This window comes from Brachyistius frenatus, unplaced genomic scaffold (genome assembly GCF_029030835.1).
Source record: "Brachyistius frenatus isolate BFR_SWC_R1_liver_20210118 unplaced genomic scaffold, ASM2903083v1 Contig_8, whole genome shotgun sequence".
Taxonomy (NCBI): Eukaryota; Metazoa; Chordata; class Actinopteri; family Embiotocidae; genus Brachyistius; species Brachyistius frenatus.
This window is the reverse complement of record NW_027210607.1, coordinates 2,858,327-3,146,684: the sequence shown is the minus strand read 5'-3', so window position 1 is coordinate 3,146,684 and position 288,358 is coordinate 2,858,327. Positions and strand designations below refer to the sequence as shown.

Here is a 288,358-nt window from a genome sequence, read left to right as displayed (position 1 = left end):
TGTTAAAATGGGATGTAACACATGCATCTGTGGGTGCCAGCCAAACACACACAGATCTAGAAGATGCCTCTAAAGATGTTAATAAAAATTAAAAAAAAATTGCAGTGCTCATTAGCAGCTTTATGCCAAAGATTCTTACTGCTATATCGGGGTGTGAGGATGACCTCCGCTGGGCCAGCTCGCTCATCTAAGACAGATATCGCTTTACCAAACCTCTGTGATATACGACTGCTGCTCTCAAACACAGAGGTTCCGAGAAAAGAGCAGTTTCATCTTCAGCCGGTTGCACTGGCCTTGACATGCCATAACACTCCCTCGGCTACACACTACACAGCCTGAGAGTATGTGTGTGTCAGTGTCTCACTTCAGCACACCCTGAGAGTCCTTGTCTGGAGACCTTGAGTGCTAAAAAGCATGGAGGGGGGGGCCTCTTCTGGGCGAGGGAAAGGGAGCAAAAAAATACAAAAAACCCTGAACAGATAAGAAACTTTTCCACGGGCAGGAACAAGCCGTCCTGAATGTTTCCCTTCTTTCTGTGCGCTGCCTCTGACATCTGCAGCATGTGTCAGATAGGAGATAATAACTGTAACAAGTTCACTGTTAACAAGAAGGATTTGGGCACAACAGACAATGAATTGCGGAAAGGAATCCGAGCTGTGTATCACTGCAGCGTAGCAAACAGAATTTTTTTTTTCTTTTTTTTTCCTCTCTGGAGGCATCTTCACAGGTGTGTGGCTTGAAACCAAGGAAGGGAGGATAAGTGCTGAGTGAGCAGACAACAGCTACTCTGTCTTTGTTAAACATCTTCAAGGTCCCTGTGGAGAGATAAATGGCCCACAGGAGGTGCTTTGCCAGGAGACACTCATCTGGACCCTTAGGAGGTAAGTCCTCTTCATGCGTTGTGCATTATGCTCAATATTCAAACAAAATGTTGGAAACTAGAAAAGCTAAACTTGAGCGTTGTATGTTTTAAAGATGGGTTTCTTCTTTTTTTTTTTTTTTTTTTTAAAGTCAGTAAGTAACTAAAGCTTGCTGTCTCTAGATGTCAAGCAGTCTCACCCAGTCAGACTGCCAAAGAATATGTGAGTAATTTCTTCTGTTGTGCATGCAGTCATGCAATTTTGTGCCTTTTGTCATCCCTGCCCTCCAGGTCTCCAGCGGACAGCGCCGGGGCAGCAGGGCTCGTTACACTCGCTGTTCCTTTTTCCTATGCATATACTTCTTTGAGATGTAACTTTAAAGAGGCATAAGGCATGGGAAAATGGGGCTGCAGAGGTATTCCACCAGGCAGACAGCCATTTCGTCATCCTCCCCGCATGACTGCTGACCTCAAACTGCATACACACACACACACACACACACACACACACACACACACACACACACACACACACACACACACACACACACACACACACACACACACACACACTGTGCTACAGGCTGCCTTGGACTGACAGAGGAAGACATGCAGGGCATAGATTTGGACATACTGGCCGCAGGTGATTTTCATGTGATTTTTTTTTTTTTAGGAAATACCAGAACTCAAATTTCATTATATGTATTCATGATAACGTTTGCCTGCATGAGTGATGTAATATTACTTCTTTTTTTTATGCATTATTGTTCATTTTAAATGTCTCTTTGGTGCTGTTTTTTGTTAATAAATACATTGTGAAATTAAATTCTGGATTTGACATGTACACATTCTGTTTTTCAACGTGATGTTTTTGTGTTTAATCTGAAGAGGCTGACTCATACCAGAGAGACTTTTAAAGACTTAGAGTGGTGATACACTAGGCAATTTTTTTGGGCGACTCTGATGGGCAACAGTGCCCAGGAAATTGCCTCAGTATTGCTGCTTTAATAAAAACATCCTCATTGTTATTTATAAATTACTATTTCTCTTTTAATTAACATGTCAAAAAAGGAAGCGGTTGAAAAGCTACTCAGAAAATTTAAAACTGCCAGTACAACAATTACAAAATATTAAAATCTATTTAAAATCTTACTTATGTAAACGTACAAAGTATTAGAAAAATGTGAAAGTACTGACATCTGTGACTGGTACATTATCATATAGATCCTTATTAGGTCGCTAATGCATTAGTGTTTGAGTAGCAGTTTAGTTTAGTGCATAAAAAAGTGCACAAAAAAAATCCAAGTAAGATAACTTTGGTCTGCATTTTTTTCTTTTTGGTGAAATGTTGGATACTTTGATCTCCCTGGTCCTTAGACTTAGTTATATAGATGAAATCTTCTGAAAAATTTAGATGGGAGGTCAGAATTTGGTAGAAAAAAATGGAGCTCATAAACATCTGAAACGTGACATGGGGCCCCTAGTTAACACTCTTGTTTGTTTGTTGTCTTTTGTAAGAGGTCACAACCCAAAAAGGTTGGAATACACAGTTTTACTCTTTAGAAGAGTGTTGTCGTTTTTACAAACAAAATTGTACAAGAAAAGTCATTGGTAGCTGTGGAGTTCAGTGGAGTTAAAACTTCTCCAAGGGATCCAAATCTTGGGCCATGAGATGATTAACACAAAAACAAAGAAAAAAACAAAGTTTGTGTTACTTATTATGTTTGAAATGTTCTGCTTTTATTTTCAAATGTATTAACCTCTATAATAATCATAGGTTTTACCTCCTTTTGCTCTGAATCTATTATTTAAATGAAACCGTCTGATCAGTTTAAAGGTGAAATTGCTCTTTTGGTGAAACTGATAAAAAAAAAAACTCAACGAGGGGCCTCGACCAGATACAGCATTTATTTAAAGGGTCACAAGCCATACAGTTTGAGAGCCACTGGTTTTATCTTTATAATTGTACGGTATCATATTAACCTATGTTTTAATGTACAAGTTTAATCTGCAGACAGCTGTAAAATACATTTAGTTGGGTAAAATAGTGAGATATTTCTTCCAAATTGGGGTCAAAGCAAAATGTAAATTACACTACTTGTGTCTTAGTTATTTTCCAGCCATGAAGCAGCCTCCACTCCAGTCTGTCTGCAGCTACAGCTTCAGCGAGACTCGTGGCACCTCTTCACCTACACACTCACCTGAGCCAAAAAGTATCAGTCAAACACTCATTGTCATTCAACTCACAGATTCTGTGGCCTCTCACAATGGATCATTTATTGATGCTCATGTCTCCATTAGTAGCAGGGACCATCCCGGTTAATGCTGGAGACCGAGGCCCCTCAGTGTCTGGAGGTTTGTATACAGGTGCTGCATAAATGGATATATGGTCCAGTGAGCCTTTTAATGAATAATGCTCCTCTCATTATAGTAGTTACTGAACAGCCCCAGGCATCATGTGAATCTCGTGGCTTCTGAGCATAAAATCTGCCACATAAAATGACACAGCACATTTGACAACCTGCATTGGTTGTAGTCAGTCCACCAGCCGGTATTGATTTCTGCAATTTGAATTGAAAATTCTAATTGGAGAGTGACCCCATCAGTCCTCTGTTAAGCCGCTGCCACCTAATGATTTTAAAGTGAGGCAATAGACACCAGAGTCGGGCAGAGTCCATCTGCGTCTTTCAAGTAATTGCGAATTGTTCAATCGTCGCACAATAGAGCTCAATGGATCTCAATGATCGAGCAGGTTACCTCCGCTTTGATGTTCCTCTGAAGATGCAAATCTACAAAGAGCGGAGGACGAGCACTGGAGTGATGCCAACGGACGCCAGGAGGAAATATTCGCCTGCAGCCGAAGACAGGCAGGCAGGCCGGGGTCTGTTATAGTGCATCATCACCATGTGCTTCTTTCCTTGTATGACACGCGTGTCAATAGACGTTCTGAAGCGACCAAAATGTGAAGGAACTGGTCGCTCGCTTCTCCACCAGGAAGTTCCTCCAAAGAAAAAGCAGCAGGGAGAGACGAAAAGAGAAAGATTAAAAAGCAACAACAGTGAAACCAGGAACTAGACTGCGGCATTTTTTTGTTTGTTTTTGCTACAGTTAACATCGATGCAGCAACAGATGGCAGCAGACTTGATGTTTTTGATGTGATCACGTGAACTTACTAAGAGTTCTTTCTCACTGCGATTGTGTCTTTTTACAACTAAATGAACATCATAGCTTTCGTATGATGAATTTGTTTCAGTCCCATTCCTATTTAGCCTATTAATCAAAGATCTGAACACGTTTTTAATTTCAGTATTTTCATTTGTAAAACTATATTTACTGTACGTTTGTTTGTTTCAAGGAGTTTTCAGTGTTATGCTTCTTCAATAGTGCATTAGAAATGAGCTATAATACTATGAGTATATCGTCAATAATCCACATTATTTTGGTTGAAAGTCCAATAATTTTTTTTAAGTTATTTTAAAGTCTTTAATTCGGTTTTATTTATTATAAAACATAGAAAATGTACAAAAATAAATTTACATTTCATTACATTAATTATACATACAATGATAGGTGTAGTGCTACAGATATATTAAAAACAAGTATACTATACAGTGGTGTGAAAAAGTGTTTGCCCCCTTCCTGATTTCAATTTTTTTTGCATGTCTGTCACACTTAAATGTCTCAGATCATCAAACAAATTTAAATATTAATCAAAGATAACACAAGTAAACATCAAATGCAGTTTTTTTTTTTTATTATTAAGGTAGAAACAAAACAACATGTGAAAAAGTGTTTGCACCCTCCCGTTAAAACATAACTGGTTTCACAGAATCCAATTCAACTTTATTTATATAGCACCAAGTCACAACATAGGTTTCACAGAATTCCAATTCAATTCAACTTTATTTATATAGCACCAAGTCACAACATAGGTTATTTTATTGCACTTAACACATTAAAGTCCTTACAACAAAACTTTACATCACCTGAGTTCAATTTCTCTGGCCACATCCAGGCCTGATTAGTGCCACACCTGTTCTCAATCAAGAGATCACTTAAATAGGACCTTCTCCACAAATGGAGAAAACATGGAACAGTGGTAAACCTTCCCAGGAGTGGCCGGCCGGCCGGCCGACCAAAATTACATTTTATTTCATTTCATTTAGCTGACGCTTTTATCCAAAGCGACTGACAACACACCGATGGTACACCATCGGGAGCAATTTAGGGTTCAGTGTCTTGCTCAAGGACGCTTCAGCATGTGGGCAGGAGGAGCTGGGGACTGAGCCACCAACCTTCCAATTAGTGTGCAACCCAGTCTACAGACTAGGCTACCGCCTCCCTCCCAGGGAGACTGACGGAAACAAAAGACCATTCACACTCTCATTCACACCTAAGAGCAATTTCTACCACCAATTAACCTGAGGTGCATGTTTTTGGATGTTGGGAGGAAGCCGGAGCACCCGGAGAGAACCCATGCAATTATATACAGAGAAACCCAACAATTCAACAATTCCCACATAAAGCTAGGAGGGGAAAAAAACCTCCTCTTTAAGGGAGAAAAAAAACAACTCCCTCTTAACAGGAAGAAACCTCCGATTTCCCCTTGGGGATTAATAAAGTAACTACCCAACCTAAAAGGACAACATAGAGATACAGGGCCATGTGGGTTTGGATTTTTTTTTTTTTCTCCCTTAATAATAAAAACCTTCATTTAAAAACTGCATTGTGTTTACGTGTGTTATCTTTTGACAAATATTTAAATTTGTTTGATGATCTGAAACATTTAAGTGTGACAGACATGCAAACAAATTTGAAATCACTAAAAGACAAACCTATCTAGATTATAGACGGGTTGGGTGACGTGGCAGTGCCAGGTCAGCTGACAGGGGGCGGTGTGGAGCACAGCAGCGGGGAGGGGCTGCAGCTGCGGGTAGAGGCCGCTGCTGGCTGGGAGCTGTCCGCACATGAAGGGGTGCTGAATCAGCGTTGGCGGCAGCAGAGCGGCCGGTACTGCCAGAAGCCCGGGTCGCAGGTCATAGGCATTCCGTTTCAGCTTCATCCTCCGGTTCTGGAACCACGTTTTCACCTGGGAGATTAAATACATCCGTCAAATACACATTTTCAGCGAAACAGTGGTGCAGTGGTTAGCATTGTCGCCTCACAGCGAAAAGGTTCGGGGTTCGAAACCGGTCCCTCGGCCTTCTGCGCGGAGTTTGCATGTGCTCCGGCTTCCTCACAACATCCAAAACATGCATCTCCCCAGCTCCTCCTGTCCACGTGCCTAAGTGTCTTTGAGCAAGACACTGAACCCTAAACTGCTTCCGGTGGTGTACCATCGGTATGTTGTAAGGCGCTTTGGATAAAAGCGTCAGCTAAATGAAATGTAATGTCATTTTAAATGGGAATTATATTGATTTAATTGTAGATGAGCCCCACCACTGAGGTTGCTTTATATGATCAGGCAACTTTCTAAGGACATGAGGCCACTTTCTGGCCTGAGGAACGCAGACATGTAAACCTACTTGAGTTTCAGACAGGGTCAGCTTCTCTGCTATTTTCCTCCTCTGCGGGGCCCTCAGGTATTTGTGCTGGAGGAAGATATTTTCCAGTTTGCCGATCTGCTCGGAGGTGAACTTTGTCCTCATCCTCCGTTGCTGCGTCGTCTCCCCCTCGCTATCATATACCTCGCTCTCAGACTCAGAAGTGCAGACGGAACTGCCTTGAAGGGAAACATAAAGCAAATGAATAAATGAACAGTCAAAATCAATACGCAAACAAAAAGCCTGTCGATTTCATCTCTTGAGAGAAAGTTTATCTGAGAATTTACCGTTTGTTGAGGTCGGACTGTACTGGCCTCCTGGTTCCTTTATAAATCCATCCGTTTTTTGATGGACTTTTAAATGAATCGCAGCCTCCCTGTTCTGCAGCGTCACCTCATGATAACTTGTAGAAAGCCACTCCACAGAGAAGTTTACCATGATGCTCCCAAGCAGCGGTCTAAAGTTGTGTGTGTTTATTTATTTGTGTGAGATTACGCATGGGGGATTCCCGGCCCTTATATAGGAGGGGGGGGGGACACTTCTATATTTGCATATGCAAAGGGCTCTCAACAGAACGATAGAAACTTGTTGGTGGTTGTAATTGAGGTTAATAGAGGCAGAGTTGTAGGTTTTCACACGTTCATGTGGGGGCAGAGATGCTCCGGCGCCACCGAGTCTAAGAATCAGCTTCCTGGCATATCAGACTGAATAATCTGTTTAAATGGATTCAGGGACACACCCGTCTCTGGATACAATATAAGTAAGTGTACAATGTGGCCCAATTAAAGAACCTGTCTAAGAGGTGTGGTCCGTGGTGAAGAGATATCACGGAGTATCCGGACAGTAATGCTGGAGATATTTCTAAGCTCTCAGGAATGGGAGTGACTATTTGGAGTCGCAAACAAAAGCGCCCAGATGTCTGCCCACCAAGCAGCCTGGTGATGAGGCCTTTGTTATTGTGGGGTGGGGTGACCGCGGTCAGAAAACATCCACAGAAAGTGTGAAAGTTCCGTTTGATCTTTGTTGAGCTATTTGAGACATTTGCCTCGGAACCGCTCACACACCAGGTAATCTGTTGTTTTTAAATCAGACTTCATTTCGAAATTGAGAACATTTGTTGTCTGTTTGAATTGAAATGTCAAAATTGTTCTTTATCTCCACGTCATCACAATCAGGTTTTTGACCTCAGGCTTCAGACTTCACATCAGAGCTCAGGTCCGTTGGCCATACAAAACCCCAGACTCTCGGGAGCCAGGTTGGGGGTGGATCATGTTGATATTCTGAGAGAATCAAATCAGCAGATCCATACAGTGATACGAACCTTTATTATTCTTTTTTTCCAACCCTCTGAAAGGCAGGATGATCCATTCATGTGCAACTAATCCTCCAATACAGATTGCATCATCAGCTGTATATTAAGAATGATCTGTGTAAACCAAAAAACAATGCAGAGTCCATCGTTGCAGTATAAAGAATAAACTTTATTCACTGATAAATAGACTTCTCTGTAAATATTGATATACCATATAATAACAATAACATTTAAAATATAATAATAACAGTTAAAATAGCATAACAATATTATTTAAAATATAACAATAACATTTCAAATATAATAACAATAACACTTCAAATATAACAACTGTGGATTGTACTCAGTGGTAAGTCTGTAGGTGACAGTTCTTTAGTAGAAATAGGGGTGATGGCTCATCAGATGACAGATGGCCAGCGGGTAAAAAGTCCGGCCGGTCGCGGCACAGTGCGGACCATGTGTGCGGTACTGAACTGGGGAGAGCGTCACCGGCATCTCCCGTTTCAGCTTCATCCTCCTGTTCTGAAACCAGGTCCCCACCTGAGGGGGCGATAATAACGTTAGTGTACCGTCATTTGGATACGTCTTCTTCATTCAATGTTACCGAAACGGCTTGTTTGCATTAGCGGTCTCTTCTCACCTGAGTTTCTGTGAGTGTCAGCTTCTGCGCCATGTTCACTTTCTCTCCTGCGTCCAGGTATTGAAGATCTTTTCCAGTTTGCTGATCTGCTCAGGGGTGAACTTTGTGCGCGTACGGCGCTGCGATCCGTCTTTCTCCACCTCGCTGCCCTCGTCCAAAGCCGTTTCGCTGTCATATCTGGAGGAATATCTGCAGATTTCTCAAACGAAAGGAAGGATAAGTGTTGTTACAAACGCTGCTTCTGCGATTCTGTCAGCACTGAATCTATGGTTTAAAGTTTAGGGAGTTGTAGCCCACTTACTTGGCGACGCGCATCTTGCTGAATGCAAAGGTGAGCACAGGCTCCGGTCCCATGGCGTGTCTCTCTCCTCTGGCTCCATGTGTTTAACAACCTTTGAAGGTTTGGGTTTTAGCTGCAGGTAACCTTTGGCCAAAGTCGGCGGGCTCGGCTGCACCATGCAGGGAATGTGAGGTCTGTAGGTCGGCGCAGTATCCATGCCAGCTCCGTGCTCCTCAGTCCTGGCGGTGTTGTCGTAGCTCTGGGCCAGCCAGTCCGCAGAAAAGTATTTCATTATGTTTGCAGGGCACCTTGGTGAACTGTAAATCCACCAAATGTCAGAGGGAGTGTTGTTGCAGCTGTCATCCACGGTTTGATTTTATAGGGGAACGGCCCTCTTGCAATTTGCATATGTTCAAAGCAGTCCTACTGGGCGTCTTCGGCCTCCTGTGTCCACCTCCTCAGTCCTGGTGGTTACAGGCTGCCTCTGCACCAGAGGAACATTGTTTGGTGTCAGCAGGACCAGGTTGTGATCATACCTACGAAGGGGGGGAAGGGCAGCAGCACTGCATGCATCCATGGCATTAGCATCCTGTAGGTCCAGGGTTTTATTGTTCCGGGTGGAGCAGTTAACATACTGGTGCAAAGTTGGCAGTACTTTATCCTGACTGGTTAAAGTCTCCAGTAACTGCCAAAAATGCACCGGGATGCTTAATCTGCAGTTTGGACACAGTGGAGTGGATGGTGTCCACTGCTGCCTCTGCGTCAGCTGAGGGAGGAACGTACACAGCGATGACGATGGCGGAGGGGAACTCCCTCCGCAAATAATAAGGGCGCATCCCCACGGCTAGAAGTTCAATGTCCGGGCTACAGAAACGGTCCTTCACACAGCCTCCCTGTTCTGCAGCGTCACCTCATGATAACTTGTAGAAAGCCACTCCACAGAGAAGTTTACCATGATGCTCCCAAGCAGCGGTCTGAAGTTGTGTGTGTGTGTGTGAGATTACGCGTAGGGGATTCCCGGCCCTTATATAGGAGGGGCACACTTCTATATTTGCATATGCAAAGGACTCTCAACGGAACGATAGAAACTTGTTGGTGGTTGTAATTGAGGTTAATAGAGGCAGAGTTGTAGGTTTTCACACGTTCATGTGGGGGCAGAGATGCTCCGGCGCCACCGAGTCTAAGAATCAGCTTCCTGGCATATCAGACTGAATAATCTGTTTAAATGGATTCAGGGACACACCCGTCTCTGGATACAATATAAGTAAGTGTACAATGTGGCCCAATTAAAGAACCTGTCTAAGAGGTGTGGTCCGTGGTGAAGAGATATCACGGAGTATCCGGACAGTAATGCTGGAGATATTTCTAAGCTCTCAGGAATGGGAGTGACTATTTGGAGTCGCAAACAAAAGCGCCCAGATGTCTGCCCACCAAGCAGCCTGGTGATGAGGCCTTTGTTATTGTGGGGTGGGGTGACCGCGGTCAGAAAACATCCACAGAAAGTGTGAAAGTTCCGTTTGATCTTTGTTGAGCCTATTTGAGACATTTGCCTCGGAACCGCTCACACACCAGGTAATCTGTTGTTTTTAAATCAGACTTCATTTCGAAATTGAGAACATTTGTTGTCTGTTTGAATTGAAATGTCAAAATTGTTCTTTATCTCCACGTCATCACAATCAGGTTTTTGACCTCAGGCTTCAGACTTCACATCAGAGCTCAGGTCCGTTGGCCATACAAAACCCCAGACTCTCGGGAGCCAGGTTGGGGGTGGATCATGTTGATATTCTGAGAGAATCAAATCAGCAGATCCATACAGTGATACGAACCTTTATTATTCTTTTTTTCCAACCCTCTGAAAGGCAGGATGATCCATTCATGTGCAACTAATCCTCCAATACAGATTGCATCATCAGCTGCATATTAAGAATGATCTGTGTAAACCAAAAAAACAATGCAGAGTCCATCGTTGCAGTATAAAAAATAAACTTTATTCATTGATAAATAGACTTCTATGTAAACATTAATATAAAATATCATAACAACAACATTTCAAATATAATAACAATAACATTTCAAATATCATAACAATAACATTTCAAATATAATAACAATAACATTTCAAATATAATAACAATAACATTTCAAATATCATAACAATAACATTTCAAATATAATAACAATAACACTTCAAATATAACAACTCTGGATTGTACTCAGTGGTAAGTCTGTAGGTGACAGTTCTTTAGTAGAAATAGGGGTGATGGCTCATCAGATGACAGATGGCCAGCGGGTAAAAAGTCCGGCCGGTCGCGGCACAGTGCGGACCATGTGTGCGGTACTGAACTGGGGAGAGCGTCACCGGCATCTCCCGTTTCAGCTTCATCCTCCTGTTCTGAAACCAGGTCCCCACCTGAGGGGGCGATAATAACGTTAGTGTACCGTCATTTGGATACGTCTTCTTCATTCAATGTTACCGAAACGGCTTGTTTGCATTAGCGGTCTCTTCTCACCTGAGTTTCTGTGAGTGTCAGCTTCTGCGCCATGTTCACTTTCTCTCCTGCGTCCAGGTATTTATTCTTGTTGAAGATCTTTTCCAGTTTGCTGATCTGCTCAGGGGTGAACTTTGTGCGCGTACGGCGCTGCGATCCGTCTTTCTCCACCTCGCTGCCCTCGTCCAAAGCCGTTTCGCTGTCATATCTGGAGGAATATCTGCAGATTTCTAAAACGAAAGGAAGGATAAGTGTTGTTACAAACGCTGCTTCTGCGATTCTGTCAGCACTGAATCTATGGTTTAAAGTTTAGGGAGTTGTAGCCCACTTACTTGGCGACGCGCATCTTGCTGAATGCAAAGGTGAGCACAGGCTCCGGTCCCATGGCGTGTCTCTCTCCTCTGGCTCCATGTGTTTAACAACCTTTGAAGGTTTGGGTTTTAGCTGCAGGTAACCTTTGGCAAAAGTCGGCGGGCTCGGCTGCACCATGCAGGGAATGTGAGGTCTGTAGGTCGGCGCAGTATCCATGCCAGCTCCGTGCTCCTCAGTCCTGGCGGTGTTGTCGTAGCTCTGGGCCAGCCAGTCCGCAGAAAAGTATTTCATCATGTTTGCAGGGCACCTTGGTGAACTGTAAATCCACCAAATGTGTGTTGTAGCAGCTGTCATCCACGGTTTGATTTTATAGGGCCACGGTCCTCGTGGCAATTTGTACATGTAATATGGATATGCTCAAAGCAGTCCTGCAGGACGTCTTTAGCCTCCTGTGTCCTGGTTGTTACAGGCTGCCTCTGTACCGGAGGAACATGGTGTCAGCAGGACCCATTTGCGATTATACCTACCAAAGGGGGGAAGGGCAGTAGCACTGTATGCATCCATGGTATTAGCATACAGGGTTTTTATTGTTCCGGGTGGAGCAGTTAACATACTGGTGCAAAGTTGGCAGTACTTTATCCAGACTGGTTAAAGTCTCCAGTAACTGCCAAAAATGCACCGGGATGCTTACTCTGCAGTTTGGACACAGTGGAGTGGATGGTGTCCACTGCTGCCTCTGAGTCAGCTGAGGGAGGAACGTACACAGCGATGACGATGGCGGAGGGGAACTCCCTCAGCAAATAATACGGGCGCATCCCCACGGCTAGAAGTTCAATGTCCGGGCTACAGAAACGGTCCTTCACACACACGTGGTCGGGATTGCATCACCTCTCGTTCACATAGACTGCAATCCCTCCACCTTTCTTCTTGCCGCTCTTGCACAACGTCTCTGTCCGCCCGAACGGTCCTGAAGCCGGGTACTGCCGCGCTGTGGTCCGGGAGATGTGAGTGCAGCCGAGTCTCTGACCAGTGCTTTACATAAAATGAAAAACTTCAGCCTGTTTACTCGTAATGATAATCTTATCACACAATGCTGACAGGGGCCATTCTACCCAAACTTAATGTTTAAATAATACTCGTGTTCTTTTACAGTACTTTTGCATGTAATTGAGTATTTTATATGGTATATCCAGGACGATCCAGGTTCTCCAGGACTGTAAATATGAGTAAAGACTTCATCCACTTACGCCCAATACATGATTTATTTGATCCAGAACGGCCTCCCAGTAAAGGAGTGAAATAAATCAGAGCAGCTCTTCCTCTGGGACAGACAGGGGCAGAGCTCATGGAGGCAGAGCTGAGGAAATAGTCTCAGTGTGCAAGCGACGTCCCGGGCGTTTTTTTTTTTCTTCCAAATTGTTATCTAACGGGATCAGGGCGCATCTTCAAAGCGTCGGAGATAAAGAGCCCCAAAAGACTAAATGGACTCCTGCCTCCACAGCGACAGATCGCCGATAAAATAGACAGCTCTGCTCGGCCTCTTATCTGCTTTGTTGTAACATAACTAAACGATCAGTTTAGTGGCATTGTCCCGGAGCAGCTGCACGCAGAGAGCTCTCAGAGGAGAGCCAATCCCACCGGCGAGGCGCTGTCTCTCGGAGCTGTGTGTCGGTTGATTTGGCACCTAATAGACATGACAGTCTTCAGCTCACAGACAGCGGAGGAAACTGACAACTAAACCTGATGAGAAGTGCCTGATTTGACTTCATATACTGTATACATATGCCAAGTTTCCAGACATCCTTTCTATTTAAAACCTCATTTAAATTTGAATGTGATATTAGTCTTTGACACGAAGTAGTCAATATAAGGAATTACTTTTGTCTTTTTTTTCTATGGGCTTTTCACAGCTTCGTCGCCGCTTGTTTTAGCATATTTACATGTGAACGGGCCGACAAACAACAGTAATTTTGTTGCTACTGTAATACATTTAATCTCTAATGTTTGAAGCGCCTGTGCCAAATGCTGAGTTTTGGATCGCTGGCGCCAGCGCTCTCCGGGGCATCAAGGACATGTCCATATTACATCACATTACATTTCATTTAGCTGATGCTTTTATCCAAAGCGACTTACAATAAGTGCATTTCAACCATGAGGGTACAAATTCAGAACAACAAGAAACAAGAAAATACCATTTCTTCAAGGAAACCGAACTACAATTGAATAAGAATACACTGGATATTTGCTTGTGTTCCTCCATCTGATTTCACAAGTATAGCGGCTGGCTGAGGTGAAATGTGTTGGGTTACAGTGCAATAAATGTAATAATTGCGTAAAAATGACTAAAGTTGTTTTTTTACGCACAACATCAGCGTCCTTATTTTTTTTTTCATAAATTCTTGTAAACCTATTAATGCTTTCATCGTACTAGACAGCTCATCAAGCCTGGAGCTCAGAGGTCCAACTAGCCCACATGACTTTGACTTTGACAAATGGAACTGAATCAGCTGTAAAAGCCAAATGACAAGCCTGTGATGTGAAACTATTTGGGGAAATTTAATCTGAACCAAAGCATCAGGACATGTTTATATTCTGAGTGTGAAACCTTCATGTGAGATCGATAGTGGTAAAATATAACTATGAGTACTTCAAAATTGTGCTTCATTAAATATACTGTACATCTCTAGATTATTTTCATTCTGCGTTTGACAGAAAAAAAAAAGTATATAATTCATTAATTAATATATAAGTGTAAAATTGGTGTAAGGAGTCAAATTCTTTACTCAAGTAAAGAAATCATATTCATATTGATGTCGCCGTGCTAGTGGCAGCCTGTTACAGCAGCCCCCCCTCAAGTGTGTTTTAAGTATTGGAAGAAGAAACCACCTGCTCCTGAACGTGGCCAAGACCAGAGAGATGGTGGTCGACTTCAGGAGGAAGACGACGGCTCCACAACCGCTGAGAGTTCTGGGAGAGGAGGTGGACATGGTGGAGGAGTACAAGTACCATCCATCGACAACAGACTGAACTGGAAGACCAACATCAACGCTGTCTACAAGAAGGTGACGAGTCGACTCTTTTTCTTGAGGAAACTTTGATCCTTCAATGTGTGCAGCGAGATGTTGGAGATGTTCTACCAGTCTGTTGTGGCCAGTGCTTTGTACTTCGCTGTGGTCTGCTGGGGGAGCAGCATTGGAGCCGGTGACACCAACAGACTTAACAAGCTGGTTAAGAAGGCCGGCTCCATCATCGGCCGCAATCTGGATAGTCTGGAAAAGGTGGTGGAGAGGAGGACGGAGAGGAAACTATTATCCATATTGGATAATCCTGACCACCCTCTCCACCACCTGCTGCAGGGACAGAGGAGGACGTTCTCCAAAAGACTCCTCCAGCTCCACTGTCACAAGGACAGCATCTGAGCTCCAGGATACAGGAGCTCATTCCTGATACAGGAGCTCATTCCTGATACAGGAGATCATTCCTGATACAGGAGCTCATTCCAGATACATGAGATCATTCCAGATACAGGAGATCATTCCTGATACAGGAGATCATTCCAGATACAGGAGATCATTCCTAATTCCTGATACAGGAGCTCATTCCTGATACAGGAGATCATTCCTGATACAGGAGCTCATTCCAGATACAAGAGATCATTCCAGATACAGGAGATCATTCCTGATACAGGAGCTCATTCCAGATACAGGAGATCATTCCAGATACAAGAGATCATTCCAGATACAGGAGATCATTCCTGATACAGGAGCTCATTCCAGATACAGGAGATCATTCCAGATACATGAGATCATTCCAGATACAGGAGATCATTCCTGATACAGGAGATCATTCCAGATACAGGAGATCATTCCTAATTCCTGATACAGGAGCTCATTCCTTCCAGATACAAGAGATCATTCCAGATACAGATACAGGAGATCATTCCTGATACAGGATACAGATCATTCCTGATACAGGAGATCATTCTATTCCAGATACAGGAGATCATTCCTAATTCCTGATACAGGAGCTCATTCCTGATACAGGAGATCATTCCTGATACAGGAGATCATTCCTGATACAGGAGCTCATTCCTGATACGGGAGCTCATTCCAGATACAGGAGATCATTCCTGATACGGGAGCTCATTCCTGATACAGGAGATCATTCCTGATACAGGAGATCATTCCTGATACAGGAGATAATTCCTGATACAGGAGATCATTCCTGATACAGGAGATAATTCCTGATACAGGAGATCATTCCTGATATGGGTAGATGGGTTTTGGTGAAGTTTTGGGAAACTTCAAAACTGGAGTGGTTTTTGTTGTCGACACATAAAACGCTTCTTCAAGTCAAAATTCTGAAAACATTCATTTGGATGATGTCAGGTGTATCGCCAGCTACACCTGGTGAACACTTGGTGAATCTTTAGTGAATGTTTAGAAAAATAGAAAATGTTGTGCATACAGTACACATTACAGGAAGATATTTAATATCACTGCAGACTCATCGTTTGACCAAACTTAACCCCTTTGAAAAACATGTGGTATCTAGTGTCTGTGCTAGTTTTTGTAGCATTTGAATGAGTATTTGTGGAGGATCAATGAAGCTATTTCTTTTCTGGTTGTTTTATTTCATTTTTGTGCCTGTTTGTATCAGAGAGCTAATGAGCTAACTGCTGACATGCTAACATCAACCACTAAGAAAAATCTCCCAAGATGGTAAGCTGTGTGCAAACCAGGTTCTCAACACACTTCCACTTACATCTGTGAAAACTGAAAAAAAAAAAAAATAAAAAAAAATTGGGGGGGGTTTCTTAAGTTCACATTTGTTTAAGTTGTTGATGTTTTATTGTGTTTAGGTGTTTGTACCATTTGTTTTTTTGATGTTAGAGCTTTTGTTTTAAATTTTTAGGTTGTCATTATTTGTATTTGGTTTCCAGTTTGTGATTTCTTGTTGGTTGGGTATTTGTGCGCGCGCATTTTGTATATTCGGTTTGATTTTGAAGTCTCTCCTCCTATCTTCAGCGGGACTCCAACTCCTGCCCCAATGAAGTCATTTCTTCCTCTGAAGCATCTTCCTAAACTACTGGACTATCATCAGCGCTGAAACACGAGCAGTGGCAGAGAGAGTAGAACAGGAAACAGAGTTCACACAGCTGCATTGGAGGAGGTGGAGGCAGACGGAGGTTTGTTACTTGGTTAACATTTCAACGGGGGGCGGAGGCCACTAATTTACATTTCCCATAGATAACGGACGGGCGAAGTGTGGGGAAACAGAAAATATTTCACTTCAGTACAAATTAAAAGAAGATATTGAACATCACTGTGGACTCAGCGCGATCCCAAACAGACGCCCTTTGAAAACATGTGGTATCTTTTAACACTACAGAAAACACAGAGGAGATCCAAAAAAAAAAGTAAGGCACAGAAAGCTGCTATAAAGTCATGAACGCCTTATACTGTAGGAGGGTCGACACCCAGGCTTCAGCTGCTCCACCAATCCCACGTCTCCCGCTAACCTGCCGTGCAGCCATTCTATCACGGATATTGTCTGACAATAATACGCTTTGGCAAGACAGGGCTTATAAAATCTCATTTATTTGGCTAAATTAAGCAAATCCTCATAGCACGTCACATTCCATCTCCACAGCCAGTTTCACGGCAGAGGAGCAGGGAGGAGAGAGAGCGGGCGGGGAAATAGAAAAATAGACACTGACTGAACAGCATTCCTCAAAATAACATTGTGCACGCTGACATCTCATTATGCTCTATCATTTGCTAGGTAACGGTGAGGTTCACTCACAACAGCATAAGCTTGTCTTTTGCCCTTCACCACAAAACAAATGATTACAAACGTAATTGTGACACATTGTGCTATTAAAATGGAATTAATATTAGACATCAATTTATCAATCCAGTCATATCATTCACATATTAACTCTTAATTGGTAAACAAATAGAAACTATGTGTTGTCTGTAAAACAAAATATACAGTATGACCAGTAAATGGTTCAGTCAATTGAAAACATTCTGCATTATTTTTCTTAGATTTTTACAAGTCAAACACAGTTCAGGTACATAAAACTGATTTAATTTGAATGACTGACATGGCTGGATTTACCAATGAGGAGGCCGAGGAGGTGGGGTGGGGGGGTGGGGTGGGGGATTTGCTGCCGAGCCCCTCTTTACCCTATCTGTGAAATATAAACAGTATTCCTCTACTGGAATGATGCATGTTCCAGGTTTATTGTGTGGTGATGTGGTTAAATAAGCTGCACCTTGTAAGTACTTTATCAGGTGAAATAATGAAGGCGTGTCCAACAATCTGTCCGTCACTCACATTTCACACAGTGATTGGCCAGCTGTGCAGAGGTGAGGGAGGAGCCACTGTTTGAACTTCTCCCTCGATCTTTTTTTATTTTTTATTTCTGCCACTTTTGACGTGTTCCTACAGAGAACGTATGCACCTCTCTATATCCTTGTTTCCACCACAGGAACCTTTTCAGGTGACCAAGAACGTTTTGTGGTCCTTTAACCTTTATTTTCAATGAAGTAACTAAGATCTAAATGAAGTTCCTGCTCAGAGGGAAGTACTTTTTAAAGGTTCAGGAACTTTTGTGGTAAGTGCAACTTATAATGGAGCTGCAGAAGATATTTTATGAGCTACGATGAAGTCCAAGCTCTGTGGAGCAGTTCTGGCGAGGATGATAATTAGAGAAAATTGAGACACCCAACAAAATGTACCAGAAAATGTGGTCTCAGTTTAACCATGTTGAAGCAGAGCTGGACGCTGGGGAACTTTTTGAGCTTATTGGTGAGAACTTTTCATTGCAAGGGCATTGGCACCGTCCTTGAATCCACTTGTTCAGTCACCCATGGCAGCCATGCTAGCTGCTCTACGAGGCTACGCTCAGACACAGCAGTGATTTGTGCCAAATGCTAATGTCAGCATGCTAACATGCTCACAACAACACTGCAAACATGTTGACGTTTTTTTTTTTGTTTTTACCCACATTCACCATCTAAGTTTGAGTGTTTGCATGCTACAACTGAATAATTAGCACAAAACACAAACTTTTGAAGGAACTGGGTCGTAAACCAAAGTATTAATGAAATAAATCTCGTGACCTCATAATGGCACCGAATGAAAAGTTAACACGACACTGAAGTTGTGACAGTTAATACAGGCGGTGACAAGAGCATCTGCACTGAAGTTCATGACGTTACATGTGATACTCGCTGCTATATTTAACGGAAGACGATGCTCGTGGAAAAGTCCAGAGGATTACTAAATCAATCTTCGGGGAACATGAATATTTGCACAAAATAGCTTTAGCAATGAATTCTACCGCTATTTAGATACTGTTTAAAGTCGAACATGTGATGCACTGTTTAGTCCAGATATAATTAAGCCTTAATTACAGGCTCAGTCACCTGTTAGTTTTCTCATTTTATGGGGAAAAACATGTTAATCAAACAGATGTGGGATCAACAGCAGAGCGTCTTTATAAACGGCGCGAGTTATGAATGAACTTTTTCAAGGAGTCAAAACTGATTTTACTAACGTAAGTTAAGGAGCATTTGACAAACACGACATCAGAGAAAGTTTTGTCGTCCGTACGGCTCTGCTGCTGTGACAACAGAAGCGCCTGGAGGTTGTGGTTTGGGCACGCGGCCTCAGTCTGGGCTTCGACATGACGCGCTGACCCGGCGGTGCGCGTCTGACTCTGGGCTCAGAAACGGGGCTGAGGCCGCTCTCACAGGAAGGTGGCCTTCACCCTCCGCAGCGTGCTCTGGATCCTCCGCGTTTGTCGCTCGCTCGACTGCTGGAAGTTGGCATCGTTGTCGGAAGCCAAGAGGTGGATGTCAGAGGTGGCGAAGCGGGCGATGCGGCGGTGAAGGTAGGGCTGCAGCTCGCGGTCTGGGCTGTAACGGTACGCAGCCTCCTGGAAGGCGTAGACCTGACTCACCACCTTTGCTATGCTCCTGGAACCAATGAAGGATGGATGAGGACGGACAGAGCAGAGGCAACATGAGAAGAATGTACATCTAGACGCTTATTGCACTTGTTTTTCTTCTGAGCAGCACCGTCAGCCTCGTCTGTGACCTGATTTGGAGAGAGCCGGGATAACCCAGGGTCCACGACAACCAGCTGTGTCTCCGCCTCTCGCTGAGAGATCTCCTGACCCCAACATCTGGCAACACCCAGTCACCTCTCAGCATCTGGCCTGAAACCTCTTTTCCAATCAAACCCCATCCCATAGGCGCCATCTGGCGCAGCACTGACACCTCCACCGACAACCCAAATCTAACAGCTGTGCTATTACCATGCAACCGCCACTTGTTGTGACCCCAGCATCTGGTCAGCCATATTGGAGGGAAGGAGAAGGACACAGGAAAATGCGTCCTCTTGGCGAGTTAGCTGTTAGTTTGTTGCAGACGGATACACGGGAGTGAGAGAATTTCCAGTTAATGACACTAACTGTTCCTATTTTGTGTCACTACAGGGACAGATACCAGGTAGATTAGCCTGGTCTCTGTCCACTACATGATTCTCAGCAACAAGGACGTGCTGTTAAATGTTCTACCCACACCAGAAGAGGCAATAATTCCTGTTGTGTCTGCTACTTGTCACCACTTCAAACCTGCATTTTAGCAAATACTGAAGCAGTTTCATAACATACAGCGAGAAAAAAAATGATTGTCTTTCCTGGCAGTTTTACAAACACATTTATTTACTATTTAGAGTTGTAGCAGTGCTATTTACAGGATCATTTAGTCACCAGTTAAAAGTTATGATGACTGGTCAGGTTCATATTTGTGTGGTTTTTTTTTTTTAACACGTGTAGTATAAGAATAATGGAGCTTTTTAACTTGTTGATGAACACGTTTTTGAAATCTCGCCACAGTGTTTTTTGAGAAGACTTATTTTCATACAATACAAGGGTGGTAATGAAAAGCATCGAAAAGTGTTACTGTTGCATGCAAATAGTGTGACGCACAGCGATGTGCATAGAGCAGGAGGAAACAATCATTTCATCAGTACGTATTCCAAGTAACGTCGCGTGATCGTCATCAGCACCTGAGATACAGATGTTTTTGTGGCCTCTGGTTGGTGCGTATTTATGACAACACCATGAATGTGTCTGGTGACACTGCAAAAACGTCATACAAAATTGTACGTGTTTTTGCTCAATTTCAGGTTCAGGTGGTCACAAAAACATAACTCAGGTGCTGATGTTGACTGATATAATTTGGAGTACTTCTCATGAAGGTTATAGTTTCCCCTGCTCCGTGCTCATCACTGTGCTGCACTGTCTTTACGCACAAGAAAAGTCTCGGATTCATTTGATTGTTCGTTGTATAATTTCTGCATGAGGTTCTCGTGACTAAGAACTGAAGTTCCCTTCTACTCAACAATGTGTTTGGCTTATTATTACTTCACTTTAATGTTTGACCCTCACTGTGCAGAATGATGTATGTGCAGAGTTTGACACTAAAAGGCTCGTCTGTTGAGGGTGGAAAGTTTCTCTGCACTCACCCGCAAGCAGGGCCTGTGACATCACAGCTTGGAAACCAATCATGGTTCAGTATACGGCTTGCACACGTGTGATATGGATACATGAGAATAGAGTTTACAGTGAAGTAGGAGACATCTTTTGTCCAGCAGTTAATTATTTGAAAAGAAAAATCTTTCCGTATTTATAGAATCTGAACTTTTCAACGAAGACAGAGCAGCACAGTTAGTCAGCTCGACATTCAGCAGTGAGCCATTTGTTGAATCATTTCAACAAATGGCTCACTGCTGAATGTCGAGCTGACTAACTTTTAATCGCCACTTGTCAGAACCATACAGTCTCTGTGGTGGTGTCAGGCCCGGGAAATAAAGGTGTGATCCTAACATTGAGGGGTTTCAAGCTGTGAACTGATCAGGACTTTGACTTTTGTTTGCTGCCACCATCAACCGTAACCAATGCCTACCTGAGTTTGGTCCACTTGTAAGCTCCAGTAGTGAGTGTGAAGGCTCCGATCTCCAGCTGCTGAACGTGCATGGCCAGGATGTGTGCTGAAGGCAGGGTGGGCCTCTTCCTCGTGTGTTCTCCACCCATGAGACAAATGTCATCGCTCTTCAGAAAAACCTGAGGAGGGAGCAAATCATACACACAGGAATCAAATGAGTTCTTATTGGAACTTCTGTTCAGCCAAAGGTGCGTGACGGTGCGATAAGCATATCTGATGTAGTGGAGTATTCGAACCAAAAGACAACACATTTAACCTTTTTTTTTTTTTTTTTTTTAAATTTCAAGCTGATAAAGTATACATTTTCTCTGATAGCTATTACAGGGAATAAGAAAGTTGGTAAGAGATGCATGCTGTTTGATGCATCGGGCTTCTTCTTTTGGGTAACTTTCAGAAGGAAAGCCAGCTGTAAACTCTCAGCGCACAGGCGCGCTGCTCGAAGCTGTTTTTCCATTGATTTGTTTGCCCTGCAGCCCAGTTTCACTATATGTGTCCATCCCAGCCTTCCGTTACAAACAGCATCCGCGTGCGCCTTCTCAAACAGTCCCACCTGCACGGCTCGCAGCTCCTCCAGGATCTCACACACCTTGGAGGCCAGATGTTTCCAAGCCTGCCGGCACAAGAGGAAATGGGTTTTATTCAGCATCACCGAAAATAAAGGGGAATTATGCAGTGGCTTCATTGCAACACCGGAGTCCATGAATATAACCTGCCTTCAGATGGAAATATGGAAATTTAGACTATTTTCTCAACACGGGTGTCTTCTAATTGTGATCTTTTTGAATTACTCATTGTCGCAGGCCACATTTCCCCTCACCGCGCTCACACTTTCTCCCTCTCATTTGAATGCATTAATGTTAATTCCTCATTTGTGAAACTAATTAAACATCATCCGAACTCTATCACAGTTAGAGAAAACATTTAGCTCGAGGGCATCTGACTTATTACACAGACCTAGAATTTGTGCGCGGGGTATCTTATGACATGCAGACTTACCGGTAATTGCCTGACTATCACGTTCTCCACCCCTGCGAGGACCTGCATGGCTGTGGCAAAGTTTCTCGACTCGTAGCAGTGTTTTCCGATCCACAGAAACTTGGTCAGCAAAGCAACTTGTGTCTGCAAGAAAGTGGGAATGAAAAAGAAAAAAACGGAGAGAAAATGCTACATAAAGCAAAATGCAAATATCAAGTGGCTCCTCAGTGGTATGCCACAGCTGACTGCATAATGAAGCATGTATAGTATAGAAAAATACTATATGTAGCCTTAGTGCATTGACATTGTGTTCTACATTTCCATTTGTCATACACTTTTCTGAAAAAGCAGTGGAGCTGAAAATTGCAGGGGCCAAGATTGTGAACAGGTTCAAATGCCTTCAGGTGTTTGTAACCGCTTCTGAGATGTTGGATGGAAGCTGCAGTTGGAATCAGTTGAATTGTAATCCGGAAAGAATTTAGGTTGCATAATTCTAACTTTCAGCAATGGGATTGTCCGTTTGTGTGAAAGCACTGAAAGTAGAAGAACTGTCATGGGAAGAGTAAGAGGTGAAAGCGATTGAAAATGTCAGCTGAATTGTAAACGATGAAAGAAATTGAAAGTTTTCAAAGATAGTTCAAGTGCAGTATAGTTAGTTTAGATAGTTAAAATAGTTAAAGTGTCAATTTGAGCATTCTTCATGTCAGTATAGGAAAAATGTTTGCACCTGACAGATTATTGGTCAGCCAATTTTATTGGCCGATATTGGCGAATCACCATGTTGTGCAATATAACAACTTTTTTTTACAGAACATAATGCAGAAAAAGCCAGTTAGGGTGATTTAGAAATTGTTTTATTTTTGTTTTGTTTTTTATTTATAGTTACTTATAATGATCACATCCACCGTGAAGTTCACTGTTTCAATGCACTGATGTCATTTACAGTAAGACCATAAAGTTGACCTATAAAAAAAATCCTGCCTCCATTCCAAGTGTTTGATAACCACATTTTAGTTGCTATATTGATATCATAAAGTTGTTTTTTACTTCTGAATATCGGTTACGATATCAGCCTCGAAAATCCAGCGTCAGTCGGGCTTTAAAAAACATCAATAATCTGAATGGATGCACAGATGTCCAAATGTGCTGAACATTTGATCAAGTGTGAATAACTACGATACTAATTACAATAATAACTTATTTTCTATTGACTTTCTCGCCTTCTTGTAAGGCATAAATAAGAGCTGATAAAAACTTTTAATACAGAACTGTTTCAGGTTGCAGACCAGTGTGTCTTTCAACCATTCAACCATGAAAGCGAAGAAGAAACAACTGACCGTGTTGCTTTCACGAGTTATGTCTCCTCTCACCTTGACGGAGTCGCAGATGACTATTTCAGCAGAGATCCAGTTAGTGACACTGTCAGCATATGTGAGCAGCCGCTGAAGGCAGCTGTCTGATGGTGTCCCCTCATGTACAAGCACACTGCTGCCCTCTGCTGGTGGCATTTGCGGTGACACATTTCTGCGAGGCGAAAACAGAGGGGTCGGAAATTCTACGCAGGAAACTACAACTGGAATAATTAAAATAACTATTTAGATTGATAATAAGAATAACAAATATTTAATGTCTGCAGATGATCAAAAGTGCATATTGGGATATGTTCGTGTTTAGGTTTTGGGTCTGAGGGAGAATATGTGCCTATCTTCACAGGGGGGAATTACTTACCATCCTAAATTATAAAGTAATATTCATTAGAATTTATGAAAAGTCCTGTAAACGTTTTGAGAAAAAAAAAATAGTCAATAGGACCTTGTATAATCTACAGGTAAGCATTAGTACAGAAAGGAGCTCAACAAGTATGTCAACAGCACTTGTACACAGGTTATGCTGTTTTAAAATTACGTGAATCATACAGTATACTATGGTCCTCACAGACATAACATCTAAACCAAACTGAACTGCTGTTGGTGATTTTAAATCAACATGTTAGACAGCGCTCTCCACCAACAATCATTTTTTAACACACAAATCAACTCTAACGTTCCACATCAAGGAGAACTGAAGCTACTTTGGAGGCTCATGGTGCAACACCGCCTTCCTAATGCAAGTTTTTAACTTTTGTTTTGTGACCCGTGTCTCTCCTGTAAATATAGAAGCCATTCCTTAAAGCTGGAGCTTGATACTCACTTGTTCGGGGTCGAGACCTTGTCCCTGACTCCTTGTATTCTAGAGTTGAGGAAATGAACCGGATGGCATCCTTGGAATATTTCCTGCATCCCAAAGAGTTCAAGTTAAATCACGAGTTGACAAACCTGTGCTTTGCTGTGTACTAATAGAGACATGTCACCCTCTAGTGGTTTAAAAAGATAACAACACTTGGTGGTGTATGGACGACATAAAGGATGAGCGTACCTGCTGCAGGAGAGTGAGCTGCTGGGCTGTGTGCTGTGCGCTGTATTCATTCTGGCTGAAGGGGAGTCGCTCTTCACCGCGCAGGCCAACGTTGGAGAGGTCATCTATCAGGGAGCCGTAGCACGGCACAGGCAGGGCCGCAGCGATGGAGTAAGTCATGTCTTTAGGCAGAGACGCGGAGGGCTCCACCACTCGAGAGATCTTCCACTGAAAAGTTCAGAGACAGATTGAAAGGAAACAGGTTTTAAATTATGTAAACAACACACTGATTCTAGGACAATATAGACGGCTGGGAGAGTAGTATGTATTTAATAAGCACTCTTGTTCAACAACAGTAAGACAGTACAGTAAACCTCCGTGAATAAGAACATGACAGATTCCCTCAAATTCCCCTTAGAGGATGTCACATCATGTCAGATAAGAATTGCATACATAAAGTGGTAAATCATAAGTGACATACACAAAGTCAAGATTAACTTGGTCTTATATGCAATAAAACAAATTCTGACCTTCCTGCTAAGATCCTCAGTAGACAAATGCAAACACATGGACTCATCATCCTCATCAAAGCTGATCAGACTTCCTCTCACTTGACTTGTAGAAGTCAAACTTTGAGTGCTGTGGAGAACAGCAAGAAGAGACTCGCCTTGGCTGTCGACAGGAATCACCTGTGGGAAAATAAAATGACATTTCTCGTATTCAGTGTTCCTTTTATTAAAAGTAATTAAAAAGAGTCTTGAAAAAAAAAATCAAGTGGTGAAACCGGTTCAAGACATAGTGGTTCCCAAATTGGTGTAGCCTCAGAAGAACCCACATTTTTCACTAGGCATCAAGTCACGACCCAAAGTTTTGAAGTTTTTCAGCCATTCAAATTTATATAAAAATAAATAAATTCGAGTAATAAACAATGCCTTCATTTATGGTTACAAACGTGAAATAAACAACAACAAAAAAGTTTGAGTGTGACCCGGCTTAAAAACCCGGTGCGTTCAGTGAAGTCTGTGTCTGCTTGTGGTCACCCAATAAATGGTGTCTGAGTTCGTTGCGTGTAGGAACTGAAACTTCAGAGAAGCGTGAATTACAAAGCAACATGTATTTGTGTGTGGCTACCTCGGTATTCAGGAAGTTCTCTAACATGTTCACGAGGCTGGACTTTGGTGTGAAGTCCACGGCTTTACAGTCTGTAATCCAGAGATGCAGGACGTCCAAGCTGCGATGGAAGATCCTCTCACTGTCTGCCGACATATCTGGACCTTCCCTGGCATGGAGAACAAACATAATCAACATAAACCCGTGTGCAAAATGTTGAGGATGGAGATGTTGGACTGCTTACTGCTCCGCACTAAGCTGTGTTGTCATGAGCTACTGGACAAACAGTACCTTGCAGCACTGATGAATTTATCCATTATGAACTGTAGTAGCTGCTCAGGAGTGCAGAAGAAGCGATAAGTATACAGGAACTGCTGGATGTAGCCCTCCACGGCAGCGTTTCTGTGATGGAAAGGATCATAGTGACACCAAACAAAGTTCAGAAACTAACATGGAAACACATGATCACCAGAGAATCATCTTTTCTGACCAGCTCTTTTTTCTATTCACGGTGGCAAAAGTGTCAACTCTTCCTGGGGGACCCTTCGAGCACCTTCAAACCATGACGAAGACATAGTCCCTCCAAGTGTCTCAGCTGCGCACACAACTTCTTAAAACAGAATGTTCCAGCGGGGGATCCTGGACAAGGTGCCCTGAATTACTTTAATAGCTCCTTTCAGTGTGAGGGAGCAGATTCTACAAAATCATTGTCAGTGGTGGTGGGTCTCATGTGAGCTCCAAGACAAACAGGAGTTCATAAAGATGCTCTGTGTATAATTGAATCAGCAGCTCGACTAAAACTCTACTACGATTATTAACCTGTTACATTAGACAATGTTTGAGGGCAGGAACTGAGAACAGGCCTTATCAATGCCTTCAGGAAGAAAAAACAGCTTCAGCTCAAGGCAATGGAAACTGAACATATTATAGATAGTGACCTCATTTCTCCAGTTGTTGATGCCAGCGTTTCCCGTAGCAACAGATACAAACTACACACAGAAATGCCAGACCTTAAAGCAGCACTGATAAACTTTTTACTGATTAATTTTGAATTAGGGATGATAATATGGTGCTACTGATGTGTAAACAAATTACATAATGTGTAGCCATAAACAACAACATGATTAGTCTGAAAAGAGAATGGGTGAGCAAGAGTAATAAATATAAAAGGTGAATGTGCATAGCATTGAATATGAACACAGCAAATGACAACATATTTACTGTATGTGCATTATTTAGAATCTCAACCACTGTAAATGTGAGTATTTTGCTCCACTCAAATGCACAAAAAAATATAGAATAATCTCAAGTTTATCTTTTAACAGTTCATGAACAAAATTAAGAGTCTAAAGTACGGCATGCAACACTGTGAGGCTGTACTTAAGCATAGCCTAATGCGTTTTGAACTGAATGCTAACAAAGACGATGCCAACTTACTAATGTCCAGCAGGTATAAATCCCACCACGTTCCCCATCTTAGTTTAGTGTGTTAGCATGCTTATATTCTATAATTAGCATTAAGCCCAAAGGTACTGGACAAACTCAAATGTTGGTCTGCTGGTGACGCAACATGAAAAGTACAACGTAATAAAAACACCACAGTCAGTTTGATTCATGCTCTGTGGACGAACTATTTGGTCGATTTCCAAAATATTGCTGTGAAACAAGGTGTGATAAAAGTCCTTATTTTAGGAAACGTATTTTAATGGTAAAAAAACAAAAAAGTAGCATTAAGGCTGTGGCTCAATGTGTGTACTTCTGTTCATACACTTCGTATTTCACATTGCACGGTGTATGAATTTGAACAGGGTAGTGTTTTCTCAAATCAGATATGGTTGTTGTGCTCTCACTGGACATGATGGCTGTAACATGTAAAAGCATCACCCGCCAACATATCTGTTGCCTTTTTTTTTGTGGTAATTTGACTTAAATATGATTGTGCTTGCATGCTCCCCGTTTCACACACAATAAAAATACTGGTGGCGTCTACCCGACAGCAGTATGGTGGTACGTAGTGAAAAATAGACAATTGTAAAGTGCGGTGTTCGCTGCAACAGCTGCAGTTTTCTGCTCGCCATTCTCAGCAGATTTAAAATAGGTCGGTGATCCTTCCCCTTCCGCTACAGAGCCAAGATGGCGACCATTGAGGGTGAAAAGTCTCCAGCGTTTCATACTCATTTTTTTTTTTTTTTAGCCGTTATGAGTACACCGTCCAGGAGATCATCGTGCACTTACCATACTTATCAGTGTGAATGCACTTAAGCACTCAAAATAGCATGAATAAGTATGCAAATGAAGACACAGCCAAAGTTTTCCTTCAGCTTCCTGCTGTAATTTGGTAATTTTCTGCCCCACTTCTTATGAAATTCTTTTGTTGGACACACAAAATCTGCAGGGAGGGTAAACAATTGAGCACTCGGATCACAAGGACTGCCCAACACTTTGGAAAATGATCAAAAATACATACAACCTCCTGGCTTGACAAAAAAACAAAAGACAATGGGTAGCACATTTCACATTTCAACCCTCCTCGATAATACCTGGCGTAGAGGTAAGCCATGAGGCCCAGCGGAGACCCAGCCTGCAGACTGGTCTTCCCTTTGCTCGTCCCAAAGCTCAGAACAGAAGTGTCCTCAGAGGATTGAATGTCCAAAGAGTCGGGTCCACAGACAGCCAAAGAGGGCAGTAATGAGACCTCCAAACCCCACTGGTCCACACTCAGAATCTGCAAAAATAAAAGGATTCATATCAAAGATTTTTTGGAATCCAGTTTGTTGGGGAATGCATGAGACACAGCGGTAGAGTGGAGAACTCTCAGTACCTCAAGGTATTTCTTCACATAATCCAAGAAGACCACCTTAGATCGGAGCTCTTCCAGCTGGGACTTCAGTTTGGAGAGCATCAGCTTGCTCTCAGAACCTTTGGCATACAGTACGATGTTTTATAGGTCATTCTGGACATAATCAAAATAATTTCCATACTCTAGCAGTGTTTTAAAATGAGCATCCGACCTTTGTTTTTTCTCTCCTGTTGAATCAACTTTTGGTAGAAATTTCTTGTTTTCTTTAGATTCCTCGTTTCAATTATCAGCTGCTGCTGCAGTTCCTGTTCAAAGGAAATCACACAGAATCATACAAAGGCCTTAAAATTGCACCACATGCCTTTCACTGAATGAGGCCGTCGGGTGTTCCCAGCGTGTATGGGGCAGCGATTTTTGTTTTTTTCCACCCCTTTCTTCACCGTGGAAACCGAAGGCAACAGTTTTTTTGAAGTGATGTGAGTGAGAAGTTGCAGCAGCGTGCCTCTTAAGGTGTGTTATTAGCTCTACCACAAACCCTCTGAAGCAGCAGTGGTGCCATCAAAGTGTGCAAACACAAAGGCTGCTCATTAATATTCTTTTGCAAATGATAATAACTTCCTCCGCCGAGGGCTAAGTTCAACATATTAATATTCAGATCCAGTTTGGAGAGAATAATATGCCAATTATCTTAAAGTCCCCCCACATGTTCTTGTCCTATTTACCCCACAGCCTGACTGGGCCCCCACTTCATTACAGAAAGGAAAATAATTCCTGCACTTCATCAAAAAACCTGACCAGGTGAAGGGCTGAATGAAAGTAGGAAGTGAAACTGCATTTGAGCATTTGGATTAAACAGATGAGCATTTTCAATCAACAGTTCATAAATATAAAGCAATGGAATAAAAGTCATTTTAATAATAACTTTAGAGGATATTTTGATGGGAATATACCAGGACTGTTTCCCATCTTTCTGCTGGGGGCACATGAATATGAACCTGCTCTGTATTTATTTATAAAACGCATGAACTCAGTGACAGAATATTTGCTTTTATATTATTTCAACAATGAAATAATAACATAAAATGTATTAAATACAAAAGAAACATACTTTATGATATATATATATATTCCTCCAGTGAGTGGTATAGAACCTGATGAATAAATCATGCAGTCTGCTGTTTGTTCAGACACAAAGACTTAAGGTCAAAGATGACTCACTGACAGCCGCCTTCACAGGTTTACCCACCTGTGCTTTCACGTCCAGACATGGCGATCCTGCGTGCTGCCCCAGAGTCACCGCGTACTGGATCACCTCTGGACCAAAACAATCTTCTCCAAAGAAGGCCAGGGCCCAGGCCGGGCTGAAGCCGAGGCCCGGAACCTCTGCTCTGCTCCCTTGGGAGAGGAATCGATCGGACGCCACGGAGTCGCTGTCCTCCATGTCCTCCGAGCAGTCCGGGCTCATCTGCTCGTCGTGAGCTCCCGTCAGCCCTTTCTCTCCGCCCGACAGAAACTCAGCTTCAGAGGGGCTTTCATCGCTGCCCCCCGCTGAATGATCGCCTCCCTCCATGACCCCCGAGTCCGAACTGCCTGCGTTCACACCTCGAATGGTAAACAGAGGCGGCGGAGAAGGAGAAGGGGAGCAGAGAGGAGAAGGAGAAAGGGATTGAATCACGTGGAGAGCGAAAAGACAAACTGGATTCGTGACGAAAACACAGCGAGAGAGAGAGAGACCCAAGGGTGGCAGGGAGGGTGTTTGTTGCTAACCCTGTCATGGTTGCACAAAGCATTCCCTGTTTAACAGATGAGCTTAGAGGCAAATTTAAGATCAAGTTCCATCCCTATCTTTTCATCTCAAGTATCTTGTAAGAGCCTGTTTGTAATCAAGACCCCATGTTTAGGACATTTTAGTCGCACAACAAATGCAGCTGCAAGTGTGTTTGTCTGTGTGTGTCTGTGTGTGTGTGAATGTCACTGACCAAGACTGAGGTTCAGAGGAGAAAAAAAAATTCTTTGGACTTTGCTAGCAAGCCTTGGACCCTTCTGAATGTGCTGAAAACTTAAGAACAGCAGGCGACAGCCAGTCACGGCCCTCGTGACTTCAGTCAGCAGCCAAATAAGGAGAAATACATCAAAACGTCACAGAAGTCGGAGTCTGAGACCAGTATTTTGTCAAATACAAATCCTCCAAAATCCATTATTTTATCCATGGGTCAATTTAGGTAGTTTACTTAAAGTAGGAGACAAAAAAGGAACAAAATATGTCATTTATAAAACTGTATCAACTGCAGCAGTGGTTCTTGTGCTAAATTACATATTTGACTTATATATACTTCGCTTAAGAATTTCCATTTCACCGTTCAATTAATAAATATTGTACTTTTCAGTGCACTAACAAGTACAATATTTCCTCAAGTACCGAGCAGCTGCAGCAGTGTCTCTTAATCCCTCGTGTGGGAATGTCACCTGTGATATTGTTGAGAGCGAATTTGTAAAAAGATCTCCTAAGTAATTGCATTGCTCCCACCTTGTTCCTTATGAGTAATGGTACTAAACTCAATGAACTTAAATGTGTCTCCAAGGAAATTATGGTTGGTTTCATCCACTGCATATATGCTGATAACAACTAGAAGATAACCTCCGCATTTTCTGCGTGGTGCATATATGGAATCTAGAACTCGACCGATTTAATGAGCTGATATTGGCCTGTCACAGATATATTGGTATTGGCGTATATGTTGGCTGATGCGAAAACTTTATTTTACAGAACATTATAAAAAAGAATGCTGGGAAAATCCAAATTTGTTTCTGTGTTTTTGTTTAAATTCAGTTATTAAAATTAATTAAATTCCCAGTTAAGTTCACTATTTTAATACAGTGATAAAAATGATCATTAAACTGTTACAATATTCTGCATCATGACATATTTTTGTCACATGTTTTTGATCACATTTCTTCTCAAAAATCAGGCATCAGTCAGGCAGATACAGTAAATTGAAAATGGAGTCTGACTCTGTGGGCTCAAACAGAGGGTGCTGGGGGCTTGGAGGGAGAACTTGTAACAAGTCTGGTAATTATGCTGCACATGTTAAGATTAGTGAAAATGTTACATACAACCACCTTGAGTTTGGCCAGAGAGGCGGATGGACGGGTGGGGGAGGAGTGTTTGTTTATTCTGAAATACATTCCAACACTACATAATTCAAGCTGAATGAAGATGAATGTTGATTCATTTCAATTGTTATGTAGATGTTCTCTTTACTGACTGTATGTTTTTTAAAGTTATTTTACTTCTAAAGCTTTTACATACAAAAATATAAAGTAAAAAGAAAATCTATACAGAATGAATAGTTACATTTAGCTGCACATTGACCAACTACAGCAGTAAATGCTACTTAGACAATAATATGTCTGTAAAAATACAGTAAAACTATTAATATGTAATGATAGAACACTCACTGGGAATATTGCTTCTGAATTTGGAGTACTTTTATTGTCAGAAAATGTTTCTATGAATACCAATTTTATAGTTTTACTTAAGAGATAATTTGAAGGAAGGACTTTTAAAGGATTTTATGCCCTAACATCATCTTTCAGTTTATTAAATATTAGCATTCAACAAACTAAAACAAATCACCAAGATCAGAGGTTTTGTATCTAAACTGAAGCTTTAGTCTACACTGCTGCTACACTGGAGAAAGATTATAAGAAAGAAATGAACAATCCAATGAGATAATCATCAGAGTCTAATCATAACAGATCTGCGTATTGTATAAACTGGGGAATTGATTCAAAAGTGAACTGGCTGTCAATCAATCAATCAAATTATTTGTACAGGACCTTTCCGACAGATCAAATGTAAATCAAAGTGCTTTACAATCGATTTCTGATTGATTGACAGAACCAGCCATACACATGTATTTCCCTCGTGACCAAAACAAGAAGTGAGCCTGCAGTCAGTCTCCCACCTTCACTGATAGAGTGCTTCCTTTGCTCTGATCTCAATTCAACATCCTCAAGCCCGGTTCCATTATCCCCATGATGGCACCGGGCCTCGGTTCCTTCCCAAGAATCCACAGCAACAGGACCGGACGTGTGAAGGTTTCCATTCAGATCAAGACAGCCGTGCAGGCAGACTTCCCTCTTCCCTCTCCAGGCAGTGGCTATCGAGGGCGGGGTGAGAGCTGCCTTTTCTACAGCCTTTGATGAAGGCTGCTCATTAGAGCCGCTGCATGGGGCACATTAGGAGAGGGTTCAAAGCTGGTTACAGTTAGCACTATTTAAAAGGATATGGCTAATAATAGACGTGCAAGTATGTAAGAAACAGACAATTTGGAGAAAACACACATGGTGAGGGTTAAAATAATAATAATAATAATAATAATAATAATAATAATAAAGTAACTACCTAACCTAAACAAAACAGTCAAGAACACAAAACAGATGTGAAAGGATCAATATTTTAGAGGAGATTTACTGATTTAAATGTGAGAAACACAACATATAAGACAAACAAGACATCCACCAAAACTCCTTTCAAACATCTTGCAGCTTATCACTCACACCATGCACTTGCAAAAATTCAATCCATAAATGTATTTTCCCGAGAGTGAACCATGTCTCACTAAAGTCCCTCCTCGATTCCTTCAGAGGAACTGGAACACTTGTGAAAATAACCCTCCACAGCTGAGCCCTGAGCCAGAGCAAAAAGCATGTCTATCTCCCTGCAAAGCAGTGAAGTCTCCCCACCACAGCAGATTAAAGGCTCTCTCAACATATCGCCCTGAGCGCAAGATCATGGCAACGGCTGGATAAAAAGACATCCAGGAGACATGACAGGCTCCTCTCTCCGCTCGTCTCTGGCTCGCACATAATTATATGCACGTGTTCATTCATAAACTCCCCTCCTCCCTCTCAACCCCAACTCCTCAGGGCTAATTGTGAACACACACCTGTAACAATGCAGAAGGGGCTTTAAATGTGTCTCCAGTGTCACCAGATCTGCAAAGCTGTTACTATGGTAACCATTTACTGCTGGCTAAAGTTCAGGTGTATATTGTATTAACGCTAATTTGAATGCTGGGTGTGGGTGTGCACATGCATATGTAAATGTGCAGAGGAGAAGAGGCCATGTTCATTGAGGACTGGATCCTTGTCTTCGGAGCGACATCAGAATGAATTACAAATCTGAACACGCGCACTCAGATTTGCTGTTAACAAGAGTAATTATTCTGACACTACAAATAATCTCTTTAGCTCATAATGGAGGCTAATTATGCTGATGTGAATAATTAGACAACGTTTCTATGAAAAATTTTTTTTAAAAAAGACCCTTATTTAAAAATGTTAAACTGATGCACTCAAAAGAAATTAAGAATCTGGAAAGTTGATGATTCAGATGAAAACATGCAAATTTATGTATGTTGTGTGCCACGTGTTTATTCTGGAACTACAGCAAAAATGTTGTAAGGAAGCCTGTTGCTACTTAAAGTTTCTCACTGGACAACACAGCAGTTACTGAGAGATAAGCTGTGATCTGACTGAGGTTTTGTATTTGATGTTTGAAAATATGGCATCATTATTTTTGAAAAGACTGCGCTGGCACTTTCAGTTGCATGTAATCCCATTATTACACAGAATTGCTCTTCTGGTTTGTTTTCATTTGAATCTGAAAAAAATATAAATGTGGGCAGCAATTAAAAGTCTGAATCCGGTCTTAATATCAGGTGCTACTTGTTGCTTTCTGAAACTCTGAACACACGGACATGAAATCAATTAGGATTGTAACAATCCTTTATAAACCAGTTGATTTACTGATTATTGTTCCAATTTTTTGGGCAATGAGCCGAATGTCCAAACAGCAAAACATGTTCATCATAGCTTCCCAAAGGCCAAGATTCAAAACTAAAATATATTCAATTCAAAATGAAATATATAACACATTAACGACAATAAATATGGGCTAACAAGTGGAGGCAGCAGATTATAAGCATGGGGCCAAAAATTCCTTTTATTATTTAACTATATTCCAGCTCATTTAATAGTATATAAATGAATGCATGAGGTAAATGTGAGTTAACAGGCATTAATGATATTCACATGACCTCATGGTGACGTGATGATTTTCTTAATGAATTGCCGTTATGTTGCATTAATTAAAGCGAAAAACCACAGATTTACCCATTAGTTATGCATTACTTCAACATGCTTGCACTTATTACAACGTGTTTTTTGATTTATGCCCCATTTCATCAGTACACACAGTTCATGGCAGATTTAGATATTGAACACTGTTTTCTTTCCAGAGTAAACAGAACTGAAGAGAAGCAGTGAGACCAATGCAAACAAGCTGGTGGTGCCACCGGCTACACTCACACTCAGTTTTCCAAATTTGGAGAGAAATCATTGTTTTCTGGACTGTCACTGTTTGTTTAAAGAGAAAGACAGATAATAAAAAGTTGTGCTCACAGTGTGGATGGGCTGTAGTTTACCAGGCAATGCAAAATACCCAGTAAGTCGTCCTCCCAGTACAGATCACTGAACCTCTCCTTCACCACACTGGCGAACACGTGGTACTGCAGGTCCTTCAAAGAGAAGATGTACTCCCCTCGGAAAACAAAAAAAAAGAGGTGATTTTCAAACAAGTGTGTCTGAACAGCTCAAGACGGGAGGATGGAGAGACTGTTGTTTCATTCAAAAATCATTGGTCTAAATGTGGTAAATGGTTTTAAAGAGGAGAACTGAATGTTGGGGAGCCAATTTGTGTAATGGAAATGAGAGCCAAACCAACACAATACCAGGAATTTATCTTAATTTTAGAGGAAGTATAGAACAAATGAATTTGTTACATATTTGCCGAGTGCATGAAGGTGCATTGTATTGATTGATAAACATGAATGAAGCGTAACTCGACTGCTAATCACATAATATCCTTTTCATCACAAAATATCATAAATATGTACGGTGACTATAGTCATTATACACATATAGGTGTACATGTAGAGTACATATAATGCAGTGGTTCCCAACCTTTTCAGTAAAATTCCACCTCAGCACTTCACAGATGAACTCAATTACCATTTTGACACCACCAATCATGCTCCAAATATGTTTTTAAATTGGTTTTAAATTGGATGTTGTTCACCTTTTAATTATGTCAAGGTACAAATATAATATGGTGCAATATTATTTAGACCTACGTGCCAGCAACAGCCACAGCCACAGCTGGAGGCATTATTGTATGTTTTCAGGTCCATTCCATTCTTGTAATCGTAATATCTGGGAATTTCTTTAAATTTGGTGCAAACATGAACAGATAGGATTTTGGTGGTGAAAGGTCAATGTTTGTGGCCATAACTCAAGAATTCCCATGCTAATTATGTGACAAAATTTCACACAAATATCTGATCTGTCCATTCTTTTCATTATTCAACTACATAACTCTGGAACAGAAGGAGAGATTGTGATCATATTTCACATTGAATACTGAATTAATGACACTAATTTTAAATCTTCTGTGCTGTCGAGTTAAAGATTTGTCTACTGTGCAGGGCTACAACTTAGTATTTTATCAGAATCAGCCAAATGATTTTGCTAAATTCTTGAAAGTCTTCACTACATTTATTATGAGTCTGGGTTGACATGAATACAAACCTGAGTGGCTGGTGGAGGCAGACAATATTGCAGCGTTTAATTCAGGTTTTTCCATTTAATAGAACTGCCATTGTTAGAGTCATGTTTACATTCATACTTCAAACCCATAACTTAAAAGTTTATTCCATTACTTTTACTTCTTCAACTGTTTATCCTTTACTTTAGTAAACTATTTCAACCTTTCCTCAGTTACTGTAGCTACTTTATCAAACTATTTGAACTGCTTAGCAACTGCTATTTAAATAACATCGAACAACTTGCTTTTTCACAAACAGATTGCAACATGTGATTTTCAAGTGTTTTAGCTGCCTCAATATATATATATATACACGTTTGTTTTTTGTTTTTTTTCTAATTAAATCCCTTTTATCTTTTCCAATTAGTTTGGCTCCTCCACAATTTCCCCCTTTAAGTACCCCTGTTTGGGATCACGGCGTGTATCAATACAGCAGTTTATTTTCCAACTCTTTCATTGCTGTGTAAAATGGATCAATTATCAAATGATATCAGACTTCTCTAAATATCTAAATATAAGACTTATCTTAAGATACATACCCATTGCAATGTCCTCGTGGCCATTGTCCAAATAGCCATCAAGTGAGAACTCTCCCTTGAGCAGATCAATCACCTCCTGCAGAGCAGGGTGGACTTTGGGGGAGATGGAGTCTGATGGAGTCTGGTTCTCACCCTGTGTTCTTGGACTTGTTTGTCCATTGTACGTTCTGGGCACGGTGTTCTCCAAGGGGCTGTCAGTAATGATTGAGCTACCACTGTTATAAGATGACGGTGGGCCATATTCCTCGGGTCCAGGCCTCACAGGCACATTCAGACAGTCAATAAACGGACCTTTAGCGCTCTCTGGAAGTGTGATCAGTCCCTGCAAAGGCTGTGGGACCAGAGAGAGATTTATATCGAATCCAAAGAGAGACTCAGGGGCCCTGACCTGCACAGGCACTAAAGAAAGATGGCCGGTTGCGGGGTCCTGCTGAAAGAGGTAATTGTTGAAAACACCAAAGCCATTGAGGTTAGTAGATCCCGGCAGAGGAAGAGAGACTTCAAGACCGGAAATATCAGGCAGAGTCGATGGAGAGTCGACCAGCATCTTGTTGCTGGAAGTTGTAGAGGATGTTGTCGTGACTGTTTGACTGTCAGTCAACTCTTGTGTATGCAGACTGGGTTCAGTAGTTGTAGGACGTGGGTACTCCAAAGGTGGGGTGAAATCGAGGCCTGTTTCCACGATATCATCACTGCTTTTTGTGAGTCCATCCACTGTCCTGCAAAATAAAGAATACCTCAAAGCTGTAAAGCATTTTGTTTGGGACTTAGTTTTACTGACTTTTCTTATTTTATTTCATGTATTTTTTATTTTTTTTTGAAAGTATTTTAAATTGTTTATGTGTTGTTAATAGAACATATTCAGCATTTATGGAGATTCACATATATATTATATACCAACTTTTATCAACAGGATAAGTGAATTGATACCACTTTTACAAATGTCTGTGAAATATGCCAACGTAAGCACAGCATAGCTTAAAGGCTGGAGGCAGAGAATAAAGGTAGCCTCCCTCTTTTCAAAGGAAACTAAATAACTGGACTACTAGCCCCTCTACAGTTTCCTAATCAGCACAGCATACCTTCTTTGTTTAATTCATACAGTAGCAAAAGTGTGTTTTAAGGTGGTTATGCGCTGCACTATTTTGTGGCCGGGCACAGTAACCTCTTGTCATTAAAACATACCAGGCAACCAGAGGAGACTTCAGGAAGTCACTGCTTCAGGACCAGAGCTGGTTTGTCAGGCGAGCCGCTGGTGCCCACACTTTTGGAAGATCATGTGATGCACACTGGTCCAGAAAAATATTTTCATCGTAAAATGATTACCTTTTTCTGACTGTCACAAACACACCAAAGTATTATTAGACCCTGGTGCATTCAGTGCCCTGTGTTGCACGCACAGTGAGAGGGATTGTGACCATGTTCTCTGGCCAATCAGTGGTCTGTAGCTTTTATGTCAGCTTTTAGTGTCAGCTCAGCTCACTTGGAACTTTGACTGCGACGATACCAAAATAAGTACAAGGTACCAGGTACTATCCACAACTTGTTCCCACGGGAAAACCAAAACAAATCAGCTCGAGAGGTGTTGGCAGGTGGAAATTGTTACCTTCGGAAAAACCCAGGCCATCTGTTTCCCTCTATGCTAACCATCCTGTCATCTAACTCTCAGCAAAAAAGAAAATGGTGCGTTTCCCAAAATATTGCATCATCCCTTTAGATGTTATGAAGTTACTCTTACTTTGAAAGTTTATTTTACAAACAGGCTTTTTAAAGCTATCATTTATACAATGTATGATGATAATATTATTTTCCTGAACATAGTACCCTTCAAAGGCATCTCCCAGGTGTTGACTCTCCTCCTCTAAGTCCTCTTCATTGGTCAGGATGATGGGGGTGAAGTGTGTGGCGGTGGAAGTGAAGGCCTCTGGGAGCTGGAGTTCCCTGCTGACTGGATAGCTGTAGGGAACAGGGCCAGGCACAGGAGCCAGTCGGCTCTCAGTGGCCGTGGGCACAAAGCCTACACACGGTTACAACAATGCCAGATACAATATCAGTGATATTGTCTCATGCAATGCACATCGGTGAAATACACAAATGTGTACAATATTACAAAGATCTTCTTCAGCCATGAATGTTAGACGTAAAAGAGGTGACACTTTCAAGATAAAGACACATTGGCATCTTCATAGTATGCCTTTATAATATATGGTGCATTTAGTGTATAAAATGTTGCACATTTCAAAATAAAATATATTGCATGAGGGTCATCCGTACTTAAAGTAAAGCTGTCCTACCACTGTTGTTTTGTGGAGACTCTTCATTAGTTTCAGAGGCATTCAAATCTTCTGCATCACTGGATCTTGCGACAGGCTGAAAGAAAATACAGGCGATTTATAACAACCGAGAAAGATCCTGTTTCTCAAAGAGAGAAAACATAAAAGGCATTAAGAGCTTGACACAGAAACAAACCGTCTCTAAAACCTAAAAATTATACCATAAATAAACAGATGCAGATACAACTGTGTAAATCTGTGGTGGAAAGTTTACCGGGTGAACTCTGCTGATGAGGTTGTTCCAGATCGTCTCTGCATTTGTCCCCTGGCGTGACAAGTAGTCACGACAGCTCTGGAACAGATCCACATGAAAACAAGTGTGATAGCAATAGAGGACACTTCATCCAAAAACAGCGATAATCTCAGAATTAAATCTGCCTTAAAACAACTGAAGTGTTTGATTAAAAATGAAACATTCAGCATTTTGGAAAACTAACAGCTACTTTTCGAAACATGAGAGGCAGCATAACAATAAGAGTAAATTATGGTATTTTTGAGGAGATTACTTTGCTATCAACATGACAAAGGGCTTTGACAAATTGGGTTCCCCTGATTTAAATTACAAGTGCTTTTCTTCTAAAAAGAATATGCGTGTTATGAAAGGTGCTCGTCTCTGGAGTTATATCTACACATTGATATGCAAAATCAAACCGGGCTTTATTCATTGAGAATTTCTTATCCAAGTTAATGCAATTCAAAGTGCTTTCCAGAGTGAGACATTGGACAGAGAAGGACACATTAAAAGAGTTACAGGATAAAACTGAATGTAAAAGTTGAAAAAAAAAAAAAAACTAGTGATAAAAGGTAGTGCAAAATATTCAGGAGTCCAGATATGCTTTTTCACTGTAGCCGTCCCCATTATGAGAGGCTGTTGTTGGAAATGATTAGTAACCTAATCATCCTTCCTCTGCTCTGAACTAAATGCTAATGACAATGGCAATGCTAACATGTTAAATATTTAACATGTTCACTGCCTTAGCTTAGCATTTTAGCTTGCTAACATTGAACACCAATTAGCTGAAGATGATTGTTATTAGTTCTGATGTGTTTGGTCATAAATAAAGATTCATCAAGTAGGGACATATAAATGTCTATTTTTGCTATGTCAATGTCAATTTTTGCTATGACAAGTCAGAATAAAGGCAGGGGGATTTCTCTCCTGATTATGGAGATATGTAGCAAATTGAATGGCAACACATTTAATAGTTGTTGTGACATTTCAGTAAAAAACAAAAATGTAAAGCAAATAGTGGTGCTAACAAAGTGGTGGCCCGAGTGGCTGACACTGAAATCACTAGAGCCATGCTGCTAGTGTGGTGTTTTGCAACCAAAACAACCCTAGATTATTATTACAAGGTATATACTGTATAGCATTGTGTCCATTAACTAACAACAATAAATTTGCAAGACAAGATGCGCAGTGCTTGGACGCCTTTAAAATGTTACTGTAACAAGATCTGAGCTGCACTAATGACATTTAAAAAAAAAAAAATCCCAAGACAATATTCCTTTGGCTTCTTGCTATAAATATGAATATCTCTCCCTACCAGAAATAACTGGAGGTTTGGCTAGGTTTTACCTCGACACAAACCAATTTACTTAAACAACCAATACAGAAATAACAAATGTTCATCGAACTGTGAAATTCTTCTCTCATACAATTTGTTTGCACAATTAGTTTCTGCAGACAGAAATTTGCATGGATGAGGAGTCAGAGATTCTGTTTTTGATCAGAAAGGTGCTGGGATGATCGATTCCCTGTGATGGCACGTTTCAGGTTAATGCACTGACTGTGTGTCAAAGAAGAAAACTGAGTACTGGCCAGATACGAAGCACGGGCTGGCTCGTCTGCTAGTGTCCATCAAAGAACCTTGAAGATAATTTAACTGCCGCTGACGTAAGGTTTGTGTTCAGGAAAGAAAACAGCGTGCTTTTAGTGTAGGATTAAGGATAAGTAACAGTGCATGCGTTTTAAGAAAATGTTGAAATAAAATAATACTTTTTTAGCCACAACAATGGAAGGCCTCTCGATGGGCGTCCTCTTAGCCATCTCCAGAAGCAGCCTCTTCAGTTTGCGAGGCATCGCCAGTTTTTGATTGGGTGATAAACTGAACTTGGCTGTAGCCCAGAGAATAGCAGCAACCCCGTACACACAAACCTGAGACACAGGAAAAACAGAAGAGAAAAAAAACTACAGCCAAAGCAAACAGTGATTCTTTTCTAAAAAAAAAAAAAATCAATGAAAGCAGGTCAGACAGACCTTCTCAGTCACAATACCATGTTCTTGATATTCAGGAGCGAGATAAAATTCATCTCGAGGTCCTGCAAAGAAGACAGTGAAAGTCAGTAAATAACTAGAGATTCAACGTATGGAAGAACAGCAGTACAGAGAGAGTATATGACTAAAGTAAACCTACCTATGTTTTTCGGCTTCAAGAAAAGCACCTCTCCCTCGCAGCCCACGTACACTGTGTCCAGACATAAATAGGCTAATGGAAAAGAGAGAAATCAGCTGCACAGAACTGTCAGCAAAAACTTTATAATGTAATGTGCATCATTTTTCTATTCCAGAAAGTGCTCCTGCAGGGACAGTAGTTTCTTTCTGGTTTCATGAATGAAGTTGTTAAAATCACCTGGAAAGTCGATGTAGGTCTGCAGTGAGGACAGACAGGTGTAACACAGAGCCCACAGCTCATTAACTGTCAGCCTCCGTCCACATCGAGTGAGTAACTCTCTTAGAGAGATCCACTGGATAGAAAATAACAAGAACAAACCCAGTTTAAAAACAATAAGAGTTACTGATTACTGAGCTTCAGCTGTTCCCTCAGCAGACCTAATTAATTCTGACTGAACGAATCCCTTACTGGACATTTTCTAAATCTACTTTGAATGTTTCTTCAGCAACACGTCTTACTGCTGAGTACTTATGTGATTACTCTGTCACTTGAAGATTGAATACTTGAAGTAAATTAGGTTGAAGAGAACCTAATTTAAAAACATAGTTGATTTTTGTGAATTAAATAAAAGTAGCCTAAATACGAAGACCTCTTATATGTCACAAGAAAGACTGTTTGAAATTGCTAGATTTTTCTTTGAACAAGCAAAGATTTTATCCTCTTAGGCACAGTCCCTACAGATAAAGGTTGTATACTCGAACACAACCATGAGGAAAATGTGTTTTTTTAATCAATTATTCAACAAAAAATATCAACAGATGAAATATTCCTCAGTGAAAAAAGTAAGTACACCCTTGGCACCAGAGGCTAGACTTGCTTCCCTCAGCCGAAATAACTTCTTGTAGACATTTTGTGTGTGTCTCCACCAATCTCTGACATCTGCTTGCTCATATTTTGCAACTCTACCATGCAAAAATTCCTTTAGTTACGAGGGGTTTGAGGTTTTTCTTGCATGTACTGCCTGTTTCAAATCTCCCACAACATTTGTATGAAATTTAATTCTGGCCTTTTTCCTTGGCTAGGCCATTCCTTAACCATCTGTTTCTTCTTTCGGAGACTTTCCTTGGTTGATTTGCTAGTATGCTTGTTCAAAGGTCCACTTTTGGTCTACCTTCAGCCTTCAGATAGATGGTGTCATATTATAGTCGAGCACTATTTGATCTGACGCAGAATTCATAGTTGAATCAAATCTGAAAGCTTCCAAGCCCAAACCATAATATTTTCACCAACATGCTTCACAGTTGGTATGCGGTTCTTCTCTTTTTCCGCATAGGCGATGTGTTTATTTCAAATAATTTTGAGATCTTTTTAAATGCCGTTCTAGACTCATACACATCCACAAACTTTTTTCTGAAGAGAGTTTTTTGATCTTTGCATGATGTCACCACACACTTCAATAGCGAAGTAAACACCAGACCTTAAAAGTCAAAAGTTTAAATGAGACTTAAATAAGACCGGTCCCACCTGGAACCCCTGACTCTAGCTGGATGGGTTGAAGGCGTGATATATGTAGGGGTGTGCTTTTTTCATGGGACTAATATATATATATTTTGTATTTATTCAAATAAAAGATATGACTGCAAAATGTAAATTTTGTGTAATTTCATGACGTATACCACCTTTGCTCATAGGCACTGTTTCAAAGAGGATCCAATGTTTGCTTGTCCAAATATGTAGCAAGAAATTGACAATTTCCTCGCACTTGCTTACTAATCAGCTTATTTTAAGAAGGTGTATTTGGAATGAAACTAACTTTTATTATTAACAGATTCACATGAGCAATCTTTTACTTGGCTGGCTCCTGCGCTTACTCACTGCTTAAAGCTAGAAATAAAAATAGATCTGGATATAAAAGCTCTTTCTTCAACTTGTAACCAGCAGCAGAAAACTGCACACAAATTAGGTAGCAATAGTCGAGACATCAATCTTAACTCAGGGTCCACTAATGAGTGGTCTCCCCATTATTCATCTACCTTGAAACTGAGCAAACATCATCTGCTGCTGAAGACTGAGATGCAGTTGACCGACGAAGCAAAGTGAACATTGAGAAAAGATTATTTTCTCAAACAAAACTACACCTTTTAAAAAAACATACAGAAATCTAGACAATCCAACTGCTCTCATCTCTGAAACGCACCACGAGACCAAGAGAGTTCATGTTTTGAATGTAATTCTATGTTGCTTCTCTTTCACCAGATGTGACTGCAAGATAACAAGTGATGCAATTTTAAAGCCGTAGATGTGAAAGCCGTCTGGTGGTGGCTAACCTCATCCTGAGATTCTTCATTCAGGCACAGCATGCTTTTGGTCATGTGGTTATTAGGAATGTAGAGGCTGTGGTTCAATGAGCTCTGGTTCCCAGAAGAGTCCTGCTCCATTTCCAGCTCCTGACAGGAATTACAGGAAGATTCCAAGTGCCACATGCAGTCTTTAGATTGGCTTTCATCACACTCTCGAATATTTGTTTCTACGATGTATAAAGTCTCCGCAGCGTCCTCGTTTCTCTGTAACATTTGCCCACAATCCTCGGAGCTACAGTACGGGTAAGACTCACAGGAGCTTCCCCGGTTCAGTCTCTGAAGTCTGTTACTCCACACAGACTTGCAGCTCAAGTGTTCGTCCGCTCCAATCTCAGTGAGGTCGGAAACAGGAATACTGATATCTCCGTGAGTTGGAGGAGAAAGGCAGGGGGGGTTGTTGGAATCTGGGACAGAGCAGGAGCGGTTCAGGGCCCCCCTCACCCTGCTCAGCCTCTGCTGGGCTCGCCTCCTCACCGGTGAGCTGTTGTGGGAGCGGCAGTCCAGCTCATCTGTCAAGGTCATGCCATCTCCCTCACTGCTGTCCATGTCCTCGGCCCACAGAGAGGAGTCCCAGCCCCTGCACAGCTGCACATTGAACACATTCTCATTTGTTTTAGCTGTTCTGCAGGAAGAAATAATCTTAATTACTTTGATGGTAAAACAGAAGCCAGAGTTTAGATGACTGAGCAAACCGATGACAACAAATCGTCTTACTTCCTGGATATTATAGCAGGTTTGTGAGCATCATTGAGAGATGTGGCACGAGTGCATTTAAAAAAAACGTATAAGAATAACAGAGCTGAGGGGGAAAATCAACATGAGAAATTGTTTGTGTGCAATAATACACCAGAAGTACGACAGGTAAAAAATGTTCAATATCCCGCCATGGAAACCTCCCTTTCAGCAAAGAGTAGCGACACCGTTAGCTATTAGCATCGTGGATCTGGTCTGGCATCGGATGTTTTTAAGGTGCTGGATAGTTTTGTAGAGAAACTGGTGAAGAAGAAATGACTGTTTTGAGATAAGGCAGCTCACAATAGAGTAAAAGCTTGTCATGCGCTACGATCAGTTCTATCAGTCTGATGTTACAGCTGATAGAATTTGTTAAATGCTCATATTGTTAAGATTCTTTTCAGAGGAATTTAAATATTACATTCAGGTATGCAGAGTATTTTTTCATGATCCCATGCTGATAAATATGACATCTACTATTAAGATGTCCATTATGTGTCCAGTTATGATAGAATTTCATACATGCTAATGTTATTTAAATCAAATGTGGGGATTATGTGCTCTTAAAAGCAAGTAAACAGCAGGAGTTTGACAAATGCAAAAAAAAAAACAATTATGACTTACTACCTGTAATATTAACACTATTAGTTTACAGGGAAAACGCATCATTTCCCACCACCTACTACTGTATCTAGTGGAAGCTACCGTTTCTGTAATCGGAGTTTGCATTTGTGATAACTCAATGTGTCACAATAGCTAGCTAGTGCTAATGGATTATCAATGCAGAGCAAATGCCACATCAAAATACCATTAAAAAGTAATTTTACTGATTACCAGCTTTCTACTTTTTCATTAATACACTAGAAATGCCGCCAAGTTATCGAGTTTTGTCCTCTAATGAGCCCAATACAAACACGGAGCCAGATATGAGCAGACTGAGTTTAAAGAATCTGGCCACGCTCCATTCGGCAATATCTCCACTTGTTGCATATTAATCCGCGCAGGCCTCGGGTTCATTTAGAAATTACTGAGGCAGCATTTAAACATTTGGTATCGTCCACCATATAACATATGTTGTGTGCCAAAACTCACTAAGCTGTAAACAACTGAGACCCTCCCCCAGTGTGAGCAGAGTGCAGCACCATGCTGGTAAATGACCACTGCACACTTTTTTCCTTCTTTTTGGCATCGCTCTTGTTTTGACTTTAAATCCTTATATTTGCCAGCGTTGCTACAATGTTGGTTGTTAGAACTACATTTTCAACAATGTCAGTTTAAATGTAATTTGAACAAATGTAATTTGAATTGCCAGCAGCAGAAGAGCAGCTGCTTCTTAGAAATATTTTTAGCTACACAAAAAGCTCCGTCCCATACCTGCTGCCTGGACAGACCGTTTGCATTAACAGAACAATCAGGCGGATCTTTGGTGTTATCATCTGAGCTCAGTCTTTTAAGAAGACATCTGGGTTTGGAGTGCTGCCACCTCGCTTCCCAGGAGCCTTCCTGTCCATCTGTGGATGCACAAACACAGCCATTAATAGCAGCAGAAATGAAGGCACAGGCCAATCAGTGATTTGTTAAAGCAAACATGATAAACATGATAACCTTGAAAGTTTGTAACTGATTCAATGGAAAGCACGCGCCGTCCAGCTGAAGACAGTGTCCGACACACAGCTGCAGAGGAGGTATGAGACAGCCGTGCTTCACTCAGAGACAGGATGTCCTGTGGGAGTATTAGACTTGCAGGTTTGCAATTTTCAATATTCAGAAAACACATACAATTAGTGCAATATGCTCAGCTTTGTCAAATACTTGGGCACAAACCTGACATTTTCTGGTTTGATTAGATTTGAAAAGTGATCAAGTGAACTTGGTCTGGCATTTAATTATATACTATATACTTAGTTCTCACACACACACACACACACACACACACACACACACACACACACACACACACACACACACACACACACACACACACACACACACACACACACACACACACATATATACAGCTCTGAAAAAAATTAAGAGACCACCTCAAAATTATCAGTTTTTTCTGGTTTTACTATTTATTGGTATGTGTTTGAGTAAAATGAAAATTTGCATTTATTCTATAAACTACTGACAACATTTCACCCAAATTTCAAATAGAAATATTGTCATTTAGAGCATTTATTTGGAGAAAATGACAACTGGTCAAGATAAAAGATCTCAAATAATGCAAAGAAAACAAGTTCATATTCATTGTTAAACAACACAATACTAATGTTTTAACTTAGGAAGATTTCAGAAATCAATATTTGGTGGAATAACCTTGATTTACAATCTACAGTCTTTCACATTGCTGTTGGGTGACTTTATGCCACTCCTGGCGCAAAAATTCAAGCAGCTCGGCTTTGTTTGATGGCTTGTGACCATCCATCTTCCTCTTGATCACATTCCAGAGGTTTTCAACGGGATTTAGGTCTGGAGATTGGGCTGGCCATGACAGGGTCCTGATCTGGTGGTCCTTCATCCACACCTTCACTGACCTGGCTGTGTGGCATGGAGCATCGTCCTTCTGGAAAAAACACTCCTCAGAGTTGGGGAACATTGTCAGAGTAGAAGGAAGCATGTTTTCTCCCAGGACAACTTTGTACTTGGCTTGATTCATGCGTCCTTCACAAAGACAAATCAGCCCGATTCCAGCCTTGCTGAAGTACCCCCAGAACATCACCGATCCTCCACCCAATTTCACAGTAGGTGCGAGACACTGTGGCTTGTAGGCCTCTCCAGGTCTCCGTCTAACCATTACACAAACAGGTGTTGGGCAAAGCTGAAAATTGGACTCAGAGAAGATGACCTTACTCCAATCCTCTGTGGTCCAATCCTTATGGTCTTTTGCAAACCTCAGCCTGGCTCTTCTTTGCTTCTCGTTGATGGATCTCAATGGGACTCTCTTGGTTAAATAAAGGTTAAATAAAAAATAAAATGAAGGGCTTTTTTCTAGCTTTGCACGACTTCAGCCCTGCCCCTAGGAGCCTGTTTCTAACCGTCCTCGACGGACTCTTCATCCCAGCTGCTGTTTGCCATTCTTCTAGGAGGTCACTTGATGTCATCCTACGGTTGTTGATTGACATTTGAATGAGTTGGCGGTCATTCCGGTGAGTGGAGAGTCGTTTTCGTCCTCTGCCGGTCTGTAGCTTTGTTGTCCCTAATGTCTGCTGCTTGATCTTGTTCTTATGAACCGCCGTCTTTGAAATTTTAAGGATGGAAGCAACCTGATGCTCACTGTATTCCTCTGCCAGTAACACCAGAATTGAACCCTTCTTTTCCTCACTCAAAACTTTTCTTTTTAACTCTTTCGGCATGGTCAATAGTCACTTTTTTTTTTATTCCAATTACTTTTGAGGTACTACTAGCACTGTTTCTGCCATCCAGCTAGTCCTATTGCAAGAGGACAGTATTAGCATAGAATAGTTTTATACTTTTCTTCATTAAATAAGATTTGGTTCAGGTGATCACCTAATCAGTACCTCATTGAGTAGAATCAGGTGTGCCTGTATTGGAATTCAACAGACACTGGAATGGAATAGTGCCATACGCATAGAGATGCTGATTTAAGAAAAATTTTGATTGGTCTCTTAATTTTTTCCAGAGCTGTATATGTATGTATGTGTATATATATATATATATATATATATATATATATATATATGTGTGTGTGACCCCTGATGGAGGACACCCTGTGATTTGCACTGACACACCATCTCCACTTGATGCTGCTAAAGAGCCCTGACTGACGAAAGTTCAGTATATTCACCTCCAATTAGTTCATCTAACTGTCATAAGACAGAAACAGACATTAATTATAGCTGTAGCCATAATTACTAAACACACCTCTCTTAAAGAGTCATTGTGACTCTACTTGTGACGGTAAATAAATGGTGATGTAGAGCAGCTTTGTATAGCTTGGTGTATAGGGGCATGATCATTACTGATGACACATTGATGTTGACCAATCATCATCCACCTCCTTGGGTCATGGTGACTAAAATGACTTGACTGTATATTCCTGTGTGTTTATCCTAATGTGTTTAACATTGTTTTTTTAGGTGATTGTCGATTTTTTTAGGCTTTTTTATTTTACAACTGTAAAAACAATGAGCAATCACCCTAATTTTGCATTTGTATTAAAATGAACATAACAAAACACTTGTAATGTCTTAATGTGGTTACCATGACAACACAATAGCTGAGGTGAGACCTCTAATTGTTCAACAGCTGTCTCATGATGTTTAAACCGCACAGCTTCCTAGAAATCATTGGAACAGTAATGCAGAGTCAGCAGGGTTTCTGTACCTGCAGGAGCGGCCTGTCCTCAGGCTTCTCCTCCTGCATCTTCTCGAGCAGCCTCTGGATCTCTTCTCCCAGATCGGCCTCCAGCTCTGGCTCGATGACAAAGTTCAGTGCGGCAGAAAGCGTGGAGCCCAGAGAGTAAACATGGCCCTGCAGCCAGAGAGAGAAAACACTATCATTATCATGGAGCAGCTGTGAATTCACAGCATATAGTGAATGACTACAGAAAAGCTTAAAAAACGTCCACAGGGTCCCCCTTACAGTTTCAGGTGGTAATTGTCATGTATTGTGCATATTTATGACAAAGCCTTTGTTTTGCTTTGCTGCTCTGACAGTAGCCATTATGGTCAGCTCTGAGGCAGTAGCGGATTTGAACCAGGTGCTTTAGAGTTCACATCCCCACACAAAACAATCACTCCCAACAATTGAAGTGGACCAGACCCATACTTATGTGGCGAACACACGTGCAAGGCGGATCCCACCGTGGGTCACCAAAATAGAAGTGTTACGACTCAGCTGACGGCCGAAATTCCTGTTTTAGTTTTGCTATTGGCTGAAAAATGATACCTCTCATGTGAGAAACACAAGACAAGTAAAATAAGAGGAAAGTTTTTTCCTATTTACACGAAGAGCAAAATTAGAGGATGGTTTACTTTGAAATCCAGTTACATAAGTCTGCTGTGAATATATTCATGTGATGGTGAGAACAGTGACACCCCTCAGTGGCAGAGTGTGAGTTGCACATTTTGATTCGGTATTTCCACAGAGGAAGCCAAAACTTTTGGAATCCAGTCACATCAAAGGCATTTTTTTTCTATGTCACAGCAAAGAAAAAGTCAAAATTGTCCCTACAGTGCAGCAGACACAGAAGTATGGAGAAGTATATGAAGATAAACAGCCACAGCGCTCCACTCAGAGACAAAGAAGGAGCATAAATAATGTATCTGAATGGTTATTAGACCCACAATAGCCAGTGAGAATACTGCATACTTACCCTTCAGAAGAACTGCAGTGAGGAAGACCAAACATATACACAGTAGAGTACAAAGACATATTCACAACTGCTGCAAGTGCCTTATGATATGCAGGATGTAAATACACAGATAGAGAATTCATGCTTAAATGGCACCGTGACAGGACAAGAAGGATTAATTAATTTAGGTCATTGGTGATGGTTCAAAGATAATTAATGGTTGACTTTAGCTGGACATTCATTCTCCTAGATGTGGCCTTAGTTTCTATTGGTTGCAATAATCCTGTGTATTAAACAGGTGGACCACTGAGATCTGGGAATATGGCCATTTGCTTAAAAGAGGTCAGCCAGCAACAAACACGAGCAGTGAGACGATCAGACAGGTGGTAGGACTGACTCATGCACCTCAACCTGACTCCTGCTGAGGTTGGAGGCAAGAAAAAGCTGCCATCCCACAAACCAAGCAATCCAACTGTTCTGCCACATATTCTATTTGTATGATTATACAGCATTTAATGTTCAGACACTGTCATAGAGGTGTTAATTTAATTTTGTTTTAGCATTGTAATTATAGTTAGTGATGGTGTTGTACTGATTTGAATTATATTAAGGTGTTTCTAATATAGTGACCCTCTTATGATTGTATATATGGAGAAACAATTCAATATAATGTAGTACAGTATGACACAAGGTATAATCTATGGCAGCGCTGTTTGACTGAAAGGAAACTGACTATGCAGGTCAAACTAATAAAATGTATGACCTGTTATTTGTTGCTAAATCAAGTCAAGTAATCTGACTCAGCAAATGTGGACTGTGGGTACAAACCTGCCACTGGTCGACTATTTCAGTCAACAGTCTCCTCTTCTGCTATCTGTGTGTCCCTGTCGCTACGGGCAACAAGAACAACAAACTCTGAGCGACCAACTTACACACTAAAAATGGCAAGTTTTGACCGAGATTTGGATCATGAACTAAGGCAGGCCTGCTTGTTTTTCAGTCTTTTGTGAGATTTAGCCATTTTAGAGCCAGGGCTCCCCACGTGCAAATGTTCCACCAAAACAAGTCCTCCCTGCCACTATTTTTTAAAGGCACCATCACTCTCTGCTGGGTTTAGCGACTGATTGGTCTAAAGAAACACAAACAAGCCAGAGGTTTTTTTTGCCCTTTAGCTGATTATGATATATGGGTGCAGCCAGACCATCCTGCAGTGTTGGCACAGTGTGGTAGAGCTAGGTCAAACTAGTCTTAAAGGGACATGGATGTGTATTACCAGAAACACTAAGACATTAAACATAATTATGTTTTCTCAAAGTGTTTTCTCATAGTCCACCTGCATAAAAGATAAATGTGATGAAATATCAACATATAAAGTAATTGATAATAAATAATATTCATCTGTAAAATAGGAATTTGTCCCCCCGACAGGTTGTATATGTACCAAAATTTTAGCCAGATTACTTCATCTGCCTACTTTTGGGGGTAAACTAAGTAGCAACCAAACGTGACATCAACCATTGGTTTTTGAACTGCCATTTTGGAGATTGGGTAAATGAGCACACCTGAAAGGTAAGTAGGAAAGGAGGTCTTTATTGCACCGGAAAACCTGTCTGATCATGTGATTGCTTGTGTTTCTTACTTTTTACTGACATAAACGATGGTCAAAACTATGAAAGTAAAACCCATTTTGTATTAAGGAAGATTGCTGTTGGAGTGTTGCCTCATCCCTGTTTCACATTATCAGATAGAAGTGACAGAGGTCAGCTTGTAACTGAGAGGCTGCTGGCTTGCTTGGGGAATTTTAGTTGGAGAACGAGAACAAGCAACACTCTCCACTCCCTCAGAAAACATCACCAAGGTGCCCCTGACTGTGTGGTGTTTTCAGAAACTCCCTGGGGTGAATGAATGCGTGCAGCTATGACCAGAATCTTTTAGAAGCTTCGGTGTCTCTCACCTCAAATGTGCTGCCGGTGTTGTCGAACTCAGGAGGCACAAAGGAGCCCTCTGGATCGTCTGTAGGTCAACAACATACCAATTAACTGCACCATTAGGCACACAGAGCATCATCGCTTCATCAAAGGGGAACAAACAGTGCATTTGTGAGTCGGTGGGAGCACTCTGATGTATGGCCATGTCAGTTCTGTACTGTAACCTACTTGCTAAACATCCACCGTAATGAGATGCAAATCAGAGGAATATGTATCCAGCATGCCAAACCACAACCGTCCAGTGAGCTGGCGCAGCCGCTTCCCCTCATCAGCATAATTCATGTGTCAGAGATAATCCCTGACAAACAAGACGGAAGCAATCTGCAGATCAGAAGATGAAGCTGCATCCTCCTCTTCCTCCTCCTCCTGAACTAGGCCAGGGCTCAGACTGGCTACCAGCAGCACACATGAAAACATCACTATAAACATACCGTACACTTCTTAAACTGGACGAGAGCAGGGGGAGAGAAAGAAGGAGAACAAGGAGGAATGAAGGAGTAAAGTGGGTCATGACAGATCTGGGTTTGTCGACAGGAGTTATGATATCACCTCACAAGTGGAGAGAGGCCAGTCTCAAAGTCTTTCCTCCTCCTTTTCCTCTCATCCTTCACCTCTTAAACCTTTACTTTGCTGTTTTTAAACTTAGTCTCCTTCTACCTCTCACCTTGAATCTTGCATCCTTCTCTTTTTCCTTTTCTTCCGATTCCTCTCAACGCCTCTTTCCTTTCCTTTTTCTTTGCTCTTCCTTCATCTTCTCTTGCTTCCTCTTCATTTTTCCTTCCTTTTACCATCATCTCCTTCCCTTTTTCAATCCTCTCTTCTCACCTCTTTTCTCTCCTCTCTGAACCTCTTTTTTTTTCTCACTTTCTGCCTTTGTTTTAATCCACTCTTCTTCTTGAATCTTCTCTTTCCTTTCTTGTCTTTACATGTCCATACTTTTCCTTTCCTCACCTCTTTAACTTCCTCTCCTCCTTAGCCATTTTCATCGAATCACCTATTCGTCTTTCCATTCCTGATCTTCCAGTTCTCATTTTCTTTCACTTTTGCTCATTTTTCCTTTCCCATTCTTTCATTTCTTATCATCCTCTCTGTTCTCTTTAAATCCTTTCCTCACCTCCTTCTCTTTCTTTCCCTCTTTCTTTTCCTTACTTTCCTCTCTCCTTTCCTCCCCTGCTTTGCTTTTTTCGTTTCTTCTTTTTTGCTCACCGAGGTTGACAGTTCAAACAAACATGAAGGAGAAAAGGACACGTGTAGGAAAAAAAAGAGGACGAGACATTTAAACTCTTTGTTGTCAGGAAGAAGAGTAACACGGTGAAATAGGTAGTGAATAAAAGGGAAAAAAAACAGCCGTTGTGAGTGACGCAGTTGGCTCCAGGGTGATGGTGAGAACTCAGTGAGTCATGTATGCCTACAGCATTTTAGCACAACAGGTAGAATGAGCTGAGCAATATCACAGCTTCAACACGTTCTCCAAACGGACTGATCATATTTCCCTCAGTGCACAGCCGGGGCCGTTTCATCTCAAATGGAACAGCTTGCGATGCTGAAGCGTCACTGTAGAAAAACCATTAAGGGACATTTTATTACTCTGAGGGTGCTGCGGGTTTGACAACGCTGCCACAACCACCCAACAACCTTCCTATTATTACTGCAGTAATTAATCAGCTGAAATGAACAGTATTGATGAGCCGCGGTGGCAACTGCTATTCTCACTGAGATCCATCATTGCAGCCCTCAAGGTCACTCCATGATACGAAGGAGAGCCTGTTTGTGTGCGATCGTGGGACTGACCGTTAAACTGAGCATCAGCCTGAAAATTCACCGCTATCGCACAAACTGTTCAATTAAACGGGATCAATGGGAAACTGTGCAGCAAATAAAGCTGAGAGTGTATGATTAATGGCACAGATGCACTCTATTCAGCGTGTACAACCAACACAAAAAGGGAAATGTGGGTGCTGCAGTTTCTTTCTCCATCCACAGGATGAATCATAGCCGACGGACTGAACACAATCCAATAAAGCATGACAATAAAAGGAGCCTGCGAAGACTTTCAGCTGACAGAGTAATCAAAACATCGCTTCAAAGTGTCTCTATTACTGACTGAAAATCTGTGGAGAGTAAAAAAAAATAAAAATGGATGCAGCACTTGAACGGATGCCACGCCGGCTGTGTAATGTGTGTGAGCAGCGCCGGTCGACTGCTGATAGGCTAACCGAGCTGTTACCACAACAACGATCCCCCTGGCAACTCTGACTCCGTTGATTGGATCAATCCTTATCAATTTCTGATGTTTGGCTACAAGGCATGGAATAAGTGTGAGCTACAGTGAGCGTAACCACACATGCAAGCGCTAAATCTCAGTGATAAAAAGAGGAAAAGAATGACAAAAGGAGAAGACAGAAGAATAGAAGAGGTGAAGGAGAGTAATCCTGACAGGATGTTTTTTATTTGTGGTCACTGGGCCTCACAGCACCGTGACGAAGAGAGATGTCGTCTGTGCAAATCAGGGCAGACCTGCAGACCTCGGCAAAGCCTGACAGATCCACTGAGACACTGACGAAGTATTTTCAGGCAGGATTTAGCAAATTGAAACCGATACAGATCGGGGCAACAACTCACCGAAGAGAACAAAAAAAAAGGGCGACTTCTCCAAGTCAAACAGAGAATTTAAGCTGCCGTTAAGGGGACAAGCTCACCTTTATACTGCAATGCAGTTCTGATCTAATCAGTTATGTATTCATAGTATAAAACTGATTTCCATTTTTTGTGCCTGTAGAAGATTTAGCAGTAGGTTTGCAGGATTTAGAAGCCCAAACACTCACTGCATGATGGGTGGATGTCATAACCAGTATCAGAAAACAACAAATGAAATGTCCTGCAAAGAGTAATAAACACTCAAATGTGTCTATAATTAAGGCGAGAACAGATTAATGGGTATAAATATCCAAATAATTAAAACAATTATTGTACGGATATGTGAATAACAGTGTGTCTGTGCTGTGGACTCACCACTGAGCTGCTCCATGAAGCAAACATTCCCATGGGCGTTGAAGGCCAGAGTGTCTGGCGTTATACACAGGGTGTGGAAGAGGTGGGAGGGTCTGATGCTCTGCAGGGCCAGAACACACTCTGCACACACCGCACACACCTCCTCCTCAGACAGACAGCTGTCCCGCAAAGACAGAACGTCGGCCAGAGACACATTTTCCTGTAGATAACACACACACACACACACACACACACACACACACACACACACACACACACACACACACACACACACACACACACACACACACACACACACACACACACACACACACACACACACACACACACACACACACACACACACACACACACACACACACACAGAAGTCTATTAAACCTCTTTTGTTGCATTGTTTCAACAATGTAAACTCTGAAGGGCCAGGATCTGCACAAGTGCTCTGGTTTAATACAGCATGTGTAAGGGCAGATGTTAATGAGGAGCTCTCTCTGCTCTTTTCTAATTACCTGCCTTAAGCACAGTTCGGCCTTTTGTCAAAATTTCCCATCAGCTTGTAGTTAGTGAGGGCAGCCATGTGTTGTTATTTCAAAACAACACAGGACACACGGAGGCAAATCATCTCAACTAATTAGAGCTGTACTTTTCCCAGACATAAAAAACAGACACTAACAAGTCAGGTCTGGCTAGTCAACTTAATATGAATCAATACCGTTATAATTGAATCATTCAGCTAGTTGAGGAAAGTTTTAATTTAACATAGACGGGACTCTTTTTCAAAGCATATCATTTGATTTACTGTACTGCAACCCAGCAAAAGCGTGTAATTGACACGATACACGATACACAATAACTATTGGAGTCATCTTGACATGAGAATCACATGTTTTGCTTTAGTGGATGGGCGTGTCTAGTACACGCTTTGCCGTGATACCGACTTAAGACTGACTTAAGAATGGCTTTCTTACTCCCTGCTGCACAGAAGGACTGAGGAGAGTGAAGATGAAACGGAAATCCTGGAGGGTGAAACTAGATCCTGCAGGTGGAGGCTGTGGTGAAGGTGCAGCTGATTCATGTGGATCACAGCACGGTAATGATACAGCGGTTGCAGCAGCAGCAGAGAGTATGACACCTTAAATAGAAAAAATGTATTGCAAAAAGTGTACGGGGTTGGACCACATGGATGATATCTACCATCACTGTACAGAATTGGGTTTCGTTTAATGGTCTATATTAAAGTAAAAGACACATATTGTTATGTAAATCAAGGCAATTCATATAAAAAAAATATAATCAACAGCCCATCTGTTTTGAAATTGTCTGTCTTCTTCATATTAAATATGAAATAAATATTATACGCTTTGCTTTGATTTTGCTGAAAAATAAATCCTGAGAAATGAAATCACTGACACATAAAAATTTAGCTGGCTGTATTTAACACATAATTATAACAATATATATGATTAATGGACAATACATTGAAGTAAGAAATAATCCAGTTTATTTGCCTCGAATAACAAACTTGCTCGACACAGATTTTGAAAACATTAGCTGCAGCGAAGTTACAATAAAAGGCCAGACATTATGGACCTACTGAGGTTCGTACTTGATCAAAATTTAACTTCAGAAACCTGAGGCCTGTTTATGACTTTTAAAATATTGTTTTTTAATGTCAGTTGAGAGAAAAAGCTATGTATGTAATCAAGAACTGTCTATGCAGGTAATTTGATTAAAAAGGTCTTTGTGAAGAAGGACAAACGGGCCACTGGCAGATTACGTCAAATGATTTTAAACTTACTGAAGTGGTTAAACATAAACTTGCATAAATAATAGGGTTTGATATTTAGCTGCAAGTAATATGTGTAAATGTCTAAAGGTCCAGGCACTGGACTTCTTACAGGCATCGTGAAAAATCTCAGATTTTGTTACGGTTTTAAAAACATTAAACCCTTCATTAAAGACATGAAAGAAAAAAAACAAAAGACAGCTGAATGTATTATTCTACCTGCATGTCACATTAGCATAACAGAAAAACAACAGTCTGTGTCGGTATTGTGAGACAGCTGCTTGTGGTTTGTTTTGTATATGTTTCTTTTTTTCTCTTTTGAATATCCACACCATTACATTGTGGGTGTGTTGTCTTCGGACAAAATAAAGCCAAAACGAGCAAAACAAGGGTGGATCAAGAGGTTCAAGGACTGTTCCTGTTGCACGTGAACGGTGAACAGCAGTGGGACACGCACAGAGCAAAGGGAAGATAGAACCTTTGTGAGAAAGTGTGCAGAGTTTTGTCACTTGATCAACACCAGCACCTGAGTTACACACTTTTATGTGACTCCTGGTCATCTGCCATTTTTACAGGCACCCGAGAGCACACATCAAAGTTTGTGCCAATTTTTTAGGGAACAGAAAGAAGTCAAAAGGAGACAAATCTGGCCAGTAGGGGCGTTGGGGAGCAGCAACAGTGTTGTTGGAGAACACTTGTGCCATGGTGCTGCAGTTCAGGTTGTTTGCACTGAATGTTTTCTCTCAGACAGCTCCGAACATCACGGTAGAACTCGTCACTGACAGTCTGACCACAAATTCACGGTGCACAATCCCACGGACGTCAAAGAAAACCCACCAGGTTGGTGGCGCTTCCGAGCTGATGCGACTTTTCCGGTTTTGGACAGTGTGGAGGTATTTCACATTTCCTGTTATAATTTATAACATTACATATTATTAACACATCTAACATAGCATAACATACTATTATAGCAGCTTATATATTTCCACTCTGTTGTAAGACTATTAAAGTGACTTATGGCAGAACTGAAACCATATACACTTCCTGCTAGTCACAAACAACATTAAATGTGACTTACGATATGAGTGAAACAAGCTGGATGTACGTGCTCGGCACTTATCCATACTGTATATGGACCTATGTATGGATTCTGTGAAATAACGTCCCAGCCCACTTCTATGCAAAGTCAGTTTATAAAAACTGTCTTCGTGTTTGTATAATCGGTAGAACTTCAATGCCTAGCAAGTGATAAACTTCCCCCACGCCTCATGTTCAAATAAATAATTATTTTATATTGATCTTCGACTCCATCCTCATCTGTGACCTGTCTCCTCAGATTGACCATCGCAACAGTGACGTTCTCAAAACATCTCTCCAGGCTCATCGCTGTGGATTATCTAAAACATCTCAAGGGCTTTGTAGTAGGTTTTCCGAGTTTGACACAAAATTGCATGTTCCCCCTCCGCTCATGTCTGTGGAGAAATTGCCAATGCGCCACAACAGTGGTCACAAAAATGTGTGGAACTCGGGCGCTGATGATCAAGCGACAAAACTCGGAATGAATACTAACCAAGGTTATAGCTTGGGCCTGCGCGTCACTGTTCTGCGCATATACAGTGCATCCAGAAAGTATTCACAGCGCTTCACTTTTTCCACATTTTGTTATATTACAGCCTTATTCCAAAATGGATTAAATTATTTTTTTTCCCTCAAAATTCTACACACTGTCAGACCATGAGAAACTAAATTCTCTGGTCTGATGAAACAAAGATTGAACTCTTTGGCCTGAATGCCAAGCTTCATGTCTGGAGGAAACCAGGCACCGCTCATCACCTGGCCAATACCATCTCTACGGTGAAGCATGGTGGTGGCAGCATCATGCTGTGGGGATGTTTTTCAGTGTCAGGAACTGGGAGACTAGTCAGGATGGAGGGAAAGATGAATGCAGCGATGTACAGAGACATCCTTGATGAAAACCTGCTCCAGAGCGCTCTGGACCTCAGACTGGGGCGAAGGTTCATCTTCCAACAGGACAACGACCCGAAGCACACAGCCAAGATAACAAAGGAATGGCTTCGGGACAACTCTGTGAATGTCTTTGAGAGGCCCAGCCAGAGCCCAGACTTGAACCCGATTGAACATTTCTGGAGAGATCTGAAAATGTCTGTGCACCGACGCTCCCCATCCAACCTGATGGAGCTTGAGAGGTCTTGCAAAGAAGAACGGGAGAAACTGCCCAAGAATAGGTGCCAAGCTTATAGCATCATACTCAAAAAGACTTGAGGCTGTAATTTCTGCCAAAGGCGCTTCAACAAAGTATTGAGCAAAGGCTGTGAATACTTATTTATACTTCTTTATTTTTAATAGATTTGCAAACATTTTAAACAAACTATTTTCACTTTGTCATTATGGGATATTGTGTGTAGAATTTTGAGGAAAAAAATGAATTTAATCCATTTTGGAATAAGGCTGTAACATAACAAAATGTGGAAAAAGTGAAGCGCTGTGAATACTTTCCGGATGCACTGCACATATTTGGAACCCGGCGATGTTATTTCAGAGGGTGGATCTAACCTCTGATCTGGTAGTTGGAGATCCCCGTGGTGAGATATTAAAAATCAAATGAAAAAAAATCAAATGAAAAAGAACAACGCTTTGAAACAGAGTTCAGAGTGATATCTACCTTTTCTATCTCACAGTAAAATCCTAAATCTTCAAATATGCTGTTAATCTGTAGCGGTTTAACTGCAGACAGATGTCTCCTACTTCACCGTGACATCCACTCTCAGTGTTTGTGCACTCGAGGGTTCAGTATTCCACATCAGCCACGCAACTCCCCTACGTGCATTTCACGTTGGATCACATTTGACTTCGAAACCCCATGTGATGTCACAAATCCTGCTGGTTAGGCTCAAATCTAAGGCGGATACAGAACCTTTCCCCCCATCGACCCCCTGTCTCTGCACATCACTTTATACTGTATCAAGTTGAGAAACAAAAAGCAAAACATGTTTTTTTAAAAATTTATTTTGATGACAGATTTATCTCGGTGTCAACAGGACATCAAAGTCCCCGTAGGTTACCACGTTTCCTGTCCCCTCACATTATGAACTGTGCTTGTAAACTGGTGCCGCGTCGCACACCTTGTTTGCCTAAATTTGCTCGAAGGCTTCACTTCGATGTCGCACATGCTGACTGAGTCTGACCAAAATAAAAACGGTCATGTTGACACTTGACTCTCACTGTCATTATTGACCAACGTTTCACAGACTGGTTTTCAAAATAAGGCAAAACTCGGTCAAGTGGGGAAAGGACACACATCCAAAAGTCATTAATACTACTCTATGCTCTGCTTTGGAAATCGGCTGATTTGTGGAATGAATGAAATTAGACTAAAAAGGTGAATCCAAACTTTATGGTTGCGTCTGCTCTGAAGTTTGAAGAACTGTGTATAAAGGGCTGCTTTATCTATAGTCTTTAAGGCATTACAAAATATGCTAACCCTCATTACAAACAGCAACATGAGCAGTGCCCTAATTTTGACTCTGAATTTTCCACCGTAGTAAGGACATTTGGTGCACTAAGTACATGAAATCCTGCACAAAAACGCAGTAAACCACACATGAATTTAAGGTCAGGCTTGAATCCAGACACCCACATGAACACACTGCATTATCTATGATCTACTATTTGCAAATAGCCCCATTTATTGTGGTAGAAAGAATGAGCTCAGAGATTCCATGCAGCATCCAGCAGAATGCTGCGGTCTGATTAATGCAGTTTCTTCTGTCCGGTTTGCGAGTGAGCACAAAAGCTGGCCTCAACTCAGACGGAGGGGTGGAAGAGGGGAGTGTAGGGGGCGTCACAAAGCAGTGCTTGTCTCAGACTATATCCAGCAGTTTAACTACCACGAACAGCTTCTTTTCCTTTTATGACATTATTTATATCACACAAGAGTATCTCTCAACGGGAACTTATTTTTACGTGTAGCTGTGAAAGTTTTAATGCCGGTTATTCTCTGGTATTCAAAAGCTCTGCTCTCACTTACAATCACTGCATTCTCCCCGATTGCATGAGAAGTGCCTATCTGTCGAGATTGATGTCAGTCTTGTCGACGCAGGAGAGTTGCAGCAGATTGGGAACAAAGCATGTTTGTGTGATCAAGTAGGGTAGAGCACAATTACAGGGCAGTAAAGTGCCACTTCAAGCAGCAGCAGCAGCAGCAGCAGCAGCAGCAGCAGCAGCAGCCCCAGAAATAGGCGGTTTCCCCTGAGAACATTGCAGGGGAAAGCTCGTCTCGCTCAACCCCTCAAGTTAAATGTGCTGTCCTATATAAGTTTGCCTCCGAGCTCCAAAGTTCTGATGAGACTGGTGGCGTGTTGCATGTCTTTGCATTCTGGGACTGAGAGGAACGGTGAAAGGGAGGGCCGGTTTACACAGTAAGATGCTTACTGAGGCAGTGGGGTTAGAAGTTGACAATGTTCTGGTCTTAAAGTAATAGCAATAAATGAGGGGTTAACTAGCTGTTCACATTGTCAGTCATCATGGCCAGTGAGGGTGGCAACATCCACGGCACAGTAGTGGCCCCTAATTGCATTCAGTTTATCCGTGGCTCTAATGAGAGTCTGATTCCACAAAATGAAGTCGATATCAACCAAAGTTAAAAACATTTTTACTGCAAAAATCGGCTCAACAAACGCCGTCCGCTGCTGAGGCTTCGTATGAACTTCAAATAAACTTTGGAATACATTTTTAAACACAGCAAAGATTACGATTAATCTAATCCTCCATCACATCCACTGGAAGCTTTTTAGGAGAAGACCTCTCATTGACCGAGGAAGGAATGATTAAAGCAAACAAAAACTGATGCATTGTACAGAAAGGCCTGATCTACATGTTCCCTTTCTTAAGTTACTATTGAGTTACAATTTTGAGTTTACAATTCAAATTCAAGGTTCAAGCTAGTCAATAAAGTAATGTAACTCTGTAAAGTAGCATAAAACACCAATACTAAAGGACAGAACAGTGATACTTCATTACATTTCAGAGTGAAATCCAGCTTTTCAAAGAATCACATTTATAAAGTGAATTTGCTTGTTTTTATCTTATGACAGCAAACAAAAGAAAACAATGTGTGGTTTGGGGTCTTAGTCTGATGTGGTGTCAGCATTTCCACCAAAGAGCGATACACCCTGTAAACTTCTTAAGACAAGCAGAATGATAATAGAATATGAATTATAATCAAATGCATGTTGCAGCTAAAACTTCTGTACTTTTGCTGTAGTATAATTGTAAAAGCAGGAGATTTACTTATTTTTAGTTTATTTTGACTTAAGTAAAACTTCTGCCAATTCTTTTGACAGCAGGAAGCTGCATAGATGTTGGACAGTGAGGCAATATATGACGAATGCAGTATGTTAATTGCCATCTGAGACCTGTGCAGACCTTTACACAATACATGGGCAAAGTTTGGCTGAGGTACAATCAAATATTCTACTAATCTAAGGACACGAGAGAGCCTCAGTAACTTTACATCCTGAACAGATTAAGTACCATAAAGTCCTTCACAGTGGTCTATTTAACTCAATAGGACAGTTTAACAGGAAACACAAAAAGATTGATGACAGTATCTGCAAACTATGCTTTTATAAAATACCCAATAAAGTGCCAATTTACCCAATATATAATTTGGGTCAGTGAAAACAATCAAGCCTCATATTATTCATGAAATAAATCACACTACCCAGTGATAACTTCTCCCAGTAGAAAGCAGTTGCTCACCTCATCTTCCAGCAGTGGAGGCAGATGTTCCAGGTCATAATCTCTCTCTTCAGATCTCCCAAAGTATGTGACCGCAGCATCACTTCCGGAAGTCTCCATTGCACCAACTTTGACTCCGTCAAGTAGTGAAACGAATGTGTGTCCAGACAACAGTGTTTCCAGTCGAGACAGATGGCATGTCTGAGCTGTCAGGGTACACCGAGCACCGGCGGAGGTTCGAGTCTTCTCTGCAGTCCGGCAGCCAGTCGACGGCCGCTGCGGGACACTCGGGTCCAAAACCGAGCACCGGAGGGGGGGAGAGCACCGGGTAAAAGCAGAACAACGCGTCTGAGGCGGCGGCGGCGGCGGCTGCTGCCCACGGCGTGCTACTGGTGGTGGAGGCGGGGGTGCTGGCCGGTGTTGGAGGCTGTCATGGCTACAACACCTCCACAGAAACAGGCGACACGCTGAAGGCGAGCACGAGCTGCAGCTCGGAGTCCGCTCCCCTCCCCGTGCACGAGCCAGTGCTGGCAGGGAGGAGAGCTGCTGCCTGCATGCTACAGCCTGCATGCTACAGCTGGCTCCACGCCTCCGTTCACAGAGCTGTTTTTTTTTTTTTTACCGACTCATATTCATCACTTATCCTTATTATCTCTTCTCATTCCCGTTATCTGGCTTTGCTTGAGCTGCCATGTCACTGATGTGTCCGTTTTTATTATTCCTCTACAGTATTTTGCAATGCGATCTTTGTGAAGCCTCCACAGCCTCCTAAGTTATTAATTACCCTGCTTCTGGGACGTTCATCTCCTGCAATCTGTCAGAATGAATCTGGCATTCAAAAGTTATCCTTGATATCGTTCTGGCTTTTCCTTCATCCTCATGGATAACATTTTTTCACAGCATGAACAATAGGTTATAGTCACGTTTTCAGGCTTTGACAGGCTGCCATCATTGTGAAAAGTTTTGGATCAATGTACTATCTGACCTGTTCAAGGCACCAGTTTGGGAAGAAAAAAGTCTGGGGATGAATTGAATCAATAACATTTGTCCTCCTGGGATCATGAATGTCTACAGCTTTGTGCCAATCCATCAAGTATAAATGGAGTTTTGCTGAACTGCTGGTTGATGAGACAAGATTCTTTATGCAGCACCTTTCATACACTGCAATCACTCAACGTGTTTTACAAGTGAGAGAATACAGGAAGGTTTTAAGGTAAAAATTCTAAATTTGAAAAGGTGTATTGAAAACATGATTAAAGCAATTGATCAACAAAAATACATTTAACAAATGAAATGTTTTAAATTGAGTTTAAAGCCGGCTAGAATAACAATGTTTTCAGCTTTGTTTACAAAATGTCTAGTGTCTAGTAGATTCGACTGAGTTTGGAATTTCCAAACTCATTGCAATCATTCCTCTGGGGATCATGAGTGTCTGAACCAAATTCCATATCCATTTCATAGTTGTTGAGATATTTTAATCTGGATGAAAGTGGTGGACAGAACAAACCAACATGGCCATCCTGAAAGCCACACAGCTCATGGATAAAAGCAAAAAAACACATTTACTCATAATTAATGTGATGTCGTTTTCTTGGTGTACATGTCATCCATAGCACTTTTAGGACTTCTCATCTGCGGTGGCTCAAAATGAAGTATGGAGAATCATCCCTGACTGACTGGAAGTAGTGATTTGACAAATCCCAACAAGTTTAGAATATTTATCTAACCGAGCAAACTCTGTGGCGCCGTTAAAAACTCCAGAAAAAGCTTCTAAATGGATCTTGGCTTGCTCAGTTGTCAAGAATAAACTGTCCTGCTTGTATACAATATTTACGCAAGGGTCTGTCAAAATTGACAGTCCCACTTGTAAACTGAAAATAATTAGTCCCTAAATGCACTGACAGTGTGTTCTGTGGATTACCCAGAGCAAACCTGACATCCTTTCTCAAAAGAGACGTTATTTAGCAGTCTAGTAGACTGCAGAAATAATTGCAGAAAATCCCCACAAACGACATTTCAATAACTTTTTGTACTGGGGTGGAAGCAAATACCTCTAAACATGGACAAGTTAGGGCCAAAGCTATATGCATAGAAGCCATTAGAGTTCATTGTACTGTGCAATGACATTTGGTTTGTAAAAATAACTGTTGCCCTCAGTTTTCATGGTGACTTCTTTTGGAGAAAGCCAGCTTGTCTGTGAGAGTACACCAATACAGCAATAGTTCAATCAGGGGAGACTTGATCGAAGTGAACGATTAGATTTTATTATCATGTGCAAAAATGTGTACAAATATGTGAGGGTCTTTGGTGTTTAGACCCTATTGTGAGGTCATCGTATTTAAAGTGAGTAAAGCAGTGCGTAAATTGTGGGCGGACCATTTGCCTCGACCGCTTGGGTTGAGGGGAGAGTAGAGAGAGAAAAGGACAGCCCAGAGAGAAATGTCGATAAACACTGAGTGCTGGAGTAGAGGACTCTGATGAGCTCGACCTGGGCACTGCATATGAAGACTGGGGGTAAATGGGGGTTGCACAGAATCGCCTTGATATGAAAACTAATGCAGATTAAAATTTTGACAGCAATGAAAAGAGTGCTTGATAAAGATCGTGGTAAAATTTGTTTACAAAAAAATGCCCATAGTGGTTGATTAGAAGAAGCGCCCGTGAGGTAGTCCTCCTGATTTAAATTATGCTGAACCTGCATTTGCATCTCATAGCTTTAGCCTGTTTTACCAGAATGGTTGAAACATGGAAACTCCCTCGAGCAGTGGTTTCCGTCCTTTTAGCGTGCAGCCCTTGAAACAAACGTTTACTTGCAGCCCATCCTCCATAGTTGTTGATGTCTGTAATTTTTGTGTGTTATTTGAGCAATGTTTAGAAAAGATCTTGTTGCTCATAAGAATAAACAATGGAACAAAGATGGTTAAAGACATTCTGATTTTCTTTTCTGTTAAACATCTCCCAACCCTCTCGAAGCTCCTCAGCCGTGTAACCCTCCCTGCTTTCACATTACAAATGCAGCCACACTCTTGCACTCTTGTTCTAGTTCAATACTATTTACACACGCTCTGATCCATCTTAATTGCACACTCTATTCGAACATCATCTTGTGCTGTGTCTGAGTCATGATGGAAAGCCTGTTTGGGTGCCAGCTGAGTTCAGGGTGGCGCTGAATGAGATTGCTATTACGCCGGCGGTGCCCCGTGGCTGCTGAGCAGTGATAGAGAAGCCTCTCTGGCCAGGCGGAGGGGAACCGCTATTAGATTTGTTGACTGCTCGGCTCTCTGGCATGTTGAGATAATGGAGGGAAATAATTTTACTTTAGCAGCCAGGCAATTAATGCGATCATACATATTCTGCCATATCCCCTCAATGACTTATTAGCGGAGAACAAAGCAGTCTATTTGATCCTTGTTGGCACAGTGCAGTGGCCAAGTGAGAGATACATTCAGAAGGTATTTCATCTTCAAAAGGATTAGCTTCTAATGTGGAAATACTGCAGAGCTCCTTGCTGCCGGCAACAGCTGAATCATTTACAGTGAGACAACTCTTGGCAGAGATGAGCTCGACATTTTAATCTGAAGTCATCTCAAAGTGTTATGACTGCTCAGTTAAGTCTATTTTCATATTTTAGACATGAATGTACTTCCTTTCGTCTGTCCTTATTTGGTTATGTTTGGATGAGAAGATGGCCACTTTTGGCCATTTCACGATTTTCTGCCAGCTGCTATGACCTGATAAGTACCACATTCTCCTCATATGATTTAATTTTGAGATGTTGCCTCACCTCAGGTCATCAGAAGCTGCAAATAAAACTAACAATAACATTTTATTCCACTCTAATACAGAGAGCTGGTGATGATGAGAGGCATTTTCATAGAGCGTAGTCCTAAATGAAGGGAGGAGACAGGACAGGACTCCCTGGAGTCAAAATGCTGCTGCTGCTGTGTGAGTGGACCAGCGGATGGATGTTTAAAACAAAGTGGTGATGGAGAGCAGGAGGGTTGTGCAATTGTAGGCAAAAAGCAAAATGGAGAGTACCAGTCATGTTTAAACAATGGGAAGGAGGGATTGTTTGGCTGTGGAAACGTAGGCAGAAAGATCATTGGACACGTTTGGTGATGTCAAAATTGCAAAATATTTTTGACAAAATGGGAGAGCAAAGGTGACAGACAACATAGAGAAGCAAAAATAGTACATATTCAACCATAGAGATAAAGACAGAACAGGAGAGGACAGATCAGCCTTATTTAACTTCAGCTTGAACTGCATGACAAAAACAAAGACAATATTTACTATTAGTTTTGGGTCCTATGGGTCCCCCATACGTACATGGGATAAGTTTTCGAGACTCTTCAAGGATTATTGACATGTCGCCAAGCAGAACCAACAGTGCACAGCCAGAGAAGATAAATGCATATTCACACATTTACAAATAATAGCTAACAAGATTGATGTTAAAAGGTATAATGTTTACCATGTCCTCCATCTCCATATTTTGTCCACAGTATTGGTCATAACACAATATAACAATTTGACTTGATGATAACAAACAGTTCAATAGTTTTTTTTTTAGATATTTCAGTCTGGACTGAAGTGGTAAACAGGCTGACTGACCTACAGTCTGTCAAGGAGGCAATATGGATAAAAACACATTTTAACTTTGTTGGAAACATTGGCTTTATTTTTTTGGTTGGTTGATTAATCATTACAGTGGTTAGTTCAGTCCTCATATTTCAGGAAGCAGGATATAACAATAATTTAGCCCACACATCCAAAATGACGCTGACCAACAGTGGCCTCATTGCTGGACTTGTTTGTGATGAAATATATATCGTAGACCTGGCCAAGTATTTACATTCAATTTTGATCAACAAAACTGTGTCAAGGCTGGCATGAATGCCATAAACCAGAGTTGTGTCTCTGCCAAAATCCTGTGGGCACCTCCAAATCTTCAAATACATGTTCCCAAAAAAGATTGCAAGCTAACTACACAGCCTATGTGTCATCCAAGCAAAAACTATTGTTTCGTTTTAATTACTACGAATTGTTAGAGTAGGTCTGAGCCCTTTGCAGAACAAAGTTAACATACTAAATTCAGTGCCCTTTTTGGACTTGTAGAATTTGTATTCTCTCTTTTGAAATACACCTACATTGAAAAAAATGTAGCTACCATTAAAAATAACATTCGTAGACACAAATAGAAACGAAGAGCTGTGACCCATAATTGGGATCCTGTGTGTGTCCCAACCCAGTTGACCTGTGCAGTCTAGACAGAATTATTGCCGGACAAAAGCATGACGGAGCTGGAAGGTCGAACGTGAGGACAGTCGTCAACCCTTGTGGAAATGGTGAATACTGGCAGATGTGCCACAGAAGTGTCAAAAGTTCCCAGAGTCGTCGGTTCCAGTATGATGCTTTAAAAGTGTCTAGCTAAGGGTTGTGTCTCAGCGGGGAGGCTCCCGTGAGAATATCTGACTTAGCAAAGCAGCCAGAAAGGCTTTGGGGCGCTGAGGTATGCAGGGAGTCTGTTGAAGCGTTGTGTTTAAATGAGCAAGAGCAATATGTGGAACCAGATCAAACCACACTTTAGCAGCATGTAATATTGATTTTCAGCTAGCAATATGCAAATATTGAATCTGCTAAGACTTTTATTTACATTGTGTCAGATACTTGTGGCAGCAAACTCAAAGAAGGCTGCAGAACTACACAGGCTGTGCTGAAATCCAGAGAGCACTGAGAAAATAAGTAAAGAGTACACTAGAACTCATCAGATCTTTGAATTCAGGCCTCCCACACAAACTGTTCTTTCCCCTGTATTTAAAGTATGTCAGCTAAACAGCAAAACAGGGTTATGTAATAATGAAGTCTGATCTTAAATTTTCCTGAGCTATTATACTTATAACAGGGCTATTGTTCTCTACACAGCAAGATACATCTTTTTCCAAGATTCTTTCTCTTGGATCATCAGCTGTGGATGGTGACGGGTTTGTAATGGCATGCAGCTCTAGCCTCAGATTTGCAGTGTTGTACAATTTATACTGCCACCAGTGCATATTTAAGAACCCATTTACCAGAACCTCTTTTTAAAATGAGTCAAATGTGGAAATGTTGAAAAGTCAAACCCAAAGACCTGGAGTTCACGTCGGTTTCATTTTCTTATAAAATCTGCCAGTGAGAGTTTTTATATCAGTTGACAAATAGAAAGCTACAATGAAAACAGAACTTCCAGGTTAAAATCCACAAGTCAGAAGACCTCACTGTAAGCCAAAGACTTATTAGTTAATATCTCTATTCATGAATCTACTATAATCAAATCAAATCAAATCAAATCATTGAACAGATAAGTATCCCAGGATACCTTGGAGGATGTTCTCCAAAATAACATTACTGCCCAAATGAAGTTGATCAAAAAGCACCTTGATACTCTACAATGCTACAGGGAAATTATGCATTATTTGGAAGGAGCATGCGGCACTAAATATGACATACAAGGGGCACAATATACTGACAAGAAAGCATCATCTAGAAGGTCAAGTATGGAGGAGGTAGTATCATTTAACAGCTCATCATTATTAGGAGGAAAATGAATCCCAAGGTGTCAGAGGTGCCAGGGAGAAGCTAATGCCAGCCTGTAGAATCACCACCATTGTCCTGCTTGCAATAGTTCAAGATTTCCTCAGGTTAGTAAGCAACTCGAGCTCCCAGAGATTGCAGCCATGATATCGCTGACGGCAGATGTTGTGCTCACATCAGCTTCCAAAAAGGTTGTCTTCTTCAAGCTCCCCATCCTGTTGGTGACAAGAGGAGGAGGGCAATGCACGCTGGATAAAGTGGAAATGGTGTCAGAACAATGAGTGGCATATGAGTTGAATATATGAGGCATCAAAAGGGCCATTAAGTTAGTTGTTGGCAAAATGCTACCCGGACACAAGCTCAAACTTGATCACCTCATCTAAGTGGCCTGGAAGAGGTTTCTGATTGTTGAACGATGTGATGACTCAAGGAATCGTGTCTGATAATGTGTCCATGTGCATCTTAAGATGTATTTCACAAAGCTTACAGGATCATTTCAGGGTGGATGTCCAGCTGAAGCTCAGTAGAAGTTGGGTGGTCCAGCAGGCCAATAACTCTAACCATCAAATTGAATCTACAGAGTGACGTCAAATTAAGAAAAATCCACCATTTGGAGCAGCTCAGTCAGGGCCCAGACCCTAATCTAACAGAGATGCTGTGGGAAGACCTCAAGTGATATATGACATCCTCAAACGATATTGATGAGCTGAAGCAGTTTTGTTTTAAAGAATGGTCCAAACATCTTCCTGAACATTGTGCTGGTTTGTTCTGCAACTACCAGAAATGCTTGTTAGATTACGCTGCCAAAGGAGGTTCAGTGTGTGAATGTTTAATGGTTGTGTTCAATAAATAGTTTGTTTGTTTGTTATTAGCCAAACCACAGTGTTTCACTGTATTTGTTACTTTGGAAAATATCAGAACATTTTTAGGGACGAATTGCCAATTTCCAAACGCTCACACACTTTTCAATTTTCAAATTGTATAATAAACTTTGTAAATATATGTAAATGTACTGGTCAGAAAAGACAAGCATGCAATTTTTTTTTCCCGATATATAAAGGATAACAACAGTATATTTTAAGTTTTAAATGACTTCTCCATGTTCTTCCTCGAACGATGTACAGTAGAACAGACACAGATGATATTTGAAGCACGTTGTACATTACAGTTGTCCTGGCAGGGTTTGGCAGGACTTGAAGTTGTAGCCACAGATTCCTTCATCATTCCAAAGGTCTGTCCTGCTCTCACCTTTACTCTCCTCTCCTCGACTCCAGAACCTGAGTTCAGGGTTTAAAAAAAGCACAAAGACAGATGAATCAGACAGAAGCAACAGAGACATCTGTTTTCCCAGGACCTTGTTAAAGAAGTCAGACAAAAAGAAAAGGAACCTGTTTGGCCCCTTTAGCCATGTGTTTGTGAACCACATCGACACTGTGAAAACAAAGAGCACACAGAAGAACACTTACTACAAGGCAACTCTGCTCACCTCGTAACTCTTCCAATTTCATTTAACGTGACAAAGCTCTCCGTGGGGGGGACCTTCAGTAATAGCTGGAGGATTACATCATCAAAAGGAAATAAATGGAAGCAGTCTTGATTGGTTACTTCATGAGGATGAGCTGTATTCCCCCGGACAGTACTCCGACCTGTGGAAGAGATCCTTTCTGCCTCACCTCTGCAACAGATGGAGGCGCTGAGGGCAGCGCAGTCAGCCAACAGGTCAAATACACATTTTGATCTCAGATACAATTAAGTCCGATTTCAGTGACTTAATTTAAGTGTCAACTTTGAATGTGTGGGTGTTTTACCAAACATACTTTGGGTCTTTTTGGGCCCTAATATCTCAATGACTCACACAAAGCTACAGATTAATACAAAGGTACTTTAAAATGTTTTTTATAACAAGGCAAAAATCTTACAAAACATACTTTATCAGTATCAATTTTTTCCAATCAATTTGAATGCCAAAATGTCATTTTCAAAAAAGTATTAATATATTTTGACATACAGCAACCTAGTATGTTTTATTTTACACACAGACTTCTCTGACTGTTCATTGACATTTTCCATTTTGTATAAAAACAACAAGAAGTTCATGGTCTTACCTGCTATGTGTCTTCCTGTACTGTTAACTTTGTATAGTCTGCACATATAAGAATGACAGATATATGTTGAGAATTGGTGTGACTTACACGTTGCTAATATGTTATAATGTCCATAAATTAATTTCAAAATAATAAGAAAAAAAGTCCTTGTAACTCCAGAACTTAACTGAAAGTCATCATGTTGTCCACATTATGAAAAAAGTTGACATGAGATCACAGGGATCTTAAGCGCTCGTGCTCAATTTTGAAGAAATTCCCTAAAGGTGTTCCTGATATATCACTTATATGAGGTAACAATAACCTTGACCTTTGACCCCAAAATCGAATCAGTCCATCCTTGGGAATATAAGTAAACATGTATGCTAAGTTTAAAGACATTTGATTGAGTCATTCATGACATAAGATTGTAGGGTGTACAATATTACAATTATAATTTTAGCATTTTTTTTATCATGGGATAAAATAAAATAAAATTATAAGAACAATATTGTAAAAGAGTAAAATAATTAAATGGATCAGCCACAATATTACTGCAATACATAACAATAAAGGTGTAAAGTAATGAAAAATGTCTCTGGTATGGTGGGTTACTGAATGCATTACAAATCTGACATGCGACTACAAACGGTGCACAACAAACTGCTGTATGTAAACAGTATTTTATGCATGTGGATTTGTGTTGTGCCCAAATGTGTTCCTGTGTATGTGTGTGTGTGTGTGTGTGTGTGTGTGTTGTGTGTGTGTGTGTGTGTGTTGTGTGTGTGTTGTGTGTTGTGTGTTGTTGCGTGTGCGTGTGTGTGTGTGTGTGTGTGTGTGTGTGTGTGTGTGTGTGTGTGTGTGTGTGTGTGTGTGTGTGTGTGTGTGTGTGTGTGTGTGTGTGTGTGTGTGTGTGTGCGTGTGTGTGTGTGAGGTTGAGGAAGCACTCAGGCATAAAAGTCAGGGAGGGAAGAAAATGCATATTCATCAGGCCTCGCAGACAAACAGTGCACTGGCAGAGTGTGTGCAGCGTTACGGAGGTGCAGTGTGACTTCGTGTGTTACAGCAGGACAAACATTTATGAACCTCGCCTCACGATAATGCGTCACAGGAAGGGAAAAAAGAAGGAGCTATTCTTGCATACATTTGCATTCGGTTGAGGGGTTGGTGTTAAGCCCCTCATTTTTCACCTCCATCTGAACACTTAATTACTTCAGCTGGCTTTCTCTTAATAAAAATCTGTTAAATTGGCCTGTCTGAGTGTAAGCAGGGCATGATTTAGAGGGCGGCGATCAATGACTCACTGTTTCTGCTACCCTCCACTAAGGCAACACTGTGTGCCTATAGCAGATCAATGTTGCAATTACACTTGCAATTACATGTGGAAATGTCAAACAGGCTCATGCCTTGACCTCAAACATTACATTTTTTTGTCAAACAACAGGTTTGTTATAAGTTTCTTTTTCAATATCTATGTAGAAAAACAAATCAAACACAAAAAACAATCCAGCTCATGCACTAACTTGCCTGTTGACATCTGTTACAACTCACATGCTATATACAAAGGCAATTCATGAACACCCGTTTCATTAAGTTACAAACTTCGACCACTAGATGGCATTCCTGTATAGAGAGCAGAAATCTAAAAGCAAAGCCTGGCCTGTAAATCAGAGATCTCATTTTCTGTTGTTGACACTTGAATCCACTACCAGCGATATTACATCATGCATTAATGTCACTGTCTGTCTTCATGTCGTAGGCGAATGACAGTAGATGTTTCCGTGGCTCTACCCAGCTGCACTTGTATTTCAAGGAGGATTTGAATTGTGTCACACTGAAAGGGGAAACCTGAGGAGCCCTCCCTATGCTTCTCCATTTTAGAGCTCACATTTGGCCCCATGCTTAAAGCCTTTCAAAGTGAAGTGCACATTTGCAGTGTGATATTCCCAGAGCTCATCATGGTGAAAACAAAGGAAACCAGTGACAGATTGATTTTCTGGAGAGCACAGGTGGGGTTGTGAATTTCTGGTGAGGGAATGTCGAGGTTAGAAATTGGAAATCGTACCAGTTCAGCCAGGATTTCATAAAACGCTGAGGACACGAGTCCCCCTCAGTGCATCCCCAACCACTCACTGAAAATTAAGACCACTTATTATACCTAAGTTTTTATTTGAATTATATTAATTTGTTTGACATTCAAGGTATGTCGGGAAAGGAGAGGAGACACGAGGGAAAAAGCATGCAACAAAGGTCCCTGAGTGTAACTCCGAAACTGACAACAGGAATTAAAGACACTTTATCGTAGCTAAAAATGCTTAAGCTGTGTTTTTAGCGGCAGTATGCTTAATGTTACCTGATCTGTCTGGTGAGGATAAACATGGACACGCCTGACTCATTATCATGGCATTGGGAAAACTCTTGCTCAGGGAAAAGAGGAAACGGAAAATGATTACATGATTGCTTTAGATTCAGATCAGAAGTAAAAAAAAACTTGGTTAGACTACAAAAGAAAAGTTTGATTTATGTATTTTTACAATATATTGTGTTTTATTATGACATAATGAATTGCATTAACATTTTGACATGCCTCAGACTCTGTATTTTATTCCACATTGTCCCCACAATAGAGATCTTTTATTTATCTTCCTTATATTATTTTTTTGTTGGCTTAACATTAGTCTTGTGTGAATTTATTAGGTAACATTTTTTTCAAATCAGCTCATAAAATAGCGATTCTTCACAAGACGTGTCAAGTTTGCTGGTTAAAAAGAAAAAAATAATTAGTTGAAAAATGACAAGAGTAAAATGAATGAAATTTGTTTTATATTTCTTTTTTTTTTTTTTACAATAGATTTGAATTATTTAAGGAACAATTATAGTCACGAAATGGACTAGAGATAACCTTTTATTGCCTTTTGATGGTTTTTAGCTTCCATATATCAAAGCCCTCATCAGATTGTCAGAAATCTCTGTTCTAAAATAAGTAAAATGTAAAGATGTTGCCCCATGTGCTAAAGAACATTTATGAAGACATATGATTCTCTTCTGTTTTTAGAAGCAGATTTCCTGTTTTAAAATTTGACACACATACAATTCACATATGTTGCATGGAACATATTTGATTTCTCATGGTGCCTTTGCAGAGTTCTTAAGACAAGTGAAACCACTGCAGTTCCCTCAACAAACTTTGTCAGATGATTCCACTGTTTAAAGGAGCAGCCCTCATATTTTAGGATATTTTAGGTGGATGCTGGTTACTGGCAGAGATTTAACACAACCATAAATAAACAGCTACTGTAGCCTCATCTGTCAGCTCCACTCGCCCCTCTCCATCCTCTCGTCCTCTGCATTTCATGTCGTCCCCAACTGCCCCGTCCTCTCTCCACCAAAAGAGGGAGGATGAGGGTGACGGTGGAGGGGGAGGGAGGCAGGGAGCTGACTGGCTTCAGCCCTGCCCGGCTTCCTGGCTGTTGTGTTGGAGCCTTGATGTTACATACTGCAGTGGCAGCCTCTCAGGCCCTCGTAATCCACCGGGTTGTTGCATTAAACCATCACATGATTCTTTGCTCCCTTGCAGTTGTACCGTGTTGCATCACCATTAGAGGAAGCTATAAATAACAAAGAAGGGCTGCGGGGGAGGAGCAGGGAGGGGAGATACGGGGGAGGACTGTCAAACACACAGAACAACACGGATTGGCAGCCATTGGCTCCCGCCGAAGCAAGCACGCAGCTTTGAGTTAGAGAGCACAGTAATATTCACACTTATCTGACTTAGTCTCTGGCACGCATCACAATTCTCACAAAGGATTTGATGCATAAAGAAATTCAGCAGCGCAGCAGGGGCCAATGGTTGCGACGAAAAAACAAGTTAAAGGGAATATTCAGACATGTCACTCACCCAGGCGTCAAAGTCTTTTTGCCAGAATGAGAAGCTACGTCGGATTGTCACATCAGAGACGGAGATTCAGGTGTGGATGTGTTGACAGTAAGCCACAGTGAAATAGCAGAATGGGGCTGAGCTCGGTGAAATAGGTTTGTTCATTACTTTCATGTGCTCGGAGAGGGGATGTAAATCTTCAGAGGTCTTCTCGGGAGAAGCTGTGAGATAGTGATTGGCTGGAAGGCAATCTCTGCACAGGGAGACATATACTGAGGCAAAACACGGCAACGACAACCGCACAAACCAATAGAGCTGTTTTTGTTTTCCCATGTTTGGCGCCCCTGTGCTCTGCATTAGCATACATCCGATCCTCCGCCCGCCAGGCAAACAACTACAGTACGAGTCGGTGTGGGGAGAAGCAGATTGGTTCTCCTGGGTGAATAATGTAGGATGACAGAGAAACATGCTTCACAAGCGGATGCGTCATTACCAATTACTAGGTCACGGTCGCCAGCATCTACATTTATACAGTAGAGCTGTTGGGGTGGTCAGATCTTTACATACACTAATACAGTACTGATGGATTCAGTTACAGAGGGTAATGTGAGGGGGGACAAATCCACTGAAAGTAATCACCCGAAACTCCCCTTTCCCTCTGACTTTTAGTCTATTTTACATAATTGTTTTGGTTTTCCCTTGACGAGACTTTCCCAGGAGGATGGCGGAGACAAACACGGAGCTAAGAGAAGATAACATGTTGAACATGTCTGAGGTTAACAGAAACAAAATGATTGTTCCTCTGTCTGCTAGATGTGCTATTTGAATTTCATTGGAAAATTCATAAAATGTGTAAAATTAGATTTGTTCACTTTAACCCTCGTGTTGTCCTCGGGTCAAAATGACCCGCAGCTGTGTTCAACCAAGTTCTATTTTATTTTCATATTTTTTGGGATCATTGGTGACAAGGAGGCTGCGAGGGTTTCTTTAAAGAATGATCACCAATGATCCCAAAAAATATAAATATATAGAAATAAAATAGAACTTGGTTGAACACAGCTGCGGGTCATTTTGACCCGAGGACAACACGAGGGTTAAAAGGGTCAAAAACATCTAAGCAATATTCTCCAAGGAAAAAAGATACATATGCAGTGTTCCAATCGATGGACTTACATACTAACATTCACCATTAAGAGTGCATAAGTGCATTCCCACTCCTAACATACAGTGCACTACGGACACATTAAGATGCGTGCCATCTTGCCTACGTAGGGGAAAGGGAGGAACCACTGACCAAAACTATTCTGCGACTACTGCGTCTGAGGAAGCTGCAGGTGCTACAGAATGTTAAACAAAAGTGTTTCTGTGTGTGTGTGTGTGTGTGTGTGTGTGTGTGTGTGTGCGTGTGCGTGTGTGTGTGTGTGTGTGTGTGTGTGTGTGTGTGTGTGTGTGTGTGAAACAGATGGCAAGAAAACACATTCTATTCTGCATAAAATAATTAAAGCTGGTAGATATGTTGGCAGATTCTAATTCTATGGTAATTTCCGGTAAGTGCAGAACGGCACTGTGCAATATGAGACAACTCATGTCCGTAATTCAAGTACAACAAAAGCAAGTGTATTGACTTGTCAGAGTACTATATCTGAGTGTACTAAGGGAAAAACATTAATTGGAAGACAGCCACGGTGTCCAGAATGAGGCAGCATGTTTTCCGTGCATCGAGAGACGAGTGTGCTTTCACAGCTTCTTCAGTGAAGGCCCTTTTACCAAAACATGAAGTAAAGAAGATTCTTTCAACTGGTGCTGATGACTTTTGTATTATCTGTACACCCAGAGCTGTATTTGTGCAGAATTTGCACTCCTTTCACCTCTAAATCCAGAGTTTTATTATTTTGTTGCAACTGTCCTCTTCACACAGAGCAGCACTGAACCAAGATAAACTCAAACAATCCGCGCAGAGTAAAAACTAACAGCTGCTGATTTTCAGGGCAGAATGATGAGACAAGTCGGATCTATCAGAAACATGGTGCATCATTAATAGCATGTTGAATAAAACACCGCAAACTATGTGGTAATCAGCCCGTCCGTGTAAAGCCTGTAGGATTTTCAGTTTTTCAGTTTGGAGTGAGTCAGCAGCAGCAAAGCTTGTTGCAGAATGAAATATCCTCGATTTCATGGATGATGTTGTTTATCCTGCTGGCATAGTACATAGGCGCAAGTTTGATACAAGCATGCACTTACTGTCTGTGTTCTTGTGCATGTATTCAGGGCACTGCAGAAAAACCATCACATACATATATACACATAACAACAGTTTCAAGAACCACTATTACCCACTATTTCAAGTGTCCCATTAAGCCATGACACAGTCAGCCTGCACAATATCAGGACCCAGAAAGTGAAGCAGCAAAATGGGATTCAGCCATCATTCATTTCATTATTAACACCTCTTGTTTTCCAGCACATTCTCATTCCCGGGGGGTCAATTACTAAATACTACTGTTTCGTCAAAGGCGTTGACTTTACACACAAGGTTCCGTTTGGCTTTGGCATCGTGACCAGCTGGGTCGATTGCGTGAACCCTAAACACGTGGTTTCTGGTCCCTAACCGAAGGCACCTTGTGCGTACGCATGAGAGGACAAAAGGCTGTGACAAAATGTATATATTTAACGCAATGGGAATGAGACCAGGTCAGATTTTCTCACTGTGACATCTCATCTGCGAAAAAGATTAAAAACTGCAGTCAGCATATGAATTAAAAAATACTGCATAATTCATATGATTATACAACTTTTTTCTAGTAACAGTAACTATACAGTACAATAGCTGTCAGCTGTTAGATAGTGTGAATACAAGCTACAGGTAGCATGAAGTGAAAAGAAGTAAAATACAAATAAAAGATAACACTTGTCTGCAGAGTAGACTTTCAAAAACAGTCAAGATAGCCCAACCTTTACCATAATCTTAGACTTAAATTTAACCCAGTATGGATCTAAAAAAAGCTGCATCTTACATTTCCCATGATGCAACTCGACAACTTTCTCCTTTCATTTGATCTTCTTCCATGCCTATCTTTCAAACTCAAAAAAATCTCAGTATGTAGCAGATTTTTTGTAAAAAAATGTTTGTGCTCCCTGATGACATCATAGTGACATCATCAAGGATTATTTTCTCCACCTTCAAAAAGCTTCACCACATCCATGCGTTGTAGTGTTTATTTGTTTTCTGTGGCTGAGTTTTACTCCTGCAGATGTGTGAATTGAGCTCCACATGTAAAACCAGTCATCAGTGACTTCAGCACTTGAGTGAATGTACATAGTTCCTCTTCACTGCAGCAGCAGCAGCAGTTTGAGATATGCATTCAGTCAGACACACACACACACACACACACACACACACACACACACACACACACACACACACACACACACACACACACACACACACACACACACAGACATTTCATGGACACACACCCATTATAAATGTAGCTTCCAAGAAACCAAGTGATGATATCTAATAAGAAGTTTTGCCCACCTCTTTCTGTCTTCTCATCCTCTTTGATCTCCCCACCTCCCTCTCTCTGTTTCTTTCTTCCCGTAAGCCTCAAACTATCCATCCTGCAACCCCCCTCCCCCCTCTTTTCCTCCCCAATTCCCTATGCTGCTCTGCCTCGCTCTCTACCAACCTTGCAAGTCTCGAGCATGTTATTTAAGTCAAGGACAGCATTAGCATGGCGATCACAGCCTTCTATCACAAGTCTTGTCTGCCAAGGAGTGGGGCTTTGTTACTGTGTGTGTGTGTGTGTGTGTGTGTGTGTGTGTGTGTGTGTGTGTGTGTGTGTGTGTGTGTGTGTGTGTGTGTGTGTGTGTGTGTGTGTGTGTGTGTGTGTGTGTGTGTGTGTGTGTGTAAGAGGGAGCGACGCAGAGCTGGGGATAACATGGTCGGTGAGAAATCAAAGATGATATCTGTTAAGACAAAGCTGTACATATGTCCAGATACAAAGAAAAACATAATCCGTTTATGTGCCATACATTGTTGGATCGATCTGCTGGCAGCAAAAGACAACAGCAAGAGATCTGCTAGCAATGAGACTCAAAACTGTTGCCCCCGATCCATTATATGAAACACATCAGATCAGACTGTATGTATGAATTTCCATACTTGCAACACGCTGTATACACTCAGGGGCACACTCTCACTTCATCTTTCCCCCTCCTCCGCCTCTTCCTCTGGCTCCTACTCCTGTTTACAAGCCCATTTATTACAACAGGAAATTAAAACACACTTAATTGTATCATAAACACACATCTGTGTAACTGAAATCAGATTAATTTTTAATGAAACAGATGCCTTCCTGGGCCAGTTCCTCCCTTCGCCAAAACCTCTACAGCCTCACCTACCGCAGCCTTCAATCTCACAATCACACGCTGAAGCATCCTTCTCGCTCTGCATTGAGCTTAAAAAAAACCACACTCACTGGTTTAAAGTGACAAACCAGTAAAACAGCCATCATGGTCTTGTACACATTATCTATACAAGCACCACAGCTGCTCATTTGGCACAGCAGCACAGATTCATTTGGTTTTCCTGGAAAGATCATGACTCGAGATGTCCATTACTCACCTTTCATTGAGACCCTGCAGTATTCATGTTCAGTCTGAAGCTTCATAGGAGACAGAGAGGTAGGGCTAATATTTCTCATGGCTTTCAGTCAGACGAATAATCTGATGGTTGTCAGGGAAGGGAGGGAACCGCGTGGCCTTGGTAAGAAAAAAAAAAAAAAAATCCAGCTGCATATTAAATGTGCTCAGGCGTTTCATGGCCTGTCAAATCTGAGGGTGATTCCTGATGCAGGGAAGACACACTGTTTTATTTCCTGGGCGATGTCTGCACGTGTGGACGCCTGTGCATGTATGTGGAAAAGGGTATGGGCATACACAACACACACACACACATACACAGCAGAAGCAGCAGCAGCAGCAGCAGTCAAGCCTGCTATCATTTGAATTCCTTCCCTGTGGTGACTTCATAAGACAGCTCAATTTCCATCACACTGTCGGAAGATATAAACACAGTGCGGTGAGAATTGTGAAGGAAAAACCCCCCCCAAAAAACATGCATTCGCAATCACTCTCATTCATCGTCATGTAAGTTAAAATGCACTCGCACGCACACACAGGTCACGCAAAACACAAGCCAAAGACGCTCTCATCAGTTGCATGGTGAAAAAATACATTTATTGGAATCTGTGTCAATGTAGAAAAAAGTGAAAATTGGCTTTAGGTTTTGTCACAGTACCACAGGTGAATGTTCCGGCAGCCGTCTGGTGAGCCGAAACCAAACCAAGCAGCAAGCTCGTTTAGGGCAGTACATCTGCTACTGATGACAACAGTGAAGGCGGCCTACACAGCGGCTTGTGATACCTCACAGACACTGAAAAGCTCCGGCTGCTCCTATAAGACACACCACCAGCGAATACACATGTTGTACAGCAATTAACCTAGACCAATGTTCTCTCAGTGTAATGTGGGTTTGGCGGGAGAGGTTTGACTTTTTCTTTTTTTAGGTTGTGATGCAGTTACAAATCTCTTTCCAATAACTATAAAGCCAGGGCCGCTGACTGCCAGCATCCAAGGTGGCTCAAATGAGTTTGTATTGTATGATCAATTGTGGGCCAATGTTTTGTAACTCATAAGTTAGGCCCCATAATATCCCATTTTGACCCTGGAAATAACTCCAATGGCCCAGTGCAAAGCTATGAGGTTCATGCATCATCTTTGATGTCTACCAGGACCCCCGTTTTTCACTATTCAACACCTGCCATTCAAATAAAGGGAGTATCACATGAATATTTCTCCTTTCTTCTCTGCAGAAGTCCCTTTTTTGAAATCAGATGTTTCTGTCTGAAAAAGCATTTCTATTACAACCACACTGTAAGAGACGAATTCTACTCTGGCAGGCCGAACGTTATTATGAGTAGTGCATTTCTATTTCTGATATGATAGTATAAGTCTCACAACACATGGCGAGTCTGCATACTTTATGAAGTCAACAGAGAAAAGAAAAAGGCATTTGAAAACAAAGAGGACATTTCTAAACTCAGATACTGAGTATTAACATTGAGGTCAGTTTTTTTCCCCATACAACTTTCTTTACATATAGACTTATTTTATTCTTAAATATCTTAAATCTCATATAAAATAATTCATCAGAAACGGGTTCTATATACACAGACAAGAGTGCACGAGATGGATGAAGAGGTGGTGTGCATGCTGAGGTGGTTGGCTGTGAGATTATATGCGCTGCTCGGGTGTACAGGTTTGTGTTGGCTTTTTTTCTGACGAAACGTATGACTGTTTTTGTCCGGAGCATCAAACTCAATATCATCATTCATAAAACAAACAAGTGCTTCGAAATCAATACAGACACTCCTTTGCCTTCTCTATTTGAGTGGCAGTTCTTCAAAGAGAATGTGACCTTGTCGGTAACAAAAGAAGCATCCGTGCTGCAACCTTGGCCTCTCCTGACACAAGTTATCGAGCAAAGCAGAACATTATGATTTTCAGGACAGGATTCGAGGATAAAACCAAAGCTTGGAGTCTTGTTCCGTGGAGGTTACCGTTGGGGAATAAAACAGGATTAATCCAAGAGTGTGGCAAAAATAATACACGGCAAAGCTGAAACATTCAAATCGAGGCAAACAATATGGATAGGCATTCATTTACACTGTTAAAATACAGCTACATACAGGCATGCATGCTTTGGGGCTTTGAGAAGACAAATTAAAAAGGGATAAAAAAGGGATTGCGTTTGCTCAGGTTTCTGCCATGTGGCATTTTTTTTTTTAGCTAACGCTGAATGAGATTCAAATGTTGTTTAAAAAAAAGTATTTTCATTAGGAGGGAAAATAGTAGGACATCAGTGATAGGCAGGTTTCCCAACGTGATGTTTAAGCAGCTTGTTTTTTTTTTTTTCAAGAGTGTTTGATTTGATATTGTCACATGAAGCGTGTGCAAGCGGAGCTGAAGAGGATATAAAAAAAAAAAAAAAACCGCTGACTTGTTTGGCAATGAAGTCGCTGTGAGGACCTGGCTCTGTGTGGCACAGGGCTAATAAAAACTGACTCGTTGACACCAACTACCGCTTGGCAATGGCCCGGCGGTTGCTGTTGGTGCACCTGTTATTTACTTCTCTCAAGAAAATAATGAAAAAAAAGAAAGGGAAACACTACAGTGAAGACATCATATAAGACAGCATGATCAATACCAACCTGGATAAGAGGATGCTTAATTTTCTGTTGCTTTGAATTTCTCACAACTTTAACTGGCATCCATGCGTCTCTGGCAAGCGACAGTATCTTTGTATATTATTTAGAAAATCTCTGGTAGATATTCACAGTTGATTGACTGGATGGCAAAAATACCCATGAAGTCTAAAATTGCTGGTTTAGTCATCTAAAACATGGATGCCGAGAGTTATTTAAAGTACTGGAGGTCGAATGTCATCGGAGATTAAGTTGATGGATTCAAAGTGTTAAAAAAAATAAAAAATCTTGCCACTTGTTGAGCACTACCACACATATTCATACGTACGACCATTCATTTTCTGGTATATATATATATATAGAGAGATAGGTCTGTAGTAATATGGAAACAGTGGAAATACCTTCAATTACATCTGATGGTATGATGTGACGCACATTTCACAAACTCTTTGTGATGGAGGAGATTCTGTTTCTATCTATGGATGCTCCTCAGGAAACATTTGCATGACGTCAGATTTCTGTACAGTAAAACAGCACATAAAAACATGAGGACATTGAAATAAAAATATCCCACGCTGATTGTGATGTTTAAAATGTTATTCAGTTCTCTCTTTTTTTTTTTTTTTATTTTAAAAAGGGATGTGAAGGTTTATTTTGGCAGGACGAGGCAGTGGTGCTGCCAGCGTCCCCTGTTTCTCCTTCCCGCACTACACAGTAGTTTCGTTCTTCCAGGGTCCGGTGCGTATATTCCCTGTGCTGTCCGACGTGTACAGGAGGCCTTCGTGCAGGCCCCCCTTTAGAATCCCGTTCTGATTGGGCGGGTTCTGGGGGTAGGATTGTCTGCGCGGGGCGTGCATCTCCAGATGGTGATGTGTCGCCATCGGATCCTCCTCGGCCACTTTGCCGCAGCCGCACAGGAAGACGCCCGTGTCTCCCCCCTCTGCCGGGCACAGAGAGGGGAAAAGGTCTGCCTTGGCACAGCAGATGTGCCGGTGGCAGGGGTTATGGCACGCCAGGGACTCGTGCGCGGCGGCCGCGGCAGCGTGGCATGCGTGATGCCCGTCGTGGTGGCCTTCGTGGGCCAGATGTGGACAGATGTGGGCGTGGCGCTCGTGTGTGCTGTGGGGGCTGTCAGTGTGTGAGCTGTGCACGCTGCCTCCGTCCACGCTGGCGGGGATGTGATAGGCGTACTCCCGCTCGCTCGCCGCTCCGCACGCCGTTGCCCCAGCCCTGCGGCTGAAGTGACGGGCTTTAGTCCTGGTGCTGCTCTTTAGGCAGGGATGTAACTGGATCCCCGGCCGGTAACCCTCCGGGTCAGCGTGCAGCAGAACGTGCGTCGCTGCAGGCTCCTCCTCCATCAGCTGCTGGCTGTGCAGGGCGGCGCAGCACGGCGTCACCGGTGCCAGACACGTCACGTGATTCTGCGCGGAGGGAAGGGCGGCGTGTTTACAGTGACCTAAGCTGCCGTGGCTGCAGCTGATCAGAGGTTTACCCTGACATGGGGAGTCATGGTGGCAGTGGCTGTGACCGTGGCCGTGACCGGGGGTGTCTCCGTTCACGTTGACCTTGGGCCGCGTTTGAGCCGGCCCGTGAGCGCCAGAGCAGGCGTTGGCGCGTCGTCCGGGGCAACAGGAACACCAGCAGTGCCAGACGTCGTCGCGCTTGGCACAGTGATGGATGAGGATGAAGAGGCCGAGGGTGACGGAGAAGGCACCGTAAAGGCAGCTGAAGATCATGTCCAGGAAGTGACCCTGCGACACGGCCAGCGCCCCGAACGTCCAGGTGGCGAGGAACAAGAAGAGGGTGAAGGCTGCCGTTCGTAGCTGAGCCTTGAAGGAGTGCTCGTTGGCCAGCAGCGCTGGGTTGATGGGTACGCCGGGGCAGCCGGCGGGGCAGTGGCCGCCGCTGTGTGGGACAGCCAGCGCTCCGGGCTCCGCCCCCTGGTGGCAGTGCGCCGGCACGTCGACGGCGGCCAGCCTCTGCTGTTCCTCCGTCAGCTGCTTGAGCTCGTACTTCTTTTCGGGATGTTGACGCAGCGTGATGAAGGTGCAGAGGAAGTAGACGCACGTCACCAGGATGATGAAGGCCACGGGGCCGTAGAAGGCTCCCAGGCTGGGCTCCCATGCCATCCAGCAGCTGCAACACACACGAATAACAACTGAACACTTTGATTTATCTTTCCATCTTTTAAAAATAAGAACGACTGAAGAATACAAGCTCTGTTATTTGTTTGAAATGAAATATTTACCTTCAACATGTGCAGCCCCACACACTGTACACACACTTATGTGCTGTTTACTCAACTGAGAAAACCAAATTTAAATATGTTCCCACCAAATGGAAATACAAGTGTAAAGATGAATGTGCGTGTGTACACATGCTATCTACGTGCACACACACAAAAGAAAATGAAAATCCAATGACGGTTTATTTCTGGATGTAATTAATGGGGAAAAAACACTTTGTTGAGTTGCATAAATCAAAATAATTTAACCTTGAGAGAAAAAGTAAATCCAGGACTTACTATGGTGCCTGCTCCCCGCTGCCATAGTTGTCTATATTGACGGCTGCCGTGACCCCGCAGATGATGAGGGGTACTCCACCACTGACTAAATAAAATCTGTGAGATTATAGAAGGAAAAAAAAAACCCACAGCGACAGAGAGAATGAGAAAGCATGAATAAGACAGAATGTTTATTGTATCTCACATCTGGATTACAACAGCTCACTATGAGGCTGAGGGATAGTAAGAGATAAACAGGAGACAGATAATAACCAAAACAGCCAGACAAACAGTGACAGATTGAATTATGGACTCAGCGCTTGGCTGACCCCAAATAACTCGGTATTATTGTAAGAGTATTTTGAATATAAAAGCATGACACCAGTCAACCGACATGACAATATTTTTGTCAGCTATCCTTTGCCCAAATATGACCATCTTAAAACAACAAAAAAAGCAGCTTGCCAGTGTTTGTGATCACACTCGATGGGAGCGATCACACCCTGGTTGCTTTCTTTGCTACAAACCAAAGTGTAAATTTTACTGTCTCCTGTCAATGGAAGCATGATGAGCTTGTCAGCACTCGTTTCTGCTATTTATGGCATCTGCTGTTAGAGCTCTGGGGATGGAGAGAGAACCTGGAATCGAGCAAAACAAAACAAAAACTGGTTTTATGACTTCCTGCTCATAAAACCTCCCAATTTGATGTTGTATCCTCAGGTTGGGTTTAATTATTTTTCTCTTCATATACAGTTTGCGGGTGTCAAGATAGATGATCCAAAAAACAACCAACATGTTCAAGTAGGTTGGTGGAGTCTGAATACCAATGATTCCGGGTTTCCAAGCTACCTTCAATCTACACAACAACACAAGCTGGATTTAGTAATAAATCCATTAGATTGAAATCTTATGAGAAGCCAAAACACTGCGCAGCTGTTCATAACACTACAGAAAGAATCTTACAGCTTTGGAAAGTAATGAAGTTAATTTATCTTTTGTTGCAACAATTGGCAGACAAAATAACTACAGCAGTCACATTACAACATAATATACCAATAAAGCTGCATTTGTTGTCAAGTGACAGTCAAATGCTTATTTCTTGGGTGTATTTTGAATTGGAGTGGAGCAGCCTTTAACCAACCAGCCTTTGACCAGCCTATAGAGTATGTTGTGCGCCTTCAGTGTCATCACACTTAGCCACACCCACTGGTCGCTGATTGGTCCGCCCCTTCAGAGTGGCTGAGCACACATTAATGCAAACATGGTTTCCAGACCAAAATGACAGTGTAGACTGAAACTGGGAGCAAAAGTCGGGTGCAGTAGGGGACGAGAACAAATAAATTGTCTGCTGGCACTTTGCTTGTTGGTTGGAAAGCTGCATCACCAGTGTAGCTACATGTATGTCAACACTACAGCAAGACATGCAGATAGGTAAGTTATCTCTGGACACACCAAATCTGATCCGCTCACCTACAAACAACAGTACGGACAGACGTCCCAAAGATCTGATTTGAGCAACAAATCGGATTTGCCTGCAGTCTGAACAAAGCCTAATGAGCTCATGTGGTGTATCAGGATGTGAAGTAAGGCGTCTGTCAAAAAAGAGCTTGACCTCATCAAGATTACCCAAATAAATGAATCATATACAAGGGTAATATCGTAAGATGTTAACAACACGATAGTATCACCTCATGGTATGACCATGCTTAGTTTCGTGACAAATTATAGGAAGATATTCTGATATTAACCGGGAATCAGTCTGTGCGTACTCTACCCCTTTTTAGTCCTCTTACACTTAAAGCATGCGGGCAGGTACGTGTACAATGACACTTGCATCACAGGAAGTCTTTTATGAGCCCTCAGAATCGGGTGCAGAAACAAAGCTAATCCCCAGCAGCTCCCTCAGCGCACTGTCCTTGTCCTCTCTCACTGCACTGTCATCCACTTTCCTACATAACACTATGCTATTTCCTCTTCCTTTCTGTTCAATCTCAGCCTCTGTCACTACTCTAACCTTTCCACCACTCCATCTTCCTCCATCTTTCTCTGTTCCCTTCCTTTCATCCCTTCTCATTGTCTCCCTCTCTCTCTCTCTCTCTCTCTCTCTCTCTCTCTCCCCCCAATCTGTCCTCCGTCACACAGCAGCCATCCCCAAAATTCAATTACAATCAAGATGTTTGTCTGGGCTCGGTGATGGGCGGTTGGGTGGGTGGAGGGGAGGTGAGGGAGGGGGCTGGAGGGGGTGGCGGCATTACCGGCCTGTCACTGTCTCTGAGTGGAACGGTTCCCCCGGGGGACCCTCCTCCAACAGAAAGCCATTTACACACCCGTCAGCCAGATAAGCATAAACGAGAAGAACTAGTGGATGTTAAAGCACCCAGCGCTTTATAACCCTCATTCCCCCTTTATCCCCTCTAGAAAATGCTCGCTTATGTTTCCTGCAGACCTGTTCCTGAGGACAACACATGTAGCATACGTGCAGAAAATCTATATAGCATCCGTCGTTGCCCAGAAATTTTGCAAAAAAGATGCTCAATCATATTAAAATTCTCACCAGTGCATTTACTCTTCTGTGAACACACATCTTTTTTTTTTTTTTTTTTTTTTTTGGGTTGGCAATTCTATTAAGGAAGGCCTTCAAACTGTAACAACATGGCTGTGTATGCAGAGTTGTGCTTTTGAGTGAGTTTCGGAACAGCAATCATCTGATATAAATAGACCCTGAAGTGCCTTTTAGCCAGCAGCTACACAGCGGCTCCCCTCCCATCCTCCTTCCTCTGCTTTATGCACTGCCCTCTGTTTTGTGACTGTGCACTATCCTCTCTCTGGAGCCGGTCCAGGATATACATAGCACAGCTGGGGCTGACTGATGGTCATGAGCAAAGGCTTCTGGGAAATGCTGGGGGGATGCAAGGCTAATGTATGTGCTCAGCTTAAACTACAATCCTGCGGGTCTGAATACCCTTTAATGGACAAAATAAGCTGACTCTCGAGCGACAGTTTGACATTTCGGAAAACATACTTATTTGCTTAATTGCCAAAAGTTAAATAAGAAGATGGATACCACAGACAAGAGAGTGAAATTCATCTTCTCAACTAACACCCAAGTAACTGCTTCATGTTACAATATTCACTTCAAGTTGTCCTTTTCAATGGCCATCGGCCACTGAGAGATATTTAGAGAGATATTCTTCACAAGGCCATTTCATTTTCAAATATACAAAGGGCAATCAAAAAGTTTAGGGACTGCTCCTGTCGTGCACGAACAGAGCGTAGCATTGTGATGTGCACCGAACATTGCAAAGCTATAACCTTCATGAGTAAGTCCTCCAAGTTATGTCACCTGAACAACATCAGCACCTGAGTTACACGTTTTTGTGAGCGGTGGTCTGACAGCATTCGTGATGTGTGAGCTAAACTCAGCACCGAAGACCCTTGAAATCTTTCCGAAAATCCGCAGCAACGAGGCAATGAGACGAGTGAAGGGTTTTGAGTGGCTTTTGCGTTTTAAGAGGAACAGAACCACCAACCAGGTTGGTTTTCTTTCACATTCGCGGGGTTGTGAACTTTGAATTTGACTGTCAACACCAACTTCTGCTCTGACGTTCTGAGGCTTCTGAGGGAAAACATTCAGTGCAAACAAGCTGAACTGTGGCGCGATGGCACTCTGTTTCTCCAGCGTGACAACAAGCCAGCTCTCAGTGCATTGAAAACACACAAGTTTCTCTCCCGCAAAAGCACAATTGTTGCTCCCCACCACCTCTGTATTTGGCTCCCTGCTTCTTTCTGTTCCCCTTTAATTTGACAACCAATTTGATGTGCGCTCTCTGCTCAAGTTTCAGGCGGGGCATAGTGTCCTCAGGGTCTCAGTCAGATAGAATCAGATCCAATGCAAAGATGGCGACGGCCAAAGTCTAAATGTAGCTGTTCTAAACCATTTCCATCCAGTGATTACATGTTTATTTCCCCAACTACTTTATACGATGTGCAGTGCCTGCTTGCAGATATTAATATAAACATCTGGAGAGAAATGCTCTTTAACAGATGTTGGATATTCTACACTGGGAGGAATTTTTTTTTCTCAAACTGATATGTTGCATTAGATGAAAGATATGCACCCATCACACCAGAGGAACGTCGGCTAGTAGTCTAAAAAGAGGCGTTTAAAGGTGTTTGGTCCAACACGGTGCAGCAGATTTCCGACAAAGGTCGGTGTGATGGTCGGCTGGATCCGCCATCAGCACCTGTCAGGAGTGCAAGGACAGGAAAAGAGCTAGATGAGGAGGAATAGGTTGGTTGTTGGGAGGAGGAGGAGGAAGAGGAGGAGAAAGAGGGAGAAATTGATTTGTCTCCAGCTGCTAAGTCTCATTGCATGAGCCTGTCTGACGGGGAGCATTACAGTCAATCACTGTGGATCAACTTGACTGCTGCACCACAGGATCCCTCCGCCTGCCCCCAGACAAATTATCTCATTCACCAGCAGTGCATGATGGGAGTGCCTCGAGAACGTTCCATATTAACCCCCCCGTCCACCCATTCACGCAGGTGTCTGAGGATTTGCTGTGCAAGCAAAGTGCTGCTCATAGGTTGAGGGGGATCCTTATTTGGTGGGGTCCTTATCCTGAAGGACACTTGGTGACTCTTCAGGAATACATTATTGAGCAGATTCCAATATTAATAAGGTCAGACACATGATTCTGCTCCTTTATAGATTTCTACAGATATTAATTTCACCCTAAGAGCGCTAAATACTCCTGTGAGTGCTACACGTATCACAATAATCCTCTAAACCATCCCCACAGAAAGAAAGTCTAAAAGCAGGTATTCCAGTCGGGTTCATATCCAGTGCAACTCCACATGTTTAGATAGTTTTCCTGTTGGGTAAACCTCAATATTTTCTTCAAAATGTTTCATAAAGTTCAAGAAACCTCAGGCAACCAAGAGAGCATTTGATATTTTCCAACAGCTTTAAGAAAATGACACTTTAAGAGGGAACACAAGATTAAATGACAAACATACATTTGTTCCGGTGTAGCCTATGTTTGTCTCTGCGTCTCTGCTCTCAAACCTTCCTCTAACAGGATTTCTCACTGGAGCTTCTGCAGCTCTGCAGCTCTGCAGCTCAGCAGCGATGCGCAGAAGAGCTCACACAGCACCTTCTCACCGCAGAGGAAGAGAACCACATGTGGCCAAACGCTGATCCTCTTAAACATGTCAAATGTTCGTAGTAAGCAGAAAAGGAATGAAATGGAAAATGAGTGGGAAAAAGTCACAATACATCAGAAATTCAATCTGATGTGTGTGTCGAAACGAATCAGAATTAAATGGTTCAAAAGGCTAAATACATTTAGATGTGGGATAAAGCTCCTGGCTCAGCAGCCTCCTGGGTGATTGAGATAATTAGTTGGGGTGATGCCATGGTAACAGGTTGTTTGAGTCATTCGCTTCTTTGTCCTTCCTCCTGACTTTCATCTGCCCTCCATTCTTCTTATTAAACCTTACAGTGTAGTAGGTAGCCTCGAACAGAATAACAGAGCCGAAACCTCTACTTCACATCCGCTTCAGCTATTCCACACACTTTTTTCTCCAATAAATACCAGAACCGGGCCAAAGATGGCTTCATTCATACCGCATCAGTTAAACTGTTTGTGAACTTCATGGAAATCTCAGAAAAGTCATTGACCAGACAAGATCAGAGAAGGCTTTAGTGAACACTTCTGATGAGTGACAGAAACAGTGAACCTATTATGTTAACTGACTTATAGCTGTAGTATAGAGAGCCTGGGCAGAGGCAGGTAGGTCCTGAACAAGTCCCTCTGTTGGAGTTATTGTGGTTACACAGTTGTTGCACGTTGAATGTCAACTCTAAACAACAAAGTCACGGCTAATTAGGTCTCGAGACAGGAATCTGGTTGATTAAAAGGAATTCACTGGACTCTAATATCTGGCATGTATCAGATTCATTTTTCCATTGAGTCATCCCCGTTCAAAACGTAAGACCTGAACACGAACACATCTGGAAGAAATCCATAAGGGGAGCCAAATGGTATAAATAGGAAGTAGCTGACATTATGTCACTACGGAGTGAAAAACGCCAGAGGCTTGAAAGAATGCAAACTAGCTGTGGATGTCTCTGCAGATAAACGATGCAATAACTCATCTGTGTAAAGCTATTGGTGCCCTCTAAAGAAAACATGAGCCAGCAAACACCTGGGAGAAAAAGTAGCATAAATCAGGAGAGACACAAACACTTCACACTCAAATCCATAGCTGCGTGCACATACCTCTCTGTCATGGGAAAAAGTAAGTGGATGGAAATAGGTGGCTTTTTTGGCACACATTATTTGGACAAGCAAACATTTGATCCTCTTTGAATCAGTGCCTGTAGATAAAAGTGATATACTCAAATAAATGTTGCATAAAAATGTAAATTTAAAGTGTAAAGTAAAATGTAAAGTTCTCATAATTTAAATAGATAAAAAAAAACACATCAGTCACATTCTAAAAAGTAATTACACCCCAACATGTATCACTCCTATATTTATCGCACCTTTAAATCCATCAAATCAGAATCAGGGTTTCTAGATTAGGAGCTAATGATTTAGAACCTCCTCACTGAGTGACAGCTAGAACTTGTGTTAGGGTACTTTCACACCTACCTTGTTTAGTCTGGACCTTTAGACTTTTTAGTTTGGTCTGAACCTAAAGAGCAGGTGTGAAAGGTGCCTTGCATCATGGACCAAAGTTTGGTCCGACCAAAAGATGTGATCTTGATCCGCATCAAACTGAACTGTGGTTTGATTTATCTGCACAGTGAAAACACTTTCTGGATGGTTCAAACTTTTAGACCAATTACGAGAAAATGAGGCAGCGTATCATCACCACATTAAACAATAGAAAAACAAGTGGAAGAGAATCAAAATGAGCCGCAGCAGCACGGAGAGGAGATTTGGCTGTAATTAGGTCCAATGAAGAATTCAAAGCTTATAAAAATAACGAAACTTAGAACCTTTTTTCAGAATGCCAGTCGTATCACCATACTAATAATAATATAGTGGCAACGAAATGTATCTTTTCAATAATTTGTCTCGATTTTAACTGTAAAAGCTATCAGCCATATTGACAACACACCGACGTCAGAAGCACGCCGTCTACAAACCAATCAATGTTAGTATAAGGACGCAGATGTGTCATGGAAAGTTCTTTAGTGTGCTCATAGGATTGCAATGACAAACCAAAATGAAGCAGATCAAATGTTTATACTGTAACAAACACATAAAACTTGGTCCGGACTTCTTTGTTCGACCTCTAACACATCTTTGCTACTGAAGTGTTTGGTATCTTAATGCTGAGATGTGAAAAGCTCTATTAAAGCCTTCGGGAAAAAAAGGGTGTGACTGCTTATGAGTCTGGCGAGCAATTTTAAAAGGTCTTAAAACTATTTGAAATAAATCATTCCACTGTGAGGAAAATCGTGGGCAAGTGCTGCAGACAGAAAAAAAAAAAAATCCTTTGGATGCATAAGACTTCTACCTACATCTGACAGTCTCCGTCTGGCAAAAAAATGAAATGAGAAAGCAAACAATTGTGCAGTGAACCCGTCCTTGGCCTCTGAACACACACACACACACACACACACACACACACACACACACACACACACACACACACACACACACACACACACACACACACACACACACACACACACACACACACACACACACACACACACACAGTAGAAGCAAAGAGACTGGTCACACGCACAAAAACACTTGCACACAACCATTTTTCCTCCATACTCCTCGTCTGGAAGCAGTCGGGGTTGAGCAGGGTTGCGAGGACATTTGTGCTTACCTCAACAGGGGCTGTCTCGGGGGCGGAGGCGGGTCACCGTCTTGACTCTGCGGAGGCTTCTTGGTCACCTGCTTGTAAATGTTCCTGGCCGTCACCCCGAGCCACAGCATGGTCGACAGAGAAGAGTAGTGCAGCACGACCCCAACCTGCGATGGGGTGACGGAGAGAGTGCGTTGAGTTATTTCTCGGACTTTCTTGAACTTTTTGCATTTATTGTACAAGGTGTCTCTGTGAAAAATGTCAGAGTTGATTACATCCCAGTAACTCAGAGAGAGGGTGTTCAGGAGGAGCTGCCACTCCTCTCTAAAAAAAAAATCCCCATCATGAATGTCACTCCAAGGGTGTCTCCATAGACGTTTTCCTTCAAGACCTGACTGCTTTGTGTTATCCTTCACGAAAAGACAACAGTACAGGAATGGAAAGACGGGTTCAGAAAGTGCTATTGAATCATCAAGGTTGTCTGGGATAAGAGCATTATGGTGAGGTTATACTGGTGGATACTGAGCAGCTCCTTATCAGTTGAGTTAGAGGACATGAGGTGTGCTCTGTGAATAATAAATCAGAATATAAATGATAGTCACGTTGACAACTATCAGCGCGTGATTGTTTTTCCGAAATGCACTGTACACATATCTCTCCGTTCCTCCTCGTTTTAATATTCATGAACTTTGTTTAAAGGCTTTGCCAGCTCATAGAAAGAAAAGCGCGTAAATGAGAGTTGTGGGAAAAAATGAGGTGAGTGAGGAAAAAGATTAATATGCGCTCAGCCTTTTTCTCCACCTAGTCGGTCTGTTCATGATGTACTGGCAACCTGAGATACCCAATCAGATGGGTTCTTTCCAGCACGATAGGCCCAGGGACTGAGGCTAGTGCAGCACAGTAGAGATGCTAATTGGAAGTGTCCTTGAGCTGGTTATAGAGAGCAGAGAGCGGGTGGTAAGTCAATCACTGCTTCGGAGTCTGCACACTTCAGAGCTTCATTAGCGGCAAGAACAGACAGAAAGGATGTGTGTTTTTAATATGGTTATAAGGGGGGGGGGGATTCTTAAATTAACAGTATGGTAAAAATTGGAGGGCGCACACTGACCATAACTGGCTGCAATGTCCTCAACACGTTGTTTTACAGTTTAAATTCCCTCATCAAACAAACAATACCTAAACTCTGACATAGAATGACAAACTACATCAGTCAGCATTAAGAAAGGTATATGTAATAGTTGCCTATCTGGCAGATTTTCAAAATAAGACATCACACAGTTGCAGTCACATCCTATACAGAAAATTACCCATGTATTCCATCTTTTTGAACATTATCAATTTGAGGAGGAGCTTTCACCAACAGTCACATTCGTATTTCCTGGATGTATTTTGAAATGTGAATGAAGTCGCTCAATGTCCACCACAGAAGGTAAGCAACCTCTGAAAGTCTCAAATGTTGATGAATTATTCTGAAATTGTAGTCCAAGTTTGGCTTGATGGTTCCAGACCAATTTACCATGTGAGTATTTGGGTCTGACCACCCTCTATAAGGAATCATTTCCAGTCGTTGAGCTCAAGTTAATTGTGAAGCTATTGAAGCAGACTTTAACCAATCGGCATTGACCACCATATGCGCCAAAACTCTACGACTGCTGCTAATTCATGTAGAAAAAAAACACGAGCCTTCATCTTCATCACACTTAGCAACCCCCACTGGTCGCTGATTGAGTGACTGTGCTAACGTTAATGCCAACAGGGTTTCCAGACTATAATCACAGTGAAGGAAACTGAAGCTGTGAGCAACAGTCAGGCAGAGCAAAGCTTGACCAAGTTGGCTTCTTTCAAGTGATTTAGATTGACTAATTAACTTATTGGGACACTGATGGCCCAGAAAGTGGTCTGAAAATTATAACTTGATTAACACTGAGACCCACTTCACACAACATGAACATACACTACTGCGTGAGACAGACGATACAACTCCAACACATTGTCTCACAATGAGCACATCCTCTCAGCAGAGGCGACTGAGCAACACATGCAAAATCAGACAAAAACATCACCCTGATAATTAAGAGGAGTGAGTGCAAAGTCTGTCGGACTCTGGGGTCACAAGAAAAACAGAAACAGGACACATTGGTCATTTTCTTATGTGCTGAAAACAGCTTATGTTAACATGTCCTCGTGAGCTCATAATGCGTGCTTCAGAAACAAAGGTGGAGGTAATTACAGCTCTAAAAAAACTTAAGCAAAGGTAGAAGCAACAGTCAACATTGGCATCTCTTTGATCCCCAATGTGACTAAACATATAACACGATACATATACTTTCACGAGACTGCAAAAGGAGTATACTTTACATAGGTATGCAGCTGAGTGATCTGACTGCTAAATAGCAGATACTTTGATATTTTACCATTCAGAGTTGGCGTGTGCTTTCAGTTGATGTGCTTTTGTGAGCTGAGAATCTGGGTAAATAGAAAATTGCAGCCGGCGATGGGATCAGTGAGCGGCACAATGATCACACAGTTAACAGAACAGGAGCTGGAAACAACCTCAGAAAGCCTGATCAATGTGTCCCCATTAAACCAAATCCCAGCTCCTCTTCCTCTTTCATCACTTATGGAGATGTCAATGAGGCATAAATAAATGAAACGGCACATCACTTGTGAAACTGTGACAGCCAAACATTAGCGCTACTCATTTTGCATTCGTGGGAGGTCACTCAAACAGAAAGAATAAGAATGAGTACACACTCTTTCTGCAGTCTCAGCACACAGTAGGATGGGAGGCATGGTTAGCTAGTTAGATTAACAGTGCTGCCAGGTGCAGTAAGTGACCTTTTATTATAAGCTGTGAAAAATAGCTTCAGATGTGACAAGATAAAGAAGAAGACAAGGTAAAGATGAAGACAAGATAAAGATGTCATGTTTGATACAAGTTAAATCAAGATTTAGCAGGAAAAGATGAACAATGTGGATTTGACATGGAATTAATGGGGGATCATCACTTTGGGCTTTTCTGCACTTAATGCACTGAAAACTACATCCAGCAGGGAATCTGACCTAAACTAGCTTTTGCCTTTATAAATAAAGGACTTTTTTTTTTTTTTAATGTTTGTGTATGTTAACATGAAAATACAAAAACATCACTCAGAGCAGGAGGAGACTTTCCCTCCACTTTTTAAAGTAATGCTTTTGCCCTCTTTCTGTCCAGCTTTGATATAAGTTGCTAAAAACGCTGATACTCTTATCTGCTCCCTTTACTTTTTAGGCCCTGAGTTTCGCCTGTCAGGCGACACACAGGTTGCACCTTTTGAATGGAGTTTGTTGGGGCCATATGCAGTTTGACATTGAGAACACAGCTGAAACCACCTCCTTCTCTGTATGTTTATCCATGTATTTAATGTACAGTCTACATTACAACTTTGTTTACACTTCATCTCCTAAAAAAGAGAGCAGGATTGAACATCAGTAAAAAGTACTTTTGGTAGTAAAGATGGAAATTCAACATTATCAAATACATGGTATTCAGTCTATGAAGGAAACTTTATTTGGTTTAGGTCTTAACAATGATGACATTTTTATAGCCGGTCTTGTTTTTTTTTATACCATCTTTATTGGAAAGCACAATGTCATCATATTTTTTATGAACCGATCTCTTTGTGTTTAATGTCAGAGTAAACTAGGGTAGTTTCAGTGGGAAGAGAAATGTGACATTTAACAATGAGTTCTATTTAAATGTGTTTTACAATGTACTGTTTTTCTTTTTTCATTTTTCAATCAGTGCATGCATACTGAAGTCCTGAATCAAATTTTGACGTGTTAGATGGTCACAACAGTTGTATGATGTATTCAATGCAATTAGAGGAAAATACAGAGATGAGAAGACAGACATCGCCAAGCAGCACAAACCAACACTCTATTAAAAATACAAAACATTACATTAATGAGCAGTAACACAACGTATACCTACATGAAACAATGAACTTCAACTCTGTAAAATAGCAAGTGTTCAAGTTGTAAAAAAACAGAGCAATGCTGTTAGTAAGCTTAGAAAATACATGAATAAGAGTTATACCTTGCTATAAACCTACAGGAAATTGACATTATTTAACAGTGAGTAACTTGGTCATTCAGTTTTTCACTACCAAAGCAAAGCAAATTTAAACTTGGTTGCCAATTTAAAAGATATTTTATGGAGCTTACTTGACTAACACGCAGTCCTATTTTCTGCCCTGCTTTTGCCACCTCACTTATTTTTAGTGTTTATTTAGAGTGGCACCATTTCGCTTGAGTGTATTTTGGCATTTGCTGTGAAGACAACATTGTCAGATGAATTGTTTCAACAATTTTAGCATACGCTAACAGTGCTATATTCAAAAGTCCCTCTGAGCTGTCCTCTATGGCATATTCATTATATCGGCTCCCTACTGTTTTTGATGCATAAGTAACCAGTCTACCGGAAGCGTTTTACATGTGTGGAAATGAGCTCAGGAACACTCAAATTGGACCCATTGGAAGTACAAAGCAAATCACTGCAGATACTGTAAAGTCTTTTTTTCTTCTTCTTTTTGCCAGGGTTTGCCGTCACAACTAATTTCCCAGTGGCACACTAATGAGGAAATCCTCTGTATAGCATCTTTAAGCTGACAGTTGGATGTAACCTCAGATCTAGGTCACAGCCTCAGCCAAGTTCTCTGTTAAATTAAAAGGTCATTTAACGCTGGTCACACTCGCTGAACAATCAGCTGAGATAATTCAAATTTGGATTGTAGGAGGTAAGATGAGTTAAGGCAAGAGGGAAAACAAGGATATACTGCGTGCTGCTCTGCTGCTTAATACAGACAAATGAGATATAGTGTGACATCTGGGGTGTTGCTCAAATCAATGATAAAGCAAGCCTTATTTGAAGAAAAGATAGAAATGGAGATTAGAGATCACTTTGACTTTGAGGCCATACAGACATCGGATGCTGCATAGCGACAGTTCCACAGTGGGCGGGGAGGCGGGGCAAAGAGTGGAGAGTGGCATAAAAATAGAGAAGAGGGAGATGAGTGTAGGGTGGAGGTGGAGATGGTAAGGGAGCAGGGCGAGGGGCAGAGGGCTGGGTGGGTGGGGAAGGTATGCTTGATGTGCTGCGGGAGCTGCCAAAGACAGTTTCAGAGCTCCTTGAAGCTACTTCTTTTGGAGGGAGAGCATGTACTTATTTGTCCCCTTGGGAGGGAAGAGGAGGGTGTGTGTGTGTGTGTGTGTGTGTGTGTGTGTGTGTGTGTGTGTGTGTGTGTGTGTGTGTGTGTGTGTGTGTGTGTGTGTGTGTGTGTGTGTGTGTGTGTGTGTGTGTTAAGAAGGGTGGTGGGGGTGGTTGGGAGAAGGGGGGTTCAGCAGGCACTGAGTGTATCTGCGTGGGCATTCGACTGTGTGTGCATCCTGTGATCACACATCTCCTCCAGCGGTCCTGTAATTATCCCAAATTGTGTCTGGTGGGCCTGCCTCGCTCCCAGTGGAGCTGCAGACAATCTGGGCTCCTGCCCAAATCTGCCGAGAGTTATCCTGTTAGCAGTGATTGGGTAAAGGAGGAGCATAATAAAGGATTCAAAGGCCCCGGGACAAAGTTAGATAAATGAATGGACGCTGAAAAAAATTAAAATGAAAGCGCAGTGGCCGGGCCAACAAAGTTACATGGCTCTGTTGGCAACACCTGCGCTGACACTGCCAGACATGAGGAGGCTATATTAGAGGACTTCAGATTTATAGGTACCACTTATTCTGATAAAACAAACTTTATGAAGGAATTATAAGATGTAATCAATAGAATAATTATTAAATATTTATGTCGAAGAATGCTGTGAAAAACTCTTTATAATGGTAATACAGCAAAGCTTCAGTTTAACAATTTAACCATCTACCTTCTGACAAAGAAGAAATTAAAACCAGAAGCTATTGATTAAAACTGCAGTCGATAGATTAGTACAGTGAAATAATCCTTTAACAAAAACTTCCATTTAAAAATGCAGGTATCCGATGAAAAGTGAGAAATTCATGACCCGTTACTAATGATCTACTCATTTTTTAATTAGCCATCAACTTCCGCTGTAAATGTAATAAATAATTTCTCATTTACTAATAAGCAATTAGAGTGAGTTAAAGAGCTCATAAAAAGGAGGCCATACACAGCCAAAGTGGTTGTTTACAACACGGCAGCTCAGAAATGGTCCTTTTAATCTGCTTCCCAGTGTACATTGTTCAGTTATCTTGCGGTGTGTGACAAATATCCTTTTTGATCGTTTCTATGCAGATGACACTCTTGTATGCATCTGGCTTGTCTTCAACTCAAACTCGATTAAGACAACAATCTTCCTCGAACGTTCTTCATTCTTCTTTGCAAAGTCTTGTACCGATTGCTGACCAGACTACATCTGTTTAATTGTTATTTTTTAAGAACCCATAATTCCAGTTTTCACCATTCTACCATCAATACAGTACACTCAGTGGCGCTGAAACATAAATTTGTCCAATCCGCACAGCAGAATCACTTTTAAACAGCATGTAAAGCAAATAGCATGTAAGCTTAATTTAAAATGTGGAGATATCATATACTGTCACGCTGCAAACAATGTGTGAATAAAGGATAACATTACAGCACATAAATATCATACTCATCATTGGGTACTATTTGAGAAAAAAGAGAAAAGGGGAGAACCACATTCAATTTTGTTCATAAACCACCACGTAAAAACGGCCTCTGTAGGACTTCTCTTCTCAAAATGAAATCCCTGCACACCAGAGCAGATCTCAAGACTGTTTAACTCCAATCATCCCCATTGTAAACTCTGAACTTGGTCTACTATGCAACTTATAAATGAAATGAATTACGATGAATTAAGATCACTTGATTAGATAGAGATTATATTAATGTCATATAAAAATCACTCTTTTTTTTCTTTTTTTGTAACACATGGCTCATCCTGCACTTGGGGTTTAATATATACATGTAACCAGTTAAATATGAATAATCAATTAATTATGCCCACCATTTAAAACCAATCTTGTCTGTTAGCAATAAAGAGTTTTCCCTAAGTTTGTAGATGACTTAAGTGCATGTATCTGGTGGAGGGGTTTTGGTGTCCTCCCCTGATAAAACTTGAAAATATGCAATTTCACTTCATTTTAGACCATTAATGTTCCCATATCTGTGTCACATTTTCCAACATTTTTGAAAAGCTAGAGTAGATGATAAATAAAACCGAAAAAAACTTCAGGACAAAATTTGCTAAATAGTAATTTGGTACTATCCACAATGATTTTCCTTTAATTGTGGCTGAGGTGGTGCCCAAAATGGCTTCGGTGCTGCATCTAAGCGTGTATCATCAGGCTGAAGTGTGTGTTTGATGTAAGTTGGCAAAGGTTTGTTTACATTTCCAAAGAAGGGGCCTGAAGTTGAATTTATTCACTTTCCCTTTGCCGTCTGCCTAATATGGTAAATTGACTGCACTTCCATTGTGCCCTCTTACGGTAACAGTTTACAACGCATGTTACAAATACTGCCTCCAATTCAGTGCCTTGCCCAAGGACACTTGGACATGTGGACAGAAGATACTGGGGATTGGACCACCAGCCTTATGATTATTGGGCAACCTGTTCTACCCTCTAAGCCACATCCACTTGTTGCATTTGTGGCTCAGAGGGTAAAAAAATGTAGCTATTACTTTTATTGTAAATTCATTAATGTGATGGTAAACTTCATGGGGCAGGTGAGTGGAGGGAGGCTGTATTTCACGACAAACACCAGCCACGTCGTGTCAGTTACGGTTCTTGGGGAGGAAGACTTGACGGCTGAGACACCAATGGTGACTTTTTTAAGACTGTCACCGAGCCTCCTGCGTGACAGCTCAGGAGAAGCCGGCTACACTTCAGCATGTAGAGGTGGAGTCTTTCCACCGTGGAATAAGGGGCCATCTAAAGTGCTTGTGACAGCAGAAGAGGCATCCGAGTCCCAAACAAGCTGCAGATCATAGAAAAAAGGGTGCGACCTGATACAAACAGGGAGTGACTGAAGGCAGTAGAAACCGGGTGTGAAAAGTAGAGAAGAGTGGAACATCAATCTCTTCATGGCTACATACAGTAAATACCACCCTGCTGAGGTGAGCTGACAGTGGGGGATGCCCCGCTCCATCTGATGTTTCACATTTACAACCTGAACAGGTCCAGCTATCAATCAAATGTAAAAGAAAATCCACCAGGACTATATGGCCTTCTAACAGGAGAAAAAGTTAAAGAAAACACACAAAAAGCTTTTTAGTCTCACTTTCACTTCAAAGTGATACCTAATATTTCCAACACAAATAACAGTACGGGCAATATAACAAGAATGTCTTTGATTTTCCCACTTCCTTGATAATGTTTATTATATGTCAATATACTTCATGGGCTTCCTCTTTGTTCCACTTCCATTCTTTCTCTATGAAAACCTAAAAATAGTGACGAGCAAGCAGACCCAAAAGCTTTTCTCTGACCTGTTTCTCAATCTATCCTGACATCCCAAACCTCCACGTCCCTCCACTAGCTTTGCTCACTCATTCATGTCTGTGGGCTGCACAGACAGAGGCACAACCCATGTGACCGTATGATGATTGCAAAGTGCAACTGCACGGATGCGGCGCAATGCTTCACTAGATAGGGCTGGCGTCGGTATATCCATCATCTTGGGCAGTGGGAAATGGTATTGTGAGTTAGTAAAAGTTATGGAGACTCGGAGAGACTTCAGAGCCCTTTTATTCGTCCTTTTTTCTGTTCATATGTTGCAAACTAAACGCTGAGCATTTCTCATTAAATGAATGGCTAAAAACAAAAAGGGGAGGACTGCTTTACGAGCCACAAGCATATGCCTTTGTGTAAGCGGAGAAATGATGCGTAACGAAAATAAAAGTGAAACTAATCTCCGACCGAATGAGAGACAACCGAACAAACGTGCAGAAAACAACAGCGAGAGTGTACAGTCATGCTCAGAGCGCTGTCAAGCTCTACTTTGGCACAATGCTGGTCTCAAATGCAAACTGCAGGGAAACGCTAATAACAGCATGCTAATGCACTCACAATGGCAACGGTAACATGCTGATGTTGAGCAGGTTCATCATTTAGTTTAATATGTGCATATGCTAACATTTGCTAATTAGCTATGTAACACAAAGTACAGGTGAGCTGAGGTTGCTGGGAATGTCATTAGCTTTTTATATAAGCAGTATGGTTAGTTCTTGATAAAACATCCAGCTGCTGAGTTATTTGACTCAGAAAGTTGGAAGAAGTGATGAGGATACATCTTCTGAGAACCATCAATATCTATACCAAATTTTTCTTGCAGATGTTGAGACATTTCACCGGAGAAGTCAAAACTTTTGACATTCTAACGGTGCTAAAAGAAAATGTAGCAAGACGGAAGCAAGGCGAAGCGTGTAATACACATACTGATGCTGTTTTACTATGACGGGGTCCTGTTTTTGTTTATCTCTTGCATGCGTACAAAGATGCTCATCCAGTATTTTATAAATATATAAAAAAATTGGCTTTGCAAATATTTATGAAGAAAGATATGTATTCAGGACATTTGTTAAAGCTCGAGTACACACACACACACACACACACACACACACACACACACACACACACACACACACACACACACACACACACACACACACACACACACACACACACACACACACACACACACACACACACACACACACACACACACACACACACACACACACACACACACACACACACACACACGTCAAATTTAATGAGCAGAGATACGTAAAAACATTTTTGCATGGAATTCTCTTGACCAGAAAATCTTTCATATGCTACCACTCTCCACAATGTCCGCAAAATGTAGGCCACATGACGCCCACCATTAACCCGAGCCAACAAAAAGAGGACACAGACAGACAATAGAGAGGCAGAGAACGAGTGCATCTATGATGAAGAAGCCTGAATCATCAGTGCCCATTTTGCCACCATTATATTAAAACAGTGACCACGTCATGCATGCAGCTGAAGCATGAAAGACAAAACAAAGCTGGGGTTAGTGTGCGTCCACACGCCGTGCCCACTGGCCCGACACCTGAAAAGACATTCACAATCAATTTTCTGAAAGAGCTTGCGGGGTGGGACGAAATAAAAACAGGGAATGCACTTACTGCTTGACAGATGATGGGGTATTTGATTCGATTGATGCCGCCGGCAAACACAGCGAAGGTCAGCGCCGTGTGGAAACAGAAGTTGAGGAGCATATGCCATCCCTTCCGACTGATGCGGATCGCGCTGCCAAAACAAAAAGATCAACAAACAAACAAACAAAATAATTAGTAGGAATATGCCGCACCCTGAAGTGTTGTGTGTTTTATCATAAAATCTCATTGAGATTCGGTTTTCAAGGTACACTGTCCATCAGTCAGCTCATGTACTTTATGATTTAAGCCAGACTTTTACAAGGGCTTATTAAATTGACCTTTTTTCTTTTACCTTGCTACTGCCATATAGATTAACAACCACAGGAGAGCCCGGCGATGCTGCTCATAGAGAGTGAGGAGTACAAACAAGCGTACTCCCCTGCCAATATATGTGGTGAATAATAGAATACGTCAAAGTAAACCCTTCAGCAGAGTTGCAGCAAAGTATTTCTTTAAAATCGTCTATTTGTTGGTTGTTACTATATAAAAGAGGATAATTTAGTATTTTCTACTTTGAAACCCGGCTTTTTGTGAGTTGTTCCGGTGTTGTGTCTGACTGCTCCACAGTGGCACACACTGGGACAGCACTGATGTTCTTAAACTGAGGAGCAACATCACGATCATTCATCATCAACCATGCTCACACATTCGCTCATGGCCTCGCTGCATTCACTCTTAATGAGCAACAGTATTATAGTAATGGAACTGTAGAACACTGAAATCACTGCAGAGCAGCACATCAGCATAAGTGAAATTAGAATTAGAAGTGTTCTGTGGCCCCAGTGCATGCTGGGAGATCTGCCGACACGCATACCATGGGACACAACATAAACTCAAATCTTAAATGCAACTAATTTAACCGCAATTGAAAATACTGTTTTGGTGAAAGTCATTAATTAAAAATATGAAATTACAACAACCAAAAATGACTTACAAATATTTATTGAAAGAACATCACTTTTACTTTTCAATATTTCTTCATTTTTATGAAAGCAAGTGAACAGCAATGAAAGCAGTGAATTGCTGTTTTTCTTTGTATTCTTTTATTTCATTCTGTGTGGATTATTGTATAAAAGGCAAACGCGTCCTTGTGAGATTTCCTTTGTGAAAAAGCCAAAACAACAAAAACATTCAAAGATCTCAGTGACACACTGCTTTTAAATTCAATCTGATTGAACTTTCAGAGGAAAAATATCTACAGGAATGTTCTGACACTGGAAAGAAAGTGATACTTACACGCTGAATGATAAGGACTATAACATAAAAAAAAAGGATGACTTGAATTTAACTTCTTGCTACAAACTGCATAAATACATATTTTAGAATCATGGACCTCAGGCTAAGACATATTTGCATCATTTTTAATAAGAACTCAATGTGTTATTCAGTATACAACCTTCTCACACACCCACTGCCACACATACTGTACACGCAAGAGTATGTGCTCACAAATAGGAATCACTCTGCTGGTTTGATGATGGAATAAAACAAGATTGCTTCTGGTTGGCTGGGTCAATTGAAGATTTCACAATGTAAATGTATGCATTCATGTCCACCTTGTGCTATATGTGGGTCTATGGAGCCTCATGCAGGGCACTTAACCCACGTTATTGCTTTCCATCCAAGTGTTAGAAAATAGGCTAAAAAGGTCAGACAAAGACCAACATATTTGTCAGCTGGTGTGAATTAGCAGGCCATCTTTTCTTTTAATTACTTCCCTGTGTCAGCCCCCTCCTTTTCAGCTGTACAGTCACTGTCACCATTTGAAATTATATAACCCTGTGCTGGAAATCTCCAGTCCCCAAAATGGAGGAGCCCCGGCCGCACGTGAGCCAACTGTAGATGAAGCAGTGGCTCAGCAGTGAGCCGTGAGGCGTTTCTGGGGCCGGGCTTCGCTGCTCTGCAAAAAAGGGAGGGAGAATTAAAGCTGCTGTCGTCGGTGCCTCTGCCGCGGTCCAGGTACTGAACTCCATCCAGCAAAGAGGACATAAATCAGGCCGCCTCGTGGCCTCCCTGGAAGGGGGTTTTCATAGGCTCTGCTCGAAGCTTTCATTGGGTCAAGTACATTAACCTGGAAACCCTCCACATCCTCGTGTCCCGGAGGCGAAGGGGGAATAAAACCGGCTGCACTCTGCATCTGCTCTCTCACCGCGCACCCGCCGCTCGGCCAGAATAGAGGGGACAATAAAGCTATGGACAATGTAATACAACACATTATACCATGAGTAGTTTGAGCAGAGCCGTTTGATTGGTGGCGGCCACGATCCAAAGATGCTGCTGAAGTCCCATAAACAACAGGCTACGGCACACGGCGAGATGAAATTGGTTGCATACTGATGCATGTTAATTATGATCGAGAAAATAGGGCAACGTGGCAGCGACAGGATGAGGTTATACGGCTGAAATCAAGAACACATAATACAAATAATATAATTTATGTTCAGTGCAATGAACTGTGTCCTACGACGGGACAAATCTCTCACAAACAAACCTTAAAACTTAGCGTGAGCAAACCCTTATGCATGGAGTAACAATAGCATTAATTTGGAGTCAGTCATGTTTCTGACAAATCTTAAGTCTCATATTTATAGCTCTGTTTTGGTCCCCACTCAGTTCAGAGGGAAATATATGGCTTGTTAGCTGCCAAATGTGGCACTATGTTCAGTAGCAAGCTGCTACCATCACCTGTCTGACGTTTGGTGCTGAGCAGGTATTTGTGCAGTGGGCGTATCAGAGCTGTCTCCCAGGCAACAGCTGCTGGGTGCAGCTGGAAACGATGCTGATGAGAGCTGGGAGACAGAACCATAACAATGAGGATGTAAGCTGTGAAACAATTAACTTAAAGGCATTACACAGCTCTGTAGAGCTGAAGAGGAAGTGCGGAGTTGGGCGTCAATTCTCTGTGAATTTGTCCTACAAGTGACCCCTTTCATATTACACATATCAATCTGATTTATAATAATAAATTTTTTTTTTTACTAAAGCAGCTTTAAATTTCTCATTTTGTTGCTTGTAAATCTATAATGTCTGATTCAACTTCATGTACTGAAAAGTCACCTCCAGGCAACACACATGATGGCAGTCATTTTCAAACACGTGGCAGTTTTTGTTTGCTTTGAATAAATATTTATGATGCGCATTTCCTTATTATTGTCACAAAATGTATGGAAAAGGTAAAACAAACTAATACAAATATTTTTTTGTTTGTTTTTCTTGTTTTTTTCCCCTTCTTATTATTGGATCAGCAACAAATAATTAAAGATTTCCAGAAAAAAATTCCCATCAGGAATTGGACTGCATCCACACAGCTATTGTTTTAGGCCATTGACTAGAGTATGTCTTTCTGTTTTAATAAATTTGTACAACATAAAGTCTCACTGTATTGGCTGCTCTCAGTTTGTGTAACTATAATTCGCAGATTTTGGGGGCTTCATGCTTTATATATTGAACTATTTACATTTTTAAAACCACTACAAAGCTCTCTGCTCTCCGTCCTATTTCGCATCGTGCTCCAGCCTGCAGCTCAGTTGAAAATTCACTGAATTTTTGTCACATCACTGTTGATATCAGCTAAGTCATTCAATCCTTCCCAGTTGTGGTAAGAGGCGCAGAATTTTTGTGTTTTTTTTTTTTTTTACAGAATCTGGATGATGTAAACACTTTATTTTTGTCTAAATTTTAAATGAGACATGCAGAATAAAGTGACTTTGACTAAATATCATTGTTGGGTTTAGATTCGGTTATTTTTTTCTGATGGAAGCGTTTGGGGTACATGATTAGTTTAAGGACTGAGGGAAATGTAAAAACCGAACGATAATTTATATTTTTACAGTTCCTGGCTGATTAATGGTGTCATTTTGGTGACAAAAACCTGCCTTTCAAACCTGCTGACTAGTGGTGGGGTTCAGAGTGGTTAATAGGAATCTGAGTAGATGTTTATGAACTTGATTACTAGAACGTAACTGGCAATCAGTGTAAAGTTCCTTTGTCTTCAGCAGTATCTGTATGGTATCAGTGCTTTCCAACTGATGCAAACTGTGCTAATTGGGTTCAAAGCCTTTTGGGTTCAAAGACATGATGCCCACCAGTATGTTTTCTGCTTGGCATATACATCATACATCACTACTGCACCCATAATCACAGATTCTGCCTCGGATTATCTCGCTGGCGGAAAAAAGGACAAACAGCACATACCGTATACATATATTTATGTGTGTGTGTGTGTGTGTGTGTGTGTGTGTGTGTGTGTGTGTGTGTGTGTGTGTGTGTGTGTTGTGACCTGAAGTGAGAAAGTGACAAATTGCGACATGCACACTGCACACGGTGCCTCTCCTGCATTCTGCCCATTTAACACGCAGTTCCAGCTCTTCACGGCTTGGATACCGTCAGTCAGCTGGAGTGATACTACACAACTGAAAGTGTTACTAAACAGAGATGCATTTTATTGCAGGGGAGAGCCTACAGGGAAGTGCAGAGGGGGAGGAGGTGTTGGAGTTTGTTAATGTGAGCGCTGTAGAAAGAGAAACCCCTCCAAACCTCCTGTGTGAGGCAGACAGCACAAAAACTCCGTTTCATATCTTAAATATGGGCTCCTTCTCACTCTAGTTTGGACTGGAATTATTGTCGTCTCGCTCTAAAGAGCACTTTGTGATGAATGACTGTTTTCTTGATTCCAGTCAGGTTTGAAGTTTCCAATATAAACACCACATCACATCCTGTACCAAACACCTCAACACAATGTTGGACTTTGACACTTAACCCTGGTTTCTGATCATTCTCTCTGTTCTCAAGGGTGTAGTAACATAGCCTGGTGCAAACCAGTCCCAATTTCATTCCGTGAATATGGGTCTGGCAACGCTCCATAATCGTTTCTTCCGTCCTACTGGGAGTAGACCTTGGGTTCATTTTTACCAATCAGCATGCACTAAAACCGTCCAACACTCTGCCACCGCTGCTACTACCAACAGCCCGTGTCCACCAAAGTGTCTTTTCCTCAGAACAGCATACGTTTTAAATTGTTTTAATGAACTGCAGCAGATTGACAAAGCGCTGAGCGTTTATTTTGCACCGAGCACTGAACATTCTGTGTTTTTTTCCGGTGCACTCGTCTCTGTCACCAGTCGTCCAATCACAATAAAGGAGGGGCGGGACAAACACGGTCAACCAGAGACAGGGGTCGCTGATTGTTCCGCCCTTCAGAGTTGCTGTGCAAACGCTAATACCACCCGAGTTCCCAGACTGTATTCACAGTGAAGAAAACTGAAGCTGTGAGCGACAGTCGGCGAGCCAGGCGAGTAGTAGCAATTAGTTTAACAACAAAGTAAATGGCAGTTCGGAATTGTATTGTTACATATTTTTTATGGTGTTGAGACGGAGAAGTTAAATCCAGCCATGTCTATACATAATATTAATATAAGTTTCAATGAAGTGCAAGTTAATATACTAAATTTTAAATTACAACACAGGTATTCCTGCTCCTCCAAGTGATTGACAGCCAAGTAAAACAGCTGATTAATGTATCTATTACATATCAGCTAGAATCAATGCTCATAACTGTTTCTTTGCAGCACTATATGTACATTTTTTTTGCTGCTTATTCATTTTAAAAAGACAGATTTTTGGGGAAATGTGTTTTTGTATTAATACGTCAAAAACAAGTCCCCTGGTCGAGGGTTTTTTGGGTAGATTTTCACCTTTACCCTTTTCATATGTCTTTAAATCCCATAAACAACGGCAGCACATTATTTTTTTGCATTAAATTTCGCAAAAAATATCGCAGCCTCCTGCATCTATTGCAGTTTTCTGTTTTCCCCTCAAACGTCAATACTGCAGAGCGAGATTACGGTAAGTGATGCTGCTGTTTGGAGCCCCAGATGCTGTCATCACTGTCTGACTGCAGGAGGACGCGCCCAGTCTCCGTCCCAGGTGCCACAGATGGATATAAACTGCAAACGCTGCAGCGCCTATGTACACTTTCATAAATGTAACACGTTAGTCACAGAATGAACAGAAAGAAAACATAAATAAAATCTAAATGTGAGTATATCAGTTAACTGTGCATCGTCGAAAGATGAAACAATATCCGTTGAAAATGTGACAATTGAGTTATTTCCTACTTCCTTAATATTAAAATGGATGGAAAGCTATTACAATGATAGCACATTAATGCCACGGACATGATAAAGTGACTGATACTCCGCAGGAACAACAGATGATGAATCGGTGTGCTGAAACAATATGCCAGTCAGGCTCCCTCCTGCTTTAATAAAAGCATCCACAGCAGATGAACCTAGGAAAGGCAGACAGATGCCACAGCGCAAAACCACACGGTGCATTCACTGCCCTCATCTCCATATGGAATAAAAGGAACAAAGGTGGTCTAAGTACCCCTTAGAAATCCATTAGACGCATCTATTTCTGCTATGACTGTCTAAAAGCGTACACACAGGCACGCATGCACACACACACACACACACACACACACACACACACACACACACACACACACACACACACACACACACACACACACACACACACACACACACGTTTGTGTTTGTGTATGTGTTTTATATCCTCTTAGTCAGACAGGCTTGCAGTGCTTTACGCAAGGCCTAAAGCATCTGACTCACACCATCGTCAGCCCGGGATCTGTGACAGAGGAGTCCAAAACAAACCATGAAGGTAACGTAACATAATCCTGGATCCACATGTAGACGTGAAGTTAATGGGTGTGATTTGAAACGAAGACGCGGCAGGCGGCAGAGGATTAAAGCCTAAATGTAAACTTCAATAGAATCAAGGTGGCGTTTTTTTGGGGCTTACCTGTGGTGCACTATGTACGTGATGATGGAGGCGAAGAGGCAGAGCAACATGACCGCCGTGCAGGCATACACGACCGGGTGCAGAAACTCCCCAGGGTAAGGGGGGAAAGACAGCACCTTCTTCAGATCCTGAGGTAGAAGACGAGAAAGACAAAAAAACAAAATGGAGATCAGACAAAAGGCATCATAAATACAGTATCATAAAAACAAAACAATCAGTGAGCAGGAGCGGTGACAGCGTTTCCAACAATCCACCTGAAGACGGGGGATGATAAAGCTCTCCATATGCACGGGCACAATATACTGCGCCGACGAGATATGCAGGCGAAATACAAATGAGTGTCAAGGAAATGTCTTCGAGTTAGAGCGCCGTCCAAATCAGCATAAAAGAGTAACAGCCCTGTCGAGCGAATGCTCTTCCTCCCCCACTCACCCTTTGCATTTACATTTTGCATTCCAGGCATTTAGCTGACACTCTTAGCCGCGGCGACTCAATGCAACAATAGCATACGCTTCCTAGTCTGCCGGCATTAAGAGCAAAACAAGAATGGAGAGGAGCCAGGCAAACAGAAAAAAAAGTTGCTTTTTGTGTCTAAAAGACGTATCGCTAACAGACATTAAGCCCTTACCAACATCACAGTCCATGTGCTTTGTAATTTATTGTACAAGGAGTCTGCAGACAGACTTTTTGCAGCTCCCAGTGTGACAACCTAAAACTCTCAGACTACGGGCAACTTTGCAGCAGGGAGAACAGGGGAAGTTGAGCCACCCTTGCTACTTGGAAACTACAGACAAAATTGGTCATGTGACCACACATTTTTTGAATAATCATCCATTTAATCACCCTGTGATAGAGAAAGGCCCCTGGATTTTTGTTTTGTTTTCTGTTCAAGAGTCATGATTCTAATTTCTGAACAATAACAGAAAAGTTTAAAAGAATCTCATGTGTTAGTGCTGCACTGTTACCATGATGCTAACTCTAAACTGTTGAATGATAAAAGTTTGTTAAAATGGCAAGAGTGGGGTAATTTCTGCCAAAAGGCCTGGGGAAAGTTGAGCCAGTTCCCCTAATTATGATTATTATTATCAAAGTATTATACAAGTAAAGTATTAATTCCACACTTCATTCTTACTTTTTATCACCAAAATGATGTGAATTTTAGACCAAAATCCATCTTTTTTAAACAGAGGACCGACAGGGCTTCAACTCCACAGGTGCTACTGTGTGCAGGTCAGTTTCCCCTGTAAATTAGCAGCTATTTCAGTTTGCACAAATGCAGCCACCTCCATTGAATTGCTTTTACTTCGACACGTCATTATGAGATGAAAATGTGCAGTTTTACTTCGACATAAGCAGTCGTACAATTTACTCCCACGTGGCTCAGCTTACGCTCTGTTTTTTATTTTTGTAAAGTAATGTTATGAAAACGGTTCATTAAGTGATAATAAAGGGATGCGCCACACCTTGAAATATTTGTACATATTTTAGTTGGCATTATTGTCATTGTGTCACTTTTAAGATGCCTCAAGGAAAATGTTTTCCCAGTTCTTCCTACTTCAATTTATCACTGTATCTGTGAGCTTTAGAGATAAAACTGCGTTCACTCCTCCTGCACTCGGCCGCCCTCGCCCCGTGCCACAGGCAGGTGTGGAGCCAACGGTGACGTCAACAATCGCCCTCCGTCATGTCGACGCTGCTAAATAAAGCACACCTTATCTCCATAACCCCGCCAGCTCTGTGTGTGAGTGTGCGTCTGCGAGAGTGATCCACATACACGCTGTCTGACTCCATCATTGTCTCGGTGAGTAGCCGAGTGAGATATTCTCAGGCCGTGATCACCCGAAGGCTGACGAGCCTGTCAGGGCCTGCGAAGGGGTCGTGACCTGCAACTGAGCACTTATAAGCACAGTTGTGGAAAAATGGCCCGAGCTGAGGTGGAAACTTTCGGGTACGGGACATTGGAGAGATGCAGAGCAGGAGACACTCAGTCTAGCCACATCACTGAGTCTAATAAGCCTTTCCTGTGTATCTAAAAAAAGAAAAGTGAGCTGAAGTTGTTTATTCAAGTTGTGAATCGAATTGAGTGCAATGTGACCTTTAAATATGCAAATGATTTAGTCGACAGATGTAGTTGTGCCACTTTCCAGATATCACTTATCTTTCCTTAGATTAGATGTATTCTTAAAATTGGTTTTCATTTTTTTGTTAACTTGTTTTTTGTCATCTTTAAATTTAGAATACATTTCCTCTGAAGTACTAAAATATGTTTTAACAAAAACTCACAAGAGCCTAGTGAAGTCATACAATGAGGAGCCAAAACATTATGATCTGCAGTGATTATAGATCCTTGTAGTCACTCTGTATCTGACTTCTTCATCCAATAACACTCTGTTGCTGGTACTTTGTTACTAGTATGGTTTGTAGTGATTTGCAAAGCAGCTCTTTTTGAAGTTCAGAATCAAATCAGAGCATTTAAAAGATCGTTCATTGAATCGTTCAGTGCTTGACCAGAGCTCCGACCACATAGTTCCACTCACTGAACTGAAACACAACTGTATGGTGTGGATTTCCAGCTTCTAGAACTAAAGTGACTTGATGAACACGCCAAACTCTGTTTATAATGCTTGATATTTTTAAAAAAATTCCTCACTTAATATCAAAGATGAAAGCTGGTTTTTAGTGACTTTTATGCCCTTTTTACCGATCTTCAGTTCACCATTACTCTTGAACCTGTTGGACTTGATTCTAGCAGTTTGAGCTGCTGAGTATCACTCACACTCACTGTAGCGTACATTCATTGAACATACACAGTTACCTCACAGTGAAAGGATGTGAGACAGTGAGCTACAGCAGCACCACTGAGTCTATTCAATCTTTGCTCATACAGCATGCCTAACATTCAATATACTTGAAGGTGTTTGCATTGTGTCCATGTGGCTTTGTAAGTGTATCCCCTGTAGCAATGAGGGCACTGACAAATACAAAAAATAAGCTAAACCATAGACATAAAGTTTTATTTAAATGATTTAACTAAAAATCTTCAGCTATCAGAGTAAGAAAGGTCACTGAATGAACAACTGCATTGTTTATCTTACTCCAGGGTAGCCTACAGTGGCTTTATCAGAGGTTTTTGACTGACAGCAGATGACTGATGAGAGAATGAGATAACATGAAAACAGTTGGAGGTATTAAACCAAAACATTAAGCTGTAAGATGCTAAAATGCACTGTAGAGATGGGGCCAACTTTGGACTCTTGTGAAAATTCTCTGTAGGTTTGTCATTGGTAGCGACAACACAGTCATGATCTTAACAGAAATGAAGAAGAACGGCTTTAACACCAACCATAATATCACTGAAAAACTATTCTTGGCTAACTTTGAAAAGTGTTGGAAGAAAAATCAGCACGAACACAGATTTGTAAAAATACAGACAAACAGTATTCAACTTTGCAGCTTATAGCTTGGACAGAAGGGAAGAAGTGGAGAAAAGTCTGCAATTAGACATATATCGGACAGAAAATAGATTTAAAAAAAGGTCCTTTAGGGGAAAAACCCCAACATGAAAAACATTCAAATTCCAACAGCTTCACATAATTTGCTAAAGACTTTGAGGGGATGATTTATTTAGAATTGCCCTCGTCATGGGAGGACAATGAAAACTAGTGTTCATTACAGCTCAATGAATTGATGCTGCCGAAAAAAAAAAAAATCTTGGCCTGAAGCATCAGAAATCCTACTGAACTGAAGCTTTCAAGTCAGTAAGCTGATTTATGTACTTACAGAGCAAACAACACCTCATAGGAGTTTAGATCATGAAAAATGCAATCCCACACAAACTTTTCAACTTATCTAAAGGTCAAAGCAAAAACATTTCCTGAGGAATCAGTTACTGCATTGGAAAAAACGAAAACATGCTTCAGCATATTGAGGGGTTAAATGGGATGCTAAGTGTCACATGATGAGTGACGGCAGCTCCGGTTTAATGGCTTTAGGTGTTAGGGAGAAAGTCGAACGGTCTCCTGGGACATATTATCATCATCACCGGGCTTACAATGTTGGCTGAGAATGTCAGTCTATAGCCAGCTGAGTCTTTAACCACTTCTCACCCAACAAATAGAGCTCACGGGCCCACATATGTGTGCTGAGCTGCTTTTAACATAATCCATTCAATGTCATGCATCTTCGAGGTGTCTAAGTAGTATATTGACACTGCATTGATCAACACTAGCTGAGTAGCAACTTTTAATGCTATTAGTAGTTACAAACAATTTTTAGGAGAATTGACAGTATTTCATAATTCATGCATTAATTTAAGGCATCATCCACCATCTTTTCAGGCTTTTGGATTTCCAATCAGCTCCTCAGTTTCTGTTTAACATGGCAGTGTGCCACGGTACTGTCCATTAACACCACAGACGAAAATTAAGCAATTCCAGCACACATGCAAGCATTTTTGTACATGCCTAATTTGTTAACTGTCTCCCAGTGTATGCACTTGATACTTGAAACACATTTGGAATTAGCACTATGCAAATTGGATGCTGATTAAAAGCCTAAAAGCTCTGCTAACACCAGAATGTACTGTTCCCAGCACCCAGCCGAACCAAGTCTGATAAACATCACCATCTCAGCTGAGCTGTTGACAGAGGAGCTTAAAATCAGGTGTTACTAAAGCTGAACAACCAGGAGAGGTCTTCATATCTGATCCGGGATAGGACATCTGAATACGGGGCATGCTGAGGTCCGGATTTACTGCTGTACCAGACAATTTCAATAATGAGTCAAGGGATTACATATTATTTTAAATACATGAATGAAAGAAAAGTATTATTATTGTTATCATTACATCAGAAAATCACTCAACACTTTAATTTCTTTCTATTCTGTGATGACTATATATTTTTTAAAATAGAGTTGAAACAATTTGTTGATTAGTTAATCAGCAGCCAAACAATCTGCAGTAAATTTGACAATCCTTTAATCATAAACGAAACAGCACCAATTTTGGTTGACAACATGAGCAATTTCTTCCCTATTTTCCAATACTTTATACATCAAATGCTTAATTAGTTATTTGAAAAATTATTGAAAAATGAATTGTCAATAAAAATGTCCATTAATTGCAGTCCTAAGTGAAAACTTAGATCCTGGAGCTGAAGTTTTATCAGTCGTTTTGTATTTCAAAACCTCCAAATTGAATGTATTTATTTGTTAGGAGAGTTTGGTCGTCAAGGTGACAATACTAAATCGTGGTGAAATGTTGTTGTTCATCATGTGACACTAATTCAACATATTAGCACATTCCGCCACCCACCGAATGCAAGATGGTGCCTGCTGAAGCACATGTCACTGCTTGCTCCTCCCACACCCGGCGTTATCTACTACGTTCTTTAGCCGTCACAGTTGTTTTAAATGTGCAGGGACATACGTGCTGACACGCAGCAGAGAAACATTACTGGAGTCTGAGTTGGATTAGCTTTTGGAACCGGACTCTATTTAAGGCCAAGTGGCACCAGCATCGAGTGAAAACCACAGTCAAGGGAAGGATTGACTGCAGCAGAGTAGAGGCAAGAGAGGTGCATGCTAGGCTGAAGGCAAGAGATAGCCGGACACTGGAACCCAGCCTACTGCTAGCGAATGAGCGTTCTCTCGATAACAAGCTCGTCATGCTCAGGTCCAGGATTTCCAGAAAATGCGAAGGGAAATCCTGAAAGGAACCGGACAGCGGTGACGGCTCCTTATAAGGCAGCTCCATGCCCTCACTTCTGAAGGTCTAAACACATGTCCAGCATTTAGAAAAATCCTCAAGTCAGCCCCTCCAGTGGGGAATTGTGTTAAAGTGTGCACTGAGGACACATCAGGTTCTATAGGACTGTTTTGACAGAACTAATTGCGAAGTGTTTAAAGCTGTTGCCATTCAAGAGGACTGTACTGTAGATCTAGAGGAATACACTATGGGGGTAACCAGCTACATGAGTAGTTGCGCTAAGAACACTGTACCCACAAAAATGCATCCAGACATATTCCATCAAAAGCCCTTTGAATAACTGAGATGTGGTCTTTGCTGCGCACCTGTTCCACAGCATTTACCTCTGGGGACACTGAGGAACAGGTCACTGAGGTCAGGTATGGCCTATCTACAGCCATCAAAGAAGCAAAGAGACAATACAGACAGAAGCTGGACTGCTAGTACAACACTGCCGATCACTATCAACGGCTATCACACTCTGCCAGGTGAGATGAATGATTTCTTTGCCCACTTTGAAGCCCTCAGAACTGAGCCACAAAGGAGCGTTGTGGTAATGGGAGCGCATGGAGCGCATCATTCACAGTCTAACTGGCAGAAGTGAGCAAGACCCAGATGAGTATCAATTCACGCCAAGCAGCTGGCCTAGACAACATCCCCGGGTGGGCACTCAGCTTCCTCAATCAAGGTGGCTGATGTCTTTGCAGACATATTTGTGTCACTCTCACAAGCCACAGTACCCACCTGTTTCAAGACAACCTCGATCATCCACCTCCCCGAGTAGCTCAGTCACCTGTCTCAATGAATACCCTTGCACTGACGACAATTGCGGTGGATGGCATAAAATGCTTGTCATGACACACATCAAAACGGGCACAGCGGACACCTTCAGTCCTCTCTGGTATGCTTATGTCCAAACAGGTCCGCAGAGGACTGACCATGGTCGCAACTGACCACAAGGTCCGTACACTCAGATCTTTGTGACTGGGTCCTGGACTTTCTAAGAGGAGGATCTTAGTCTGTCAAAATAAGCAACTGAACATCCAGCATTCAAACCATAAACACAGGAGCCCCCCACGGCCACCTGCTCTACACTTTCTTCTTGTACGACTGTGTGGCCTCCAAGACCACCAGCAGTGTCATCAAATTCGCTGATGATACTACAATAATGGGACTGATCACTGGAGGTGATGAGACAGTGTAGAGAAGGGAGGTGGAAGATCTGACAGCATGGTACCACGACAAAAATATTATCTTAACATCGAGGAGACTAAAGAAATGATTTTGATCCAAGACGGGGGAGGGAACAGCATACACCACTACACATGGGGAGGGGGGGGGGGGGCTTTTGGATTCCGTTACATCAGCGAGGATCTCACCTGGTCTCACAATATGTCTCAAATGGTAAAGAAGTCAAACCAACATTCGTATGCCCTAAGAAGGCTGAGGGAGTTCAGCATACCAGCTAAAATTCTCAGCAACCTTTATATGGGTACCATCGAGAGAACTCTCAGCACTGACACCACAGGGTGGTTTGGGAACTGCTCTGTACAGATTGGCAAAGCTCTCCAGAGGGTGGTGAAGACTGGAGGACACGACCCACTCGCCAAACACAACCTCTTCACACTCCTACCATCAGGGAGATGAACCACTAGACCCAGGAACAGCTTCTGTGCACCGGCCATCAGACTTGTGAATGAATGACCATCACACACACACACACACACACACACACACACACACACACACACACACACACACACACACACACACACACACACACACACACACACACACACACACACACACACACACACACACACACACACACACACACACACACACACACACACACACACACACACACACACACACACACACACACACACACACACACACACACACCATCAGTCAATGTCTTCATTTGCTCAGTACAGCCTTCCTCATAAATATATAGTATACTCTTTTTTTGCTCCTTTTAATATATGTTTATTATTTTGTTTTTGGCTGAAACGGAAGAAACGCAGAATGAGAGTGTCACCATTTGTTTACTAAGCGTATGACAATAAAAACTCTTTAATCTTGAAGACCTTTAGCACAGAGATGTGCGCTAAACAATGTTTCAAGCAGAAGTGCTGGTGGATTTGGCAGCTTCCAGACCAGCTAAAGAACAACAGCAGTAGCCTAAAGGTTTGAGAAGAAGAGGACTGGCAGGGAGACTGGCTGAAAGTGAAAGCACAACAACCCATCTTCAACAACTACAACAGAGGTACAATCCCTTGTGCAAGGAACAGCTGCTCAGAGGCCAAAAGTGGAGGAACTGACATTTTATGGGATACATACAGTATACAGCAGCATAGTATGAAAAGTGAAGAAGGGCAAAGCTGCAAAAGAACATGCTTGCTCAGCAGAACCCTCCCCTGGATAAATAAAGGTTCGAAAAGGCCGTGCAGCAGGCAGACATTGGGGGAAAAAAAGACAGTGGAAGAAAGGGAGAAGGATGAAGGGAGACTGTCCCTTTCAGCAGATGGACTGGCCCAGAGAAAAATGGCGAGGTGGACTACAGGGTGCCCTGAACAAATTGTTCATATGGCTCCATAGAAGCAGCGTTTGTGGTCCTGGGGTGATGTGAGGTGAACTGCAGAGCTCAGAAGGGAAGGCTTAACTGAGATGAATGCACAATATACTGTACAGTATACTGAACACTGCCTCAAGTACAATAGCTTTTCACCTGAAGTTGTTGTTTTCCAATGAAGACCTTTCTCTGAAGCAAAATTATATATCTGTGCCTCTCAATGTCTACTCCTCCTGAGTTTTACATGGACTATATTTAAGTTATGTATAGATCTCCCTGCGCTGTGCAACAGATACAGCCGGTGAAGTTGCAATTCCCTCGCTGACCTGGCTGTCACGATGACTGATAGACTATTGGCGTAGCTCGCAGCGTGCTCTGAACAACTCTTTCCTGTTGTACTTTTCCTCGCAGAATGTCACCCGGGGACAACAGCAGCCAGCTTCAAATGTGATTCCTCCACTCCAGTTATTATCATTATTGCTATCATATCACATCACACCACTGTGGCCACTTTATTACCGTGTCTGTGCAGCAGGGCAATGCGACTCTGACAGTGCAATTCATTACAGCCAGTCAACTTTATGACCATACAGGGTAGTTTAGCTTTAGCCCAATCTGGATTAGCACTGGCATGTTAGGTCTGAACATGCCTCCATTGTGGCCCGGCCTCAGCAGCTAAACATGCCCGTGATCCCCTGTTTGTGTTGTAGTTACATCTTTAATCCAGGATCCTGCGTCCCCATGCCAAAATCAGATTACCAGAGTCAATTAAACTTGATCCATAATCTCACACCGGCACAGTGGGTGCAAGGTTATCAGGCCTGCAAAATAAAATAGGACAAGTACACTGCTGATCTCTGATATGCTACACGCTCAGTGATGGTAATGATGATGAATTGCAACAACACTTATGCAACCTACATGCAAATAATTCCTAGATTCATGCACATTTAAGGCGTTTGGGTTTTAATTGATGCTTTTGAGAGTGCAGAATCTGTAGGCCCGTCTGTGATATATGTCCCCGCAAATGTTCCCCTTCCCCTGTTGTAATCACACTGATGCACGCAAGAATGCACAAACAATGTGGGAAAGAGGGGAGAGGAAGGGAGTGAGAGGAAAACAAAATTAAAATCCTCTAGTGAACAGCCCGCGGCTGCCGGCTCCCAGCTCCCATCCAGCACTGTATTTTATCATCCTTGAGTGGCCGCGCCAACTCCGGAGCAGAACTGGAGTGAGTGTGCAAATCAAACCCGCTCCGGCTCGCCCGTACATACAGGATAACAGCGAGAGGGACAGCGGCGGGACAGAATAACCTCCGGACTGGACGACAGTCAGAGATAACGGTCATACACCATTAACGAGGGTCATCAGTGTTTCAGCTGTGCCTTGTGGCTGTCACTCAGCTCGTAGCTTTGAGATACGGTCACACTCGTAATCAGCACCTCAACCGGCCGATGTTCAAACAAGGCCCACTGCTAACCGAGTAATCAAATCACATGGAATCAAGTACACATCCGTCAAATCAACAAACATTACGAGCTGATGAGGAACCTCGCCGCAATAAAAAGATGAAGCCCCAGATGAGCACCGTCATCTGACGCACAGACATATCAGTCGAGCTGTATTTATCTCCTCTATCATCAAGGGGGCATTGTTTCATTAGCATTAATTTATCCAGAGCCTCAGATTAGAAGTGTTGTATTTAGCTTCCAGCTATTCAAATGCCTATACAGAAGTTATTGTAATTGCTGTTCTGTGCAGATATTTAAAGCATGACTATCAAATAAATGGGCCTTGTGCACTGTTCAACCTTGCAAACAGAGCAAAAGCTCATAATTCACTGTAGGCAAACCCCCCTCGACAACCGGAACAAAGAGACGTGAATACTCAAGTCTGCTACAGACAGAATGAATCAATAGGAATAAATGTGAAAGCAGGGAGAAGACTTCTTTTTAATACAGGGCAGAAACACTGGGAGGACTGTAATCTCTTTTTTTCTGTAGCCTTTATTTTTCTTGGGAAGATTTCATGAGAAGGATGCCTTCTCATACCGTTAAACACGCCGGCTACTGGGAGCGACCTGATCTGACCACATACAGACTGCTGTTTATTGAGAAGCTCCACTGTGACGAGCAGTGATTTAAGTGATTTTTCTTAAAGGCTTCTTTACTACTTTGTCAGTTCTGAGTACAATATTGAATTCAGATCCTTTCACTCCCCTTATTTAGGCTGCAATTGTCAGTAACTTTCACTTATGAATAACTAAACCTCACAAATCCAGCAGAGATCTGAGAAAAAAGAACTGAATTAATGTTAAAAACCTAAAGCAGCAGCCTCTCAAGACTCTCTGAGCTGAGCTCTTAGTTCATACCAGTTATTAATGCTGATCAAGTCTTAAGTATGAACACCAGAAAATCACGAAAAAGATGTTTGCTCGAAAAAAAACCTTTGTTTGAGGCACTAAAAGTAAGGTGCGATGAAAAATGTTAAAATTATCTTTGAGATCATTGAGCAATGCTGCAGACGAATTTGGGACTAATCAGGCGCCTTCCTTGTGGTGCGGCATGATGGAGAAGAACACAAACATTGAAAGACTTTTGCGAGGTCTGTCCATCAGTTCGAACCACAACGGAAATGAAGAAGCTGCTCACAGTTGCAACGAATTCATGTAAAACACAGGAACACAAAATGTTAATTGCTTTTTCACTTGGTAGACAAAGTCATTCATCAGTCACCTGTTTGCTCGCACTGAGCTGTCATGCAAAGCGCTGACCTGACTGTGGGAAGCAGCGAGGACACTGATATGTGGACAGACGGGGACAGGGATTAAACCACCCACACTGAGATTAATCGACGACCTGCTGAACCTCCTCTGCTGCAGCCACCAGAAAGTAAGTAATACGACTTAAATCTATCAAAACTATGTTGAAAAACAAACAGTATGCTTTCTGAAGTTCAAATGGGAACGACAGTGGAGAGTATTTTCATTATAAAGACAATGTCCTGTGAAAATTTGCAAATATTGCAAAAATACTATGTTGAATGGATTTGGGATACAGAGACAGTCTATTTACAGTCATCAGCTTGCAAAAGACATAAACTAAGAATAAGAAACCTGACAGCTTAAAGTTTTTATTACAGCTCTCCAGTAATAAAATGAGCATAAAGAGATCAAAATCTGTTTGTAGCCTCAGAGCTTAGTGAATCCAGATGTTTTGCCAACTTGGAACTGAATCCAAAATGGCAGCAGCTATAGGAACCCAGCCTCAAGGCGTTTACACACAGGGGATCAATTTTTGTACATTTGTTAATATGTTTATTTGAACTGTTGATTTTGTACTTTCACACAGAACGTGAGTGATACACTGCAAAAAAGGGACTTTTCATTTTTTCAGGAGAAGGTCGATTTTTCTCAGCTTTTACACCGCCAATGAAGGCATCAACCATTAACGCGGTGCCTTTCAGGTGACATCCCGAGTTTTCGCTGGGGAGAATATTCATAAATATGCTGCACTGGAAGATCATATGCAGAGGGACCTGCACACCACCACTAAAGCCCCGACGCAGCAGGCAGAACACACAGTTTCGTCCGTGTATCATCAGGTCTGAAACCAAAATATTCCCAAACTGAACTCGTTCTTTCTCAGATCGGCTGCCTGCCTGTTTGTCCAGCTGCTGTATCATGACTGACTTTTGTGCACTATGACACATCACGTTAAATCATCTGTGTCGCGCTAAAGGTAAAACAAGCAAATGTTACAACAGTATTGAAGTTTTCCTCCTACCGTGGTATATCTTACTACCAGCCGTATATTTTTTGCCATTTTTAATCCATCAGTTTTGTTCTAAAGAATGAGCTCCACCTTTAAATAAAAAATAGATGGATTTTTTTTTAATCTGTCACAAATTCACACTGATATGAACAGTTTTGATGCGAAATATTCACCGGCAATGATTTCGCATGATCATTTCGTTTATTTGCCCCCGGTGATTAAAAACCTTTACTTTAATGGATACATTTTTCACCCCAAAATTTGATTCAATCCACAAACCTGCCGCTCCACACCTGAGAAAAAAAAAAATCTTCCATTTATTTTTAGCTAGGAGAACATGAATCAATACAAATACATCTGAGAGAAGATTACTGTAAAATATGGAACAAAGAAAATGGAATGAGACTAACCTGCTTTTTAACTGAACGTGAGAGCGAGCCTGAAACTCTGCCCACCAACATGTCTCTCATTGTGTGTGTGTGTGTGTGTGTGTGTGTGTGTGTGTGTGTGTGTGTGTGTGTGTGTGTGTGTGTGTGTGTGTGTGTGTGTGTGTGTGTGTGTGAGAGAGAGTAAGATGGTTGGGAGGTGTTGTCTGAGAAGGGTGACTCATCTCTTCCAGTTGCTACACACTACTGAATGCTCAATGGATGGAGCTCCACGTCTGCTCCCATGTGTGGACATACACACACCACGCTCATGGTCACAGGCGGAGACATCAAAGCACACACACACACACACACACACACACACACACACACACACACACACACACACACACACACACACACACACACACACACACACAGTCCAGAAACAGCTCTCATACACGCTGCTCACGCTCAGTTCTCAGCTCCCTGAGACTGCATGCTGTTCAACACAGAGCGCGGGATGGGGGGGGGGGGATATATTACACCAAGCCCATCCCTCCCAGGTCGATACGTTGGACCAAAACATGCCATTTTTTTCTCCAGTCACTATGGATGAGAGCGGGTCAGAGCTTCGCAGGTTCTGCTCTGTTAACACTTAAAGACGGCGCGTCCTCTCCGCCGCGCCGCAAAGCCGGCCGCCGCAAAGCAACACAATGCAAACAGCCTCTCTAACAGAATACATCACTCGCTGGCAATGGAGGTCTCAGTGGGTAAATAAGCTTAGGTTTGCCTGTGTGGTTCTTAGCGGTGCAGAGCTGCTGTATTTACAGAGGTCTCACACACACACACACACACACACACACACACACACACACACACACACACACACACACACACACACACACACACACACACACACACACACACACACACACACACACACACACACACACACACACACACACACATCTGTTGCTGTGCACCATTTTCATGTGCTCTTTCTCTGTCTCCACTACAAACCTCTCAGTCCTTTTCAGCACCGGCTGACAACATAAAAACAAAACCCGTAAAATGTGATGACTCTATTTCCATCGCCGTAGAAACCACATTGCCACCGCAGCTTTTTTAAATGAAATGCATATTTGCAGGTGAAGTGTGAGGAGGTCTGGCCATCGTCTGCCCCGGAAAAGCACAAAATAAACGCCTTAAAAAAAACAATGAATGGGCTTGTCGGGGAAGTGAAATGACAACTGCTGCCATGTGCTGGAACTGCGGTGGCATTTAGCCCCCTGAGACAAAGGTACTGAGAGAGAAGTGGGGTGGAGGGACGCTCTTCAATGCATGCAGTCAGCTGTGCAAAGACTGAATGCATGAGGAATGTTAGGTGAAGCACGGAGAACAATTAAAAGCAGTAGTATAGAGGGTAAGGAGATGAAGAAAGATGACATTAGATAGAAACAGAGACAAATGGAGAGCGAAGGACAGAAAGGTAAATCATTATCCTTTCAGCCTGAGAACGTGCTGTATGTCTGACTTCATGTGTCTCTGAGTCTCTCTCCATCGCCTGCACCCCTCTTACCGAATGCATCGCAATTTTCCTCCATTTTTGATTACAGATTGCTGGCGGTGATCTCAGCCCAGTTCCATTTTACCATCTGACAGTTGTGCTATCAGTGCCATTTAGACCTAAGTGGACGCTCCATCTCCTCCGCTGGCAATTTACATGTTTGCATCTCGTTAGGGCCATTTGTAACGTAGAGGCAGCGTGTCAGGACAGTGAACGAGGAGGGAATTTCACCACCCCCATTACTTTTCACCTTTGATACCGCAGCACATCGCTCATCCGCTGGAATGGGATTTTGGAGACGGGTTTTTTTTAATATTTTGGAGGTTGAAATGACCCGTCTATGGATGTACGATTCACTGTGACAGACTGCATCTACTCTCACACGGCTCTCCACCCACTCTGACTCTCAAACACACGTGAGCTCATAAAAAGATTGATGTAAAACACTTGACGATACCAGGATACTCTTGAGGATGTGAAATGTTTTCCTTTTGAAAGAATATCTACTGCCATCCATCAAACAAACATTTTAGTATTCTGCTGCTTCACAGAAAAGCTAACTTGTCACTCTGAGGCCTGTTAGAATTATTACATCATCTTCAGATTGCAATTGTTTGAGCTGATCACAATCATTTTATGTAATCATTAGAATTGCTTCCTTTAAAGACAACTGAAACGTTGCATTTTCATCATTTCCACTTTGTTTTTGACTGGTGTTCTTTAATGCGCCCCCTTCTTCTGCTATGATTTAATGTCCCATAAGTGGAGAATTAGCGCCACCAACTGTTTATCTCAAGGCGCTTAACTTCTACTATTTGAGCGACAGCAGTATCTTTTCACATTAACATCATGGACGTAGTTGCAAAGCCAAACAGCAAAACAAGATGCGAGTATATTTTGGTTTTGAACACCGTGTGAAAAAGGACAGCCGATGACTTGGAGGAGGTGATTTATTCTTTACTTAAAGCAAAACTGTGGCGTGCAAAGGCGCTAGGTGTATGTGTATTATTATCCTATCGTTAGCCTCATAATATAACAGTGGCATAAAATGAACAGAAAAAGACAACTAAAATGTTAATCGCAGTTATTTGTACAACAATTAATCGTCAACTAAGATTGCGACAGGCATATAGTCACATAGCATGGCTGCGGCAACTGTCGCTCACAGCTTCAGTTTTCTTCGCTGTAAATACAGTCTGGGACCTCGGCTTGTATTAGTGTTTGCTCAGCCACTCAGCCAAGGGCGGACCAATCAGCAACAAGTGTCGGTTGTTAACCGCGTGTGTCCCACCCCTCCTTCACTTGAACTTTCAGCACACCTCATCAAGCTGCTGGCGTTCATTAAAACAATGAAAAAAATATGACGTACAAGAAACACTTTGGTGGACATGGGCCGTAGGTAGTTGCAGCGCAGGCAGAGTGTCGGCCGGTTTCAGCGCGTGCTGATTGGTTCAAATTAATCTGAGGTCTACACTTAATTGGATGGAACGACTGCAAACGATTCCCTATGGAGGGTGGGCAGACCAATATTCAGACGGTGAAACTGGGTCTGGTTGCAACAAACTAATAATCACCACCACTAAATGGCTGCGGAGCTCGACTGACCTTGAACAATCTGAAGTGCTGATATTGGAAGAGTCACACACTTAGGGCCTGATTTACTAAGATCTCAAATAAAGGGTACTAAATTGCGTGTTCCTTCTAATAGTTAGCACTTTTTTTTGCACCCGTTTTGCGGGTGATTTACTAAGAGCAATCGTGTCATTGAAATCAGGTGCAAATCGCTGAATATAAATGAGAGTTTGCGGGTGTTGAAGTGATTCCAGCAATGGAAAACAGAGTGACCGCAAAAGCAAAAGGAAATCTGATCGCATTGAAATTAAGAAATATAAATATAACAAGAACAAAACGCTATATAGAAGAGTATTAGCAAGAAAGTCAATACTGTGGGAAAAACAAAAAGGTGAAAAAAAGTCTTAATAATAAAACGTTGGCCAATAAACGAGGAGGGACGGTAGATGAGATCCTCCAACAAACAGCGATCAGCAGGTCCAGATCTGTCTGTGATGAGCAGGTGACTTGGTTTCATTCAGTTCAGTTCATCAGCGAGTGCTCGAGTACCTCATGAAGCTACCTGTGAATTCTGCAGGACACATTCAGCACCTGTGACAGTACACCTGAATAACGGGACTGGGTGGGATATCCAAGCAGCGATACGCTGGGACGACCCAGAGGCAGGAAAATGCTGAGTCGTAAGAAGTTTTGACATTGCTAGTATTTTGTGGCTCCTCCTTGTTGCTGGCTGTCAATCATCATTCAGTTCATTCAATAACTCAGAATGTCATCGCTGGAAAGACGATATGTCTGAATCATTTTTCCCTCTGTCATCTCAAAAGTGTTTCCACGGGTGTAAAACCCCGTCCTCAACGTATTCTTTGGTTTCCCTGCGTCTCCTTCTCACCACAATAAGAGCAGCCGTCTCTCCTGATTTGCGGATCTGATTAATACGTTCCTTTCAGTCGTACTAAAATACACACGCGATCATTTCTCCTATATTTACTTTCAGGTTTAGTAAATATCGTTGCAGGTGCTAAATTGTTCCATTTGCATGTTCCCTCAGTATTTTTTACCTTCGAGCAGAAACGCTCAATATTACATATGCATGCAGGCAAACACGCAAAATGGACAACATGTGTTAAATTGCACATTTGAAAGACGCAATCCTCACTGCACGTCGTTAGTAGATCTGCTTGGATATTGTTTTGCGGGTGGTTTGGAGTTTGCACGTGATTTTACACACACGGACCTTTAGTGAATCAGGCCCATAGTGTTTCATTAAATGAATTTCACTAGATCATTCCTTAGACTTCTAAAAATAAACTATTTCAATCCCTTAGTCATAGTAGTTATTAGTCATATCTTGTGTTTCTGCAGTAACTTTGTTCAAATTCTCTGTTCATTTTTTTAATAGCTATTTTTCCACCTACAGCAGTTGTGCACAGCCGGTTGTCCAAAGGACGGGAACAGACTCTTTGAACAGACTCTCCTGAGGTTTCTTTCTTTTTTCCTTATGTGCTGAGGTTGTTTGAGGAGTTATACCTTGTTGCTGTCTCGGGCCTACAAAGCCCTGGGAGCCCCATGGGCATGGTGTACAGGTGGGAGGAGAGGTGCACACAGGTGGGGGTTCATTCCAATGAAGCAGCACAAAGAAAGTTGTTGGTATTTTGGTGGAAAATGTCTCCTAGTGTTTGTGCTGAGAATTGACAACCAGTTCTCATCCCAGGTCGTCAAATACTGATGTTCTATAACAGCCGACGGTCATTTCAGGGATACACACACAAGGTGTCTTAGGTTTTTAATCACTAAAAAAAACCACATGGTTAGGGTTAACTAAGAGGTTTTTAGGGTGAGAAAATGATAATGATTTGTGTCGAAATAGATAATTTTATGCAAGTAAGGTACATCGCAACACACTTAAGAGAAATCCATGAAGACTTGCTTTATAAAAGACATGAACACGGATTTCCCGGTTGAAAATCCTGCTTGTTCCATCCAACTACCCCTGGACCACCAGTAACAAGTCATGTTACAAAAGTTACTTTGTGTATATTTCATAAAAAAAAACAAGACTTGCTTTCTCACAGACCTGAACACTGATCTCCCAATCGAAAGTCCGACCACCTTCAACTATAAGTAGTTTTACATAAGTAACATTACGTATGTTGCTTTATGTATATTTCATTAATTAAATACATTTCGTTGCTAAAAGAAATCCATTACTGTTCCACCCAACCCTCCCATACCTCCTCTCATGACAGTGACAAAACTAAACAGGCAGAAATAAACAAGTGTGTGCTGCCAGTACAACATCAATCTACCACCACTTTGGTGATTTTATCAGTAAGAGCAAATACTAATTTTAATTCATCACTCCCCAGACAGATGTTTTTAAATTGGCATAACATAAATGGAAAGTGGTGTGCAGTGATCTAATTATTTGTATAAGGCATTCCAGAGGTACTTGTTGTCCACAGCTGCTTTCTACAGAATTCAAATGTCCTCCCCCCATTCAATAAATCCCCGCAGCCATCTGAAGCAACATGTGCTGATAAATCTGAGAAGTGCTGTGCCAGAGCGCAGCACCATTACATACGAGCATCCACTGTGTTTAACGTTAATCGTGTGCAAATGACAACAGGCTGCTACAAAATAACCCCTTTGAATTGAGCACACATCAGACTGGTCCATTATGACTGCGCATTCTGTTTATCACCACAGCGCTGTGTGACTGCCTCCTCCCTTTCTGTTTCATAAAAGTAGCATTACATATTTCATTCTCGAAATACATTATTGTTTAAATGTCTTTGTGTCACACGTTAGGTATGATGAGACCACATATAACGTGAGATACTTTGCCAATCTCACATCACCATTGTACAGTTTAAATAACAACCCATGCCACCTGCTTCATAGCAGTGCACTTCAGGTGTTGTGTGTTCAGGTCGCGCTGCTCTGCACCAGACAACAACATCATTTCCTGTAGAAGCCTCTCTCCATTTGCCGAGCTGTTGTCAACATGCGTCACTGTGATTGGCACAGCTGTTCCCAAGCGATGAGATCAGTGATGTGACCGGCCAAGACTGAATTTATTAACCACCACACCCCGTGTTTGTTTGTATTCAACTACAACCAGCACCTTTTTTGCACATTCTGCTGAACCCCCAAAAAAGCAGGTGTGCTCCGAGGCACCTATACAGTACGTCCATCCGGGACCCACTGCTTTGCACTTGTACTTGCATTTGCACGGTTAAAATAGGGCCTATTGTCTGTGCGAGTGGGCTATGCGCATAAATTTGACTTCAGTTGACTATTGATGCCTGACGTAAAACATGACTGCAGTTTTTTTCCCTCCCTTTTTAAACCTTCTATCTTCTTCTGCTGAGTAACCTCAGTCATGAGCCAACTCGCAGTCCAAAATTACAGCACTGCTGATGAATGATGCCGTCTTCTTGTGAGCAGAGATGTACGGGAAGTAGCCAAAAGGACTTTGTCAAGGATAAGGCTGACATTGTTCTGTGTTTTTCAACAAATCTCATGAAAAGAGCAGCTGGGCACTCAGCAAATGTTACTCAAACAGCAGTACAGTGCATTCATTGGGACTATTTTTAGCTGCGGATTAATACGCCAGCGTGTATTTATGGTATCAGGACAGTTTATTTAAAAAGGGACAGCAAATAAATTACAGTGTGTGTGTGTTCACATGATAATGAAGGAACATGTCACCCAATACAACAGTGTGAGGCAGTGTATCAGGCTCTGGCTAGACAGATAATATGTATTAGGAGAAAAAAAAACAATTTATTTGTTTTCCTTGAATTTGCAGATTAAAAAAAAAAAAAAAAAATCATTTTCCTTTAAGGCAGCTGTGCTTTTATGGTTCTTCCTACTGTATCCTATCATTGGGCACAACTTTATGCTTGAACTGCTTTGTCTGTATAAATTGTCTGTCCCAGATATCATTGTCTTGTAATTCATGATTGGAAATGAAAAAAAACCTGAGATTCGTGAACAACTGGAACGGTTGGGTCAAGTCTAATGACTCAGCGCCACTTTAGCCCCAAAAAACTATCCTGCAGAAAAACAGAATTTATAAATAGTGTAGATATATCACATGCCAGAAACTGTGAGACATCTTACTAAAAATGTGAAGGGCTCTTAATAGACCTTGCCACAAGATATACCCCCTTTGCTTGTCATGTTACCGCTTCCCCTTCAAATTACATAAGTCTAATTTTCTGCTGTCCTTATCTCCATCCTAGGAGAGCACAGGGGGGGCACATTGCATCAATAGCTGCTCCCTAATTACAAGCCAAGAAACCACCAGCAGCAGCAGCTCCACACCCTTACAGTACATTAAAAAAAAGATGCAACTGCAGGGCATGGCTGTACTCTCCTCGTGTGCTGAGGAGAAGAATGCACTTTTACAAAGCGAATAGGACACAAGGTCAAATGTCGCCGGGTAGTGGGGGTCAAGATCGGTTCTGCAGGAAAAGGCCACGCTGTATAATAAAACAACGTTTAATTTTCTGTGTCTATTATGAAAATGACTGCCCCATTAATCCTCCACCTTTTCTGTTTTTGTGTTGATATACTTCTGCTAATCAGAGCCTGGCAGCAGCAGCAGCGAAGCGGAGGGGCAGTGGCGGGCATTCTGGGAGCTGCTGTCTTGGCTGACAACAGAAGTGGACGTGCAGACAGACAGACAGCCAAACATCCAGCCAGACCACTGGGGTTGGATCGCTTTCCTACACTGCCCTAATAGAGGGAAAAAAATAAGCTCTTAATGTGTTTGTCTAGACTGGCCAGCATTGTGCAAATGAAGTTCTGTCCGGTTCGGTTAAATGCAGTGCACAGATACAGCAACCCAATTGGAAGCAAGTGACAGGAACTCAAACAGAGGCGGAGAGAGGGGAAGGAAAACGACAGAGAGAGAGAGAGAGAGAGAGAGATAGAGACGCTGTTTACATTGCGTGCCCTCATTTCTACCCGCGCTGTCTCCGGGGTTCAGGGAGGGTCGCACTGTAGACATGGGAACAGCTGGTGAGAGGAGGGGAGGTTGGGAAGTGGATGGGGTGGGGGGGGGGCACATTTGACATGGACAGTTTCAGATCAAAAGCCACATTACGACGTGAACGCTTCCCGTTTTCTGTTTTAGCTTGAACTCTCGTTTGGGTCAGGACTGTGTGTACGAACATGGTGCAGGGGACATGAATCATGTGCGTCAGATGGCCTCCGTCACACGCAACATAAAATAATTATTTTTTTTTTTAAAAAAAGGACAAGCGGGAGCGGGTTTCATTTTAATCATTTGTGACTAATCAGAGTCTGTACAGCAGATGTATGCGAGTCTGCTCAGCGTTGCTATTAAAAAAAGTCTCATCCAAGGGCTCATATCTCACTAATTGTTTGAGAAAATGTGTGCCAAAAGCATCAAGTTGGAAATAACATAAAAACGCGACGACATCATTATCTTTCATAAAGACTGCTTGTCAGCAAGGACAGTTTCACATTTCAGGCAAGCGGTTTTGCCCATGTATAAAAAAAACCTTTGCACGGTTTTGGCTGCCAATTAATCAGTGACTGCATATAAACAACATCAAAACCGAGAGACCACCGAATAGCCCATTAACTTTCTTAATGCGCACACACACACACACACACACACACACACACACACACACACACACACACACACACACACACACACACACACACACACACACACACACACACACATTAGGTGCAACAATCCCTTCTGCTGCCAGCAGCACTATTATAATCTTTCATACACTTAGCTGAGGAGCATACATAATTTGAATAACAATAGGTTAAAGCAATGCAATTTGTATCCGGGCTAAAAGAGGGATACACATTGCATTAAAAATAGAGCGTCCGATACAGAGCAGGGGAAAAAAGGGGCCCAATAGTAAGTATCGTCTTACAGCAGCAATGCTGCAGTAAAACTGTTGATGTCTGAGATAAATGGTGGTCTGTGAGCTCTGAACTCATTAGTCAGGGAGAAAACAATCAGCATCACATGTTGGGTTATTGGCCAGCGACAATCTGTTCTGGGAGTGCAGATTGAAGGGGGCGGGGGGGGGGGAACTGCTGGATGAGCCGGTCCCTTTCCCCTTTCACACCAAAAAGCAAGTCTGCAGTCTGTAGTCAGCAAACACTGAGAGGTTAAATCAGAGCAGCAGCAACAGAGGGAAAGTCTACAGTGTTGCAGTGGTTTCAGAACACACACACACACACACACACACACACACACACACACACACACACACACACACACACACACACACACACACACACACACACACACACACACACACACACACACACACACACACACACACACACAGCAATCCCGGTGCGTTAAAGTAACCATGCTTGGCATCAAATTTAAGGCGATGCGTTCAAATGGAACATGAGTGCATTTATTAAATATGAACCTGAGTCAAACTTTGATTCAAGCGCAGTAAGTTCTCCCATCGTAGGACAAACAACAAAGCCTCAGTGTGTTATTCTGGTGAAGTCAGCTGCCGGTTAGAAGGCTGCGTGCAGGTGGATTAGAGCTCGTCCGTCAGCTGTTATGTTTGGAAACCGGTGGAAGGAAGGTGAAGGGTGAAAGGTAGCTGATGCTTAGTGGGCTGCAAATAATTAGAATCTACTATAAGAATTAGCTTCAGCTGCAAAACTGTGACACAGTTTAACACCAACACGCATCGTGCATTATGACATGTGTTGCTGTTAGTTACATCTGTGGATTACTACGAGAGAATTATGTTCATAGACCTCTTTTGTAATATTATTACAGAACATAATGCGAGATGTTTGGGAAATATGCAAATTGACTTTCATGCCCACAGTTAGATGAGAAGGTTAATGGTACTCTCATATCTGTAAAATATATGTAAAGTACAACCAGCAGAGTTTATTTAGCCTGTAGCCAGGAGACTGGGAACAGACTGGAAAGAGAGGAAAGCAGTTCACCTGGCTCTTTCTAAAGGTAATAAAATCCAGCTACCACCGACGAGTTAAAACATTCAACTGATAAGCCACAACATTAAAACCACCTGCATAATAAAGTGTAGGTTCCCCTCCTGCCGCCAAACAAGATCTGACTCGTCAAGACGTGTTTTGTTCAAAATCATGTACTTACATACTGAAGCTTACTATTTTGAGTACATAAGTGTATTCAGCCTGTCAAGTATAGAAACATGCAGGGCACTATAAGTACCCAGATGGTGTACTGAGTATGTAACGATGGACACTACTTACTCTCTATTACGGCTACGTAGCGGAAAGGGAGGGAGCATTGACCAAAAGTATTTATGGTGTTTGAGGAAGCTGCAGAAGACCGCACACTATTTTTCACAAAGTACCACTATACTGCTGTTGGATAGAAGCAATAGACGTTAAACAGAGGGCACAAAACCACATTTATTTTAAGGTAAAATGATCAAAGCCGGTAGATGCGTTGGCAGGTGACGCATTCAAATGTTACAGTCATTTCCAGTAAGTGCAGAATTGCAGTGTGTATTTTGAGACATCTCTATCCTGTTAAAGTTCGATTACAACATGAGTAAGTGCACTAATATGTGAGAGTACTATATGTGAGTGTACTAAGGGAAGTATGTCACCTATGGTATGACGCACAAAGACGTGAGCAGTAGATCCTTTGAGTCCTGCAGGTTCAGTGATAGAGCCTCCATGGATCCAACTTGTTTTTCAAGCACATCGGATTGCGATCCGGGGAACTTGGAGGTCAAGTGAGAGTCAGGTATGATGCCAAACCGTGTAATACACCCACTAATTCACTACAGGTTACTGTGTCAGTGTCACATTTTGCCTCACCTATAGGCTTGAAAAGTAGGTTGGAGAAGGCTGGAGGTGGTTGGACGGAACAAACTTTGAGAGAAACCTGAAACCACAAGTCAAATCCATGAATATTGTGAGTACTGTTACCCACACAACATAATATTTTAACGTGTGTAAGGTACGTTAAATAACTTACATTAATTACGTAACATTATTTATATAAAAATATTTGTTTTAACCCAAACCACCATTTTTTTCCTGACTCTATCCACAACACAAGGCACTTTACTTTTCAGGCCCAAGTGAAGCAAAACCTGAGACTGACAAATACTACAACTTTTGGCGTTGGAAGCCAACGCCGGCCGGTTCTCTCAGGCATACATTTATCAGACATATCAGAGAGGTACTGTTCTTCTTATTTAACTGCTGCAATGAGCACAAATTAGCAAAAAAAAGACTGCTATTTTACCAACCAAATCCACAATCCATAAAATGATCTTGATCTCAGCAAATCTTACCCATTTTGTATATTTATAAAATCATATGTAGCACATATAGCCTAATTCAGAGCCATACTTACTGTATGTGAGATATTTGGTCTAATGCATTATGCAACGAAAGGGCTCTCCTGAAGCTAAAGGTGTATATTACATGGTGTCCTTTACTCTGACACAATCCTCCTTTTTTGTGTGAAAAATCCACTATCACCTAACACACAACCACAAGGCATCAACCCCCCTCTGCTGATATCACAGGCTGTCATCACCCCTGCCCCTCCCACTACAATGTATATCAACAGAAAATGCCACCACAGTGCTGTGAGACGAGGCTGCATATCTAAACAGGTCATCGTCATTATCACTGTAAATCCCTTCATCTCCTAAAACACACACACCACAGCTCCTTTGGCATGAAAATGTCTCAGAGATAGAGAAGTCCTGGGCGTGAGGATAAAGTTAACCGTGTCGCAGCCAGGGCTGGCTCTTGGGCGCACAATAAAAGCTGGTGTGTTGTCTCATTATGTCTACCCTGAGCACAGATGTGGACAAAGGACTAATGAGGACACACAACTCAGAGACTGTTCAGAAAAAACAGGCTGAGAAAAAGAGACGCAAACAAGAAAACGCTGGGTTTTTTTTGTTTTGTTTTTTGTGCTGCAGAGGATCTGCAAGCTGCCGGGGGGTTATTTTCAATTAGCAACACGTATCCTGCACGACTTACAGTATGTGTGTGTTAGCCATTATTGCTAAAGAAGAAAACGCCGCATGTGGATTGAGTTTAAGTAAACAACTCCCTTAAGATTATGTTTTTTTTTAGAGTGCAATCACAATCAATTGGCGTCTCCTCGATGAAGCTAAAGGCTTTCTAATTTTATCTCACTGATTCCTTCTTTCCATCTATTGATCCTTTTTTTCCTCAATGTTACTACATTTAAATAGAATATTATTCTGGTGGCAATACACAATTGAGAAGGCAGCACAAAACAAAGTAAGTGATATATAAATTTTGTGAAATGCAGCCAGATTATTCCTGTGTTTAGGCATCAGGATAAACTGATAAAAGAATAGATGGATGGATTCTCAGTCCTTCTGCCGTACAGGTACTGTGTTCCTCTGTGTGGGAGACGGGGCCCGGTGGTCAGCACCAGCAGGCAGCAGTAATGTCACGCTGGTATCGAGCACGTAGATGGCTCAGCCAATGAGAGCTCATTTATCAAGATAGGATCCTGTCTTGGTTAGTTTGGTTCAAGATGGAGGAGCAGCAGCCACAAGACAAGTGAACTGTGGTCTGTCTTTGTACGTTTTGAAACAAAGGACCCTGCTGGTAAGAACAAGAATCAGAGCTAAGGAACATTTTAATTTTCAAATATTTATCTGGAGACTCTATAACTGTTTTTCTGTGTGGTTTGTTCATTTGAGTGATCCAGAACACGAGGCGGTCAGGTTAAAGTGACCGCCACGATGATGGACAGCAGACAGTGGTCCATTACAGGTGAGGTCACACTGGCAGGTATGACAGACGATGTTCATCTAAAATACAACCTGCAGCAGCTGGTGGGTGAGAATTTTCTGGGCAAATAATATTCATTTGTAGTATTTGTTGTGCTAAAATGGAGATTACAGTCATAAAGTGAACAAATCTTTAATTTTACAGCTGATTTTAGGAACATCTTTCAACTAAAAACTCATTCAGTTTGAGGCTCTGCAATTCCTGAGTCAAACTGAGGGACTTCCAAAGTGGAGAAACAAAGATCTGAACCACCTACAACTGTCTAACAATGACTTTTATTTAATAATCATCACAAACTATTCTTGAGTGTGCAAAGTAGTTAAGTACATATTTAAATACTAAACTAAAACTTTGAGGTACTTTTACTTTACTTGAGTATTTCCAGTTCATGATACGTTAAACATCTACATCCACGACAAGATTTTATATAAAACGTAAAATGAGTCTATGAAATAAAACACTGTTAGAAATTAGACCATTTCTTTACTTATGACTCCTTGCAGAAAAGCAATACATTAATTTTCAAAAACATTTTAATAGTTCTTAGCCAAAGAGACATTTTCCCACTGCACCTCTCCGAGGGATTCATTTAAATACATGCTAACTTTGGGTTTAGCCCTAAACTAACCTGAAAAGGAATAAAATGAGTTATAATGTGTGTCTGCTAGGCTTTCCAAATGTTACTGCATGGATCAAATACTGATACTGAAATTAGTTATATTGCTGCGGTTGTGACGCGTTCTTTAAAATGTAACCACCATCTTACAACCACAACAGCTACGGTGGAGCCTCTGATGTAAGCATGTGTTCACACCGTATTTTTGGAATTCTCAGTGGTAGAAGGGTGTGTGTGGGGGGAGGGGGGGGATTATCCACGCTGTAGGTGTAAATAAGGTTTTGAATAGCTAAACGAATAGTTGTTGTATCGTACTTTTGCTTGAGTAAAGGACATAAATGCCTCCTTAATTCAATCCCCTTCCCTTTTCATTAAAACCATCATCAGCTGACATTAAAACTTTACTGCAAACTCACATGCCAATGACTTCAACCACTTCACATGCACCGCTGTAGGAGACTCAACATGTTTAAACAACAGGTTTGACTTCAGCTGTGAGACAGAGACATCACTGGATGATCCTCCTGTTTCCAGGAATCCACTGCACTTCACATGTATTCTGTACAGTGTGTGGAAACATATCTCTGAACAGCTCTTCCCTTATTGGACCATGGCCTTAGGGCCTTTGTTATGATTGGATACTTACAAAAGCCAGCCACACACACACACACACACACACACACACACACACACACACACACACACACACACACACACACACACACACACACACACACACACACACACACACACACACACACACACACACACACACACGGTGTGCGTCTTTTATTCTAAAGGTCTGCTGCTGCATATTAAACAGTCTGGACCATTGCAGCTATCAAATGCAAGAACTCTTTCATCGACATCATCACCTCAGTAAATACATGCATAAATAAAGGAATGTATCCCCCTCTGAGACGGCACGGCACACAGCACGCAGCACACAGCACACAGCGTGGTTGCAGAGAAGAGGTGTGTCTTTTGGGGAGGGGGGCTTAAAGGTGGCTGGGGTGTGGGGTTGAGGCTTGTCACCGTGATGAAGACAGATGATGAGGCTGCATTGCTGTAAACGAGTGAGTCAGCCCTCCCTTTAGACAGACACAGGCCTGCAGGAGGCAGATGGGGGGAGGAGGAGGCGGGACAGAAGGAGTGAGACGTGGGGGAAATGCATGGGAACTGAACTGTCCGTGGTGCTGAAATCTGGAACGGCTGCTTTCTAACAGCTTCAAGTTCAGGCTCAGAGCAAGAAAAGGAAAGAAAAAAATAGCCACAAGCTGTCCTTCAATACCTGACCCACATCTGAGACAATCGGCAGCACGAGTCTCAGTGTAACAGGGCAGTACTTAATTTGCTTTTAGATGCAAACGAAGACAAAATTATCCATTTGGTAAACCTATTTTGAAAATCCACAGCACAGGGACTGAAATATACGCCCAAACAAAAGCTTAGAGGGCTGCTGCTGTTGAGTTTTTTCCACGCAGATCCTGTCCCGTTATTTGGCATTCAGATCACAAAGCCAGGCGAGGGAGAGTCTCCACCATGTAATTCCTTCTGAGCCAAGTCAAAAAGATTCTCATTAAAGTGCTTTTTATATCCCAAACCTCAGACCCCAGGCACAATTGTATTGGGCTGTCATGCTATTTGTAGACTAATCATCTGCACACAAATGGAGACACACACACATATACTAACCACAAAACTAAATGTAAATGAGTCCGGCTCAACAGGAATACGATATCTCAATGCCCACCCAAAAAACCCATGTTCTTTGAAATGTTTTTTGTTTTGGTTGTTGCATTATTCATCTTTCAAAGCCATCCTGTGTTGTGGCTAACCCTCAATCCATTTACTCAACATCACAGAAGCATCCTTACATTGCAGGCAGCTGGCACCAAGAGGAAGTCAAAGGGAGGTGATACACAGCTGTAAGATAGAACTGCTATAATATGACTTGACAGAAAATTCAAACAACACGTTCAACTTTGTCACAGCAGCTGAAATGCGAAACTTCGGTCATGTCGACTTTGCAACTTGTTACCCTGATTCTCCTTTGGAACACTGACTGCTATTCCAATGCTTTCGCTGCATGACTTATAAATGATAGCCTCACTGATGGAGCCTCCTCACTTATAAATACTGTAAATTAAAAATGGTCAACTTGCAGGCAGCCAGTAACAGGCATTTCCTCTCAGTTTGACATGAAACGATTATGCAACAGGTTCTATACTTGCAGAAGCCCTTAGCTGTAAAACGATCATTGTTGCAACATAAGAGTGTTTTAGATGAGGCCAAGAAGAGAATGATGTCACAAGTCCGTAAATAAGGGTCTTTTTTCTCGGGCACTGCAGAGACCATGCGGGTGTGGTGACTGCATTAGTAGACGCGCAATCCCCGGCGCAAAACGCTCACATTTAGACCACGATGTGGACATTCCCGTCACGACTGTCCACCATCACTATGACTACCTTCTACTTGTCGGACGTGCCTTGAAGTTCAAATCATCAATCTGCTGCCAGGATATTTGACAAACACGCCGATCTAGCTTCATTTTCTGGCAGCCACAAGGTGCCCATTGACGGCGCGCCTCCCCAAGCCCGTGTTTGATAGAAAAATACATGCACAATGACAATCTGACATCTGCTCTCCATCTGACAACAGCTTAGTATTCTCCACAGACACCCCGCTCTGCCCCTCTGAGCACACCACGCCGTTTTTCTATGTGCCTTTCCCTCTGTACCCCACTCTTTCCCATTCCTATGCGGCTCTTTTTTTTTTTTTTTTTTTTCCCCTCTCGCTTATTTCCACACACGAACAACAACGGAATTGAACAGCGGCTTCATAAAATATGCAGGTAAAAAAAAAAAGGCAACTCGGAAAGCAACCGAACATCTCAAGCACAACACTTTTCATGCGCTACTGAGAACTGACCTCCCAGTCTAACGAATCCCACTCTTCGGTAAACATCCGGAGGATTTCTTTTCATCCAAAAAAGCGGACCAGGCGCAGCGGCTCTATGGAGCGACTGGGCGATGCGATGCCATTGCGCTTTTGGTATTATCCTCATGAAATCAATTTGAACAGGGGGACGTCGTCGGGAGAAGGCATCTCGGCGGCGTCGAGACCAACTTGAGCGACACAGGAGAACGATGCTATGCCTTACAGTCCAACATTTTTGCTCGGCGGATGGTTGCAACCAATTAGCACACCACTTGCGCTCGGAGGCGAATAGCTCCTGACAAGGCGCTCCTTCACTTGAGCATCGCGTCTATTTCAGCTGCTGTGCTGCTTTTTGGAAAAAGGTGGCAGACTATACAACACACGCAACTTCTCATTTCCAGGATACAGGGGGGGGAATTTAGCGTGGCGCATACTCCAAAGCCAATAAATCCCCGTAGCGTATTTGACATCCTTTTCCCTCTGCTGAGGAGCAACAATAAAAGGAAGCTTTTAAAGGTCCCTGCATGAAGTGCTTCTTAAAACACGTGACTCCATCTATTCCATGGTGGGAAAAAAAAAAAAAGGATGCATTTGATCCATAATAGGGGCCTAAGCAGTGGGAGAGACATTATGTGGGGTCATGGTGAAATGAATGACACTGGTACCACATAGTAGACTACTCACCATTAGCACAGCAAAGTTATTATGATGGGTGCAATGAATGGTGGTCGTGTTGCCCCCGGAGCCTGTTATGTGGCAGCCCTCTGCCCTCCAGCCACCGTGTCCATCCAGCAGGTCAAAATCCCAATAGGCTGCGGTGGGGTCTACACCCAGTGCGAAGTGCCTGAAAGCAATAGTAACGGAGTGCACGGCGCTCCCGAGGCTGCACCCATCTGCAAGAAAAGCAACACATTCAGTAAAGGAAACGAAGTGGAAAGTCTCTAAGTGCTATGGCACGAAATAAAAGGCATGGACCTGGGCTCACAAACTCCTGTATGCACACCACACACATGTACCCTAGCGTTACCTGGATCAGTGTCAGACAGTTAACTGCGGCTGACAGACTGTTGTGTGAAGTGTTGCTGATAACTTTCATCTTAAATAGGGACCTACAACAGTCTCTTTTCAGGCAGAATGCAGCAGCGAGACGCGCTGAGATCTGATTTCTTTAATTAACATGAATAAACAACAACAGAGTTTGTGTTTATTTTTGGGAACACACAGAAGCCTGTGTGCCAACATGTTGCGCAGAACAAACTGATAGACTGTGACTGCGTGTGCGTGTGTAAGCATGTAGTCCGTGTCGGCAGCACAGTGCAGCGTTGACATCATAGGCATGATGATAAAAATGGATTTCCTCTTACCTAATTTGGTGAAAGCAACTGGTGTTGAAACGCTCCTACGCTTTCCATCATCCGCGAGATTTGACGAATTCCCCGTGCAAGGAAAGAGTTTCCCATTGCGAAACACAATAAACTGCAGCTTGCAAGTGGAGTTATCAACAGATTGCAACGCAGAGGAGGAGATAGGCGTACCAGCCAGCGGTAAATGGATTGAGGCGACTGCCACTGAGTTCTGCGGAATGAACAAAAAAAAAAGAGAGAGGAAAATAAAAATTAAATATGTCTCCGAGATGCGCTGGGGAACAAAAACTCCAATAGGAAAAAAGACTGACAAATTGCTTTCCTCTCCAGGAGTGGAGGCGACCATAGACCACAAGTGACCAAGGGAATGAGAATCGCGTTTGAAGCGCTCTAGTGCGCCTATTTGGTCAGGCTCCCTGCCGCAGAGGTGGAAATGGTTCTTACCATTTCAGCTTGAGGGCACATCAACACTGCAGCTTGATTTAAAGAGACAACCGGTCTGACTTTATCTTCTTTTTCAGCGACTATAAAAACCAAAGAACCTCGAAAAAAACATCCCTGGCGAGGTTTGGGCAAAAAAGGAAGTTCTGGGAAAAACGCGTGGGTTGGGAATGTCAAAGTGCAGGAACTCGCCATGTTTGAGCCCCAGTGAATCCAAACTTATTCTGTCCTGTTAACTTGATTTTCATTGCTGTAACTGCAAGGGGGGGAAAAAAACAAACATGTGCAGCCATACAACCCTCCTCAAAACCCCACCAGAGTTGCATTCAAGATCCCCACTCCCTCTGATCTGTTATGACCTGAAGCTGATCATTTTACATTCTGAACAAATAATATATTAGCAGTCAAAATTATCTGCCTACCAGGTCCCAAGAAATCCTGAGCTCAAATCAAGAAGCAGCCTTTTTTGTTTTTTAAGCTGCATGATAACAGCTGCAGGAACTTTGGCACAGCTGGGGGTTTATTGACTCGATGCCCCTGGTGGACAGAAATGTTGCTCAAGGATGTGCGGACCAGTGACGGACTGACTCACTGAGGACAAGACAGGCAGAGCCAAAAATCAAGTTTAATCATAAAAAAAACGCTTCCAAAGAGCCACCGTCAGCATATACAGGACCCTGCAGTACATGTGTGACCACACACTTAAATCCATCAGCCGGTATGACTGCAGCAGCTCTTACCAATTCAATATTTAATGTATAAAAAAACAGAGGGGACCTATGGGCTTGCAAAAGCAAATAAACATGTTGAGAGGCTTGTGCAGACATTTTCTCAGGCGTGATTTATTCAGAAAAGTGCTAACCTTCTGGTCAGTGACCTTCATCGGGGTATGGAGCACTTAAGTGTGGAAAACAAACTGATGTCTTTGCTGCTGATTTGAAGTGGTCACACAAAAGTGTTATTTCAAAAGAACATAACACCTAAGGCCATTAATGGATTTCTGCACCATGAACTGATTTGTAGGAAGGAGTGAATTACAGCGACCCTGCATTTTTATTCAGCGGGTGACCCTAATGGAGAATGATAACCAGTCGGGCCATGATACATGTTCATAATAAGGATAACGGACTGGGTGCTCGCCTCCCAAATGAAGCCCGTTCTGCTCGGCTTTCAATCACGTCGCCGTCCAGCGTGAGAGGATCAGCACTTTGAACCTAGAGGGGAGGGAAGCTTCCTGTCCGAGATAAATGTGGATGCCCATAAAGTGCCCTTACAGTTAATGGGGAGCTGCTTAGTCAAACGTTCAGCCTAATCGATGCGGAGGAGGAAGGTGGCCAAATTTCTTAATCAAGTTAATCAGGAGCTCCTTTGTCCATTCTTATGTTAGCTATAGCTCCGGTGTTTTTTTTTTTTTTTTTTTAATGTAGGTGCCCTTGTGATGACAGGCTCCGTGGCCCCCGAAGAGTCTCAGTTTTGTTTTGATCCTCCTTCTATTATCCTGGAAAATAATTTCACAGAGGTGACACAGAGCAACGGCGTGCTTAAGCACAGTTCCTTTACATTAGAGCCGCCACGTGTGAGGAGCCGGTGGTGATTTTACAGCATCAGCTCTGTTGGCTATTTGTTTCTGCATTGACTCACTCTTGAAAGGCTATTGATTTCCATCCTGCGGTGTGTGTGTGTGTGTGTGTGTGTGTGTGTGTGTGTGTGTGTGTGTGTGTGTGTGTGTGTGTGTGTGTGTGTGTGTGTGTGTGTGTGTGATTCTGTGGGGAGAGGAAGAAAGACAGAGAATCCTTGCCTTGAAATTTATGTTGCATCATTTCCTTTCTCCGAGCAGCTTAAGCTTGGCAGTCTGTTTCCGAGACGTCACAGGATACAGACATCAGGGAGAGAGTCGGAGAGGATTTGAGCCGAGGTGACAATTGGGAGAGAGAGTTAAAGTCGGGCCCTGGGCACGCTATTTGGAAAAGGAGCCCTTACGTATGCGGATGCCAGGTGACCTCCATCCCCCAGGGGAAATGTTTTCAAAGCGTACAACCTACAAAAAGAAATCTTATCTCGTACACTTGTCTCCTCATCTCTTTCTACATCTTTTATCCTCTTTTATGTGGCGTATCAAAGGGATTTACGGCCCAGAGGGTGTGCTATAAGCCACAGCGTGCACAAGGTCCCATTCTAAGCAACAATCTATGTTCCTCCTGAGCAACCTAAACAGCTACATTTCCTCAACCCCGACGCCTCCGGGGACCTCACTCTTCAGAGTTGATTTAGCTGGTTGTACCTCCGCTGCCTGACCTTCCTCCAAGCCCCTCCCCTCTCGAGCAGGGGCAGCATGCTGTAGCCTTAGTAACCTTAATCACACACCCCCCCACCCCCGTCTCTCGCTCTAGCCTCAGGATGGCTCCCCTCCTCCCTGCTTATGCCTTTCCCTTACAGAGGGCATACAGGTGAATGTCAGCAGTCACCTGGTATTTCAGGCTGTTCCCCTCCCCGTCCACCTCCCTCTATCCTCCTCCCACCTTCTCCTTGATGCACAACCTTGTTTGATAGAAGCACAAAAGCTGCAAAAACAGCCTGCAGGGCAAAGCACAACAGCTGTGTTTGACCTGGGGCAGCCACCAAATCACAGCATAAACATTGCGCTTAAACACAGCTTCTCCACTTCACAGGGGGATTACTGTTGAATGTGCTTAAACAAAGAGGTGGAAATTAAGGAAGGCAGTAAGTGTTTTGTACTGTATAATCCAAAATTAGAAAGTGCTTGGCTACAGCTCTGTGCCTTTGTAGATACATCTGTGGGAGAGATAAATGTATTTATTTGCGCAGGCGGCAACTTGAAAATGAACTCAATGAAATGAATTTAGCTCAAAGGGCAGCTTGCTGAGCTCTGCCCCAGTCGAGAAGAACTGCTGACGAGCACGATGGGAGATTTGCATAATTTTTTTTTTGGTAATCATTGGCAGTCCTGTCAGCGCAGACGTGGTCAAAGGCACAATGACCATGACAAATAGGTAGACATCAGGAGACTTCAGGGGGTCGTTTCTACCCGCGATGTTTGAGTCTCAAAATAAATCACAGTTTGCTCGCAAGCAACATTTAGCAAAACAAAAAACAAAAAACAACAACAAAAAAAACAACTTGCAAACCCGGCTGCTGCCAGAGCTCATTTCAAGGTCTGAACATATTTGTACCGCCTGACATGAAAAACATAAACAAGGGAGGCATAATTCCACAGAAGTGATTGTCAAGCTCACAGCTTAAAAAGGTGTTCTCCTCATGGGCGTTTTTATGTTCCAGCATTGTTAGCATTACTTATCAAGAGAAATTAAGCACAGGCCGACATGGTTGTCATGCCAACAGGAATCTGTTTCCTCTTGATGGGTTGTTGTATTGGAGGAGTGGAGGGTGGCATTTGAGCAGATTTGAAACAGGAAATGAGGCTCTTTGGAGAGGCTGAGCTGTGCTTCAGCTGTCAGCTACACTTTCCTCAGTCAGCGCTGACTCAAACTGTCACATCACAAGGTTTGTGCCTTAACAAAAAAATATTTAAAAGGCTACAACAGATGGACAACATTGTTTGATTGAAAGGCAAATTGTGGATTATAAATTATCGGATTCATTGTGTGTAAAAAAAAGCTTAACAAATAAAATAGCTGCAGGGCGACTGATAACGAGCCACAAAGAGCTGAGTCGATGAGACAGAACTGATCTTAGAGGGGAAATTCACAGATTCCCAGCAAATACATGAGTCTCTGCAATATATCACTGCCCAGTTAAGAGTTTGGCTCATCAGTTTCTTGTTGCCACGTCAGTGGAGCCAACATGAAAGTGAAGTCAAACAGGACTGTGACTCAGTAATGCTTCCTGATTTTTAAAGCAGCAGTGCAAAGATGAGAAACAATGTGAGTACACAAAGAAAAACACAATTTTATTCCTCCAAGTCAACTCCAAGCAGTTACGTTTTTACTGTTAATATAAACGGAGAATGTCAATCGCAGGTCTGTGGCAGGACACAAACTCAGGGCACACTACTTCCTGTGTAACACTCTACTTTGGTGCTGGATGTACATCTCTGGGTGCAAAATTGTCCAACATGGACACAAGCTTATCCAATAAAAATGTAATGTTTAATGGTGTGAGCACCACAAATGGAGTTACATTGACCATTATTGTATTAGCCTGGTTCAACACCTTTTAATTATCATAAATAAATACATGTTTCCAGTGATTCAAATAGAGCTGTTGGTATTGTGTTCATTGATGGTTGATTGCCATGGATAGAAAATAAATCCAATAACAGCTTTGTTTGCCTAATTAAGAATGAGGACATAATCTTATTTTGTAAGTGTCAAAAAGTAGCAATATCCATGAAAAGAAAAGAAAATAATTGTGATGCTCACTCACTTAAATCTGGATTCATCTTTGAAAAGAAGAATTAACGGTAGCCTGATGTTTCCATCAGATTTCACCCTCTGACAGCACTGTCACTCCAAAAACAGATGAATGCATCAATTCAATTCCATTTCATGGAGCAACAAATCACAACATACAGTAAGTAATCACAGGGCACTTCACATACGGTCAAGACCTTAAGATATTATAGAAAGAAACCCAACGGTTCCCCTTGAGCAGCACCAGGCGACAGTGAGGAGGAAAATCTCCATTTTAACAGGAAGAAAGTTCAGACTAAACCAGACTCAAAGGTGGGCGGATGTCTGCCTCTATAGTATGGGGTGAGGGCATAGGGAACAGCATAGAGAAACAATACACAATAAAGATTGGGCAGGTTAGTGGGCATCAGAAACATGCAGCTCCGGAGCCAGAGCTACCTGCAGAAAAGTAACTCTGGCCGCCATATCGTGCTTCATTTCCCTCAGTAACTGGGTTTAAAGTCTTTCATTTTCTCTGTGATAGTAAGCAATGTTGAGCTATGCATATCCTGTTAACAAATAGTATTTTTCCTTGCCTCATTATTGAGACTACTGCCATGCAATCGCTGTAAATTTTTGAGGAGGCCATGGCAGAGCTAGTGCGGCTCTGTGGGTAAGCTGTGGATTAACCCCTTTAACAATGAACTGTAAATCCACTTTAACCGCTCACAGCAAAGTACCAGTGTATTCAAGCGGTGGTAGATATTCCATTTTGGTATTTGTCAAAACCTGGAGAGAGAAAACCCAAACTATCCGCATGGTTAGATACCTTGAGGACTTCTGTAGCTTGGAAAAGAGATGTTGAAATCTTTAATAAAAATTCAATCTTCATGGCTCTGAGAGGAATTTGACTTCATGGTTGATCTTTAGATTACACCTCCATTCCAGTTGAACTCACACACTGACTTAAAAATACTTCCTTCTGATGACAAGTTTGCTCTCCGGTTGGCTTGCTTGGAAAATAAAAGCACTTCAATCTGATATAAATGAAACTACAGGGCAATTATATTTCAAAAGGCAGGCAGGGCAATATATCAAATTAATTGGAATTTTTGAAAAAAATACTAAGATTGAAACCAGCATACAACAAAAAATACTTCTCTGGAGTCTTGACAATAACAGAAGCTGTCACATTTCCTTTGAGATAACTTGGAGATAGGTTGGAGCTTTGTCCGTCAAACACACTTAAATAGTTTTGCTTTGAAAGGAATAATGCAAACAGATCACAGTGCTGTGTGAAACCATCTCCAGAACCTCGGACGAACAGTGTTTTCACACCTGAAAGTCCGGACCAAGGTTCACGTTTTTTGTTACATTGTTTACATTTGATCTAGGTAGGTTTGGTTTGCACTAAAGTGCACCAAAGAACTTTTTCTAACATACTTACGTCCTGTCATCATCACCTATATGGGCTGCGTCTCCCTATATTTGACATTGATAGGTTTGCAGAGAGCGTGTGTCTGAGGTCAACGTGTTGTCAATTTGGTTGGTAGACATTTCCGTTAAACTCGAGCAAAATATATAAATGGATTCATTGCATTGCCATAATACTATTAGTATCATGGCATTAGCTTTTTTTCCTCAGAAAATAAGTGACAAGTTTTGTCATCCTTATGCATTTTTAAAGTTGACTTGATTTAATTGTCGGACCAAACTACAGTTGAACACTTTTCTCTCATGTGCATCAACTTCCTGTAATTGGACCGAAAGTCCAAACCAGTCAAAAACTGCTCTCGCACTACAGAGGAATCCAAATTTGGTTCAATTTGATCTGGACTGAGATCCCATCTTTTGGTCGGAACAAATTTTGATCCATTTGTCTGGACTGTGGTCAGAGACACCTTCTATTCTGGTATAGCAAAAACTGAAAGGTCTGAAGTTCTGGACCAAATAATGTAGATGTGAAAGCACCATAAAGCAACAGTAGAATTAAAGCAGGGGTTTGGATGTTAGCAAGTTAGTTAACTAACATTAGCTGCATTACTTTCAAGTGTCACCCTGTAGCCAGACAGTGCACCAGTGGAAGGAATATACAGAAGTGCTAACATTTTATAATAAGAAAATTTGTGCTTTGCTCAAATGCTGGAAACAATCAATCCACAGCATTACCTAGAATTACTCAGCCACAAATATTACAGGGGTAGCATTGCCCTTTCTGTATGCTACTTGCACAGCTGCTCTCTGTCAGTCTCAGAGAGACAAGATAATAGCCTCTGTAATTTTGTTTTCCTAGTCTTGCACAAATAGCCCTAGATACCAGAGTAAGTCAGAGTTTTTAATAAACTATTTTTGAATCGTTTTTTGTCTTTTTTGTAAGGAGAAAAAACACAATTGAAATTATGAATCATCCAGAAAATAACCAAAATACAAAAATGTTTTTCAGGAAGCTCACTGAGTAGTTTAGTCGGAAATGGATATTGAAAACATAACATCTGTGTCTGTGTTCTCTCAGGGTTAATGAGCAGTGAGAGCAAAGGCTTGGATGCGTCATTAAATAAATAACATTCATATTCTTGTCCATGCCAGGTGAAGAAACGACTCGCCAGCAAGCGTCTAGAGAAGAAGCCAATGACAAAAACCCATCGCCTTTTATCTATTCATGTATTCATTCACACTTTAAACCATTCATTACCTGTTTATTCACCAACATGCTCGGCCTGAATACTGCTCAATGAGTTATAATTGGCCTGCTTGTGAAGAAGACTGAGTTGGCATGACTGGAATTCCAAGAATAGAGTCAGCGTCCTGTCCATAACAATATACATTTGTACCTGAGTAACAGATTCACACAATAGGATGTGTGGTCCCTTTGGAGTTGGTCCAGATCGTGCTTTACTATCAGCACATTTTCTCCATCACGCTTCTCAAGTTTGATTCAGCTGCCGGGTAGGGACACAGGATTAATGGGCAGTCATTTGGTGCAGCAATAACAGTTGGCTATCACACAAAGTGGGTGTGCTGGCGCTGCCCGGGAGGTGAGACAGAGACATAATTTTGGATTACGCCACAGGGTCCTGTCCTTTCTATTTGGACGGACCCAGCGGGATAAATGTACAAGTTCCCCCTTAGGTTAATACATGTAGGATCTGTTTTTTTAATTACTCCCAGATTAGCCTTTACTTATTTTTGGGTCATCGGTCCAGTGCATAAAAGGACAAGACAGCGATACAATCAAGGTCGTGTTAGGTCACTAATTCATTAATAGAGTTCTCACTTCTGTTCCACCTGTCAGATGGTATGATTTCAAACACACTGCGTCGTAAGGCAGAAACAAGTGTTCTGCACTGATATCAAATGTCACAACTCGTCTGTCTCCTGGACGATTGTAGATTTAAACAGAAAGTGTGCATTCCACTTGAACAATGTGATTAAAGTAGATCTCCATTTGAAGAGAGAGAGATGGGGGTGTGGGAGGTGGTGGGGGTGAGGGGGGGAAGGCGGGGTGCAGAACAAATGCGGTCTCTTTGGGCCTTTTCAGATTGTAATTTGAGATTCGGCTCGGAGGTGAAATGAATGTGAGCTGGTGTGTGCGCGTCGCGCAGATTGAATCATTCAATTACTTTTTCTGTTGCTATTTGATTTTTCGTGCATGCTGTGTTTATGACATTCTCTCCTTTTTTTGCCAAGCTGGGGCCAAGTATTGATCTCATGAATGTGTGCCGTCAAACAGTTTGAGGTGCAAAGGTGAACTAATTAACTGGAATGAAATAATTTGCAGAGTGTAACCCTAACAGTTGAGGATCAGTTGATGAATCCGATTGCTGCAACACAAACACATGCAGATACACAGATGTGAAGTGTGTAACATGCCTCCTCTCCGTGATATACAGTGTGTATTAACTGATAGTAAGAACCACTGAGATATGTTTCTGAATTTATGATTCAGCAGCAAACAGGTATAGCTAGTGCGGTCTAACTGTCTCCATGGAAACCTGCTTATTAATCTGTGTGACTTAACAATTTCCCTCCACAGTGGCAGAGTAGCGCGCTAGCTATAGTGCTTCATATGATACGTGGCTTTACATCAACACGGGTGTGCATGGATATGCATGACGGAGGGGAACTGGAGGTCATTCATCAGCAAAACCAGAGTATAACATGCTACAGTGGGATTTTTCTGGCTGCAGACCTCTTCATGGGAACATGATTAACCACCTTCACAACCGCCTCTTTAGCAGACACCTAACTGTTAAGATTTCAAAGATTTTGAAACAAGCAGACTTAATGACATTTTTATATGGGATTTGATCATTCCGAGGAATGTGTAAATATTAAATTTTCTTGTGAGCATGATGACGTAACATATAGAGTGGTCTGAGAGCTCATTAATGAGGATTCAACACAGGCGGTGGCTCTGTAGGATTTCTCCGACACAGTGGCGTGAAGCTGCATGCTCTCACATCTAACCGCCGCACACCTGCTGTTGTGAGATGCCAGGAGGGGTCGAGGGGTTGCCGCTGTCCGCATAGCAAAGACAAATCATGCTGAGGAGACGGCACAAAAGCTTTGGAGATGAATCATATCCATGCACACATGTCTAAACAGCATAATGGGGCCCATCAACGCGGCGGATGATGCAACGAGCTGACCGCTTCCAGCTAAATCCTGCAGCACGGAGGCAGCGAACCGATCAAAACACACACACACACACACACATTTTCTGTCAGCTAAAACAAACACAACTACATGGAATTCATCACGCAACGCTGTATGTTAAAGGAAAATAATGCATTAAGAACATTACATGGCAAATCATCTTGAAAGCATGCAGCCTGTAATAACATTAAGAACAATCAGGTGCTGCTGTGTGGTTAAAAAGGTGTTAAGCGTTTAATTGAAAATCCATTTTGCTAACCAACACAGCAATTTGGGACGTGAATATGTGAAAATGAACAAGGAGGTATGACTTGGCGGTAATGTATTTAAGCTACCATTAGAAATGTCCAGAGATGTGATCGTCTTTAATGGCCCATTCTCTCCCTCTGCATTTAAACTCCTTGCTTGGAAAATGCCCTTGGGCATCGCCGGGGCAAATCTAACAGATCTGGGAGGGAAATTAAAGCAATAGAGGAAGAGGGAAGGAGACTGCTGTGTATTTATGTCCTCCTTTTACCATATTAATCCCTTCCCACTAATCCTTCAGCTGCACCAAATAAAACTGTAATGGCTTTGGTGGTCATCTTTATCTCACCAGGCTGATGATGAACTCACTGGCAAAAAAAAAAGACAAAATCATTCCCAGGTGAGCTCTGCCTTTATTACGGCCCTATATTTTTTGTCTGTCTGATATTATTGCTTGTCAGGGTACATTTATGATCGACATGTGCAGTCTTTAACGGCACACACATGAACAGACAGAAGGGAAGAGGAACAGACACATCAGCAGGATGGAGTCAGGAAACTAAGAATACTTGTATTCACCAAACCCACCCAGCTTCCACCCACTGTGCTTAGTCATATATCAGCTTTATTAAAATTCTTGCCTCCACATGTCCAGCCAAAAAAGGGTGTGTTTATTCAAACTACTGTGGCTTGAAAAAAATATCTACTGGTAAAGTTGAGGCTTTGCTTCTTTTCAGAGGCTACTAACGGTAGTCAACGTAGGTTAATGGAATCCATTTACAAGACAGACAATGACAACAAAAGTGTCACGGTATCCACAGATTTTCCCTTTCAGGCTACTGCTTCTTCAAAACTGCAAATCCCCAGTGATAATGGTGACACACACATCTTGGTCTTGAGTCAGACTTGCGTCAATACTTGATGAAAAAAATAAATCAGACTAGCAACTCACTTTTGCCCAATGACTCATGACTTCACTTAGACTGAAGTCTTAACTTGATATCCTCCCCAAGACATTAAAGTTAGTTGAGAATTACCCTGTGACAAGAGATTTATTTAGAATCAATCAAACAGAGAATAATATTTGGCAGTGCAGACCAGCCTACAGAAGAACAATGACTTGGTGAGATCTGGGTTTAGGACTAGGACTTGACTTAAACTCGTTGGTCTTGACTTAGACTGAATCAGAAGTTTTGGTCTGAACTTGGAACTTGATATAGATGTGAGACTGGCTTGTGACCTCCAGAACTTTGACCGAGCCCCACTTTGTCTGCATCATGCTTTTGCCAGTGTTGATGATCAAAGATCAAGTAAAGATCAGGTCTGGTTATCCTCCGGTCTTGGACTTTTTGGATGATTTTTCTTATTGTTAGATGTATATGAGAATAAGGATGTGATATTCATCTTGTTTAACTCTTAGCAAAAAGTCAAAGAAGCATATGCTGCACTGTTCGTTTGAAGTATACAGTTGGTGAGTATTTCATTCTTAGAAAATAGATTTCAATTTAATTCTAAATTTTTGCATAACAGATTTTTTTTTTCTCAAGTGATGGTAAAAAAAATGTCTATTTAATGAACTTGACTTAATGTCTGCATTTTTTTTTAATGCGTTTTGGTATTTGTACACAGCTGCTGTTCTGTATTCTCTACAAGTCTCCCAGTCTTGGTCATGCCGAGGAATCCAAGACGTCACCGCAAGCAAAGAGTAGGGTGGGGATTCATTGGAGCACTCTTGTGCCTCGGACGCACATCATTTGAATCGATCTGTTGAAGCATTACCATAGTCAGCTCGGTCTTGCCGTTCAGATTTCCCCATCCCCCTACATGTTTTGATCAATGAAGGTCGATTCCATAGTCAACCCAACCCCCCCTCCAGCTACAGTGGGACCAAAGACAATTGACTCATATATGTAGTGAAAAGCAGAGAAGGAGGCCTGTATTTTTCAATCAGGTTAATCTTCCAATGAGAACGATAAGGCAGGCAGCAATTACTCCAACACCACGATGGTGATAGTCATGATGGGAATCGCAATTCTCTTATTAAGATGAAAGAAAAAGAAGATGATCTGAGCTTACATTGAGCAAATGAAATCTCCTGGGACGTGCACGTGATTCAACAGCCATTTAATCTGTTAAACAGGGGTAATAAGATGGTGTCAATCCACTGTCTGTTCAGCACAATTGTAGGGAAATGCTGCCCTGAGCCTTGTGCTGATAGGGGTGGTCTGAACTCGTGACATGGGATTTAGAAGTATCCTAAAATACCAGATGAGATTCCAAATGGAGGGACAGGCACTGTGTACAGAACATCAATTCTACAGCTGATTCTTTTTAAATAATTTCAGGTGAATTTTTAGTTGACTCAACAGTGGATTGTTGACGGGAGAATGCTATGCGAAAAAGGGCTGGACTCAAACCACAGGTATTGGGATTACATGGTCAGCATCTTCAATCCTACATGTGATATCTTAATTCCTGGTGACTGAGCCAGTACGGTCCAAGGTGGTACTACATTTCCCAGTTCCAAATATGAATATTTGCAGGTTTCTGGTTCTCTGAAAATAAACGGAATATATTTGGGTGTTAGTCTGTTGGTCAAACTCGGTATCATGTCAAAGTGTCACGTTTTGCCCTTCCTGGGCGTGAAAGTAATGTGCCTTAGGTCTAGGCACCAAAAAACACTTGGTTAGATTCAGGAAGAGGTCATGGCTTGGGTTCAATGTGACATGGTTGCAATTTGGGTAGGGTAAGGCACCAAAACTACCTGTTTAGGATTAGGAAAAGATCATGGCTTGGGTTTAAAGAAGTAATTTGACCTAAGCAATATTATGTCACTTAATGTATGTTCTGTATGTTGTATTAGGTAAGTAAATTGCATTACTTAAAAGAAAACCACAAATAACTTTTGTTGACTCAAACATTGATCTCCTGTATGAAAGTCCTGTGTTTGTTCCATCCAATAACCCCAGTCCTCCTCCGAACACAGACTTTATCACTCTTACTCGAACTCCTTCTTTGACTTGGGTCATGACAGCACTGATACCAAGAGGCACCTTGAACATTTCTCTCTGACGCCAAGAGCTTTGGCAAAACAGCAGTATTTAACACCCTGGGAACGAGAACGAGCTGGTCATACATGAGTGTACAGTCTTTTCCTACACCTAACCACGTTGTTTTTTTGTGTCTCCAGCATGGTATCATTGAGCGGACTAATTGGTGGAATGTTTACTTTGGTGGGATACCAGACTGGTTGGCTTGATGAAGCAAGACACTTGGGCTGTAGGAAACTGTGATGGATAGTGTTAATCATTTTCTCACACTTTCAGCCCAAATATTTCAGCAATTTGGCAGATTAGTGGTAGACACTAAAATCAATTGTTAGTTTAAGCCTTTCTAGAGAGGTACTAATCATGTTTGTCTTCATCCAGTATGAGCAACAACAACGATTAACAAATCATAATGCAAAATAAAGAAAGTGTAACAGAAAGTTTCCCAAACAGCTACAATCCATTTATGTTGTATGTCTTGGTGGGACTGATGGAGATTACAGCTGTTTTTTTAATTTTATTTATTCATGATTAAATCTGGCACATTTCTATGTGTACTCTGTATTTGTTACTGCACATGTAAAATCAAATGCAACAGCTTACTTTTCTTTGACTAGGGTCCAAGGTCCCTTTCTATAATTAATGGCTGCACATAATACTGTCTGTGCTAGATGTCAGTTTATCAGGTTTTTACACTGTCACCCACAACACATTAGAGAAATGAGCAGACAGATGATTTGGATGGATCAATGCTAACTTGGGCCAATCTAACCATTGCCCATGCTCATTCATCTCCAGAGCCTCCACTTGGCCCAGATTAACATCAGACAAGAGGGCACACTTTGAAGATTCTGTCTAAAAAAAGCGATTAGCTGGGAGCCAGCCATGTAAACTAATGGGGACTTATTAGCCACCGCACTTAGTGTACACAGTGACCACAAAAGGGTGGAGGATGAGGGAGCGAGAGGGAGCGAAGTCATTCATCACAGTTTTGTTTTCACCCTGATTAGGAAACAAGCAAAGTAATGGTGTTAACAAGCGGCTGACCTTTGTCTCATCGCCCCCTTAACTTTTCCTTCAGTGTGCAACAGTCATTCTTGATCCAGGCTTTAGAGCCGCTTAGAGGGTAGGAAAAAGCGATTTGAAGCAATTGCTTTTCAATGATTTTTGCTGTTGTTCCAAGTTCGACTGAGCAATCAATGATTTACCTCGTCAGCTTAGTTTGGGAGCAAATATCTCCGGTGTTTTCCACTGAGGAGTACCAGCTAGTGTTTAAAAACACCACAATTTGGGAACACTTTATTTCGAGGCCAAAGTGACATACACTAACATGTGATTAACATGTCCTTAAATATAACATATTTAAAGATTCATGTGACGTTACCAGAAAAGTGATTACGAAATTATTTAGTATCAACCCGGCATTACCCATCAGCCCACGAGGGGATACAGTGTCAGTTTTGTGTTTTGCGTGCCTCAGGTTTAGGCACAAAAAAAACACATGGATAGGTTTAGGGAAAAGACGGTGGTTTGGGTTAAATGTGACACGGGTGCAATTTGTTTAGGTTTAGAAACCAAAACTACTTATTAAGGTTTAGGAAATGGTGAGGTTCGGGTTAAAATAGGTATCTACCTGTATGAGTTATGCACATCGCTTTTCCCAAAATGACATTTAAACTTATATAGAATGAAATGCAATTCATTTGAATATTTTCAACCCCCCTCCCTCCCCCTCACACACACGCGTTTCTTGTAGTTGCATTTTTATCAGTTGCATTAACGTATCACAATGATACTTTTATACCACACTTTTCAATCATACAGTGACAGTCGAAGTGGCTGTGAACTTAACATTGCTCCGCTGGTCTGAGGTGTCTCCGCTGTCCAATTGGCTGGCAACGTCACACCACCGGGTGCCGCTAGAGGTTGGCTCCATTGACTCCCATTCAACTAGTCTCATAACATTTTCAGTCAATAACATTTCTCCGCAAGTTATCTCGGTTTTACTAACTAAAGTCGCTCCTGCTTATTAGTTTTCTGGCCATCCATCAGAAAAAAAAAAAAAAATCACGTCATGTACTATAAAATAAGCTTAAAAAAACCTGAGTTTTTGGGGGCGTGTCTGTTTGATTGACAGGGCTGTGGTGCAGTCAGGTTATGGATATTGGTGGGCGGGACGTATTATCATCGGGTTTCCAATCAGATCGAGTGGGTTCCCCGCTCAATCCCCCCAGCTCCCCTATATATGGTCAGTTTCGCCTTCAAACCACTTGGGACTAGCAAGATGGCCCTCTGCTGGATGAAAGGAAAACTACTCCAAAACATCTCCTGTGCATATAGACTGTAAAATTTGAATTCAAAGGGGTTATTACAGCTCCAATGTTATTTACGTTCAAATGAATGATCAAATTTTGAATAATTTGTGACAGCCCTGGTACATCATAGAAGTTAATCAATGTATGAAATTTACTCAACGTAACCAGCTTACTTGAACTAAATCCACATTACTGCATTTACATTACTGACTTGAACACTAGTCTCGTGGAGGAAAGTCTTGTGCTTGTCCCATCATACACTCCCCAACCTCCGCCCTAGTTTGTACTTCACATGACCTCCTTCCTCGATCATGGTTATACATGTGTGTCGTTTTCATGCGTAGGCGTGGCAAAATGTGACACTGACCTGAAATCCTGCGGAGGACTAACAGGTGTATTACTTTATCATGATACCAGACATGGTACATACGTCATATATACTGACGTATGAATAAAATATTTGCGGGCGCCTACAGAGACAAACATCTGAGTAATAAGGAAGAAAGAAAGAAGTTAGGAAATAAAGGGGTGAAATATTTGTGCTTATGATGAACTTAGACATAAATTGTACACAATCATTTTTTAAATTGAGTACCTATTTAAATTAGGTCGGGTGTAATATATATTTTAATTTTGACATATCAGGAAAATGAGTTTAGAAATTACATATGATCCTTTGTAATTAAAACATATTTTAGGACTATACAAAACTAAAATATCCATCGGACAAAAGCTACAAGTTTTGCAGGAATGCGGAGAGATCTCCTTGAATTCAACAGATAAGTAAACACCATAATGTATGCACGGACTTACAGCGCGTTATTTCTGTGGAGAGGGACGACACGTACTCCACCTTGACTCTCCACTCCTGTGTCCGACTGGCTGTGGTGAGGAGACGGTGGAGGGACTGGCAGTGAGTGTGTGTGTGTGTGTGTGTGTGTGGGGGGGGGGGTGATTTATACCAACAAGCTCATTGCTGCTGCCCCCTCTGTCCTCAGAGAGACACTATCTAGCTGTTTGTCTGCAATCCTTTGACCTCAGGGCTCCCACTGCGGACCATCTCCGGTTCCATCAGACTAAAGAGCCCGCCACCTGTACCCAGCGACCGTCGCCGTGTCACAGCGTCTGTGCTACACGGATCTCAGCGGTGGGAGCTAATTGGTCACTTTATGGCAGCGAGTCTGCTTCGTCCGCTCTCTTCAAAAGAGGTTAGCACCATCATCAAGGTGTCATTAGGGAGAGTGAATTGACCAGCACGGCAGCGTATGTGTGTATGTGGGGGGGAGGGTGGGGTGAGGGGGTCTCAAATTCATTTAAAAGTCAATTTTCCTGCCTAATGCTCATCGTTTTAAGTAGCCTGACTTTAAGTACTGATTTTCAGGTCCTTTAAGAGGATGTCCACAGATGTCACCATTTTTCAAATTATTTATTTTTACTTTTCCTGTGCACATGTCCTTTGGCCTTATTCTCATTTTATCTGCCTTGACTGGGTTTTTATCTTATTTTTAGTTCATTAAAAGTACTACTTCACCAATAGTTCATTTGTCAGTCAATCTGAGTTCTGTGATTTGTAAAAAACATCACAGAAGGTCTAAGGCAGCTCTTCAGGAACTTTCATTTATTGCACGATGGTCTTCAGTAGGTTGACCAGTGTGCGTGGGATAATGCTGAGAGGTAGTCTACAACTTTAATGGCTATCCAACTTTGAACATAAAAACTCACAATTGATGATGCAGGTTACCGGTCTGCCTGTGAAGGACTAAGACATTTTTTTTTACTTGAATGCAGCTTTCTAAACCCCCATGCTGAGTAAATACAGTGAGTAGAAAAGGATGCTAAAGTCTCAGAGTAAATTGTTTCATATGTTCCTGGCTTCCTACCACAGTCTGCTAACCTGTATGATTGGGTGTTCTCAGTGCACGGTGCGGTAAACGTGAGTTATTTCGGCTGCTGTTGCCTCATCTGTCTGTCAATCATCTTGTGGTTTCAGTGGTAATGTCTTCTAGCTACAGTGCATCCGGAAAGTATTCACAGCGCTTCACTTTTCCACATTTTGTTATGTTACAGCCTTATTCCAAAATGGATTAAATTCATTTTTTTCCTCAATATTCTACACGCAATATCCCGTAATGACAAAGTGAAAATAGTTTGTTCAAATTTTTTGCAAATCTATTAAAAATAAAGAACGAAAATATAACACGTACATAAGTATTCACAGCCTTTGCTCAATACTTTGTTGAAGCACCTTTGGCAGAAATTACAGCCTCAAGTCTTTTTGAGTATGATGCTATAAGCTTGGCACCTATTCTTGGGCAGTTTCTCCCATTCTTCTTTGCAGGACCTCTCAAGCTCCATCAGGTTGGATGGGGAGCGTCGGTGCACAGCCATTTTCAGATCTCTCCAGAGATGTTTAATCGGGTTCAAGTCTGGGCTCTGCCTGGGCCTCTCAAAGACATTCACAGAGTTGTCCCGAAGACACTCCTTTGTTATCTTGGCTGTGTGCTTCGGGTCGTTGTCCTGTTGGAAGATGAACCTTCGCCCCAGTCTGAGGTCCAGAGCGCTCTGGAGCAGGTTTTCATCAAGGATGTCTCTGTACATTGCTGCATTCATCTTTCCCTCCATCCTGACTAGTCTCCCAGTTCCTGCTGCTGAAAAACATCCCCACAGCATGATGCTGCCACCACCATGCTTCACCGTAGAGATGGTATTGGCCAGGTGATGAGCGGTGCCTGGTTTCCTCCAGACATAACGCTTGGCATTCAGGCCAAAGAGTTCAATCTTTGTTTCATCAGACCAGAGAATTTAGTTTCTCATGGTCTGAGAGTCCTTCAGGGGCCTTTTGGTAAACTCCAGGTGGGCTGTCATGTGCCTTTTACTGAGGAGTGGCTTCCGTCAATTTTTTGGACTTCATGGCTTGGTTTGTGCTCTGACATGCACTGTCAACTGTGGGACCTTATATAGACGGTGTGTGTCTTTCCAAATCATGTCCAATCAACTGAATTTACCAGGTGGACTCCAATCAAGTTGTAGAAACATATCAAGGATGATCAGTGGAAACAGGATGCACCTGAGCTCAATTTTGAGTGTAATGGAAAAGGCTGTGAATACTTATGTACATGTGATTTTTTTGTTTTTGATTTGAAATAGATTTGCAAAAATTTCAAAAAAATGTATTTCACGTTGTCATTATGGGGCATTGTGTGTAGAATTTTGAGGGAAAAAAAAATTGTAATCCATTTTGGAAAAAGGCTGTAATATAACAAAATGTGGAAAAAGTGAAGCGCTGTGAATACTTTCCGGATGCACTGTACATATCCACAATTTAGAAAAAGGTCTGTCCTGTCTGGATAAAATTGCTGTGCAGTCGCACATAAAGCGGGACACCTGGTCGCTCTTTCCTTAGCATGGATTTTGCCCAGTTTTCATGAAATTGTAAGTATTCAAACCTAAATCTCTCTTGGCTGAAAACTTTTCATCAGGTGGGTTAGGTCTTCAAGTCTTGTTCTTGCCTGTTCCAGTGACGCTAACTACCCGGTTAGATCATTCAGATCGAAAATAGGCTGCAACGTAAAGCCGTGGAGAGCTGCAGAGTTGTAGTGGGTGAAAATTCTCTGTGGGTTTAAAAGTATGAGCAACCAGTTACATAACAGTCATTTGATTCACTGTTTACAGTATATAAAATACTGGTCATTTTTAAACTAGGTCAGACTATAACTATAACTGTTTAACATTGTCAACTTTTTTGAAAGTTTTACAAGATGAGATGGTTTCTGTTTGTTTCCCTTCAGTAATTATGGGCTTTCCATGTGTATTGTACCAGCTGGACGCTGCTGTACAACTAAAAGGAATGTGACAGAATGTGTTTTCACCAGACACAATCAAGTCAGACAAAAGACGACGAGCAAAATATCCGAATGCGGCACACGTGCTGCATTGGGTCGGAGACTTCCACTTACAAATGCACATAAACAGCCAAAATAAGCTGATGGTGAGTCAATGATAAAACAGCCCATGGTGGCGATTGTGACACGTATCCCTCAAACAACCTCCTCGAAAGGTAGCTGCAAACCTGCAGCCTCCGGGGAGAATTGTATGAGAATGGATGCTTGACAGCGGCGAGCAGCAGCCAGACTTTAGTTCCACTCCAGGGATGGACCTGCCTTTCCATGTCAGTGTAAATGTAATTTTCACTCAGCTAAAGCACCTCAGGTACCTTCTCGCCTCAGATCCCGGATTAAGGTGTGAGAGTGAGAGTCGGGGAAAGACAGACGGCAACACGTGACGCGAGAAATTAAATCAACGTGAGACAGTCTGTGGATATGCTTGTATGCATACAGCACACACACACACACACACACACACACACACACACACACACACACACACACACACACACACACACACACACACACACACACACACACACACACACACACACACACACACACACACATGTGCATACTGCAGAGGTTTGTCCCATTGCACCACATTCTTCTGTCATTCATCTACACAATACATATAGCACAAGGGCATCAAATCTAATTTCACACAGCCAATATTCTGACCTTTAGATCTCAAAACCCATTTAAGTGCAGCCTCAATATGAAAGTTTAGAGGACAATTAAACATCTGTTTGCAAAGTTGCTCTGATATACTTTTTGTATGGTATTATTGTGTATTTTTACATTAAATATTGATCCTTAGTAATTGCTATTGATGATTTAATTGACATTTGACACTTAATGTCTTCACTGTCAGAAAAAGCACGATGGTTTTTGATGTAGTAGCCAACTGGGTATGACAGAGTAGTCGTTTGGCAGCTGTCTGCTTCAGCTTTGTATCCAGAGCCCGTTGACATCAGAACCAGCTTACAGCGGCTCAGTCACTGTAGTCTGGGGAGCTGTGTGTCTATCAGCTGAGGTTACAGTGCTTATGATGGGGACAAGCAGTCTTCCTTACCAACAACAAAAGTCATGAGCACTCTCGCTGACGTTCCCCCTCTTTGACTGTAAATCCAACTGCCTGAGGGAAGTAAAACTCGGAAAGATTCACAGGACTGGTAATGTTGGCGTGACCATTTGTGAATCCTCAAGATGTCGGTACAGTAGATAGTGGATTTCAAGCCTCAGCAGTAGGCAGAGATAACTGGTTAGATGTAGGATAAGGTTGGGGTCAGGTTAAGGTAAGAAGTTGTAGATTCCCACATAATCTGTTTTTGAGTTTTGGAATAAAAGGGCATCCTAAAAATATCTGTCCCACCTGATGAGGCGTTTGAAGCAGCTGACTCACCTTGATCATGTAGTATGCCTATTATACTCATGAAACTAACACCATTGGTTAAAAATGATATAATTTACAGTGTTATATTAGTAACAGATACTTTCTATTGAAGGCTAAATTGGTGAAATTATCCATTGAGTCTTCAATCTAACCAGTAGGTTTTTTGAAACTGATTGGATTTGTCCAATAATAAAACCTGGATGTTGTGCAGTATTATTTGATATATTGAATAAACTTTCCTTTAATTGATTAACAAAAAAAAAAAGAGAGCTGGCCCTTTGTAGTGAAGGCAGCATTTCGTAACCATCTAAACTGTGTTTATACTGTAATTCAGACACCTAATTTACATCAGTTGTGTGGTGGTGATACATCATAGCAGTACTTTAAATTGGATGGTCTTGTCAAAAAAAGCTTGTATTTTATTTAAGCAATTACACTATTGATTGTCAACATGCCCAATCATCAAATTGTTAGAAGTTTTAATGAAAAGTTTCTTTTACCACACAGAGTTTGAAAAGAGAAGTTTTGTGAGCAATACGCTCTTACTTTTTCAGTGTTTCATATTGTTTTTTAATATACTGACTATTACTGACTAATGCCCGATCAAACAAAGGAGACATACAATAATGACATGATTAAAACACTGAATAGCCTTTCTTACATACACAATTTAAAAGCTTTAAAATTTAACATAATATTAAATGACTGATTGAGATTGTATTGTATTTTTTATAGCGCACCAAGGGAGCAATTGGCAGGATCTGTCCCCATCTCCCCTCCTCAGTGAGCAGCAGATATTTAAAGGGCTTTCCATTGACGCGGTAGTAATTGCAGCAGTTCCCTATCTCCACAGCAGAACAACATTCCACCTTATCTCCATGACCTTCAGTACTCAGTCTCCGGTCCCAGGGCAGGCGAGGTAGAGAGGGCGAGGTAGAGAGAGAGAGAGAGAGAGAGAGAGAGAGAGAGAGAGACAGTAGGATAACACACAACTGACTCATCACATGACACCAAACACCATCAAACTTTGTTGGCTTCCCGTGGGAACTCCACCCGAGGTCTCTATCTTCAAGACTTAACCTCACACACTCTGCCATCCATCTCTTTCCTCCAGGCCACAATGTATCACATCCATCCTCTCATTTACAATAAAGCTCCTTTAAAAGCTGCCAATCCAGGCCAAAGTACTCTCCAGGGGCTGCAGGTTCCAGATAACTGGCCCAAACAGTCCAGCGAGTGTAAACAGGCACTGTCAATCAATGCCCCTCAAGGGGGGCACGATGCTTGTCGGTGTAAATCCATGGTTAGATGATGTTGTCCATACACCGACTCTTTGCTGTGGCTTTAGTTACAAGCCAGACGCTCCTGAGCAGGATCACAATTTCACCTGATGACGAGGTCATTTTTACAGTGACAGGTCAGGGTGTGGGTCTGGACTACCATAGTATAGTGTTTTAATAATTATAATTTGCTTAACTTTTTATGATCAACAGTTCTTCCCCAATAGGTATTAAATGTATTTACCTCCTTTATTCATCTTTGAATAATCTGGTAAAAAGCCAAAGTGTGTAAAAAACCCGTCAGTCCACAAGAGGATATCGTGTTAGTGTCACGTTGCCTCACATAAGTGTGTAGCCTGGTGCGAAACAGCTTTTTCCTAAGTACAGAATATTTTTCAAGTTGTTTTAATGAACGCCCGCAACATGACGAGGTGCTGAGCAATTATTCTGTGCTGAGCACTGAACATTTGACGTTTTTTTTTTCAATCACAGAGAGTGGAAAAATGTTCGCACTGCGCTTGTCTTTGCCACCAGCCGTCCAATCAAAGTGACGGAGGAGCGGGGCAAACGCATATAACCATCAACACTTGTCGCTGATTGGTCCGCCCTTCAGAACGTCCGTGCAAACGCTAATATGAGCCGAGTTCCCAGACTGCCTTTACAGCGAAGAAAACTGAAGCTGTGAGCGACAGTCGGTACACACAACTATGAAAGCTGAAGAAGGAAGTCATGTGACTCGTTACAACAAGTGATTACCCAACCCCGGCCTCTGCAGATACAGTAAACTCAGGGCTTTCGCTCAGGAGACCAGTGTCCAAGAGAGAGCAACAATTAAACACATATTTCTTAATATACTGTATCTCTACTTATGTAAAATGACTTATTGTTACTCAAACCATAATCTCAAACCCAGTAATTTTTGTGCCAAACCCTAACCTCATGGTTTTTGGTGCCCAAACTCAAGGCACCTCAATTTACATACCAAACATGACACTGACATGGCATCTTCAAGTCGACAGATGGGTGTATTGCACGTGATTCGCAATTACTGGGTTGAGTTTTCATTGTTAGTCACAGTCCTTCCCACGCCAGATTCAAACAGCCCTCACACTTCTACTAACACTGTATCAGAACAGTATGAGTTTCCTGTTAAATTTCCAGCAGCTGTTGTGTTGGTTTGTATTGGTCACTGATTTCAGCACTAATTACGATTGTTCAGTTAAAATGCATCAAGGAAGCATGACAAGTTGATTGTTTTAGATTTTTGCAAAAGGAGAAATGGAACAAGAAGACACAGTGAGCTGTTGTTATATGGGAAACTACTCGCACCATAAAATTAGGTCATAGTTATTATTGTATTACTATTTTCTTTAAACAATGTGAATTTGTTCGGTTGCACTGTGAACAGATACACCAGCTGCTTTCTGACAAAGTACTGTATCTGCTGAAGAGGTGTTTGCTTTAAAGCCCCCCAAGATTTTGATTTGTTCATTGTTACTTTTCTTGAATGTTTGAGCTTCATGGTGCAGAATTTATGTTTGGATTTAGACCAAAATTCTACTACAGGAAATGGCTGTTACCAGATGTGGAAAATTCTAAGATGTACATAAAATCCAACAGACTTAGAGAATTTATCCCTGACCCAAATTTGACTCTGTTTAATGGGCTAATGCTTTAATTGACCCAAATAAATGAGGAGAAAATTAGTGATGCTACACCACCGCCTAGTGATGATAACCAAAGTAACTCCTGCGGTTGGAGGAGAGCTCCCTTGAAAATCCCATTCAATAAGGAAATCTATGACAAGTCCCGGACTGAATAAGAATGAGGGCATTAGGATAAATATAGAACAAAGATACTTTTTGGAGGACAGATTATCAAAGCGGGGTAAACTGCAAGTCGGCTGAGAGATACAACAAAGTGGAAAAATACACTTCTTTTCCGTACTGTATTTTGAGTTTTGGTTTCACCCATATAGAAACAAGTTCACCTGCAAGGCTCTGTCACAGTTGTCACTACCATTAAGAGCCCATGTGTGGTTTGCATGACTGCCTGTGTCTCTTATGATGTTAATTGTCTGTTTACCACTGCGGTGCGACAACAGAATGTAATGTTTTCCTCCGCTACATAATTCATGGCCTCGAGGAGAGGCTTGGCTCCATGTTTGGCACTGGCTTGTTTTGTTTAGCGTCCCCTGTTACACGGGCCCTATCCACCCCCACTTCTCACATTATGAATTCTTAATCGACGCCTGCATTCGCTCACAACCCAAATCTTGCTGGCTGCGCTCCTGCGCCGCAGGCATGAGGAGCTGGAAACGAGTTCAGGTGGATCCCCTGTCTTTGTCCTCACTCTCGGTTTACAGGAACACACAGCACTGATTAATGGAGATAATCAGATAATGGATTTTTAATGAATAAATTATGATTGGCTGGATCGAAAAGTTCCCGCAGGAGGCAAAAAAAAAAATTCAATCTCAATAAGTGCTTAAACAGATCCAGAATATGACTGATGTTATGATAGTATTATTTAAAACAATGGGGTGAATGTGTGCTCATGAATTATATCTGAGCTCCAGTCAAACGTCCTCCAAATCTATCCCTCAATTTTGGCTTTAAATGTGATTCACATTCATGCCTTGTTACACGTCGACTGACATAAATCAAATGACTACACAGAGAGAGATTTGAACATTTGTATCAAGGTTCGCTCAGGTACAGTAAAACAATGAGAATGTGAAGGCACTATCATTCACCACGATACTATTGATTGAGGCTCCAACCTGGTGAGGTGGGGCAGAATTGAGATTTGATATGGTGCTCACCAATATCAAAAGAAGTTGAACTACAGGTAGGAACTGAGCTGAAAATCAACGCTGCAACGAGTTAAAGCCACATCATCTGAAGCCAGTTGTCTTAATTGAAAAACTATATCAAGAGAGGAGAGCAGCACGGCCGTCAAAAAAAAAAGCTAGAGTCCACATGATGAGTGCTATTGGAGTGCACTTTCACAGGCGTAAAGAGGTGGAAAGATATCGCTGGAGTGGCGCGGCAGAGATGGTGGTTTCTGAGATGGGTGGGCAGGTAGGCAGCGGTGAGTAAAACAGATATTTATTAAACCATTAAATCCCCAGTGCCAAATGTAATTTGAAGTTTTTGTTGCTTCGCCACCATTAGCAGCTAACAGCCCAGTCGCTCCGGGGCATGTCCTGATAAAAATAGAGTGGAGAGACAAGGGCAAATCAGAACAACAGCGTTTTCAATCTACACAATTATGGTGTCGTTAACATTAGCCCGTCTGATTCCTTAACGTCACGGCAAACAGACGCATCACTCAGGGAGCTTCCAAATCTCATCAGAGAGGAGACACAGGTGGAGAGCAATGGCCAAACAGAGCGGCGTAATATTGTGATCAAGCGACAAGTGAGACAGAGTAATAGACAGTGAGGGAGTGATAGGGGCAGATAGAGTGTTGGTGAGAGTGGGCGGGTACGTGTTTGTTTGGGATTGTGTGTTTGTGTGCACAACCATGCATCTGTAAAGCTCAGAGGATAAGTGCACATTGAGCGACAAGGGATAGGCCGCATCACCATAAAATGTAATCTATTAAAGCTTATCCCAGACAAGATCGCTACATCTAAATTCATCTCAGTCTGTCAGGCCCTCTTCTATTCCCAATACTGCTGCACCATAATGGGATGTGACAGTACATGTCCTAAGGAATGAGGAAATAAGAGACCTCCATGTCACACAGCCGTGTCACTTTCAAACAGCCTTTTGCCCCATGAAGACACAGAACAGCTGGGCAAACACACTAAGCAGCGTGTACAGAATCAAAATAATGCATTTGTATACCAGTAAAACTTTGTTCGCAAAAGTATTAACAAAGCATTTTTGTAAACCTTTTTTCTTTTCCTTTGATAATGTTGCTAAATTTAAAAATGGTGTTATACACTTACAAGTAAGCTTGATCGAACTGATATTAAATGAACCCCGATTTAAATACTGCTTCAGAGAAAGCTGCCAAATTTAGATTGATTGAAAAGCAGCTTCTCAGTTTGTGTCCCTCTATTGTGCCTGATGAAACAAATATAGTTTGCAGATTTGTTTTGTAGCTCACTAGTTACTTATTATAACCTCCATCAGTTAGTTGAAAATGGTCAAAACCTGTGAAGGATTTAGAGGGATATATTGGCCATCACTGCCAATATATCCCTGTGAATATATATACACCTTTTCGCTGTGAGGTGACAATGCTAACCACTGCACCACTGTGCTGGCTGAGATGGAATGTAATGTTTATAATTATGTTTTCATTAGTGTACAACCACCTGAAACTAACATTCGTTGTGTTTTTGTTAACTTAGAGGAGAAGGGCACCAAAAAGGATAAACCAAATAGTGGCTGTATACTTGTAGACTGAGGCTAAAACAGCATGTTTCGTACAAAAAAAAAAAAGTTGATGATCCATGTAGATGGCATCTAATCATAGAAACAGACTCTTCCTTTATGGAAAGGTAAAGCTAGATATGAAAAAATGTAAGATCAAACTAAAAGTATGTTAAACAAAAGGCATGGAAGTGTACCCGTTCCTATTTTTATTCTTAAAATTACAAGAAATAGGTTAAAGGCTAACCGATGTCTGTTAAATGTAAGGGTACATGCGGGCTGTGATTGCTCTAGTTAAGACTAGTGCAAAACTGCTGATTGTTAAGCTGTAGGAGCATTGAGGACAGGCTTCTACGCAGGGCACAGTACTGCACAAGCATACTTACACACTGTGAACACAACTCCTTGTCCTTGGAAAGAAAAACTTGAAGTTATAAGATAGTAAACAGACAAACACATTATTGTCACTGCAACTTCATGCACCCTATTTAAGCAATTAAAAAAAAACCTTGCCTGCCATGCCTGGTTGCAGTTGTTAATCTACTCTCACCGAGCACTTTATTAGGAGCTCCATAACACTGGGTAAGGCCTCGCTTTGCTCTGAGAGCGGCCTCAGTTCTTTGTGTCATGGATTACACAAGATACTGAAAACATTCCTTAGAGATTCTGCTCCATGTTGACATGATTTCGTCACATCAGCGCTGCAGATTCATACTGCCAGTCTCTTGTTCCACCAAATCCCAGAGGTGTTCTACTGGTTTCAGATCTGGTGACTGGGGAGGCCACTGAAGTTCATTGACCTCACTGTCCTGTTCATTAACCTGTTTGAGATGACGTTTGTTTTGTGAGGTTGGTCATCCTGCTAGAAGAAGCTGTTGGACGGTGGTAAACTGTGACTATAAAAGGATGAGGCATGCTCAGCTCTGATAGGCTTTGGCATCCAAACAACAATTGATTGGTATTAAAAGGTCCAAAGTCTGCCAAGAAAAAGATCTCCACACCGTTACACAACCAGCAGGGGTCTGAACTGGTGTCCATGGATGGATGCTATTCATTCACAATTTGAAGCGTACCATCTGCAGCCTCAACAGAAATCAATACTCATCAGACCAGACAATGCTTTTCCTCAATGGTCCAGTTTTGGTGAACATGTGTCCACTGCAGCCTCAGATCTCTGCTCTTGGTTGACATGAGATGGAGTCTTCTGCTGTTGTAGTTCATCCACTTCCAGGTTTGACGCGTTGAGTATTTTCTGCTTACCACTGTTGCAAAGAACGGTTAACTGAGTCACCATAGTTTCTGTCAGCTCCAATCTGTCTGGCCGATCTCTTCTGCCGTCTCTCATTAACAAGGTGTTTCTGTCAGCAAGACTGCTGCTTGCTGGATGTTTTCTTGTTTTTCGCACCATTCTGAGTAAACTCCAGAGATTGTTCTGGTGAAAATACCAGGAGGTCAACAGTTTAAAAAAAAAACAAATCCTCCGACCAGCTTGCCTGGCAACCATGCTACAGTCAGTCACTGACAACATATTTTTATTTTCCAATTTTCATGTTTGATATTAACATTGCCTGAAACTACTGACCTGTACCTGCATCTGTGCATTGCTCTGCTGCCAAACCACTGGCTGATTGGATAACTGCATGAATAAGAAGGCGTTATTAATAAAGTGCTTGGTAAGCACATGTTTAGACAATTGCAGTTTGGGGGAGGTGTTCAGCAAACTGTCAATTAATTACTGAGTACAGCTTCATTATAAATGGTGGAAATGATTAACCTACTATTACCAGCCATAATTCAGTGTGACTATACAGTGGAGGAAATAATTATTTGATCCCTTGCCGATTTTGTAAGTTTGCTCACTGACAAAGAAATGAAAAGGTCTATAATTGTAATGGTATTTTTATTTTAACAGTGAGAGACAAAAAAGAAATTGAGAAGATCACATCATATAAAAGTTATTTATTGATTTGCATTTGATTGTGGGAAATAAGTATTTGATCTCTGAGCAAAACATGACTCTGTACTTGGTGGAGAAACCGTTGTTGGCAAGCACAGAGGTCAGGCGTTTCTTGTAGTTGGTCACCAGGTTTGCGCACATCTCGAGGGATTTTGGTCCACTCCTCTTTGCAGATACTCCAAATCCTTAAGGTTTCTAGGTTGTCGCTTGGCAACTCGAAGCTTCAGCTCCCTCCACCAATTTTCTATAGGATTAAGGTCCGGAGACTGGCTCGGCCACTCCATGACCTTAATGTGCTTCTTCTTGTGCCTTGGCCGTATGTTTTGGGTCATTGTGGTGCTGGAAGACCCATCCACGACCCCTTTTAAGTGTCCTGGCTGAGGGATGGAGGTTGTCGCCCAAGATTTCACGGTACGAGGCCCTGTCCATCCTCCCCTCGATGTGGTGAAGTGGTCCTGTCCCCTTAGCAGAGAAACACCCCCAAATCATAATGTTTCCACCTCCATGCTTGACGGTGGTGATGGTGTTTCTTGGGGTTATTGTCAGCATTTCTCTTCCTCCAAACACGTCGAGTCGAGTTGATGCCAAAGAGTTTGATTTTGGTCTCATCTGACCACATCACCTTCTCCCAAGCCTTCTCTGAATCATTCAGGTGTTCATTGGCAAACTTCAGACAGGCCTGTACATGTGCCTTCTTGAGCAGGAGGACCTTGCAGCGCTGCAGGATTTTAATCCATTACGGCGTAGTGTGTTTCCAATGGTTTTCTTGGTCTGTCTTGAGATCATTAACAAGTTCCTCCCGTGTAGTTCTGGGCTGATCCCTCACCTTTCTCATGATCATCGATACCCCACGAGGTGAGATCTTGCGTGGAGCCCCAGACTGAGGGCCATTGATGGTCATTTTGTGTTTCTTCCATTTCCGAATAATCGCACCAACAGGTGTCTCCTTCTCACCGAGCTGCTTGCTGATGGTCTTGTAGCCCATTCTGGCCTTGTGCAGGTCTACAATCTTGTTCCTGACGTCCTTAGACAGCTCTTTGGTCTTGGTGGAGAGGTTGGAATCTGATTGATTGATTTTGTGGACAGGTGTCTTTTATACAGGTAATGAGTTGAGTACTTTCTTAAAGCAAGATAACTAATCTAACCGGTCTGTGGGAGCCAGAATTCTTGCTGGTTGGTAGGGGATCAAATACTTATTTCACACAATCAAATGCAAATCAATTTACAACTTTTATATGATGTGATTTTTGATATTCTGTCTCTCACTGTTAAAATAAAACTACCATTATAATTATAGACCGTTCATTGCTTTGTCAGTGGGCAAACTTACAAAATCGGCAAGGGATCAAATAATTATTTCCTTCCCTGTATGTCTGGCCACGCTCCATTAAGGATTGTTTACAGTCATGGCATTTAATAAATCGACATTGACCACCATATACCCTATGTTGTGGGCTGAAACTCTACCACCATTGCCATTGTTGGCACTACTTCATCGTCATTGCACTCAGCCTCCCCTACTCGTCACTGATTGGTCCGCCTTCAGAATGGCTGAACAAACCTTAATGTGAACAGGGTTTCCAGACTGTAACCACAGTAAAGACTGAAGCTGTGAGTGGTAGTTGGGTAAAGCCAGACAAGACAATAATAAACTACAAAAATGCATCTTTGTGGTAGTTCAGGCAGGCATGGAGTCTTTCCCGGGCCCCTTTTCCACCCAATCACACAAGGCCTTCAGTCCGCCTCTCCCAAGTAGTGCGCCTCTCCCAAGTAGTGCACTTTGCCACATTCATTCATTCTGCCCACTCTACGCTCTCCACATCACTCTTAAACAACCCGCTATGGAATAGCTGCAAATCTCCTTCAACTCCCCAGCCTCCTCCCACATTGACAAATGCTTTCACTGTTTTATGTTGTGTCCATTCAAAAGTCGTGAATTTCAGGCTCTGCCCAGTGACTTGTGATCTCACTTGCTGAGGTCTGTGTCTTGCTTGCTCAGACTGTCCTGGAGCATCACCGCCAAACAAAAATGTATGCACGTCTTTAACAAATGGTTAAATCTAACGAGGTGTTCTGACTGAAATAAAACTATGACGAGGTTCAAACCAAATGTGTAGCTAGACAGTGTATCAAGGTTTTTTTTTTCATTTGAAACAGCAGCTTTTGATTTCAGTAGGGTGAATGACGTGGCAGCAGTAATGAGGTCGCTGTATCACACTGTAGTGGTGAAGACCAAGCTGAGCCGGAGGGCAAAGCTCTCCATTTACTGGTCAGTCTATATCCAAATGCTGGCCTGTGATCATTAACTCTGAGTGATGACCGAAATAATAAAATCACGAAGCAGCTTGGGAGTCCTCAAAAATGTCTGAGGAGATCTGGACTTCTCTGCTCTCCCTATTGCTACTGAGATGAGTTTTCCACTTAAAAGCGATAGTCGTGGCATTAGACTGACCACTGGTCAAACTTTGATTACTCTGTCACTCACTCAGTCACTCAGTCAATCAATGGCAGACATTCAGGTATATAGGACTGGCCCTCGTGTTGTGGTCCAGCCAGTTATCGCTTTATTTGTCCTCTGGTTTGTGTCTCCTTAAAAGAGGCCGTACATATCATGGAAATGCAGTCCTGCTTACGTAATCACCCAGATCATCAAATGTCCTCCCAAACTCAAACCTGCAAAGAAATGTCTTATCTAAAAGAGCAGCATGCAGCAGCCACTTGCTTTTTTCTGTCTCTTTCTCTTATCCTCAACCCCTCACTGCTCACCTTCCATCCTTCCTATCGCCCTCTTTCAGTGCATCCCACTCCGTCAATCTGCCAGCCGGCCAGGGCCTTGAAACAATGCACCAATCATTGCAAAAAGGAGCGTGGCTCGCGCCTCCTCTCCTCCTGTAGTCCGGTGGGATTGGCTGCTGCTCCGTCCTCCAGGCTTTGCAGGGCGGCAGCCAGATCCTCGGACCACAGTGCGGCTGCCAGGAGCAAAGAGCTCTAATGATCGCCCACTGCCACTGAAGCAGAGCCAGGGACACACAGGCAGAGAAAGACTTGCAAAAACCCAGAGTGCTTAGGGGGACAGAGGAGGCATCAACATTTCTGAATTTTTCAGACGAGTGTGGAGGACTATCTATCTATCCCTCATCCAGAATAATTATGCTATTTAAATTCAGTTGTAGCAGATCTTTATGGAATGGATGTGTGTCTCTGAATCTCTCCTCATGTAAAACAGTTTAGGTTTATGCAAGCTATTGTGCAGGATGACTCAGAGGTGGACTATTTTTCTACTTCTACTCTCCTGTGGCACAAAATAGCCTCTTGGGATATGTGGTGGGAATTGCAACCTTTCTCAAGGAGAAAAAGACAACTTTCACTTTCTCTTTCATTCATGCTTTATTTATTTCTACCTCTGTCTCTATCTCTCACACTGTCTCTCAGTCCTCCACATGTATAATTACCCTCACATTTTCTCTGCCTTTTGGTGTCGTCGCTCTACGCACCTTAATTCTTCCGCCTGACGGACTCTCTTTCCTCATCGCCATCTGGCTCCACTTCTCTCTACCACCCTGTCACCTGCTTTTTGTTTCAGTAAGGGAAGGCTTTTAGTTCCTTATCAAACTCTCATGAATTATGAACAGCCACTGTCCAGAGGCCTGGACTGAAACACATCTCACTGTCAGCCTACCTCACTTGAAGCAGCTCAGAGAGGAGAGGTACCGCAGTCCAGTCAGAAACACATTGTCCGGTAGGTCTATGACATGAATTATTTACACTGTTGTGATCCCCACCTGCCCCCCAAAAACCTGTGTGTGACGCACACAGATCACACCTCCACCTGCCAAACCTCAGCCCAAACAGACCATGAGTTCAGCCGCACAGGAGACCTTGTCAACACTAAATTAAAGCCTGCAAACCGTCTCCAGTTCAAACTTTGAACCTGATGAACAATGAATTGGTATCAAACCTGTCTTTTTTAATAAAACTCAAGTGTCTATTTGAAAGATGTTGAGCGAGACTGCTGAAGTCATTTTCTGCACATTTGTGAGATTGGAGCCATTCAGATAACCATTTGAGAATATCACAGACAAAATGACAGCTTGTAGTATTATGCTACCACCTGAATCCATGCAACATACTAAACAAATGCAGTGCAAAAGCAAAATTAGCATGTTAACTAAAAGTTGGTGACCACATCAAACATCACCTTTGGAATATTAGGATGCTACCGATGTCGCATGTCACAATGATGATAAGAGAATTTAGCTCAAACACCACTGTGCTGCTAACTGGCTGGAGACTCTGAGGCTACATCCACCTGAGTATATTCAGTTTTTCAAAACAAAAACAATCTCCACCCACTTCAGTGTTTTAGCACTGTTTTGGAAAAAAAAACATTCATAATAACACACCTGTAAATATATATCACATGACCAGTACATTGGGCTTGCCACCCATAAAATGTACTGTTTTCTTTTATTTCTGGAAACAATGTACACAAGGTACTTTTTACTTCTGGCTGATTCCAGTATTTTTAGACTGAATATGACGTAATTCAATTTGAGTACCTGAAGGTCAACAAAAAAATAAATGATTCAAAATAAGTCCTACAACCTGAACAGCCTGACCAGACTGTGGGTCCTTGTGGTCCCACTGACTGTGACCCGGACGAGCGTAATATAGCACGGATATTTCTTCAGTACAGGCAGAGCACAACTATTCAGTATTTAAAGTTTTTTTTTTTTTTTTAGCAATTCTCATTACAAAATGATAACAAACACAATCAAACAGTAATCCTTAAAAAAAAAAAGTACAATGCCGACTTCTTTAAAATAACAATGGCAGAAAAAGTGACCGGCGCCCCCCCGGCCCCTCACACACACACACACACACACACACACACACACACACACACACACACACACACACACACACACACACACACACACACACACACACACACACACACACACACACACACACACACACACACACACACACACTTCACTCCCATATTTGATTTGGTTCTTTGCCGTTAGTATTGAACCAACATTATATTAAAACAAAGTGCAAAACTGAAAGTCTGTTTCAAATCTCTTATGATCCGCACTTAAGCATCATGTGGAAAATGATTTGCGATAATTTCTGATGTAGTTTTAGTCATACATTTCTAAAGCTCAGCAAATATTAGGTGATACCAACAAAAAACCCATATTTCCTATTTCTATAAACACTGAACGCACCATCCCACTGTTAAAGGCAGATCGTTTACATATGATCTGGTACAAATGGTACAAATTACTACACACACTGACATCTATTCCTGTTCTGTCCTCCATCCTTATTAATCAGTGCTAACTACCAGGTGAAGTTTACCAATCAGACACTTCATTTTAATGTCCAAGTTTCACTTCACTGAACTGAAACAGCTCTGGCTGTACAGTAACCAATCAGCGACTTTACATGTATGTCATCAGAAAGGAGCAGAACAATATGGCTGGAGGCAGCGCGAACGCAATGTAAGTCAGCTAATGAGATGAGCCGAGCTGCTGGCAAATACATACAGATGATCCGTCGTCTTAGGGATTCAAGTCAGGTGCCGTGCATAGAAAGAGTTGAGAGCTCCAGTATGGATTAGTGGGGCTGGGAGTTGCTTATGCTCTTCAGGAGAACACAGAGCAGCGCCACACTGGATTACACAGCTGGGGAAAAGGTTACACACTTCAATGCGTGTGAGAGAGGGATGAGCAGAAAGAACAAGCTCACAGCAGCAAGGATAATTAGAGAAGTCCTCCTTTCCTCTTTCTGACAGTACAGTCAGACAGGTGTTCCTGTATAGACCGGATGGGAATATTATTTTAACTGCAGCTCTGTTTACTTGGATAAAAGAACCATTCCCTGGTTCCCACTTTGTACGTGCAATGTTTCTGCGCTAGTGTCACCGAGACAAATTCACGTGTATTCTTTGTAATTTGGTAATTACTGAGCCTTGGATTCCACTTTTAATTAGCATTACGAAAGAAGTTAATCACAGCAGCCTGTAGCTCGACACTGAACGCGATTGGGATTGTTAGCAGATATTGTGCACTCAGCAATTCAATTACTGTCCCTAATGAACATAGATAATGGGGTAATATCATACCTGATGCTATGGATGGAGAATAAATGAAGAATTGGACTCAAAACACAGACCAAGACTATTCACATACCTTGTGCTTAGCAGGATGTATCTACACTAACAAACATTCTGAGAAACAGGATGGATTTATTTAAGTGTAAATCTAGTGATACTCTCAACAAATCGTATTGCCTGTGTAGCCAAAGCCTAATATAGCTTATTCATCTGTGCCACACACCCCCACTGTGGTCCAAAAACTATTAAAGCACATTAATGAGCCACAATGTAGCACTGGATTGTTTCTCTATTACTGAACACACACACACTGTAGTTTATTAATGAGTCATCTTATAAGCAGACCAAATCTATAGCTGGAAATAGTCCTCATCTAATCAGTATTTACTCCTGTTGAAGTTTGCTAAATGTTAGTTGTTTTAGAATATGATTCAACCTACTGGATAAACAGGTTTGTGACATGTTTTTTTTTAAGATGTATATTCTTATTTGGGATATATGGAGCTGAGAGTCACAGACATGCAGGGGAAGTCAAAGTACAGAGAGATTAATGCAAAGCTGGTTTTTGGCTTTAAATGGTATTGATTGATAATAACAAAAACTGGACAACCAGACTCATCCTTTCAATTATGTCTCAATGCAAACACATTTCAATCTTTATGTCTATAATGTGATTTTACAGATTGTAAAAAAAGACGCAAATTACCATCATGATATCATTTTTTTTTTAAATTATGTTTTACTCTTTTCTGAGAAGTAAGTAGTAAATGGTCTGCACTTATATAGCGCTTTATCTCTTTAGTTGCATTCCCAAACCATGCTGCCTTACAAGTTGCTCGCCCGCCATCAGAAGCAGCTTGGGGTTCAGTGTCTTGCCCCAGGACACTTCAGCATGCGAAAAGGAAGAATCAGGAGTCGTACCACCAACCTGGACAACCTGCTCTACCATCTGAGCCTTCAAAAGAGTCAAATTTGATGTCCAACAAAGCAGCGGAAGACAGATCTGGTTTCACATCAAACTAAAAACTTGATTTTTGCTTGAGATTTGCAAAGTCAAGGAGAATTATGATTTCCCCTTACATTTTCATTACAAATGTGATACATGATACAAGGCAGCTAACCTTGTGCTAAATTCAGCTCAGTCATGGAAAACCTTAAGTATGATTCCGACTCACTTTAAGGTGCACACACAGTCCCAAACATACACTTGAACAACTCCTTCCCTCGTCGTTCCCTGCCTTCCCTCCACAGCAGCAGTCATATGCAGCGGGCCTGATAAGGAATTAACATTCCAGGCCTGTGTAGCGAGATCAGCCTCCTCTATTGTAATTAATGCAGTCCACTCCCGCTCCACATCTACAGCAGGTAGCTATTAGCCTGAACAGATTCAGCACGCCAGCCATTTCAATGCAAGAATCACTGCAATCTGGATCGGAATACATAACGGCAAGAGAAACAAGGTGTCACAAACTGCTACAGAGACATGGGCGATAAACAGCAGCTGAACAGGGCAGCACACTGTAGTTCAGCTATAGCAACTGTCAACAATGCACCATGACATGTGCTTACAAATGCCACTTAACTACTCCTACATACTGTATGTTACACTCCTTCCAAGCTGCAGTCAGACTGTATTGCCCTGAAGCTGAAAGACCCCTGAAAACTGGACAATTAAACTACAGCAAATGGTTTGTATTTATGCTGTGGAGGAGAGCTAATGTGCATTCCGAGTCTGACTCCGAAGTGATAACAGGGTGTTTGTGAAGGAGTGTGTGGGGGCGGAAGACTGCAGAAGGAGTGGGTGGGCAGACGCAGGGATGAACTCAAGAGGTGAGTATGAATGAGCACTGAGGGTTCCATATTGCTGCTGTCGTAGCACGGAATAATGCATGCATTGTGGATACTGGATGCAGCATCACCCGGTACTACAGGGCGGGCATGTGCCCTACCAAGAAAACAAGGCAGGGGTTTGTGGTACAGCTGTAAACTGTTGCCCCGCAGCTGGCTACAGCTTCATTCAAGACTTTTAAATGATGTTTCTGTGTCAAACAGGCCAACGTCAGACTAGAAATAGCTTTTAAATCATTAAGAGGAGCATGACATATTCAATAGACTTGATGCTCAGTAATATTGGGTAAAGCAGGTATTTTAATGAAAGTTTGGCATTAATCTGCACATTTAATAACACCTACAATTTGTTAGCTTCGCCCTGAGGCACAAAAGTTTTACATGTTTAGTTCATTTAGGATCACAATTAAACCCACGGCAGCGTATGTAAATAAAAGTCCACAGGCTCTGAAGTAGCTCATTAACTGGACAGAGTTTGGCTGAGCTGTCATCGCACCAGATAGTGAATCAAAACAAATTGGATTTCAGCTCCTGGAACTTTGATTTTAGCATTATTTCTTCGACTTTGTTCATTTTTTAATGCTGTGGTTTTCAAAAATCAATATCCTTCTCATTAAACTCCAAAGACACTCATTCCTGAGACCACAAACTCATAGATCTCTCAGTACAAAATGATGCAAATGGCAATGTTTTCACTTCTCCAAACAAAGCAAACTAAACAGGGGACCTCCAATATTCTTGATGTCAATGCACCATTAAAGTGGACACTCAGAATACAAATCTGCCTTTTTACTTCTGGTTCTGAACTGTTACAAATGATCCAAGAGAAGTAAACATAAAATTACTCATTCGTTGTACAGTTTCGTTGTCCTTCATCTGTGATACCTGGAGCCACAAGGGAAAATCAACTTTGGGCTATGAGTTCATAAAGAAATAACCGATGATGAGCTGAGACTTGAGTTGGACCTCAAATACAACCAAGGAACGTTCCAGTTATGTCTGTATTATAGAGGATTCTGCACCACCCTTTACATCCGATGTTAATATTTAGTACCAGTGCAGGAAGGACTGCGATCAATATATTCTCAGGGGTAAAGTAAGGTGGTGGATATGGTGGGAGACGTAGCACACAGTGACAGAGGTGCAACATTTGCCTGTTTATTATCATAACTATTTACCCTAACTTAAATCAGGGTTTTACTTGCTCATGCTCTGCACAGAGTTTTAAAAATATTGTCAACGGTTGTAAGAATCACTTTGATTGAAAATAATCCACGTTTTTTTTTCCAGAAGTGTCAATGATGATTAAACGAGTTGCGATCAAAACGTTCTGAGACTGCACCTCTGTCAAACAAAAGTTGTACCCATTAAAATCTGGTAGATATGCCCTTCAGAGTCGCCTCCTTTTGCTGCGATACACCACGCCCTGCACTCCTGCAACACTTGTAACGCTGCCTGGAAGTCCCGTTCTGTTAGCGTGTCAAGCACCAGCTGCAATTAACACTGGGTCTCCTCCACTGTATCAAAATGACGGCCCAACAGCTTGTACTTCGTTTCGGGGAACAGACGGGGAGTCAAATCCAGTGAGTTGAGATGGTGGGGAAATTAATCAACGACTGTCTTGTTGCAAATAAAAAGACATATTTTCAACAAGCCGTGAGTGAGCACATTGCCATGTTGGAGAACCCCATTTCAGTTCAGGTCAATTGCATCGATTACTTTCTCTCAGACACCTCAGAACGTCACAGCACATTAAAGTGTTGTCAGTCTGACCCTACGCGATGAATTCACAGTACGCGAGCCTACGAATGTCAACGTTTCTGAAGCATTTTAAGGGGCTCCGTTGCTGATTTCCAGGTCCATGTTGAAATCGCAATTGCAGACGTACCACTGATCACAAAGATGTGTGCAACAGAGGAGCTGAGGTTCATCAAGCAATGTAAATTGGAATAGTTTGTCACAAAGGTTATTGCTTCCCCCTGCTTCATGCACATTGCTGCGCCGCTGGTCTTGCACACCAGGAACAGTCTCAGAACTTTTTGTTAAAATCCTAATAGGTGATAAACAATTACATACAGTTAGAAACACATTGAAAAACAAAAGCATAATGTATAACATTATAGAGGAGGTTACTGCTGGTGTCACTCTGTGGCATCTAAGTTTTTATGTTTTAATAAGGAACCACCACATTATACTGAGTAGCACACATTCACAACACCACTATGACTTTTTGACCTGCATACGTGCTACTACTGTTGTCAAGTTACATTATATATACTGCGCAGCTCTTACAGAGATCAGGATCTGCAGGTACATTTTGTAGAAGCTCAGATCTTGAATTTATGCTAAAATGACCGATCTTCTATTTTAAAGTCCAGAGTGTTTAGTCTGCTTTCTTTTCACACGATAAATAAATCCACAACCAGACGAGTTTGTAGTTTAGTTTGCATCAGAGTGAGTAGCAGCTTTCATACAAACCAAACAGCCAAGTGTACACTTTGTTTGAACAGCGCCAGTTTCAGTGATGAAAGTCCCCTTCAGCATCCATGGATGACTTCGAAACATTGCGAACCACATGTGTTTAACGCTGCGTATGCGTGTTTCTGTGCAGCAACAACAATAACAAAAAAAATAAGCAGCTTATATTGTTTCAGTAAATCCAAAATTATGGACACTGTGGGAGGACTTGTAACTGCTATGCCAAATTTACAGCTTTGCACAGCGCAGTAACAGATACATTAGGGGGTGAAAACTACTATTTCCACATGAGGAATGATAATAATTAGAGAGAAATGTACAGAGAGAGAGATATATCCCAGAGAGGAGTGCAGTGTTACTGTAATTATAACTTGTGAAAGCCAGTGCTTTTGCAGCAGATTCCATCTGAGCAAACACTGGCGGTGCAGTAAAACCCCAATCTCGTTGATCTAAGAATTTTAATTGAGGGAACGTCAGAATCTCCACAGATGGTGCAACATGCAAACACACTGCAGAGTAATTAGAAAAAAGTCTTTCCAGCCCCCCTTCTCCTATCTTTGCAGGTCTTACTGCAGACTGTTTCCCCAAAACAAGATGTGGACGGAGGTGATAAAAGAGGAGGAAGTTAGGGGAAGGTAAGGAAGGCGACGCGGAACGAGGGATCATTTCAGAACATCATTGAAGGAGGGTGAAGATGAGAAACGAGTGCGAGGAGGGTTTTAGATTTCATTCATCAAAGAATGTTGCCTGTGCCTTCCATTCATGGAGGTAAAACCTGTCACAGCTACATTTTCCTGAGTATTAACTCTGGGGATGGACATTTCGAGAAGAAATTATATTTCATATTTGCTGGGAACGATTCCACTATTATTCAACTATTAGACCCACCCCTCCCCCGCCGCCACACACACACACACACACACACACACACACACACACACACACACACACACACACACACACACACACACACACACACACACACACACACACACACACACACACACACACACACACACATCTGCCTCAATGGACTGTATATAAAAGGGCTGCTAGGGGTTGGCTCCAAAAAAGCTATGACTCAGAAGACTTCTATTCAACTTCTCTCATGAACTACAAAGTCAATATTTTTTTTCCCCAAGAGTCATTCTAGTGTCATTTGCCAAAGTCACTACTCCTTATTAGTTTTCTGGATCGGAAAACAATTACATTTGATAATTAATTAGGTATTAGGCCTCATAAAGCTTCATTTTTGGGTGCGTGTCTGTTTGACTGACAGACCTGTGGTGCAGCCTGGCTTCCACTGTAGGTGGGCGGGGCAAAGCGTCATAGGCCTCATAACGACAGTTCACAAACCAATGGGCGATGTCACTGCTGGTTTCCGGCAGGATTACATTTCAGTGTGCACATATTACTTGCCATCTGCTAGAAGATAACTCATCACTGTAAAGATAATTGTGACAAGTTCAGGGGAACATGGGCTGCAGTGACATCATTGATCATACAGCCAATCTCCGGTTCCAGTATGATTATGGGCGGAGTCTTTGCATGCCCAGACCAGGTTAAGTTAAAGTGCATTGTTTCAATTGACACCCAAATGATAGTGATGGCTATATATTTCATTGTCCCACTTCTTACACTTATAGTCTTAAATCACAGCATATTCTACAGAATGTAGGCTATCTGAATTTGTCTAAAATTAAATGTTCCAAAAGTGCATGCTTCATTCAAATTCAATATAATTTCTAGCAATAACTAACACAAGTGAAAGTAAGATTCGCTCACGCCATAAACTCAGGCTTAACATATGCGATCAAAGATTGAAAAATATCGCCTTTGACGAAGCTGATGCGAAGCACGTCATTAGCGTTAGCTTTAAGATGAAGGCTGTTGTTTGCTCTACACATCCAACATCTAACTTACTCTGTCTGGTTTGGGAAGTAGCTGAGTTCACCATCAATCCAAGCAAGCCTGGAAACTACTGGCAGCTTGGGTGACTAGGTGTCCCACTTCATGTGGGACTGCACAGCATTTTTATCCCTTGTCACACATCCCACATATTGAGACGATGTCCTGCATTTTGATTGGCTCTAGTTCTCTAAAAGCAGAACTGCAGGACAGACACTTTCCAAAAATCTGGACATGTAGCTATAACAAAGACATCCCCACTGACACCATGAGATGGATGAAAAACAGTTAAGGTGACAGTGGCCAAAATAATTCCCGTTTACCACACTGTGCACTGAGCACTCCCAATCATACAGGTCAGCAGACTGTGGTATGATGCTCGGAACATATGAAACAATTTACTCCTAGCTTCCTTTTACATTCACTGTATTTACTCAGCGTGGGGGTTCAGTAAGTTGCATTCAAATAAAACATTTGCTTTGTCTTTGACCGGCTAACCTGTAACCTGCATTATCTATTGTGTGTTTTCATTTGGATGTTTTTTAAGTTGGATAGACATAAACATTTTAGACTATCTCTCAACATTGGTAAAATGTCCTACATTGTTGATGACAAAAATCTATTCATAAATAATGCAGATAGAAGCTTTTGATGAGTAAAATAATTTTTCTCCACTTGTTCTGTTGAAAGATTTACATGGATTTTGGATCCTGGCACAGGCTGTCATATTAACAGCTGTTCGACGTCAGTTGGCAGGAAGGGTTTATGCATTATGTGAATCAGCATTTCATTTCAATTTAACACAGTCAATTGTTTACTCTTGCATTTGCCTGCACACCTATCATACACTGCTAGCACTGACCTTGGGCGAGCAGCTTTTACGGCATCTTAATGTTCCATTAATTTAACTCTAATTACCCCACGTAGCGCAGGATCTAAGTTGAGAGCATGAGAGCAGCTTTGAACAGGCTGAGAGAACAAGAAGGGTAGAGGGATGAGGTGGGGTGCTGAGGCAGGGAGCACTGGAGACACATTAGAAAGGACCCCCTGCTGCTGCACCCTACTTTTAGGTGGAGTCGCCTACCGTAGGACAAGGGAGGGCAAAGGGAGCGAAAGGAGGATCGTCGATTGAGCTTTGATTAATTGAGCCAAAGCAAAGGTGGAAGATAAAGCAGGACAGGCCAGTGCAAGGGAGGCAAACTTAGTCAGTTGGCTGAGCTGCTTTTAGCCACATGAAAAGAGCGAGAGAAGAAGAGTGAAAGGTGGAGGAGGGAGAGCACGGAGTGAGAGGAATAGTTCAAATGTGTGTGTACTTGTACAACTATCCTTGAGGGGACTAGTTTTACACCGTCGGACTGAGGACGTTTCAGCAAAGTGAGGACATTTTTGCTGGTCTTCACTTCCTCACATCCCTTCAATGGGCTTTTTCTGTGGGGTTAAGGTCCAATCCCATTTCCCATCGCGTGACCCTGTGCTTTGATTAGAGGGTCCCTCTATTGGGTAATGGTCCTTCCAAACAGTATGTTGACAAAATTGTGTATCTCAAAGAATTTGCTATTAATGCTCCATTTGGAGTCTGCATTGTAAAACACTCCTTGAGGGGCAATTGGAGGGCTTGGATGATCACTACCCCTCGATCCCTAAAAGAAACAGAACACCCAACTCAACTTGGGCACGCGCAAAACGGAAGGGCAGGGCCAAGTGGTCAGGTCAAAAAAGGGGGGGGGGTGGATTGGGATTGGGCCTAAGACTTGGTTTTAGGGTTAAGGTTAGAACTAGGGTTGGCTTTAGGCATTTAGTTGTGATGGTTAAGGTCGGGGTAAGGGACAAGGAAATGCATCATGTCAATGAATGTCCCTGCAAAAATAGTTGTTACAAGCGTGTGTGTGTGTGTGTGTGTGTGTGTGTGTGGTGTGTGTTTGTTAGTTCATAAAACAGTGTATCAAAGGCATAATGGGAAACCGTGAAAGGGAGCAGAGCAATATCTCTAATGTTCTAGATGGCATTTAATACACTGGAGGTTTAACACTATTAGTAACACTTCCTGTCCTTTAACCTCTGCAACATTTTAATTTCATGTTAAATCTAATTTGATTATATTCAGCATTTAAAGTATGAGTTTATATGTGTGTGTCTGAGAAATAAAGAGATAGAGAAAAAGAGAAATAAAGAGATAGAGAAAAAGGCCAAAAGATCAGACAACTGTGCAAAAATGAAATGCATGAGGGTTATTGGTGTCTAGATTGTAAAATGCCACTGCTGGAGCGTGCTTCTTTATTACTGGAGGGAGGGGGTCAGATGCGTGCCAGCGGGAGTGCACGGGATAATGAATGCCATCTGACTGTAGTGGAGGAGGAAGTCCAGCTCATGACTGGGCTATAATGACCTAATGTCATGTCAAACAGGAAGCACGGCTAACTGGCTTCACAGATGTGTCAGCAGCTGTCACAAAGTTGACAAAGTCATTTAAACTGTTCAGATCAAGAGATGAAATGCTTCAGAGCTGTAATAACTGGACAAAGTTTGCTGAGCGCACATGGGATTTTTGAGTAAAGTCTTGTAGTGACACGCATAAACAGCTGGCAGCAGCCCAGTACCAGAGGCTTCCAGCGCTGGCTGGTCTTCCAGCGTTGGCTTCATTTGGTGTTTGGGGAGGAAAGACGTTGTCAGAATTATGTTGGGATTTGAACCATATTGCTACCACTGGCTGAAAACTGGTGTATCAACAGGGTAAACTTTTCAGCACAACCATTCAATTTACAGTCTCCATGATACATTTTAGGTTGTTTCAGAGAACAATCTCTCAGTGTATGTAATCCTGGAGTTAAACAGGAAATCAGCAGTGAGGGGTTGGTAATTCTCCGTAAGTATATGTCATGATTAGAGACATGCCACTCCACTGCTTCTACTATATACTGCTGTGATGATCTCTGCCTTTTTCAGAGGTCACACACAACACAGACCTCCTGGCTTCAGCATTTTAGCACTTTGACTTTGATGAACTACAAGGGACCATCTTTATTAATCAAACAGTCACTGTAAGATAAAAAGGTTCCTTGTCTGTCAAGCTCTAGCCATTCAGCCATTCTTATATTTCGTCTTAGTTAGTAGGTGCTGAGTCACAATGTCCAGTCAGAAAAAGCCTGTATTTTATGTGACTGGCTGTTTTTTTTTTGTTGGTATTTGTTACGGTCTTCACACACTTGGGGTGTTTTTTTGTGTAATTAAATACCACATCAATATATTTTTTTCAAACTTTTACATGAGTACTTTAACACAGAATTTTAATATCGTGTAAAAATACAACTTTGTTTTAGAAGGACGTGGAGCTTTCACACTCCAAGTAAATGCATCAACCAATCAGATCGTGTGGAAGTGAAAGAGATGTCACATCACCACTCCTAATGATAATGTTGAGTCACAAGTCTCGGGCCAACCAGTGTTACATGAAAAAGTTACAAAAGTTACAAAGGCAACTATCTTAAGGACAACATATGGAGCAGCATTCTCTCTCTCTCTCTCTCTCTCTCTCTCTCTCTCTCTCTCTCTCTCTCTCTCTCTCTCTCTCTCTCTCTCTCTCTCTCCCCCCCCCCCCCCCCTCAGTGGAACCATCAGGCTTTCAGGACAGTGAGTAGTTTCTCTAGTCTACTTTTGAATGTAGTACAGTTGTACTAATTTGCCAGTAACACTCACAGCCAGTTTGGCTCACGAACCGAAATCCCTTCTTTTATTGGGGGAGGACGAGCAGGACAAGATCTTCATCACTGGATGATGTTTATATCATAATTTGTTTGAAGAATAAACTGACACAAACCTATTCAAACTGTTGCTAATTGTTTACAATAATTGATTGTAATGAAGTCTGAATTTAAAGTCAATGAGTGGACAGGCAGTCTGAAGTTAGATTCACTATCAGTAAACTGAGCTATTGAATAAAAACAGAGGACGACACACTTAAGCAAAGCAGTGTTGGTTAAATAATCACAACGCCGAAGCATCAGTGTTTGGAGGGATTTGAGGTTCTACAATGTAAACGGCAAAAGATAATACTGTTTGCCACCTTTTAAAAAGCACCTTAATTACTCTATCACAACTGCAGATGAGGACTCAGCTACATTAAGTGTTGAAATTTTAAAATTAGCAAACCTTGTGACTAATATATCTGTGTAGCCAATCTATAAAAACCTACTACCTTCCTCGATTTGTGAAATCACAACCACATACAATATTTCCTGTCAATTCACAACACTTTCATAAAGGATTTTTTTCATCTGACACACTGGAACTCTGCTTCTTTGAGGCGTTGCTCGGCTGAATGATACAGGTTTACAGTGCGGCTATGGGCAGGGAACCTTCTACCACCATCTCTCTGACAATATATAACTGACAATGACCTACTTCTCAACAGATTATTCTTCCTCTAAGAGGTGGGCAATCCAACGCTGTAATTTCTACTGTAGCTGACTGTATACAGTTCAGCTCGTATGATGAGAGAGTGTCACACCGACAAAATGAGATCTCGGCTAAATGTATGAAAAAAAAAGAAGAAAAAAAAAAGGATAGTCAGAGATGAGCAAAAGCCTCCATTCATCTCTACACTATAGTGCAGAGTGAGACAAGAAAAAAAAAATCAGTGTTATGCAGCAGGAAAAGACTGCATCGGACAACACAGCCAAGTCTTCTGGAACATTCAACAAAATGTTTGATGGGGTTTCGGTGCAAATTGGGTGGGGCAGGAAGGAAAGTTCAGGTTCTCTGTGGGCTCTGATTAAAAAAAGTTAGAAATGACCTGGATGTTCCCGATGTAGCCTTTAAGAACAGATAGGACGGGCTGATTGGGGACAACTTGTCCAGCACAGACTCTACACAGGAAGTTAGAGGATCAGCTCCTCTTCTCTCCTTCTTGGGGAAATAAATATTTGTCTCTCATTCAGTGGAAATGGACAGAAGTCCCCGGGGCCTGCTGATCTCCAGTCATTGACGGGATAATTTTTCTTTCCCCTGTTCTCAGTATCACCTTCTCTTGTTCCTCTCTAAGTCTCTCCATCTTACTCTCTCTGTCTGTCTCTAGTCCTTCATTTGTCACTTTTGGCTACATTGCATGCATTCTCATTCTTTTTTTTCAATTTCAGCTTCTTTTTGTCTCCTGCCCTCCTCCTTTTCCCCCACCCCTCCTCCTCCTCCACCTCCTCTACCTCTCTCTGCCTTCCTCTCTTATGATGTGTTTAGCATTCAAGGCCTTCCACTGCTGCATCACAGGCCTGTTTGTTTCACCAAGCTACAAAAAGAGAGGAAAAAAAGATGTGATTCTTCAGGGAGGGAATACAATTTCTATATGCCTCCACACTGTGAAGAATAATGCATCTGCATGGATGTGCAGCCACACACACACACACACACACACACACACACACACACACACACACACACACACACACACACACACACACACACACACACACACACACACACACACGCACACGCACACACACGCACGCACATACACACAAGAGCTGTAAATGCTTGAGATTTCCACTTTTGCAAACACAATCCTGACTCCATGCACAAAAAAAATAATTGACATATATTCATCTGTAAATACACAATGCTCTCGAATATATACACTCAAGACAGCACACATGCCCGGTACACCCACTACTCATTATGTAGTGTAACATGAACTATTAGAAGCTTAATACTCATCCAGTATTAATGCCTGCTGCCATTTGACTTGGACGCTTAACTGCAGTTCAGCATCCATACAATTAACCCCCAGTTGTTTGCATGTCAAATATGGAGGGAAGATTTCCTCAATCTGTTCCCCTCTGAACACAGAGACGCAGGTCAACGAGCTAATGAAGAGTCCTTGCGCTGTTCATGTTGGAGTTAAGTACTTGCAATCCTCCACTGCTTATTACAGAACTGTACACAACGCATCCCAAACATATTCCAATTAGAAGCGAATTATCAAGACATTAAGCATTCGCATTCATAAAGCAGCATGTTTACCGAATCGGGACAAACTGGGTCATATTTTGTAGTCTTAGATGCCGGTGCTGACATAGAGGTTTAATTTACTGTGCGCCAGCCCGTGGCTCTGTTCTGCTGCAACACAGTCCCCTGATAGAGTCTTAACCTGCAGGGCTACTGACACACACATCCCAAACACACCCTCATACCCCCCCCAAAAAGCACAAACACCATCCACACACCCCTTTAAAGAAAGAAGAGAAAAGCAAACAAACACACACACACACACACACACACACACACACACACACACACACACACACACACACACACACACACACACACACACACACACACACACACACACACCCATGCGGAGCCGGGCGGTTGTAATTAAAAAGCTCTGGGGTTCTGTGGAGCAGGGAGAGGCTATCTGAGGAGAGAGAGGGGTGGGAATACTCCACCTGTTGCAGCCTACAGGCTTCCACTAATTACCTGCCAATGACAAGTAAGAGGGAGATCTAAAGTGGTAAATAATGTCCCAAACTGTCATCCTCAATGAACCGTACACTCTGCAATTCAGTTCAAGGATAATGCCCACTGACTTGGGAAATGGGATAAGATGCCATATGTTTGTGTAATTTAGGGATAATTAGTTGCGAATTTGTTCTAAACAAAGTGACAGTGTGGTATCAAACAGCGCGATAGCAACTAAGGGTCAACCGGCAGACATGGAGCAATCAGGCAAGATGTGGAAAAGACTTGGAAAAGTGTGTTTGTTCAAAAGATTGTTTTATTCAAGCAGCTACCAACCAATGGGTTTGTGAACTGCTGTTTTGAAGCCTTGAGTTTGGTATTTCAGCCATCGCCATCTTGTTTTTTTGGAGCCAAAAGGGATTTGGATGAGCTGGGGAGGAGCAAGGGCTGGATCTGACTCAGAGCCAAAGGATACTATGCCCCACCCACCTCTACCAAAAACCTGACTAAACTAAAGGCACGGCAATCAAGCCCGCTACATCCCCAAACACACCTCTCTTTATGCCCAAATATCTAATTCATGATGGAAGTATTTTTAGAAGAGCCACCAGAAGACTGATCAGAAGGGGCAAATTCAGCTAATGACATTACAATGACTTGTGGAAAATATGTACTGACTTTGTATTTTATGGGAGAAGTTAAATGGGAGTTTATGAAGCAGGAAGGTTTTTGGAGCCAACCCCTAGCAGCCCTAGGTGGTATTGCAGTTTAAGGCAGTTGATCATTGGCCTCATGTTTCAAACCTGAAAGCTGCATCTACTTTCACATAGTCTATGGTTGTACTATACATTTAAAAGACAAACATGGTTTTTGTTGATTTAGAGTATAAAAATGGTTTTGCCACCAACTCCTGAATTAGGTTTGGGAAAAGATTTCTTTCACATCGTGTTCTTACAGTCACAAACCCTGGTGTCCTGGGTGAAGGTCCTGCATTTGATCTGTCTAATAACCCCCTATCCGCCTCCTACATGGAGGTCATCTCATGATGACGGCCTTCTTTGAGCCAGTTCAAACTGCGGTGTACTTTCCATGCCAAAGCAAGGCAAAACATGACACTGACACAATATCCCCAATGGACAGGTGTAATACACACTTCAGCATGAACTGGGTTGTATCAGCTGGTGGCAGCCCCAAAGAAGTATTCAAAGAAACATAGCTGTATTTAAGGGGTCACAAGCTAAAAATGGACAAAGCCACAGTTCTCGATTATTTTGAACTGTCTAACAAATACAGCCTTTGCAAAGGGACCATAATCACCCAGTTAAAACTGTCAATCATCTAAAAATATACGACCTGGCACTGAAAATATCACCTTATCTGACCTTTTTTTCAGCTCATACACACAAGAAAGCTCTGATACTGTGAAGATCTCATCCAACATATGTTTGTAATTATTTGAAGCAAAAGTGTCAAAGCTAACTTTATATTGTGTGGAGATGAAGACAGGAAGCCATATGCTTTTTTAAAAGGTGACATTTTTGGAAATGTTCAATAGACAAAGCAATGATTGTTTCAGATTCATCCCTGGCAAACAGATTTTAAACAGGCCTCTGAAACACTATGGGCAGGGTAAGACTTTGGTTTGTGTCATGCAGCTGAGTAAGTGAGTCAGTGACTAAATGAATGTGTGTGTTCATTTATATGTACACATCCTCCACACAGACATGTGAAAGTAAATCCTCACAAAAATCTATGAGAAAAAATATGCTCTGTAAATGTCAAGTATGTAATTGTAATTGTTGCACCAAGTTCACTAAACCCAATTAAATCATTGAGGTCAGCATTTGAACACCACAGTTAATATTCAGGCATGATTCAAGCATGCATACAGTATTTATTTCAGTCAGATAAATCATAAGGTGGTTTTGTGGGATCAAGACCACGCTCAAACTCAAGAAGAGAGGGTCAATAAAAAAACGTGTTTAAAGCCTTATAAACAGACATTTACAAAATACTGATTTTAGCCATGTTAGCAGCATGGATCTGGAGATGGGAAGATCCAATATCCTTAGGAACATCTCAATTACGGGCGGCACAGTGGTGCAGTGGTTAGCATTGTTCCTCGTGGTTAGCATTGTTCCTCGTGGAAAAAAGGTTCCGGGTTCGAATCTGGGCCTGGGCCTTTCTGTGTGGAGTTTGCATGTTCTCCCTGTGCCTGTGTGGGTTCTCTCCGGGTACTCCAGCTTCCTCCCACCATCCAAAAACATCCACCTCGGGTTAATTGGTGGTTCTATAAATTGCCCTTAGGTGTGAATGGTCTTTGTTTCCGTCTGTCTATGTGTTGGCCCTGTGATAGACTGGCGACCTGTCTAGGGTGAACCCTGCCTTCTCCCAATGTGAGCTGGGATAGGCTCCAGCCCCCCGTGACCCTGTTCAGGATAAAGCGGGTATAAATAATGGATGTTTGGGACATCTCCATTACTATTTGGATGAACTGGTACAGACATCCAAATTCCCTTCAGGATTAATTGCAAAAATGTTGGTGATCCCTTAACTTTTCACCTAGTGCCATCATTCAGGCCAAACAAACAAAAACAATCTAACTTCCCACTGCTTTTGTTTTGTGGCCAAAAATCCACTGTAAGCTTTAGCTCACTTAGACACGTAGACACTGCCTTAGTCTTGTTTTTAAATAAACAATAATCTGCTTAAGTGTGCCTGAACACAGCCAAGGCTGGATCCCCTGCGTTTGTTCCATAAATCTGACTAAATGTGGCCTATTACAGAGGGAACACCAGGGTGCTTTAGTAAATGTGGATGTGCTTTCAGGGAAGAACACCCAAGCTGCTTCAGAGGTCTAGAGAGTAACATGAAAAACCTTCAGTATCTTATTCTCTGGTGTTTTGGTTTCTTCTCTGATAGTTGTGAAGTGAGAAGAAACATGATAACTGTGTGATTTAAGTTTTTCTTTTTCTTTCAACGAACAATAATTTATCCTTTTACACACACACACACACACACACACACACACACACACACACACACACACACACACACACACACACACACACACACACACACTTTTGCAAAGCCATCCTTATTAGGACATTGTATTGACTTCAATGCATTGACAACAGCCTGACTAAAGAACAACAATATTTACAATTATTATTCACTACTACAGGACACAATTAATATGTTATTAATATTAATATTAAACCTAGGAAGAAAAAGACAAGACCAAAGACTGATTTAATTTTCCTTCTTTCATTTAATTGAATGACAATTCAAAAACAATTTCGTATGTGTAAACCTCAATCAGGAGGTGAAAACTTCTACACAGAGTGCATTACGTGAGGCGCTGCTGTAGTAAGGCTGTGCTTTATTATGACACTTTCTGGCAAGGTGTTGGCACAGCAGGGCCATATGCTGTGTATCTAAGTCCAGTTGGACCCAAAATGGCTCTAAACTGTGCTGATCTTCTGCCAGATTGAGACAGAGAGCAGATCACTCACCAAGTCAGTCAGTAACACGAGGACGGAGGGAACAGCATGGCAAAAAAAGGTTAGTGGGGAGGTGTAGGTTTGCATGGACTGGCCTATTAATCACTTCTAAAGGCCCTTCTTAAATATGTTGGGTGTCACTGTTCATAATGAATAACTGATACGAGACAGACATCATTTTACCAATGTACAGACTTATTATATACATAATTCATAAAATATAGTTTAACTATTATATTAGTATATTGGTATTTGGGAATGAGCTAATATAGCAACATAATTAACCCTTCTGACATGTTGATAAACAATTACATCCATTATGCTGCAGGTCCCATTGATCCACAAATGATTGATTTCAAAATCCTATTATGGCTCATTAAAGAATACAGAAAGAATATCAATTAGCACTATATTTATTACCTATTTAATTATGTCATACAAACTTTGCCATTTTAAATTTTTTTTCCATGAACGTATTTCAAAAATTTGCATTTCCTGCATCGTACATATGTTGGTTCAACTGTATTGTTGAACATTGATTTATGCTTCTGCAGAGATACACATGAATGTTTATGCAAATTTACACAAATAAGAGTGTTATGGATAATCATGGTTTGCAGAGGCTCAAAGAGCAGCTGATGCTCCCAGATTTCAACGGCAAATTGTGTAGAGAGTGTCAAGTGTCGAGCAAGCTGATTGGTTGACTGTCAGGAGACAGCTTTGAAACAGAGAAGAAAACAAAGCCAATGGCAGCCTACAATGGCACACAATGACAATATTAGCATGCCAACGCTAAACAGCTAAAGTTTAGTATGTTGACTGTGTTGGTTTGTGAAGTAAAAGGGTTGCCATGTGATTATAATTCACAGGGAATTTGAATGCCTGAATGTCATTTCATGGCCATCTTTCCAATAATTGTTGAGATATTTCTCTAAAACCACCAATGTAAAGATCATAGAACTAAATGAAAAGTCGTTCAAGTCATTACAACTGGGAACCATGAAAGTCTGGACCACATTTTGTGGTGAACCATCAGCGAGGTGTTGAGATATTTCATGATAAAGGAAAAGCTTGACATGTCAGGAAATCACCAGTGTCATCAGTATTCATTGGCATCATGGCTATACAGTAAGTACAACGTTATGGCCGATTAACTGATAGTCAACTAAAGCCAAGATGTCAGCCTCAGAGTGAGTAGGACTCTTTAATCTTTTCAATGGTTGCAGAGATTTTTTTCAGTCTGGACTAACAGAGCAACACCATCCATAGAGCTACAATGCAAACATGGTGAAAATAGGAAATGTATAGAAGTTGAGTGTCATACAAACCGAACACGTATAAAAGAAACAGCAAACCAGTCTGCATGACCCTCTTTACAGGTTTTCCTTCAAGTAAAAGCAGGTTTCAGTTTGTTGGAGCTCATTTAATGTCTGTCTTTGGCATCATCTCTTTTAGAACTGCAAAATGTGGGAAAATGCATCTTTACAAGGCAATCAGAACCAGCGGACAGAATAAAATCAGTTAAAATAATGACACATTTGTATTTTGTGTTTGTGCAGCTATGTAAGTAGCATGAGGGACATAATTGTTGTTGTATATTCAGTAAAGACATTTCCCAACACATCAGTGAGTCCACATTTTATAGCTAAGATCATGACTCTAGATGACTTCAGCATAATTATCTGATAACATAACTTCAAATTAATGACATTGTTATAGCTATAAATGTATGCCACCTTTTCACTTTTCAAGACACTATCATGGTTTTGGGATACACCCTATTTTAAGAATCTGTATTTGTCTTTATTAGAATGTTCTAAAACTACATGTTTTATCAAAAGTAAATAGTTTATTATTTCTACCCATCATTTAGGTCATTTTAATTTGGTTGCTTTATTCTCCAAAAACGCCAAAGAAGAAGGCTTGCTGAGAAGCACAAATTTGTTTTTCCAATGATTATGCTCAATTACGTTAACTTCCTTTGACATTGTGACAATTTCATTAAAAAGTGTGTAGCAGAAGTGTGCTTTTGTTTGGGGCTTTTAGGGCGAGGGGAGGGACCCAAGAAAAATAGGTCCAATCACCTTAATGTAATGCTGCATGAGAAGACAAGCAATATTTCAGACAATTTACATGTGGAAATGAGTAAATTTGATATAATGGGGGGTTTAAATCCACAAAATTATTTCCAAAAATAAAACTTCTACTTTTAACTCGACATATTCCCAAATCTAAAACAGTGCTTTTATGAATATGTGACGACTGTGCATTCAGCATGTGTGTATTTTGGTGGTATCGCCTTTGCTAGATAACAGGCTGTGGTGCTGTGTGTTTATTGCAGCCATCACAGCGTGCTGTTAAACTGAGCAGTGTTAGACAGGCTGACTGATGAGTCATAGGGGAGTGTGTGTTTGCGAGTGCATTACGTGCTCCTGATATACCAAATGTATTTATCTTGCACCGCATTCACACTCTGAAACACAACGTCACCTTAACGGTGGAAGAAAATATGCTTATTTTCACACCACAGTCCTTCACTCTCAGTTCAGACTGGCTGGTAACACCATTTTTATATGTATTTAAACCCAGTTGACATGTCACATCTGAAACTCCTACTACATCTGTGTTTATGCTTCATTCAAACACATGGTGGTTTTGGTTTGGTGATCACATGCATGAAGCCCAAGTCGGTATATTTTGCTTTCCCTTCTGCTGCTGCATCTCATCCACCAACTTAACACCAACTTAGGCAACATGCCGCAAGAGCCAAAATTATGAGATCTGTCTCAGCTGAATGATGTGCGGATTACTTATTGTCACGGCAACACTTACACTTGATGCTTTGATAATCTAAATATAGGATTATGTAAGGCCTCAAGCCTCAGAATCTGATTTGATATCACATTCCACGTGTCCCAGATTAAAAAAAAAAAGAAAGTATATTCCATGCAGCTTTCAGCATCTTTCTGTTGTTCTTACAGTGTAAAAATATCAGATCTGTGTCTTGTAGGAAAAATCGGAGTTGAGACAGCTTAATTCACACATACATCAGTGAACCAGAAAGATATGACCACGCTCTTTAAAATATTCTCCTCTAACATTAATATGTTTATATGTAGCACATTATTTGATAGAATCAAGCAATATACAAGTATCACACCTTCCGAGTCTGACTCAAATTGAATATGTGTAGCTGTCTCTCCCTACAAGCACTCCCCTTCCTAATGTTGCTACAAATCGGGTATTTCAGTGAGTTGGTGCTCTTAGTCAATGTACATTGTTAAATCAAGATTAATTTAATAGAGATACAGTGTATAGCTTTAGTTCGTAATCTCCTGCTGCCTTACTATTATCACAATTTCTTCATGCCAACTAGCCAGTGATACAGTAATAATCTCCAACACCGTCTTAGGCCTGTAATGTATAAATAATAGCACAGCTTTATATTGTGAATGAGTGATTATCTGAGGACGCAATTACATGGCACATCTTCACTTTTGGTTAAATATAATGAAAAGCCTCTACAGCCCATTAGATATGTGGGCACACAGACACAGGCATTTGTTTTACTTGACATGGAGAAAAATATAACATAATTACAGGCAGACTCAAGGCATCTTTGCTCGAGGCACTTTTTCTTCTGATAGGTTGCATGACATAAGGGAGCATAAACTATGTAAGTGTCAGCTTGGGTGAGAAGTTCACTTGGCACAGTAAAGCAAAAAACAACGAGTTTTAAGTTAGACTCTATCCAGATGATAAGATGGTTTTAGCAGTATGATGCTTTTCTGGATCCACATGTTCTTTCTCATTCATTCAATGAAAGAGGGAAGACAGGGCTAACCGTTGTTTCATGCTTCTCCCGTTTGCTTCCTGTCATCTAGCTACTTTCATCATTCAATGAAGCCATTAAATTAAACTACTAGCCTGTCATAAACTGTGGTGTCACTTCGCTATCAATTTATCAAATACTTATTGTGTCTATTGATCTGTAATTTATTTTGTCACAGCTCTATATCACATCCTAACTCATTTTTTAAGAGAAAAAGTGGTTGCTCCCTCTTGAAAATGCTGAAATGGACATGACATGGATTGAATAACATTCGTTTATGTCTTTCTCAGACAAACATCATTATAAAGAAGTGATTTATCTTTCCTTGCATTGGCACTGCGCACTAGTCCTTAACTTAAATCTCTTGACAAGTGGCTTGTAGACATTCTTGTCTCTTGCTCTGGCTTTACACTGCAGTACCTGCAAAATGTCCTATTTTGCTCACTTTAAGTCTGATATGTACATTGACCATAAATAGCAGGGAATGGGAGAGTAAGACTACAAGATTGTAGGCCTCAGTGCTCAACAGATCTTCAATCTAAAATAGCACGGTTGATCAAAGCCCGACTGTAACACCAAACTCTTATCATTATTTTTTTTAATCAAACAATCAGATTAGTCAAAGTAAAACATGGTGCACTTCCAAATTGTTTCCTAGAAATCGTCTGTCTGAGGAACATGTTGAGATTAGCTATAAAGTTAGTAGTAGTTCTCATGATGAAAATGATAATGTCATATACTGTGTAAATAAAATTGTACATACAGGACATTGTTTTGTTTTTTTTACCAGCCATCAGTAGCAGCACTAAACATTCCACTGCCAGTAAGAAATCCAGTGCCATCTCCAATTTTGTATGGTTTGTTTTGACTTTATGACTTCAAGAGACCGTTCTCTTTCAGGATAAATCATGTTTTTTGTTATCTGACAACTTGTAGATTGCTGTGATTTCCAACCATTGAGTGATGCACAATTAAAATTTCAGCTTCTTGGTAGGTTGATACGTATCACAGCCCTGAACCGGGTGCTCTAACATGGTTGAATTGCTGCATTTAATAGAAAAAAAACATGAAATGCTAGATTTGTGTAAATTGAATTCATTTCATGAGGAGCGCACAAAACATGTTACAAATATGAAAAGGCGGGATCAGAGTTTACAGTCTTAATCATGAACCTTGCTTTTCATATTTTGATTTGAAAGTGCAGGAAATTCAGAGGTACCAGCGATGAGATGTCTCATCAGTGTTAATCAAAATAAATGTTTACTCCACATTTGCCTCCTAATTTCAATGAGTCCACCTGTAAATAATGTAGAAGTGGAGTAGTGCCCTTCTCATTATACAGCAAATTCAGCTGAGCATCCACAAATACCTACAGTGCAGTACTTTGCAAACATTTTAAGCACTTTAGATGTTTATATTCTTATTTATCAAGCAACACCCTCAGAGGGGCGTCTCAAATGTATTATCCAGCATGACAACGATCCTAAACATTCAGCCAGAGCCAACAAAAAATATCTGCAGTCGCACGAATAACAAGAAGTCCTGCAGCACCACAGGGCCTTGATGTCAACATCACATTTGCTGCACTGTGTCAAGTTAATTGATAAATAATAACTATTCAACTATTGAGATCATCTTCACTTTCCTTTTAGTGCCTAAAGCTCTTTTGCACAGCGCTTTACATTTAAGTACATGCATGCGAGCTTGCCACACAGCCTGCAGCTACGACTAAGAGCTGTAATTGCTGACAAACCCAGAGAGACTTGACTCCGTCTGACCGGAGAAGAAGACGATGAGGGAAAGGAAATAAACACGCAGACTGGGAAACAAACACTCTCTCCTGCTAGTACACACTGACATGCACATGCAGTGTGTTTACCACATGTACGCTGATGAATTCATCTGTGCACTGAATAGCTAGAGGGCGCAAACTGTTCAAATGTTGCAGAACTACGCCACTTCAGTGCCAGGGGATGTAAAGTGTTTTGCCTGCTGTCTGCAGATGCAGAGCATCCCTCATCTATTTGTCATTTGGGATGGCCACAACTGGAGCCACGGTGTGGCTTTAGCTGATTTAAAGCGATAGGAACGGAAGGCCATCTTATCCATCACTGGGGAGTGGTCCGACTCCCAAATCGCCACCCTGTTTGCGGGTCCTGCCCCCACAACAACCCCACCTATCAGCAGCTGATCTATAGCATACTAACAAATCCAAACAAGGTGTCAGCTCGCCAGGACAAATGGGCAGCAACAGACCTTGGGACAGGTGGTAATCCCTCCCACATGCTTCAACTGTGTGGTGTTGGAGAATTCATTTTATTGTGCCCACGAGCTACTATACAAGCTGTACTCCTGTTCTCATATTTCATTTTTTTCTTTCTCCTCTGTTAGAACATCTTCTCTCCTTCTTTCCTCACGCCCGCATTTGAACAGTGTCAAAAAAATTCAAAAGTGAATGGACTTTTAAAAAAAAAAAGCCCCCTGGAGGTGAGAAAAAGAGGCACTCAGAGAACAGCGTTTGCTGACCACCAGCTGGATTCACTGGATTTTGCAGAGCGAAAAAGAGCGGAATGGCATATTTTAGAAAGCTTCACGCCATTTATTAACTGCCGCCTTACCTTGCTGAGCTGACTGGCCGGCGAGCCGCTGTTGTTGACAGTGTGGCATTTGAAGTTGAGCAACGATTCCCCAGCAGCATCACGCTCTCTGCTCGTGTCCTTGTCAGCGTGGGAGTGGCTGTCAGGGAGCGGCGAGGTGGCAGATGAGGGGGGCCGCTGGATCGCTGTGCAGGACAAACCGAGGAAGTTTGATGGACGGATGAGAAAGGCCTCCAGAGCTATGTTAGCAGACACCTGAAGGAAGGTACCCCAAGATTTAGGAGTGGAGGAGAAAGAGGAGGATAGAGATCTTTATATCAGTCATTTAACAGATGCTTCTATCCCCACTGACAGCAGGAAGGAAAAAAAGTAAGACGGAACAAAGGAAGGAAGCAATTCATCTCTCTCTTGCTTTATTCTAGCTATCTGCTGGAGGCAAATTAACTTCTCATTATTCAAAGCCGCAAGAAAAAAGGTAAAGCTGTGGGACATTTAGTGAGATAATCAACCTTTGCCCCGACAGAGTGTGACCCTTCAGTGTGGCTTGTTACAGTTCGGTAGCCCGGCCGTACCTTCGAAATGACCTGATTGTCTCCGGTCAGCGCCAGGTCGGCAATGCGCTCCACACACTGGACGATCCGAGTGCACGCCCGGGCCTCATTCTGGGCCATCCACAAGATGTGCTCCTCCACCAGCATCATGTTACTGGCAATGTCTGAGATATAGTCGCCCAGCTAGAGAACAACCAGGAGAGAACAAGCAGACAGGAATGCAAACGGATGCAATTCCACAAGTGGTACGTACAAAAAAAATACACACACACACACACACACACACACACACACACACACACACACACACACACACACACACACACACACACACACACACACACACACACACACACACACACACACACACACACACACACACACACACACACACACACACGAGGAGGCAGAGTCCTCATTCACATCAATCATATCTACAACAACAGGCACATTTATAATCTCCAGTCAGAATTGTGAGGGAGGCAATGGTGGCTTCATTCATTATTGGGAGATTTAATTTAGATTAGCAGCTCCAATGGGGCATAATCGCTTCCTTGGGACGGCGGTTCGCTATTTGCTTACTGTACTTTCCATTGTTGCTTCATTTAACTATTCTTTATTGGATGAATGAGGGTGGTCTCATCAGTATTGTCAAAGGAATGATAAAACTCTAAGTATCTCCTTATAATATCTCCTCCCCAGGGACCTATGATGAGTAATTGCACAAGTGAGAGCCAATATTGATTCTTTTCACTGACGAAGCTCAACACCCTTCCCCTCGCACAACCTGACCTTCGTTGTGACGTAAAACCCCTCCAAGTGCCTCTAGCTATAGAAATTCACATGGGGTAAAAAAAAACATGGCTCACCCCCAAAAAAAGACATGCATCTTCATAACCATAATTGCCATTCAGGTCCAATGCTGCCATGGGCGAGAGGAAATCGTAGAGGTGAAAAGTTAAGCTGTCTGGAATCGATTGAAGGATTGAAGACGGGACGACAGCCGGTTGCCGGCTCTTTTTAGGAAGCTTTTGCCGCCTCTCGCTGGGATCCAGTGAGGAGTCCTTTTCTCTTTACTCACTTCGGGCTCTTGAGGAGCTGTTGTTACTTTCGAGATGAGCCAGCCAACCAAAATCTCATCCTTTTTAAGGTTTTGGGAAATCATTGCTATCGGAAACATCTGAATGAGCACTTGCAGAAATATCGATTTTTTTTTTTTTTTTTTTTTTTTTTTTCCGATTTGCTGTGGCTTATGCTTTCTGAGGATAGAATCACATTTGATGTCCCTTAAGAATAAATGTACAAAAATCTGTTAAGATTTTATCCGGAAGTGGGCGGTGCTCAATGTGATGACACTGAAGTTAAGCGTTTGCTTCTAAGGGTAGTTCCAACAATGGTGTCGGTGGTAGAGTTTTAGTGCACAACATACGTCATTGGTGGTCAATGCTGATTGGTTAAAGGCTGCTTCAATAGTTTCAAAATTAACCCGAGGTCTACACCCAATTAGGATTCAGCGACTGGAAACAATCACCAATGGAGTATAGCCAGACCCTTATATTCATATAGTGAATCTGCGTCTGGTAATAGAAGGCTATTACCACCTGGCTTTAAACACCTCTACTTTAAAGGAAACTTGTTATTTCAATTTATTTTATTTTATTTTATTTCATTGTATTATGATTTTTATTATTTTTGTGTCATGCCTGGACTTTAGTGTTAGATTACATGCTGTCAGGTAAATTGATGGTGTTGTATCACCGCGTTCACTCTTACATCTTTGCGTTTCTCCACCAGCCTCGTCAGTCTCTCCACCAGGTGGGTGACAAAGATGACATCCATGACATCGGTGAAATGTGCCGCTCTGGTGGTGAACGCCACTAACTGCTGGCCCAGAGGCTGAGCGTTAGTGGTATTAATAGGTATCTGCAATCATAAAAAAAAAAAGCAATATCCTTAGAGAGGATGATCATACAGTCCATCAGCACAATTCAACCGAGACATGGCATCAAACAGTTCATAAAATGAATAATAAATCATTGTAATGCTGCTTCATGTCATTCATGTAGTATTGTGAACTTTATTACTTTAATGTGGTTCCGTAATCCCGTGAGTAATGTAGAATGAAACAGCTTGTTGTCAGTCAGTTTGTGTAATAAAGGCTTGCATGTACTGAACCGCAAATAGCTGCAGGCTACAGATGAATCAATGGAGGTGTTAGCTTGTTTTCTAGAAATATGAAGTTATTAAATCTGGCTTTGAAAACAGAGTAAGTTGGCAAATATGTAAAAGTCAACATGTCAAACATAACCATAAACTTGCTAAATTAGTATTGATTTATTGACTTTGAAAAGAAAGCAATATGGTTGAGAATATGTGAATGAATCCATGCTGTTTCTGAGCACTAGTTCTCTATGAGTACTGGTACCTGGGTGAGCTCATGCAGCACGCGGGTCAGTTCGCTGGCATACGGGCACTGAGTGTAGTCCTCCTCAGCCCAGCGCCCGGCCCGGTCGCACCGCCGCCAAGCCTTCTTTGCCCTCTGGCTGGACGGGTTCGGAGCGCTGCCAGCGGGTTGGGGGGCGGAGCCAAAGGTGGCAGGAGCACAGGGCAGGAAGGCCAGGATGCCAGCCAGAGTCTTTGGCCACCTGCCACACACACACAAAAAAAAAAAATACAAAAAAAAATTTCAGCATGAAGTGAGTTTAGGAATCTACACTAGATGGCAATTTCATACTCCCTGTACTTAGGAAAGTATTAATTTGCATATTTGATTTCTAGCTAAGTCTAATTATTTTTGCAGAAGACTGCCAGATTCTGATACTTGATTGTGTGATGACTTCTGACGAAATTATCTTTATTTACTAACTTTATTAATGCATAAATGTTTCAATTGTGTGCCCAAAAATGTGTTTGCTTTCTGACAAATCGAGATTGATTTTTTAAATTACTGCTCAGTCTGTGACAACAGCTGCATAATATCTCCTGTGGCTCAAGAGCCGCTTTCCAAACTCTAAGAAAAAAACTCATATGATGTCATCACAGTTATATTTAGTTACAAACACAGGGATGTATATACAGTAAAAATCCATCCAATTAAGTGGAGTGCAGCTTGACCCATACCACGCCTTGAAATCAGGCCAGCCAATATCATAGCAGAGTGTGTAATACACCAATTGTTCGACTACAGAATACTGTCACTGCCACGTTTTGCCTCATCTAGGAGTAAAAAGTAAGGTGCCTTATGTTTAGCTACTAAAAACCACATTGTTAAAGGCCTTTACACACAGGTGGCTCTTTATTTGTGACATTTATTCACACATCATCTATATTACACAGCTGTTGTTTTTGTCACGAGTACTTTCACAGAGCATGAACACTTGTGGGCCCAAAAACGACATATTATCTTTATGGAAAGGGGGTTTATTTTTCTGAGCTTTCACACCGAAAATAAAATGCATATTCTGATTGGTTGTCTACCAATCAGAATATGCATTTCAGGTGACTTCCTGGTTCCCATTATGAAGAATATGAATTTAAATGCTGCAGCTGACTTGATGCATGCAGAGGGACTTGCAGACAGAGGACACAGCTTCACCTGCTTTGATCAGCTCACCTGCATCATCAGGTCTGAACCAAAAATATTCCCAAATTAAACTCCTTCTGTTTCAGATCTGCTGCCTGCCCGTGTATCCAGCTGCATGACTGACTGATGTGCACTACGATCAGTTGAAAAGAACAAGAAGTGGACGTTTACAATGGTATTGGAGTGTTCCACGTACAGTGGAATATCTTCATATCTTTATACCACCCGTCCTTATTTTAGAAAGATATTTTTGTCATTGTGAAATGAGTTGGCGCAAAATTAATTTCAACTATATATTTACATCGCTGCTGCTATGAATAGTTTTGATGCAAAATTTGCCAGTTAGTATTCCGCTTTTCCGTGTTGTTTATTTGTCACGTTCCCAGTGAGAAATAACCTTTTATTTAGGAAAAACATACTTGATTAGGGTTTGGAAAAAAATATGATTTAAAATAAGTAAATAAACGTATAAATGACTTAATTAAGTAACTTGACTACTGTACTTCAAAGAAATCTAGGTTGCGCTCTCACGAACCCTCATCTCCTGGGTGAGAGTCTTTGGTTCTATTGATGCAGCCATCCCCAGCCTATCTCCATTTTTGGATTGCAGTCTTTGTACTTCTTCACACGACCTTGGTCACATAACCTCCCTCTTCGACCGAGGTCATGCGCGTGTATACTTTTCACGCTTAGCCAAGGCAAAATGTGACACTGACACGATATCCTCTGATGGACTGACGGGTGTTTGACACTTTTTTGTAAGATAGCAGGGTGAGTCAGGATACCTCAACCTCTGCTGCTTTAATCTGTCGGTGGCAAGTTCCACAACTTTATCAAAGTTTAATACTAAACCGCCTGCATGCCCCTTTAACAAGCACACCAGTGGAAGATGGAAAATGTCAGTGAAGGATTTATATTTGAAGCAGAAAACTGTTCCTGCCTGCTCCTCCTTAAGGCGAAATTCAGCCTAAGTGTTGTTCTTATGGCCATGCAAAGTTCACTGAAGTCTCCTCTGAAGCAAGAAATGAGTCTTTCTCAATAATGTCATCAAGGACCAAGTCCTGGCATTGCTCTACTGATCAACCTACGGTAGGGGCCAGGGTGATTTCACAGGCAAATGAATAATTTTCATTTTCTGGGTAATGCCTGTTAGTGTTTCAAAGAAATTAAACTCATTTGAGTGTAGAAAGTCAACCAAACATTCAGAGTCCGCGGCATCAGGCTCCATTTCCCTGATAATAAAAGTACTCCTGCTTTTGTTTCTTGGCACTGCTGTAGATTAAAGGTCTTATTTCTGTGCTTCTGCCGCCTCAGGAAAGAGCTGTTTTTTGCTCACACATATTGATCAATTTGTCTACAGTCAGAGGAGAAACATGTGTCTTATATGCTGGGGTTTTCTGCCTAAGGCCACATCAAAATCCAACTGCAGAGAAGAAACCCAAGTAAAGTTTAATATGGAAACGCTTTTGACTTCATCTAAATTAGAATAAAGGAGCGTGGCACTCAGGAGGCTAGTAATCTGTTCTGAGGGTAGAGGCCTGCCATCCCTCTGTTCCCCACCCCAGTCTCCTTTCACCCCCTTACTCTCATCCACCCCCACCCCCTCCTCCCTCCACCCACATTGTTGCAGCAGCAGCAGCTACTTAGTAATAAATGGCATTAATTTCAACCCCAACAAAAAAAAAAAAAAGGAGGGCTCATTTTCCAGACCATTACTCCAACGCTCCAGCAGAAACAAAAGCCTCTGTGCTCGCTGCACTGGGAAGTGGGCTGTAAGGTACAGCAGGCTACAAAAGGAGCGTACACGTCAACAGCACACCCACGGGAGGAGGAGAGGTGGAGGATGTGAGTGTGTGTATACAGCTACAAGGTTTCGAGGCGGTCGCACGGGGTGGAGGACAGAGAAAACGAGGATAGATGGAGGACGAGGAGGTGTGTGGTGTTTGTACCTCTCTTTATCAAAAGCCTCGGCTAAATCTAAAAACCGAGCTCATATTTTTTACAGTCATGATATAAAGCTCGAGCCATTAGGTGTGTATGAGCTTCTATATTATATATCCAATTATTATTAAAATATATGAGCTGTTCAGAATCTGCTGTCCTGTTCTAGTATTTGACAGTTAATGAGCCAAACGTGCTGCGAGGCAGACTGGATGGAAAAACAACCAGCATGACACCGGAAAGACTCGAGTACCTGCACTGTATGTGGATAGTTAATAAGAGAGAGAGGGTGCTCTGATTGCAGTATTAAGTTTTATACAGCACACTCTATAATTGGCAATATTTTTGGTGAATTAAATTATAGTGAGGTTAAACTATCGCCTTACTTTGCAGGATACCTCCTGGTGTCAGCTTTGAAAACCAGTGATTACTGTCCATTACAGATAATTACATAGAACTAGTTGGTAAATGACAGTATACTCTTAAGATTCAAGGACATGGTTTGTTCACACAACCTTAGTTCTCTTTTAAACGATGCAAGAAGAACTGTACTGCTTACTCTTTGATTTTTGAGACTCCTTGATAATCTCTCACTGATATGAATCCACCACCTGCTGAAATTAAACTTAGGTTAACATTAAGATTGGAAATAAGGTGAAGCAGCTAGCCAGAAAGTCACAAACTCTGCCTAACAACACCTATATAGCAATTTATATGTAGAAAAAAAAACAACAACAACAAAAAAGACATTGTGGTTATGTGTTCAACTATCCTGGTGCAAACCAGAATGAATATGTCTAGCCGCCCTCGATGAGAAAATTGTTTGCAGTCGATCCAGCCGACTGGGCGTAGACCTCCGGTTATTATTAACCAATCAGCATGTGCTGAAACCGTCCGACACTCTGCCACCGCGACAACTACCTACGGCCCGTGTCCACCAAAGTGTTTTTTCCTGAATACAGTATAAATTGTTTAAATGAACCTCAGCAGCTTGACGAGGTGCTGAGCGTTTATTCTTTGCTGAGCGCTGAACATTCAGCAATTTCTTCTGGTCAGCGAGAGTTAAAAATGTTAACGCAGTGCTCAGCACTGTCAGCAGCCGTCCAATCACAGTGAAGGAGAGGCGGGACAAATGCCATTAATCATCGACATTGGTTGCTGATTGATCCGCCTTTCATAGTGGCCGTGCAAACGCTACTACGAGCTGTGTTACCCGTTTCCCTCTGTTGCCTCTGTGCTGAAATAAGATGGCTGTAGTTATTTACCACACAGTGAGAGTGGTATTTAAAGAAAGTGAATAAGCATATTTCCATAAATGTCAACCTACTCCTTTAGGACCTCTTTATTCCAAGTAAAGCGACATGCTGGAGCTGAGTTGAACCCACGTGGTTGAGTGTACAGTACCGCTGAGAGGTGACTCACCTGAAGTCTCCTTTGTTGTTGGTGACTCTGTCAGCAGGGCAGTACGACGCTGACGTCTCCAGAACAACTATCTCCATTTGCTGAGAGATGTTGCCACGGGAACTGGTCACCAGGCACTCCCAGATGCCAGCGATGCTCACGTCGATGTTGGAGAGGATGACCTCACTGGAGGGGGAGAAGAGGTGTAAAACGATGACTGTATGTATTTTGGGATTGTGTGTGTGTGTGTGTGTGTGTGTGTGTGATGGTGAATTTCTCCCTATAAATTTATAAAATGTTCTTTGTTCTGAATTAAGATATGGCTTTACATTTAGGGTTAAATGTACTATTAGGATTTTTTTATGTAGATTATTTGCGGATTAGGATTACAGTTAGTCAAACAGCAGAAAGGGTTACAGTCAAGGTGCATTTTAAGGATTCTGTTATCAGGATGCTGCAAAGGATGTGTGTGATTCACAAAATCTCATTCATTCAAGAGACCCTTGTGCGCGTATGAGTATGTTGTGGTGGCTTTAAATGTTGGATGTGATTTAAAATGATCATTACTCATGCTTATCTTTCCTGCTTTGTCACAGCGATTCCTATCTCAAAGGAAAATGCCTGATTAAACAAAGGATGGTTGAACAGTGACAAAGAACCAATGCAGCAGGCCATTTGCCAAGGCGACTAATCTTGAGGATTTTACTCCGTATAAAAAAAAAGGAGAAAAGCCGGCGGAGATTGCTAAGCAACGGGCATAATCACCATGGAAATACTACCTCCTCGAGAAATGCCAACTGTTTAATTTCCAAATACAATCCAGTTGTAGTCAAATATACACTTTGTTTTGTTTGTACGTAAAAAGAAAATGCCTTTTTTTGTGAGTTAATTAAGATGTGTGGGTTTATCAAATACAGGAGGTCACAGTATACCCACACAGCACTCTATCAAGTTTTTTTTAAATGTGACTTAGAGAACAATGCTTCACAAACGGAAAGCGGTGAGAGTTGACATTAGAAATGAGAAGTGACGGGCTGGACAAGAAAATGAAATCTTTTAGAGTAAAGATGATTAGTGGCTGAGAGGCTCAGATGTGCAGAAACTGTAATCCCACAAAACGTTTCTCAGACGGTGTGAGGGAACTATTTATTCAGAAAAATTAAATGCCCTCATTTTGTATGCATCTCTCGCTCCTTGTCCCCGGTCCTTCTTCTGTCTCAATAAGTTTTCTACCAGTAAAATGATTTTTTCTTGTTTTCCCAGCATATGGCTGTGCGAAAGGCGGTGAAACAAACCTACCCAGCAACCAAAAAAAATGCAAACACGTTCGCATCTGGCCTTCAAATCAAGGTTCAGTTGTCTGACATGGGTGTGTTTGCAGTGTGGAAAGAAACTGGAGCATCAAACCGAGATGAACACAAGAGGACCCAGGCAGTGTTCACTATTCTAATCTATTCAGGTGTGGGTTGCACATCAAGGTGAAAACAGCAGTAGGGAGAGAAAGACGAGCAGAGTGGAGACTAAGGGAACACAGTATGACTTGTGACTGCAGTGCATTTAGGCTTCTGAGTGTTGGTATCCTCCACCGCTGACTGCTGTTGACTGCCTATAATAAATAGCCCATTCAGGCCGACAGCTTTGCTCTTTGATTCAGACTGACACAAACTACGACCTTTACTGTTGATGTTGTAGACAGCAGAAACAATAATGTGACCAATGTAGTTGTGTTAGAATATCTTGTACACAACATGAGAATAAAGCCATATTTGATGTGCTTGTCCAGAAAACCATAACAATAAAAAGGAGATAATATTATCCTCGACATTGTGTTGAAACCATATACACATCAATATATTCTCTTGAGGTCCCAAAGAAAAAGTTGCTACTGAGCTTAACTACCTAGAAAACCTGTGACGTCGGGGAAATGTTCAGCTCATGTGTAACGTAGGTTAGTCAAAACACAGTTGATATTTGAACGTCTGACCAGAGAGCCTGTTAGACGTCTGGATGTGCAACACAGTTTCAATATTTCAGCATCTGTCTAAGGACCCTCTTAGACATCTATAGACATGCAAAGCAGGTTCAATATCTGGAGGTGATGACGCAAACTAAAGGAAATGACCAAATGAAATAATTCTGCAACAGTTTGGTTTACTGATTAATTGTCTTTTTTCTTTAAGAGAATTGCATAAAATTTAAAAAAAAAAAATATTTTTTTGAACTTCTCAGGTGAAGATTTGCTGCTTTAGACTGTTATATTTAAATGTCGCTTTTGGCTCTGGGAAATTAGAAATATGTTGGTATATTCCACACATTATAGAGATAATTAATAAATTAACTGATAACAGAATAAGCAGATTAACTGCAGCGGTGGATGTTTGTGCAGTTGTGACTCACTTTCCAATGACTCACTGCATAAATGATCACAATAGGACACAAACATGATGCACATCTGCTTGACTTTACTTTGACTGATCAATGAAACATCACCGGTGGTGTGGATACATGTTGCCATGGTTATTAAATATTCTTGCAGTATATGGTGCTTATAGAGATCCCTAATAAGATTGCTTGCTTGAGAGTTCACAAACTGCATGAAGTTGTTTTTAAGAAACTGGACGTTTTCAAGCAGATTCAATCCAGCAATACAGTTTTTTGTTTGTAGGGAAGCAAAGACTTATAAATTCATCATGAAAACAAATTAAGACAAAAAGGATAAAGAACCTGATTTATATTCAATTAATAATACAAGACACGAACACAGACTAATTGTAAATTTGTTCGTATTGTGTGCACCTTTTTTTGTGTTTCTATGCTGCTGTGATCACTAAATTTCCCCACTGGGATTAATAAAGTCTAAATCTAATATAATCTAATCTAATGTAATAAAATGCATAAAAACGCAAAAAGAGTTATTTCATCACATTAGCTCTTGTTAATTTGTAATGTATATTTAATAGAGAGGTAACCTAACTGACATTTTAATGTGAAATCCCATCGCGCTCTCCAGTCAGCTCATCTCCACATCTAGTTGTTTAGTAAGGAGAAGGAAAAGAGGAAATCATCGGAGGCTGTTAACATTCCCTGAACCAAACGGACACATGGCTTTGCTCCAATGACTGTCTGTGGGCGAGTTATGAAAATGAATAAAATGAGTCCTGATTTCATCTTCTGTGTTCCACTAAAGCTCTCTTTTCTGATTGCTTTTCTAAAAGGCCCTAAATCAGATTTGAACGCTTGACTGAGATGATGACATTCTGGGCTGCAGAACAAGTGTGTGTCTGAGTGTGGGGTTTGTGTGTGACAGTCTGTAAATACATGGATTGGTTTTTTGCATGTGTATTAGTACATTTTCACTTGTCTGAAAAGCACCTCTGGGCATTTCAGTAGGATTTGCACCAATTATTTAATATTTTGGATGGGAGTTGTTTGAAGTGTTTATTTGTCATTATGACAGATTTCTACAAACTTGTGACACACTAGAAGAATGCTTGCATGCTCTGCTGGACTGTTTTCCAGGAAGGAACTGTGATGTCAGTATATTTAATTTACTCAAAGATTTCCTTGATGATATGATTCAAATCTATAACTCAGACCCCTTCCTCTGCGCTCATTCACACATACCATCACACCCTCTTCATCTCTCTCTCTCTCTCTCCTCCCCCCTCTTTAAAACAACATCCTTTCTCGTCCACAGGGCACGAGTTCAGTTTAAAGTGTGGATGGGCTTTAAATTGAAACCTTGTGGTCTCAGTGTTTCTATAATGCAACACTTATATAACATACCAAGATGAGGACAGATGTTGTCTTAGACCTAATCTAAACAGATAATATAGATAAAATATTGGGAGGTAAAGGGGTAATTCTTATCAGACTATTTGCACAGGACTAGTATTACATGTAGACCACAGTCATCCATTCTCAAACTCTAAGTTTAAAGCAGTATTTTCACAGGGAATAATGAAACGGGCTGGAAACACTAGTTTCCATGATACAGTTACTGTATACAAAGGCAAGAATTGGCTATTTGGTTATTGATTTAGTGATACAGAAGCTGACAGATGTGAGCATTCAAGACCTAGACACGACTAGACTGGAAAAAAAAAGATAATTTGCGAGGGATTACTTCCTGTATTCAACAAAACCAGTGGTCAGAGGTCATGCTTGGGCGGGCCTATATGGAGCCATGATCTCAGAACTACTAGATGTTTGTTATACAGGTACGTGTCTGATTTCCTTTATATGGCTGCTGTTTTTCCCATTCTCCAGTTCTTCCTGTGCAGCACCGCCCCTGATTTCCATAGAAACCTAATAATCACTGGAATCGCCTGCTCAGATTGTCAGCAATTTTATCAACAGCAACAAAAAAAAAGTTACATTTAGAAAGTGGAGGTCGCCAGATCAAGAGGTGAATGACTAACAGCATAACTTTTTACATAGAAACAGCACATTTACTGATAAACTTTGATGTACTTGTGCTCCTCTAGTGTATAGCTATAAAATTCTTATCAATGTTAGAATAAAGTGCACGACCAGAAACACGTTTATTTCAAAAGATAAACCTCATCAGGAAGTTCCAACAATGCTGACATTATACATTTTGACTGGAATAATAGGTACAAGTTGGTAAATTAACTGTTATTATGAAATGACGAATCGTTATTAACTGATAAATATTCAACCTAATCCTGTGTTTACTTATCATAGTTTGCTGGTAATATTACAGCTGATGATGTAACTGTGTGATTACTTGCATGCCAGTGTGTAACAGAGCTGCTGCACTTCTCTCCAACTGTGAATAGTCTGTGAAGGGGACAGTTACATCATCGCTGAACCTCTGCCAACTGTCTGAATGCTGGGAAACACAGGGAAATACCCCCCATCCCACCCTGACACACCCAGCCCCCCACCCCCCCACCCCCACCCCTTTACCTCTCTCCAACATCCCCGGTGAGCGGCTACACCCTGACAGAACAAGAGGAGCAAGAGGAAACCCTTCAGCAACCGGTTCGGTTCTCAGAAAATGAAAAAAAAAAAAAAAAAAAGGTCATCTTCACACAATAAACACATGAAGGAATCATCAACTTAGTGGGAATCAGTGGGGCGGGGGAACACACGAGCCACACACAAAGCACTGACCTACATCCGCAGTAACACTGCACCATTGTGGGGCAGCTCCCCGAAGACTCATTATGAACATTTATGCTCGTGCGCTGATATTTTTACGATTTGTTTACATAATGTCGCTTATGAGACTATAAACTTTCAATCTGTTCCCACTACCCGACACATTTTTCCAAAGCTTGAGCGTTTTTAGGCGAGCTTGTTGATGACAGCTTGCGATGTGCATTTTTGAACGTACGCCTCCACAGTTTCTCTGAATCTTTAAATGAACATACATGCAGGCACGCTTGTGTGATCAGCATGTACACACACACATGCACACGGTGGAGTGATTCACTTTGATGTAATGAACCTAGTATTCCCATTGCAGCAGCATCCATCAAATTAGCTCCTTGTCTTAACCCATTCTGTGCATTACTCTACCCAACACACTGTGCAGACTGCACTGTATAATTTATACTTCACTTTATCCTTGTTTAACTTTAATCAACAGCTTTTAGTTTTCTTTATTGAAAAGACTTTATTGACTGCAACTGGCAAGCAGTAAAGTGATGAACCCAGAGGTAAAACTCTGGAGTGTGTGTGTGTGGACATGATCAAATTTGGTCTCCTTAGCAACTGATGCTGCGCACAGGCTTGTAAACAGACTGTTGAATCTAAAACAAAGAATGAGGAAAAATCTGTAAAAGTGCAACAGAGGCAGGGATCTGAAGAAAACAACCGTATAATGCAATAAAAGAGGAAAGAGATTTCAAGAAATTAAAGTTCCTTTATGAGCAAGAATAGAGTTTTGTATAAAAAAAGGAAAAAGAGCTTTAGAGAGATCACCAGCAGAGACACGGAGGAAGAGGCAGAGAGACATTTTCCTCTTTTCCTTCGCCTTCAGTAATATTTCCTAACCAGGTTCTTCATTTTGTGCAAGATTAGCCTGATTAAAAATGGAGAGGATTAAGAAAGATACATCCAAAGTGTCTGCTGTAGTTCGCTACAGGGCTCTAAAATGTTTGATTAATGAAACATGAATCACAGGCTGGTCCCACTGCTGCCGCTAGCATCGCTAATACCGGGAGTTTGGCCTGACACCATTACTCAGCATAAGTTTGGCCCACATCACAGAACTATCGGGCCTCATGGGCCCCGTTTCTTTGCTTGCTGCTCACTGTGAGCAATGTAAACAGATCAGCTTATCGGCCCACCTGCGCCAGCAAATAAGAGCCCGTTATGACACAGCGCGGTATGAATATAAGAGGGAGATGGAAGACATAGAAAAATGTAATATCATGCAGAAATTACAAAACAAAAATCAAAATGTTTGTTACAACAAAGATGGTGTCGTGTTTTGAAGGTCTACACTGACACTTGCCTGACGCAGCCTAAAGCAGGATGAGGCAGAATTCTATCTGGGTAAATAGCCGCGAAACATTTCGGGTTCACCTTCAAAGAGGTCACTTCAGCGAGGCTTTGGCATCTCCGCTCACACTGCTGCAACACTGTGCGACAAATCCAGACGAGCGCTTTAAGCCACGCGCTAAATCCTGTGTGCTCAGTCTTTCCCCTCTGATGGGGCGTGCTGGGCGAGGCCGACTGACTCAGAGGACACTTATCCAAGGTGAGCAACATCAACATGGACTGTAATGACTAATACCCGGCCCGATGTGGCTAAACAAGCACTGACAGCGTCTGATGTCAAAGGCCAAAACATTAGTTAAGTTCTTCTTTTTCTTTTTTTCATAAGTGCACCAGTGAAGTCACAGCACAAATGTTCTCCACGAGGCTCTCTCAACACTGAAATTGAAGATACAGCAGAGGGCGAAGGGTGAAGTTCAGCCCACGCACAGCAGATTGTTTTTGTTGGACCGAGCTCGGTTATACACTCATCAGCTATGGAAATAATGTCTGCCCCTCGCAGGTTTTCTTACAGGAGGGAGACGTTCTCAGGTGCCAAGAGAAACATGACCCAAATAGGTTCCACTTGAGGACGAAAATTGCATTATTTGTGTACATAAGTGGAGAGCGGTGGGTAATTGCGAGCCTAATCAGAATCGGAGCGTTGAGAAATTCATCGGGACACCGAGGTGGAAAAGTGAAGTTGAACTTCTGGAGGATGTATTGTGAGGAGGGGGAGACTTGGGAGACGTAGTGTTTGTGCTAATCAGGCTAGAAGCAGAAAGTTGGAACAAGAGGTGACAGACGTCAGAGGGTCGTTTCATGAGGAGTTCTCGCTCCAACGAACCTCACTGTGTACACACATCACAATAAACAGTGGTGGAATGTAATGAAGAACATCTTCTCAAGTTCTGCATTTAAGTATAATTTTCATGTACTTGTACTTATGTATTTTCATGGTATGCTACCTTCTGCTTCTACTCCACTATATTTCAATACTTTGCGTTGTACGCCATTACATTTGTCTGACAGCTTTAGTTACTAGTTACGCCTAAGATTACAGTTTGTCACACCCTTTCTGTCCAGTGCAAACCATTAATTTCCCCAAATTTGGTGATTTTAAATGAGATTTTTTTTTTCTGATAAACTGAGGTATTAGATGTTACTTTATGGGCTGAGAAAATGCTCCCAATTTTTAAGTCATATAAACCATTTTAAAACCCACTTGGATTTGCTGGAAAATGCGCTCAAAGTGCACTCAGTTTTTGTAATGTTGTTGACTGTTTAAAGTTACATGGTTCTTACAGAACGGAAACAATACAAACATATGATGAGCTTATAGAATATGATGCATTACTGTTGAACTAACCTACGGTACATAAAGTAGTTCAAATAAGTACAACTTTAAATAATGGCACTAAAAAAGCAAATTAATTCATTTCAGGAAATATTTACTGTATAGTGTGCACTTTTAATTTTGTTACTTTTAGCAAATTTTCTGATAATACTTACAAATTTGTACTTAAGCAAGGCTCTGAATGCAGTATGCTAACTTGTAAAGAGTATTTACACTGCGTGGTATTAGTATTTTCACTAAATATCTGAACCCATGTCTTTTTTGATAATAACACAGGGGGGCCAAAGTCTGAAATTTTCAAATTTCAATATGGTGAACGCATATTTACACTTCTGACAGATGTGGGGAAACATTATAATTAATTTTGAGTTGATAATTAAGGTAAGTCCAATATTCACTCTTATCTTAGGGTCTTCATGCTGTGTTCCAAGTTATATACTTACCTTAGTACACTCACATAGTTACATGTTAGGATGCACTGACTGGTGTAGTCCTTAAGTTTCGACAGGGTATTGTCTCAAATTGCACACTGCCATTCTGCACTTACCGGAAATAACTAGCATCTGAATGTATCTAATCTGCCAACATATCTGCTGCCTTCAAATATTTTACCCAGAAATAAACGTATTTTTGTGGCCTCTGTTTAATGCACACAGTAAACCCACTGATGGCTTCTGTCCAACAGCTTTATGGTGGGCAAAAAAACACGTCTATGAGGTGTTCAACAGCTGTGGCTTCCTCAGATGCCTTAATTTGAAAATGTTTTACATCTCTCCTCTACTTCTGCATAGCCATAATGTCCACCATTGAATGTAGAAAGTATACATCGTTTCGCACTCAATTTGTGCACTTATGGTGCACTGCATGTTTCCATACTTGACGGTGTGAATGCACTGATGCACTCAAAACAGTGAGTGTTGGTATGTAAGTACACCATTTGGGACAAAACATTCAGGTCAGTAGCTGCTAAATGCTACTTGATGTTCACCAGCTAGTTACACTGTTTCTACTGGGCAGGTAGCAAACTGTTCATCAGCTGGCTGCTGTGACTGGAAGCACATAACATAAAAGTTTTGGGGCAGAAAACCAGAACTAGTTGTTAAGTGACATTTAAGAGCTCGAGGGGTATAGCAGAGGTAGTTGGTAAGATGATGCTCAGTTGGTTCGACCCCTTCCATATAATCGTTTGTTATGTATCATCAGCAGAATGCCAAGACAATAAAAGTACTTATTATTCAGAATAACACTTTTAATTGTATTACACTATTAAAAACATGTCTATTGTATAATTTCTGTAACTTTACTGTATCTCTGTAATGTGTAAGCTGCACTCTACGTTTTAGCAAGAGGTAGAGCTAAATGTCACCAGCTGATATGGTTTTAGGTAGCTAAACCCATGCAGACATAATGCATCATATTTGTAAGCTGATTATATTTTGTATATAAAATCTGAATCTGCAGAACAAGCAGTAAATGCAGCTGCCAAATACAATTTAGTGGATAAAAAAAGAACATTTTGCTTTAAAATATTTTTTAAGTAGGAATTTAAACTATTCAACTATTTAAAAAGTGTATACTGTGATACTGTAAATGTCCACCACTGTTAAAATGGTGGGAAATGAGAAGGAGGTGAGTGACGATGTAATTCACTGATCCTTACTGATGAATACCTTGCTTAAAATAAACTGCCAATAAAAGATGAGACATGAAGACACAAAAACGTCACTTAAAGATCCCAAATCACTGCATTCAGCACAGGGATCACTGGTTACAGTAAGCTGCGACATAATAAAATAAATATATTGACTAGTTGGGGCATCTGCAGCCAAAGGAAATAGTATAGATTTCCAGAAAGGCAGTGGAAAAGTAGCTGGCGCTCTCGTTGCCAGACAAACCACACAACACGAGGCGTTCTGGCCCTGTTGACACGGGGAAACATATTTCTGTCAGCACTCCATCAATATTTATGTTAGAGAGGCCGAGTCAGAACAGGCAGCAGTTAAACTAATCAACAGCAACGTCCACCTGCGTCTGAACCATGTTGCCACAGCATTACGTCAAATCCATTTACTATAACTAGACACACACACAGATATACACACACACACACACACACACACACACACACACACACACACACACACACACACACACACACACACACACACACACACACACACACACACACACACACACACACATACATACGCACCGCCTACAACCGTGAAAACAAAGACAGGAAGAGGATGGAGGCTTGGAGGCAAAGTCTTCTATTTAAAAAAAAACAAAAAAAACAAAAACGTGAAAGCCAGCGCTGCCGGTCTACTTTATCACCGCAATTATGATTCAGCATCTGTTCCTCTTAGCGTGTGATCAGCCGGTGCTCCGCCGGCGCTCGGGGAGCGGCTGGACGGCCAACCTCTAGAGACAAGCCGCAGATTGCTCTGAGGTGTTGGCACGCTGCCAAGCCAATTCTCCCCTGTCCTTTTAGATCCTTATCAAGGGCGGCAATAACAAAAGGTAAATCACAGCTCCTATGAGTGAGTGAGAGATGGAGGAAGCGTGCCTCTGTGTGTGTGCATGTATTACGTCTGTGTGTGAGACTAGGCCGCTTGAATAAATGAACATGTGCGTTCTACAAGTGCACGTGTGTTTGTTTCTCATAGTGAAATAACTGTTTATGCAGCAGCTTATTTGCATGTGTGTTTGGACTTTCTCTGCTTAGTTGGACTTACTAACATCCTTTGGAGTGAGTTGGTGCAACAGGCCAGTCGACAGCTCATCAGCTCTCAGCTCATGTTCCCATCCTCCCTCTCCTCATCTCCCTCCCCCCTTCCCCTCTTCCCTCCTCTCTCCTCTGTAGTGTACCTGGTGAGCAGGCAGCAGTCGTGGAGAAGGGTTTCCTCCACGTAGACGCCCCGGTCCTCCTGTGTGGTCACCATGTGGCCGTTGTGATGCCAGCGAAGCTCCACCGAGGAGTCCAGGTAGGAGGCGGTGCACTGCAGGGGCAGTCGGTCTCCACGGAAAACGAGCTGCCTCTGGGAGGGGATGAGCTGGAAGAGGGGCATCTCCAGAGGTCCATCTGGAGGAAGAGGGGGATAAAACAGGAAGGTCAGCTTGTTAACCCCCACCCCGTCCTCCCCCCACTCCATCCTGGGGTAGGAAGGTAGAGGAAGGGCGAGGAGGTCATTCTTCCACCCTGACAAAGACAGAACAGAGGGATTCAAATCAGACTCATATCAGACCTGCACATAACAAACAAAACAAAACAAACGCTCACAAACACACGCATGCCCCCATAAATACTGTCAACACGGAGACATAATCAAGCACATGCGTTCTGTCAAGGTCACACTCCTCCCCCATCGTTCCCCCCGTGTTGTTGCTGTTGCCGAGCGAGACGAACAGCAGCTGAGAAAGGAGAAGAGCCTTGAGCGCTCCCCTGGACTCTCCTTGACACCTACCATGCTCACAATGGGAGTCCGCCGCAACACCAGTGATAGGATTACCTACGCAGCAGCTGGCAACGTCCTCAAGCCTTTCTTTTTTTGCCAGAGAATAAGACTACGATAGGGATGGGATTAGAAGACAAGGGGAGTGTGTTTAGTCCACTGCCAGAATGCGGTCTTCATTTTTAGGAGCTGATTGATCAAATCATAGAGTCGATATAGGAAATATAACACAATGCAATCTCTCACGATGTACCCATGGAGGATGTATCAGTGTTGCCTGCTGTACTGGTCAGGTGTTAATTGGTTTTGCTTTGGATTTATGATTACAGTAGCGAGCACAGTGCCTTCCTGGCTAACTGTACCACCTTGGAAATTCCTTCAAGGCATGTATATCCCTGGCCGTGCTCCAAAGACCAGTTTAAGCAAGCGCTTTGCCTTCGCTTGTATTACAATCAATTGTGGATGTTGCGGCCGCCTGACAGCCGATTCGATATGTGGGTCATAAAGTCTTTTACTGCTCGATGTGTCGATTCGAACAAAGAAAATACTGAAAGATCCATGTCGGGTGGAGGCTCAGAGTCCACAGTTATCACAAGTTGACATTTTCCTTGAGCAGGACTGAGAGGCTAGCATGGCAGTTTAGAGTGATCACAGCTATAAACACATGCTGATATATAAACTCTGACCTCAGTTTTCTACATAAGTAATCAATGACCATAGGTGCATAATTAAAAGTGACATGAGAGTCAAGATCAGTCACTTGTATTGGATCTTCCATGATGACATTTATGTGTAATTACTTGATGACCCTGTTAAGGCTCTCTGACAGAAACAGTAGTGGAGGCTGTGTTATCTCCTGCGCATGATACACAGCAGAAACAGCATGGGGGCCATTGACTGTTGACTTGGCTGATGCTGATACTGTTGAAACAACGCTTTGAGCCAAGGATCAGAGTGTGCCTGCTTGCCTTTCCCCGTTCGACACTGTCAGAGCAAAATGCAATTACTGGTTGTGAATGTGTGTGTGTGTGTGTGTGTGTGTGTGTGTGTGTGTGTGTGTGTGTGTGTGTGTGTGTGTGTGTGTGTGTGTGTGTGTGTGTGTGTGTGTGTGTGTGTGTGTGTGTGTGTGTGTGTATAGCAGAGGGAGAGCAAGACACAGTGAGACAGGGACACAGGCATGATGATGTGGAAGAATTGGACCACATAAGCGGTGCGGCTCAGTCTGTGGAACAAACGATACAACTCGGCTAAGAGAGATTTGGTAGGATGCAGCTAAATCAGCACGCAGGCAGTCTTTTTAAATGAAGCCTGATGTGTGCAACCACAACACTTTCACAGTATTCAATCCACAAACCATTTAGCATTGATTAAACCCATAAAACTAATCTGTGGTCATCAAAATTACATAGAGGTTGTTTTTTTTTTAAGAAAAAAAAAAAAATCCCCTCATGCTGTATTCATTCAGTGTGCCTCGATCTATGAATCAGCAAATAGTCCCAATCTCTGTCCACCATCCCGCCGCCGCTCACGTGCAGCTTTATGACATAGAAAGCCCCTCCCCCCAGGTTGACGGGATTGGTTCCTCAGGTTTGTGATGTATAAAACCCTGGTTTGTTTGAATCTGTGGTTTTGTCAATGTCAGACTGTCATCTCAGTTCCAAAGCAGAAATGCTTTGTCATGACGTTCACTGCTTGTTTTGCTCATTATGTCTTCTAGCATATTAAAAACACTAATGTTACCCTGGCTGCAAACCTGATGTTCATTGGAGGGCCTCTTTAAATATTTTCATCAGTCAGGCACTCACACACACACACACACACACACACACACACACACACACACACACACACACACACACACACACACACACACACACACACACACACACACACACGCGCACGCGCACGCACACAATCTCTCTCTAACACACGCGCACACGCACACGCACACACACACACGTATGATTTACAGAAAGAAGACAAATGCTAAGTCACTACTGATCCAAATATAGTATACTGGTGCTGTTTCATATTAGGTGTGTTAAGCTGGCTAAAAGGTGACTTTTATTGTGAAGGAAACACAGAAAATGAAAAAGATGCAATTGTAATTCCTGATCAATTACTTTCAGGTTTTTCATCAGAGACTAGTTTTACATTTTTTTTGTCACAATTTTATTGATTACGACTTTGAAATTGTCACTTAAATCTATTTAGTTCCATCTTGAAAAGAACAGTGGATACCATTTAGTGGCATCCAGTGGTGACGTCGCACACAGCTGAATATCCCTCCCATCACCCTCTCTTCAAGAGTGGCAAAACAAACACAGAAGGCCGCATCCAGAGTCGGTGTTTGGTTTGTTTTTTTCTGGGTCACTGCAAAAACACAGTGGTGTAACATGGCACACTCCGTGGAAGAAGACCCGCTCCCCATGTCGATAGGAAGGGCTCATTCTGAGGTAATGAAAACAACGATTCTCAGTTTCAGGGGATAACACAATAATGAAAACATGATTATGAATATTGCATTCCATTTCTGCTAATAGATCTCTAAATCCTACACACTCAACCTTAAAATAAGTTATTGATTTTTAAAATGAATCACATACGAACATCTTATAAGAAGACCATTTTTAACTTATTTTATTTATATAGCTGTCCACCTCTTGTATTCCATTTTTCCCAGTTTATTAGTTTTCTGCTTTAACATTGTTAATGTGAAGTGCATGTCACTTAAAAACTGAATATCCAACTAAGAAACAGACTACAGGAGCTTGGACTGGCCACCTGTTTTGTGTCAGCAGGAATCATGCGTTTGATCCAACCAATCAGAGCTTCTGCTGCTCCATCATTCAAATGGAAGTTTAATTCATTAATTTGTAAAAAAAAAAAAAAAGTTTGTATTTATATGTATTAATCAAAAGCAAATGTCTCGGTCTGGCTCCATATTTCTGTCACAATTTCCAAGAATTATTTTATGAATAATATATGTTGTATGGCTGAGTACCCTGCTAGAGGATTTATATACTTAAAAACTACATTTCCTTTACTCACAGTCAAGTTTACCCTTTAAATGTGGATATTGATCAATTACTAAACTATTTGGAAAATAAAAGCAGATGTTCTCTTTGTCAGGCTGATGCTTGTGTGTCTGTTTCTCTCGTCACTTCGTTATCCCTTTCTCAAAGCAAGTGATTTTAAAAGAGTTGCGTGACTGAACTTCAAAGACTCAAACGACAGACGATGTTCAGTTCTTTTTCATGATATTTTTGTATCATTAAATTATTAGAGGCACACCACAGGCTAAAAGAAAGAGACCTGCACGTGAAGTTGAATTTAATGACATGATGCTCATGAAGTGCAGTTGCACTACTGTGTCATCATGCAATAAAAAACTGCCTTCGAGAGCGTAGGCTTGTCCAGAGGTGTATAACATGCCATGTTAGCTCTGCGCTTTATGTTGGGGCTGTAGCTTTTTCTTTCCGGCAGTGTTAAAGACCCAGAAAGCCTTGGCTAGATGAGTCCAGCAGACGCCCCTGACCTCAACACAGGAAGCACCTGATCCTGGCAGGAAGCTGCTCGCGCTCCTCCGTTCCCCCTCATTTGCAGGCGGTACCCGACGTGTATCATTGGAAGGGATGAGGGCTCATTGCTGGAATGTATAGTGCAAACAGCTGCTACCCATCAGGCTGCAGAGAAACAGATGCATCTTCTGTGACAGATCTTCATAAAAACAACGGGGGGAAATCTCAGTCGAGAAATATGAATATTTTCGAGAGTGGATTAAGATAGATATTTATATTCTATCCCCATCATTTTTCTTGATAGCACCAATGTGGTATCAGGTGCTCAGTAATATCCACACAGCCTTAACAATGTCCTGGACGGTGTACACTGGCCTACAACATTCCCTTACAAAGTGCAGCCATATTGAAATAACAAACATCAAATAATATTAAAACTGTGGCTGCACTGGATCCAGCTAAAAAATTATCGCTGCCGAGTGAATGAATAAGGTACTGTAAGATGGAGTTGTACTGTGGAGAGGCATGTGGAGCCGAGCAGGGCGAGAGCGGGGAGCCCAGAACGTAATCATTGTAATCCCATAATGGATGCTTTAGGGTCTGAAAGGAGTGCTCCTTGTGCTTCTACTGGATTCCACTTGTGGCTCTTTGTGCATGGACTGTGCACAATTACCCTGTAATTGCTTTGGATTGTTCTGTGTAAATGAAAAACACATACAGTTAGGATTATATAGCATAACTATAGCGTGTCTGCGCTGCAGACCTGCAAGAATGTGTGTGTGTGTGTGTGTGTGTGTGTGTGTGTGTGTGTGTGTGTGTGTGTGTGTGTGTGTGTGCAAAAATGCAAACTGCAGAGGGGAGGATGTGTACATACTGCACACTGGGAAACAATTCTCCTCATTAGATTTTCTGCAAACTGTTTTGCATCATGCATGCCCTGCATCTTCATGTAATGTCCCTTCACTTCACACGCGTACATACACACACATGCACGAGCACACGGCGACATACCGCACCACTAACCAATGATTTTCTCATTCCAGTGCAATATCCCCTGCGTGAGCCAGATGTAAGGAGAAGAGGAGGATGATTCTATCACATATGAGATACAATTCCCCTGTGGACCGCAGCACAGAGCAGGGAGATAGAGAGACGGAGGGGAAAGCAGGGAGGGGTGGTGGTGGGGGGCAGGGCTGTGTGCAACCAGTTCTTTCAGAGAAAATAAAGTAAAGACTCTTGGATTTCTCCTCACTGCTGCTAACAGCTTCCAGTCAGTAAAGGGGCCATTTTGCTCGGCTTAAAAAACTGCAGCCACCGCTGTTTCACATACTGAAATACGTGTCTTAATCTTTCAGCCTTTAGATTCATATGTGGTCTTGAATGTCGTGTGTGCATGTCAAAGCTGCTTTCCCACATGTTTATCAGCCACTGGAAACAAGATATTTAACATGGAGGGATCTAAAAATGAAATAAAACAAATTTGTTTTAGACTTGTGACAACACAAAATTCTTTGTCTTTCCTTTTTTCCGCTAGTTGCAGGTAAAAGGAAACGCACATCTAGCTGCATAGCTTTTTATATGGCAGACCCTATTATCCAAAACAGCTATTTTAATGAAGGTTTTGCTGACCACTGCATATTTAGACATTTTTACACCTGGAAACTCCAGTGGCACAGATATAGTCTTCATTTACTGGCTGCAGAGCAACTTCAACCAAAGAACGAGAAGCTCAAGTATTATGTGATTTACTCAAAGCACTTTGACAGCAATGTGAGAGCCAGCGGCGAGCAATGCTCAAAGTTCTTCAGCTTATCAAAGGATTTGAACTAGCAACTTTCTTCCCTTAGCTTCTAAGGCTACCGCTACCCCTAATGAGGCGACAGATAACATGACAAAGTCCACACAGAGACCGCATTATGAGACAGTTTTTGCCTGGGGGTTTTCTCTTTTACGACGTTGCTCTAAATCATAGCCTTATATTAAGCTTGTCAAACAGTTCACAGCAGGTGGAGCGATAACAGCGGAGAGGGAAACCTATTATCGGAATAGCTCTACTTAATCATGTTCTGATTGTGCTAACCACTTGAAAATGCAATGTTAGTGAAATTACACTGTTTCTCGTTAATGAGAAGCATTCCTCACGTGTAAAGCTTTCCCTTATGTTATAGATTTGTGTGTCAGAACCCACTCAGTCAGGCTTCAAGGAGCAAACATTTTAAGGACCTCTCCTTTAAAATGTTACAAAATGTAAAAAAGGAAGTTTGATCATTTCAATCCGTACATAAGGTTGGTCTTAATACATGTCTTATTGTAGGAAAACCCTGAAATACTATAGTTATTGTACATATGTTGTAGGAAAGACAGCAGCCATCAGAACCACACAGCCTTTCTACCAAACACCCTACAGGAGTTGTAATTAATTACAGTATTTTATTTTTTGGCTCCAAACCTGACAATTGATACCCGTTTATCTTAAAAAAAATAATTATTGAATTGCAGCCTTTCTTGTGAATGATATAAAAAACTAAAACGAGTTTTGATGTGTTCTATCTTGTGACTGTTTGCTTGATAAAATCAACCTTGAGAATGTGTCCCCTCAAGGAAAGTAAACTTTTCAGACGTTTTCTATCAGAAAGTCAGTCACGCTGTCACTTTCAAAACTCAGAGACCTGCCGACTTTTATACTCAAGGACTCATTTACACCTGGGATGCCAGGTGGAGTCGATGAATTAAGTAACTAACAAAAGTGCTAATAATGTGGCTCATTATTTGGGGATTGTGGGATGCCATTTTTTAAGACAAATTCACAGCTACACTGTACCAATGATTGAGGAGACATTTAATTCACGTTACATTACATTGCTCATCTGCTACTGCTCATCATCACAACGTGAGATCACAGGGACCTTGACCTCAGACTCTTGACCTTCAAAAATGAATCAGTTCATTCTTGGGACCAACAGAACATTTGTAACACATTTGAAGAAACTGTCTCATGGCGGTCTTAAAATATCATGTTCATAAGAACTGGATGGATGGACGGATGGATAGACGGACAGACAGACAGACAGACGGACAGACGGACGGACAGACGGACAACCCAAAAGCATTAGCTATGGCTATCGGGGTATAGTTCGAGGCATTATGCCTATCGGGACATTAAAACCAAACCCCGTAGCACAATCTTTGTCCAGCTAATGCTCGTGCACAAACTAATACCTAGATAGGTGGAAATTAAGCAACAAAATAAATATGTTGGTTAAAACATCTTTTTACCCCAAAATAATCACATTAAAAGCTTCATTGTCAGGTAATTCTTGCAGTATCACCCGTTCACCTATTGTTTTAAATCGACCTCCCATGTCTGTCCTTACATTTACATCAGTTTTAAGGGACAACAACCACCCGCTCTGTGTTTACCTCCCACCATGGCAGTAATTAGGTCCTTACCACATTTGAGCTGCTGCTCACGGAGGTTGCGAAATTCCAGGCCGTGGAGGTGGGTGGGGAAAACACACGCTGTGCCGTTGCCGATCCTCACGGAGCTCCTTCGAGCCCACAGGAGCAGCCACTTCAGCTGACAGTCACAGAACAACGTGTCGGTGGTGAAGTGCCTGGTGGGAATACCAGCGTACAGTCACAACCTGTGCACTTATGTTGCTGTTGCTGAATTTGAGCAACGGAGCATTGTCATCCAATAAGCGCAGCAGACATTTTGACATGTCACAACAAAGAAAAACAGGTGTAACTAATAGAATTAGTGATGGTTTCATTCCATTTAGGTGCGGCTGTTCCAAGGTGCAGGTATTGTGCATGCTGACTCGCTGGCACGTCTTCCTGGCCTCCCTACATGGAACGGAGCCATCATTAATGTCATTAGTAACACCTGTGCTTTTATCCTCCTGCAGCCTCTCAAAATAAGTGAGAAAAACACATTGACTTAAATTACTGCTTCTGTGCTCTGAGAGACAACAAATGAGGTTTAAAAGCATTTTGTAACCACAATTTAGATGACTGAATGTATTATATACATAAACATTATGTGTGTGTGTGTGTGTGTGTGTGTGTGTGTGTGTGTGTGTGTGTGTGTGTGTGTGTGTGTGTGTGTGTGTGTGTGTGTGTGTGTGTGTGTGTGTGTCTTTGCCTTACAGAACTCTGAGGGCTACTAAGTGTGTGAAAAGTCCCGTGGTCAGCGTGGAGAAGATGTTCCCAGATAAATTCCTGTTTGTGGATAATAAAAGAGAACACACACACACACACACACACACACACACACACACACACACACACACACACACACACACACACACGGAAAGAGAGAGAGAGAGAGAGAGAGAGAGAAACAGATCAGTCCTCTCATACACTAAGGCCGCATTGCTGTATTTTTCATGTATTACCGAAGCCATATCAAACATCATTCTCTATAGACACACTGCAAATAAGGCATAGAGTAGTGCAATGCATGTTTTCAATTTAGGGATTACTCACAATTTTGAGAGGCTACCCAGGTTGAGAAACATTCCAGGGGAGAGGCAGCCAATCCGGTTGTTGGACAGGTCGCTGGATGGACAAAAAGGCAAAGAGAGTTCAGATTGTGAATTTTATTGTAGTTAGAGAAAAGAAGGGAATTGCAATAGACCCAGCCTTTGTATTTTCATGCATGCCTGCACAGAGGATGTTAACAGCTGTGAAGGCTGGTCCTCACTGTCATTGATTCAACTTCCTGCAATTTTTGTCTTGACCTTTTACTCCTCACCATGGCTGGCACACACATGCCTACATACACAAACACGTGCGACTGCAGCGGACTTCCATACGCAAGCGGCTGTCGCGTCCGAGGCTCCGTGCCCTCGCACTCTGTAATTAAAGAGCTGCTTTGCTGGAGCAGCTGTGGGAAAATAAGCAGAGAACTCGAGTAATCACCAGTTGGGGAGCACTTAAATTAGCACTGCGCTGCTCCCTGGGCCTTGGGCACACGCGCCCCGAATCAGCACAGCAAACTCGCTGTTTGTATCCCTGCCAGCCCAGATCCCACTAACTATCAGGCTGCAATCATGTCACTCAGTCCCTGACCCTATATGTGGAAAGCTAGGATGAGAGCAATCAACGAGAAAATGATTTGAGATGAGGAAATCACCAAAAAACAAAGGAAAAATTCACTTTTTTTTCAAACTTTCTCCAACAGTTTTGTGCATGTTTACCATTGCAAATAAGTCTGTAAAACATTTAGAACTTGTTACTTTGTAAGATGCACAACATTAATCAAAAATAAAGGGACATAAAAAAAAGCATTTTAAAAATGCAGCAGTAAGGCTATTTGTAAGAAGATACCTAAACGTTTTTTTTTTTTTTTTTTAAAGAAATAAGGCAATCGTCCTTTTACATATAAAAAGTTTATTTATTGGTAATACATCCCAGAAAGTTGTATCAGTTCATCTGGACCCAAAGTTTAGTCAGAGAAACGTTTCATCACTTATCCAAGTGACTTTGGCAGTCTCAGCTGACTGAAAGTATCCCCAACCTTAAAAACAGCACAGTTGCATAATGGTTGGATGACCGGCTTCACATGCAAATAGCCATGGCCATTAATTACAATGGCAACGTGTGCTGTTTACAGAGGAGTTCAATCACAGGATTGTAAGTTGGAAGATGGTTGTTCCCTTTTCACATTGATGTCCTCTTTGACTCCCTGTTAGAAACCTGCATTCCTCTTTTTCAAGCAGTCATCAAGACATAAGCAATAAAACACACCCTTGCCACTACAGCCCAACTTGGTTTGGTATGACCAGTAATTTATGGTGGCTGGGAGACTTCCAAAGGACTGCAAGGCGAAGGCTGCATGACAAATGGAGACAGCCGAAGGTGTCGGTAAAGGCTAATATTCATTTGACAAAGTACTTGTACTGAGTAAGGTATAACGGAACAAAACCATCCCTGAAAATTAGTAAAATCCTATTCTTTCTAAATCATCCCATTATTCATCCCATAATTCATCCCACCTAAATATGATTTTAAAAACCACATTTAAGGATGAGTAGAAGTTACGTTTTAGTTTCTATATTACAGCTGTGTCATCACTGAATTTTCTCTTGGATTGCAAAAACACTTCTTCATTTTCAAGGTCATTTTACCATGTTTTGATGAAAACTCGCATCGTCAAACACACAACCAGACAACGGTGTTCAGCCAGCAGCAGGAAAATAAGCTTTTGCCGTTTATCACTCCTCTGTATTTATTATACTCTTTAGTAACATTTGACCTCAGTTAAATAGCCGGCTATGTCAATGGTTTTAGAGCTGCAAACTCAAGAATGACAGAAAATGTTAACGTTATTGTGTGCATTATTTTTGACACCTCCGTCCTTACAATTTATCACTTTTTTTGTACTCAGTGAACTTGTAAAACAAAAATAAGTATGCATAAAAATTTAAGGAAATCCAATGTTTCATGAGCAAAGATTGTCTTGTTTTAATACATTAACCAGCAGCATCAGCAGGGAGTCGGTGGTTCTTATCCCCAAATTCTAAGTGGACAAAGTAGATGACATTTTGTGAATGCGTCTAGCTGTGTTAACGGGAAGGACCGCTCTGCTTTAAACAGGATGACGAGCCCTGAGTTAGCTTTACTTTGAGCAAAGAAAGTTCAGAAATGCCTGACACTGTAGTATTTGCAGCTCTTTTGCCGCCATTAAACATTTCAGACAGTCCACTCTTCACTCTACACGAGATACTCCTTTTCATTGTCTCTGAAGCCAGAAGACTTTTCCCCGTGTCCCCTGGAGAAGGCTATTACAAGGCTTCATCATACTTACAGTCTCCTCAGAGCTAGCAGACCACGGAAGGCCCCGGGCTCCACTGTACTTATCAAATTATTCCTCAGGTCCCTGGTGAAGAGAGACAGAGAGAAAGAGTTAGACATGACAGTTATCTATCTACCTACCTACCTACCTACCTACCTATCGATCTGTCGTCAGGATGAATCAAGAAACCAAGAGATTAAAAATAAAATAACTCCAAGTGCTTTTAGTACATTTATGAGATTTGAAAAAGCTCAGTGAGTTAACTTGCACCTGTTAGCTGGCCGGTACAAACTACTTCCCCCATGCTTGAGACCCAGACCACATCCAGCCAAGAGGCAAAAAACACACAAGTTGCGGTTGCAGCCAGGCGCTCCTCGTCCACCCCCACCGCCTGCCCTGCAACCTCTGACGGTACTAAAAATGGATCTCAGAAAAATCTCCTCTCTGGGTTTCACTGCAGGCCAAAGAAAACTTCCTGAAATTGTGTCCCTAGTTTCCTTTAGCTCTGCACTGCGTGTCCAGTGTGATGAGAATGAGAAGAAGGGTAGTGCCTTTTTTTTTGTGAGTCAAAATTGAGCAACAATGTGGCTCAACCTAAGACTTCTTTTTTTTTTTTTTTTGTAAATTAAGTCACGCAGGGCAGATCAGGGCCAGCCAACAGAAATAAAACAAAACCAACAGCACTGTGAAAGCCACAGCCGTCGTCCCAAAGTGAAAATAAAAGTAATGCTCGAGCTCTTTTTATTAGACACGTGGGACAGTTTTGTAGAAAAACGCTGTCTTTTACTTAATGAAAGCAGAAGCTAAATAACTCACCTTTACTGAATGGAGAATTTATAGGAGCCGTATAGTTATGCTGATTTTCTCTAGAGACTGAAAGCATGGATGTCCACGTTGCTATTCACCTCAGCTGTGGCTGTTTTACAGAAACTGGTGTTAATTTGGTTGATGTAATGCATTAGTTACTCATACAGAAAACGAGCCATCATTAGCAGCAGAAAAATGACTCCCATCGAGGGTTAATGATCTGTGTCTTGTTTAGTCCATGGCAAACACACACACATACACGCACACTTTGTCTGCATCGTTAGGACTCCCCTCCCACCAGACTGCAGCCAAACCCAAAGTCCGGCGGCATTAAAATGTGTGTAAATGCGTCACAGTGTTTATTGTTCAGTCTTTTCTTAATCTGGTATTTGAATGAATCTGTGCGCTTGGTTTTGACCTCAACACCTGAGTATACTTGCCGACTTCTCCCAACCAGAATCACTAATGAGACTTTCTGCAGACATCCTGCAGGACTCGCCGTTAGCACAGCGAGGTGTAAGCGCCCTTTGTAGAAAGAGCACCGAAGCCGCCTTCCTGACAGACTAACCTCCTGCTCCAGTCAGGTCGGGCAACGGCTATCTCTCATCTCCGCTCTCATCCAAAGTTGACTTTGATCATGTGCGAGACGCTACAACAGAGCGGGTGGAGGTTGGAGGTCAAAAGGTCGTTTGCGGTGCTTGCAGTGCCTTCTTTTATCCCTCAACTGTCTTACAGCACACTTCGCACTGCCGGGTCTGGGATTTGCTGAATGCTCAAAACCTTCCACCTTATCGACTGACTGTGTTACGGAGGGGCGGTGCTCACTGCCCAGTCAGTCCACACTCAGCAGATGAGCTACTGTGCGAGTAGGAAATGAGGAATCCCGTAAAATGCATAAGAAAACCAATTTGTTGATATGTAAGTTTGAGGCTCCCACAGTATCCAAACGTCACAATTCTCTCTGGATGTTGTTATATATTTATCTCACAATATTCACTGAGAGAATTATTGTTCTGTCGTCATGTCATCGTCCTGGGTTTACAGAATATGCCAACTGGAGCCTTGTTTGTTTTAGTGGCTTCCTGTGTGAGGTCATTTTTAAAGTCGCATAAAACAGACCACGGCGTCACAGGAAACACCTTTTATAGTCATCCGTTCTGAGCCAACAAGTATCTGCAAATAAATCTTATGAATTATGGCTGCGTGTCATTAACTGGTTCAGGACGGGTGGAGTCTGCTACAAAATACAACGGAGCGGCTGCCAGAAGTTTCAACAATCAGAGGAAACTATTTGAAAGTGAATGTTGCATCCTTTTCTGTGATTAACTGTCTGACTGGATCTGTAATGTTCCCTGTCTGTAAGGTTCACCGCGTCTGGGCTCCAAACTGGATAAAACAAACTGGAAGACTTATTACATTATGAAGTGTGTATTGGAATCCAGCCGTGAAGTATTTCAGAAGCTGGATGTGGGACAAAATGTAATAAGCCCTCCTACCCTGTTTTTAACTTTGATTCTACATACACCCAGGGGCATTGTAGTAGGAGAGAAAGTGAGACTGACTACCACGAGCCCAAACTAAGGGAAGGCCATTGTAAAGCCTGTTTTTTTTTTAGCAGGTTTTTAGTGTTACAGCTGAATTAAAGATGGGTGATTAAATTAATTGAGAATGATAATTTATAAAATAGTGGAGGTTCTCGCTCACCCTTTCCAAAAGGCATACACTGGTTTATTCCACTCTGCAGTAGAATTCATCTCCAAACGCAGCTAATTGAGCCAAGTGACTGCTGATGCTGCAGCACCAATTTATGCTGTGTTTGGGTACTTTTACACCTGGCTTGTTTGGTCCGAACAAAATAATATGTTAAGTGTGCCTCAGACCATCGTCTGGACCAAAGGATACAAATTTCAGACCGAAAGAGCTGGTATCGGTCTGGATCAACCTGAGCCGTGGCTCGGTTCGTTTACAGGGTAAAATCACTTTCTGTATGCTTCGGACCTTTGGACCAATTACAGAAAATTGAGGCAGCATATCATCACTTGTATCATTTAACAATAGAAGAAGAAAAATAATTGGAGAAAAGTAAAACTAAGCAGGAGTAGCACATGAGATTTGGTCTGTAATTTGGTCTGACGGAAAAACTTTTCCGTGCATTATTTTTTCTCCACCTCAGATTGAAAAGGCAACCGGCTGAAAGACAACACACTGACGTCAAACACATGTCATCTACAAACCAATCAATGTCAATTGTAGAGATGCAGCGATGTCAAAGTTCCAAAGTTCTTTACTGCACTTGCAAAACTGCAATGTGAAGCCAAAACAAATCAGAACAAATGTAACTATGTTACAAAAACATGAACCTCGGTTCAGACTTTCAGGTGTAAAACGCCCTGAGAGTCATGTGTTTCCCCAAGACAGGGAAACCGGGATGCCAAAAGAGAAAAGAAAGGAAAGAGAAATAAATTAAACTGAGAAAATAACTCCGATCAAATTTCTTTCAAAAGAAAGGTGAGCACAACTCACACAGTTTCAGAACGGTCTAATATCAGCAGCTGTTAATAGATTGAAGGCAGTCAGCCACAAATCTTGCTTAGAGCATATGTGCATGATAAAACAAATGAATCAGCATCATAGCTACCATGTCCCACGACATACAGTCTTGATCAACACTACCGAGGCCGTAATGGGTCGAAATTAGGCACATATCACAGATTATTATTACTTGTTTAAATGTATGATTTCCCTAATAACCAGCACTGATTCATATGGCCAGTTGTTGACTCAATGTTTGTAAAAATAAAATGTCATAAGATTAGAGACAGGAGAAGAGGCCCAAAGAGACTGCTTATATATATATATATATATATATATATAAACCTCACACAGAATATTCAGGTCAGTCCAGCTCAAGAGTCTGAAACTGCTTTTATAGAATAACCATAAATAAGCCTTGTAATAAAAATGTTGAAGTTTACAAGCTACATCTGGGCCGATATTTCACTGCACACATAATGCTGTGGTGCAGTAAGTAAATATGCCATGTCATATTTGCATTTAGTCATGGTTATGGCATGAGTTGGCTTCTTTTCTGCGTCTGCTACTACCAGTAGGCACGGAGGACCGCTACAACATGTAAGGACCAAAGACCAAATGACAAACAATGTTTTATGTTTAACAAAGTAGATCCATATGATTGTACTTTATCCCAGATGCACGCACAATGGAGAAAGAGTTCATCTGTGGGAGGTGATCCATCAGTTAGGAAAGGAACATGAACATAAAACTTCACTTTTCCAGACCTGATGCCAACACCTGACAGTGGAGCCCGGCACAAAAGCATACGATCACACATGAAGCAAATTCACATCTGCTCACAAGCACTCCCAAACATTATCAGCACTCAAACAAAGGCCCCTCAAACAATAGTTACTGGAATTATAATTACTCGCATGGAAATTCAGCATAATCAAAAATTCTCACAAAACTATTTCAGTTAATGCAACACAATGTTGCCTCACACCACTCAGACCCACCGCTCCATCTGATTGTGTAATTGTACTGTGGTACGGTCAAGTGGCGACCCACTGATGTTACCTGCTGGTTTTTAAACTGACATTTTAAAGCCTCAAGTCGGGCTTTTTGACCATTTAGTTTTTTTGGAGGTAGAAATGATCATGGGGAGGAGCAATATTGTATTTACTTAGTATTTTATAAGTGAAGCTGCCACCTTTTAAATGATATTCTATTGGATCCCCTAGTGGACCTCAGTGGTACTGCATTTTAAGGCACTCGGTCATATCCATTGTGATCTGTAGCACGCCATTTGAAGGCAAAACAATGTTTCTTCTTCTTCTTCTTCTTCTTCTTCTTCTTCTTCTTCTTCTTCTTCTTCTTCTTCTTCTTCTTCTTCTTCTTCTTCTTCTTCTTCTTCTTCTTCTTCTTCCTAAGAACCTAAACATGCTAATATAAAATGGATAGTAAAAGCTCTGAATGTGCAGGCACAGCAAACAGATGGAAGATATAAAAACTGGACAATGGGGCACATTTAGAAAACAGAGAGTTTTCTATCTACTGTATGTTAAATATAAAGTATATTCAGGCAAAAACAAAATACAGGGATGGACTCTGATCGGCCGTCTTCACTCTTCAGTTGAGGTAAACAAAAGCCTGGCCACTATTTGAGTATTTATGGTACACACACACACACACACACACACACACACACACACACACACACACACACACACACACACACACACACACACACACACACACACACACACACACACACACACACACGATAACTACCTTGGGGGAGACTTGCCCCACATATCTGCTGCACATACTGTACAGCTGGAGATGCTCAAATGAGATGAATGTTTAAACAATAACCATTTTCTCCTCCCCCAGTCCTGCATGTTTGAGGATCAGTAGCAGCCCTCAGTATAAACGCCACCATTTGTGGTTAATGTTTGAAAAGCTACTGAAGTGCCTCCCAATTCATTCAAACTGCACTGTATATCTTGGCCTGCTCAATTTCTCCTGAAGCCATGTGACCCCGAGGATTTCAACCTTTTTCACTGTGACACTAATGGGAAGATTCCTCCCTGAATCTAAATTATTACCACATCACGCGGTCACACTGGTGCGGTGGTGTGCGCACACACACACACACACACACACACACACACACACACACACACACACACACACACACACACACACACACACACACACACACACACACACACACACACACACACACACACACACACACACACACACACACACACACACACACACACAGACCAGACCACACACATGCTCCAGGAACTAACTCTACACAGAGCCCTGTTTTCTCTTTGATAGCAAACAGTATTTAATCATGTACGGTCTCATTAAATAAATCTCAGTGTTGATGTAATTATCAGAATACCATCACATTCACTAAAGGTCAAATTCTACATGAAGTACATAAGCAAATAAAACTGCAGCTCGCCGCGGCCACTTGGGCACTCATCCAAATGGAAAGTGATGCTGCATGATGTATTCGATTGTTGTGCCCACTTAATGGAATGAGACGATGACATACATTCATTAGTATACCTTACATCATATTTCTCAGTGGCGTGTCGGTGTCTGGAACAGTGAGCGCGTGCGTGCGTGTGTGTGTGCGTGCGTGCGTGTGTGTGTGTGTGTGTGTGTGTGTGTGTGTGTGTGTGTGTGTGTGTGTGTGTGTGTGTGTGTGTGTGTGTGAGAGTGTGTGTAAAGGCACCTTGTTTCCAGTAAACAAGAAGAATCCCACTCGTGTCAAAAGGTTAATAATCAGGTCAGAAAAGTCAGACACACACATACTGTACTCCCACACATAAAGAGTTTAGACGAGGAAATGCAGAGTAGATTTAAAACAGTTTTGTGATTTGTCGACTGACAGGAATAATGCCAAATAACGTCTGAAAATCTTTGTGCTTTGTGCTACCGGTGGATACTCATCCTCTTTAGTGCAGTTGCACCTCAGATGGAAATATCAATCTGTCACTCTGTACTGAAATATTTCAACACTAATACAATGATTGTCTATAAAATGATGGAGGCATACTTGTGGATGAAGCCTACCTGTACTTTCCCAACTTTCTAGTGTCACCTTGAGGTTGACATTTTTGTTGTTTTGTCTTAAAATATCTCAGCAACTATTGGATGGATTGCTTTGGAATTTGAGGCAGACAGTCATGGTGCCCAGAGGATGAATCCTTGACTCTGGCTATATGATACCACCATCACGTTGATTTTTGTGATTTTGATTGAAATATCTCAACAACTATTGGATGGGTTACAATGCCATTTTATACAGACATTCATGGTGCCCCAAGGATGAATCCGATAAACCTTCATAGAACCTTCACTTCCTATACGGTGCCACCATGACTTTGATATTTGTGGTTTTGATTTAAATATCTCAGTAATTATTTGATGAATTGACCGTAAATTGATACAGACATTCATGGTGCCCAGAGGATTAATCCTACTAACCATGTTGAATTCTTGACTTTTCATATGGCAACACCACGATGTCACTATTTGTTGTTTTGAGTTAAAGGTCCCAATTGCTATTGGAGAAAGTGCCATATATTATGGAACACAAACTCATATCCTCCTCAGGATAAATTGTCAAGCACCATTATCATATCAAAAATTTGACTTTGTCCAGTCCTTTGGTTTATGACCAGAAAACAGGTGACAAACCCATCAACTTCAGCTGCCTTTGTGTTTAAGAGCTAATTTGCAAATGCTAGCATGCCCACAAGCTAAACTATGATCGTGAATCGTGTTAACATTATCCCTGACAAACATCAGCATGCTAACACCATAATGTCCCTATGAAAGCGCTCAACTGGCTCTGTTATAAACTTGACTAAACGTAATGTATTCCGGCACTGGCCCAGATGGTAATGTGAATTCTGTTTATTAAAAGCATTTATTCACATGTTAAATATTCGTAGGTCAGTCTGCAGATGTTGTGAGGGAAAGTCCAGACCACACACGCCGAACAACAAACACTCGGTGAGACAGACAACGGATTGTAAATAAATATGTGTTGAAAGCTTACTGAGAAGAGGAACAAAGGCGGACAGTCGGACAGTTCAGTCCAATTAAACAGAGTGAATATGTACGCACTGTGACAGGCTTGTAGCTACGGCTGCCACAGCATCAAATGGCAAAGGACCTTTCCTGTGTGTTTGCATTATAAAAATATTACATACAGTAAGCACCACAGGACCTGTGGGCACAAATAAATGATTCATATTTCTTGGCAAGACACACAACACAATGCATCAAATTGTCTATTTGAAACAGTCCCCACTCATTAATGTAAATCTGGTATTAATTTGCATACATTGTTAATGTACACTTTTTTACAGTATGTTTGAAATTGCACAGGTTCTCAAATAAAATATGCAAGTCTTTGCCACTTAAAAATCTACGCAGTCGGAACCCATTTGGGGCGATGATTAAACATTTCTCAAACACTGCTGGAGTGCAATTTATTCCTCGTGGGTGGATGAGCAGTGCTTATGAAATATTTGCTGTGATTTTCTAAGATTTCACTTCTCCCTTAGAAGAACAGAAGTTGAAAAAAATATAAATAAATAAATAAATAGGCTAGCCACTTACACAAGGACACCTTCACTTGAGCCTACACTCGAAATTAAAACAGTCACAGGAGACCAATGGAGGCAGTTTTTGCAGCAGATGGAGAAACAGCTCTCAGCGTCCATGAACTGTGAGGAAGATTTCTTTAACAGCTCTGCTACTGTTTGCTATTTTGGAACTACTGCTCTCATCAGTGTGAGATATTTCTATCAGAACAAAGCAAAAGGTCAAGGAGAGAGTGAAGCAAATTCTTCTAAAAGACGCTTTTGATGCGAGCCCTCTTGCTCTCTTGCTATTTCTTAAATAGCACAACAAAGCCAGAAACAACTCCGACTACTCCCAAGCTGGAAATTCATATTATAAATGTTTCCATCACGACATGGCGTAGTTTTAGTTCACGGGCTGAATTTGTTACTTAGTTTCATTGTAAGAGACAACCTGTGATTACAAACACAGAGAGGTGAAACAGAGGAGTGAATCTGTCTCCTGTGTTTCTCCAAACTCTGTCTGTAAATCGGTCACACCCATGGTGCTCACATGTTTGGCCTCAGCTGGGACGCAGCAACGGTCGCCTGTAAAACAACAATAAATCCATTCATATTTCAAGACCCTGCTTTGATCCATTTAAGGCTTCGTCTTACTTAGGTAAACAGAAAAGAAAAGAAAAAAGAAAAAAACAGCCAGGCTTTTATAACATAGAAGAATATCTGGTAAATGTACAGTTAGCTACAGCTGAGAGTTCACCTTTGAATTCACTTCTAAATAAACACTTTCCAACATCACAACTGCAGTGCAGATGCTGAAGCAGAGCAAATATAAATGTGAGTTAATTTCACAATAAATTACAGATTAATAGTTAACAAATTAACGAGATTGAAAAGGTAGCTGTTACATTACCCAGAAATATGTTCAATCAGATGAATTAATTGCATCTATTCAGTGTTCTTAATAAAGAAAAAAATGTTCCTGTGGATTTGTCAGAAAATTAAATTAGTCTATAATTTAAATTCTAGGGCTAAAAACGAATCATTTTACATTTAATTTCTATTCTTATAATTAGCTAGCTCAATGAGGAACAAATTCATGTTCACACTGGCATCCTGATACAAGGATATTGACAAAGTGGCATGCTGATATTTAAAATCTGAGATTGAGTGGTTTTCTGCTTTAATCAAGTATTATTGACCCGACTAGGCCAATAATACTATAATTTTGTTTCTGCCGTCCCTGCTGCTGACCTCTGACCTTTGACCCACTGAGGACAACCTCAGGCTCCGCGTGGTTTATGATCACATAATCATTGAGCACTTCCCACATGCAAGCCAAGGCTTCACCCTGCCATCCATTCTTATGCACAACCAGCCAGAGGAAGTGTCCTTCAGCGATCTGCCACTCCCTCATCAATCACCTCCCAAGGAGACACGCTCACGAGGAAGACTGAGCAAACGGCACTTGGTCAGTGGGAACAACAGGAGTCGCAAAACTTTTTAAAGGACGCCTCCACGCACCTCTGACACCGACTTTTCAGAATGACCAATTGCCGTTGCCACTCTGAATTCTGATACTGTCTCTGCCCCGAGCTGAGGTCCGCTCAGTCTACCCAGCCCGCCTCCAAATACTTCCGGCTAGACAAATAATGTTTGGACAAATCGACGAAAAAAAATAGACCCACTGCTCTCAGTGAGAAAAAAACAAATAAATGTTTAGATGGTCTGCTGGGAATAAATCCACTATCATATCCATTGTTATAACTATACAGAAATCCACCACTGAAAAGGTACTTTGTCTCTGAGGCCTATAATAAACAATATGCTAGTAGAAAAGAGGAGTGTGCTCATTTTAAAAGCAGTGTGTACATTTGACAGTGTGAAAAAAGTGTCAATATATACTATTTTTTCATTCAGTAGTTTATGGTAATTGTTGGATTGTGTAACACGGAAATCAATGTTTTATTATCTGTGTGGAAAATGTCCAAGAAGACATTTTGACTCTCCAGATGTTACACATACAGTATGTTTAATGCAGCTCTTCTAAAATTGTATTTATTTAGCTTAACAAGATGTATTCCCTGTCCAATCTTTCTATAAAAATATGCCCATACCACAATTTCAAAATTCATGCAGTGCAATCAGTATGAGAGCAGAAAAATATGCCCGCCTCATCCGTTTCACACGGGCTCTTCACACAGTGAGGCCTTCTGCGGTGGGAACCCATGATGAAGCGGTAAAAGCTAGATTCAGTGTCCTGACTAGAGAACAGTGATGGGCTTTGTTTCTGCTCTTCTCCTGTGGGAGTTTGGCTGATGGTAATGAGCTTGTGTCCATATAGGGGGATTCAGGCCATCATCCAACATACAGGGACCCTCTATTAAGAAGACTCTATCTGGGCTATAGGAGCAAATCAAAGGGGATTTCCATCATGTGCTTTTAGTGCAGGGTAAGAATACCATTATTACAATGACAAAGATCATGATGATGATGACGACGATGACGATGATAATAATAATAATGTGTATTAGAACGCAGTACTTTATGAGGTTTAGTAAATCGTGAGTAAGTGGTACTCCACCATAATGTCACCCCATGGTTTGTGAACTGCTGTTTTGAAGCCTTGTTTCTGGCATTTTTTTGAGCCACAAGTGACTATATTTCATGCGAAGGGTGGATCTAAATGAGAACAAGAGGACGCTATGCCCCGCCCACCTGTACCAGCAATTTTGACTGCACATCAGGCATGTCAATCAAATCAGACAGGTCCCCAAACATACTTAGGCCCATTACCTAATTCATTTTGGAATGATTTTCAGTGTGAGCACCAGAACACTGGACAGAAGGAATGAATTTAGCAAATAGCACTGGTGGAAAAAAAGTATTGACTTACTATTTCATAGGAGAGTTTGATAGGAGTCTATAAGAGTAACAACTTTATTGTAGTTGGCCACTAGTGGCCATTAGTTGTACTGCACTTACAGGCACTTCCTCGTTGGCTCTACCTTTCAGAACTATGTCCATTTTTACATATCATTTATGGTTGTAGGGCTAAAATATTCCCCGAATACAAAGCCAGCAAGGGCTTAGTGCTTTTCTTGTACTCACTTTTGATTAATCAGTTAGTTAATTTGGTCCAGGCTAAAATATTTCGACATTTATTTGATGGATTGTGACTAAACTTTATAAATCCGTGGTCTCTAGAGCATGAAGACATGCGTACCCCAAATGTTTTCTCTGCCACTTTCAGAGAGTTGCTAGCAGGGTTGTAGACCCTTGTTTAAAAGTAACGAGTTACTGCTGTGAGCAATACATTTCCTGGTACCTCAACAGAATTGCAATGGACACAGAATGTCTCAAAAGCAGGGCAAATGAAACTAAAACTATATTCATGTCTAGACATCACCTGTGGTAAACGACAAAATATGCTGTGTAATCATGTCCTATGAAAAACTTGCTACCTCTGGGATCAGCATGTTTCCAATACTCCCCAAAAAGGTGTGTTTGCTGAAGTACGTTGAAACCACAGCTGCAGCAGGAGTGGTGCAAACACACACGCATGCCTTATTAAGCTTGTCAATCAGCTGCCAATTCACCACAACCTTCAGATCCACTCTGTCAACCAGCCCGTGCCGGCAGGCGGTCGGTCGGCCGGGCCAGACGAGGGAACAGCTGGCCGCCACTTTCAACTCGCTGCGGCTACCTGGCTTGGCATCGACTGCTAGAGACAGACATACCTCTGCCAGATGCTGCATGTGGCTGGACGGATGGACGGACTGTACCCAGGGAGCGAGGTGAAGGAAGGGATAGGCCACGCAAACCGCTGCTCCACAAAGGTCAGCCACGACAAACCTTTGGCTGAATGTCCTTAAAAGCCTCACAGTTATCTCTCCGTCTCTCCAGTGAAGCCAGCGGGATGAGAGCGGAAAGGTTTAATGGCACTAATAAGGCCCGGAGAGACAGGTGACATCGCCCTTTAGGTCGACCAGCGGCACAGCCACCCAAAAAGGAGCGGGAGAGGGGAAGCATTATTCCACTGACATTATTCCAATCTGAATTTAACTGTCAAGAAGTCAAGAAGACGGAGGCCAAACTGACTGTAACAATATTCACAGCAGTCACTGATGTAACGTGTGTGTGTGTGTGTGTGTGTGTGTGTGTGTGTGTGTGTGTGTGTGTGTGTGTGTGTGTGTGTGTGTGTGTGTGTGTGTGTGTGTGTGTGTGTGTGTGTGTGTGTGTGTGTGTGTGTGTGTGTGTGCGTGTGTGTGTGTGTGTGTGTGTGTGTGTGTGCGTGTGTGTGTGTGTGTGCGGTAATACGTGTCCCTCCTCGTGTGCGTGCACACATCTGAGAATGACTGACTGAAAGCCAGCGAGTTATCAAGCCGTCCGCACCGTGTGATTTGTCCGATTTCCTCATCATCCGCCAAAGTCAGTGTCAGGCAGTGATCACCGGGCTGGACGGAGGTTAAAGCAACCAATAGTTGCCTCCACAGGGCAGGCGGGAAGAGCCATGGCGGCCATCGTAGAGCTCGTTGTCAGGCTGCAAGAATATCGCCCTCTCGGAAATTGCATACGGCGTGAGATTCATCGACATGGACTCAAAACATTCTGACCTGGCACTGCATTAGGCCTTTATATGATCCTATATATTATCCCTTTTAAGACTTTTATTGTGGCAATTGAAGTTAAGCACAAGAGCTGAAAGGTAAAAACCGCTGGCGAGCCTCCTTGCAGGGTTAAAAACCTGACAAGCATCTGGTCATTTCCACCATGTCCATGTTTGCCTTTTCCCAGCTACAGCGCGATACTGCTCCCGTGATGACAGCTATTAGGACTCTGGGGAGGACAAAACAGTAAAAGGGAGCCTGATTTGAGTACTCACAGCTTTTCCAGGGCGGCCAAGCCATAGAAGGAGCCGTTCCTCAGCAGAGAGATCTTGTTGTTGCTCAGGTTTCTGTTCAGGGGGAAAAGATACGAGAGAGGGAAGACAAGGTGAGCGTACGAGACGAGCGACGGGAGGTACATTTGTAAATATCACAAAAATAGAGCTGGGGGAAATTACTTATTCAAATGGCTGATAAATTGTTTATCCTCCGACTGTCAATATGCTGGCAAGAGATAAGGATTTATGTCTGATGAGATTGCGGCTGTAAATTACTCATCCAGGCCACGTTTCTGTCTTGTTTATGGCCATTTGTGGTTAAGATGGGTAATGATCCAAGCCACCCCCATCCTCCACTCCTCCACGTCAAAATATCGGCCTAATAGAAAAACTTAAAGAAACGCCAGTTCAGCACAATTCAATCATTCATTGCTCACATCACAACAGCAAACAAATCAATGAAATGCACCGCAGGGATCTTTAAGTGGTGAATTAATATTCAGAAGAGATGCAGCGACTACATTTTGATTATTTCTGTGACAGCTGTCACTACATTTCCTTTCCCCCCCCTCTTTTTTTAGATGAATTATGTCTGTGCTGAATGTAAAATGAAAGTGAAAAAAAAATAGCAGTGATGACACAGAACTTCCTGCTGAGAGTGTTACAAGCAGGCACACACACACACACACACACACACACACACACACACACACACACACACACACACACACACACACACACACACACACACACACACACACACACACACACACACACACACACACACACACACACACACACACACAAGCTTGTCTCTTGTCAAATGAATCAACACACTGGCACTTGAGATTTTCCTCAAACCATAACATGCCGATGTCACATTTAATCCCAACTGTGATCATTTTCTAAAACCAACCAAGTGGTTTTTGATGCCTAAATTGAAGCTTGTTACAAGGCGAGCCAAAACGTGACACTGACACTGTATCTTCTCGTGGACTGATAGGTGTATTACATGCTTTGGCATGACACGTGTATTCAATCAAGTGTTTTGTTACTGTAGAAAAATACCCTACAGTTTCTAGAGCACATAAGATCTGTCTTCCCTGCTGCTGGTGAAAGAGACCTTTAAGATGAGATTTCAAGTCTTCTCATTCAGCCAACTAATAACTTCTAGAATGTTTGCCAAGTATAAGGTGATCACACTAAGTTATGAGCAGCTTAGAGACAGCTACTGCTAGAAACAGTCGTACAACAGGACAGAACTGGTAGTGCAACCCACCGCATTGAGAAAATCTGCCTACGAGTGGTCTGGTCTTCCATGAACACAACAGTCTACCAAATTTAAACTGCAAGAGATTTCGGTCTGTGCTGTTTCGCCTGAGCTAACCTCGCAGCTTTAAAGTGGGTGGGGCTCAGTTGGGAATTGGTGATGTCACATACTTCCACGCACCATGTATCAAACCACAAGTCCTGACATATTACCTCACTAGGTTGTAAAGCCTGCAAGCCTGTAAACTTTAAAGCCACACTAATCAATATCTTTATACCAACAGTGACTGTGAGAGGGGCGGCTCGTAGTTACAAACCCTCAGTGAGTTCTCATGACTCCACAGTTCCCCTCAGTTTACGGAGCATTTTAGTAGTTATTTAACAGTCAAAAAGTTTTTGTTTCTTTTTCTTCAGCTGCGTTATTCTTATGATCACAGCAGGCCCAGGTTTTCAGCAAAGAAAATAACCTACAAAAATGTCATTGTACGATGCCCTGCGTCAAACCGCTCAGAAGAGGACACCAAAACAGAGCTAAAATTAGAGATTGGAGCACTTATGTTTACTATGTGGCAAGTAGAACAACTTAAATTAATTATAATGATGCTCTGCTAGTCTGGCTGGATATCTTCAAAGGAATATGTTTGCTAAGACATTTGCCATATTAGATATATCGATTTATTTTTGCACTGCAGGCGGTGCAAAAAGCTCAATTAAACAGACTTTTGCTTATTTAAGCATGAATATTTATACGCTTCAGATGGGAAACTAACTTGCCAGGAGATCTGATACATTTACTGAATACTTGGATCAAAACAGTTTAACTTTTATTAATGTGATAGTATAGTAATCAGAGTTGTAGTAGCACCAAGTATTAGTTTTAGTATTGTAGAGAAATCTTCCTTTGTCTGTCTCCACCCACACACGCGCACACGCACGCACACCATTTTAAACTGGACTTGTAAGCTATAGTACAACAGGGTGAGTGGCTGATGATATACATTGCACTTATTCTGCAGCCCAGATTCACATCATTTTAAATACACCTTGGATGGCAATTCTGAATTCTATATCTGTTAAAATATTGATTGCTCTCGCCAGCTCTTAAATCATCTGCTGCAGGGCTGCTCCTTCTCTCTGATGCTGTGGGTATGTGCATGCCCATGTGATCTGCTGCCTATTTTGCATGTGTGATGTTGCATATCTCCTGTCAGCAGATGACCATCCCCGCTCACCCTTCTGCCCCCCCCCCCCCCCCCACACACACACGGTCAGACGGTCTCCTCCACCACTTTCCCCATCTTCTTTTAACAAGTTGGGTTGTGGGAATGATAAAGAGAGAGAGAGAGGGGTAATTGGGATGTGTCGCCGGTCGCTGTGACGACAGAGTGCTCGTTATGGCTGCAGGGAACGTATACTCAATTTTAACCCTGGGATTAAGCAGAGGGATCCCACAATGCATTGTGCTGAACGGGCAAATTGTTGGCCAAACTGCAAGGGGAGCAGAGTGGAAGTGTGTACGCTGAAAGTGTTGTGGTGAAGACTCACTGCACAGAGAGCCACATAGACCAAGGTTTGTGGGAAAATTATTGGTTTTTTTTTGGTTTGTTTTTGACAAAAGTAAACAACAAAAAAACAGCTCACTTATTTAAGAATTGAATCTCGAAATGTACATTTTGTGCCTGCACCAGTGTGTTTTCTTATTTAATGTAAGTTTTCTTGTGCATATTCTCCTGGGAAAGTACCTATTTCTCCCCGGAGTGATAACAGTTGTCTTGGCAGGAAAAGCAGGACTGAAGATAGGAAGTCCCCTCTCAGCAAAAAGGCCAGGATGGACGCGGACTTGTGTCAGCAAATTCCTCTCAACATCTAAGATTGTATTTACATTTGGGCCTTCCCCCAAAAGTCAACTTCTGAATCTATCTTCCAAATTAAAGATTGTTACAGAGAACTGGTGGGGAAATCAGCAGTGTCAATACAAAAGACTTAGAGTAAACATAGAAGATAGATGGAAGAGTTTTAGGTGAAACAATCGACTTTTCATGAAGCTCTACCATCCGTTTCAGCTGCTACGCCTGTCAAGCGTCTCACAGTCGCTCACAGCAGTTTACACTCACAACAAGGGCAGATTTATCTCTTGAAATTTACAGCATTTGTTTTAAACAATGACGTGACAGTTGATTTCCTACTGAAGTAAACAGCAGACTTCTCATTTTGAGGCCCCAAGTGTGGATATTATCGACTGAAATGGTGACTGATGCTCGATATAGCAGCCTTGGCTCGCTAGCGTAAGCTAATGCTGAAGCTAAAACTGTTAATTTTTTGGTCTTCAACTTGTAATGTTTTCTGTTCAGTTTTACCTCACACTTAAAGGCTCGGGCACAGCACCGCAGCTGTTTTGGCCACCGCCTGAGCCGATCTGTCTGCAGGCTGTTTGGGTGCTGTTGAGCTTTTCTACATTTTGGGAAAAATTTCACACATATATAGTGGTCAAAATGATGTGAAATTGCATATTTTTGATAGAAAACGGCAAACATTTTTTCAGGGAGGAACCAGAAATCGCCACAAAATACATGCGCCTATGTTTTGGACAAACTTATGATAGAAAAACAAACTTGAAGCTTTTTAGCCATACATGCTAATGTTTACGGGTCGTTTTATCCACTCATGTTTGATCATACGTTTTTGCAAAACTTTTCAGATGACTAGCATATCCACTGCAGGAAAATAAACATAGTCTACGACAACGCAGAGAAGGCAATGCAGAAGTGCCTTAAATTGCAATAACACTGAGGGCCACGAGGGGCTGGCGCCAAGAAAAAAGCCTTTGGCTCATGAAATACAAAGTCAATACTTTTTGTTTTGTTTTGACAGGCCTGCTACGGCCAGTTACAGTTTCTACTTTACATTTAATCTTTGTGGGTAAAGTTGTTTGTAAAAGTCAGTGTTTGAAGACTCTTTTTTTCCACAAATCAATCAGAATACTCAAGCTGTGTGCAAGTAGACAATACGATTTACAGGCAGCCATTTAGGCAGCCAAAGTGAATAAGCAACAATTCATATGGATTTTTATTGTTGTTGATCCAGACATCAATATCCTACTGCGGTTCTGTCAGTTTGGATTCATCTTGACACAAAGCTCTCCGAGAGCAGAAAATTGCAGCAGATATAAGCCAGCATGGAGTCAGATGGACATGGTGAGAAAAAACTTGGAAAACTGAACAGGTCAATTTCACACACAGGATTATTGAAAAAAAATGTACCAAAGTAATCATAATATTTTCAGTTTCAGAGGCCAAGTGGAGTTTATTTCTCCGTTTCCAGCGCCTCACTCTAAATGTTAACACTTCAGATTGTGAAAAACTGCAGCAGCTCTTTTTTGAAGCCTCATATGGACGGTGTGATGAGGTGAACGTAGTCGACACTGAGATCACGGGATACCAATGCTGTCGCTGTGTTGTGTCCCATGTCTCCCTGCTGTTCCCCAGGCCGCTACACCTCCCTCTGCGGACGGACGTCCTGCTCACGGACAGGCAGCCTCTGTTTGTGCAAACTCAAGCGTGTCCTGGGCTGTGCTGTGCTATGCTATGCTGCGTGTGTGTTTGTGTGTGCGTGTGCGTGCCGACCCCTGCATGCCTATCTCAGGCCTCTGCGTAACGTCCAGGAAATCAAAGAAAAAACAAAATTGAACGCTGTGTAAACAGCCCATGACAAACTTCTGGAAGAGCCATCCAACTCTCTATTTACATTATCAATTATGTTCTCTGCGGATAAGCTGCTTTCAATGAGGGGGGAGTGCACGGATTCAGTATTGTCTGCGGGCTATAGCAAATGGTCTATGTCATTGCTTACTGTGTCTCAGCACCAACCACAGCCAGACTTGTATATATCTAGTAAATTCTGCAGTTTCGCAATTCCCTCAAAGAAATCTTTCTGTGGATTTTACATTTTGTGGGAAAAAAATGTTGTAAAAGGTTGATAGTTAAGGGGCTGTTTAATTTACAGCTAATTAATGGATTCATCAATTGACAAAAAAGGAAACTGAAACTACTTGGTTATCATGAGAGTCATTTTTCAAATAAAAATGACAAACATTCGATGGTTCCAGCCTTACAAATATAAAGATTTGTTTTCCTTTCTTGGTCTTATGTGGGTAAGAAAGAAAACAAAAATGTGTTTTGGGGCTGTTGGTTGAAAAAAGCTATACATTTGATGACTTGCGATTGCCGTTTCATTATTTTCTGACATTTTAGAGACAAAGTAATCTACCAGGAGGTGATTTGATATTTTTCTAACAGAGTTATCAATGCCCAATGGCAGCATTCAATTGGTGAGGGGTCGCCCAATGGGAGAATTCATCAATACAATCCGAGTTATCAATACACAAAGAGCACAGTTAGGCTACTGATATTTCAGAGCCACGGTCAGGGCCATAGATTATAACATGAACAAACCTCAGTCAGATAAACAATCAATGAGTCGGGAAGACATATTCAACCAAACAACCCCACTGCCTCTTCACTTTCTGGGATGGAATACAGGGATGGCTGGTTAACAAGTGAGATGGCATCCTCCTTCATTCCCTCTACCAGCTACAGCTCTAAAGCTCCTAATTCGAAAGTTACAGTTCACTACAGTCCACAGGCTCTGAGGCTAGCAGTGATTGAACACAGCTAGTGTGATTCATATCAATCCTTCCCTATAACAGGAGCTCTGGGTTTCATTCTGCCTCCACTCCACAGCTGGGACATTTCTGTGCGGCCCAGCTAAAAAGTCCCTGCTCCACTCTTGCTGCTATGCACCAGAGATATTTAACTATATTATTATAGGAGAACAGAAACCAAAATAGCTCCCATGGACGCCTTCCAACGCACCGATCATACGGACTAAGCGGGGTAAAGATGTAAACTACTACAAACATTTAGATCCGCTGGCCTCGAGGTTTCTAGCCACTTTTCCTCAAACAGCCAAACCCAGTGTTATTTTAGAAGATCGAGTTACTAGACAGCTAACCAAAATAACATATTTCATATCTATTAACACTGACCTTGGATGGGAACCGGTCATTGCGTCAGGGGTTAGATACAGATGTTCACATGGTCTCTAAATGACAGTGAAGCGTATCTGCCTGAGACGCCACTCTTCTTTCTTTCACAGTACAAAATGCACTGTGAAGAAAGAGTCACAATTAATCTAATGGTACAGGTGAAGAAATGGAGCAAATTCGTGACATTTATTTCTTGACTTGCATTTTAGGGATTTTTGAGCAAGTTCTCTGTAATAAAATTATCGCAATTAAAGAAAGAATTACACGTACAACCAAATCAACCTTATCATTGTTTCAATAAAAGTGAGTGAGCCCTTTGAATCTCAATCTGTGATTCAGCACAGGACGACGGTTTTGTTAACTTCTCCTCTTTGGTTAGGAAATGAAGAGTAAAACAATTTTCAATCAGTGTTTGAAAATATTTGCATATGCTTCCCAGCATGCATTGCATGGAGATGATGTATTCTCAGAAGTTTTCCCTTTTTTTGTGTCATTATATGCCACTTATGTCTTTATCATTTCATTGTCTCCATCAGGGCATTAAAATCTTCTCGTCAACTTTCATGTTTATCATATTGCAGTAATACTTGCAGACAGATGCACTTTGATAGAAGCAGTTGCAAGAGTTACCTGCAGGCCCTGTGATGAAATTGTAAGGTTCTTGTTAGGATTGGCTGATGTCTACTGTACCAACCCGACATATGATGATGAGCCAAACAGTTTTTTTTCGGCATTTGACAGAGTCCTGCGTGATTCTGCAGAGTGGAACTGGACTGTACATGAACTGGTAGAGATTTACTTGCAAACCGAACTGGCGGCTATAAAGCAGCTGTTTACTGAATAAAAACAGGTTGTCACCTGAGTAAAAGTCCATGTATTTTCCACGTGATGTATACGCACCTTTTCACATATGTACAAACACATGCTTGGCAAGTTTTTGTGAAAACCAGTAGGCTAAAACCTGAAACCTACCTTTGATTACTTCACTGGAAGCCTGAACAATCTGTAAGTACTTAGCTCACCATTAAACATCACTGACTTGCACTAACTAATCAGAGAAACATATGATTGAGGTGAGGTGGCATTTTGAGTGACAAATGTATAAGCCAACACACATCAAGGCTTCTACACAAACAGATACACAACGACCCGCTGATTCACCACACAGACGGGGTCATGCACACAGACCAGCACACGGTGCTGATAAAGGCCTGCCGAAGGCTCCTGTGAGACAGTCACGAGAGATTAATACTCTTCCCACAGAGCCCACACACTGCAGCAGTGGCAGCAGCAATACACATCAGGGTTTTAATCTCCCTGTTTTCAGGCAAATCACAAAACAGGGAAAAGACAACATGCTTCCACGCTGGCCTCCTCTGCTCTCTCAAATTTATGAGCCTTTAAGTAATTTTAGTATTTACTCAGCGACATAGGAAGGAGGCAGGGATAGCACTGTGTAGAAGTATCTTTGGCAGACGCTGTATTTATCTTCACCTAATATTTTTAGATGGTAAGTCTGGGTTTCGACACATTCTTGGTTTTTCCAAGGCCGTAGTGCAATTTACAGACTCCCCCAGCGGTCGTGAACTCTCCATCAGTGCATCATTAAAGTCTAAAGCAAAACTGATCAGCTGTTTCTTCTAAGCACGCCACATAAACGATGTTTGGAGAGATTTTCAGGCGGCCAATCTGAAGGTCAGTGGACCTGCGCACAGTTTGAGTGATATATCAATACACATCCATCGTAGCCTGCAAGAAACCTTGACTAAATATTAACCATTTGCCGGTAAGTAGATGACTCAGTGTCTACTTATTAGGAAGACTGGCAGTTTCTAACATGCGGCAACGTTGCGGCTCGGCCCCGGCCCCACTGCTCACGGATAACACAAGGGCAGATGTCATTGGCTTCGGCTATCGCAGAGGGAAAAGTGCTGTGGATCTAAAAGTATTACACCCTCTGCAGCTGAGACGACTGATATTGAAGAGTGCGCTCATCGAAAGATGAACCTTTTCCTTTTTTAAAAGAATCTTCCGTATCACTGGAGATAAGCTTGAGAGAGGCCAACAGAGGACGAGAGATTGGCATGACTGTGCGAGACGGGAGATGCAACATACTTTATCAGGGTAATTTTGGTCACGTCTCTTTAGGTTAACAGCCAGCTCTTCACGTATGCGTATGCTTAAATGGTATGACACATACCATTTGAGGCGTTTTACACTCGGAATATCTTGATCCGCGGTGTGTCCACGAGGTCTGTCAGTGGGGTAATGCACAGGAGTATATGGATGGGCTGTGTGTGCGATGAAATATTCATGCAGAAGTACTCAGAACTCTGAAGAGGGTAGAGCACAAACAGCACCTCGTCAGACGAGGAAAAGCCCTTAGAGGAATAACTGCGAGGGAGAATGCGAGAGCTGCAGTGAAATAGAAGGAGGGGAGAATAGAATATAGAGAATTATATTTATAGCAATACAAAATAAAATATGCCAGATATGTGTTCCCGTCGATACACACAGATCAATAGGAACCTCTGATTCCTTTGATCATGCTATGCATGCCATCATAAACTGTCCACCTACAGTGCAGCAGCACATTGTTGTGAATCCGCCCGCTATATTTCAAGCCACGTTTCCTCTGCTGTCTCCGGAGTCGTTCTCTATGCCGGCACAATGACTGACATGTTCTTCTAGTGGTTTGGAGCGAGCTACGGCCCCGTCCTGATCACTTCCCCTCTAGACACCACAAACGCCCCTCCTGTCTGTCTGCGAAAGGATGACGAGGATGATGGCGAAGGCCTACAGAACTGGATACTCCACATCTGGCTCAGGCCCAGACCAGATGCCCTCGTTTTTCTCTCCCTCAAACAGGAGACCAACCAGGCTTTCAAGGAGCTTAGCGTCAGAGAACATGCACAAATCAGGAAGATCACTTTCAGCAGCTGAAACTGCAGGGAAATAGAAACACTGCAGTGCAGCTAAGTCAATTGAAGAAGAAATTTTAATAATAATACGCAAGATATCGGCTTATTATTGATGCTTACTCTGCAATTCTTTTCATGAATTCTGACCGGAGGCTGTAAAAAACAACTTGTGATCACTAAATGGACACTGATCTTTAAACAGGCTAGGTCACTGATCCCCTCAGTTACTGTTGGTGCTCCTGTCAAGCTTCACATTCTGCGTGGCACATAATGATATCGGTTGCAGACGTGGCATCAAAATGGAATTTTTTTGTCTGAAATAGCGACCGTCTTCGAGCCATCGTGAACTCCATGAGTGAGTTCCACTTACTGCCTCTGGCTGACATTTCAATGTTTCATGCCGACTTGTTTTAAAAGTGTACTCTAAATTAGGATTTTAAATATGAAATTAAAGGGTGCAGCCATGGTATGGAGCTAAAAGACTGAGTTTAAACTGCATCTCTGATACTAAAAGTCTTCACCAGTTTTTGACACGGAGAAGACGTGACAATAAAGACGCAGTCTTGTGTTGCAGAAAAGAAATAAGATCCGACTTGTAATTCATTATGAACACAACCCTGTTTGGCTCCTTATCTCATAGAGAGATTAAATGTATGCATCATTGTTTGGATTTCACAACAGTATTTCAGGGTGAGGACCAACATGTCGGGTGAGCCAAATGCTTTTTACAGATTCCAACTGTGGTGGGGGTTGTGCAAGTGTAAATTTTCCAAAATGTAATAAAGACTGCTGCTAACTTCACACTAGAATAACACAGTACACAGTTGCTGTGCTGGTTGGCTTTTTCTTTTTTAACGAAACCTTTAAATATGCATGCATGATAAACTGCTGCCCTTGTAAATTAAACCCAGTTAGTACTGTTGTTGATGACATGCTAAAGTTCTCTATAGAGCAGACAAACACGCTATTAAATTTAACCTATAGCGTAATCTCTGAAATTTCATCTCCACAACTAAAAGCCAGAAAGAACAGCCTTATGCTCGAGGGATAACGTACACTGGGGGAATTCTGAAATACACTAAATGTGCTTCAGGATTAGATCAGATTAATCTGAACCGTGCCAAACTACAACACCCACGTTTCCATTACATTACAACCAAAGTACGCTTACGTCCTTTTCCACACAACACTAAAAAAACAAACACCGTATCCAATTGATGGAGTTTCTATAACTAACTGTGACACGGTCTTCGACTGTCATATGTCATGTGTCTGTCATACAATCTGCCCACACACACAGATTTCCGAGGACACGTACGGTGCAGAAAAACACTTGTATACGTTTCAAAACGAGACAGACAGTCGGGGAATGTTGAGGTTATATCCAAAACAGCGGCACACTTCCTTGTCTTTGATACAGGTCGGGTTTTTTTTTACACCTGATGCGCGCTGTACCCAGGCAGGCCTGATCTGGACCCGAGCCCGCCTCTTCCAAACGGATGCAGGCATCGTACTGCGCCCGCGTACGACACGCAACATTAACACCTGTCAAATATGATGGACTTGGACACAAATGTACTCGAGTATCGTAGCACAAGTCTCTCTGTCCTCAAGTAGGATTTGAAAAACTGCAGCAAAAATGTTCTTTTTTCTTCCACCTAATCAAATCTGATAAAGAATAAATAATATCCTTACAGCAATGTGTCAGGAATCACAGATGTCACTCAACCTATCCTAAAAATCCTCAAATGCAACCCTACAAAATGTAATGCAACAGAAATGAAGCACAACAAATTCTACATCCATTTTAGTCACAGTCGCACCAGGCAGCCTCGTCGTTGAATGTGGCCCGCTTGGCAAGCCTGGTCTCGGTACAGGAGTGTCCACTGGGTGCGAAGGCTTGGTTAATTCCTGACATTTTTTTGTTCTTGTATTTTTGGAGGGAGATTATCACGACTAGTTCCACGCACATGGCTTCAACATGTGGGGAAAGCCAAAGCAACGCAGTTACATGGTAGGACAATCACACCGGGGAAAAGTCGATTTAAATTCCCACACGAGGCTACACTCGACAGGTAAAACACCAACAGTCACACAACATGTAAATTCTGTGAACCAGTACTGGTTGAAACACGGCAGCTCAGCACAAGGTGAAACAGCAACGGCAGTAGTGCAGACCCTTTATGTTTCCTGTAAGTGCACAGAGTGGATGTCTTGCATGCGGTTCTCAGCAGTGCACAAACTCAAGAGGCTCAGTCACAATCAGCTGTGACTGGGCAACAAGCACCTCTCCATCCCAACAACCTGTTTACAGCAGTCACATCCTCTGTCCATCAGCCTCGGTCGCAGCTATCAGGGGATATTTGACCCAACACGTCCCATTCTCACTTTCCCAGCGTCCTCTCTGCCGCTCCATCAAGTCCTCAGTTGGCTCTTTTGCTACCTTTCCATGTCTATCTCCCATCTTCACTCCATCCCCTTGTCTCTTCCACAATCTGTCCCACGTCTTCCCGGGACGAGCGACGTGTCCTCCCGTTTCAGAGCGCTGCCTGAGACAGGTGTCGGCCACAATCTCCGCTGCTACTCTCCGCAGTGAGACGGTGCCTATACCGCTCGCCATCGTTGAAACAGTTACATCGGATAGGTCCCAAGGTCAACAGAGCTGACAGGCCCAGCTCCAACCTCTTCAACTCCCACTTTCTCTACCCTCATGGACGATAAGCAAAACGGGCAGAGGTGTTAATCGAGGGCATCAGGCTGCACTGAGTTACCCACACATTCTTGCATACAGTTAATTTTCATCTCTCTTATTTATGCAACTATTCTTTCATTTGCTCGTTAAATTGTTTTTCGTTGGCATTTGCAGAGTGCTGCATTATTGCGGGGTTTGTTCCCCATTAACATTTTATAGATACGATAATAAAAAACTGCAAAAACAAAAGCAACAAAGTTCAATCTGTGAGTTTAATTAGAGGTGGCTTTTGGGTCTGGGTTCGTACACTGTGCTTAAGTTGTCATTGAGGAAACGGCTCTACAAGAAGCTCATTGTCTATGTAGGTGGCGAGATCAGGAGAAAATGAGGAGAGTACACGGGGGTGGGGGACATTTAGGAGATTTGCCGGCGGTCTGCAGGGGGAGATTGGTATGTACATACTTCCCTTGATATATCTGTTTATTTGCACAGCACATCTAAACAAAAGAGCCAGGAGGGAGGCCACTTTAGCCTGACAAAGGTCACACTTCCTAACGCAGGAAAACTGTTTCCTGGCCAGCCAAAGCTCCGCTGTAGGATTTAGTTCACCGAGGAATAGTGAGGTGTAGGCTCATTTGTCTTGGTTTAATCCTACACACAGCACATACACGACCTCTAATTTCTCAAGAGAAGGCGGGAAAGAGAGAAATGCGTCAAGCTACTTCCGGTTAGTTTGGCTCTTACTGTACATTTTTTTAAGGAGAACATGCAGTCTTAGTGTTATTTATCTGTCGACCACTTTAAAAATCAAACTTCGTTAGTACCTGCGAGCCACAAAACAGCTCCACTCTGACGAATGTTGAAAGAAAAACAAAGCCTTTAACCATTCTCCACTTAAAGGAACAAAAGCACCCTTTCCTACACAGAAGCAAACACCACTCCAAATAAATTGTAGTAAGCAAAGTGCTACCATTAATCAACGGCGCTCGTAGTTCAGAATGAGTGGTCGGCCGTAACTTGTCAAGGGCCTTTACATTTAGTATTTGCTTTTACACTCCGAAGGAGGACCTCACGTTTCCAAGAATAAAGCAGTCTATTAATCTAGCAGTCAATCTGTGTACCTGCAAAGAGAGAGGGAGGTAACATGGGGGGGGAAGTCATCAACCCCGGGAGTGTTTGAAGTAACGTTTCATCGTTTCATCAAGAGAGGCACGGGTGAATACTAAGGGAAGTTTCTGAAAGTTTTCGTGGAGGTGCAGAATCTATGTTTGACTGAGTTTGAATACGATGCAAATAACATCCCTAAAGAGCGCAGAAGGACAGGCAAACGATCTATGCAGATGTTGTATGTGTAACGAGAGACGGGTGGCTCGACGGTATAGCACGAGAGGTTCTCAAGGGCCACTAAAGGTCCTAAAGCACAATGAGAAATATATTTTGTACCGTTATTTTAATCAGTAGTTCAGTTCTAGGAGGATTTTATGAGAAGTAGTTGCTGCTGTCAAATCCTACAATTTATAAAGTATGAGTGCAAACATTTTTTTCATTGCAGTAAGCTAAATATTAACCTTTTCATTCACTCACTACCGACAGACAGAGCACTGCCTGCCACCTCCTATAGCTGCCTCACTATGTTGCTTCTCTTCTCAAATGTAAAACTACAGTTCAGCGGATGAGATTCCAGGACTGGCCAACTCCCGATACCCCATCAGTAAATACTGACAGACTGCTGACAGATGGCTTTCCACATCTTTGCACCAAATAAACTGAATGAATAACAAAGCACTTTAAAACTAGAACATCTCAACTCACTGTGATATTTTTTGTTCAATTCTGAGCGTGTCGTTGATCATTTCTGACGCCATCAATATGTGCATTTGTGTAACTGACTGTTTTCTTGTGTCTCATCTCTGTTCTTATTTCATCACTGAGCTCAAAATACATCTTGATATCTCTGAGATTACCTGCTAAAATAAAACTTTAGGATGACAATGACTTTCATTGTTACATTGTAAATTTGTTGATTTTTTTTTCATTCATTATTTAAGTCATTTGTTTTCTCAAACGCTGCAACGTATTGCATTTAAAATTGTATTCAAAGAGCAAATATGTCGCTGTTTTGCTTAAATTATTGATGCAAGTAACTAATCTCCCATCAAAGTTTCTGGTTGTCTGTGGATTCATTAATCAATGAATCAACCAATCTTTACCATCAACTATGAGACTTAATCACAATAAAAGTGTATCAGCTATACGGTATAATAAAAATCTATTGGGTGGTGTTGTATTTTGAAAACAGGTGAAGCACAAGCATTATAACAAGGGGCTCCTTCCCATCCCAACATAACAAGTAGAAGGCAGGTTTGTTCAACATCCTATAAGCTATAAATAAAGAAAAATACCTTCAATACATCATTATTTACTTGTTTTATAAGACTATAATTTCCAGAGGGATTAACACACTAAGTTTTCTACTTCATAATGACTTTGGAATTTAAGTCATCTTCTGTTTTGTGTTTTTTGTTTTCTCTGCTTAGCTGATGTATTACTGCAGTATCTCTATAGAAGAATGTGAGTTTAGTGACCTTACTGTGATAGCCTTTGTGGTATCAGAATAACGTAACATTTCATAAGCTGTTAGCGGCTGATCCATTTATTTCTGATGTGTGGTATCCTTCTAAAACTCATTCATGTTGGATAACCGACTTACTGGTAAATTGTGTCAAAGCTGTTTAACCTTGCGGAATCAATTCATAACACTTAACGCTCTTGCCCATGCATTCAGGTTCCCTAACTGGGATTTAAAGATCTCCAGGGGCCCTTTGGAGCACTTCAAGGACCCCACAGCTAAATTCCATCCTCTAAAAAAATATCAGAAATAAAATGATCTTTGCACTTCTTCTTATTTTCTCCTGCAGAGTGTTCTGATCTGAATATGTCACACACGCACACATCGTTTATGGACTGTCAGTCCCATGAACCTCCTGATGGGTCCTACTTACAGGGAAACGGTTCTGTTGGGTAGGAAGCTGGGCTGCAGGGTGTCCATCAAGTCCACGTCATCGCACACAACTTTGACTCGGAAGTGCTGCCTGCTCAGCTCCTTGGACCTCTCGGCCGAGCAGTGACAGCTGTCAACGATCAGGTCGGGACAGTTTCTGTTACTCAGGCTCGACTCCCACAGCAGGACCATTACGCACAGCAAACTCAGCTCTCTCATTGTGCACTGAGATTTTACAAACAACAACAACAACACACGCTCCGATCAGGTTATGTCCTCCCAGCTTTTGTGACAAGTCGGGACCATTTCACATTATCTTCCGTTACAGTAAAGCGCAGCCTGTGATCGAGCCCCCGGTGGTCACCTGCTGCGTCCCCAAGAGCGGAAAACTTTCGGTGCTCGTTTTGCGGTTGAAACCGGGAATAAAGTTCATCATCACGGGTGTGAAACGCTGAATCGTTGTCATTTTCTGATAATATAAATCCTCCACACTGTCCTCTTGAGCGGTGGCATGTGCAGGGAAAACTTCCAGCGGCGCGCTTCTAAAGTTCGGACAAACTTCACTGCGACACATGTTTCATCAGAACCAGCACGAATGAAACAACCAAAATCTCCTCCATGACCCACTTAAAGTCCTTCTCCCGTCCGAGCTGCACTGCACGTCGTGTTGTCATTCACTGTCATAATGCACTTTCTGCGCCCTTGGACTTGTTGCGCATGTAGTGTCCAGAAAGTCCCTCCCCGTCGAGTCCTGACAGGCTCCGCTGTGGGCTTCTGAACTTTTCACATCCCAGACAGCTACACGGGGCCGCAGATGACATATGATTGCACTAAATCAGACTTAGAAAGACGGTTTCCTTCTGCTTCTTTCATATACTTGTTAACTTACTCGGAAGCCACAGATTGGAGGAGTACATGTTGAGATCCAAACAGCAATCAAAGGATGAATTTAAATTCATTTTTCTTTGTTTGTGCCACCTTCAAAAGTCCCTGAAGGCCCCCGAGACCTATGATTTCTCAAACACAAACATTTACAGGGTGTGATGAAAAGCTGTTTGTTTAGTCTCATCAGTAACTCTGGGACAGCTAGGAACTGTTTGTATCATTTTTCCCACAGCCTGTACACAAGCTAAAAATGATCTAAATCTTGAATCATATCTGAATGCTCTCAATTTTTTACATAACAGTTCGAGTAGAGTATCATCCCAATATGATTTGACATTGTCTCCAAAAAATGTACAATGGGCATTCTTGTATTTAAGTGTCCTTTTAAAGGCACGGGTCTGCTGTTAATTTGTCAGGATCCATATTGCTCGGCTTTGATGAGCTGCTACGAGAACCTGCTGCGCAATTTATGAGCAAAGGACACACTTGTAAACCTGACATTCACTTCAATGATAGCAATAAATAAAGAATATGAGTTGGAAAGTGACCAGGTTGACGCAGTAACACAATGTTGAGATGATTAATGACTTTCCTCTTTATAGCCGAAAGTAAAACGTTTCAGAAACGAATAACCAAAAAAAGAGGAGAAAAGGAGCGGTGCGGTTGGCTTGGAGTGCCTCAGAAAAAAAAAAGAAGAAAAAAAAAGAGTGTGCCATGAGAATAAATGTCTGTCTAAGAAATAAGCTGATTGAGAGGCGGAAATACCGTTCCAGCTCTCGCTGTGTTGCATTAAAAGCCGGCCCAGTATGCCACTTCATGCCTCTTGACACAGAAAACAGACAATGCGGCCTGATATGTGTCCCATAACACCAGCATCTGCACTTATTCTTATCATGGCATGGAGAGTTTGAACGGCCCTCACAACGTACCCAGCGACATCAATCACGACTCTTGATGCTACTCGTCTCTATAAAGGGTTTGGCCCGAGGGAGACAGAAGCTGAGGCAGCTGGCTGGTTGGGTTCCCCGGGGCCAGGGTGAGATGCTTCCCCTGTGTGTGTGTGTGTGTGTGTGTGTGTGTGTGTGTGTGTGTGTGTGTGTGTGTGTGTGTGTGTGTGTGTGTGTGTGTGTGTGTGTGTGTGTGTGTGTGTGTGTGTGTGTGTGTGCACTGCACCCCGAGCCAAATTCCTCCCTCATTATCCACATTGTCTCCGAAGCCGGCCCTAAAGAGCACAAAGGAGGATTTGAAGCCGCTCCCACTGACCCTGCGAGCAGCCCATGTTTCCTATTCTTCTGTCTGACAGGCAAACACGGACTCTCCTCTCTCGCAGGAGCAGGCTGCATCCCTCCCTTCTGTGTTTATCCACATATGGACCTCCTCCTTATTGTGCTCCCACGACGCTCCCTCAGACTGTCAGTCACACTTGTTTACACAGATGTATATTTACCTCGTGCCTCTTGTAAGTGCAGAGGAGGATCTTCCCGCCGGCTGACCCCTGGGAAGCCAATAGGAAAGTCACCCGGTGTGGCTGACATCACCATTTCAAGTGATCCATCTTTAATGGACCCCGCAGAAACATTTCCTTGGATTCAGGCCACAGCTGTTCACTGAGCTACTTGCATGCTCTTAATGGAAAACAGATCCACGAGCCCGTGCTGGAGAGATTTCCTCTCTGGCAGGGGTTGTATTTTCACACCAACAGCCTGGTTTGAACGGGATCACTAATCAGCACAAACAACATTATTTGAACTATAAAATACTGTAAAACATTTGGGTTAAAACAAAGCCAGATTGCGGCGTTAACTCAAAGTAAAGCCTCATTAGTGCACAATGAATAGAGGGAGTCAATTGTACTGAAAGCAATGCAAACAGAGTTCCTCCACAGAGCATGTTCTCAAGTATTCCCGCTCTCACATTAGTGTTCACGGCTCTCCGTTATTACGCGGTGACAGAGATGAAGAGGCCATGGCCGGCAGCGATCACAGTCCTCACTAAATATTTACCTGCTCCACTTGAGGAGGCCAAGGTACGGCAGGATGACAGACTCATTACTATTCCATGACTTTTGGGATGATAAAGGCTCATGGCGTTTTAATATATTCTGTTTTTATGGGGTTCCCACCATCTTGCTGATAACGTGTAAAAGAAAGGTGAGAGTGGTTGTTTTGGCTTTGAGCTAATATGACAGGTGGTGCCCCGTTTCATAGCATCATCATTATCACTGGTGTTATCTGTGGGGTGCGAAATAGTAAAACGGTACCATAATGCTTCCCACTGCCTGAAGAAAAGACAGCCGAGGTTGAAATGTCCTTACAGTGAACCTGGGAGTGAATTTAAATATTAATATAGCCCAATACTCACATATGACTGGGTTAGAGAATACACCTGTGAGGCCTGGAGCAGGTACCAAACTGTGGTTCTTACTTTTATAGAGCTTTTCCACAAAGGACATTTTGACTTGTCATTGTAGGTAATACACAGGTCCATTAATGATGGCGTAGTTGCATTAAAGTGTTCCAGTCAGCTACAACAATTAACCACCGCGCACAAAAGCAGGATCTCCTCGAAGTGGAATGCGGACATTATTAATAAACTTGTGTTTCCCCTACAGTAAAAAGTCAAAATGGTCTGCAACACCACTGAATTTCTTATTATCTAGTCTCGAAAAAGCCTTGTCACTGGTACCAAATTGGGAAACTAAATGCAAACTAAAATGTTTTTCTGTGCGGCGTTTAGGGAATATTAGTTAATTGTAGCGTCCGGCGAAAACTTGCATGTGAGGAGTTTAGGGAACATATGTTATTTTAGGTACAAAAAACAACCTGGGTTTCACTACCACTTCTAAACTGCATGGAAATTAGAATTGTGTACTTTAATGTGTATTGTATTTTTTTTTTTTTATTTATATGGATGTTATTACATTTTTATTAAAAAATTTAGACTATCATGTGGTATCAAAATTTCGGTAGCCTATTTTAGCACCGGTAGCTACCATTATCAAAGATTTTTGAACATTACTCAGCCCAGGTGCAGGCCTATATTCCGGGCTATATCAGGATTTTACAAGTACCGAGGTCTTAATTCTACATTTCAACTAGGCCATATTTACCTAATTAAATTATAGCTGAAAAAAGTATAGTTTTTTATTTATTTATTTATTTTTAATATTATTGATTCATCTAAGGGCAGCGTGGTGGTTTAGCACTGTTGCCTCACAGCAAGAAAGTTATTCCAAATTGGCCAAAGGTGTGAATACCCTCTAATGAAGTGGTATAGATGATTGATTAGACAAATTTCCATTTTTCAATAATGTAATTCTCCCCCATTCCTCGGAGAAAACCAATAAATCATATTATTTTATATTTACTATCTAAAAACAGTCAAATTTAAAGCTGCACTGATCAATAATATTTTATTCAAAATGCATCAAATGATGACATGTAATGTTGAAGAAGTTTATTGATCTTTCAATTCATTGTTTTGGTTCTTCATTGGAGCTTTAATGTTTTGGTTTGGTCTCATTGGTCAGCTTTGGTGCACAGAACATCTTTTTTGTTGTTGTTGCAGAAATACTTCTTGCACTCTACCAACCAGGTCAGAAGGTGGTCAGAAATTTGTCTTGTTTTATTCCTTATCTGCTAAATGTGTATGCAGACATCAATTGGCTAGCCTGTTTACCATATCATCTGTAAAGGGGATGTCGGTGTTAGGCTTGCTGCCTCAAAACATTACAGGTTAACGAATCTGTGCAAAGCATCAGATTTGTCCTTTGAGACCGTTTATAATTACCATTATTAATTACCATTTCTAATGTTTGTTGGATGTAAAAACTCTTCTGTAAGTTATTAAAACCTGCACAACACGTGTCCCCGAAACTCTGTAAGAAATGGCATCTTCTTTTCCCTATTTTACCCTCTTTTCAGTATTTAAATCACTCGCTCTTTTTCATGTGCATGCCAGCAACCTGCAGCTTTTTTCCATCTATTTATTTAAATGCACAGCAAGTGTCATTTACTGTCCTTTTATAGCAGCTTGGGTTGTGAGAAGTGCAGCAGGTTCATGTCCAAATCCCAGGCCGTCATGAGGTCTCTGTGTGAGTCAGATATGAGCTCTCCAGACATCTAATCAGCATATACACGCAATCCTTCTTTTCCAATGTATTAACTTGTGCTTGTGGAAGTTTGACGAAATGCGAGTGGGCACTGGGCACCTGTGACATGTATTGTTGTGACACTGTAAACGCCAACATGAGCCCATGGCTTTTAACCAGCTTAAAGCCCACAGGATTTTGGTCAAGAAAAGTCAAGTCAAATCATGTCAGATTTATTTATAAAGGACTTTACAAATCTGCTTCATCACTTCAGTAAGAACAAAGAAAAAGGAAATGCAGCGTGTATAAGTGTGTGTGTGTGTGTGTGTGTGTGTGTGTGTGTGTGTGTGTGTGTGTGTGTGTGTGTGTGTGTGTGTGTGTGTGTGTGTGTGTGTGTGTGTGTGTGTGTGTGTGTGAAAGAGAAGCATCTCTGAGAGCGGTTAGCATCCAAGCCTGTGCTACCACAGTCGAAATAAGTGATAATGCTAATTCTAACCAGGGAGCAACAAGTACAACAACAACACCGTATAAAAATCTAATTACATGTTATGCACTGAGCAATCTCGCTTCCCTTCCTGGTTAAACAGGGTCCTGGGATGAATTTACCATCAATAAACTCAGACTCACTATAATAAGGTGCCAAGAGGATTTTGGGAAACCAGTGCTACTTTTAAACTTGAGAATGGAGGATGATGTGGTGTGAGCTGGCGTGTTAGTGCTCCTACGGCGACTGGGTGGACCCGCTGACCACCAACCACCGGGGTACGGCACAAGGACTTTCAGTAAGAGCGTGTATAATGATCCAAACAGAGACTCCTGGAATGAATCTTCCAAGGCCCCTTTATGAGAGCATGGATTTGTTATTGCCTTCTACCACTTTCCTTTGCCTGAGACTACGAACGCCGTGCACAAACCAGATGCTAAAAATGAGTTTGAGCTCCGGTCGTTTTCACCTCATTTACAAATCGGGCACATGATAGCTTTTTCAACAATATTGTTTTCAAGGGAGGCTGCGGACAATAAGTCGAGTGTATTCATTTGTAATCACTGTTTACGCTCGAGTCTCATAAACGCGCTGTACATAAACTCCCCTCTTGTTTTCACATCTCAATACGATCATCCAGAAATTTCATCAGCCCGCTCATTTGTCATCATTAGCGTTGATGGAGGTCGCTCTGCTTCCGTCTGCCGGTCTTCGACAACAAGTCTGACACAAATAAAAGCTATCTGGGCCTGGAGCACTGTGGCTTTTATTATGTTGTTTTGACACATAGTGTTGGTGGAGAGACAGCGGATACGTCCAGCTCTGTCTGTGGAGCAGCACTGAACTCGGCCTTATAAGTATTCTAGTCTCCCTCCATAATCCGGACTCCGTGAGTGGGGACCCAATGAGGAGATGAGGTACCATGGGAACATTTCCTGGCAAGAGAGGAGGAGGGGAAGGGAAACTGCAAAAACACAAACACTTTCAACAAGTAATTTTATAATATTTCCAGCTTTAAAATATATATTTTTATAAAGCTAAACATTGAAAACTATCTGCCAGCAGGGCGCACACAATTCACTTGCACCTTTGAGCTTGTCTCAGTTCTCTTTTTAAACAAGCAACAATATTTGGAAACATATCACGCTGATTCCTAGGTATAAAGATATGCCTTCCTGTGGCTTTTACACTGTTTTAAAGATTTTATAAAAACAGATTCATTTCTATTGACATTTTTTGTGGCAGTATATATATATATATATATATATTAAAAAAAAATATATTTCCCTGCTGCCCTTTACTTGTCATCTGAGCTATTCTTGGGTTGTGTGCAATTCTGTCTATTTCACAGAGATGGGAAAGGGCGCACACACACACACACACACACACACACACACACACACACACACACACACACACACACACACACACACACACACACACACACGCACACACACACACACACACACACACACACACACACACACACACACACACACACACACACACACACACACACACACACACACACACACACACACACACACACACACACAGAGAGAGAGGCATGCAGCAAACAGTCCCACCAGTGTGATACAATCATGGATATGGGAATGAAGTGACAAAACTGGGCCCTATTGGCGAAAAGGGGGGATTCATACATTATAATGTGCGTATCTTTAGAGGATGGGTCGCAAACCCCAATGGGGTTTAATGCACTGGCTCTTGTTGTTTATCATACAGACAATGAATAGGAAGCAGAAAAGCAACATGGAATACATCGTCAGAATTTGTTTTGGACTTATTTCAAACAAAGATGTATTGTGAGATATGGAGGAGTCTAAAAACGGGCCTGAGGGGTGACTCGCACGTCAACTCTGACCTCCTTGGCTGTAAACTTAGAATAGCAAAGGGTAACAAGCAGGGCTCCCATATCCTGTCCTATCTTCCCCTCTCTGTAGAATAATTGCTACTTGTTCTCCGTGGTGAGATAGGTCATCACAGAGTCAGAGCTGAAGCTCTCCCACGGCAGATATTTCACGCCTGTCGGTGGATGTCTCTTTATCTCCCTCCCGCCCTCCCTTTCCATTAAAAAGACACGCTTTGGCTCGTTCCGGAGACGTCCTCTTCATCGCTGCTGAGAGAGGCTTACAGCTGGACACTTTGGCGCAAGTGTACCGAGGCCCGACTTCATCCCCGCTGCAACACTACTGTGTGCACCCAGTAAGTGCTTCTTTTTTTAAACCATCCTTAATTCATTGCAAATCCACTCATCCTTGACGTGGCCTTCATACAGAAAACATCTCTTTTCTGTTTCCCGCCCACATCAGAGAGGATGGATAGGAGGAAATCAAGAAAGCATATGTTGCTCGCCGCAGAAGCCTCCAGCTAAGCCCTGCCTCACCAAGGGCTGCTGTGCCAAGAGAGGAGCCGCTCTTAGCTGTTTAGTGACACTTTCTCAGAGACGTTTCATAGTCAGGAGGTGCTGGTGACCTCCCACCTTCCCCACAAGCATCCAACTGCTCTAGTGCGTTCATACCTTCATGAACATCTCAGTCTGCTTTCCAGACCTAAATCCTGACCTTAAAATGCTCTCTAATTGGTCCAGCCCGCTTATTTGGCTCGTGCAGCTCGGCCTCCCCACTAAATGTTCCACCACCGCCTCTCTGCCACAGCAAAGACCGGGAGGACGCAGAGGCCCTGAGGAACACAAGGAGGAGGGGCGTGGCTGGCATCACAGAGTGAAAAATAATATATACATAGAGGGCTTAGCGTTCCCAGATGAACTTAAACAGCAGATTGCCTTGAAGAGCTGAGCTCATTAAATGCGAGGGCTTCTGTGAGAAAATCTCAACAAGTCTTTGCAGAGGACAAGTGCAGCTGGGGAGCAGAGAAGCTATTTTTTGTTGTTACCTCTTGGTAACGTTGTACACAAACCCAAACCAACAATACACTGTACAAACATCCAAACTGACAGCATCGAAAACTGAATGGGGGCACTCCACACTCACCCACATCACTGCACTCAGCATGTCGTGTACTCGGTAGGTGACTACAGGTAAAAACAGACTCGTGTGCAGTTGTGAATAATTCATTTTGACAAGCTGAAGTACCAGATAGGTGGGATTTACCAAACTGGGAAAAAGAATGCTGTCACCTGCAGCAAAACAGTGGTGGTCTAAATGGTTTCACATGAGTATGTTTTGCAGGATGTCTCCACCCATCTGTCTCCATATACTAATTTGCAGTTGCTATTGACCCACGTCTGGGCTGCGGCGCTTCATTCTTCACTTACCGGACCATTGACATGTTCTATTGACTGAAATACAACAAGCATTTAAGCCAAGTTCTTTCATTGTTTTATTGTTCATGTCAACTAATCCCTTCAGTCTGCACAATATAGACAAGGTTTCATTTAAATATATCTTTCAACGAGTGGAGGCTTCACTGTTAAAATAGCAATATAATTGTAACACATGAATAAGCAAGGAATTGATTACCTTATTTAAATAACTGTCATGAGGCAATAAATAACTCAGGCCCCTACATTTTTGGATGGAGTAACAGTGGGCCTCTGAGCAACAGCTGGATATTTAAGACCATTTTTTTTGCTGGAATTATTGAACACACACCCTGTCCTTATTGAAATGTTGAGGTCTGACATCAACATATTTCTAACAGACAGGCTCATATAATCCTTTTTAAACTTAACACAGGAAAATGTGTTCTGTACTTTTAACATTTGGCATTAATGAAGGAATGAAAGAGCTCCTTCAACAGATGAGGTCTTTGGGAAAACAAGCTCTTCAGTTTTTACAGAGGGAGAGGTCATGCACCTGATGGTTGTCTGCTTTTGCCATCAAGGCTACAAAGAGCAAATGGGCAAACTGCATAACACACTGGAAGGTTGTGGTTTGAATTATGCCCTTTTACACTGATCATTGCCCCTAGAAATGATACAATACCCAACAAATTGTATGAACATAGCGTGTAATGCAGTGTTTATCAAAAAAATGTGTTCTGTCTTTGCTCTCCTGTCAAATTAAACTAGTTTGTTAAAAAAAAAAAACACACACAACTTCAATACACTTAAAAGTAGTTTTCCAATCAAAATCTGACTTGGTGGTTACTAGTCTGACGTGTTAGTTAGCATTAGCTGGAGTTAAGCAAATTCTTTTCTTCCCTGTAAAGAGTGCATTCGGCAACCGCCGCAATTTATGTGGAATAAACTGAATTAAAATATTGACTTTTGAATTACATATAAAGGCGAGGAGGAACGCAATTAGTAAATTTAGTTTAAAAATAGCCGTTGCCATCTCGCAAGTTGTCTGTCTGAAACAGTAAAGTTGTTGCAGCCCAGGCAGTCGTACAAATCGAGAATAAAGTAAATTCACTGCCAGTGTGCAATAACTGTGGTTTGCTTTGGTTTTTAACCGTGTTTTATAGTTAATAAAAATGTCTTACAGGCCATTTTCACCAATATTACATTTCTATGGCACAATAATATGTGGTAACACCAGATGCCAAAAAATATCAATTTCAGTCTTGAATATGTGGACCAAATATTGTTTTGTGTTGGCACTTTGTGTGGCGGTGTGTTCCTACGGAGAGCATATTAACCCTGGTTACAAACAACGCACCCCAAAGGGTTTCTCATGTTCACACATACTGTACTCTCCAGGGAGGTCTTGGAACAAGATGGATGTAAGTTGAAGCTCAGCTCCGGAGCCGACAAACCCCCGAGGCCGGCTAACCCCTGCTCCGCTGCTCTCCGCTCTGCTCGGCCCTGATGTGTGTTTTTTTTCACTCTCTTGCTCTCCCCCTGATTTCCTGGGCTTATTGAGTCATGATTGTGCACTGGCGCCCAGTGACAGAGGATGTCAGTTGGCTGTCAGGCGTTCAGGAGGCTCCAGCTGAATCAACAGTCTTTGCACAGAGAACGGCTCACTCCAACGCACCACACACATGCGCAGCATCTCGGCCTCTTTTGTGTATATACATAGCAATTGAAAAAAATATGGCTACAAAAATAGACATGGAGAGATATTTACTACCTCCTCTGGACATCGTGTAATCATAATCTGACGCAAACTTGTATGTTGCGAATGACATCAGAAGATGACTCTGGCTGAGGATACGTCCCTAACTGGAGGCCTTTTCCTCAGCAGATGGGTCAATACATCTCTGTGATGCACTGAAGGAGTTAAAAATACCAGCTCTCCTTTTTTCTCCTCATTCCAGTCCTTTCCCTCGCACTCCCTCCAGTTCATGACACTGGAAGCACGCCAAGGAAAATGTTGATGCCGATTCCCTGGCGTCACTCATGAAGCCGGTTCTGTAGGGTCTGAGCCCTGGCCACAGACGGCGCTGAGCTACGATTGGACCTCGCGAGCCAGCAGGTAGCGTACCTTAGAGAATTTGCTGATGCACCACAGAACAGAATTTCCTTGTTGAAAAATGGACATCGCTCTGTTTTAGGCTTGAGAAAAGCTTTTTAGGATTTTACTTTTTTGAAAGAACTTCCACACTGGCTGTCCCCGAATCTCCAAGGAGACAGTCCAACAGGATTTATCTTCAAAGAGGCTTGACATGTCTAATGTGCCTGCTGGTCAGTCACCGAGGGGTCAGGCTATTCTCAGAACCTCCAGTGGAAAAAACAATTTCAGCATCGAAGACACCAAACAAGCACACTCCATCTCCTTTCATTCAGCAAAATTCATGTCAAACAAATTCACAAGACATTCAAAAATAAACAGGCCGCTCAATTTTTACAGGCATATTCACATGCTCTAAATATAGGCTGAAAAAAAAAAAATCCTCTTTTCTCCATCTGCTTTAGTATGAGGCTGAACTCTTTATATATTCTTCATTTGTGGGTAACTGGTCACCACTGCACCTACAAATGCCAGCAGGCCCCGGTCCAGCCTCGAGGCTGGCACCGTGTGACATCACATCCTGTCATTGTGTTGAGAACACAGAGCTATGCAGACGACAGAGAGGGCCAGTAACATCCCAATCAAATCTCTTGACGCTTCCAGTCCACCAAGACAAACAGAACTCACAATTAGAGGAAAACTATAAGAAGAATAACAGACTTTAGTGCTGACGTATGAGTCATAGTAGATAAACAACAGACAGTTGCTTCCGTCATGGGTTGGTAAACACTGAGAGAAAATGTATTTTGACTATATGCAGCCAATTAAATCTGCTGAATGTCATTACCCAACCAAACCGCATTTGTCCTTGAATGGCCTTTAATGCTAAATTTTATCTCTGTGCAAAACACTGCTCTCAAACAGTTTTTAAACCCCAATATAAATTGTCTTAATTCTGATTTTGGACCATGTCTCCTCCTATTTATGACTCGCAGAAGTTTTATGAAGCTTATTTTTTTTCCTGATAACAGTGAACAATGAAGATATCTTCATTTTATTGTTTCTGAAATGGATTTTTAATAAAATGACTATCTGAAATGGTGAAAATGAATGTCATCATAATGACATGCATTAGCCTTCATACAACTGTCACAAATGTCTGAATAATCATCGTGACTTTTACAAAGGTTTGAAGCCAAAGTTATTTTGTCGTATTTGATTCGTTTAAGATGTCAGGATTTCACAGATATACTGTTGTAATCATTGAAATGTTACAACCTCATAATAAAATCTGATTGATAAAGTTACCGTGTTGATATTTTAGGTTAAGATTGCAATCAGCATCTACTGTATGCCGGCCCGTGTGAAACGAGAAATGTCAGTGCAGAAATGCTACAGATGTGTTTGAGGTCATTGAGAAACAGTGCCACCATCAAAAACCAAAAAGGTTAGTAAAAATGTCGCAGTAGTCTTGACATTTATTGATCCACACCCACACAAAGCTGTTCCTCCAACTAATTTTGTTTCTCATTCTAAGAATCAACCACTTTCTACACCTGAATTCTACTCCACCTCCAGCCGGGTATTGCTATTAGTTTTGAAACTACACGAGCAGCCTTTAACCAACCTACACTGACCATCGTACAACATCTGTTATGCACTGAAACTTGCCCAGCTGTAAACAACACAGACGCTCCTCCAGTGTGAGCAGAGTGATACGTCATGCCAGTAAATGAGAGTGACAGACTTTTATTTATTTAAGTTTAGTTGCGTGTTTTTGGTCCGGCTTTAAATTGCTCGATATTTGCTAACGGTTGGAAACAAGTAATTTAGCTCAACCACTGCTTCCGTTGTTGGAGCTACATTTAGAAACAAATGGTTGATGTCAACGTCGTCACACTTAGTCACCCCCAATGTTCACTGCATGGTCTGCTCTTCAGAGTGGCGAACCTAGATGCGAACAGGGCTTCCAGACTATAATCACAGCAAAGACTGTGAGCAATAGCTGGGCGGAGCTAGACTACAAGGTCATATAAGGTCAACCATATAACAAATTGGGACCATTACTGTTTGCAAGAACTGTATTACTCAAAATCGTATTATTATTATTAGATATTTTTGTAATCTATTCTTAATCTCTTGTGACTTGAATAGTTTTTAGAGGCTCAGTAGAAATCTCTGCGTCTGTCTTCTGACTCACACGGATAAACAAGTTTGTGCTGTATCTCAGAGAACTTGCTGATTCGCATTAGTTGGAAAAATGAAGTCCTGCTGGAGTCATCACAGATCCAACGTGTTTGAATAAATGAGATCTGCAGTAATTTAAAATCTGTCTTCGTATGTGTCTGATCTAAATCTCACACTGCCTCCCTCAGCTATATTCACCACCACTCCACTCTTGTAAATATATCTGTTCTACTTAAATGTTGTTCTCATATTTGGGGCTAATTTAAATGAAGACTGATAAATATACATGAACTCTCGTAGTGTACTGGACAACTCCGCCTTTCCCTGCGTATTTACAGCCCATCTGAAGTCCAGAAAATATTTTTGTGTGTAAAACTGTGTTACACTACCTCTGTCAGATGAAAGTGGGTCAGGTTTATTTGTATTCCTCTCCTGTGATGCAGCTACACAACTTATGAGATGGTAAATTCAACCTGACCTTTGCTCAGGCTCCACATCCTTCATTGAAATGTTATTAAGCCTCAGTCATGCATGTGCTTTTAGACACCTGTCAGTTTCAGCCAAGGCTGTAGTTGACAGTTTTCCAACTCAGTGGTTGTTGGTGTATTTTATCACCCATCTCTTGTCTCTCAGGGTCTGGGAGGAGATGCACTTCATTTTGGACTGTGTCACTCTGCAGTGCCTGAACACAGTGATTCCCAACCAGGGGCCACCTCTGCAACTGACAGGGGTTAACATGTATCAACATGTTGAATCAGCTACCAAAAGCTAGACTTATGTTGCAACTGAGGACTCATATAGCATGCAAAAACAGAAGGCTAAACAGTTAGTACAAAGTACTGTAGAAATGGTTATGGAAGACAGCTAAAAGCAACAAACAAATGGTTAAGACAGTTAGCCTAATGAGGGTGGTGTTAAGGTTGAGCTTATTTAACTAAGGATAAAGAGCTGAAATAGTTAGTTGTAAGTGTTGAAAAGTGACCAAACCAACCTACCTTTCACACTTTAGTTATATGAAAAACTATTGCAACAGTATCCAAATTTATATAATCAATTGTATTAAATAACAACCAAATGAAAGTAAATCAAGTGACACGTAGTGTTGATACGTATGCTTTGCTTCATTTCACCAGGATAATCCACTAAGTAACAACTGTGCTTTTTTCAATAATTACTTAAGTTTGTTTGACAGGGGAACATCAGACAAACTATTTAGAGCGCTGTCAGACCACCACAGTTATTTTCACTGTGGCTCTGAGAGCTCAACAAAATGCAACTCAACAAAACACAAGCACACAGACAAAACATGCAAATTAGGACAACGTCTTATTTGACAACACATATGCACAGCATTTAGAAAAGTAATGCAAATTCACACAACACACCATATTACAGAAACCTGCATTATGTTGCATTTCTCTGATTTTTTGTGCTGACTGAATTTGCAATGCATTATTCAAATACTCCACATGTGTTGTCAGATTGATGAAGCTTTCATAATTTGATTGTATTTTGTTTATTTGCATGTGTTGTTGTGAGTTGAGCTCTTGGGGCTACCGTATATATATTTCAATAAAATAAAAAAAATCCACCTTTGCAACATTAAAATCTTGAGTAAATAAGTAATGTATATCTGATTTATAAATTCTTAATGATTGCTCTTTTCCTGTTCAGACTTTCAGACTGAATGTCACATCAAGTACTGGCAATAGCAGCTCTGTGTGCCCGTCTGCATTTGACTTGCCTCAGCTCAGCGTGGCAGATAAGAGCTCACTAAATAACAAGGAGCAGCCAGCGGGCCAATATGCCCAGGCATAAGACAACCCCAGAGGACTGTGGTCCTCAACTTCAGTGACAAGTTAATCTAGAGTGGGCTGCTCTTCAACTGGTATTATTCCTGTGTGTGTGTGTGTGTGTGTGTGTGTGTGTGTGTGTGTGTGTGTGTGTGTGTGTGTGTGTGTGTGTGTGTGTGTGTGTGTGTGTGTGTGTGTGTGTGTGTGTGTGTGTGTGTGTGTCTACATGTCTGCTCCCCAGATGCTTGTACAGCACAGAATCCTCAGTGCAAGCTTTGACAATAAAAACACAGCTCTCTCAACACCTTCCTTGTCCCCACTTATAAATATTACACTGACCCTGCTTTTACTGTCCCCAGACGCCCGCATTCCTAAGTAATGAAGTGAAGAGTCAGGCTGGTAGTATTATCGGAGTGGGGATATTACAGGATTTATATTGATCAGTAACATCGTATTATGTGTTGGAGTGTAAAGAGTACTGGGGGAGATGTCTGTCTCATCTGAATATGTTCCTGTTGAAGCTTACAAATGGACAGCCTGATGTTCACTGAGACTGATATCTACCTTTTCCTTCGCCTCCAGCAATATGAATAATATAATATGTGAATGTGTGACTTTGTGTACAGCTTCTCTGAGTGTGTTTCTATGCGAGTGTTAAATCAAGCACATACAACGCTGTATCTCTTTCCCTGTGTGTGTGTGTTTGTGCCCGAGCTGTGTGCGCTTGTGTCTGTGTTTATGTCTGCTTGCTCTTAATTAGGGGAAGCAGTGAGCATTTCACTTCTGGAGGGGATTTTATGGCTATGTAAACATCATACATCATGATTCAGCGAGGTGAGGCGAGCGCGGCCCAGCGACTGCCAAATCTCACTTAGATTGCTGTCTACATGGCAACAGTCGAGGGTGACAGCCAAACGTGGAGGTGATGACTGATTTGTTTCCCTGGGTCACAACACACGGAGGCAGATACGATTTAAACGTACATGTGATATTTGACTCTGCGATGCTTAAAATTAAAGCAAATGATTTAGTTGTAAAGCAGCAGCATCAGGATTGTGTCAGTTTTGCCAATTAATAACACCTCAAATAATTGCTCACAGGTACCGAGGAAACTGAAACTGTGATCATGCACTGTTGTCAATATAATGCTGACACCTTGGTTCAATTACTGCAAACATGGGGAACCATGTTACCTCTCGTTTACTCATCATTTTACTACCTGCCAACTAGAAGCTTTAGCTCAGTTTTAACTGTTTTTTTTTTGGTTTTTTTTAATGTAATCCAGGCTTTTATTTTGAAATCTATAACACGTTTCAATACTTCCTCTATTTGTTGAAGCAGGAATCAATTCAGTTTATAGTGTACAGTAAAGCTTCCATTTGTTTCCAGCAATCCTACAATATCCACTAGGGGATTAATTTCACTGCAAGCGGAGAGATATTTAACGTACTGGCTGTTGGAGCTGCAACTGTAACACATGATGGATGTGCAGTGCATTATCAGGAACTGTTGTGTGTTTGCTAGACTGTATATATGAAGTTTTAGTCAGAGGGTTAGAGAGGATGACAGTCAAGGTTTGCGTTGGAAGAAGATCTGCTATATCACAAAATACAAATGTAATACATTGCAGAAAAGGCTAGAAAAATATTATTTAGTCATTCCCATACATGCTGTTTCAGAGGAAATGAGCTTTTGTTTGCTTCAACAGAAGAAAATAAGACAGGAGTTCTGTTGGTGAAGTTATTGCGATAAACAAATGCTTCAACTGGAAATGCGTAAGGGAAAGCACACATCTGCATTTGACAGTCTCCACACAAGCCCCTTAAATGTTTTGTACTGCAGCACAACTATAACGTGTGTTGTGACATTCATATGTCCCGGCTCTGCTCTGATCAATGGGATCTAAAAGCCTCCTATGACATGTCTCATAGCAGTTTTCTGAAGGAGCGATGAGATGTGACATTAAAATCCTGCTCTGATTATTAAAGTATGCCAAATTAGAAGAAAGCACCATTTGCCAAGTCATAAAAAACAAAATAAAAACCTGCATGATGCAAAATATAAATAAAATTACTTATGAACAGTGATTTATTTCCTGAGAGGGACTTTTCTTTTAATCTAAATGACATAGATTTGAGTTCTTCATGAAAATTGGTAATCAGTGCATATTAATAACCAAACTCATCAGTCATATCAGTGTCCGCTGTTTGCTGTTTATTCAAAATGCTTTTCCTTCATTGTTTCCATTTAAATTTGTTGTTTTTAGAAGAACGTTCCGACTGACTCTGATTTCAGAGTTCATCACGGAACACAACAGTGTCACAGTTCGGAGCTCACTCAGAACTCTTTTCACTTCCATCTGTTCAGACAGGAGAGAAAGGAAACACTCGAGACACACAGTGAATCTGTTCGTTGAGCGCTTGTAAATTGTAAAACTTGTGATTGTGATCATGATTGTGACAACATGTCGTTTTCAACTGTTAATAACCGAAACCTGCAACAGTCAGCATCCTTCAGCCAAACAGGTGAGAGACACTGAACACACTAACATGTCTTCACAGATTATTCACTGCAACAAGTCACGGTCCTGCAGTAAATGTTGAAACATGGATCACATCTTTCTTCAGTTACTGTTTATTGATGAAGTTCATGTCCACAAATGTTTTTGTCAATTAGTTTTTGTGCACCAGGTTTTTTTTTTTTTATTATTATTTTTTTTACAATAGACAGTAACCTATGAAAGAGCAATCTCTGCACTTTTCTAAACGAGTTTCCCATGTTTTTCACTTGTGACACATGTATGACACATGGCACATCACACTTTGCAACATAGAATAACATGGGGAAGATATGTGGAAAAGTTTTTGCATGCGAATATACATGGCCTTCATACATTACACCATGAAAATGTTCAAAAACCACATACAAATACATGTTTTACATGTACACAATCAAGTGTGTCATGTGGTCACGAGTTTTTACACATGGGAAATCACTGTCTTTCTTTCTGCAAGGGGTGTTACTCTTCTTGTGTTCAATATTTCCAGACATACTGTAAGTACTATAGTTCTCATTTGCACTTGTAAATACTAGTAAAGCTGTGAGATCAGGCTGGAAACACAAGGAGACATGAGATAAACGCAAATTAACATGATAAACATTTCTGGGAACATAGCAGACCTGAGATTGTGTATAGATAAAATAAAGAAAGTATTAATAATGTACTTTGAGATCTGTTGAATGGTGGTGAACGTCCCTCATTCAAATGTCCAGGCAATCCTCTGTACGTTCCTTGATCTGAGTTTAGCCGCTGGTTTGTGCACCATGTGTTGACTGCACGCGGTGTTTGAACACATTTTTGAACGCTGTCTCAGGACCGGTCAACTCAGAGTTCAGATCCTGGGAACCGCTGCACGGCAGAATCGCTGACTACCAGTTTTGGCGATTCATTTTGAACGGCTGCTTTAACAAAGTCGCCCAGTACGGAATCACTGAAACCAGAGACTCCGTAGCCATCAAAATCCTCAAGAGGCCCGGCGACTCCCAGAAACCCAACAGAGAGGTAGATCATCGGAGACTTTGGAATTTTGGTCAAGCACATTTCACCACAGGTTTAACTCTGTCTAATGTCTTGTGTTTTCGTTCTAGCTGGCCATCCTGAAAAAGATCCGTGGCATTGATCCCGTCAACATCGTCCGATTCTTCGAGGGCTTTGAGCAAAAAGGGTACACTTACCTTGTGTTTGAAATGCTCGACAATAATCTACATGAAATGCTGAGGGAGAGACACGGTGAACCACTCACGCTTCATGAAATTAAACCCATCGCAGAGCAGGTTGGTGGATTTTATCATTTAAAGCGATTTTTACTGATTTACAACACGTCATATACGCATTCATTCTTTATTTCTTCTTCTGTCCCTGCAGCTGCTCTCTGCACTCAACTCTCTGAAGACTGCCGGCATCGTTCACACAAATATAACACCACACAATGTCCTGTTGGTGAAGCAGAGAGGCCGGCCCTTCAGAGTCAAACTCATTGACTTTGGCTCAGCCATCACAGCTGCTGAAGTCAAGCCCGGCTCCATCGTGCAAGCTGTTGAATACCGGTGTGTTTGTCGATTTGTGTCCTTTTCTGTGACACCACCAACCATCATTAAAATGTAAAACTGTGTTTTTCAAATCCTTGACGCTTGTCTTCAGGTCTCCAGATGTCATTCTGGGTCTTCCTCTCTCAGAGGCCGTAGATATGTGGTCTTTGGGTTGTGTTCTGGCCACTTTGTACCTTGGCAGCCCGCTATTCCCTCAGCAGTGCCAGTATTACCTGGTATGTTCTTCAATAAACTCAGATTTAACTGCATAGCATTATATCAAAACACAAATAGACTCTGGTGTATCTGATGTAGCCAATATTCTGTCTTTAGGTGAAAACTATGGTGGAGACTCTCGGTCAGCCAGAGCATGAGCTGCTGAGTGAAGGCACCAACACTCAGCTCTATTTCAAACCAAACCCATGGAGGTTGAAGGTATGCAACCCTGTCCTGCACTGCATTAGGAAAAGCAGATCTTTATTTTTAATCACAGTTTCTGTAGTTATTTAAAATAAAAATTAAATATGGTAAATATATTATTTTCTCCTGTAGACACCTGAAGAGTACTGGACTGAGACTGGCATCCAGCCTATCATTCAGAGAAGACAATCACCCAGGGTTAACAGTCTGCATGACCTGATGAGGGTAGGTGGTCTCTGTTGTACTGTACATGTAAATGCTGATTTCACCCTCCTGTTAGTTTGTGGGTCAAATGGACCGGTTGGAAAGTATAAAAAATACTGACTCAAACCTTTTCTGCTGAGTTTAATTAGTTTAGAACATGTAAATTACAAATAATAAATGCATGTCTTTATTACACACACACACACACACACACACACACACACACACACACACACACACACACACACACACACACACACACACACACACACACACACACACACACACACACACACACACACACACACACTGTTCAGATAAAAATATCAAAACGTGTTTGTTTCATTTTAAAATGAGACACAATGTGATTTCCTAATGCCTCCAAATTCCAGATGGTCTCTTGTATTACCTGCAGTAATGTTTTCACCTCATACTCCCTGGGTCAGAAACTGCTGAAGCCAAAACTTAAACAAACAAAACCAAACAAAACAAAAATAGTGAGAACTGTTAGGAAAAATAAACCAGAGCCCCTTACCGAACTGCAATCAATCGAGAACAAAGAGCCTCAAAACTTGTGAAGCATGAAAATGTTGTTGTGTTAAACATAAGGATGCCAAGATCAGCAAAGTGCCGATAAGAGTATGGATAAGATAAAAAATGAACTTCACTATAGAAGCCTTGTTTTACCAGTAATTTAAAATGATTATTTTTATGGCAAATATTGTCATGATAATAGTCCAAGTTTTCAGTCAAATAACTGCTTGAATATGTGTAAAAAAATCTTGAGGAGAATACAATTACTTTCCATAAGTAAATTCTGATTTTTGTGAGAGGTGAAAAACTCGATAGCACCCTTAGTATTAACTGAGCTAGAGATGAGGTCTATAGAGAAAAAGATAATATCAACTACATTGTACATTTAACATGCACAGGGTCAACTTGACCTGAAATTTGGTGTTCCAGCATAACAAGAGGGTTAATACATGAGTCAGTGTGTGTGTGTGTGTGTGTGTGTGTGTGTGTGTGTGTGTGTGTGTGTGTGTGTGTGTGTGTGTGTGTGTGTGTGTGTGTGTGTGTGTGTGTGTGTGTGTGTGTGTGTCGGACAGACATTCAACGTGTTTTCTAAATGCAGCTGTATTCACCTGTGGATACACATGACGACAAGATAAAGTTGGTCAGCCTCCTGAGGAGGATGCTGCACCCGAATCCTCAGAGAAGAATCACACCACGTGTCGCTCTGACGCACTTCTTCTTGACCAACAACAAAGAGGACGACAGTGATGACATCATCTCACAGTAAGTGATCATGTGTGATGGTTAGCAGACACATGGAGGGGTTATTTGACGGAATAGTCGGCTTGTTAACTGGTTCATTTGTGTGTTTATTCCTCCGCTCATGCATTTGTTATTCTTCCTCCAGTGTCATGGTTCCCCCTGCGAGTGTCCGTCCGATGGTTGAACCGGCAGGAGATGGCCGCACTTCAACAAAAGAACGTTCAGCTTGCTCAGGTGCTAAAAACACACCTGCTGGCTGCAACAACGAGGCCTCAGATGGTGCTGCTCTTTCAGCTGATGCTGCCGCCGCCGCCGCCGCTCCGGATGATGTCACATCTGTAACGACCGGCAGAACTGACGCTGTTTCAGCTGCTGCTGAGGCCCCAGACAGCACAGCAGAGCATCTAAACAAGTCTGCAACAGCAGAGTCACAAGACGCTGCACTCACCTCTGCTTCAACCAAACCTGGTACGACTGACCTGCATGAAGCTGTTTCAGCTGATCAAGGAACAGCCACCGCATCCTCAGATGCACACCTCACGACTGAGTCACATGATGCTGTTCCAGCTGATGATGATGAAGTCAGCACTGTTAATGAAGCTTCCGGTGATGCTAAGGACGAAGCTACTGGCAGCAAAAGCTCTCGGAGCAGACCGCTGAAAAGAATCAGTCGATTGTTCGGCAGGATGTTTCGGGCTCGGTGCTGCTGTTCCTCTAAAGAGGAAGACGATTAATTTATTGTAAATATTTACCATCTTGTCTTGTAATTCAACCTTTGTAAATAACACTGAGTTGTTTGAGCTGATTGTTTTTTGTTCATTTCGTAAGATGTGATACTTTGCAGTTGATGAGAATAACAAGTCTGCGCACCTCCGTCAACAGCAACATTTATTTACTGTTTACTTTATTTACTGTTTACCTGTTAATACTTTAAAATGTGTGTTCCTGTAATATAATTTTCTCATCATGTGCTTTTTACTTTGAAACTTTACATTGTTTTACAGGTGTTTTATTGTGTTATTCCTACTTTTATTTAAATAAATTTGTCAAAACTTTATCCATCACTCTTCTTTGGTGACAAGAATACAGACACACACACACACACACACACACACACACACACACACACACACACACACACACACACACACACACACACACACACACACACACACACACACACACACACACACCCCGGGCAGTTATAACAATGTCTATGTCTCTGATCTATTATTGTAAGATATCTTGTTTTAAAAGAAGCACCTGTCACATCTCTGATTTTTGACTGAAATCTTTGATCCCTGGTATTTTTGGTAAAAACGGACAACTACTGAATTGAAACTATTTATTAAGGTTATATCAGGTGAATATATTTGGAGTCTTTCATAATATTCATTCTTTTGCAGTAGTTGCTCCTGTGTGTATAATGAATATATGTCTCTTTCTTTCGTCTCCCTCATTTGGTCCTATCTCGCCTATTACACCGTATAAGGAGGGTTTATTCTTCTTCTTTGGGAACTCGGTGTGCTCACAGTGGGACTAACCTGATTTAATAAAACAGAAATAAAGACTAATAGATGTTGTGGGGGTAAGTCTGGTGGAGGAGGAAGCATCGAATACCAGCTCAGAGTGCTTTGCTCGCTTCCATTTGGCTTGAACTTGTGGCTTTTTTCTGTCCCAAAATAAACTGATTGCGAAAGGATTTAGAGCCATCACAAGTGTCACTGAAAGCCAAATATTAGCATTTATGGCTGCATTACATGACCGCCCTGATTACGGGTAGCACATTATCCAAAACCTCAGAGGAGCATTAACATTTGATTGCAGCGCCACCATTAATGAGCGCAAGGTCACGCAGAGTCCAGGGTGAAACGGGGTCCTGTTGTGATCTCCACTTTATAAGAAGTCCTCTAACACCTGCTAATTAACGAGGTCCTGCACATGAGTCCAAAAGCACACCACCTCCCCTTTTCCAGGCGGGTGGGTGGCTAATCAGCCTTAGCTGCAGATGTGTTGTTTCTGATAGTTACAAGAATGAAACTTTCTGATTTTAGCCAGGCCTCGAGGCTGTCCCTCCACCAGCTGGCCCCTGCCCACGGGCACACACACACACACACACACACACACACACACACACACACACACACACACACACACACACACACACACACACACACACACACACACACACACACACACACACACACACACACACACACACACACACACACACACACACACACACACACCTCCTCCTTCCCCTGTTCCTTTCTCGCTCTCAGCAGCGAGCCCTGTGCTGCTACTGACCCTAATCCCAAACCGCTGCTGTCACTTATGCTTAGCCAATGCCTCTGATTACACTACAGGGGTGTGCCATAAAACCCCACTTTCAAAATTTTCTTCAGCTCAACACACGGAGCAGCCACTGCCAATGAAATGTGATATCACAGATTTCAAGAACATCGATTTTTTTTTTTTTTTTTTTTTTTTTTTGGGGGGGGGGTCCTGCTGCTGACACTCTTTGTCCTTACCCCCCTTTTGTGCTGCGTTGGCTGGCAATTTCAACAATGTGTGTGGACGAGCAAAGACAGCATGAAGTCCACAGGTGTGGGATTCCTGTCTGTGTGGGCTTTTACTTCAACCTTTGATATTTCACACCTTTTTGTGTCTCACATATAAAGCCTGGTTTCATGTGTTAAGGCATGAAGGATACTCTTGCTCACTTTCAGTGACCTTAAATATTTGAAGAGAAATCAGCATATCAGCAAGAGACCTAAAAATTCCATTAAAACACGTATCTATTAAAGTGCTTCAGCTTGATCTTCACTTCGACATAATATCTCATGACTACAGTCTCCATTTAAGAAGAAAACCTTTATATGTTTATTTAAATGAAATAAAAGCAAGAAAAATGCCACATTTAATTTCTGAATTCTCAGTTAGCATCACACCAGGTATTCAGTGTGGGCTGGTAGGAGCCTATTAAACCTGCTTGCGGCCTCCGGTGGCTGTAGTAACAGACAGAGTGTAAGCAGTACCTCCAGGAAATTCAACCAGCCTGTGTTCAGTGTTTGAGTTTTTTTTAGATTAATGTGTTTATATTGAATAATGGCAAATATTGGTATACTAGAAATTAGGTTAAGCATAATTATGTTGGATAATTTAAGTGAGATATACGCACATATACCAGTCATAGGTGTATAACACTGGGGCAACACAGGCTGCTTCAAAATGCACAGCTCAGGACGTAGAATAAAGGTTTCGCTTTTTACAAAACAGAGGAGCAGATTATCACAGGGATGAGACAGAAGCAGAAAACAAAAACGGGCAGTAGTCAAAAACCACAGGATCAGGATCCAGAACCAGGAAAACCAACACGAACTCTGGGAAACACTGGGATAATAACGCCTAGAACACCAATGAACTGGTACAGACTGATAAAAACACGCAGACGATATACACAGGAGGGCGGGAAAACAATTAGACACAGGTGGAAACAATCAGGGCGGAGGTAGGTAATCACACTTAAGGGCAGGAAGTTAAAACACCTGCAATGAGATGAGAGTGAGACACCAAAATAAAACAGGAAATAAAGTAAACTAAAACAGAAAACATGACCTAGGGTGAGGTGCAGGTTGTGACAAGATCCCAAAAATATTGTGGCTGAATTGTAAAAGAAGTTTGGTCTCGTTCACTTAGAAAGAGACAGATTTTTCCATCACCAGATGCTGTTGACTGCGAGAAACGGCAAAACAGGAAGTGACGGGGTTTATGCGAAATGTGGTGGTGTTTTCATGGGAGTTTTAAATACCATTGCAAACCTTGTTACGGTATATACAGTATAGTAGCATTTAAAGCATTTATTATTACAAAAGATGTAGCCTATGTATTTAATATTACAATCTGAGACCGTTTTATAAATGTTAACCACAGACTTTATATAAAAGTGGACGTAGCTTGCTGGTTTGAAAAATGGGAGCCAATACAGAAGTGCCTTAAACTGCGATACCACCGGGTGCTGCTGGGCGTTGGCTCCAAAAAGCCTCCATGGACTCCCATTCAGCTTGTCTTGAAAAACAAAGTCAATAAAAAAAATTTCCACAAGTAATTTCTGTGTTTTTAGTTAAAGTCACTCCTTATTAGTGTTCTGGCGGTCCATCTGAAAATAATCCCATCATTATTTGAAAATAAGCCTCAAAAAGCTGTGTTTTCGGGGGGTGTCTATTCAGGTTAGAGAAATTGGTGGGCGGGACGTAGTATTGTCAGGTCTCCAATCAGATTGAGTCAGATCCACCGCTCGCTCTCCCCCAGCTCAACCAAATGTGGTCACTCCTGGCTCCAAACCTCAATTTGCAAAATGTTAACTACATGTTTATTATTGTGACATTGAAAACAAAGTTCTGCTATGTTTGTTGCTAAAGGTAATCTATGACTGTTTTTGGCATGATGTTACTTTCCAGCAGTTGAACATTTAGTTAATAATGGCCTCCTTAACCTACAAGGTTTAGTGGGCTCCTACTGACCTTTATATTCGGGACAGATGTGTAATGATAACTAGCTTTTCTAATAACAGGCAAACTAAGTCATTGCCCTGATATATAAAGGTAAAACCCAAAACTAAGCTGATCAAAAACCACCCAACTATTATGAGCATCCTCTGAAATGTGTGCCTTCTTGTCTTTGGAAGGATCTTCTTGGTTGAAAAATCAAACTACAAGATAACGTTGGGGGATCAAACAGATGAAGGTCTGTATGGCAAACACTTGCGAGGAAGTTACCTCAGATGGAAAGCTGGTTGTCTGGAGGAGTTCATCTCTGTGGGCTGTTTTTATCCCTCAGTTTGTCTCTTATGATTCATGGCAATCATAGGAGGCATAAGAAACACATAGAGGCAGAAAATAGAAGCCAGTGACTCCATGTTTTATGGAGGTATGTGTCAGTGTGGTGGGAATGTGTGTGTGTTGACATAAAATACCCATTTGAACTAATTTTCTCTTGTTTTGTAATATAATTTTAATCCTCTCATATCGATATAAGAACGCCATTATAGTGATTATTTTCTAGTCAATTAATGTGACACTTGTTTAATGATGATGAATGATGATGCTTTTTTTAATCTTTAAACTTCTTTACTTTAGGTTTTTGCAGGAACAGAATGAGGCTCCTGCTGCTACCAGCCTGCAGAGCTGCTGTTTGGGCATTTAATAAGAATGTCTCCTGTGGCTGTGGAGGCGTCGCCCTGGAGATTATTACTGGCACATCCTACTTTTAAGAGACCCTGGGATAGGCCTGAAACATGAAAACATGATTTAGGAATTATATAACAGTAGCGTGCAACAGCTTTCGGTTTTCTGGAGCTGACAGATGTGAGGGCTACTTTGCATGTCAACCTGCACAGAGGTTGGATTAAAAACAAACAAACAGGAAGATCAGGAAACTGTCCTGTGGAAGTTAAACGTCAACATTTAAATTTGTTTGGTAACAGTGGAAATGGCAAAAGTTCCAGTAGAAAAATGTATGGAAGTATATTGTATGTATTATTCCACTGAAAGTGACATGCTAAGGTTCTCGTGCTTTACTTGCGTATTTTTTTTTAAACTGCACCGCACTAAAAATACTTAATTTTAAACTATTTGACAGTAAATCCCAGTACAGCTGAAAGTTTATAGAATTTTGAGCTTTGAACTGCTGGTTTAATAAAATAAAGCATTGGGGTCGGTGCAAATTTGAGCTCTGTGTACCTCTGAGAGCCTTTCTCACTATTTTCAGAGTTTTTACAAATCAATCAATCAATCAATCAATCAATCAATCAATCAATCAATCAATCAATCAATCAATCAATCAATCAATCAATCAATCAATCAATCAATCAATCAATCAATCAATCAATCAATCAATCAATCAATCAAGTCACCAACTTGGTTTGTGAACTGACATTTTGAAGCCTGGAGTTCAACATTTCAGCCATCACCACTTTAGCTTTTTGGAGCAAGAAGTGACCGTTTTTGGATGAGAACCTGAGTACACCTGCCCCCCTATCGCGGAAGCATGGCTGCATCCCAGGTGATTCAAGTTGAATGGGAGTCAATGGAGCCAGAGGCTTTCTTTAGTGGCCGTCGGTGGTATTGCACTTTAAGGCACTTCCACTTTGGCTTCACTTTTCAGACCCAGAAGGTACGTCCATTTTTACACTCAGACTATGATCTCAGTAGATGGGTTGACATTGTGAATCAATACACCTAAATGTCAAAAATGACATCTTTGACCATTTTATTCGTTATTATTGGCTCTCTTGCGTGACATATGCCTCAGGGATGATTGAATCATCAAGCACTTAAATACATGTAAATGAGTTTCTATGGGATTACACCATCTGCAAGCTTTCTCTTACCTCACTTAGAGAAAAAAAAAGTGCAGGAGTGTCTTGTTAAAACAGGCGCACACAGAAATCTAAAGAGGAGGTCAAAGTTATTTTCTTTTTTCCTCCTCTGTGCAGTCATATTGCAGCGTTACAGTGTGTTCAGGAGGTGGTGTCAGTTTTACAGCAGCATTGGTCCTGAATGTCCAAATACACCTGATTTGTTTTGTAAATGAGGGCGGACTAGCCGGGTTTACTCATGCACTGCATTGTGTTTCTGCAGGACTTATTTCCCTGAGCCAGTATACGTCTCAACCATGACTCATCTCTATAGCTTTACTCACCGGAGGCCGAATGCATTCAAACTCCTGGTGAGGCTCGCCTGGGTAAATTGGAGACAGTTCTCCTCTGATGTGTGGTATCACATAGCTCAAACCCGAGCCATTGATCAGGGGAGCGGCAGAAACTTGTTTAAGACGACAGAAAAAAGAGCCTCGCCGACGCAGGAGCTCCCCAGCTAAACATTTTCCAGGGTCGATGTCACGACTGCATAACCGCTGCTGCAACACATGATGGAAGACAGAGAATAGAAAGAGTGGGATTTAAAAAAAAAAAAAAAAATGAAAAAAAGAAAGCGGGGTTTTAAGATAGGGTTTGCTGAAGGAAGTAGCTGAAATATACATCACAGAGTGCTGCTCTTTTGAGAATCCCACAGCAGTCTCGAGAGGTGCAGGGTTGGGAGAATGGAAAACACGCTCTTTAGTCACACAGAGATGAAACTCAAACACCGCGCGGCGAGAGATGGCGGGGATACAACGGCAGGAAACTGCGTTAATGCCGCAGCGTGTTTGGTGGTAGCATGAATTTCAATCACGGCACAGAGTGAAATTAATCAGGGACGTGGAGGGCTCTTGACGATTCCAGCAAAAGTGAATAAGATCACAGGAACGTCACAGTGCTGCATATTACAGGATCAGGGGTAGACAATAAGATAATCTGCTGCCGGGGAAGAGGCATTATTATGAATAACAATGTATGTGAGTGTGTGCGTACGTGCATGGGTGTGTCTGTGTGTGTGCCCATGAATATATTTTTTTGTTAATTGGAAAGTATGTATCGTGAGCTTACACTTTGTCAAATACTTTCACCTTTGAAAACATTCAAGCATTCACACACACTTTTCTGATACCTTTTATTTAGACACACACATATCAGGACGGTCATGTTATTTGTGCATCAGTGTTGTGTGAGTTCGTGTGCTCTCCTGTGTGTTCGTCCGCCTCCGTGCATGTACAAACGTGTGACTGAGTGTGTATCTGCGTGTGCTGGTAAAAACGCCAGAGCTGCTCTGTATTCTCGACTCCCCACTGTGATGCAGAGGCTCCAGACTGAGCTATGACTCATCATGGGCTCTCAGTGAGATCTCTGAGGTCAGACAAAAAAGAATGCAGGCAGGCAGAGCTGTAAAGAGACACACCAAGAGCAATAGGCTTAACATGCGCGCGAACACAGGCTTGAAATCCACTGCCAGGTCGCGGCCATTCTACTAAAATAACCTCTAAGAAAATAACCCCTCTAAGTAACAGAACACGCGGCTGCAAGATTGAATGGTCAAAGCTACCATGACCATATAAACTCCCAGTCAAACTTGCTTTGAATTTGCACCGGTTGGTCGATACTGCGACACCTCAAACGCCTTCATTCGGCCACCGTTGAGAGCCAGTGTTGCCTCCCCCAGAGCCTTTGGATGCAAGTCTGCAGAGAAAAGAGGCTGACAGTCAGACAGAGCGACAGACAGCACTGTGGCGTTATCACACAAAATGCTTGTTACATAAACAAGCTCAGATCCTGTTGCCAATTTGTGCCCAATTACATGGTGCTCACTGGCCAAAAGGAGAAACACAGATCTCAGGGCAGATATGGGATGACTCCAGCACCCCCAGCACAGGGGCTCTCAATAGAGGCTAAATGCTGCCATTCTGCAGTGATCTCGCAGATGGGCAAAGTGGGAGGCAGATAGAGGCAGGTGTGTCTGTCTGTCTATGTGTGTGTGTGTGTGTGTGTGTGTGTGTGTGTGTGTGTGTGTGTGTGTGTGTGTGTGTGTGTGTGTGTGTGTGTGTGTGTGTGTGTGTGTGTGTGTGTGTGTGTGTGTGTGTGTGTGTGTGTGTGTGTGGGAGAAAGAGGCCCTGAACATGAGGGTTGGTTCATGTGTTGTGGCTGCACATGACAAGAAGCGGGAGAGCCCATTTGATAGGATTTTGTGCCCCATCTGATGAGACTGTCGCAGCTGATTGTGTGGAACTGAATAAATGAAGGCGCCATGACAACCGCAGCGGCGACTGGGATGCACCTTCCTCAGTTTGCGTGCAGTAACCTGGATACTGCCCATATTCGGAAATACTGTTGGTTACTTGGGTTATATCACTATTATATTTGATTCTCAATAACAGAATTGTGCAAAGCTTCTCATTTGAAATGTTTAAATCATGTTAGACTTATATAAAATTATGCAGACACTTCCATACCACAATAACACACCAGAAGCTTGTTACTTATGGTATCTCAGGATGGTTTTCAAACTGTTTTACTTCCAGGGTGTCAAATGCAGCTGTTTAGTCAAAGCTTTGCAGTGTACCTGATAGGTTTAGGCACCAAAAACAATGTGGTCAGGAAAAAGAAAACATAATGGTTTGGGTTAAATCTCACATCACGGCATTTCGGTTAGGGATAGGCACCAAAACAAGTTGATTCAGGTTTGGAAAAGATCATGGTTTGAGTTAAAATAAGTAATTTTACACGTGATGTCAGTAACTTACTTTCGTTACTTAAAAGAAATCCATAATGACATTTGTTTTCTGAAGGACTCAAACACAGTCCTGAAATGAAAGTCCTGTGTTTGTTCCATCCAACCAAACCCACCTGCTGCTTATGCTGCATTCACATGGAACTCGTGAGCTTCTATGGGAAGTCATGTGCACCGTATGCTTGGCATCCAAGTGTAGGTCATAAAACCAACATGGATGGCATCTAGAAACCACAGAGGCTAACAGTTTAGCAAGCTAACAGGCGGGTAATGTTATACAAGAAATGAAAAGGGCGTTGGGAAGATCAACGTTTTCATCGTAAACTCTACATGACTAAAAGTAAAACATATTAGCTCAACATCCAACAAAAAATGAACTTCCATGACCTCTGCCATTACCGTAAATGTGAATACCACAAGAGGGGCCCTTCATATGGACTCTTAATGTGTACATGGTTAATACAACCTTATTTGAATGCAGCATCATTCACAAGACATAAGTTGGGTCATTGTGGTACCGATGCCAAAGGACACCTTTTGTGTATCTCTGATGCTGTAGGCTTTAACAAAACAGCAATATTATACAACCTGGGAATTAGAACGGGCTGAAATAAGTTACAATACTATGTAATGCCAAAAAAAAAAAAATCAATTGTGTATGTGGAATCTTCTTTTTCAAGATAATTTAGAACTATATTTAATGTAATGTACTGAGTTCCTACTACATATTTACAAGCACTATAATGTTTAAAGTATAATGTTCTAGCAGCTGGTAAAACAACTCAACACACTTTAAATAAAATATTCAATATTCCTCATTGTGCTGCAACCAAACTGTAAACTTAAAACATCACTTTCAATTAAACATTACAAAGCACAAAAATCAAAATATCATCAAATGGTTTAATTCTCGATTTTTTATTTTTACATTTCTGCATGATTGTACTGCCGCTGTTAACAAGTACTTGTGTTTCTTTTGTGCATTGCATTGTGGGACAATAGACTCTTTTCACAGCAGACATTAAAGTGTCTTAGCAGGAAAGTCACAGGTGTAATTAATAACATTAGCAATTGCTCGGTTCCATTAAGTGTCACAGTGAGTTATTCCAGTGATCCACAACGCACAAAGCCAGATTCTCCCCGAAGTGGAATGCAGCCATCATTAATGTTATTACACACACCTATGTTCCTCTTGCTGTAAAATGTCTTCCGTGAAAAAAGTCTTTAATTTAACATTGACGTTTTCTTAGTGAACACACAGCAGTGTCATTAGTCTGTTGTTATGCCTTCTATTTGATCAGTTATAGTCAGCCCTCCCACCACCTCAATAACATGGTGCTGACTCTGTTCACTACACTGCATCCTATCCTACAAAGGTGTGGTTCACCTGCAATAGGTGTGGTTCACTGAACTAGAGCTCCTCTCAGGACCGAATTCTTACTGTTGGCTGTCAAGATGGGACAACTTTTATCAAACCTACCATGACAGATTTGATTCCTCATTGCAATTGCTAGTAATTCAAGAAAGTCAAAACATTTTATTTTATGATTAGTATTTTTTTTTTTTTTTTTTTTTTTTACGATCAAAGGTAAATCATCTTTTCAAGCACCAAATGCACTCAGACATGAAGCTTGTTTTAAGGTAAATGGTTGGTATTCAATTGTTTTGTTGTAATTTAAACTTGAATTCTTGACAATTCATTGCTCACATGAATTTACACAGGTTAAAATGTAACTAAGTTTAAAGGTTATTGGTTTAAGGTATTTTTTTGTCATTGATGCTAGATTCTTGTTTAAAAAAATAAAAAGATTACAAAGTCATTTTTGATTACCTCATTTGCAGACTTTTTTTTTTTTTTTTTTTTTTTTAAATTAACACATTTCCCCTGTTAACCAAACAGTCTGCATAGAGGTGGAGTTTATGCAGTGTGATCAAAATATACTAAATACATTTAAAAACATTATACAAGTGCTATTTTATGAAAAGTGTCAGCTGTGAATAGAGCTGCTATTAAACTCCTGGTTGTGACATGTGAAGTTGTGTGAGTGCGTTATGCTTGCCGTTCCTGTGGTTAAGTTGTGATAACATCGCTACAAGGCAACGGCAACATGAACGACATCTACAAGCCACAGAAGCTAAAAACTCAGCAAGTTAGAAGGCGGGTAATGTAAACCAGGGAATGCAAAGGCATAATGACAGAGGCAGAGGTCGCTGGGACATGGACGTTTTTCTCAGATGTATCAAAAGAAAAACTCTCTATATATATCTATAAAATCTAAATATATCAACTTACAGTCCAACTGAAAATGATCACCGTGCTCTATGCCATTTCTGAAAATATCTTGAAACACGTCACAACCTGTTAACTTTGAGGTTAGGAATATCACAGCAGATGGGCTCGTGAATGTGGCAAACACAACCACATTTGAAAGCAACACAGGTTTATGGCAAAACTTCTCCATAACACGTTGTTTTTTTTTTCAGCTGCTTATCAAATGTGAGTCTGGAGGCCCAGTTCACTGCAGACATTTTGACATTACAGCAGGTAAAGCGCAGGAGACACGAATAACAATGAGAATGTTTGTAATGAGTTGTGCATGCTGGCTCAGTGGCAGAGCTCCCTGGGATACCTGAATGTATCGTTCATTTCATTAATTACACCTGTGCTTTTTCTGTTATGACAAGCCTAATGTATGACAGAGAGTCATGGTGCTGGCTGCAGACATGATAGAAAAAGATGGCTGCCTGGGGATCGGTATTTAGCGCAGCTTCAGTTTTATCCTTCAACCAGTGGAGTTGTAGAATAAGTTGGCATCAAACACTACAAATAATATCATATGCTGAGTAGGTTCAGGGGGCGCATACCTGTCGCATTGGGGTGCAGTGCAGGTGCAGCGGGGGAGCAGCTGCATGTCACATTATGATGAGAGCAGGTGTAAATGATATAATGAACGACGATTGAATTCTATTCAGGTTCCTGGGATTGTGCTTGCTGGCTCACTGTCATGCTGTCACGGCTTACTGAATAAAAAAGAGTTGTTGCTAATGTGATTAGTAACACCTGTGCTTGTCCTACTATGACAAGACAAAATGTCTGCAGTGGAAAAAAAAAGCCAGTTGATTAAAACAGAGACTCGTGGTCGTCACTCTAATTGTACTGAGCTTGAATATTTCCATGAATCTATATCTAACCTCTGAAAGTAGCCCATGGAGGTCCTCTCACCCCAGTTTGGAGAGCAGTTTCTTCGTGCGAGTACCTGCTGAGAAAATGTTGAGTGTGTTAAATGTAGTGGGCTAAAACGGCCAGTGCTTATAAAGTTTGATTGAAATTCAATTTGCAGGGTAATGGTCCCAATGGTCCCACATTTGCAAATTACAAGGGAATCTGATTGACACAGAATGAGTCGTAAGAAGTGGGTAAAGTTATTTTTAGTGCAAGTGCTGCAGCAGAGAGCAGTCTGCTGGTACTTGGTGCTGGAGCTTTTCTGTTCTTGAATTCTTCAGTTTTACTCTGCGATTGAATCTGTGTGGGAATAATTATGCTCGGTTATATCTAAACAAAGGTTTTATTTCATCACTTTCTCTAATAAATATCATCATCATTCTTATTCAGCTACATTGTCAACCACTTGCACCTATACTGAGACTCGGTTCTATTGGAGCTGCAATTTCAACATCTTTATTGTTTTTGTTGAAACAAATTATTTTTTATTTGTAATAGTGTCAGATCAGATACATCTAATGAGGCATTTCCTCGGGAAAACAAAATAAAACTGATTAATCGAATGCATTTAAGTCATGTGAAGAAAATCATGTCAATTTCAGTGTGTTAAGCAGTCAAAACTCACGTGCATACACTTTCAACATGGTCTCAATACACTTTACAGCTGTAAAAGAAATACATAAAACAGATGAGAGAATACAATAACAAAAAACTAAAACCACGTGAGAAACTCGGTGTTAACATGGAGAAAATACAACAGGAGCGGCCGAGTCACAGACGCAGTACAAGTTGATACTTATAGCATTCCAGTATTCACAAAAAAATAATTTACATCAAAATTACCATTTTGAAGGTCCACTGGAATTTGATACTTCTACAGTTGAATAGTGCTGTACTACAGTGTATACTGGTATAATGATTATGCTCCGTTATGAACACAATTAAAGTTATGTGGCCATCACAGATATCAGTGTATCTGTGTACATTTGAATGGAGATTTTATTATATATCAGTGCAGTTGTGCTCAATGGACCTTCACAGACTTTGGTGTAATGTATAACTCAGGAACTACCCATGCTGCTGTACTTGTAAGTATTAACACCAGATCACTGTGTAGTACTGAACATCTAAAAATGAAATGAGGTATATACTGTGTACAGATGTCAGAGTTACTAATACAATGGGAGTGAATAAGCCTCCAAAAACGTCAATGCATCATTTAATATATTATTTATGCAAATAACTTAATTTAAAAGCACGTGTCATCGTAAGAAGCTTGGACACAATTAATCAGTGCTGAATGTTTGTTTGTATAATGACAATAAAGAATAATTGATTCAATACTGAACATTTTAGTGTATACATTGTCTAATATGCTGATAGGATTGATCATTAAAAAGTATACAAAAAACCTTTAATGA

At 41.7% G+C, this 288,358-nt stretch overlaps 5 protein-coding genes across 8 annotated transcripts; 1 reads left to right on the top strand and 4 right to left on the bottom strand.

Moving 5' to 3' along the window:
• Positions 1-5,185: 5,185 nt before the first annotated feature.
• On the bottom strand, positions 5,186-8,926 carry LOC138615918 (homeobox protein vent1-like). The gene is made up of 5 exons (XM_069689798.1): positions 8,656-8,926; positions 8,413-8,553; positions 6,385-6,452; positions 5,695-5,948; positions 5,186-5,213 (listed from the first exon to the last, which is right to left on the bottom strand). Exons 1-5 carry the CDS (start codon positions 8,924-8,926, stop codon positions 5,186-5,188), a joined length of 762 nt encoding a protein of 253 aa, XP_069545899.1.
• Positions 8,927-10,856: 1,930 nt separating this feature from the next.
• On the bottom strand, positions 10,857-11,729 carry LOC138615917 (homeobox protein pv.1-like). Its single transcript, XM_069689797.1, has 3 exons — positions 11,456-11,729; positions 11,145-11,353; positions 10,857-11,044 (listed from the first exon to the last, which is right to left on the bottom strand). The coding sequence occupies exons 1-3, from the start codon at positions 11,727-11,729 to the stop codon at positions 10,877-10,879; spliced, it is 651 nt and encodes a 216-aa protein (XP_069545898.1). The 3' UTR covers positions 10,857-10,876.
• A 5,286-nt stretch (positions 11,730-17,015) lies between these two features.
• LOC138615977 (kinase non-catalytic C-lobe domain-containing protein 1) lies at positions 17,016-63,196 on the bottom strand. Of its 3 annotated transcripts, none has more exons than XM_069689896.1 (31): positions 62,648-63,193; positions 55,083-55,281; positions 52,037-52,095; positions 49,113-49,259; positions 46,371-46,488; positions 46,140-46,276; positions 44,001-44,618; positions 41,911-42,025; positions 41,695-41,766; positions 41,538-41,599; positions 41,277-41,435; positions 39,492-39,569; positions 39,239-39,314; positions 38,769-38,961; positions 36,945-37,663; positions 35,205-35,343; positions 32,705-32,964; positions 29,983-30,326; positions 28,948-29,041; positions 28,758-28,855; positions 28,477-28,661; positions 26,228-26,338; positions 25,958-26,105; positions 25,357-25,515; positions 24,848-25,054; positions 24,623-24,705; positions 23,803-23,956; positions 22,454-22,576; positions 22,008-22,067; positions 21,419-21,576; positions 17,016-19,423 (listed from the first exon to the last, which is right to left on the bottom strand). In XM_069689896.1, the coding sequence occupies exons 1-31, from the start codon at positions 62,744-62,746 to the stop codon at positions 19,195-19,197; spliced, it is 5,403 nt and encodes a 1,800-aa protein (XP_069545997.1). In that variant the 5' UTR covers positions 62,747-63,193; the 3' UTR covers positions 17,016-19,194. The 3 variants fall into 3 exon arrangements, with proteins under 3 accessions (XP_069545997.1, XP_069545996.1, XP_069545999.1); XM_069689895.1 differs by having other exon boundaries at positions 29,983-30,338; positions 62,648-63,192; XM_069689898.1 differs by lacking the exons at positions 17,016-19,423; positions 21,419-21,576 and having other exon boundaries at positions 21,583-22,067; positions 29,983-30,338; positions 62,648-63,196.
• Positions 63,197-80,305: 17,109 nt separating this feature from the next.
• On the bottom strand, positions 80,306-254,424 carry LOC138615978 (adhesion G protein-coupled receptor A1). 2 transcript variants are annotated; one of them, XM_069689899.1, is made up of 19 exons: positions 253,753-254,424; positions 238,825-238,896; positions 226,009-226,080; positions 223,686-223,757; positions 223,347-223,418; positions 222,648-222,811; positions 215,093-215,306; positions 204,379-204,543; positions 199,858-200,077; positions 199,206-199,355; positions 197,454-197,615; positions 196,903-197,136; positions 140,165-140,375; positions 139,485-139,693; positions 109,822-109,949; positions 102,964-103,087; positions 92,786-92,931; positions 84,950-85,045; positions 80,306-84,561 (listed from the first exon to the last, which is right to left on the bottom strand). In XM_069689899.1, exons 1-19 carry the CDS (start codon positions 253,968-253,970, stop codon positions 83,133-83,135), a joined length of 4,158 nt encoding a protein of 1,385 aa, XP_069546000.1. In that variant the 5' UTR covers positions 253,971-254,424; the 3' UTR covers positions 80,306-83,132. The 2 variants fall into 2 exon arrangements, with proteins under 2 accessions (XP_069546000.1, XP_069546001.1); XM_069689900.1 differs by lacking the exons at positions 139,485-139,693; positions 140,165-140,375; positions 196,903-197,136; ... (9 more) ...; positions 238,825-238,896; positions 253,753-254,424 and adding an exon at positions 138,792-139,133 and having other exon boundaries at positions 80,318-84,561.
• A 16,605-nt stretch (positions 254,425-271,029) lies between these two features.
• On the top strand, positions 271,030-275,287 carry LOC138615916 (homeodomain-interacting protein kinase 1-like). The gene is made up of 9 exons (XM_069689796.1): positions 271,030-271,090; positions 271,940-272,127; positions 272,214-272,399; positions 272,491-272,672; positions 272,767-272,890; positions 272,988-273,089; positions 273,207-273,299; positions 274,411-274,574; positions 274,699-275,287. Exons 1-9 carry the CDS (start codon positions 271,030-271,032, stop codon positions 275,285-275,287), a joined length of 1,689 nt encoding a protein of 562 aa, XP_069545897.1.
• The last annotated feature ends 13,071 nt before the right edge of the window (positions 275,288-288,358 follow it).

Coding starts and splice junctions, on each gene's coding strand:
- LOC138615977 (XM_069689898.1), bottom strand. CDS start 63,196: ATGCAGGCTGTAGCATGCAGGCAGCAGCTCTCCTCCCTGCCAGCACTG. Junction 37,664..38,768: donor CTGGGAGATGCCTTTGAAGG/GTACTATGTTCA, acceptor TTTATTTTGCAG/GACAGTGGATGGACTCACAA. Junction 26,106..26,227: donor AAATTCATCAGTGCTGCAAG/GTACTGTTTGTC, acceptor TCTCCATGCCAG/GGAAGGTCCAGATATGTCGG.
- LOC138615978 (XM_069689899.1), bottom strand. CDS start 253,970: ATGAGAGAGCTGAGTTTGCTGTGCGTAATGGTCCTGCTGTGGGAGTCG. Junction 223,758..226,008: donor CTGCTAGCTCTGAGGAGACT/GTAAGTATGATG, acceptor TTGTCCATCCAG/CGACCTGTCCAACAACCGGA. Junction 197,616..199,205: donor TGGTGGAGAAACGCAAAGAT/GTAAGAGTGAAC, acceptor GTTGTTCTCTAG/CTGGGCGACTATATCTCAGA.
- LOC138615917 (XM_069689797.1), bottom strand. CDS start 11,729: ATGATGAAATACTTTTCTGCGGACTGGCTGGCCCAGAGCTACGACAAC. Junction 11,354..11,455: donor AGCAAGATGCGCGTCGCCAA/GTAAGTGGGCTA, acceptor CTTTCGTTTTAG/AAATCTGCAGATATTCCTCC. Junction 11,045..11,144: donor TGACACTCACAGAAACTCAG/GTGAGAAGAGAC, acceptor TCGCCCCCTCAG/GTGGGGACCTGGTTTCAGAA.
- LOC138615918 (XM_069689798.1), bottom strand. CDS start 8,926: ATGAAATACTTTTCTGCGGACTGGCTGGCCCAGAGCTACGACAACACC. Junction 8,554..8,655: donor AGCAAGATGCGCGTCGCCAA/GTAAGTGGGCTA, acceptor CTTTCGTTTGAG/AAATCTGCAGATATTCCTCC. Junction 5,949..6,384: donor TGACCCTGTCTGAAACTCAA/GTAGGTTTACAT, acceptor TTAATCTCCCAG/GTGAAAACGTGGTTCCAGAA.
- LOC138615916 (XM_069689796.1), top strand. CDS start 271,030: ATGTCGTTTTCAACTGTTAATAACCGAAACCTGCAACAGTCAGCATCC. Junction 271,091..271,939: donor AGCATCCTTCAGCCAAACAG/GTGAGAGACACT, acceptor ACGCTGTCTCAG/GACCGGTCAACTCAGAGTTC. Junction 272,400..272,490: donor TTAAACCCATCGCAGAGCAG/GTTGGTGGATTT, acceptor CTGTCCCTGCAG/CTGCTCTCTGCACTCAACTC.